General features: G+C 36.7%; 2 protein-coding genes across 12 annotated transcripts; one reads left to right on the top strand and one right to left on the bottom strand.

Annotated features, from left to right (window-relative positions):
* Positions 1-22,778: 22,778 nt before the first annotated feature.
* On the bottom strand, positions 22,779-61,239 carry Purg (purine rich element binding protein G). 7 transcript variants are annotated; one of them, XR_011370756.1, is made up of 5 exons: positions 61,157-61,239; positions 60,000-60,875; positions 35,932-35,995; positions 27,550-27,621; positions 27,210-27,284 (listed from the first exon to the last, which is right to left on the bottom strand). XR_011370756.1 is itself a non-coding variant. In XM_070016238.1 (4 exons), the coding sequence occupies exons 2-3, from the start codon at positions 60,867-60,869 to the stop codon at positions 35,975-35,977; spliced, it is 891 nt and encodes a 296-aa protein (XP_069872339.1). In that variant the 5' UTR covers positions 60,870-60,875; positions 61,157-61,239; the 3' UTR covers positions 22,779-22,992; positions 35,932-35,974. The 7 variants fall into 7 exon arrangements, 6 of the variants coding, with proteins under 6 accessions (XP_069872339.1, XP_069872334.1, XP_069872337.1 ...); XM_070016238.1 differs by lacking the exons at positions 27,210-27,284; positions 27,550-27,621 and adding an exon at positions 22,779-22,992; XM_070016236.1 differs by lacking the exon at positions 27,550-27,621 and having other exon boundaries at positions 27,200-27,284.
* Positions 61,240-61,832: 593 nt separating this feature from the next.
* Wrn (WRN RecQ like helicase) lies at positions 61,833-195,459 on the top strand. 5 transcript variants are annotated; one of them, XM_070016229.1, is made up of 35 exons: positions 61,833-61,997; positions 83,535-83,649; positions 84,698-84,810; positions 88,221-88,366; positions 96,066-96,214; positions 97,165-97,314; positions 98,849-98,918; positions 110,628-110,742; positions 117,365-117,782; positions 120,954-121,034; positions 123,169-123,349; positions 124,804-124,879; positions 126,722-126,789; positions 127,654-127,762; positions 128,881-128,949; positions 131,953-132,035; positions 135,193-135,299; positions 145,055-145,242; positions 148,295-148,469; positions 152,047-152,228; positions 156,060-156,161; positions 157,756-157,848; positions 162,474-162,615; positions 167,299-167,469; positions 167,546-167,643; positions 168,146-168,221; positions 169,055-169,128; positions 172,378-172,453; positions 172,694-172,806; positions 174,113-174,227; positions 182,323-182,430; positions 184,727-184,889; positions 190,915-191,129; positions 191,979-192,110; positions 194,932-195,459. In XM_070016229.1, exons 2-35 carry the CDS (start codon positions 83,551-83,553, stop codon positions 195,049-195,051), a joined length of 4,377 nt encoding a protein of 1,458 aa, XP_069872330.1. In that variant the 5' UTR covers positions 61,833-61,997; positions 83,535-83,550; the 3' UTR covers positions 195,052-195,459. The 5 variants fall into 5 exon arrangements, with proteins under 5 accessions (XP_069872330.1, XP_069872328.1, XP_069872331.1 ...); XM_070016227.1 differs by having other exon boundaries at positions 169,052-169,128; XM_070016228.1 differs by lacking the exon at positions 61,833-61,997 and adding an exon at positions 73,242-73,333 and having other exon boundaries at positions 169,052-169,128.
* The last annotated feature ends 24,921 nt before the right edge of the window (positions 195,460-220,380 follow it).

Raw genomic sequence — 220,380 nt, 5'->3', positions numbered from 1 at the left:
AAAGTCCTCAAACCCAGTGGCTTACAAAAGCAGTAATTTACTGTTTGTTCACAAAAAGCCCAGTTTAAGATTTTGATTGGAGAACAGCTGTCCGTGTGGTTAGTTTGGAATCCAGAATCCTTATACTTCAGGTTCTACCTTCCAGCCCCCTACATAGCCTCCCTAATTGCTCTACTAAAGGAGTCAAAAGGGGACAGAGAAGAGAATTAGATACAGGTGAGTTCTATGAGTTAGGATTTCAAAGAGGGAATGTTGTGTTGCATTGCACAGTGAAGAGCTCATCACTGGGTCACAGCTAACTACAAAGGGAAGCTGAGGGATGTAGCTTGCCCGTGTTCATAAGAGGTAGAGAAGGTGGTTGGAGAGCGTCTAGCTGATCTTTATTACCAACTCCAGTATTTTCTACTTTCTTCCCTTTTCTTTTTTTTTTTTGGGGGGGGTCCGGTCGTGGGGCCTGGGCGCTGTCCCTCAGCTCTTCAGCTCAAGGCTAGCACTCTACCACTTGAGCCACAGTGCCACTTCCGGCTTTTTTCTTTTTGATTATGTGGTGCTGAGGAATCGAACCCAGGGCCTCATGCATTCAAGGCAAGCGCTCTACCACTGAGCCACCTTCCCAGACCCTCTACTTTCTTTTCTTGCATAACATTTTTTCCTCTTTTTTATTGGTACCAGGGCTAGAGCTCAAGGCCTTTCTCCCTCCCTCCTTCCCTCTCCTCCCTTCCTCCTCTCTCTCTTTCTCTCTCCCTCCCTCCCTCCCTCCTTTCCTCTCCTTCTCCCTCCCTCCCTCTCTCTCTCTCTCTCTCTCTCTCTCTCTCTCTCTCTCTCTCTCTCTCTCTCTCTCAGCTTTTTTTTTTGCTCATGGTTGGTGCCCTAACATTTGAGCCATACTACCAGTCTGGTGTTTTTCTGGCATGGAATCTCATGGACTTTTCTGCTCTGGCTGGCTTCAAACTTCAATCCTCCAGGTTTCAGTGTCCTGAGTAGCTAGGATTTATAGGTGTGAGACACAAATACCTTGCTTTTTGTAAAACACTTAACATCATGCAATTTACTATATATTTCACTTGTTTGTTGTATATTTCTACTACTATAATGTAAATTCTGTAAGTAAAAAACAAGTTTCGTCGGGCACAGGTGGCTCACGCCTATAATCCTAGCTACTCAGAAGGCTGAGATCTGAGGATCGTGGTTCAAAGCCAGCCCAGGCAGGAAAGTCTGTGAAACTCATATCTCCAATTAACCACCAGAAAAACCAGAAGTGGAGCTGTAGCTGAAGTGGTAGAGTTCCTCACCTTGAGGTGAAGAGCTGAGGGACAGTGCCCAGATTTCAAGCCCCATGACAGACACAAAAAAAAAAACCAACAAAAAATAAAAACAAGTTTCTTTAATTGTGCATGGTGAGTGACATGCTGTAATTTTAGCACTGGAGAGTAGGAGTAGAGGCTGAGGAGATGGGACGATTATACCCAGTTGTATGTGTGTGTGTGTGTGTGTGTGTGTGTGTGTGTGTGTGTGTGTGTGTGTGTGTGTGTTACTCGTGATTGAACCCATGGACTTGTGCTTGTTAGGCAAGCACTTTACCACTAGATTTATATCTCAGGACCCCCCCTTTCTTTCTTTTTATATCGCAGCTTTCCCCAGGCTGGTCTTGGCTAAAAGATCTTCCTGCCTGTACCTCATAAGTACCTGGGATTATAGGTGTGTTCCACCATATCTGATTTGATTTTGTTCTATTTAAAAAACAAATAGGTAAAATAATTTTTACTGTCTTCTGAGTCTTTTGGAATTTTTAAACGTTTTGCTATAATTTAGTTAAGAGAACCAAATTTAGAGCTAGGCTTAAAATACATATTCATATATACCTGTGTACATAATTACATATATGGCTGAGCAGAGTATGATTCTAAATAAGGGACTGCTTAGGAAGAAAGTAAAAGGGGAAAAGGAAAGAGAGAGTGAAAATCTGGGTGCTAGTGGTTGACTACTGTGATCCTAGCTACTCAGGTGGCTGAGATATGAAGATTGCAGTTCAAAGCCTGCATGGGCAGAAAAGTCCTTGAGACACTTATCTCCACTTGACCACCAAAAAGCTGAATGTAGAGCTATGGCTCAATTGGTAGAATGTTAACCTTGAGTAAAAAAGCTCAGGCTCCATCCAGGCCCTAGTTCAAACCCCATGACCTGTGATGGGGGGGGGGGAAAGAAGGGAGAGTGGGAGGGAAAGAGGAAGAGGGAGAGGGAGAGGAAGAGAGAGAGGGAGGGAGGGAGAGGGGGAATGGGGATGGGGAGAGGGAGGGGGGAGAGGGAGAGGGGAAGGGAAGAGAGGGAGGGGAGGGGGAGGGGGAAAGGGGGAGTGAGAGAGGAAGGGGGAGAGGGGAAGAGAAAGGGGGAGGAGGAGAGAGGAAGGGGGAGGGGGGAAGAGAAAGGGGGAAAGGGAGAGGGAGGGGGAGGGAAAGAAAGGGGGAGAGGGAGAGGGAGAGAGAGGGAGAAAGGGAAGGAGAGAGAGAGATATGTATATTTTCCAAATAGATCACCAGTAAGTCTGAAAATAGAACAATGAAACCTCTTGAAATTGTACTAAGAAGGGGGCAGGTGGTTAAAGGAGAGTGATAGAGGAGGATTGATTGGAGTTTATTGTATACTTACATGTAAATGTCACAATAAAATCCTCTGTATAACTAATGGTATTAACCAAAAAATGTAATAACACAAGGAACCCAAATTAGGCATAAGCATCAAAATGGGAGTCACTTTTGATCAAAAGTGTAGCTTGAATTTTGTAAAAGAGCAAAGAGGGTGGTGGCTGTGGCTTATGTGGTAAATGGAGGCCCTGAGTTCGACTCCCCCCACTATCCTCCCCATTCATAGAATCTACAGGTCAAAGAGCAAAACCAATCTGCTTTATCTTTATAGAAAGAGTGAATGTTGTTTAAAATAATCCTTTCAAGGTAATACTGGACAGAGTTTCAAGCTTGGATAAAGGCTTTAAAAAAATTTCTTAATGAATGAATTTTCTTTAACAACCCTCCACTGTTTAGTGAGGGAGCAGTGAACCAAAGCAAGCCTCAAAGGCAGGCTCTAAACCCATACACTGACCTGCTTCCAATGCTACCTAATCAGCAGGCTATTAATGCTCAGAACAAGATTTGCCTGAAAGACCAGAGCCATCCCTTGCTGTTTGGAAGACTATTCATGCTGGCAGCAATTTTAACAAAGAAAAAAAAAAACAACACTGTCTAGAAGGGACAAAAAAATCCCTACCCACTGTGTCTTTTCCTCTATAATACCAAAACTAATCTGCTGAAAAGTAGCAGTTAGGAGGCCAGGGAAACCTAACAGACAACTGGTTCTTTGGCTGTTTAAAAACACATTTTTTTAAAAAAAGACTTTTGTGAATAATTGTGTTGCATTGGGTAAGATAGTAATTTAAGATTTACCCACTATCAGACTCTTTTAGTGCAGTGACAATAATGGTGGCACTGGTGAAGGAAGCTGTGACTTGTTCAGTGTTTGCCATGTGTCATCAAATCCCACCACATTGTAATGAAATAGGCACTCTCATTGTCTTTGTTCTACAATGAAGACCTGAATCTGGGAAAAACTCCAAAACCACATATTTTGACATCAAGACAGATCTGAAATATGAACCTGGAGCTGGCAAGTTTCCCAGTTATGTAGAAAACATACCACAACAGAGCTCAGTCTGGGCTGGGTGTAACAGGCCACAGTGGAATACAACTGTAATCCTAGCTATTCAGGATGTGGAGGCTGGAGGATAGTGAATTTGAGGCTAGTCTGGGCAAAGTTAGTGAGACCATATCTTTAAAACAAAATATAACTGAGAGAGAGCGAAGGAAGGAAGGGGTTACATTGTCCGAAAGAAATGTACTTTTTATCTGACTTATGTAACTGTAATTCCTCTGAACATCACTTTTATAATAATAATAATAAAAAATTTAAAGTGGAAACAGAAGGGGGGGCATTGAGGAGTAGTGATTAAGTGTGTGTCCTGGAATTAAATCCTCAAATTGAAAGGTGAAGGAAAGAAAGAAAAAGAGAAAGAAAGGAAGGTAAGAAGGAAGGAAGAATGGAAGGAAGGAAGGGAGAAAGGAAGAAAAAGGAAGAGCAAAAGAAAGAAAAAGGAAGGAAGTGAGGGAGAGAGGAAGGAAGGAAGGAAGGAAGGAAGGAAGGAAGGAAGGAAGGAAGGAAAAAAGAAAGAAAGTTCAATTTTGTTAAAATTAGAATTTGTAAACACTAAACGTTTCTCTTTCCTCCTCCTTTTCCTCCTCTTCCTCCTCATCTTCTTCTTCCCCTTCTTCTTCCTCTACTTCTTCCTCTTCTTCTTCCAGTTCTGATTTGCTAAAGCCTCACTCAAGGCTTATTGTGTTTGTTGCTATGGACCTAATGTTTGTTTGTGTCTCCATCAAATTCATATGTTGAAATCTTATCACCACTGTGAAGGAATTTGAAAAGTAGAGCCTTTGTAAAGTGATTAGGCCATGAGAGTATAGCCTTCAGAAATGGAATTAGTGCCTTTATAAGAAGAATATTATAAGAAAGCTAACCAGCACCCTTTACATTGTGTGAGGATGCAATAACAAGACTTGGACTTTCAGCCACTACATTTCTGGGAAATACATTTCTGTTGTTTATAAGCCATTCAGTTTATGGTACTTTGCAATAGTAATCTGAACTGAGAAATTTGTTGTATACCCCAGAAAATCCTACAAGAAGGCTGTTATTATAGGTTTCTGAAGAAAAGAAGCCTAGAGAAAAAAATCAATATTTTGTGCCTGGTTTATTGTGTTATCTCTCCCTGGGCATGATGCGTGTGATAAGAGAACAATTTAAGGATAGGGAGAAATATCAAATGAAAGTCAAAGAAGTTAAGAGCAAAGAATTTTAAGGGGCCTATAGGACACTGAGAAGAGTTAGGAGAGAATTTCAGAAAGACATTCCTGCCAGGGACTCTGAGGGGAACTGATAACCATATCATTTTCATATCCGTTAGCATAGTGGAAAACCCACAGTATTGCTTTAGGTATCATGCAGCTGCATATTTTTTTTCTAAAATGAATTTTCAGACCTTGATTTATATTTGATTAGAGAAAAACCCATCTCTTTATGAGTTTATAAGTACCAGTGTTTTCAGCTCTTCAAATTTTTCTTTGTGAATGCATTAAATCTATTAACTTGCCATGATTACCTATGTATTTGCAGAAATGAAGAAACACACACACACACACACACACACACAAAACTTTTTATATAAATGAGGCAATGATTTCATGCTGCATGAATGAGTATTGATTCCACTTTCATGAAATATCTAGATTTGACAACCTAAGAAGGTAGAAAGTAGATTTAGGACTATGAAGTAGAGAAGGAGGAACTGAAGTTTTGATGCTAATGACTCTGGAGCCTCTGTGTGTGTGTGTGTGTGTGTGTGTGTGTGTGTGTGTGTGTGCTGAAAATGTTCTAAGGTTAAATTCTAGTGGTATTTGTGATCTACCCATTTAAACCCTAACATGTTTATGCAAGTACCTGCCAATGTAAGTATTGGCATGACAAGTTCCCATGGTTGCATTTTGAGTGGTTCAGTGGTAAGACAAGCTAGAATTAAAAATCCATCTTGTACAAAATTGGAGTGTGGCCAGTGATTCAAATGAAAACACAGAATGCATCATTTTCTAGTATAATTAACATGTAAGGATGTAATGACTGATGCTCTGTATCTAAGTTTGGCTCCATCTCAATCATAAAACTGTGTTTTGAAATCAGGAACTACAACATACGGAAGGAAATTATATTTAAATAACAATGCTCCATCAAAGCAAAATCAAAGCCAATTACACGAATCCTTCATTTTCTCTCTCTCCTCATTGTTGGTGACTCAGGCACACTAAGAGACCAATCCTTTAGTCTTTTCTCCAGTTTCCAGTTGGGCCAGGAATGAATAAATGCACAAGAAAGATACATTAAGGAGATCCCATATGTGAAAGAAAATAACAGAGTGTCTAGCATATGGTGGGTATGTGATAAATAAATGATACAGTAGTTTCTTAATAAATGGGAAGGAGTTGGTTCCTGGGAACTAGAACACAGGCTTCAGCTTGAAGCTTTTCACTAATGCATAATTACTATTTCACTCAATGAGAGATTTGGCTTATAATTAGGGATTTTTCACTGGTTAGGCTTTTGCTTATTGGGGGAGGAGCAAGAAAGTACAATGTGGAAAGAGGATGATCTATCTTTTGTTAGACCCTACACTTTGTTAGCAGGAGCAGAAACGCTCCATCTACTTGGTGGGCGTTGGTGTTTTCACTCTTTCAGCCTCTCATCTCCTTAGAGAATTGTCAGGGAAATTTTTAATTCTCACTCTATGCTGTGAGACTTATTTGTGAAGATGTAGAAATGTCTTGGGAGACAAAGACACTTTCTAACTTAGCAGTACCAGCCTTCATGCTGATTTGAGAGAGGTGTCGAGTGCTTACATAGCATGGCAAATTGCTTTGAACTGCAGCAGTAATGGGACACTGAAAGATTAGAGAATTCAAAAACCTAAATCCATGAAACACAGCAAACCCACCTCGACAATTTTATTAAATATTCCCCTAGTGGGCAAGTGTCTAACACATGTGGTCCTCCATTCAGGAGGGACACCTCCTCTAGTCACCTTTTGGGGAATCCTGAAGGCAGACACACGGTCTGTCACTTTCCTAAAATCAGATAGTGATAGTCTTTGTTTTCAGATTGCATTAAAAAAAATGAGCTCACCTTCTTTGGGCAGAGTATCACTCATTCATTTATTTGCTAATTCCATTCATTCATTTAGCTAGAGTTCCATGTATATGTCAGGCCCTATAGGGATCAGAAATAATCTATTAAATTAAGGTATTTAAAATTAATAGTGATACTGAAAAGGAGGTGTAGAGAGAAGGAAAGAAGATATATTGAATTACAGCTGTTCATCTCTTCTCTCACTTCAGCTTCTAAGAAGTCTACATTGTTACTTGTTCAAGTTAATAGAGACAATGGTGAAAGTAACAATAAGCAAACAATCTGGAAACACAGAGAAATTAATGGGCTTGAAATAGAAAATAGAAAGCTTTATTGGAAAATAAGAAAGAATAGCATTGGAATAGCACTGGGTGCCAGAGGTTCATGCCTACAATCCTAGCTACTCAGGATACTGAGATCTGAGTATCATGGGTCAAAGTTGGCCTGGGTAGGAAAGTCTGTGAGACTCTTATTTCCAATTAATCACCAAAAAACTGGAAGTGAAGGTGTGGTTCAAGTAGTAGAGCACCCACCTTGAGCAAAAAGCTAAGAGACCACTATCCCTTAGCTGTCTAAACCCCCTCTTGGGCCACAAAAAAATGGCGTTGGAAAGAGGATAAAGGAAATAGGAAACTGAAACTAATTCTGAAAATCCTGAAGGAGGATGAACATTTCTGTGGAAATTTCAGTGAGTGTAGAACTGAAAAAAGAAAATGTGATAAGGATGAAAATTATCAAAGAATAAGTGACTTCTTCTTTTGGAAATACTAGGGATTGAACTCAGAGCTTCAGGCTTATGAGGCAGGGGCCCTACCACTAGAGCCATACCTCCAGTCCCTGTTGTCTTGGTTATTTTTAAGGTAGAATCTTGTTGTATAGTTGGGCTAGCCTGGGCTTCTATCTTCCCATGTTCTCCTTCCTATTGTTGAGGGAAGACAAGCCGTTACACTCAGCCATACTACTTCCCAAGTGATTAGGATGATAGTCCTTTGCCACCCCACCCAGCCATTGATTGACATGGAGTCTCATGAACTTTCGTGTTTGGGCTGGCCTTGAATTTCGATCATCTTGTCTCTACTTCTCAAGTAACTAGGATTACGGACTTGAGCCACCATGCTTTGCTTTATATTCATTTATGAGTTGATAACATAGTACATAGTTTTAGGCAAAAGTGAGAGCACATTAAGTAAAATCCACTCTTTCCTAATCTACCACAGTTTTTCTTCCCCAAGGCACCAATGATCATTTATTTCTTGTATGTCCTTCCAGGAATATTTTGTGCATTAAAATATAATAATAAATATAAATTCATAATGCTTTGCTTTTTCACACAAAATGGAGGAGAAATACAACTCAGTTCTGAGGTCAGAATAATATTGTTGGGTGAAATTCACAGTTTGATCATTTATATGATCAGTTAACAAATCAAAGACTGTGTTTATCATATAGTTCAGTTTCTTAAAGGATGGCTCCGAGACTCTGAAACGGATGTAGGTTATTGTAGCCTCTTACTTGGTTGGCATTTTCTGTAAGATATTACCAAGCAATACAAATCTATTCAAATCTCATGATTCCTACCTTTTATCCATCCACCAAAGTCTTCCTCAGACCTCCACTCTTTTCCAACTCTTGACTAAGAAACCCAACCATTTGCCACTATCTGTGAGCCTTTGTAATCTTACCTCTAGCCACTTTTCTTTGACCCAAAGGAGATGATGAGTGCAACCCATTTTCACTTCTGATCTCCATAGCCATTGTTGAAAGTTTGTGATGCAGAAGGAGTCCATTGTTGACTTGGACCCACACACTCAGGTGATCTTGTCTTTTACCTCCTCTGCTAACTATGTCACCATCAGTGTGAGCTGAGATGGTGCTTTGTGACAAATGACATGGGTGTAGAGCCTCTTCCTGTGCAGCTTGCATTTGCTCTTTGGTCCTATTTTTGGCCAATCCCAAAAGCATCCATCATCTGTCTTAGGACAGATGCTGATGGACTTATCCAACCTTGCAATATTGTGGACCTCACAGAATCCAGTTCATGATGGGCAGGTCTAGATCCATGATCACTTCATGTCTGTGGTCAGGTATCTTCTCTGTAGCAGAGCCTAATAGTATTCTGGGAGCTGTTTTCCGAATGGCCTGCAATGTACTTGCTGCATGTAGCATGATCTGGCTCTAGAACCTTAAAGGCACCTGGGCTTTGTTCTTTTCTGTGGCCTTGCTATCAAATCCATCTGGTGTCTTCCTATCATAGGTACTTGTTACACTAAAGGCTTGGCTGGGCCAAATGGCAAAGTGACAAATCTGCTTCCACAGTAGCTATTTGTGAGCAAAATACACAAATGTCAATTGTGTTTTTCAACTAAGTATTGATGAGGATGGGAGGAATTGCAAGTGGGAACAGAAAATTAAACAACTACTTTGGAGAACAGTTTGGTAGTTTCTTTAAAAGTAAAGCCTATGTTTACCATATGATCTACTTGTTCTGTTTTCTAGATATTTGACAAAGAAAAAAGAAAGCAAATGTATATAACAGTATTTGAATGCAGTTGTTCTTTGCTTTTGTTGGCTCACAACAGCTGGCTCTATAAACTTTTTCTTCCCTCTCAGTTGCAGATAGAATCTCAGAGGTTTTGTTTTTGTTTTTTTGTCTTTGGTTTTTGTTTTTGTTTTTTTGCCTAGGCTGGCTTTGAACAGTGAGCCTCTTGTTTGATGGAAAATACAACAGTATACTCAGTTATCTGAGTATAAATAGGATTGTCAGAGAGGGAAGGATTGTGTGTGTGTGGCCTTGGGGAAGGAACTAAACTGAACTTTCATGCATGATAGAACATTACTGTACCATTGGGACCAACAATTAATAGGTACAGAGTTATTTTTGGAGGAGATGAAAGTATTCTGGATATGTGATAATAGATACATAGTTAATCTATTAGTAGTACTGAGTTCACACGTTCAAATAGTGAATTTTATGTTACATGCAATATATCTCAAATTGATTTGCTTTGTTTTTCTGAGAATTAATCTTGCGACGCATAACAGTCTGGTCTCAGACTTATTTTTGTATTGCTTCTGACTTCTTGGTTCTGAAATGACAGGTATTTACAGCTGTAATCTCACATGCAAGCTTCATCTCAATTTTTAAAAACAGTACTAAAAAGTAACTGAGCATAAGGCATAGTTCAAACTTATCATTACAGCTACTTCGGATATGGAGATTAGGAGGACCACAGTTCAAAGCCAATGTGGGCAAAAAGTTGAGACCCTATCTCAACAAACAAGCTGGTATGGTCATTGATGTTTACAATACAGCTACACAGAAAGAATAGATAGGAGGATCATCACTATCTCAGACCAACCAACTTAATTTTCAGAATCTATTAATTAAAGAAAGAATATGGCTAAAGAGGTAAGCACTTGCCTAGTATGTTTGAGGCCCTGATTCAAATCCTAGTATTGCCAAAAACTAAAAAACAAACAAAAACTGGAAAAAATCCATTGTCATGAAAATACTTAAAAAATAGAGATATAGTATTATCAGGTGTAGTAGAATACTGCTTTTGTTAAAAAATCACAAATGTATTTACATACGGATTAGAGCACTGTTCACTGAACTCTACAACATAGTTATGTTTGCAGAGTGAGATTGAGGGAATACTAAATGATACATTTAGTTATTATTTACATTATTTATTTAAAAACATATATTACTTTTGTGATTAAGTAAAATAAAACTTTTGAACAACGAAAGAAACAAATTAAACAGAGTTTGCCATTAAATTCGCCAAATAGGAAATCATTTTCTAAACAATCCCTCTCCTTTTTTTTTTTTTTTTTGATGGTCCTGGGGCTTGAACACAAGGTCTCACATATGCTAGGTCCTCTGCAACCTAAGCCATACTTCTAGCCTTTTATGCTTTGTAAGTCATCATTTTTCCAGATAGGGTTTCATGGTTTGTCCACGGCCAGCCTCCGACACCAACCTATTTATGTCTCCTGCAGAGGTGGGATTACAGGTAGGTCCCACCATGCCTGGTTTACTGTCTGAGATGGAAGTGTGCTAACATTTTTTGGCTTTGAACAAAGATCTGTGCCTCCAGAGAAACTAGGATTCTAGGATTCTAGGCCCGAGTCACTGGTGCTCAGCAAAACAATGTTGGATACAAATTTAGGGTTTTTATATATTCAAAGAAATATTTTTTGTTTTAATACATGTTTAATACATAAGAAATAGTTGTATATTGATTTTTTAAAAATAGTGGACCAAGTATTGTTCATAAAAACACTTATTTTATGCAGAATAGCCTGAATCTTCATGACTTGACAATCTAGAGTTTATAGTGTGTCCATCACAACAGTGTGGTTCTGGAACATTGGGAATCATACAAAGCCAAGAAAGAGTGTTTTTTTAGTATATATTTTTTTATTGTAAAGATACTGTACAGAGGGGTTACAGTTAAGGTAATGACTACATTTCCTATGAGCATTATTATTGCCTCCTTTGTTTTTTCCCCTACTATCCCTTCCCTCCCAACGTTCCAAACTCTTCTCCCCTCTCCTTTTACCCCCCCCCCCCACCTCTGCAAAGTTGTAAAGTTCATTTCCAACATAGTGTCTTATTCATCTCATTGTTACAATGGGTCAACCTGTATCCTTGTTTCAGCGTTTTGTTATTTCCCTTCCCTTCCCCAAATTAGAAAAATGTATATACAAGATGCAGGACACTGGAATTAAATACAATGAAAATGGGTTATACAATGGGGAAGAACATACAAGAGAAATAAAATAATCACATAGGATATTATAAAACAACAGCAAGAAAGAGAAAACCTCTTGTGTTCCTATCATGGGGTTCATTTCACTTAACATCATCTTATATGGTCATTATGTACATAACTTTTCTGCTTGTTCTAGACATACACTAGTTATTGCAAATAAGGGAAACCATGGGACCTATGTTTCTTTGGGCCTGGCTTACTTCACTTAATATAATTTTTTGCAAGTCTTTCCATTTCCTAACATATGAGGCAATGACATTCTTTCTGATGGAGGCATAGAATTCCACTTTGTATGTGTGTGTGTGTGTGTGTATCACATTTTCTTGATCCATTCATCTATTGAGGGGCATCTGGGTTGATTCCATATCTTAGCTATGGTAAATAATGCTTCAACAAACATAGTTGTGCTGGTAGCTTTAGTATGGTCTTGTTTGTGATCATTTGAGTAAATGTCCAAAAGTGGGATTGCTGGGTCATAGGGGAGCTCTATGTGGAGTCTTTTGAGGAACCTCCATACTGCTTTCCAAAGTGGTTGAACAACCACCAACAATGCAGTAGGGTTCCCTTTTGGCCACATCACCTCCAGTGTCTGTTGTTATTAGAGTTCTTGATTATAGCCATTCTAACTGGGGTGAGGTGGAATCTCAATGTTTTCTTGATGTGCATTTCTTTCATGCTAGAGTAGTTGAAAATTTCTTCATGTGTCTATAGACCATTCTTATTTCCTCTTCAGAGAAGTTTCTCTTTAAGTCTTTAGCCCACTTGTTGAAGGGGTGGTTGTTTCTTTGAGGATTTGTTGTTGGGGGATTTAATTTTTTGAGTTCCAGGTATATTTTAGATATGAGAGCCTTGTCCTTTGTATGGCTAGTGAAGATCTTCTCCCAATCTGTGGGCTTTCTATTGGTCTTGCTAGCTATGTCCTTTGCCATGCAGAATTTCTGCAATCCCATTTGTCCAACCTTTCTTTGATTTGTTGTGTTTCTGGGTCTCTATTAAGAAAATTTCAGCCTGTGTCAAGAAGACCTAGTGTTTCTCCTATTCCATCCTGTAATGTTTTCAGAGTGTCTACTTTGACTCCAAGGCCTTTGATCCATTTTGACTTGATTCTGGTACAGGGTGATATATATGGATCTAGCTTTAGTTTTCTACAAGTGATTAACCAATTTTGCCAGCACCATTTACTGAAGAGGCTGTCTTTCTTCCATTCTATATTTTTAGCTCTCTCATTGAAGATTAGATGGCTATAGGTCTGTGGGTTCATTTCTGGGTTTTCAATTCCATTCCATTGGTCCTGAGGTCTGCTCTTGTGCCAGTACCAAGCTGTTTTGATTACTATGGCTTTGCAGTAGAGTTTGAAATTTAGTATTGATACTCCTCCAGTACTGTTCTTTCTGTGAAGGATCATTTTTGCTATTCGGGGTCTTTTATTGTTCCATATGAATTTTTGAGAGCTTGTTTGGAGGTTCTAGCAGGGGAGTGCAGCTACTCATATACCCTTGACCGAAGACCGGTCCTTCTCTATCGGGGATGGTTGTCCTCTTGGACCGGTCCTCTTGGACCGAGCGCGCAGCTTCGGGAAGGACGCACATGGAGTGGTGAGGGAGGAAGGGGACACCCCCTAGCCAGCCAGATCAGCCGAATCAACCCTGGCGATCAATGGGGTGACAGATGTCGCAGCCAGATAGCCCTCACATCCTCCATATGAATTTTTGGATTGCTTCTTCTATTTCCTTGAAGAATGAGGTGGGGATATTGATAGGTATTGCATTGAATTTGTAGATAGCCTTGGGAGGCATTGCCATTTTCATGATGTTAATCTTTCCAATCCAGAAGCATAGGAGGTTTTTTTCCACTTTCTTAGTTCTTTAATTTCCTTTTTCAAGTTTCTAAAGTTTTCATCATAGAGGTCCTTCACATCTTTAGTTAACTCTTAGGTATTTTATTTTTTATTTTTTGTCGGTCATGAATCTTGAACTCTGGGCCTGGGCACTGTCCCTCAGCTCTTCAGCTCAATGCTAGCACTCTACCACTTGAGCCACAGGGCCACTTTGGCTTTTTCTGTTTATGTGGTGCTGAGGAATCAAACCCAGGGCCTCATGCATTCGAGGCAAGCACTCTACCACTGAGCCACCTTCCCAGCCCCAGTATTTTATTTTTTTGTGGGACTATTACAAAAGTAGTTGCTTTCTTGATTTCAGCCATGCTCTTCTTCTTATTGGCAAACAGAAAAGACATTGATTTTTGAGGTTTTTTTTTTTTTTTTCTTTCCGTTGTGGGGCCTGAACTCTGGGCCTGGGCGCTGTCCCTCAGCTCTTCAGCTCAAGGCTAGTGCTCTACCACTTGAGCCACAGCACCACTTCTGGCTTTTTTTTTATTCTGCTTATGTGTTGCTGAGGAATCAAACCCAGGACCTCATGCATGCGAGGCAAGCACTCTACCACTGATCCATCTTCCCAGCCCCTGTGGGTTAGTTTTATACTCTTCTACTTTGCCAAAGTTTTGGATCAGCTCGAGTAACTTGGGAGTGGAGTCCATGGGGTTCTTTAAATACAAGATCATGTCATCTGCAAAGAGGGAGAGTTTTACTTCATCTTTCCCAATTTGGATCCTCTTTATATCCTCTTTGTATCTTGTCTTATTGTTCTAGCTAGGCATTCTAATACTAAATTGAAGAGAAGTAGAGAGAGTGGACATCCTTGTCTCATTCCTGAATTTAGAGGAAATGGCTTTAGCTTTTCGTCATTAAGTATAATGCTGTCTGTACGTTTGTCATACACAGCCTTTATTGTATTGAGGAATGTTCCCTTAATTCCTAGTTTTTCCGGAGCCTTCATCATAAAGGGGTGTTGGATCTTGTCAAATGTCTTTTCTGCATCTATTGAGATAACCATGTGGTTCTTATCCTTGTTCTTGTTGATGAGATGAATTATATTGATTAATTGATTGAGATTGAACTAGCTTTACATCCCTGAAACGAATCCTGTTTGAATGTGTATTTTTTTTTTTTTTTTTTGGTTTGGATGAGTTGTTGAAGTCGATTAGCCAAAATTTTGTTGAGAAGTTTTGCATAAATGTTCATCAAAGAAATGGGTCTATAGTTCTTTTTGTTTGATGAGTCCCTGCCTGGTTTTGGGATAAGGGTTATGATGGCTTCCTGGAAGCCTGAGAGATTTGGTAGTGAACTTTCACTTTCAATTTCATTGAAGAGTTGGAGGAGTATTGGTGTGAGTTCTGCTTTGAAGGCCTTGTAGAATTCAGCTGTAAATCCATCCTGTCCTGAGCTTTTCTTGGATGGGAGGTGTCTTATTGCTGTTTCTATTTTGACACTTGTTATGAGTCTGTAAAGTTGGTTTAAATCATCTTGCTTTAGTTTGGGCATGTCAATATTTACTAGAAAGTTGTCCATTTCTTCGAGATTCTCAAACTTATTAGTATAAAGGTTTGAGAAGTATTCCCTTATAATGTTCTGAATCTTGGTTGTTTCTGCGGTGATGTTTCCATTCTCATCTCTGAGTTTGTTTATTTGGGTGTGTTCCCTTCTTTTTCTGATAAGATTTGCTGGAGGTCTGTCAATTTTGTTAATCTTTTTGAAGAACCAACTCTGTTTTGTTGATTATTTCTATTTTTTAGATTCTAATTAATGTAATTCTGATTTAATTTTAATTATTTCTTTCCATTTACTGGATTGGGGTTTAGCTTGTTGCTCTTTTTCAAGGAGCTTCAGGTGCTTCATTAAATTGTTGGTTTGAGATCTCTCCAATTTGTTGATGTAGGAACTCAGAGCTATAAACTTGCCTCGAGTACTGCCTTTGCTGTGTCTCAAAGCTGCTGGTAATTTGTGTTCATTTTTGTTAAATACCAAGAAAGAGTTTTAAGGAAATAAGAAGTCAGAGAAGGGGTGCATCTAGCCCTTTCTCAAGGAAAGGCAGTAAAAAATTTCAAGTTCCCCTTGCCTCCCAACCCAGGCAAATGGAATGTCTAAACACTGTCCCAGGAGCTATTGGAGTAGGCACAGGAAACAGACATGGATAAATGGAAGAGCATTTTTGTTTCTAATTTATTCATTTATTTTATTTTCATGTCCATTTGAACTTATTTTAAACTGATATATAAAAATAAAAATTAGGGCTGGGAATGTGGCTTAGTGGTGGAGTGCTTGTCTTGGATGCATGAAGCCCTGGGTTTGATTCCTCAGTACCATATAAATAGAAAAAGCTGGAAGTGGTGCTGTGGCTCAAGTGGTAGAGCACTAGCCTTGAGCAAAAGAAGCTTAGGGACAGTGCTGAGGCCCTGAGTTCAATCCCCAGGACTGGCAAAAAAATAAAAATTAATAAATAAAATTATTTATGTTAATGGGGAACCATGTAATGTGTTGGTTAGATATATATATATTATGAAATGTTGAAATCAGGCTAAACATAACCACCTCTCCCAATACTTAACATTTCCTTATAGTGACAATTTTCTTTTTGATTTTTCTTTATTTTTTTTTTGTCGGTTGTGGGGGACTGAAATCTGGGCCTGGGCTCAGTCAGCTCTTCAGCTAAGGCTAGTGCTTTACCACTTGAGCCACTGCACCACTTTTGGCTTTTTCTGCTTATGTGTTGTTGAGGAATCGAGCCCAAGAACTTGTGTATGCAAAGCAAGCACTGTACCACTGAGCTACCTTCCCAGACCCTATAGTGACAATTTTCAAAGAGCATTTCTTCTGTAAAAACAATGCACAGCACATAATTATAATCTGCGGTCCCCTTTGTACAATAGCATATCTGAGCTTCTAGCTCCTACCTGTGACTTAGCTCCATTAGCCAGTCATCTTCCTTCTCTCCCTCTCCAGCCTCTCTGCCAAGTCTTTTCCTCCAGCCTCTGATAACCACCCTTCTGCTTCCACTTCTGTTTGATCCACTTGTGAGACACCACATGTGAGTGAGACCCTGAAGCATTTGTCTTTATGGGCCTGGTTTCTCTTAACACATGATCTCCAGTTTCACCTATGTGGTTGAGGAGTGTGTGTGTGTGTGTGTGTGTGTGTGTGTGTGTGTGTGTGTGTTAGTTTTTTGAATGCTCCCTAGTGCCAGGACCTAATATTCAAAGGAAATCATGTCCAATCGAATTATTTTTCCTGTTCTAAAAATAATTGGTGCTGGTATCTTTAGAACCTGAGCCCCCATGCATATTCAAAGGTGCTTGAAATCCATGTACATATACAGCTTAGTTCACATTAAGTTCTAATAAGTGGTTAATCTTAGGAAGATGACAGATCAGACAGCACAACTGAAAGAGATGTCTACTGGAGACCATGAGGATGAGTTCAGAGCATCTTTGGCTTGAGGCACATCAGGCATACAAAACTGGATGGAAGGTGAATGCTAAAGTAATGGACAACAACACTATTGAAGCTTAGTTTTTTTGGAGTAATCCCCTTGCCCCTCACACTAAAGCCTGAACTCAAGGCCTCAGACTTCTTCAGTTTACTTGCTAGGCTCACACTCTGATATTTTGCTGGCTATTTTTGGAGATAGAGTCTCAGAGACTTTTCTGCAAGGGCTGGCTTTGAAATGTGATCTTCCAGATCATATCCTCCTGGGTAAATAGGATTACAGGCAAGAGCCACTAGCACATGGATAATGAGATCATTTACAAAAGAGAAATAAAATAAAACTCTGGTTATCACAGATGCCATGCCTTTGTAGTTAGTTCACCTAGTAGCAAAAAAAAAAATGATTGCTAAAGCATTTGTTCTAGAAATAAGCCTTGCTAGGGTGTGTGTGTGTGCATGAGAAGAACCATAGAGCCTGGCACAGCTGACAATGCAACACAATTCCTGCAGAAATAGAGGTCAGAGTCCTGCTTTACAGACCTATTGAGGGTAGAGAGTAGAGGCAAAAGCTCCAGAGTGACTACAGCTTCTCTGCACCTAGCTTTAACCCAGGGAAAGAGGATCCACTGTCTCATTGTGGAGCTGGTGGGCATCATACCTAGCTACCCAGCATGCATCAGGACTTGACATCTCACAGTTCATGGGAAGTCTGTACCAAGCAGGGAAGGGGACTGGGTTCTTTTAATGTATTAATTTATATTTTAGCCTCAAAAATATTTTCAGTGTCTCAGATAAAATTTAAGAAGTATATAATGGTTCCCTAAAATAAGACAAAACTACATATATATATATATATATATATTATATATATATACAACTGTAAACACCCATATATATACACATACATATAGGCATATATATACATATGTGTACAGCTCCATTACTTTCTGGTGGTCATTTTCCTTCAAGTCTCCATTTTTACTGACTCAAGAGTCCACAGCCTTCTTCAGTCCAGCTGTGCTCATGAGCTTGGATCTCTCTAGAGGGAAACCTTAGGGCTTGGCTACAGTTGAGCTGAGACAGTGCCTCCAAAGCCTATGCTTTCTATCCAGCCATGGCTCTGAAACAGCTAGTTCTTTGCCAGAAGCCTCTACACTGGGCTGAGGAACATTGGTCTCACTTACTTTAAAAGGATGGTGGGCATAATCTTGTGCAGGTGGGCAAGCAGCATAGGCATGGGTCACCTGGGATTTTGGACCAGGGTTCACTGGTACTAAGGCCTGGGCCTGGCTTAGCCCATGCTGAGTGTGGCCTGGATGTAGTCTCCTCATACCTCTGCTCTCTTCCTTCTATAGTTGTATTACCCAGACAAGCACTTACTGATGTGTCAATTCTCCTACAGGTCCTGCCGGTCCTGTTCCTGGCTGCTGCAGAAGGCGTGTGAAGGTCTGGAAAGGTATTGTCCACTCTGTGGCTAGTACAGGTGCCGACATTGCTGCCCTCAGGGTCACTTTGACAGTGAGGTTCATGTGCATGAGCTCAGTGAGCTGAGTACCAGTGCAGCTTGCCATGCTGGTAAGCTTGTGGGAACCTTACAATTGAGGGTCTGTGGCCCCAATACTGCTGTTCTCCTGGTCATAATTTCAGTAGATCTTTGATGATTGCTTCGCGATCAGATCCATTCAATCTTCATAGTTCAGTTCCCAGTATGTGATTTGGTTACCATACAAGGTTATTTTCTCAGTGGAGAGCTATAATAGAGCCACTGGGCTGAGAGGTTGAGTATAGATTGGTGAAATGATGAAGTATGGTGACCACACGTAGAGACACAGCTGCCCTACTGTTTCCCTCCCACCATTTCTCCCTCCCTCTCTCTTTCTCTTTATTGATGGTGTCTTGGTATAATTCAGCCTTTGAACTCACAATCCTCCTTCCTCAGATTCCTAACTAGCTAGCTAGTATGCATCACAGTACCTAGCTTTTCCTACATTTTTTTTGAGAGCCAAGATATTTGTTCCTCTGTTGGGCTCTTTCCAGTTATCAACAGCCAAAATAAGCCCTCAGGCAGGGGGTTCTCTCTGCTGGTTTGGGCAGCAGATTCCACATTCATGGAACCTGTGGCCGGGGTAACAGATGCCCTCCTCAAGATCGAGAGCTGCTTGTCTTAGACCAATTCCTGTATGCCTCCTGTGCCACCATTGACCATGTCCACAGTCAGTCAGCCCCTGGTGTCTTGCCTTGTTGCTGCCTACTAGACCGAAATTTGGCCTGCTCCTTTGGTATCAGGTTGGCCAACACGTCTTCCAAATTTGTGGAGGAAACACTGGCCCATGATACAGAAAGAACAAGAGGGAAGCAACAGGGGCAAAGCCATGGTGTGTGAGCTCCAGGATTTGGTGGAGAGAGCACAAGGAGAGGAAGCTGCAGGCTTGAGTGAAAAAACTAAGGGACAGTGCCCAGTACTCAAGTTCAAGCCCCAGTACCAACACACACAAAAAAAAAAAAAGAGAAAAAAGAATGTAAACTATGCAGATTGGTGGGCAGGCTTCTTGCAATATACATGTTTAAAAGTTTTAAAGTATTTATGTGTGTGTGTGCTGAGGATTGAGCTCAGGGTCCTCTCACTTGGCTTTGTCGTGCAAGGCTGACATTCTACCACTTGAGCCATACCTCCACTTCTGGCTATTTGCTGGTTAATTGGAAATAAGAATCTCATAGATTTTGCTGCCTGGGTTGGCTTTGAATCTCAATCTTCAGATCTCAGCCTGATAAGCATGAGCTCCCAGGGCCTCATTAGCATTAATTGTTTTTTTTTAAAATACAAATTGACTAAATTTTAAGTTAATTTCTAAAATCAGTCTAGATTTATAATAGTGTAATTCTTTACCCACCTCCCCACATTCTGCAAATCTGTTTATTAGGATAAAATTATTCCCTTTTGAAACAGCAAAATAAGCCACCAGCATTTCAGCTGTCTCTCTATGCCAGAAATGCCTGCATGTCATGCCTAGAAGTACAGCATTGTGTCTCTCAGATCTGCCACTGAGGGGAGGATAACTGAGCCAAGGCATCAGAGGTTCTGCTGAATGTTGTCAGTGTCCAGTCCATCTGGACTGCTCCCATGGTGGGTTACAAAGGCAGGCCCATTCTAAACATCCTGGGTCTCTTCTGAGGGATAACATTAGCTTGAGCACTTTCTGCTGGCTTTGCTGAAGCATCTTTAGCTTGGTGCTGGAGGATGAGCTCTCCCTTCTCTCTTTCCTAGGGGTCAGCACAATACATAGTCTGGTATCTCTTAGCCTCTTTAGCTCCCCATTTTCTCTCAGCATTTGCCCAACAAATATCTCATTCATCAGTCTGGGACTGAGGCACTGCCATCTTGGGTGCAAAGGGGATGGGATGATTGCTTGGTTGGCAGTAGGGCATGGCCAGTCTCTATCTGCATGATGGTGAGTCAAATGTAAAAGCTCTCATGAATGGTGACCTGGGAAAATGCCATAGAAGAAAGTGTAAATGTGGTAAAGTGTAAATGTGGCGAAGAAATTTGAAAGCTGTGGAAAGAAAAAAAAATATGTCCTCAAAGACAGCAGAGGTGGGTTGATTATTGCTAAAATCTAGTGATGTTAGCAGAGGTTTAAGGAAAGCAGTTAAACAGTTAATTGCTAACAGTGTGAGGCACATGATCTCCTTGGCAGATGGCACAGAGGTCTTTACCTTCTTCAGGGTGGCAGATCAGACAATTTGAGGGGCCTGAGGATCAAATGGTTAAAATGCAGAGACTTCTAGATATATGAATGTTTGGCTAGGAGCGGAGTGCTGAGGAAGATGGAAATGTATATGGACTCAGGGACTTTGAAAACTGAGAGGCAGGCATGCAGATACTCTGGAACATGTGTTCTAGGCAGACTGATTCATCCTCTCCTGAGCTTTTAGGCTTCCAAAGGTGTCTTGTCCTTCCTGGTAAAACCTTGTATGTTTATGGGCCAGAAGACACAGCAGGGGCCTCAATAAGCTCCCATATCCCCTATCTCTTCACCTAACTGATAATTAAGATCAGTGCCAGGAAAACCTGGGCAGGGGAAGGAGGTATGTGCTAGGATTGAAAAGCTTGAAAAGCTTCAAGAACTAGCTGGCATATACTAGCAAAAGCCAGAGGATAAAAGTTGGGGCTGTATTTTGAGTGTCTAATCAAAAAGCCTGACATCCAACTATCTCAGGGCCTGAGATCTAATACTTAGGCAAGGAACTGGGAATCGGGCAAACTCACTACTATGGTGGCTCTTGAAATTGTGGAAAAAACAATGGCCAATGCTCAGTAACGATTTCCAAGTTGCTCCCAACAGAAAATAATTCTGCAGGGGGGGTCTAAGCTGCTTTATAAATAAATATGATCATCAAAGGAAGGGGTAAGGTGGGGAAAGAAGGGGAAGTTCTAGAATGCACCCTATGAACATTCAGGCTCCTGACATTTCAGTGAGTTTTCAGGTGCGCAATACTTGGGAACAGGCCAGGACTTCTCCTCCAAAGTAAAAGACAAAAAAAATGCACCTTGCATTCCACTTACCTAAAGAAGACAGGCATTTTGATAAGCCTCTTTAACCGTAGGAATAGTATATTCTGCCGATAAGATGTTTTGAAATGCCCTTAGAAATTCACTGTGGTTATTTCCCCTGCTTTTTCTCCCCTCTCTCTGAAGCTTCTTTCGCTTTTTTGTTGTAGTTGGTCATGGGGCTTGAAACAGGGCCTGGGTGCTGTCCCTGAACTCCGTTGCTCAAGGCTAGCACTTTATCACTTTGAGCCACAGCACCACTTCTGGTTTTGTGGTGGTTAATTGGAGATGAGTCTCATGGACTTTCTTGCCTGGGCTGGCTTTGAATCACGATCCTAGATCTCAGCCTCCTGAGATCTCCTGGCTGAAACTTCTTTCTTCTCCTTCACAGAAGCGCATCGTTTGATGGCTTCTCTATTAGTTGCTTCCCCATTTTCATTGGCACTTCCTTTAAAAAATACATGTCTTATACATGTAATTTCTCCTGGGAGTCTGCTTGGAGGACCCAGACTAAGAGAGATGCTGGTGGCCCCTAAGATAGAATGACAAATACATCAATCTCGCATGGCAAGTAGTGGCTCCCAGGAGAGTGTTGTGGTGAGAAGGATCCTAGAATGGTATCTGGTCCACTGTAATGAGTGCCATGGTCTATGAGGAAGGTCTAGGGAGGCAAGGGAGTGGGTTTTCTCTTATTTTTCATTAGTCACTAATGCTGAATTGAAAAGTTGTCCAGCTGGGCGCTGGTGGCTCACCCTTGTAATCCTAGCTACTCAGGAGGCTGAGATCTGAGGATGATGGTTCAAAGCCAACCCCGGGCAGGAAAGTCTGTGAAACTCTTATCTCCAATAAACCACTAGAAAACCGGAAGTGGCACTGTAGCTCAAGTGGTAGAGTGCTCACCTTGAGCTGAAGAGCACAAGGACAGCGCCCAGGCTGTCCCACAAAGACAACGCCCACAAAGACAACGCCCCACAAAGACACACAAAGACAACTGCCCACAAAGACAACGCCCCACGACTGACAAAAAAAAAAAAAGGAAAGTTGTCCAAATTTCTATTATGAAAAGCCATGATCAAAAAGCTATTATATGTGAAACTTTGGTTGTGATATCCTTAATGATGATTAACTATTAATAATGATGGCAAATGAATAGTAACAATTATAAAATGATTATATAATTATACAATAGTATGTGGTTATCTAATCATGAATAATAATGCTTAATGATGAATGATAATTATAAATGGTATTTATCATTAAGGATCCTCACATGATACTACATATTAAGAGACTGATTTTTTGTAAGAGCAATGGTATTTTCATACAGAGAGATGGTGACATCAGAAAAAATCCAAGGCATAAGGATTTGCTAGTGTTCTTCACCTCTGGCTTGGGAAATTGTACTCTGGTGAGCTGAAGTGATTATTCCAGTTTCCTTGGCAGGCTTCCCTCCTGGAGCCCATTCTATCAGGATGCTATTCATGAATATGACTCCTTTTCCTTTATCTTATTTTATACTAGCTCACCGCATTCTGATATTCAGCAGACTTCAGAAGTAGATATTCCTGTTGAAAAATAATAAACTGACCTGTTGATTAAGGTATTCTAGACTATCTAGCATTTTTCCCCTTTAAAAAGCTGTTTTGAAATTATAAGAATAATAAAGCTTATCATTAAATAATTAACCAGCATAAAAGCAGAATTCAAAGTCCACTTCTTATACACTGCTTCTTGCCATCCTACTCCCCGGGAATAACATTTTATTTCTTGCTTTAAATTAATTGGTTTCTCCATTGGACATCCGGCACCTAAGATGTTTGCTTTATAACCTTGTTTAAAAGGAATCTCTTGTGAATCACCCAGAATGAACCAATAGAACTAAGTTTCAAAATACACAAGCTGAGGGCTACTCCTTTCATTCACATTCCTTTCTTTCTGCATGTGCTAGTCTTTTGAGAAGCCCAATGACAACAAAATTATGCTGTGCAAAAGTATAAGCCTTACCTATCATTCACAAACCAACTTGTAAGAATACATGTAGTGTCAACCTTGCTGCAGTTTGGCTTCTTCAGCCCTATTATATTCACTCATTAAAAAAAAAAACACCCAACTTATTTTCTAGAAGTATTTTCACTTTGGTTCTAGTGCAAATGAACCCACTATGTTTTCTTTTTTAGAAAAACATTGGAAGGGATGTGACACTGTGGCTTAATTGGTAGAACGCTCACCTTGAGCTGAAGAGCTCAGGGACAATGACCAGGCCCAGTGTTCAAGCCTCATGACAGACCAAAAAAAAAAAAAATTAAAAATGGGCTGGGAAGGTGGCTCAGTGGTAGAGCATTTGCCTTGCATGCATGAGGCCCTGGGTTCGATTCCTCAGCACCACATAAGCAAAAAGAAAAAAGCCAGAAGTGGCGCTGTGGCTCAAGTGGTAGAGTGCTAGCCTTGAGCTGAAATGCTGAGGGACAGCGCACAGGCCCAGAGTTCAGGCCCCACAACCGGCCTCCCCCCACCCCCAAAAAAACAAAAACATTGGAAGATGAAGGTGAAACAATATTTAGTGCTTCATTTTGTTTGCTTCTTTATCAAATACATACATATTATATAAATATATGTCTACATATGAATTATATATTATATAGAATGTTTTTGCAGTGTGGGAGTATATATATGTGTGTGTGTATGTGTGTATATATATATATATATATATATATATATATATATATATTGCAGTATTAGAGTTTGAACTTAGGGCCATACTCTTGCTAGCCAGGTGCTCTACCACATTATATTAAAACTACTGGCTATAGTCAAACTCCAAGTGAGACCTAGGTAAGAAAAAAAGTAGTTCTCTAAAACAAACAAGTTTAGGTTTTCAGTATTATTTGTGGAATCCTTTTTTTTTTTTTTGTAGGTCGTGGGGCTTGAACTCTGGGCCTGCGTACTGTCCCTCAGCATTTCAGCTCAAGGCTAGTGCTCTATCACGTGAGCCACAGCACCACTTCTGGCCTTTTCTGCTCATGTGGTGCTAAGGAATCAAACCCAGGGCCTCACGCATGGAAAGCAAGGATTCTACCACTGAGCCACCTTCCCAGCCCTTGTGGAATATCTTTATCTTATTAAAAATACTTCTCTGGCAAGGGAAAACATTTTAAGATCCTTAAGAAAAATTATTGTTTTAGGATCAGCAGTTTACCAAAATAATGTTGATAAAAGTATAAAGATAGATACAATTGCATGACTTTATAAAAATTATAACTTAAAAGAGTGATTTAATAAGTACAACGTATACTCATTTTATAAGTCAGATGAGTTTTAAAAATAACTTAATACTCCAAAAATGCTATAAATTTTTGAGCATTTTTTAGATGCACAGATGTTATGGTGGGCCTTAATGTGATATCTGGTTGTGTGATTAAAACGGAAGATCTTTTCTTCTTAAAAATATATCTATCTGAGTCAGGTGCCAATAGTTAATACTTATAATCCTAGCTACAGAAGCTGAGACCTGAGGATCATGATTCAAAGCCAGCCCAGGTTTCAAGGCTCTTATCTCTGGTTAACAGCAAAAAGCTGGAAGTGGAGGCAGGGCTCAAGTGGTAGAGCCCCAGTTGTGAGCAAAATAGAGGATCAAAAGCATGCAGCCCTGACATCAAGCCCCAGTACTGGCAAAAAATAGATTTGTTTTCCAAAAGCAATACATTTCTTCTCTCATCCTTTCATGGAATCAGAATTAAGTACTCCTTATATAACAGACTAGTTATTACTACAGAAACAAAGATTCTTTAAAACATTGATTTACTTTCTCTCTTTCATTAAAGAGCTGTGGAATTACTTTGTGGCACATTTATTTTTCATCAGTTTTTATAAAATGGAATATAAGTAATTCCAAAGTACACTAGAAATGTTTCTGGGGAGAGCTGTGAGGATGTAAACATTGCATTTCTCAAGGTAGACATAGAGAAGTGAGCCTGGTATCCACAGATTCTATTCTCCAACTTTCCTTTTCTGGTAGAAGTCAGACATGAGTTAATTAGTATTATGAATATGCCTTAAACTCTTTATGTAATCAAGAACCATAGCATTATGGGTATGTCATTTCAGTTATCAGGTCCACTCCATTAGACTGGTAATATGATACCCTACTATGTAAGGTTAATGATTTTTAATACATTTGTTTAATACATTTAATACATTTGTTTCCATTTTTTCTTTTCTTTTTAAAATTTAATGTTGCCTGTGGTTAGGCAAGTCTGGAATGAAAATTTACATACTCCGTTGGTCTTGAATTTATCTCTGGCCTGGGAGAAACAGCCTCATGAAGATATTGGCAGTCTGGTTCATTCTGCTGCTGTGATTCTTATTATAGATGGTGAAGCTTGAATTTTCATAAAAAACATTGCCATGACTTTATTACATGATTCTTACACATGATGTTGGTTTGTTCTAGCAAATCACAATTTGAGTATTTATTTTCGTTCTTATTTTTGTTCAGGCAGAGTAAAACTTTACTTTTTATTTTATTTTTGCATAGTGGAAATTGAATCCAAGGTCTCATGCATGCTAGAAAAGCATTTTACCACTGAACCAAATCCCCCATCCCAAAACTTTTATTTTGCATATGATCCTGTAGGAACAGCCTTTCCACAATAGTTTCAGCTGAAATAAAGTGTTTGAAAGTATACTTGCTTTCATGCAAATGTTATCTTATGTCTCAACCAGATGAATTAAATACTAAAATAGACAAAGGACCCTATCAACACATCTTCTCAATTTACTTATTTTCAGGTCTGATAGAGCTAACTTATACATTTGATCTAAACATGCCTTCAGAAGCTGGACGAACTGGGTTTAAATTCTTAAAGACATCACAAATGTGAAGTCCAAATGAAATCACAAAATAACATAGTAAGATCAACATGTGGGGCCCAGAAGAACTGAAGTGATTTCTGAAAAATAAGAATACAAACTAATGCCACATATAAACCAGTTTATTAGATTGTCAGTGATAATTTGAGACAAGTTCAAGTTATTTATTTTACTTCATAGAAACAGAAGGGAGGAAAGTTTTAAACTTCAAGCTTTGTTCAGCATGTGTGCAGTTAGCATCCACAAAAGCACCATTGGATATGGGAGAATTAGCACCACAGAATTTTAGGACCTAACTGTTAACATGCATCACTGAAAAACTTGGAACATGAAAACTGAAGTAGTACAATGTATGGTCCATTATAAACAATACAAGGCAATTTATAACTCTTTTTTACAGTACAATACAATCACAACCAGTGAGAAGCTTTTAAAGTACAATACAGGACAAAAAACACCTGTACCCTGTTAACACTAAAGCAGTTACAGCTTTTAAAAAATGTTTCTTGTAAGAGGCAGTGGGTTAAAATGATCCCTCCCCTCCTCAAATTTTAAATTCAGACTAATATAGTTACATGATCTCTTAAGAAAGTATTTTCAAATCTATATGTCTTCTACTCAATGCTGACGAATGGTGGTTTGAAACTGAAAGGTTTGATGAATTAAACAGCTCTTGCAAACTCAAACCCAGTAAGAGTGGAGAAGTGTTGCAGTGTGGTGGAAAGTGTTCCAGATAACATCAGTTAGAAAACGATGCCAATGGTGTTGATACTTGTCTTCCCTTCCATGGAGGAATATCAGGTACAGAAGCCTTGCATTCATGATGAACTTTGGCTCATTTCTTTCATCAAATCCCTTTATTCTGGAGTGTAACATAAGAGATTTATTCCTCAACTGTTTTTGAAGTATCATAGGGCTGTTCCTTATGGTTGATTTGATAATAGTGAAAAGGGTTGATATTCTCTCTGGATTTAGGGTAATTTGTGAGCTAAAGAAAAAATATTAATTTAAATTTAGCAAATATGAAATCTTAAAAAGAATTCCACTATTTTCATAGTACAAATCCGTAACTAATATTATTGAAAATCTTTCTATTGGAAAGCATGTAACAAACTCTCAATTTTTAGTTGTGCCTAAGCCAATTCTGGCATATGAGAAATTACTGTATAAGAAAATGTGTAATAAGAATCGATAGATACAGGTATATTCAGATCTCAATGCACTGATGCCAAGGAAAATATATTTTTACTCACCAAGAGAAGAATATACCTTGAAGCATCTATGCAGACACATGAACGGATCATGTATCTGCTCAACTTCTAATTCTGGAATAGTGATAACAGGGTCATTTAAGAAAAAGTAGTCAATTATAGTACTCAGCAATTTTACGTTGTCTATATTTAACAGTGAAACAGTTTTGAAAATAGAATCAGTAATATACGTTTGTTTACATTTCATCATTTCTATACTTGTAATACATGCGTTGGTTTTCCAAGTTTTAAAAATCCCACTAGGACTGACGTCTTTCAGAATAACAATCTAACATCAAACAAAACTTTCTAAGGAAAATATTTAGCATCACAGAGATTTGAGAAAAGTCTATTACTCAGCATCACAAAATACTCAATAGATCTACATTTAAGATTGTTCATGCCTTGACATTAACACACCTTTGGATTAATATATTTTATTTAAAAAAGAAAATAGCAAAACAATTGACGTGGACTTTTTCTTTAGTCTCTCCTTGGTAAGGATCGACCTCCAATAAACTTGACTTTTTCTTACGTCATGTAATGATGACTGCTTAGGAAACCACATTTACATTTACTAAAACACTTAAAACTAGAGAGAGAAAAAAGGCTATACAGAGACAAATATAAGTAACATTATGGAAAAATGTTTTATTAAAATGTTTTCCTCAAAGAATACTGCTTTCAAATAAAACAGGATAAAAGTTAGCCTATTCTTATATATGTCAGAAAGACATTTAATTTAACTTAAGATGACTGAATCCTTTTGTAAAATTTTTCTGCTGAACTAAATCCACTATGTAACTCGATCACCAGTTTCCTGACGAGGAAACCCATCTCTGGATGATTTAAATTTGATCATTTCTTAGGCATGGCTGACTTGATCAAAGAATAAATAAAACTGATTTCTTACTGCTTGATGGTTATATAACACAAACAAAACACCCCTCAACTGAAACACAATTGAATTATGATATGCTAGCTTAATAGTTTTGATTGCAAGACAAAATAGTAACAGTTAAAAAAAGACTGAAAACCAAAAACTAAAATTAAAAACTGTTTAATGAAAGTGTTCAAATTTGATGTTTTAAACTTCAAATTACAGGCTTAGTTTTCCCACTGTCACATATACCTTTGTTACTATTTAATTTCTGTATTGTTCATTGGTTATATTATATAATGCAATATTCTATTAAATTAAAATAACTTGATTTATTACATTATATTCTAAGTGGCTTTAGAAAAACACACAAGCAGGATAAATTTATAAAAGGATAAGGAATTTATTAAGGGGTTTTAGACATTCTATACAGACAAATATCTAGTTCAAGGTGATAAAGTGCCTTCTTTCCAAGTAACTAATTCTTCACTAAAATATGTTAAGGCTTTATAAGAAACCAAACATTATCATAAATTTGATAAGATATGAGGTTAATTATTAATTAGCATTTTTGTAGCTCTTATGTCTCTTTTAATCCATACAGTAATCATTAGCAGTTTAATTAGCATAAATTCTAGTTGTTAATTTACATTTACTTTGTAGGGAAAGGGAAAGATGCATAATTTCTAAGTGCTGTAGTTTGTATGGAAGACTCACATTTTGCTTGTGAGAACAGTTTGTATCATAACATACAACAGCCAATATCTCTCAAAAAGTTAACAGTACGGTGAGTCCCATGACAAACAGGGCTGTAATTCCATTCATTTAATCAATATTCTGTTGTTTTTACATTTAAATCAAATGTGAGGCCTTAAATTAAAAAAAAGGCCAGAAACAAAACCAATGGTAACTCTTAAGATATAGGCACAACGAATAGCTTTTATTGCAACAGTTTATGCATAAAGTGTATTGATCCCAATATGTGATGTTAAACACTTCTATTCATTTTGCTTCTATTACTCAGGGCTGTATCATAGTGAAATACTGATAATCTCACAGAAGTTCTTTTATATAGTAGTCACAACTATACAGGATTCTATTTATTATACTTTTTTTTTTTATTATCATTTCTCTTTGGGAGACAGAGTGTGTTTTAAGCACATCTGTACCTAGTTGTCTAGGCAGGTCAGATTTTAGGATGAATTCTGACTACTTAGTTATCAACTACTCAGCCAATACAAACTAAATAAAATGTCTGAATATTTATTTTCAGGGATTTAGTGTTTCTTTTTCAAATGAGAAAAACTATTTAATAATTAGGCACAAGATTAGATGGCCCATGATGCCTAAAATATCTTCCTGATTGCCAATGGATTAATCTAAAGTGTTCCTTAAGGTTAAAGATTTTGAGGTTTGATAGAGAAGGATAGGGAAAACTCACTGACAAGAATGATTTAAATGAAACATTGCACATAATTAGAAAGTTGGGAACTCCAGAAAGGAAAAAGTGCTAGTTTTAGGATTGAGTTTGGTTTTGAATCTAAAGCCTCGTAAGAGTAATTCTAGGGTTCAAAAAAATAAGGTGGCATAAACTTTTATAATTGCACATTCTTTTATCAAAGTGCTACAAGTTACCACATTTTTCTAAAATGTACAGGATTCTACTTTTAAAAATCTAAATACATTTTTACCTTTTTTATTCTAGTATAGTACAATTTCACAAACAGCACAAGTTATACCTTTCTAAAATCAGCATTCAGTTTTTGTTTAAAATAACTGCGAAGAGCCTTTGATATTATCTAACTGCGAAGAGCCTTTGATATTATCAAGAATCAAGTCCAAGTATAGTCAAAACATTCCATAAAACCTAGAAGCATCAGGAGAGCTTGTTTAGGCCAAATTTAATAATATTCTGCCATGCAATGCACAGAACTCATATGCTTTAGAAACCTACTGGTTTAGTCATCTGGTTCTTTGACCACGCTACATATTATACTTACTCTCTCCAATTGCTGAAGTGACAGTATTATATAGAAATCATGAAGGTTCTAGTCTTAACTGCTCATTCCTAAGAAGCATGGCAAAAATGTTTGATGCATGGGTTACTTATTTTCATGCTTTACCTCTTTAATCTAAGTGGAAATATCAACTGGAAATGTATAGAGGTAATAAAAGAAAAACAAAAAGACAATAAAGACCAAAGATAAAGACATGAAACAAACAAAAAGCAACTGGAGTTTTCTACATTACCGATTTGATTAATTACGAGAAGATAAAAGATGGAAATCTCTTTACTATGTAAAAGCTACATTAATGTATATTCAACATCAATAGCATTCACATGAATTTGAATTTTGAATAATTTGATTTTTCTGAGTGTAATGAAATTGAAGTAGAAAGTGTCTCATTATGGACTGAGAAAAAAAATTATACTATTCAGGGAAAGTGAAAATGTAAGACCAGCATTCTCGGATAATGGCAGGTCATCTGGGTTCTGCTATGACACAGGCTGCACAATGGGGTGCTGTGCCTCATTTCATTAGTTAAAAATACTGATACATAAAAGTACTCTCGTTGAACGGAAAACTAGTGTACAGTAACAGAACACTAAATGACTATTAAAAAAGTATCCTTTCCTTTTCCTATGGCTGGAGAATCTCAATCTTAGGTGCAAGAATATCTTGATAAAAGCATTGGAAAGAGACACCTAACTATAAAGACTCATTATCTTTTGGGAATGGACTAAAATCTATATACTAATCATCAAAAAAATTAACAAACTTTGGAAACATAAGATAACCAGAAACAATCAGGTATTATAAACCATGGGTAGGAATAACTCCAGACTCAACATACTGAAGGTTAAATGAAGGCTGCATAGATGTGCATCTTCAGAAACATCTCATAGTTTTTGAGTATAAAAACAAAATTCTTTGTTGATAAATAACAGGCTTCTATACTTTCAACCTTTAAAATGTTAAATACTTCAAATAAAGATTGAGATGCAAAAGATTCTATACTGTACATAATATTCCACCTATAATTAGCTGTGCAATTCCCCGAAGAATTTAATACTCCACAATCCCTCCTGTTAATTTACACAGATACTTTTGGCTTTGCAAAAACTTGGCAATTTTATTTCCCTAAAATAGGCTTTGTTTTGTTTTAGCAGAATAGGCTTTGTTTTGTTGGCAGAAATGCTGAAGACACCTCCAAGAATCAAGTTCTACTACAGTATTTGATTCCTCCCTGCTCTCCCTTATTATTTGGCTGTTTCATAGAACTTAAAAAATTTACAAAGTGTCTCACAATAGTTTCAGTAGAGGAAGACAAAGTTAGGAAGTTGCCTGTGCACAGAGCCAGTCAGCTTTATGTGGCTTCTCTGTTCTGTAGGTAGTTTTCTGGCATTGCTCTACCCTGAATATACTGTATGCTCTAATACTCCGACTTAACAGCATTTAGCTCATGAAGTGTGCAAAAATAAATATCTGATTTAATGATATGAAATAGCACTGAGAAAAAAGACAGATAATATCGACCTAATACTGGCAACCTAGCCCCAGTTCATTACCCAAAGTCATGCTGGCCTCCTTTTGCTTCTCTACTACAACATGCTAGGTAGCATTACTTGGCTTAAATAATAGGTATTGCTCATTCTTTTCTCCTTATATTGCAGTGCTGGTGACTGAACCCAGGGCACATGCTTTACCACAGAGCCACATCCCCAGCTTTGTTTTTCTGAGACAGGGTCTCAACCTGTAGCTCATTCTGTTTTTCTTTTTTGGTCAGTCTTGGGGTTTGAACTCAGGGCCTAGGCACTGTCTTTGAGCTCTTTTGCTCAAGGCTAGCGCCTTACCACTTTGAGCCACAGTTCTACTTCTCGTTTTGGGCTGGTTAATTGGAGATAGAGTCTTATAGACTTTCCTGCCTGGGCTGGCTTCAAACCCTCAATCTCAGTCTCCCAAGTAGCTAGGAAGACAGGTGTGAGCCTAGCTTTTTTTTTTTTTTAAAAGGGCAGAATAACCCAAAATTTGAAATCTTTCTGCTTCTGCCTCCCAAGTGCTAGATTACAGTTGTGTGCTACCATGCTTGGTTATACTCATTATTGAGTCAACAAGGCACAGTCCATTAAAATGTATTCCCCAGACTACCAAGTACACCATGGATTGTTACTAGAACTTATCTCAAAAGTCTGAATTATTCATTATTGTCTTTGTCATTTGGTGCTGGAGTTAAAAGTTGTGCTTCTGCATACAGTATACAATTTCTTTTTTTCATAAACGAATTAAGAAATAGTGAATCAAGGAAATATTCCATTCAGGTGCAGTCATGGAAAACATTAGAAGGGAATGAAAAGACAGGAATTGGAATCTGAAGACTAGTAGTTCTTCATTTATTTGGTAATTAAAGCAGGAAAGCCAAGACCCTTGAGGAAACAGGAATTTGATTGAACTGGGGCAATGCTGAGGAGTTAGACTAGATATTAAGTCTTTTCTAGCTCTAAAATTATTGTTAATAAGTTCTTCCTGTGATAAGATAGGATGACTCAAAATCATCCCACAATATTTCCAATGTATTGTCTTTCCAAGAACAAAGAATAGTATGTTTTGGAACTCTTATCCAATTTTGAGCAGTAAATGTTTTCTCTAAATCACTGGTATTTCTTCAGTAACATGTCCATGCAAGTGTTTAAAATCCTGTGCAATCCACCTTAAACTAAATCAATATAACATGGATATTGTAATAACTTACACTGTCAGCCAAACTAATATGTGGAAATTTCTATTTATATCTGCCTAAAGAATTGCTTTGTTTCATCAACGAAGAACAATTCAAGACCCCATTTCTCATTTTAAAGTAGAAACTACTCCTTACAAAATTCAGTTATGCTTTTACATTATCAGTGGGGAATTCCATGAGTCTGATATTAAGTTTTTGGATCTTTAATACTATACTGGAAATAAATACTACATTGGTAATAAAAATGGTACTGTTGATGATAATACAATATTTTAAGAAACAAGAAACATAATTGAATAGGAAAAAAAATCTTTTTCTTTTTGATGCTGGGGTTGGGCTAGGGTCTGTGCATGCTAAGCACATCTACCAAGGAGCTCTCGCCTCAAAAACCTAATTTTTATTATCCAGAACTCTAAGTAGATTAGAGGACAACAGATGAGTTGGTGTCATCTTTAACTTCAGCTAAGGTACAACTTTTCAAAGCCTTACAAGCAGTGTTTATGAATTATTTGACAATTTAAGGTCTCTACCTAACATCAAGCTGTTATCATTTCTCCTGTTCAAATGGGAATGGGGGTCATGTTTTCATTTTTTTCCAGCTGGCAAGACTCAGTATTGGCAGCTAACTAAAATTAATTACAAAAAAATAATGATGGGCTGTTTATTCAATTTATGCATATGATTTAAATGAAGTTATCAATCTTAAGAGTTGAGAGCATATATCATTGAGGCTTAGTATGACAGTGCTGTAGGCTCTCCTTATGGGTTAGATAACTGATGGGGTTCTCTTGGTAATTCAAATCTAACTACTTTTTATTAGGAATAGGCCAAATTTTACACTAAAGTAGGTCATATTAAAAAGAAGTTTCATTTCACCATTTTGGGAATGAAGCGTGAACAGAGTAAAATAATTTAGAAACCAGAGGGGAAAAATATGAGGAAGAAGGAAAGTAGGGGTTACTTAGTGATAGGCAAGGAAGTGTAAGAAAAGAGTATACAAGTAGGCAAGAAATTTAGAAAATGAGAAAAAGAAACTTCGTTAATATTGCTAATATTCTTTTCATATTTCTGGCTAAATTTCTGATTTAGGTGCCTTTTCCAAACATTAAAAATGATATGTTAACTTTCCATAAAGTTAACAAAGGTTCTATTATATATGCTACTGATGTGTAACAATGTACTGGAATCCCTTTGTGTTCCTGCACAGTCTTGAAGGTGAAGGTGGTTAAGAATGTGGGCCTACTAGCTAAAGGCCAGCTCAATCCTTTCCTTTAGTTACATCAAATTTAGCCACCTTTTGTGTACGAATATAATTCTCTTGAAAAGAGAGCAAGAAATAAAAATTTACCCTTAAATCTATTGGGATACAGAAGATAGTACTAGGAATGCCCTGGAATAGCAGCATAATCTCTGCTCAAATTTATTGCTGAACCACAGGATCTCAATGAGTCACTGTAGAAAACAACAAAAATTTAGGCAAATTCACAAATGTAATCTGAGTGATGTTCTTACTGTACGTACTTGTCTTTGGTTTATATCTTTGTCAGGATTTGTGGGCCAAATTGAGCTTCTAACAAAATTGCATATGAGATTCATATTGTATCATTTTAAGAGTACAATGACAACTACTGAGACACTACCATTCTGATGAACAACTCAAGTATTCTGCCCAGAATGATCTGATAAGATGTATCTCTTCACCTGAGATTGTTCCATACTTAGGTTCTGAAGTCACAGTAGAACTATGAAGTGAAGGGAAAAGATGTTTTTTTTTCCTGGCAATTCCTGACCTTTCCTCATCTAGTGCCCATTTTTATTAGAAAAGTATTTCCCAAGAAAGTGCCTAATCTCTATAACCCTGATTAAGTGTATGAGAATTTAGGAGGACTGTCACTTAATAGTAACATTTCAGAGTATTTTCTCTTCCAGCATTCTTGCTATCGGTTTGCTGCCATGATTTCAAAAGTAGTTATGTGTCAGTTCAGATTCTCAGTGAAGTTCTTTCTTTCCTATTTAAAAGTATCATCAGCAATAGCAGAAAACTATCTACTGTGAAACTCAACAAAATGGATAATTTAAGAGCCTGAAGAAATCAAATATAAATGAAATTAATGAAATCTCAGAATACATGAAACTAACCTGTGGTGATAGAAATCAGAGAAGCGGCTGCTTCTGGAAGTTGGGATGGTGTGTGAATGTGTTGACTAGGAAGAGGTTCATGGGACCCCCTTTTGCTGCTTCATGTCAAAACAAGTGTATAGACTGTCTTTCACATTTTAAAATCACTTTGAATGTCATTGGTTGGGGCCTAATAAAATGGAACACACCACATGTTCATCAGCTTTCAAGAGCTTACCTTCAGTCACGTCCAACAAATATCTAGTTTCCTACAGAAATAACCTCATCACACTAACTGACAATTCTACAAAGTGAAAAAATTATATGGGTTCTGAGACAAAACATAGAATTTATTCATAAGTGATGCTAAGTATTCATCTGAAAGTTAAACATGTAATCAAAAGCCAGACAACTGTTTTTTAATGCATTTCTTTTTGTAATTTTAATTAAAACCTATCAAAGACTTGAATATCATACCAACATCTAAATATGTAATTTCACTATTTATTATTATCTCCACTTGAAATTAGAGGAAAAAACATGCAAAAGTAAAAACAACACCCTTGTAACAAAGCTTTGCCTATGAAAAGAACACTGTTAGTACTTGTTGAATAAATGGTCTCATTTCCCTTACATTGCTTTCTTACCTTGCATAGTGGCTTTTAACTCCACATTAAAAGTTCAGATTGATTAAAATGCAAAAGTGTAGACCTATAATTAATTAGTAAAAGAAAAAAGAAAAAAGAAAGTTATGAACCCTCTATAACACATTACTATCATGGCTACTGCTAATATTAAAAATTGTATAAATATAAACTGAAAACAATAAACTGACACAAGAGAACATGGCTTTTCAAATTAAAATTTTTTCTTTTAAAGCTTTGTACTGATTCACATATTTGAACTCATGGTCTGAGTTTTTTTTTGCTCAAAGCTAGTGCTTTACCATTTGAGCCACACCTCCATTACTAACTTTTTGGATGGTTGAGATGAGTCCTATGGACTTGCCTGCCCAGGCTGGCTTCCAACTATCACCTCAGACCTTAGCCTTCTGAGTAGACAGAATTACAGGTGTGAGCCCTGATGTCTAGCAAAACATCATTGTTTAAAATGTACACAGCCAATAAAATAAATAGTCATGTGATATTTCATGTAAGCTTTTCTGAGAATGAGAAGTTTAAAGGTCCCAAAGAATAGAGGTTCATTGCCATAGACTGAAAAAAAAATCATAGTTGATATATGAAAAAGGAAAAAGTTGTTGATCTGCAAGATGTTCTTCATATCTGTTGCTGAGGTCTGAGTATAAGGTTCTTTACTACTAGAAAGCCAAGAGGTTACAATTGTCCATCTGCTTTCAAAAACTTCCTTGAGTCAGAATTTCATGCAAACATAAACTTGTAATAATGTGTTTAATTTTAGAATACACAAGTGAGAAAACTCTTTTAGTTGATAGACAAAAACAGACCTATTACATATGAAGCCCAGGTACCACTGACTTTGAAGCAAGGTGGTAGAAGCAGACACTGGGTAGTAGAAGCAGCAGTAATGGTTTAGTTCAAGTTCGATAGTGAATAAATTAAATGATTTGGGAGCAGTCACATAGTATGTTTAAGTGTTAAGGTGACTCTTTTAGGAAAAAAAAGCAAAGTTGATTTAGACAAAAAAATATTACACTGTCAACCCACTTTACCAAATACTTCTTTTAGCATTAGTTAAGTTAGGCCCAAATCACGCTAACTTCCTAATGGGCATCTTTTATTAAAAGGAGACAAAGCACTTCTCATTTTCTCCAGGAATAAACTATGCTTTGATGTTCTGCTGTTTGTAGATAACTTACTCAATTTCTTTGTGGTATCTTTGAGCAAATACAAAGTTTTAATTTTGGTGGGGTTTGCTTTAATGAATACTTTTTTCTTTTAGAGTAACTTCCTTTTCTTTTCTTTTCTTTTTTGTTGGTCATGGGACCTGAACTCTGGGCCTGGGCACTGTCCCTAGCTCTTCAGCTCATGCCTTTTGTTTTTCATTTAAGTAATTTTCTCTTATGCATTTTTGCTCTTTTAAATTTGTCTGAAAAACACCTTCAAGATTACAACTAGCCTAATTCCTAAGCCACTGATATATTTGGGAGATTCCTTTCCATTTTGTTATACTTTCTGGGGAATTATCCACTTTATGGGTTGAAAAGAATTAATAATGATGTTAAATCAGTACTTTTCTATTGTTATTATAAAGGTGATCTACAAAGAGTTATTGTTTCACAAGTCAGGTAATGAGTGCATTTCTTTATGGACAATGTCATTCCTTCCCTTGCTCTCTCTGTTTCTCCCTCTTGTCCTCACTCACAAGTTGTATAGTTCATTTTCTTTCTTTCTTTTTCTTTCTTTCTTCCTTTCTCCTTCCTTTCTTCCTGCCTTTCTTTCTTTCTCTTTTCTTTTTCCTTCCTTCCTTCCTTCCTTCCTTCCTTCCTTCCTTCCTTCCTTCCTTCCTTCCTTCCTTTCTTTGTCAGTTGTAGGGCTTGAACTCAGGGCCTGGGTGCTGTCCCTGAGCTATTTTGCTCAAGGCTAGGACTCTACCACTTTAAACCCAAGTTCCACTTCTGGTTTTAGAGTGGCTAATTGGAGATAAGAGTCTCAGAGACTTTTCTGCCCAGGCTGGCTTTCAACGGTGATCCTTAGATTTCAGCCTCCTGAGTAGGTAGGATTACAGTCCTAAGTCACCAGTGCCTAGCTTATAGTTATTTTCAACATAGTGTTTAGTGAGTACCACTGCTGCATTTGTTCACCCTGTCCCTCCATTTCTGTGCCCCCTTTTAATTAGTATTTCTTAAATGTTTATATTATGTGACAGATATTTTGCTTAGAGGCACACACACACACACACACACACACACACACACACACACACACACGGACATTTAATTTTCTTTAAGAGTGGGGGCAAAGAATCTATGCTTTGTTACTGGCACAATCCCCTGGACTTAGAAGATTTCTCAGAACATAGCATGTGATCCATAAGTACAAAACTGAACGTTAACTGAACAAATTTTCTGAACAACACTATAAATTACCTCAAGTTACTCAACTGATAGAATTTAGACTTGAACTCAGGACTGCTGACATCACAGTCTGTGATATTTACTACTCCATATGAGGCAAGAGATAACCTCATAAGTCTATAGTAGTCCAGAACCTAAAAATACAGTTGAAATTATGGCTACTGCTTAAGGGAAAGGAGGATGCGATTGTAATTATTACTGTGTTATTCCACATAGCAAAGACAAATGTGGAATTTCCTTTAACCTCTTCCTTAGGCATAATGATCTTTTTGAATCTATAAATATGATACTTTGGCAGATTAGGTCAAAGTGTCCATGAAACTTCTAAGGACATATGAGGTTAGAATTATTCAATCTCCATGCAATAATTCCAACTTCTACTTTTAGGACAACCCAATTTTTTACATCCTGAATCTATTCCTGGTTTTGACATTTCTATATTGAGATTGTAACTGCTGATTTAGTAACACAAGCAGAGTAGAATCAGGCTTATTTCATTGTTTAAAACATTGGTGAGAGAGTTGAAAATAGTTAAGAACACCAATTGATTTTGTGCAACTCAACTGTTAGGAAAAAAGAAATCTACATATATTGCATGTACAGTGAATGCAATAAAATTAAAAGGAAGATGTATACAAAAGCCTAGGGCAGAGAAGGTAAATGTGATATGTACATTACTACTACAGAGCTACCTCATCTTCCTAACTGAACTTCTTCCCCCATTTCCACATCAGAAATCACATGTGTGTTTTAGGTTGAACTGTGTGATCTCCAAACTGTGGGGACTTGGGAAGTCATTACATTTGAACAGTAGGCACAAGAGATGAAACAGAATAGGACATCACAAGAGATTTGGAATGGGGAAGACAAAATTACTGTTTAAAACAGAATCATTGTATCTCTCTAAATCTGCATCAATAAAACATACTTTGAAGACTATGAGAGAATATAGACAATCACATTTAAAGAATAGACAGCTAAAATAATATGGCTTTTTAAATAGCTTCAGACACACTTCTCAAATATACCAACACACTGCTTGGCACATGACAGATGAATGAAATCTGTTGACTGAAAAAAAAATAGTTTGACCTGGCCCCACAAGCTGTTGAGAATAAAGTAATTAGGGCTTGGCACACTTATCGCTAATAACATTTATTTGTTTTTGCAAGTTAACTGTACCTCAGTATTTAACAATGGGCCTGGCCCAAAGCAGTCACTCTATGTCCACTGAATGAATAGAAAAACGGCATCATTTATTAACTAGACAAAAATTTTGGAAGTAAAACTTAGAATGTACAAGAAACAAGATCTCAAACTGTACTGTAATTTGTGAGTATTCTCTGAAACAAAACTGACACAGTGCTTGCGAATTTTTAATGATCACTTTCATCACAGCTTGTTTCATTTAAATTTGTCTGTTAAGTATTGTGATTCCAGGGGGACAAATAGAACAGGAAGAGGAAGAGTAATGTTAAGTAAGAGGTGATTTAAACAATCCACACATTGCATGTACAGAGGTTAAAGCAAAGGAGGAAAAGTCTCTGGTTTTAAAGACAAATGGTTTCACATGATAAACTAAGTTTAAAATATATTTACTGAAGACTTAGGTTGCATATCTAAAATAATCTTTTAGAACTGGAAGAATCATGTATTTAAACATTTTGTGTACAGGGTCAAAAGTCTTACTGAATGTGTGTGTGTGTGTGTGTGTGTGTGTGTGTGTGTGTGATCACCATCAGCTAGTTTGTTAGTTCTAAGACATAAACTACTTTCCATGGAAGGTAATATGTGTGTGTGTGTGTGTGTGTGTGTGTGTGTGTGTGTGTGTGTGTGTGTGTGATCACCATCAGCTAGTTTGTTAGTTCTAAGACATAAACTACTTTCCATGGAAGGTAATAGCCAGGACTGGGTAACAATGTACTGATATGCTGTAAAACAGCCATAACTAATATAAAGGGTGACAAGGATAGGATGTCCAATAAATGTCAGATGAAATGAAGATCAGCTGCATAAAAAGGAGATAAGCCATAAAAATGGAAAATAACCTCAAGAAAGGGTTCTTAGATATCACTTTGATATCTAAGATATCCAACTTGAAACTGATGGATAAACAAGCCAGCAACTGAACCCTCAATGGACTTGCCCCAGCCCTTCTAACAGTGGCCTAATTTCCATTCTACACTGCCACACATCATGAGGTAAAGATAAGAGTGAAGGATGATGTTGTTGTTGTTGGCTGCTTGAACTCAGGGCCTGGGTGCTTTTGCTCAAGGCTAAAGCTCTACCACTTTGAGCCACAGCATCACTTCCAGTTTTCTGGTGGTTAATTGGAGATGAGTCTCACAGACTTTTCTGCCTGGGTTGGCTTCAAACCACTATCCTCAGATCTTAGCCTCCTGAGTTGCTAGGATTACACGGGTGAACCAGCACCTGGCTTGAAATTAAGTTGCGTGAATGCTTGAAATAATAGCCCAAATAATAAACACTTTTTAAATTAATTACAGCACAAAAGGTAATTTAGCACTCATATTCATACTTTGTAAACATCTTATATTTATTTACTAAAAAATCTAGTGTAAGGGCCAGGCATGATGGCATATGGTTGTAATCCTATGTATTTAGGAGGCAGAGGCAGAAGGATCTGGAGCTTGAGGCCTGGGCAAGGGAAGGAGAACATACCTTAAAACAAAATAACAACAAAAGGGCTACTTCAGTTCTCAAAACTGAAAAAAAAAAAACCAAAACTAGTGCACCAAATTCTGTGTTTACCTAAGATTAATTTTTTCCATATATAAAAATTTCTACCAGTAGTATAGATTTTATAAAATGTTGCAAGTCAGATGTATACCACCATAAATGGAAGCTACTGCATGAATTATAGCATGTGTATCCTGAAATGTACTATTTAGACCTTTTATAAAGTACACCAAACAATGGTGACTACAAACCAAATTGCACTTTGTTAATCTAATGACTGAAGAGTCTCCCATATGTAGCACAATTTACTAATGCTTGAAGGAAAATAATGAAAATATACTTTAATTATTGTAAATTCCACATTCTTCAGCTTAAGTAAACCTCATGTTAGAAATGATAAAATACTCAAATAATTATGAAATAAAGGCTTAGGATTTACAGAATTTTTCAGGCTGAAATTCACTATTACTGGTAGAATATAAGGGCTTACCTTATGTAAGAAACATAAGGCAGAGAAGATTAAGTTGTGGATGTTGGGGGCCTGTGCTGGGAAGAGTGTAGGTCACTAAATGAATTTCTGCTATTTAGGGACAATAATGGTGAATGATGAAGAAAGGTCTTAAGTAGTGAGAGAACTTTAAAGAAAAAAAGCAACTGTTCATTTTGTTACTGAACATGTCAGATTCCACTACAATTCTTCATGCAATCTTTTCAATTCAAGGAATCCCTTCCCCTAACCAAGCACTTGTAATTTTAAAAAGGAAAACAAAGGAGTAATGAAATTCACTTGTCAAGGACTCTCTGTGAAGCAAATGGCAGATCATTAAAGAAAAACTTGAGTGTTATAAAAGTTATGAAAACATTAAAATCATTTAAAATAAATACTATGTCTGAAATACTCACAAGATAGCATTCACTGATACTATAAATTTTAACTTTATAAAATGATTGATTATAAAATGATGATTCAATTATCACTGTCAAATAAATTTGATCAACTAGTTTTTGTGCTAGTTTTTAGATAATTTAAGACAAAAAATTATTTCCCCTATGACAAATTAATAAGCAGCACACTCATAACTCTATCACTGTGGGTTATTAAGATTATAGATTGCATGTCGGATTTTAAATGTCATTGATTTCTTTGAAAAAATTAAGGAAGTGATTTTTGACGAAAAACTTTTAAATAATTTTTTTTAACTTTTTCTTGGCTTGAGCTTTTTTCTTACTACCAATAATTTTTGAAAAAACTGTTTAAAAGAGATCCTTTGCAGAAAATGCATTTTAATATCAATTTCCTCCTAAATTATGTTTCCTTAGGCTGTCAAAAGCCTTTTGTAGTGAATTTAAACTAAGATTCTGAAAATTAGTACTGTCAAGTTTCAGACAAATGTCCGGTCTACTAAACTGAGTTATGTTATGAGAAAATAAATCTGGAATGTATGTAGGGAAAAAACCATGGAAATTCTACTATTTTAACTTAATTCTAACCTGGAAATTCCAATCTTCAACCTGCAATAAACCATCACAAAGCATCCATCAGGAGTTCTGTAGTCTCAGGAGAATAAATGCTTACTATTCTGTGTCCATCACTAAAAAAGCTTTCAGGACATAAGATCATTCCGTGTCCATCACTGGAAAAGCTTCCAGGATATAAGATCTTTCCCTCATCATTACACAGATTATACACATTATCTTAAGTATAAACCTCTTTGTGTAAATCTTTCTGCATGTATAAATTATGAGTAATGGAGGTAAGGTGTATGTATAATCTAGAAGTGACATTACAATTGCAAATATTATTGACAGAGAGAGGTTAAAACCACTTTGCATATTTAAATAACAGCTAAGAAGTAGGACTTTTGTTATGGGGTGGAGGGATGGGAAAATGGGGGTACTTTAGTGGCTATGAAGTTCTAGTTTAACAAGATTAAAAACTTCTAGACTGGCTGTAAAATAAGGCAAATAAAACAACTAGAAACTAAAATGGTAAAATCTGTTATTTTTTATTGCTACAAAATAGACAACAACTAGAAGTTAGGCATTTTTCTTTAAGATTTAGAGTCAATTCGTCAGAGACTCAAAAGACTAACCAGCTCACCTCAATAAAGGCTGTGTATGACAAACCCACAGTCAGCATCACACTTAATGGTCCAAAGTTAAAACCATTTCCTCTAAAGTCAGGAATGAGACAAGGATGTTTGCTCTCTCCACTCCACTTCAATATTGTATTGGAATTCCAAGCCAGGGCAGTAGGGCAATAGACAAACTTAGAGGGGATCCAAATAGGGAAAGAAGAAGTAAAACTCACCCTCTTTGCAGATGATGTGATCCTGTATATAAAGAACCCCATAAACTCCTCTCCCAAGTTACCTGAGCTAACCCAAAACACTGGCAAAGTAGCAAGGCATAAAATTATCCCACATAAAACAGTAGCTTTTCTATATGCCAACAATGAGAAGCGTGAGACAAATCAGAAAAGCAACTCCATTTATAATGGCCTCAAACAAAAACAAAAACCTAGGAATTAACTTAACCAAAGAGGTGAAGGACTTCGTTAAAACTTTAAAAGCCTAAAAAAGGAAATGAAAGCAGATTTAAGGAAGTAGAAAAACCACCCATGCTCCTGGATTGGGAAGATTAACATGGTGAAAATGGCAATACTGCCAAAGCTACCTACAAATCAATGCAATACCCATCAATATCCCAACAATATTCTTTAATGAAATAGAAGCAATCCAAAAATCTATGTGGAATAACAGAGGACCCTGAGTAACAAAAACAATCCTTAGCAGGAAGAACAATGATGGAGGAATATCAATACCAAACTTCAAACTCTATTACAAAGGTGTAGTTATAAAAACAGCTTGGAACTGGCACATGGAAAGGCCTGAGGACCAATGGAACAGAATTAAAGACTCAGACATGATCCTACAGACCTAAGGCCACCTAATCTTTGATTAGAAAGCTAAAATCAGCAGATGGAAGAAAGCCTCTTCAACAAATGGTGCTGGCAGAATTGGTTATACAACATGTAGAAAACATGTAAAACAACAAGTTAGATCCTTATATATCATCCTGCACCTGAATGAACTCCAAATGGATCAGACCTCAAGGTAAGAGTAGGAACCCGAAAAATATTACAGGAAGGGACAGGGGGTACACTAGGACTCCTTGGCACAGGTCGAAATTTCCTAAATAAAGATCCAGAAACACAACAAATCCAAGAAAGGCTTGATAAATGGGATTGCCTGAAACTGCAGAGCTTCTGCATGGCAAAGCACATAGCTAGCAAGATCAATAGCCCACAGATTGGGAGAAAATCTTCACTAGTTATATAACAGACAAGGGCCTCATATCAAAAATGAACCTAGAGCTCCACAATTTAAACCCCCCAATAAATAAAATCCTCAAAGAAACAACCACTCCATTAATAAGTGGGCTAAAGAATTAGAAAAAGACTTCTCTGAAGAGGAAATCAGAATGGCCAAGACACATGAAGAAATGTTCAACATCTGGGCCATGAAAGAAATGCAAATTCAAACCACATTAAGATTCCATCTCACCTCAGTTAGAATGGCCATTATCAAGAAAACAAATAATAGTAGATGCTGGTGGGGATGTGACCAAAAGGGAAGGCTACTACACTGTTGGGGGATGTAAACTGGTTTAACCACTCTGGAAAGCTGTATGGAGGTTCCTAAGAAGGCTAAATATAGAACTACCCTATGATCCAGCAGCCACCAGCACATTGTGCTCACTGCAGCATTATTTACCATAGCTAAAATATGAAACCAACCCAGATTGCACTCAGTAGATGAATGGATCAAAAAAAATGTGGTATATATACACAATGGAATTCTATGCTTCCATCAGAAAGCATGACATCTCCCCATTTGTAAGGAAATGGAAAGACTTGGAAAAAAATCATATTAAGTGAAGTAAGCAAGACCCAAAGAAACATGGGCTCTATGGTTTCCCTCATTTGTAACCATTAGTATATATCTAGGATAGTCTTAGCAGAGGATCACAATAGGTCAAGAGCTATGTACATATGACCATATAAAATGATCAAAATGAACTCCAAGATGTGGATAAAAGAGTTTTTTTCCTTGTTGCTTTTAATGTACTGTGTGAAGTTATTTCTTTCTTTCTTTTTCCCTTTGGTTTATCCCCTGTTGTTACTGTTTTTGTTTTTGGTACTGTGTCCCCTATATATGCTTATCTGACTTGGGGAAGGGAAAGGGAACAACAAAATGGTGAGACAAAGGGCAAAGGTTGAGCCAATGCAACAGCAATACTCACAAAACACTAAGTTGGAAATGAATTTTACAACTTGGGCGGGGGAGTTGGAAGGGAGGGAAGGTGGGAGAAAATCAAGGGAGAGGGGTAACAATGTTCGACAAGAAATATACTCATTATCTTATGTACATAACTAACTCCTCTTTACAACACTTTTACAATGAAATAAAATTATTATTATTAATAGTAGTAGTAGTAGTAGTAGTAGAAGACTAACCAGGTCAGGCTAGAGCCTTCAGTTTTTGTTATGGTATCTTGGGTGCATGAAATCACTGCTCAATTGTCAAGAAAGAATAGTTTGAACTTGAGTAGAATGTGGGATACAAAATAACATTCTTAGTAAGCATTGGCTGCTCAGAAAGTTAGAAAATATGATAGAAGAAAATCTTGGATGAAATACCTGGAATATGCCTGTGTTTAATGGGAAGCCTAAATTTTATACCTTCATTTTGTAATCAAGAAAACCCTAAACAAAACCCAAAACAAAGCAAATGAAAACCAAAACAAACCTCTTTCATCCCACGGTGTCATGAGATGCTGACAGTATTAAATTTTAAAACAATTTCAGCTAGAAAAATAAGGGCAAAGTTTCATTGTTTAAACCCACAGCAAAAAGAGGCTTCTACATCACTCTTGACCAAGATGGCAAAGTTTCATTGTTTAAACCCACAGCAAAAAGAGGCTTCTACATCACTCTTGACCAAGACAAAGATATGAGTTTCTGAATTCCACTCCAGGCCAACCAGATCAGGGAATGAGGACTAGAGCCTACATTTAAAATATGCCATATGCCTTAATGTCTGTACTTAATTTAAAGGGAGAAATATTTCATTTTTTATTAATTTGTAAATTTTTTGATTATGTAGTACTGAGGAATTGAACCTAGGGCCTCATGCATGCTAGGCAAGCCACATTCCCAGTCCAGGGAGAAATATTTTAATGGCAGTTAGTATTCATTAGGAACAATGTAATGCTTAAGTACCTTTGATGGCCTGACTACAAGAATTCTTTAGGAACATGCAGAGATTCTGTTGGTTTTGTTTTGTTTTTGTTTTTGTTTTTTTTTTGTCGGTCGTGGGGCCTGAACTCTGGGCCTGGGAGCTGTCCCTCAGCTCTTCGGCTCAAGGCTAGCACTCTACCACTTGAGCCACAGTGCCACTTCCCATGCAGAGATTCTGTATTTATCAGTTGGAAACAATCTCTTTGAAGCACCTAGGTGAGTCATATGGTAGTATGTTCTGCAAGCAGCAGCTACTTGGTTAAACTTCATATTTTTAGAGCTAAAATGAAAGCTTTTATAGCTTTGTTAAAACAGGGATGACGAACAGCAAATATGTGTCATGAATGATCTCTCCTATAGATGTAGATTTAAATTCTCAACACAATACTTTGGAACAAGCAATCAACTGTAGAGATAAGATGAAATCAGGTTGTTATTATATCAGGAATAAGAAAAGATGGGGCATGGGGCAGGGTCAGGCTGACTTTCTATCTAGCTGTCTGTCTGTCTGACTGTCTATCTGTCTGCCTGCCTGCCTGCCTGTCAGTCTGTCTGTCTATCTATGGTGTATTACATTTGTGTGGATTAGTAAAATTTGCTTATTTGCAAATGTGTAATATGTTTTATAGAGCTTTCTGTAAAGCATTTCAACTACTCAGGTCTTTCCACAGAAAGTACTATTATTTGTTCATTTGAAATTTGGAAAAGCTAAAATCTCACAAAAAAGCAGAAATGAACTGAAGAATTAAAGGAACAGTGGACATTACCATGAAAAACAGAGTTCATATTGGATCAGACTACATCCTGGAATGAGATATTACAGCTGTTTGTGCTTAACAAGACTTGACAATAATATATATATATATATATATATATACATATACATCTATATATATATACACACACATATACACTTTGCAGTAATAATTACTTGGAAACATGTTCTCTGAATCAGAAAATTTAAAGCAAACTATTTGTTTTTCATCTTAATTAGTATTGCAAGGAAAAGATGACGATGATGTATGTGCTTAACCTTTAAGCAGAACTTCTACAAAGAAAAATTAGTTTGATAGTATTCACTAATTTTGTCTTCCACTAATGTCTTTTCAAAATCCTTACAAAGGTACTTTTGAGATGGAAGATAAATACCAATTTCTTTCATGTAACACTTCCTAAAAAAATTAAAAGCAAAACTTTTAAAATATAAAAATTTACAGTTTTCATGAAAACATTTTTAGCTTAATTAGTAAAGCTTATGACAACTTGAAAAGTATTTCTTATGTTGTTGACAAGAGGTGGAAGAAAAGGATAAATTTGAAGTCATATTTCTTTATCCAATCTGGAAAATCAATAGGCTTGAATGTGAAAGTTCCAAATATTATTCCTCACAAATTATGAGTCTCTTAAAGAGTGGAAAATAAACCTTGTGGTAGAAACAATTCTTTAAATTTTTTTAATTGTAAAAATACTGTACAGAGGGGTTAGAAACAATTCTTTTCTGATTATTTTATGCATGTTATGTTGTGGGTCTTATTTCTGCATTAAATTATTGCAGAAAGAGTTGTATTCTTAAAATTTACCTTCGTGTTGAGCTGAAATCTATTATAAATTTACAAAGATTAAAATCTTGAAATTTTTAACCTGAAATCTATATTGTGAATTGGGCATTGTGATGCATTCCTGTAATTTCATTATTTGTGAGTCTGAGGCGGGACAAGTCAAGGCCAGCCTGGGTTACACAGTAAGAATCTGTCTGACAAAACAAACAAAACAACCACGGTGGCTAAAATAAAAAAAAATTTTTTTAAAAGTTACACTACCTATAGTGATTCTTTTGCGCTTACTTGTCGGCAACTAACCTTTCTTTCTATTTTAGGCAAAATGGTTGCATTCATTTTGATCAATATATTAATTATATTACAGAATGTCTACCAGGTAGGAAACATGATATAAACTGTGTCTAAATATTAGTTATATTTAAGACAACATGTTCAGTAAGTTCTCAAGGAAACCATCTTTCTATGGGTCCAGATGTTAACTAAGAAAATATTTTAGTGTAATATATAGTACCTTCATCCTGCACAGAGAAAATATGGAAAGATAGTATAAATATTGAATGCTTTTCAACATTTATCCATTTCAAGAGATAATCAACCTTTTAAGTCTTGGTATTAAGTTCTGTATACTTAAGACTACAAATCAGTTGAACTACATGATATAAGGAACTAAAGTAATTCAAAGGTCTCTTCAAGTCTGAATATTTAATATCTACCAGATTTGTTAATAATCCAAGTGGAGAAGTTGTTTCCTTTCCTTTATTAAGATTCATATGGCGGAACTGCTTACTAGGTTAAAATATATTTCTCATCTTGCTTACTTTGAAAGGTAAGTTTTTCAAGTCATTATAATTAACCATTTTGCCATTTATCTTGAGAGCTTTTGAAAATGGAGAGGAAATTAGAAATGTAATGATAGCTTATAGTTTTTTTAAAAACCAAAACGCTAGACAATTTATAATTTATTTTTTGCTTATGATTTGTAAATAGGGGCTGGGAATGTGCCTTAGTAATAGCCTAATTGCCTAGAATGCATGAAGCTCTGGAATCCATTTCTCAGTACCACATATCAGAAAAAGCTGGAAGTGATGCTGTGACTCAAGTGGTAGAGCACTAACCTTGAGCATGGAGAGGCTCAGGGGCAGAGCTTAGGCCCTGAGTACAAGTATCAGACTGGCAAAAAAAAAAAAAAAAAAAAGATTTGTAAATCAAGGCAGAATTTTTCTACCAAGATATTAAGAGTTATTTGACTAAATTTCCCTCTGTTATCTTTCCTAGCTCAGATAAAATCTTATTAGCATAGAACAGTGGTTCTTAAAGTGTGTTCCCCAGATATGTAACATCTACTCTCCTGGGAATATGCTAGAAATGCAAATCCTGCCAGTCTTACTGAAGAGAAACTCAAGCTAGATCACAGCAATTTGTTGTTTAAGAAACTCAAAGTTTGAGTGACATTCAAAGTTTGAGAACTGTTGTCATAAAATCAGGATAAAGGTATAGAAAAATACCTGGTTGTAAGTGGAGCATTCCTCTTAGTTAAGGGAAAGAGCAAACCTGGTAATTAAATATGAAGAATGATACAATGTAGGAAGCATATGGCCAAAGCTTGTAAGAAAACAAAAGGCAGAAAGAAGTTATGAGAAATTAATGAAACTCAAGAATATTGATAGTTTATTTCCAAACTAACAATGCAGATGATCGTTTTTCGTTCATGAAAGTGAAACTGTAGACCCACAGTGACCAGTAATTTTCTTTTTTCTGTTCATGACAGAACAGGGGTCATCCAGCTTAGTCCTACCATTTGAGCCTTTTGAAAAAGCACTGACACTTACTTGAAACAGTTTATCAGGATTAAAAGTTCAATCCACAATCTATACAATAGATCAAAAAGTTGTGTTTATTAACAGCTAATTTAAACAAATCAAAGCAATTATGTCATCTTGCTGAGACTACTCTTATTCAAGAGGATAGTTTGAGATAAAATAATTCTTGGTAATTGAAGGCAGATTTGAGTGGCGGTGGTGGGAATAGATTGGTGCTTGTCTAGGGATGGGGAAGGGTTGACGTAAGTGAATCAACACAATCTTTGGCTTGGGTATCAATTTGGTTCAAATATATTAGTTTAGAAATACTGAACCAGATTTAAATCTCTAGAAAATTATATAAAATGAGGATAATAGGGTTACTGTGTGGATTAAAAACAATAAATATAAGAAGTTTTCTAATGTCCACTAAGGGGTACATATTTAATAAATAAGTTATTTGTAGCAATAAATAAATTTTTTCCCTCATTACTACCTCTAAAAAATAATCTTGGTGTAACTTTTCTAGAAGTGAAGTTGACTTCTAAAATTATCTGCCAATCTGGGTAGCCAAATATATATTCTGAAGATCCAATGTATATTTAAAAAGTTAGAGCAAGTAAGTTTTCATTTTCAGTCTTTATCATCCCAAGTGGCATCTATGCTCTAGCCATCTAAACTGTTTCACAGAACCATGGCAAGTGTTCACATGAATCAAGCAAAGTAGTTGCCTTTTTTTCACGCTATCTACATCTAGCCCACAGAGCATGCTTTAGATATTCAAAGAGCAGCTCCAGTCTTTGTTTTGTTAACACCTTTGCCCACTTTTAATAGTGTACAGTGTATGGTGGGAGAGGGGGAAAATTATGATTAGATGGAATTTCAGGATCTTTCTTTTATATCTGATTATAGTATTGATAATTTGAAGAATTTTTACTAGGCAGCAAATAGATTTTATGCAGCTGACATTGTAGATTTTCAAATTATTGGTATAAATCTCAGCACTAGGTTGATGAATCTAGAAATACTATTTATCATTCTCTGAAGTAAATTAGCAGATGATAAAGACGGTACAGATTCCTGTACATATTTTCATTCTTAAGTCACTGTCTTACAATTCTGTTGCTGCAATATGTTGGGTAGTTTTTGCATATAGGTGTGTTCTTTTGGTGAAGTTGCTTGGAATGTTTGTTTGACTAGAAGGAAATTTCTACAAAATGGAAGTGCAAAAAACTAACAAAATATTTTCTCACATCTCACTTTGATTCCAAACATTGAAAAAAGAAGCAATCGAGAACTTAAAATGTCTTTGCTAATTTGAGGAGAAAAAATTTTCTATGATAGCCAATTCATTCTATAGAATTTGTCCAAAAACTGTGAATCATACAGAATGCTATAGTAATAGATATTTATTCTTTTTGTTGGTTATGAGGCTTGAACTCAGGGCCTGGGCGCTATCCCTTAGCCTCTTTGTGTTCAAGTCTGGCTCTCTACCACTTGAGCCATGGCATCACTTCTGGTTTTTGAGTAGTTATTTGGAAATGAGAGTCTCATGGGGACTTTCTGCCTGGGGTTGGGGCTCTGAACTGTGATCCTCAAATCTTAGCCTGCTGAGTCGCTAGGATCACGGTCATAAGCCACCAGCACATGGAAGCAATGGAATTTTATGTATACTGATATTTTTTAAATTGTCAAAATACTATGTGCATATGCATTTGAAAATACACATGGTTAAGATTTTCTTTTTCTTTTTGTGCTGTGCTGGTCCTGGGGCTTGAATTTAGGAATTGGGCACCGTCCCTTAGCTTTTTTTTTTCTTTCTCAAGGCTATGCTTTACCTCTTGAGCCACAGCTTTACTTCTGGCTTTCTGTATTAGAGCTAAGGGGCTCATGGACTTGCCTGCCTGGGCTGGCTTCAAATTGTGATCCTCAGATTTCACAGGCAGGAGCCACTGGTGTCCAGCACATGGGTTACTCTTAAACACTATCTGTGACTGAAAAAATAAACCCGTGGACACCAAGAAGGGTTGTGTCGAAAAAAGGTGTCACTCTTAAAACTCTTTTATTAGCAGAGGTTGTGACACTGTCGTAGAGGACTCTAGGGCACTTAAATAAATGCCCCCACCACAGAAGCTTGTGTGCTGTTTTTCTTCTCCAATCATTGACCATCATATTTCGCCAAGGTTTAAACAACAAACTAACCGTTAGGATGTTTTATAGTTACACACGTTAGTAGTTACAGGTTGTATTCACAGGTCAGTAGCCTTCCTGATGTTCTTTGTTAAAATCTGTAGAATACAATAATCACCATTACAAAGAAAAAGAGATCAAAAGCAGTAGTAGTTGATTACTGCTGCAATGACAGTTGCAGTTACATTATTTAGTGCAATTTGTGGTTATTTGCAGAACAACAGCATTTGACAAAATGTTAGTTTAAAAAGTTTATGCCATGCAGAATATAAGGGATGATTATAGACTGTGTTGAAAAAAGTCATGTTCTTTCCAAAGAATGAAACTTGGTATAGATCATAAAAATATGAACTTTAAAAATTAAAGAACAAGATGATTAAATACATAGTAGATAACATGGTTTTAATATGAGCCAATTATTTTTTTGGGATGTGGGAGGGACTGGTACTATGCATTGAACTCAGGATACTATTTGAGCCACAACTCCAAACAGGTTTTTTGGCTTGTTGGAAATAGTATTTACCTATTATTATTTTTCTTCTTCCACTGATGCAATTTTAAAAGCTTAATAAGAATAGAGCTACTTAGTTTCTAGCCTAGCATTGCTCCTTTTTCATATGATGAAACTATCCAACAGAAGCTACATACTTCCTCAGAACCCGGCCCTACATCTACATTAGGTCTTCTTGTCCCTTACCTCTACATTTTTCACTCACACACTTTTAGAGGTTAAATAGAATATTCTAAGTTTTGAGTATGATTTATTTTCTCTTCATTTTTGTTAAGACTGATTTGTTATATCAGCTACTACCTTTCTCTTCTGTCCCTTCTTTTCTGTTTATTTCCATGCAACAATGTTATCAATCTATAACAAATAATAAATAAAATCCTGAAGACTATTGTCTTACAAAAACATTTTCTATAAGTAAAATACCAACTGTTTTCCAATAGGAGTTTGTAATATAAGAAATTCTGACTATAATCATATAAAAATCAGATTTATACTTTTAGTGTCATAAAGAGAAAAAAAAACCAAAAAAAGCCTTTCCTTATCTTACACTTTGAACATCTTAAGTCAACAGTATTGAGACCATAAACTGGATTTAAAATTGTCTTACACAATAGCAGCATTGATTCAGTATGCTTTATTTATTTTATTTTTACTGGTGCATTCATTGTCTTCAAAAGAATAAGGGGTTTTTCTCAGGGGATACTCTTTGGAAAGGTTAAATTTGAAAAACATAATTTACTAGAAAGGAACATGGGAAACTTTTGGTTAAGGATGGGAAATTATTAGTGTTTTGCAGCCTAGATTTAAGCAGAATTCTTGATTTTATTTTTGCCTGTATGAGGCCTTTCTTCCTCAGGGCTGCTGTTTTACCATTTAAGTCATGCCTGTAGTCAAGCATTTTGCTGGTTAATTGGAGATGGAGTCTCTCATATTTTTCTGCCAATGCTGGAGTCTACTTTCCACATCTCAGCCTCTCGAGCAGCTAGGAATACAGGTATGAGTCATTGGTGCTTGGCTGTAAAATTCATTTTTGGAATAAAATTCATTTTATTTCCCTTTCAATTCCTCCTTTTAAATAGAATTAAAACCTATATATACATCATTATAAGCTTATACAAGTTTATAGAAATCTTTCCCAATTTTATAGATTAAATAAAGACAATAAAGTATTCATTATTAAAACAGAAGAACCAAAAGTCTTTTATGCTTTAAAAGTATGTTTAAGAGGACTTTTTTTTTTTTTTTTTGGTTGGTCGTGGGGCTTGAACTCTGGGTCTGGGCTGAGAGGATCTTGTTTTCTAACAACAAATCTCTGTTTATAAACTAAAATGGTGCCATAAATCATGGAGATATGTAAAATTTAAATAACTAATTTTTAGGTATTTATATCATAACATTTTCATAAAATTTACAGATATTCTTCCTCAATCCATAAGTTCTTAATTATATTTCTAACTGAATTGGATCTTTTAATCTGGTTGCTTTAATTTATACAATTAAAGGATTCAGCGTGGGATCTTTCATTTTCCACATTTTCCACAACAGAAAGATCTTAAAATGATGAGTGGAAGATTTTGAGAATGGTTACCTCTTTGTACAATTTAAGGATAATAAACACATAACTATAAAAAAGACTTTGATTTTTTTCTGGTGTCGCTGAGTGTGAACTATCAAGATAGTTTTGTTATTTCCAGGAATAGTGTTAATGCTAATTTCATTTAAAAATAATAAATGGATATGATTCAGTTATATTGTAAATTCTTAGCATCCCAATTTTTACTCTTTCCCCAAATCATCACAGTATCTTCTGCTCCCAAGGACTTCTAATAGAGTCTGAATCTTTCAAACAATGCTTTAAACAATTAAGACCAATGCAGTGTTACCTCTTTGCATAGATCTGAACTGGATGAAGTTTAAATAAGCCTTATACCTTTCTTATAATAAAAGCATTATGTTAATAAATGAAAAGATTCCAACCAGATTGTAATGATCATTTACTACAGTTTTAATACTCATTGGCATGGTCTTAGGATTAAAAAATAATAGTAACAGAATTAGTAAAAAATCAAGTTATACTTTGAATATTAGTGGTTTCATTAGAAACAGTTAACACTGAAATAAAAACTTGGTTAAATTCTTTGATATCTTGTGACTCCTGTGCTGTGTTACTTTAGGAAAAAAAAGACTAGTATTTTGTGTGTGTGTGTGTGTGTGTGTGTGTGTGTGTGTGTGTGTGTGTGTGTGTGTGTGTGTGTGTGAATACTGACAGGCAAGATGGCTAGGAATGGAGAAGGGAAGCTAGTAGGATAAACTGTGCATTTTACATATTTAAAACTAATACATATGTCCATAATTTAAGTAAATGCCATTCAGAATTTCTTTGATATTTCCTTGGTGTAATAATATTGCATAAGGTAAATGACATTTTAACCAAGGTATGATATTTAAGAGGAAAAAATTCCTTTAAATACCAGATCTATGTTTTGAGATATGGACAGTGTATATGTTTTGATTTGGGAATTTGAAAATACATATGTACATTGTTTGTATATTCACAGAAACTCTATGACACACAAGAAATTGATAACATTGGTTACTGCTTTTCATTCTCTATTCTGTAGCATTTAAATTTTGTGGTATATATGTATATTTTTCCCTATTTGGAAGTGTTAAAACTCAAATAAAATGAATTTAAATGATTTAATATATCAAATTAACAATGAAGACCAACTCTTTTCCATTATACAAGAAAATATACTAACACATTATTCTAAAGTCTACCTACAGACATTGGTGTGTGTTTTAAGACAAGCATCACTGTGATTTAAAAATTCAATTTTCATCTGATTTAAATTGGGAAACACATTTTCCCCATACTTCACTGTTATAGTATTGTGGAGTGTGGATTGTCAACAGCATGTTAATATCTTTATCCTCTTCCTCTGCTGGGCTAGCCATTAGCTACCATTTCTCCTATGGAAGTCAAAAAATCTTAAAGGAAATTCCAGAAAGATTTTAAGAATCTTATGTGGCAAAGATAATATTATGTCCGAATTATTTTGTAGCAAGAGAGTCAATGTTAGTTTTTTTTTTTAATATCCTGCCAAAAGATGTTTTGGTAAAGATTGCAAACTAAGTGGTGCTTAAGCAGAGCCCTTACATAAAGCTTGGAAGAGGATTTCATAAAGTTTCAATGAAAGCCATTTGGAAACAAACAGGAAAAAAAAAACTCACATGAAAAACCTTATTTTCAGACAATCAATTAAAATTTAAATTAAGCCATATTCATTTAAATAGTAAAATAAACTATAAAACAAAGTTTAAAGAAATGACAATACATACAACAACTTTCAGTGGTAGCTGCTTATTAAAAATGAATATCTGAGGGTGCATTTCAATTTCATCTTCAAATTGTGCAGATAAATATTTATTTTACTGAAAATATCTGCAAAATTACAAGATAAATACATGATTATATTAAGATAGGATGATTATATAATATATTCTTATCTATAGCTATAAAATGAAGTAAATATAGCACACTCTTGATGAAATGTTAGTACACAGTGTTTCTCAGTAAAGTACATACAATCTGTTGGTAAGCAACAATTACTTAAGTTTCAAATGTACACCTTAGGAAATTTTTAGGATGGAAGGATATACTAAATCCCCCACTACCCTTTTTACTTGGTCAGGGTTAGTACTTCTGAAAATTTTGAAACATTATTGTTACTTTGGTAAAGTATTAGGCTCTTTGTATTTTAAGTTGAAATTTTATTTCTTTAGTCTGTGTGATTTTTCAAAATTACCTAACCATACTTTCAAGTCTGGTGCAGTATTATTACTGTTTATTAGTTACTTAAACATTTCAACAATAAAATAGAATCATTAATTCTTTAAAATCTGGACGAATTCTCAAAATTAACTTTCTGAGTATTATGGGGAGTCTCAAGTAGATATAGTCTCAACTGCAATACTAATATGGATCAAACATAGTTTTATATATATTCTATTCCTTAAGAATACAAATATGAAGTCTACTTTAATTTCTTCTGTTAAATACATTGGAGTTTGTTTTAAAAGCATCTTCTACCTTTCTCCATTACACTGATTTAATGGAAACCTGTTACAACAATTCCAACACAAACATATACATGCAAGAGATCACCCTACAGATTCTAACTACACAGTTACTGAAACACATCCCACCTGTCAAGTGGCATAAATGTACATCTTCTATATACAAAAGGTAAAGTGCATTATTAAATTAGTGAACTGACAGATTGTCTGCCTGGACCATACAGCTTTCAAATAGACAAATGTGAAATTCTCCCATTAGAACCAACTATTTCAAGAGGTTCCAACTAGCTTTTCCACCCTGTCATTTATTATTTTTTTTGGCCATGCTCTTTAGTGCAAATATGCTTGTGTTTGACTCACGTTAAGGGACATGGCAGTTTGGGGCTTTACCGAGGATAATTAGAAAATGTGGCAGAACTTTAATACCTTTATAATACATTGCATCTTTTGCATATAAGCAACAGACTAGTGCTGCTTTTAATTGCTAGGAGCACACTGCCAACTACTATGAGAACCCGTTTCCAAATTTCATACAATTAGCTTATATTATTACAGTTTGATCTGTACCACATTACGCTTGTATTATTATGTGCAAACATCATCAATATTTTAGCATTAGTGAACTAGTTATTTTGGTTACTAATATTAGTGCTCAGTTTTTACTTCTAACATCCATTTGCCTTAAGAGTTTAACGTCTGCAAGGCAAGGATCCGTTATTTTAAAGAATACCATGTGCACTTGTAGTTCCACTTATGTTACAAATGACAATAAATAAAATTTATATTGCACAGATAAAAATAGCTTATTTTATAAGATACATGGCAATTCATTTTCTAATACCAGAGGTTTGAACTGGATCATAATTATGGCTAATGAATTCTTGGGAATTTTAAGTATCAAAAAATCATAGAATCAATTCCATTTTTCAATGAATACATTAACTATGAAAAGGTAAAATAAAGAACTGAAAGAAGCTTGAATGATTCTATAGTCTATTCAATTGCCAGTATATAAGCATCTGCAGCTATGAGATGGTAATAACTTGGAAGTATACATACAAGGTAGAAAATTTGGCTTTTTAAGTAATTCTTAAATAATCAGTGCAAAACTAATAATATGTATATACAATGATATTTAAGTCTGACATAGTATTGTGTATATACATCTATATATAGGTGTATATACACACATGCTCAAATCTTATCAGACTAAATAAAAACCAAAAGATAAATCATTTAGTCTTAATGGATATAAATATTTTAAAAAGAAAGATTTTAAGAGAGCATTCACTCATAGCAATAGTGATAGGAACAATGGACGACTGGAATATTCACAGCTCTAGTGTGCCAAAATCTGACAGGTTGATTATTATTAATAGGCACTATGATGGGCAGCAATAACAATCGGTAGTACAGTAATTCAAGTGCACATCACTCCTTCATATACTCAAAACTACTTTTTAGCAAGCCTACATAGTTATGTTATTTTACAGTTAGGACTGTTTAAAAATCCTTGCTACTTTTATAATGTTAACACCCACCATGTGCTATTAACTCAAGTACCAACATCATATTCATTCTATCCTTCATTTGTTCCATAGTGATCCAGATGGTCTACAATTACAATGAAATGAGATTCCTTTGTAATACTGGAGGAAATGTAAAATATAATCTGCAAATCAAGGCCAGTATAAATGTCTGGGTTACTGATCACTTGTTTGTAAGTAAAATTATTAGTCTTAATTCATTCTGTAAGGTTTTCTTTGTGACTTTACTGTATATGGGGATAAATTTCTAGAGGAAAGTTGTTAAAATGATTTTGAATTTGATATAGCATATCAAAGAAGAGCTACAATCTGATCTCAATCCATGAAGCCATCTCTCATCAATAAATTACCTTTGGGGGGCTGAAATCAGTAATCTGTAGATAGAACATAATTATATAGACTTAGAATGTGGGAGCTAAGATAAAAGACAATTAATTTCATTCAGAATAAAATTTAGCCCAATAGTTGAAATTTCAGTCAGTTGATATAAGGTGAGTGGGTTGGTACACACATATACTACATCTACTTGTTTAAAAAATTGCTTAGGTGTTGAAAAATTGATTTTGTTCTTCCTGGAGATTAATTCTCAATACAGGTAACCTTTAGTAAAGTAAACCTCTTTAAGTATCATAATGAGCACCTTGGAAAATGACTGAATTTTCCTTTCAAATGTCTATAGTCTTATCTCTGAATAATATTTTCCCCAGATTGAAAATCTAAATTATTTAGAAAAGTTTTTTCTTCTTTTGGAATTAAGGTATCTGTAAAAGTCAGGCTTATATTGTAAGTTTGACATAGTTTTACAAGCAGAATTGCAAAAGTGCTACTAAAACGTGTAATTACAGGCCTATTTTTATATCCATGAATTGGTGCACCAACCCTTCTGAAACACTGTTAAAGAATTATAATAAATAATACCTTGAATCCATGGTATTTTTAGGGAAAAACCTATCACAAGCTCCAAATTACCACAATATGCTGAAATACCAAGATTTCCATAGGAAAGCCATTGGATGAAGCCTTCCCCTCAAATGTGATGTCACTGTAACTCCTGAAACTTTGTAAAGTCAGTAAAACCATATGGTACAACAGAGGTAACCAGCTTAGGATAACCAATGAAAACTTTCCCATGGCTTTGATACCACAACTATAAACTGTAGGGTTACCACAAAATTTGAAATTATAGAATACTATAGTAATTCTTAAGAAATATTTTGATACTGCATTTTGAACGGTTAGTTATCTAATAATATTTGATCTGTTAGTGGCACTCTTTATAAAAGTTACCAATAGACAATGTATTTCTCCTTGTACTTTTATAAATACATACTTATAATGAGGTTAATTTCCGTTTCTGTGGTAACTGTCCTACAGGTATGCTTAGCAGACTGAATGAAGTAGAAATGGAGTACTTTTCTGGGGAATTTGTTAAAATAGAAATTCACTCTTCCATATTAAGTATGTATGTATCTTTTTTTCAAGATTATTTCATAGTGCAATGTTATGATATTGAAAAGGTCAGAATGTCACATTTTGTGCTGATTTGCATACTTCAATAGTCTGGAGCAGTTGAAGCATCTAAACTATTTAGCTCTGGGAAGGTTGGAATTCCCATGAGAATTATAGTGAGCTATGTGTAACATAATATGGGAATCAGACTTCTTGAATTATAAACTACTAAAAGTATTACTAATAATGTAGGGCCAAAAGAGGAAATTTTCTTCAAATGATAATCGATCAGTACTTTTAGCCAATTTAGGGTTATAAATTTTGCCTGGAGTTCAATTTCACTCTAGTCGAGGCATTCTTGTTCTTCACCACTGGCCCTTCTGCCATCCATTCTCTTTTCTTTATGGCTGTTGCAAATTTTCCTCATCTCTTCTTCATACTTGATAAAATTCTCCCCAAACCTTGTCCAAGCTTTGAATGGAACAGTAATAGTATTACGGTAAGGTGGCCTCACCTCACTTACCTTCAGGAAAATTCCATATTTATTAGAGCCCACATCAAAGTAGAACCTTTTATTGTCCACTCTGAAAGAGGTCCCCTCTGGGAGTTCAACTGGGTCATCATCTCCACCTCTTCTTTCTTCTATATCTCCTTCGCCATAGTCTTCAATCAGCTGAACCAAGGCATCTCGAAACTCAATCATTCCTTGTGCAGGGAGGACTATAGTCTGTTCTTGACCCAAACTGTGGCCAAAATAACCTATCATGCCAGTCCCTCGCATCATGGTTTGTCTAATCCTCAGGAAGCGACCTCGTTGATTCTCTTTCAGGTCTAGGTAATATTTCCTATTGTCCCTCTCTATATAGTCTGTTTTGAGGACACTGTGTGGATGCTCTTCTGACCCCACGGAGACTGGTGGGGAGGGTGCTGAGTGCTTCTGCCTCCTTCTGGAGGGGACTTGCTCTTTGCTGTGGCCATGCTCTGGCCTGTGGCCTTTCAGGCCCAGGTGGGCATAGTGCTCAATGAAGTCCCCTAGACAGTCCTTCAGCTCTGCTGCCACAGACAGGGAGAGGGTCAGTTTACTCTTTCTGATATTGTCCTGCCGGCCTCTTCCTATCCAGACTTCGGCTATCTTTAGGAACCGGCCCCGGGAGCTTTGCTTCACGTCTAGGTAAAACCTCTTTTTCTGGATGTCCACTCGTTTGGAGGCCAGCTCCTGGATCTCGGCTGCGCCCCCAGCCTGATTAGGGGTGGCCGAAGCGGCGTAGTGGGGGTAGTGAGAGTGCTGGGCCTGGGGATAGAGTCTAGTCTTGCTTAGGCCAGGGCCCCCTATATTCTTGCCTCCACGGCCGCGGCCGCCGCCGCCGCCTCCCCTTCGCCTGGCTCTTTCCATCTTCAGCTGCAAGTGACAAACACACACGGGGCGGGGTGGGGGAGGGGGTTGAGAACAATCGTAGACGCTCCTCGGCCTGAGCCTCACCCCGCGGCCCGGAGCCCCGCACTCGAGCCGGGCTCGCTCGGCTCCGGCCTCGGCCCGGGGACGGCAGGTCCCGGGCTCGGCCCCGCGCACTCAGCATCCCTCCGCCGTCCCCCGGCCTCCCGCTCCAGTTCCCACACGGCGCCGCCGGGCCGCCCACCCGGGCTCAGCAGCCCCGGGGTCCCCAGTCAGCGGACACTCACATCATCTCTGCTCTCACAGCCGCCGCCGCCGCCGATGCCCTTCACGACCACCACCGCCGCCGCCAGCTCTCGGCCCCTCAGCAGCCGCCGCCACCGCCGCCGCCCCCCGCCTCCTCCCCCGCCGCCGCCGCGCGCACTGCCCCCCGCCGGAGCAGCGGGGCAGGGGCATCGCCTGCGGCGCCCACCGCCGCCGCCGCCCCTCCTGCGGCCGCTGCCTCGATCCCGGCACCGACACCCGCGGGGAGGGGAGGAGGGAGGCGGGAAGGCTGACGGTGAGGGGCGGGCGGCGGACCCCGCCTCCCCGGCGCAGCCGCCAAAAGGGAGGGGAGGGTGGGAAGGGAGGAATGGAGGGAGGGTGTCTCCGGACTCTCCCTCCCGCCGACTCCTGACAGCAGCCCAGCGGGAGGACCCGTGCGAGGTGACTAGACAGGGTGAAGTTGGGATGGGGACCGGTGCGGCGGGAGCGCTGTGACTTCGCGGGATTTCCGCAGGGATGCAGGACCCTGGCGGCTCGCCGGCACCTGCATGGAGACTACATTTCCCGAAAGTCTCCGCGGCCGCATACGCGCAATACGCCGCGCCCACCCTGCTACTTGAGCCCGGATGGGCGGGCCTAAAGGGCTGGGAGCGGGAACCCGGAGCGGAGGGGGGCGGGGCCGGAAAGGTGAAAGGAAAACTTCCGTTGCGGAAGTGTGTGCCTAGTTATCCCGTACTGTTCTCTTCTGCCAAATAGAGCGCGGGAACAAAGTTGGTTGGTTTTGATGCCTCGCTTGACTCTCTGTGTTGCAGGCCCTGGGGTAGGGTCGTTCCCCAAGTCATTCAGCTGAAGACCCGTTGAAGGGTAAGTAGCTCTTTTCATTTCTGCTAACCTTCTCGTTCACCCTTGACCCCCACCCCAAGCTCGTCCTAGCTTGGGCTTCTCGCCGCCGTGGAGTTGCTGGATCTCAGGGCTCTGGGAGATTGCTTAGAAACAAGGTTCCTTCGTGCCCCTGGTAGAAGACCAAGACAGAGATCCGGACGCAACCCCGCGGCCTGGCCTCTGAACTTCGGTTTGTTAGAAAGCGGGCCTCCGCTTCCTAGTCTTGTGGAGCTCCCCTACCCAGGGTGTGTCCGATGTGACCATTGCAGAAATGAGCCACTCTTAGTGTGTACAACAAAATCCAGTGAAGTAACTCGGTATCTATACTGGATTTATTGGGTATAGATCATTCTATTAATGGTATTTTTTCCTAGTTGAATAGTACTCTGGATAGATACGTGTCTAAATACTACTACTACCTGTGGTGGAGTAATCAAATGGTTAGAATGCTTAGAGTCTGAAGAAAATCAGTAGTTTTTAGGCTTTATATGGTTTACCAGAGGGGGTTAGATTTTGATAATTTGATGTCTTTGAATGGTTGTCTATTGGTTGCTGTTGAGGATAGTACTCAAGACCTCTCTCATGCTAGGCAAGCACCGTGCCTAGCACCCTATATCTCTATGTATTAATTCAACATGGATTTATTAAACCCTGATCCTTAACACTAGAGAAACAAGCAAGTGAACAAAACGAATCTAATTTTAAATTTTAGTTGAAGGTGAAAGGAATCCTTCACATCCAATGCAGGGGACCACGCGGAGGCAATCAGGCACAGAAAAAAAAATTATAAGGTTTATTAGAAAGGCCCATATCTCTCCGTGAGAGCGAGCACATGGCAACCATCCCTATCCAAGTAGTTGGAGGTTCAGAGGTAGATGCGTGGGCAGGTGAGTCTGGGCGCAACTCCAGGGCTGGGAGGAGCTCAGGTATTGGTGGAGTTGAGGACCAAAGGTGTGGATAATACTAAAGAAAGAAATGTGTAAAAAATAAAAAAGTGTTATAAAGGTAAGAGGGTGAAAATCCTATTGAGAATAATAAGAGAAAGAGGAACGACTAGGTCCCGGGAAGAGAAGGTTGAAGTTATAATTTGACAATGCTGGAGAGTTGAATGCTACTAAAATGTACTGTACACTATGGGTCTGCTACACTCTTAGAGTGTATGTATGTGTGTGCTAATGTTTTTGTAATGCTTGGGATTGAATCTAGAGCTTAGCGCATGATAGGCCAGCTTTCCACAATAGAGCTTCCTCAGCCTCCTCTTTCCTAGATAATCAGCTTCCTTTTCCTCCTTTTGTCACCTGTGGGAGGTGAGATTTAGTGAAGTTTGCCTTTCAATATAGTAACTCTTCACTTAAGGTTCTTGACTTTGATTGCAGAATAAGAATTTCTGGACAAATCACAATGTTAAGAAAACTTGGTAGAGCTTTATTGAGTAAGTAAACAAGCAGACAGACAGGCACACTTCAGCAGAGGGCACTTCAGCAAGGGCACACTTCAGCAGATTGTGGGTACTCTCATAGGGAGATAGAGACACAGAGAGAAAAACAGGCAGAGAGATACTCAGACCCAATGAGAGACACTCACAAACACCCACAAGGAGACACCCAGAGAGACACACAGTTCTTGGGCTGTTCAGTTATTTATAGGGTAAAGGCATTATGGCTTTAAAGTTTGCTTTGTCTTTGCTTTAACAAGTTTCCTGGTAAGATTGCATCCTGTCATGAGACACCTTGCTATCTGCATTTTGGGGCTGGTGGCTTAAGTTTGGGGAAGCATATTTCTCAGGAAGATATACGTAAATGCATCTCTCAAAAATGAATGCATCCTGTTGTCTCTCTTTGAAGCGAAGATAGCATTGCTAAATACCATATTTCTGAGTTGCCTTTACCAGGCCTCAGTTTCCTTAAGTTATCCTGCTTCATTACTTCTAAAATGACTTTGTTCCTTTAATCATTTTTAAAAATTTTAATTTTATTGTCAAGGTGATGTGCATAGGGGTTACAGTTACATAAATAAGGTAGTGAGTACATTTCTTGTCGAACTTGTTAACCCCTCCCTCATTTTCCTTAATCTTAAGGGAAGTACATGGAGGAATATCTACAGTAAGCTGACCATACCTCCTTTTCCTCTAGTCTATCCAGTTTCATTTCCCCTAAAATGACTTTGTTTCCTTAATCTTAGGGCAATATATGAAGGAATATCACCTGTATTTGCTGTAAGCTGACTATTCTTCCTTTATTCTCAGTCTGTCAGGCTTCACTGTCATCCTTGATTTTGCTAAAACAATTGATATGCTTATATTTAACATTAGGAAATGGAGTCATGAGGGTATTAGAAGTAAAGAAAGAGCAGTAAACAACCTCCATAGACCAGATAAACTTTAATGGAAAGTTATAGAGGCATATGTGTGGGGGTGGGGGTGGGGTGAAGGGGGATTTCAGTAGGGTAATGGGTGAGGGCAGGGTCCCAGATCACTGCAGGTTCAAAGTTTCACAAGTCTCTGGTTCTGGTCTTGCCCAGAGAACTTATCGTTTGAGCAAGCCTCCTGCCCTGCCTCATCTCACAATCCCAGAGGGTGGGAGAGTGGGCTTTCATATTTAGATTAAGATTTGGAGCTGGAATATTATGGGAAGATTCCCCTTATGGGGAAGGGTAGTCAGTGGGCCACACTGTGGGAGCAATATTGAATTATGAGAACAAACATTCCCATCACTCACTATCCCAATTCAAAGAATATAGATCATTGCTTATTATTTACAGAGCCTCTTTCATGTTATTTTTGTATTTCAAGAAAGATGTGGACTGAGACGGTAGGGAGAGTAGAGAGAATTTGAATGAGAGAATGAATGTCACACTTTTTTGGAAACTATAGAATATTAAAACTCAGTCTCCGAAGGTGACTCAGTGGTAGAGTGCTTGCCTTGCATGCATGAGGCCCTGGATTTGATTCCTCAGCACCACATAAGCAGAAAAATCTGGAAGTGGCACTGTGGGCTCAAATGGTAGAGCGCTAGCCTTGAGCTGAAGAGCTGAGGGACAGTGCTCAGGCCCAGAATTCAGACCCCACGACTGACAAAAAAAAAAAAAAAAAAGAATATTAAAACTCACATTTCACATAATCTGATTTTGTTCCCTATAGGGATGCCTGTTAACTGATAAGTGTCCTCCTTTGGATTGTTCCTGTGTTTAGATATCCAGTCACCCCTCTATTTGTGTCGCTGTGGGTCACCGTCTAACCATGGTGTTTTAACATGTGGAACGTGTCCTGGGGGCCGTGCTAACTCTTAACCCCCATCTGCATGAGCAGGTGGTCTCCCTGTCCTCCCTGTCGGCCACCCTGTCCCAGTGACCCGGGGAGGCCTGGGGTGTGCTGCCGTTGCTCCGCGGAGGCCTGGACAAGCCCCTCTCGTGGCCAGGGCTGGTGGCACCAGCAGCTGGGAGAAGGTCAGATTGCCAAAGCTCACACCGCCAGCCCCATCCGGAGGTGGCTGTCCTGCCTCTGCCTCCCCTGTGTGTGCAGCACAGAGCTCCGGAGGGACAGACTGGCCGAGCCTTACCTGTCTCCCCCGGGCCTCGTGGCCCGGGCCTCCATGCCTGGCCTGTCAGTTATTGCCTCCGCTGTGCCATCCTCCAGGCTGCGGGCCTGCTGCCTCTCCCTGGCTTCCAGTGCCACCATGCCCAGGCAGCCCTCCCTGGCCTGCTAGGGACAACGTGGGACCAAGTGCGCACACAGTCTCCTGTGCCTCCCTTCCTTCCCCACTCCCCATGTGGTGTCTGCCAGGTCCAGGCCTTGACCGGCAGATACACCTGTCCCTGCTTCTCTTCTGACACGGAAATAAACGACCTCAAGGAACACAAAATATCCACAGTCTTTTTTTTTTTTTTTGTGGGTGTATGTGTCTGTACTGACCCACTTAAAAAAATCATTATTTCTCAATACAGTATAATAACTATGTTACATTTACATTGTATTAGGCATAAGCAGAGTTGATTTAAATACATGGGAGAATGTACGTAGATTATATGCAAGTATTATACCATTTAATGGGACTCGAGCGGATGCATTGGAATCTAGGTCTTGCAACCAATCCCCCATGAGTACAGAGGGAAATTGTACACGTTTTATCTTATATTCAAATTTAAAACCCAACTATAGTTGACACAGTTTTCCCTTTGTTTTACTTAGCACATGTTTAAGAGAACATATAGGGTTTTTTTTTTTTTTTTTTTCCCCAATGCTGGGATTGAACCCCCGGCCTTGTCAGTGCTCTACTAGTTAGCTACTTCCCTTAATACATGTTCTATTTTATTGATTTACTGACTACTTAGTATGTCATCTTAGGCTGTGCTATGTTTGACTATTAATTTCCCTATTGGCTTCTCTTATTACAAACTGTGTAATGAACAATTTGTAGTTTTTTGTGCATATATGCTGTATTTGCGTAGGATAGCTATAATTGTTGATTCCAAGGTTATATTTTGATACTTTCTACAAAATGATAGGGCCAGTTTCTGCTCTCTTGGAATACTGTTGATCTGTTGAAATTTTACAGATAACGTTATGTCAAAGTTGTGGCCAATTTGTTGCCTCACTTGCTGAAATGTTTTCTTTCTCAAGGACATTACATAACCTTTTGTCATATGTCAAATTTTTGTATTTCATCTACTTCTGTACATAGTGTTTTAGAAATTATTGTACAAACTTAATGAATACTAAACAATATTTTGAAATAACCTATACAACAGAAATGATTACTGCAGCCAAATAAGTTAATACCTACCACCTTCTATAAATATCTATCTATCTATCTATCTATCTATTTTTTTTTGGTAAGAGAATTGCTATGTAGCTCTGCCTCAGACTTGTCATTGAAGAGAGTGTGGAATTGTCTTGGTGGCCATGTCTAAAATTACTATCTATGTTTTGGTTTGTTTCTAGACTGTATATTCTGTTCCATTTTTCTGGGCATCTATTGTTATGTCTGTACAGCACTGTTTTGAGTACTGTAGCTTTTTAATGTAATTTAGAATCTGGAAGTGTGATGCCTACAACTTTTTCTTTCTCAGGATAATTATGGTTATTTGATGTATTTTGTGGTTCCATAACAGTTTTGTAATTGATTTAAAAAATGCATTGAAAGGGGCTGGGAAGGTGGCTCAGTGGTAGAGTTCTTGCCTTGCATGCATGAGGCCCTGGGTTCAATTCCTCAGTACCACATAAGCAAAAAGAAAAAAGCCGTAAGTGGCTCTGTGGCTCAAGTGGTAGAGCACTAGCCTTGAGCTGAAGAGCTGAGGGACAGCGCTTAGGCCCAGAGTTCAGGCCCCATGACCGGACCCCCCCAAAAAAATGCATTGAAAAATGCCATTGGAATTAGGTAGTATTGAAATATGGATACTGTGCCTAAGTAATGCCATCTTGTCTCCACTGCCATTTTAATGCCTCTAAATTCTGAGACCTATAGGTAGGGGATATATCATTCCCAGAACTGTGGATATGTCATGGATTGTTAGACTCCAGGAAATCTTTTATTTATTTATTTATTTATTTATTTTTATTTTTTTAGGTCCGGTTGTGGGCCTGAACTTTGGGCCTGGGCACTGTCCCTCAGCTCTTAACCTCAAGGCTAGCACTCTGCCACTTGAGCCAAGCGCCACTTCCGGCTTTTTTTTCTTCTTCTGCTTATGTGGTGCTGAGGAATTGAACCCAGGGCCTCATGCATGCAAGGCAAGCGCTCTACCACTGAGCCACCTTCCCAGCCCAGACTCCAGGAAATCTTTATCTCTCATTGTTAAGGTTTCTGTATTCTGGTTCATCTACCCCTCATTGTTCCTACTAGTTAACTTCTAATGAACCCTAACTATGCCCCTTAGTTAAGTGGCTTGTTTTGCTAATCTCCATCCCATGTGGCATCTGCCTTGATATGGTTTTTGCCTTTTTAATATTTTTTATTGTAAAAATAATGTAATGTGTTTAATTTAATTTTTTTCTTTTTAAAAAATTATTATCTTGAAGTAGTTGTACAAACAAGTTCCTATTCTATAAAACAGTATCTGAATACAAGGTGTCTGACAACATTGTCACCCATCACTCCTACTCCATCCCTTCTCATATCTATGGTCAAGAACTTGGAGTCATTCAGCGATATGACAAAATGTGTGGTTGTCCTTTGTTTCTTGAGTCTTGTTTACTTTGTCATATCTCCTTGCATTTTAGCTTTAGCATCCATTTCCATCCATTTTCCTGCAAATGCCATTATTTTGTCCTTTCTAATGGCTGCATGATTTTATATTGTGTATAGGTATCACAATTTTTGGATCCACTCATCAGTAGTGGGGTATCTGGATTGTTTCCATATATTATGAACAAAGCTGCAATGAGCATGGATTTGCATGTGTCCTTGTATCCTGGTTCCTGTTGTCCAGGGTAGATGCCTAGAAGTGGTATGGCTGGGTCATAGAGGAAGTCTATATTTAGTTTTCTGAGCCACTTCCAGACTGCTTTCCAAAGTGGTGGTATTAGTATACATTCCCACCAGCAATACAGTAGGGTTCTCCTGTCTCCCTCCAGCATTTGTCATTGGCTGCCTTTAGGATGTGGGCCATTCTCACTGGGGTAAGGTGGTATCCCAGTGTTGTTTTTATTTGCATTTCCTTTACAGCCACGTATGATGAACATTTCCTCATGTGTTTCTTTGCCATTTTTCTCTCTTCTTCTGAGAAGTCGCTCTTTAGTTCCCTGGCCCATTTCATGATTGGTTTGTTAGATATGTGAGGGGTTAGTTTCTTGAGTTCCCTGTATATAATGGATATTAGGGCCTTGTCTGATATATTGCTGGTAAATATTCTTTCCCAATTAGTTGGCTTTCTTTCTAGTTTGGTTGCTTTTTGCCTTTTTAAGTCTCATACTGATGACATTCAGCACTGCACTGAGACAGGAGTCCACCTTTCTAGTAAAGACTCCCTCCCTATTGAACCTCTCAAAATGTAGCTTCTCTGTTTCTCCCTGATTGAGTTCCTGTATAACAGTATTGATACCTCAATATTAGTTTTCCTAGTTTATGAACATATAATATCTTCATATATGTACTTTTTTATATATCTTCATCAGCACTCTATAGATTTTAATGTATAAATTTTGCTTGATTTGACTGAATATTTTAATTATTATTATTATTATTATTATTATTTTTGTCAGTTGTGGGGACTGAACTCTTGGGCCTGGCACCGTCCCTCAGCTGTTCAGCTCAAAGCTAGCGCCCTACCACTTGAGCCACAGTGCCACTTCTGGCTTTTTTCTGCTTATGTGGTGCTGAGGAATCGAACCCAGGGCCTCATTCATGCTAGGCAAACTACCACTGAGCCAAATTCCCAGCCCTGAATATTTTAATTTTGATGCTATCACAAATGCATTTTCTTCTTAATTTTTTAGTAGAATATTTTTAATGTAAAGAAATACAGATGATTTTTGTATAATCTTTTAAGAGTTTTCTATTATATATATCTCCTGTCCTGGAGCTTGAACTCAGGGTCTGGGCACATGTCCCTGAGATTCTTTTGCTCACAGCTAGCACTCTAACACTTGAGCCATAGTGCCACTTCCCATCTTTTTGAGCAGTTTATTGGAGGTAAGGGACTTTCCTGCCTGGATTGTCTTGGAACTGCAATTCTCAGATCTCAGCTTCTTGAATAATTAGGATTAACAGTTACCAGCTACCAGCACCCAGCTTAGACAAAATATTTTTATTGCATTGATTTTTTAAAATTTGTACATCAATCTCATATTTTTCATTACTATAGTTTTGTTTCCCCTTATTGTTTTCAAAATAATATTATGCTCTTAAATATTTTCTCTTTCTGGTGAAGTTTAATGTAAACTTGTTAGCTTCAATGGAAAGTGTTGTTGACTTTTTTTTTTTGTACTGCTTCTTGAGTGTATTGATTTAACTAATGTGTTTGAAGTTTTTTTTTTTTTGGGGGGGGGGTCTGGTTGTGGGGCCTGAACTCTGAGCCTGGGCTCCCTCAGCTCTTCAGCTCAAGGCTAGAGCGCTCTACCACTTGAGCCACAGTGCCACTCCCGGCTTTTTTCTTTTTGCTTATGTGGTGCTGAGGAGTCTAACCCAGGGCCTCAGGCATGCAAGGCAAGTGCTCTACCACTGAGCCACCTTCCCAGCCCCATGTTTCAAGTTTTGAATTGAGCTCTTTCTTTCCAGTTCTTTTCTCAAAAATCTAGTTATCTTTAAAATGGACTTTTATGTTTTATGTTTATTCCAGGTGAGTTGTAATTTTTGCTGTTAATTAATTTCAGACATAAATTTTGGATATGATTATATAATTTGATTTGGGCATATGTGTAACTGATTCTTCTATATAGGAAAGTGTTTAATTGAGATATGTTTATTCTGAATCTGATTATCTGTAAAATAAGTGAAATTATCTGCCCTTAGATGACTGGAGAAAAATTGTATTAGAAGACTTTAGTTTTTTTGATAAAAGTTTAAGCCAATTTCTTGTAAGAATAGTGATCAGCCTGTAATTTTTTTTTTTTTGTTGTTGGTCTTGAGGCTTGAATTCTGGGCCTACGCACTGTCCCTCAGCTCTTCAGCTCAGGGCAAGTGCTCTACCACTTGAACCACTGCCCCACTTCTGATTTTCTGGTGGTTAATTGGAATTAAGAGTCTCATGGATTTTCCTGCCTGGGCTGACTTTGAACCACAGTTCTCAGATCTCAGCCTCCTGAGTGGCTAGGATTACAGCCATGAGCCACTGTCACCCGGCAATCAGCCTGTTTTAAAGACAGGTTTTTTGGGGGATGGAGGCGTCTGTTTTTCTTTAGTTTAAGTGTTTAATATGAGGGAAGAGTAAGAAAACATGATTAGAACAATTCCTTCATGAGAACATAAGAAATTAGAATAGTTTCATATTCTTTCAAAAGTTATATAATATGCATTGTATAAGAAATACAATATACTATAGTGAATACTATGTTATGCATATTATATACAAGCATCAGAAAAAATTCAAATTTGTATATTTATGTAAAGCATGAGACCTTTTCTATTGTTACCTGTTCTGTTTTTGCTGTTCATTCATAAAACAGTGTTCCTGAACTATAGGGAAAAGATAATGGGCTGGAAGATAACATTTCCTTGTATGAGGCACGCAATGACAAAATCCCTAATTTTCCTTCTTACTTATGTTATAAAAAGACTTGTCTGCTTGTTTGAGATGATATTTGGTGATCTTCAGAAAGTTTGGCATTAGATAAATATATGATTACTTATACAATTGTGTGTTAATTTTTTGGTGTCTTTTTCACCCAGCTTCCACTTTTATCTTTCCCTCTTCCTACAAGAGTTAAATCAATCTTACAAAAATGTTTGCACATTTCTTTCTACCGGGCATAGCTGAATTTTTGCCCATTGAAGAGCTTTAAGTGCTGTAGTTCAGCATCATTTTCGTTTAGATAAGTTCAGAATTTCAGAAACTGTTGCTGAAGTGTTATTTCAATTCTTAGTATGATTTTAAAGTCTTTAAATTTATTTATTTGTGATGCTTGAGATTGAACCCAGGGTTGTGAATATTATACCTATTCTTCCCCTCTCACCCCGCCCCTTTTTTGAGACAGGGTCCTGCTGTACAGTTCAATTGGCCTCAGACAAATAGGTGATCCTCCTGCTTCCATTTCCTGAGATTACAGGTGTATCTTACCACACCTGACAGAACTTTCTCTTTTTGAATTTATGAAACTTGTTTTTCTTCATTTCATGTGGTGATTTTGTATATCCAAATAGTTTAAAATCAAGGACCAATAAAAGGATCCTATCATATTGTATTGATGTATTAGAATGCAAATATGGGAAGTTTAATTCAAATAGGCTTAGAAAGTATTGGAAATGTATTATTAAAATGGGACTTCCTGTTGTGTACATTTTGGGGAATGTTTCTCTCAGGAAGGCATATATCCTGCCAAACAAATGTTAATTCTTGGAGTAAAAAATGCAACTCTCCGGAAGGAATGCATCATGTTGTCTCTCGTTGAAGCAGAGATAGTCCTTGTGTGTTTCTGAATACCATGTTTCTGTGTTGCCTTCACCAGGCCTCATTTTCCTCAATTTATCCTGCCTCATTTTTTCCTACATGATTCTGGTCTCTTAATCTTAAGGGAACTAGATGAATGAATATCTTCTGTATTTTCTGTAAGCATTCCATATCTCATTTCCCCTAGTCTATCTGCTTCAATACCTCTCATGTTAGAGTCTCATTTGCCAGACCCAGTTTTAGTGCTGCTAAGGCCGCTGTGCAGCTGTGGTGATGGGCTCATGTCACCAGGCTGCCTTATTTGATGGAGATAGGGGTCTTGTTAACATTTTTCCTGAGATAGCCTGGAACCATGATCTTCCTAATCTCCTATCTCTTGAGTAGCTGGGGTTACAGGCATAAATCACTGTACCTGGCTCCTGTAACTTTCTTACAAGAGCAAGACTTATTCTTAGAAATTGTCCTGAAAACATCTCTGTATCTCATTGGCCTGAATTAAATCATGCATTTTATTTGTTTATTTAATTTTTATTGTTATTTTAAAGGTGATGTACAGATGGGTTACAGTTATGTAAGTCAGGTAAAGAACACATTTGTTTTTGGGCAATGCCACCCCTTCCACACACACACACACACATATATATATATATATATATATATATATATATTTATTTATTTATTTATTTATTTATTTATTTTATTTTTTTATTTTTTATTTTTTATTTATTTTTTGTTGGTTGTGGGGCTTGCCTGGGCGCTGTCCCTCAGCTCTTCAGCTCAAGGAGAGCGCTCTACCACTTGAGCCACAGTGCTACTTCTGTTTTTTTTGGTGGTTTATTGGAGATAAGAATTTCACGGACTTTCCTACATTTACTGGCTTTCAACTGTGATCTCAGCCTCCTGAATAGCTAGGATTACAGGTGTGAGCCACCAGTGCTGGTTCTGTCATCATATTTTTTTTTGTACACTTAACATTAAAAATATTTTATGTACACTATACATCAATAAAGATTGTTTTTAAAATAGTAGGAGAATAAAAAATGACATTTTATCTCAGAATCAAACTTGGAAAGGAATATGTACAAAGTCAACTTGAATTATTTCATTGATTGGTAACAACATGTGGTGATTTCAATTTTCTGAGAAAATGTTACTGTCATCATATTTTTTTTTTCTTTTTGCTTATGTGGTGCTGAGGAATCGAACCCAGGGCCTCATGCATGCAAGGCAAGCGCTCTACCACTGAGCTACCTTTCCAGCCCCTGTCATCATATTTTAAGGCAAGTAAAGAGGATGGCTTTACTGCACATAAGCCTGAGTTTTTTAGTTATCAGTTACAGAGGAAGGAGATTACCTTTTGGTCCACTGAGACTATCATGGGAAGTAGGAGTGAGACAGTTCGTGTAAACACATTGACTTTGTGGGTCATTATCTGAAATAAATTTCTTTGTACTTTGAAAAATGGTCCTGTTAGCACATCATCCTCCATTCTGGCTTGATGTCCTCTATCTTAGGTCCTTAGCTCTTTCCCCTGACCAGTTAATCTTGCCAGGCCTATCTGCAACTGGCTGATCCACCTTGGTCATTCTACTTCATTTCCTGGAGCCTCATCTAGCCTACAGCTGTGGCCATATAAATCTCAGCTCCACTATGATGAAATTCCCCACTTGCACGTAGTACCTCAAGTACTCCACGATTCATATGAACCAGCTGCAGAATACTCCCTGCCCCCAGTGGAATTTCCTACCTTTAGCTCCCTTAGCTCTATAAAATCACCTCGCTTGCATGAAGACAGGCTGCTACTCTTTCCTGTGAGAGCTAGCCTGTCAGCCTTTGCTGACAATAAACTTCTTTTGCTCTATGTGACTGTGTGTCCACATGGTCTTCTGGGCTGGTGCTTTCATTGATGCTGTGACTAGAATCTAAATTTCCCTGGTGGACCTTGCTCTTCCCCCTGGGAATTCGAGCTGCCCCAGGGACCTTGTACAGGTCTCAGGCCCACCCAGAGGACTGCCGAGGCAATTCCCCTTGGCCAAGTGCTCTACTTCCATCCATCAGCAGTCAATCTGCGCTTCTTCTCAGGTGAGTGACTGTTTTGCATTGTCCGGGGCTTGGAGTTCCCTTCAGCCATCAGGTGGAAAAATTTGGGTGCCAAATTCTGAGCCCTCTTCCCACCCCTCCTACCCCCATCCTTGGCCACTGGGCTAGATTAAGGGACCTAGCACTTGTGTGGTGACAATCTCTCTTGCTGCTTTCTCCCTCTGTGTTGGTTGACCAGAGACCCTCTGGGGAATGCTCCTGCATCTCTAGCATCAGCTCTTTCAGTAACTTATCATGGGGAGGGGACAGTATCACAGTCTTCAAAATTCCCTCTAGGCTATCTCCTGCACAACCTGGCTCCTCTTAAGCTTCTGCCTTCAGCCTGGTGAGCTGATTTACTTATGTAATCAAATCTGGGCTCTAGTATTCACTGGTCAATGAGTCCACATGGCCTCTCAGTGCCTAACTTATACAACTTCTGCAGGAACTCTGGCAAGTGGAAGGAAATATCCTACAGAGAGACTTTCTCTTTCCTCAGCCCTAAGCTGTCACTTTGCTCCATGTGCTCCCCTGTACAACTTTTGCTAGCCACAAACTCTGCAGATGAGCCGCTGCCATATTGGTCACCTGCAGGAGTGTCTCTTCTCCCTTCCCTTGCTTGTGAGCTGGCAGAGGGGGTGTTTCCTCCTGCAGAGTTGGTACTTCCTTCTGCAGCCCCTCCTCCCCTTCAGTGTGCCTGTTACTCACTCTGGGACTCTCCATAGTCAGGGCCCCACTCTGTTGGTCCCTCTCCTTCCCCTTCAAGCTCCCCTTGTTTCCTTTCAGGCCAAAGACAGGGAGCTTGGTGGTGCCCTGGAGGTTGTCACGCAGCACTTTGTGGAAACCCTTGGTGCTGGCCTTGCCCAAGCTCGGGAGCCCTCTCCAGCTTTCCTTCCCACTCCAGCTCAGGATTCTGTCCCAGCCCCCCTCCTGCCCTTGCGTGAGGATGGAGCATATTGTCGGGGTCCATGTGCCTTTTTCTCTCTGACCTCTCCTAGATTGAAAAAAAAAAAAACACGTCTGGGGTCTTTTAGTTTAATCTTTCCACCTACATTAAGGAATTACAGTGTGTGATCCAGTCCTATGACATGACCTGGCATGATGTTTATGTGATTTTAACTAATACCCTCTTACCTGAGGAACATCAAGGAGTCTGGGAAAATGCCTGGGTTTATGAAGAGGAAGTCCATCACTGCTGCCTACCCCCTTGGGGCTACAGCTGTCCTTGACCAGGAACCTCTCTGGGACTATAACGCTCAGGCAGGTCTGCTCAGTCATGACCAGTATTCTCATGGGGCTCAGATGGACAGCACATAAAGCCATCAGTTATGACACATTGTCTGAAGTAATTCAGGACAAAAATGAAAACCTATCCCTTGTTTTTGGCAAGGCTTAATCGGCCTCTTTTACAGTTTACCAACTGGGATCCTGAATTCACTGATGGAAAAAATTTACTAATGACTCATTTAAAAAAAAAAGATCAGGCCATTCCTGACATCTGAGCCTAGCTAAAGTGTTTAGAGAGGGGACCCTTGACTCCCCAGATCCAAGTTTTGGATGCTGCACTTATGGTTTAAAATGGTAAGGAGGACAAGGCCAAAAACTCAAGCACCAGATGCTGGTTAAGCTCTACCAGCCTCAGGCCTTACAACCAGCCACTTCTCTACAGGGACCACCGAGTCCTGTTAAGAGTGTGGTCAGGAGGGCCATTGGAGGGAGTCCTTCCCTCTAAAAGAGAAAGGAGAGGTCTCAAAGATCTCCAAGCTGTGCCATCAGTGTTGCCAGCATGGTCATACAAGTGTATCCTTCCTGCAACTAAGTGTATCCTTCCTGCAACTGTGGGGTGATATGTATATTTCTTTCCTTTTGCTTAGTGTAAGCTGTTCCCGCTTTCCTTCCCTTCAGTTGCTGCCCTTGAGTTGCTTAGTTTGTTTTCATCAATGTCCAGTGCAGTTGATGGGCCCTTCTGTTGTATATTTTCCCCTTTTCCCTCTGATTCTGTGCCTTCCTCCTAGCTTCCCTCAGATTCTACAGTAGTTTTTAATAATAAAACTACCTACTAACTTTTGCAATGTCAGCTAGACTTTGTTATTAGCTTACTTTTTTGCATAGTAAAGATGACTTAGATTCCTTCCTCAGAGAATCATTGTGAAAAAACAGGATATTTTAAACATTTGCATAAATATACAAAGTTGCAACTTGAAAGTATGGTATAAATATTGAGAGTACTCCTGTATGACATTTTATTAGTAAGTTTTCAAGTAGATGTAAAGATTCTTGCATTATTAAGAAATTAGTACTTAAAAAATAGGTAGCCTTTATTTGTAACAAGATGAAATTAAGGCATTTTAGGTAAATAGTGAAATTAATGAAATAGTTTAATTAGTGAAAACTAATTACATATGAGAGTTAGATGTTCAGTTATTTAGTAATAATTTTGTCCTGAATTTGAAATGGTTGTCTGTATGTGCATTTAACTTAACAGTGATTTTTCAATCTGTTTAAAACTATTAGGATACTTTGGTCAGTTTAGCCCTCAAGAAGTTATGTACAGTAGTTATAGTAACTCTACGTATTAATTTTCTTAGCTTAATTAGAGGTTTTAGGAACAAAGAAGTCTCTGAGCTACACTTGATCTTAGCCAAAAGGCCAAGAAGCGATACTCTCTGAGCTAATCTATTGGAACTATACTTTCTCTTGATACTAGTGATAAGAATGTCCATTCTCTAGATGACTAAGTGGAAAATGTACTTTTAAGATGTCTCTTTTCTGTCAGGTTTCTGGCTATAGTTTTTAAAATTAGGTCATTCAAAAGCTATCAATTGGAAATGTGATCTTAATTTTTTAAAATTTGTTCTGATTTAATTTGAAGGTTTATTGATTTCATATCTATTGGTAGAAATTAGAAATGGTAGAAATTAGAAACTTGTCCTACCATCTCAATACTTTCCAATACAATCATGTAAAAATTTCTTCAAATCATAATTCATAATGTTGATAGATTGGCTAATGCTATCAGCTCATTTGTCCATCATATTTCACAACACATTTATCTAAAGGTTTTACCAAGATAGGCATGGTAGCCCTGTAGTCCTTGCTAGGGAGACTCAGGTGGGAAGATTGACTTCAGACCCAGCCTGGGCTACAAAGGAAGTTAGAGGCTAGCCTTGACTAGATACACAGACCTTGTCTCAAACACTCCCCAGTCCCCCTAGACAAAATACCCAAACCAAACTAAATTAAAAGCAAACAACAATGAAACAAACTTAAATGAGCGCCCACCCTGTCCAGCTTTACCAAGAAATTGTATTGTTATTAGGTATTTTATGAATGAGTTATAAAGTAGCTCTAGTTTGTTGTTAATAACTAGCACTAGACATTTTTCAGGGTTAAAACATCTTGTCTGTGTTCTGTAGTAGCGGTTGGGAAATAGCCTGTGGGCCACATTTGATTCACTGCTTATCTTTTGTGTTATAAGCTGGCTGTTTTATATATATATATATATATATATATATATATATATATATATATATATATATATTTTTTTTTTTTTTTTTTTTTTTTTTTTTTTTTTTTTGGGTCCAGTTGTGGGGCCTGAACTCTGGGCCTGGGCGCTGTCCCTCAGCTCTTCAGCTCAAGGCTAGCACTCTACCACTTGAGCCACAGTGCCACTTCCGGCTTTTTTCTTTCTTTCTTTTTTTTTTTTTTGCTTATGTGGTGCTGAGGAATCGAACCCAGGGCCTCATGCATGCAAGGCAAGTGCCCTACCCCTGAGCCACCTTCCCAGCCCCTTTTTATATATTTTTAAGTGGATGAAAAGAAATCAAAAGAAGATTTTGTGAAATTTGTTTAAATTCAGATTTCAGTGTCTATTAAGTTTTTTTTTTTGTTGCCTTGCCATACATATTTGCCCAAGTATTGTTTATAGCTTTTGTGTTATCAGGGCAAACTGAGTAGTTATAAGAGAGCCTATTTCATTCATGAAGCCTAGAGTATTTACTGTATGCCCTTTAGAAAAGAAAGTTTACTGATCCTTGTTTTATACTATTAAAACATGTAGCCCTTATTGTTAATAGTTCACTTTGTTTTCCTTTTTCTTTCTTTATCTTTTATCTCGTGTGTGTGTGTGTGTGTGTGTGTGTGTGTGTGTGTGTGTGTGTGCACGCGTGTGCACGGGCGCGCGCATGTGCAGTACTAGAGTTGGAGCCTTATGTTTGCTAAAAAGGCACTCTACCACTTTAGCCATAGTTTTAGTCTTATGTATTTATTTGTCAGATAGGATACTATATTTCAACTGGGCTAGCCTTGGACTATGATTCTCCTATCTATAACCTCCCACATAGCTGGCGTGACAAGATTGCACTACTACTTTCTGCATGTTGATTGAGATAGGATCTGTTAACTTTTGCTCAGGTTAGTCCTGAGTCTAGACTTCTCTATCTCTGCTATCTACCTCCCAAGCAGCTGAAATTACAGACATGAACCACTGTGCCCATTCTTTCTTGTTTATTTTTTAAAAAAATCCTATATGCCTTTTATTGATAAATTCTTATAGGATATTAATAACTAGCATTAGTTATTAGGAAAATATAAAGAAGAAAAGTAAAGGCCATTAGTAATTGGAGATAACCACTACTATTTGGTATGTTTTTGTATACATGCATAAAAATACATGAAATTAAAATTCAGTTTTGTTTTTGGTCAGTTGTGGGGCTTGAACTCTGGGCCTGGGCACTGTCCCTCAGCTCTTCAGCTCAAGGTGAGTGCTCTTCAGCCACAGCGCCACTTCCGGTTTTCTGGTGGTTAATTGGAGATAAGAATCTCAACAGACTTTCCTGCCTGGGCTGGTTTTGAGCTGCGATCCTTAGATCGCAGCCTCGGTGCCCAGCTGAAATAAAAAAAAATTAAAAAAAATTTTTTTTGAGGCGGGGAGTTCTTGGGCCTGAACTCAGGGCTGACAATTGCTAAGCAGGTGTTCTGCTCACTTAAACTATACTTCCAACCTTTTTTGCTTCAGGTCATTTTTAAGATATGGTATTCTGTTTTTGCTCTGAGCTGGTCTATACTTTATTCTCCTGTCTGTGGCCTCCCAAATATCTGCAGCCACACACAGACAGGTGTGTACCACCACACTTAGCTTATTGGGTGAAAGGGAATCTACTAACTTCCTTCCCCACTGTGGGCCTCCTGGTCTCTTGAGTGAAAGCTATGTAAGATAGGAGAGGCCCAGGAAGCTGAGATCTGAAGATCTGACTGTTTGGAGCCAGCCTTGGCAGGAAAGTCTGTGAGACTCTCTGTCTCCAATTAACCACCAAAAAGTTGGAAATGGAAGTATCGCTCAAGTGGTAGAACAGTAGACATGAGTGAAAAAGCTTAGTGACAGTGCCCAGGTCCTGGGTTCAAGCCCCAGGATGGGTGGGGTCAGGGGTGAAAGAATGGGAGACCCTGAGTTGATTCTTCAGTACCAGCACACAGACAGACACAAACTGAAAGTCATGTGCACGCACCGCCCCTCCCAACATACTCACACACCCACACACCCACCCCAAACTTAAGAAGAAGCAAATCCCTCACACTGTATAGTATTGTTTTATGGATGTAACCTAATTTACTATTTACCCATAATAACTGATAAATGTGATGAACTCTAGAATCAAGTTAATAAGGTCTCAATGTAAAGTACAGCATCAGGGCTGCACTTTTGCTGAGTCTGTGCCTTCTTGTTTTTATGGAGCACTATGTTCAGGATGAGTAAGGTACAGGAAATTTGGTATTTTCACAGATATATTTTACTTTTCTGCCCAGGTTGGCTTCAAACCTCAATCCTCAGGGTCTCAGCAGTCTTTGTAAATTTATTGAAGTATAGTTTTTGCTCAGCAAAATGGCATCTTGAACTGACATTTGAGAATTGAATTAACTCAGTTAAAAATGCAGTGTTTAGGCTGAGTATGGTGGTACAGGTCTATAATCCCAGCACTAAAGAGTCAGGAGGATCAGGACTTTGAGTTGAACCTGGGCAACATATTAAGACCCTGTCTCCACACACACATAGAAATGTAAGGAGAAAGCATATTGACATGTATTGACAGTTTATAAATTTAGAGTAAACGACTAGCTTTGGAAGTAGAAAGGGGAAGTATTTTGAGAATATTCAATTAAAGTTATTTGAATCCTACAGAAGATGAGTGGTAGAAATATCGGTTATAAAATTTCAATTGTTTTCAAAATTTTGCTTCTATCATCTGAAAAATTGAACTTCTTCTTCTTCTTCTTTTTTTTTTTTCCAGTCATGGGGCTTGAACTCAGGGCCTGGCCACTGTTCCTGAGCTTTCTCTCAGGGAACTCACTCTACCACTTGAGCCACAGCACAACTTCCGGCTTTTTCTGTGTATGTGGTGCTAAGGAATTGAACACAGGGCTTCATGCATGCTAAGCGAGCACTGTACCACTGAGCCACTTTCCCAGCCCTGAACTTCTTAAAAAAAGGAGAAGCTACTATATTTGAAGATTCTTTGAACCCTTGAAGATTGGTTAAGGAGCTGAGTTGCTGGAATACTGGCTAGTGGTTAGAAAAGGAGTTTTTCAGTCTTGTGAGGCAGAAGCTCTGACCATTTGCTTCCTCTTGTGCAGTTGAGCTTATTTGTGATAGTTTGAAAAAAATATTAAGTCTTTATTACAAATAGAGTATAGTTTAAATTTATCTTAAATAAAGGTCAGTAAAGGAATTGCTGATAATTTCGGCAAGTTAGAAAAAAGGAAGCAAAGAAAGTAAGATGCATACGAAGAGTGAAAGGTAAACTAATTTTTGTCCCATTTGTGAATGAGATGAGTGTCCCTACTGAAAGGCAAATGTTCAGGTTGGGCTATTCATAATTTAAAAAATCACAGAAAAATGAAAAGTAACAGTAAAAATCCTAGATAGTTAAAAAAAATCTAGATGAAGTTTGGAAAGCGATGTAGGTAAAGGATATCCAAGATAATTTCAGAAAAGTTCAAAGCAAAGCAAAGCAAAACATACTTTTTTCAATGGAGGGAGGAGTGTGTGATACAAGTTTCCTTAATGGTACAATAGAAAACTATGAAATGATAATGTGCTTTTAGAAAAAGATGTGTCAAAGTTGTTTGTATTCAAAACATAGCTAAACGTGCAAATAAAAATTCCTTTATACTATGAATGATTCTTTCCCAAAATAGCTTTTGTCTCTCCAGGAAAAAAAAATTCTTACTATGTGGTTAGAAGATTTCCCTATTGCAGATATTCTAAGACTTAAATTTTCTGTGTGTTTCCATTTACCCTATGTCTAAGTAAACTTGACCAAATTTAGTTCTGAAAAAAAAAATCAGTTTTCAAATGTTTTGCCTGGAAGCATCCAGATCAAATTTTGTTTTCAAAAGAGCCTTTTTATATCTTAAGAATTAGATATTTCAAATTAAAATGAGCTTAGTGTTACAGTATCTCAGATAAGAGCTAGGGTTTATTTTTATTTTATCATTGTAAATAAACTACAAAATTCCAAGATTCTGTAGTTCTTTTTTATAGAATTTGCATTATTTGTTGAAATCATAGTTTTAAAATTTCTTTTGCATTTTGCTTGTGATCTACTCTTGATATTACACAAGCTTGTGATATATATATATATATATATATATTTTTTTTTTCATATATATATTTTTTTTGTTTAACCAGTCCTGGGTCTTGAACTCAAGGTCTAGATGCTGTTCCTGAGCCTTTTTGTGTTCAAGGCTAGTGCTCTACCACTTGGCTACTTCTGGCTTTATCTAAGTTGTTTTTTGGAGATAGGAGTCTCATGGACTTTCTTGTCCAGGGTGGAACTGTACTGCAATCCTCAGATCTCAGCCTTCTGAGTAGCTAGTGTTACAGGCCTGAGCCACTAGCATCCAGCTTACAAAATATATTTTAATATTAACAGATTATATATATTATACATACATACATATATGTATATACCTATATATTTATATATATATATATATACACTATACATACATAATTTGGAATCAACTTTTGGCTTAGGTCAGGTTTTGAATTGGTGGCAAAATAGAGTATAATAACCACTGACATTTGTAAAATGCCTTATTTCATAAAGCATACATATATTTACAAATTTTATGTTACTAACTAATGCATGTGGTGCAGCAACAGTTGGATTATCAGTTCTCATTTTGTGATTCATGGATCTAGTCCAACAACAAAATACAGGCAAACAAGTGCAGATGGAACATTCTTTTTTTCCCTTCAAACTGAGAAACACACTCCAAAGATGTACCATTTTTCTACATTAGGAAGCATATGGCTGTATAATAACTGGCTTATGAGTGATATATACAAAGTCATTGGTTAAAACAAGTTGTTTAGATTTTGGGTTCCTATATTGTGATCTAATATTTGCACTGTTTATGTGACCCCCGCCTCCATTTCTGGCTTTAAATTAATCCATAATCGTAGGCTTAGAGTAAAAAGTTTATATAAAATGTTCGATGAGAAATGTACTCATTGCCTTACTCATGCAATTGTAACCCCTCTGTACAGCATCTTTACAATAAAATAAAAAAAATGTATATAGTTGAATTCTGTTTTGCTAATTTTTTTGTCTAGATAGCAGACTAGCATTTTTTCATCTAGTAAAATGTATTAATCTTAATAGTTGTTGGGATGATTTTTATAGTGTCAACATCTTTTATCATGTGAATTTTCTATATGTTAAAAGCTCTATTCTCTTGAGATAATGGGAACTAAAGTTTGAGGTGTGAGGAATTTGCCAGGAAATTTACACTGCTTCAGTGTATGCTATGCCAAGGTGTAGATCTATTTTGTCACTAACAAAATGTTATCATTTTTTCACTCACTATTTATCCATACTTGAAGTTTGGTTTACATTGTGGAAAATGTTAATTGGTTTATGTTTCCATTACAGAGTAAAAAGAAAGTGGTATAGATATATATTTTTTTGTTGTTGGTCCTGGGGCCTGAACTCTGGGCTTGGGCGCTGTCCCTCAGCTCTTCAGCTCAAGGCTAGCACTCTACCACTTGAGCCACAGCGCCACTTCCAGCTTTTTTCTTATTCAAGTTATTCTATGAAAGGATCAATACCATAGAATAATAAAAGTTTGAATTGCTAGAAGCTTAGAACTCAATTTTAATAGGCCAAATAATGTTAAAAGGAAGAGATACTTATTGTATAATTAATAAATCTAGAGTATTATATCTGTGTCTTTGAGATGTTTTCTTTTTTCTTTGGGATTTCACATCTTCTACTTGAGCTTACATGTTATTGCTTACTTTGAATATGTGTTTGTTTTTCAATCATATTGAAATGACTGGGTTTCTTTTCAAATATTATTATCATTATTATCATTGTTGTTGTTATTATTATTTTGTAGCTGGGACATTTTAGAGATGAATGGCAAAAAATTGGAAACACCACCACCACAGCGTAAATTTCCTGAATGGATGGTGTCTATGCAGGATAAAGGATGTACTGAAGAGGAAAGAAAGGTATATTTATTGATTATTCTTTAAACTGGGAAGTTTAATTTAAATTTTAGTGTATAATGAGTTATCCCTTACTTTTAAACTTCAGGTCCTTATTTAGGTAAGACCCTTTCTGTTATGTGAGTGAACCAGGATGCAGTTATTGAATGAGTCAATAGAACAAAGTATTATTTAGTTTACACAATGAGAATTCTTACAGTATACTCTCTCTGTATCCAGTTTTCATGATTCACTTTACCAATTCTAGTTAATAATTTAAATGTTAATATTGGTGAAGCTTTTGGTTGAGTTTAAGTCCTGTACAGACTTAAGATTTGGTACCAGGAGTTGGGCGCTGGTGGCTCCCGCCTGTAATCCTAGCTACAAAGGAGGCTGAGATCTGAGGATCACTGTTCAAAGCCAGCCTGGGCAGAAAAGTCCATGAGACTCTTATCTCCAATTAACCACTAGAAAACCAGAAGTGGTGCTGTGGCTCAAGTGGTAGAGCGCTTGTCTTGAGCTGAAAAGCGCAGGGACAGCTCCCAGGCCCAAAGTTCAAGCCCCACGACTGACAAAAAAAAAAAGAAAAAAAAAGATTTGGTACCGGGAATCAGCATATGAAGGCCACATTAAGGCTGGAAATCTGGCTTACTGTTAGAGTGCTTGCCTAGCATATATGAAGCCCTACTCTGGGTTCTATTCCTCAGTACCACATAAACAGAAAAAGCCAGGAGTGGCGCTGTGGCTAAAATGGTAGTGCTAGTAAGCAAAAGAAGCTCAGAGACAATGTGCAGGCCCTGAGTTCAAGCCCCTAGAATAGTAATATCCTTTTCAGAAAAAAATCAGTAAATTAAATGGTTTCATAAAATAAGATTAGAAATTGGAAAACAGAATGACTGGGAATAATTTTGTAATTGGATAGCTTTATTATTGTTAATTGACCATTCGTTTATAAAGTATTAACTGGTAAAACTTAGATGTATAAATTAAATGCTTCAATGGTCTTTATTTCAGTGAACATTTATTATTTTATATGAACTTTACAACTATTCTAAATTTTACTTAACTCAAGGCATATTTTCAGAAGAGTGTTTTTGAAGATGACCTCCCCTTCTTAGAATTCACTGGATCCATTGTTTATAGTTATGAAGCTAGTGATTGCTCTTTTCTATCAGAAAATATTAGGTAAGAGGTTTGAATTTCTTAATTTCACTGAATCTGAGCCCTTCAAAGATATAATTTTCTAGGATTTGCAAGAATCCTGAGTAATAATTGTAAGAATACTGATTTTACAGTTGCATACATACAGAGAAAATTATTTGTACACATAGTACACAAAACTTTGTACACAAAGTTTTTCAAATTAAAAAAATGAATTAAATTTGTAATGTACTTCTGTTCATTGATAAACTTTTCTATTGCTTTAAATATATATATTTACTTTTAAACTTAGGATGTGATATATAGAACTGTTAGACATATTGTGTGTATTTTAGCAGTTTAGAAAAAATGCAAATATAACATGCCTATTTATGTCTTCCTAAAAATACCAACATAATGTATTAATTAATGGTTATGATTAGATCTATTTTATTTGGTTTGTGGCAGTTAACACCAAGTAATTCTTTAAAAAAATACTAGAAATTACACTTAATACTTTCAGTATTTATCTCGTTTGTTTTCTGCTACCGTAACAAAATTTCCTCAGAAGAAATCATTTATGAAATATACCAATTTATTTCTCAGTTTTGGAGTCTAGGATCTCTGCACTATATTGGTACTTGCCTTTGTGATATATTATAACAAGGTGTCCATACTCTTACAGTAACCAACTTATCTCTGAGATAGGAATGTTAACCCATCCAGGGGGCAGAGAGCCCTCATGACCTCTTTACCTCTTTCTTATTAGGCCCCATCTCCTAACAGTATTAACAGTATTTGCAGTTAGGATTAAATTTTGACGTGAGTTTTGGAAGGAATAGCCAAGGTACCTTGTTATAATGAAAAGTAAGACTTCTGAAGTATTTTATAATAACAAGTAGTAAGATCTTTGAAATAAAACTGTCCTTTTATTTTTAAACTGTTACACATTGTGTTAAAATAGTAGAAGTAAATAAAACTATTTATTAATGTTCTCCTAGTGGTAGATCTAATCTAGAAATAGTATGCAGGCGTTCTTACTTCCCCTCCTGTTAATTGGCTACTTTTGGGTCTCATAGTGACTCAAATTTGACTCACAGAAAAGGTCAAAGCTACTTGTCAGCTGAGATGAATTGCAGATTCTTGGTCTCACCAAAAAATTCAGGAGCATCCACACAAAGGAGTTCCAGCAGCAAGATGTATATAAGCAGAAGCAAATGCTTCTGGGCCCGTGGCTTGTGCCTGTAATCCTAGCTACCCAGGAGGCTGAGATCTGAGGATAGTGGTTCTGAAGCTGGCCAGGGGAAGAAAGTCTGTGAGATTCTTACCTCCAATTAACCACCAGAAACTTGGAAGTAGTAGTGGTAGAGCACCAGCCTTGAGTGCAAAAGCTCTGGGACAAGACCCCCCCCCCAAAAAAAAAAAATTTGAGGGGAAACAAATTGACCAAGCAATCAAGCAGTGTCCTCAGGGCTTAGGCACTTTTATGAGCTGTAGATGATATGATAGCATTGATAGAATGTACATAATTATTTAGTTTTCCAAGAAATGGGAGAATGGGAGGACACTTTCAAGAACTGGGAGATGAAGAGTGGTTTGCTTACTTAGGTGTCCTCTGAGTAAAGATGATGGATGATTTGAGGGAAGGTGCATGCATGAAAGTACATCTATATAGTTAAGACCTCTCGCCCACCTTTAGGGTCTAGAAAGTTCTTGTTGGTATTTGTAGAACTGAGCAGAGAGGAGAGGAGGTGAGGGAAGAGGAGAGGTCTAGAGAGATAGAGGGAGAGGCAAAGGCGAGTTAGTAATAAGAGAAGAGGAGAGGAAAAAAGGAGGCAATGGAGAGGAAAGAGAGGAGAAAGAGAGAAGGATAGGAAAATGAGAGGGAGTAGGAGAGGGAGGAAGAGAAGATAGGGATAGGGAAAGGGAAGGAAGAGGGAGAGTAGAGAAACGGTTTTCAACTGTTAACTCCAGGGCAGTGTTGGTTTATTTTGTTTTGTTTTTTTGATCAGTGGGGTTTGAACTCTGGGCCTGGGCGCTGTCCTTCAGCTCTTCAGCTCAAGGCTAGTGTTTTACCACTTGAGCCACAGCGCCACTTCTGGCTTGTTCTGCTTATGTGGTGCTGAGGAATCGAACCCAGGGCCTCATGCATGCAAGACAAGCACTCTACCACTGAGCCACCTTCCCAGCCCCTCCAGGGCAGTGTTGGAACAATAGTTTTGGTAAAACTGACATAGAGATGGTGCTATACCTCCTCCCTGCCTCCTTGGTGTATTTTTCTTTTTGTTTTTAAAAATATTTTTATTGTAAAGAAACTGTACAGAGGGGTTACAGTTACATGAGTAAGGTAAAGAGTACAATTCCTATCCAGCATTGTTACTCCCTCTTTTATTTTTCCCCTACCATCCCTTCCCTCCCCACTTCCCCAGCTTCCCCGCCCCAGTATTATTTTTCTTTTTGCCTACTCTGTATAATTTACATGATGATATTAGCTTCACCATGTTACCCTTGGCATTGATGTAGTATGTGATATATGGAGGCAGTAAACTTGAAGAATTGTAATTTTGATGAATTGAATATATTTTATAAAAGGCTTTGTTTTTTGTTTTGAATCCATCCTTATGTATTTAAAAATTTTTCCATCATAGATGTTTTTAAACGATTTGATTGTAATATGCCTTTGTGTAGTATAGCTTTTGTTCATCTTGCTTGTGATTAAGTTTTATTTCTTCAAATAAATTTTTTTCTGTCTCTGGGACTGTAAATACTCACCAGTTAGTTTGTTTGATACTATTTTCATTATGTCTCTTTTTTTCTTGCTATGCTTCTTTGCGATTGTTTCTTTGCTATGTCTTCAAGATCATAATATTTTTCATCTGTTGTGTCAGATCTGCTGTTTATCCTTTGAATATTTGTAGGAATTTTTCATTTCTAGAAGTTCCAAATTAAAAAAAATGATTTCCATTTTGGTTGTCATTGTAGTTATTCTACTTTAAAATTGTTGAGCATATTTATCATTATTTACTCATTTACTTGCTTTTACTTTTAGTGGTACTGGGTTTGAACCCAGGCCTTAGGTTGGGTAGGCAGGTTTATATCTGTTGCCAGTCATATAGGGTGAAATTGTGTAGGGAGAATTAGTATGTATACATATTTATTTGGATTTATTACCATTTGAATTTTTTTCAGAATTGCTTATTCTGGATTTTTTTTGTCATTTATGTGCTGGATTATTTCTCTTTTTGTCTTAATGATTTTTCAAGGAACTTTTAATACTTGCTGGATGTACTTATAAAAGTTATATGTATCACAGATACCTCTTACCAGTCTTTGATTTGTGCTTTAGTTTTCAAGTGATATCATCAGTTATGCAGAAGTTTAAAATTTTTTTTGTATTTTTCTAAAGAAGATTAAAGTTTTAATGCAGTTACTTTACACTGTTTTTCTTCCTTTAGCGTAAATCTGGCTGATGGGGAAGTGGTAGGATTTGACATGGAATGGCCACCCATTAATAGAAAAGGGAAACCAAGCAGAGTTGCACTAATTCAGTTATGTGTGTCTGAGAACAAATGTTATTTGTTTCACATTTCTTCTATGTCAGGTGGGTGTCTGTTTCATTTTTATATAATTGATAATTGTATAAACATTTTCTCTGAAAAATTAGGATTTTTCTCTTTTCATCTATTTATGTTCTATGATTCATTCATATTCCATGTGTTATTTAATTTTATAATAATACTGTGAAGCCTGTTATAGAAAAAAGAAAATAAAAGTTCAAGGTTCATGGTGAATATCTAGCAGAGGTGCCATTCAAACTTAATTTTTTTTTTTCCAGTTTTAATGTGAAATTCTTTTTTTTTTTTTTAATTTTTTTATTGTAAAGATACTATACAGAGGGTTACAGTTACATGAGTGAGGTAATGAGTACACTTCCTCTTGAACATTGTTACCCCCTCCATTGTTTTCCCCCTACCATCCCCTCCCTCCCTCCCTTCCCCAAGGTTCTTTTTTTTTTTTTTTTTTTGATTGTGATTAAGTGATTACATAATTTCCAGAAATTCACAGTATTGTGGAATAATGATGCTCATTTAAAGTCACAAGTTCATTCTAACTTTCCTGGAGCAAATTGTTTATCACAGTCTGTAATATATAACGGTGCTCATATGTTATATACCATATATGTGATCAGCAGCATGGGGATATTTAGTAGTGGTTCGACCAGATGAGTGGGAGTTCTTTGTTTCTTAAGTCCTGTTAGTTTTGTCATATCACCTAACATTTTGGATTCATCATCCACTTATCAGGGAGACCATGTACTGTTTGTCTCTTCGTTCTTGGCTTACCTCGCTCAACATGATTCCTTCTAGCTCCATCCATTTCCCTGCAAATGCCATTATTTTGTCATTTCTAATGGCTGCATAATATTCCATTGTGTATAGATACCACAATTTTTGGATCCATTCATCTGTGGTGGGGCATCTAGGTTGTTTCCATATCCTAGCTATTGCGAACAGTGCTGCAATAAACATGGAGGTGCACGTGTCCTTGTATATTGGTTCCTGTTGTTCAGGGTAGACCTAGAAGTGGTATGACTGGGTCGTAAGGGAGGTCAATCTTTAGCTTTCTAAGGACCCTCCAGACTGCTTTCCAAAGTGGTTGTATGAGTGTACATTCCCACCAGCAGTGTAATAGGGTTCCTCGTTCTCCACATCCCCTCCAGCATTTGTCGTTGGCTGATTTGTGGATGTGGGACATTCTGACTGGGGTAAGGTGGTATCTCAGGGTTGTCTTTATTTGCATTTCCTTCACCACCAGGGATGATGAACATTTCCTCATGTGTTTCTTTGCCATTTTTATTTCTTCATTTGAGAAGTCCCTCTTTAGTTCCCTTGCCCATTTAGTAATTGGTTTGTTAGGTTTGGGAGGGATTAGTTTCTTGAGTTCCCTGTATATACAGGATGTTAACCCCTTGTCTGATATATTGCTGGTAAATATTTTTTCCCAATTAGTTGGTTGTCTTTCTAGCTTGGTTGCGATAGCTTTATCTGTGCAGAAGCTTTTTATTTTAAGGTAGTCCCATTTGTCGAGTCTCTCTCCAATTTGTTGTGACCCTGGGACTCTGTTCAGGAAGTTCCTTCCTGTGCCTATTAGTTCAGGTGTCTCTCCTACTCTGTCCTGCAGTAGTTTCAGAGATTCAGGTTTAATGTTAAGGTCTTTAATCCATTTTGAGTTGATGTTGGTGCATAGTGATAGGCTAGGGTCCACTTTTAGTTTTCTGCATGTGGCTGCCCAGTTTTCCCAGCACCAGCGGTTGAAGAGGCTGTGTTTCTTCCATTGTATGTCTTTGGCTCCTTTGTCGAATATCAGCTGGCTGTAGGCCTGTGGATTTATTTCTGGATCTTCTATTCTGTTCCATTGGTCTTCGGGTCTGTTTTTGTGCCAGTACCATGCTGTCTTTGTTATAGCTCTGTAGTAGAGTTTGAAGTTCGGCATGGATAGCCCTCCCATATTGTCTTTATCCCCTAGAATTGTTTTGGCTATTCTAGGTCTTTTGTTGTTCCATATGAATTTTTGTACTGTTTTCTGTATTTCAGTGATGTACGTCATTGGGATTTTAATAGGAATTGTGTTGAATTTGTATATTAGTTTTGGAAGTATTACCATCTTTACTATATTAAGTCGGCCTATCCAGGAGCATGGGCGGTCTTTCCATTTCCTAGTGTCTTCTGCAATTTCTTTCTTTAACTTTTTATAGTTCTCATTAAATAGTTCTTTTACATCTTTGGTTAGGTTAATTCCTAAATATTTTATTTTTCGGGAGGTTATTGTGAATGGGGTTGCTTCCTTTATTTCCCTCTCTTCCTGTACATTATCAGTGTATAGGAAGGCAACTGATTTTTGTGGGTTTATTTTGTATCCTGCTATTTTGCCAAAGTGATTTATGATTTCTAAGAGTTTGGGGATGGAGTTTTTGGGATCGTGGAGGTATAGTATCATGTCGTCTGCAAAAAGGGATAGTTTAACTTCTTCTTTCCCTATGCGGATCCCTTTAATGTCTTTTTCTTGCCTTATTGCCCTGGCTAAGGGTTCTAGGACTATATTGAAGAGGAGTGGAGACAGTGGGCATCCTTGCCTTGTTCATTTTAGGAGAATTGGTTGTAGCTTTTCCCCATTAAGTATAATATTGGCTATTGGTCTGTCATAAATGGCTTTTATTGTTTTTAGAAATGTTCCTTCTATTCCTATTTTCTCCAGAGCTTTTAGCATGAATGAATGTTGAATTTTGTCAAAGGCCTTTTCTGCATCTGTAGCGATAATCATGTGATTCTTGACCTTGGCTCTGTTGATATGTTGGATTACATTTATTGACTTACGTATGTTAAACCATCCCTGTGTCTCTGGGATGAAGCCTACCTGGTCATAGTGAATTATTTTTTTTATGTGTTTCTGGATTCTGTTAGCTAGAATCTTGTTAAGGGTCTTTGCATCTGTATTCATCAAGGAGATTGGCCTGTAATTCTCCTTTTTGGTTGGGTCTTTGCCTGGTTTGGGGATGAGTGTGATATTGGCTTCGTAGAATGAGTTTGGGATAGCTCCTTCCTTCTCTGTTTCTCTGAAGAGCTTGATGAGTATGGGTATTAGTTCTTGTTTAAAGGTCTTATAGAATTCTGCTGTGAATTCATCTGGTCCTGGGCTTTTTTTTGTTGGAAGACTTTTGATAGCTTCCTGTATCTCATTATAGGATATTGGCTTATTTAATTGGTTAACTTCTTCTTTGCTCAGTTTGGGCAACTTGTATTTCTCTAAAAATGCATCCATTTCTGCCCGATTTTCTTCCTTTAGAGAGTATAGCTTTTGAAAGTAGTCTGTTAGAATTGTTTGGATCTCTTGGGTACGTGTGGTGATGTTTCCCGTGGCATCCCTAATCCTATTAATATGGGTTTCCTCTCTTCTTTTTTTAATTAATCTAGCCAATGGGCCATCAATTTTGTTTATTTTTTCAAAGAACCAGCTTTTTGTTTGGTTTATTTTGGTTATGGTTTTCTGATTTTCTAATTGGTTAATCTCTGCTTTTAATTTGGTTATCTGGCTTCTTCTAGTAGCTTTAGGTCCCATTTTTTCTTGTTTTTCTAGCTGTTTTAATTGCAACATGAGATTATTTACTTGGTCTGTCTCCATTCTCTTGATGTGGGCACTGAGGGCAATAAATTTGCCCCTCAGGACTGCTTTTGCTGTGTCCCACAAGTTTCTTTGTGAGGTGTTTTCATTTTCATTGAGTTGTAGGAAATGCTTTATTTCTTCTCTGATCTCTTCTGTTATCCAGGCATTGTTAAGGAGTGTGCTGTTCAATTTCCATGTATTAGAGAAATTTCTGCGGTATGCTTTGTTATTGAGAGCTAGCTTGATTCCACTGTGGTCAGATAGGATACAGGGGATTATGTCGATCCCTTTGTATTTGCTTAAGTTCCTTGCATGAACTATGATATGGTCTATTTTGGAGAAAGTTCCGTGAGCTGCTGAGAAGAATGTGTACTGTGTTGTTTTAGGGTGAAATACTCGGTAGATGTCAGTTAATTCCGCTTGAAGTATGGCCTCTCTTAATTCGGTAGCTTCTTTGCCAATCCTCTGGTTGGTAGACCTGTCCTTTGGTGAGTGTGGTGTGTTAAAGTCTCCTAGTATTATCGTATTGGGATCTATTTTATTCTGTAAGTTTGAGAGCATTTGTTTGACATATCTGGGTGCACCAATATTTGGGGCATATAAGTTGATGATGGTTATATCCTCCTCTTGGATTGTTCCCTTTATTAATATGTAGTGTCCGTCCTTGTCTTTCTGTACTGATTTTAATGAAAAGTTTATTTTGTCAGATATCAGGATAGCTACACCTGCTTTCTTACTGGGGGCGTTTGATTGGTAGATCCTTTTCCACCCCTTCACTCTGAGTTTGTTTGTGTGTTTGGCTGAGAGGTGGGTCTCCTGAAGGCAACAGATGGATGGGTCTTGTTTTCTTATCCAGTCCTCAGTTCGTTTTCTTTTAATTGGCGAATTCAGCCCATTTATATTAAGAGAAAGTATAGAGAGATGCATTGTTGTCCCTGCCATTCCGTTTTCCTAAGTTTTTCTTTTTTCCTTTCCTCCTGTGCTTGCTCAGTTAGACTTTGAGTAACGCCTGTTTGGGGCAGGCCCCAGTTCCTGGCTGCTTTCTTCAGGTTGTGTCCCCCCTCTTAGAATTCTTTGTAATGCTGGCTTAATGTTTATGTATTCATTTAGTTTTTCTTTGCTATTAAAAGTTTTCAGTTCTCCATCAAATGTGAATGCTAGCTTTGCTGGGTAGATCAGTCTGGGTTGGCAGTTATTGGCTCTCAGGGCTCGTATGGTGCTTTCCCAGGCTTTTCTTGCATTCATTGTTTGTGTGGAGAGATCTGCAGTAATTCTTATTTTTTTCCCATTGTAGTATAGCTCCTTCTTCATTTTTGCTGCATGCAGGATTGTTTCCTTATTATTCAGATCTATCATTTTTACTATAATGTGTCTAGAAGTGTTTCTCCTGGGGTCTTGCTTGTTGGGTGTTCGATAAGCTTTTGTGATGTAGTTAAGATGGTCGTTTTTGAGGTGGGGAAAATTTTCATTGATTATATTGTTAAATAGGTGTTGCATTCCCTTGCTCTGGAATTCCTCACCTTCGTCCACTCCAATTATGCGAAGGTTAAATTTTTTAGCATTATCTGCTTGCTCTTGAATATCCCTTTGGTTTAATTTGAGTGATTTTTCCATATCTGTCACTTTTTGGTCCAGTTGGTGTATTCTGTCTTCTGTATCTGACACTCTACCTTCCATTTCATTCACTCTGTTGACAGTGGCTTCTATTGTGGTTTGCATGGAGGAAATGGATCCCTTTATGGATTCAATGTTGGTTCTCAGAGTACTGATCTCACCTCTCAATGAGGTATGCATTACCTCTAATTTGGCGTTTATCTCACTTCTTACTGAGGTTTGTGCAGCTTCTATTTTTGCATGCATCTCTTGTTTGATACCCTGTATCTCTTTGGATAGTTCATCCTTGTGCTCTTTCAATTTCTGATAAATTTCTCGCTTTATTTCTTGAGTCATTGCCTCCAGCAACCCTTGGAAGTAGCCTTTGTCTTCCATTCCTGCTTTGCTCCCACTGGGGCTCTCCCCTGTGTGGCTGCTGGCTTTTGAGATGAGCTTGCTGTCCTGGGTGGTAGTAAACCTTGTGATTTTTCTCTGTGATTTTCGCATGGAGGTTCAGGAGACTGCTCTTCAATTTTGTTTTGGTGTGTCTGTCTTTGCTTGGTTGCTGATTCTGTATTGGTAGAGAGAGTCTGTGCCTGATCTGGGTTCTGTTGGGAGCCTATTTCCAGCTGCTATTCTGACTTACTTAGGATTCTCAGCTCTCTGCTGTAGATTGCTGGCAGTTCCCGCCTTTGGAAGGGTTGAGCAGCCTAGACTGCTTGTGTTTGCTCCTACGGGTGCTCTTGTGAAGAACAGATGCTCTGGATGCACTCTCCCAAATGCTGGAGTCTGCTATGGGCTCCTGATGTGTTTTTGTTTATTTGTTTTGGGCTGGTTGTGGGCTTGAACTCTAGGTTTGGGTGCTGTCCCTCAGCTTTTCAGCTCAAGGCTGGCACCCTACCGTTTGAGCCACAGCACCACTTCTGACCCTTTTTGCTTTTGTGATGCTGAGGAATCAGATCCAGGGCCTCATACATCCGAGACTATCACTCTATTGCTGAGCCGCCTTAACAGTCTGAGCTCCTGCTTACTATCAGGTGCTGGCAGCCTGTGTTGCCCAATTCCCAGTCTAGGGTATATGGGTGGAGTTTTGGTGGGGTTTGGGCTTCTCTTGTCCTGGGCCTCCAGGTCTTTTGCTGTCACAGGCGTGCTTCCCCGGGGGAGTGTTGTTTCCTGGTTTTCTCCCCTCTGTTGAGGCGTATGCTCAGCTTTTTACTTCAATTGGGAGGAGTTGGTTGTGTTGTTCAGGCGCCAGATCCCCGGGCCTGGTTCCTGCCCCAGCCTGGAGCGCGCTCGTTAGGCCTGTGCTGATGTGTATACCACCTAGGTTATGCAGCCTGGAGCGCACTCGTTAGGCCTGTGCTGATGTGTATACCACCTAGGTTATACAGCCTGGGGGACACAGTTCAAATTTCTTCTACTGTTGGTAGTCTTGACCCAGGGGCGCTGTTCCTGGCTTGGGCATTTAAGCTCCCTTCCAGGGGCGCTCTTGCTCTAGCCTGGCCAGCTGAGTGTGCTCCACGGGCTGGTGGAGCTCTCAAACAGTTCCCAGTTTTAGTGGGTCCTGTGGTCCGGGTGTTGGGGTAGGGAGTCTAGGTCAGAGTCTGGGGATTCCCTCCAGCTCTGGTCTCCCTTGAGAGATACACTTCCCCTGTGGGGTACTCACCCTGGAGCTGGTTGTTTCTGTGTGGTGTAGGTCGTCAGTTGTTGTTGCAATCCGGGCTGGGTTGGGCGGTGGTGGCTCTGTGTGACTCTTTTCTGTCTCTGCCTCTGTCAAAGCTGTCGGGTCAAGAGTGTCCATGCTCAGGCAGCTTCTTCGCGGTACCTCTGGGGCCCGAGTGACCCTGCCGGGTCTTTGCGATCGTGATCGGGCGGGCGGGTGGTCTGCAGACAGGTCCCTTTGTCGCGCCGCTGGCGCCCGCCCGAGCGGCTTTGGCGGGATGGAACCTCTCTGCTCGGGTGGAGAGTGCTGGATAGTTGTGATCATGATCAGGCAGGCGGGTGGTCTGCTGACAGGTCCTTTTGTCACTCTGCTGATGCCGAGCGGCTTTGGCGGGATGGAGCCTCTCTGCTCGAGTGGAGAGTGAGGGGTGGGGGGTGGGATCCTCGTGGAGACTCCCGGCTGGTAGGTTTCTCTGTTCCTGGCGATCTGCTGTTCTGCAAACCAGTACCTGATGATCTGAAAGCGGCCCCCTGTGTCTCTGCTGTCCAAACTTAATTTTTTTTTGTTGTTGTTGCTAGTTGTCTGAACTTTTTGCTCTAGGTTATGATAGAATTATTAAGGTGGATGTGATTCTAAATTGAAATGTAATATATATACAAATTAAAAATACATGTGGTATGTATAAGAAGTAGAGCTAGGCTGGTGGTACACATCATAATCCCCAGCACTCAGGATCTTCCTGAGACAGGATAAGAGTTCTAGGCCTCCTAAATAACCTGGAGAGACCCTGTTTCAACAAACAAAAGAAACCAACAAATAGAAGTATAGAGAATATGCTTTATATTCAGCACATATTTTGGAAATAATAATTTAATGTTAACAGTTTTTCCCCAGGGATTAAAACGATTACTTGAAAATACAGCAATTAAAAAGGTGGGGGTAGGAATTGAAGGAGATCAATGGAAACTTCTGCATGACTTTGATGTCAAGTTGACAAGTTTCATGGAGTTGAAAGATGTTGCCAATGAAAAGGTAGAAGTAATACATGTATTATTTTTATAAGCAAGGTAATTTTGTTTTACAAAATGTTTTTCTTTATCAGTGTTGTTTTATCTTATGTTTAAAGAAAATAGCTTTAAGCAAAACCTTGCTGGTTTTGTGCCAGTATACATGTTCATAGTGGATTGCCATAATGAAAACCTTCATTTCTAATTCATTATCTTTATGATTAGTTTTTCTAAGCAAACATTTTTGCTCCTATCCCTGTGATTCTTGGACTATTTTCTTTTATTTCATATATTTGTAGTCTAAATATATTTGATTTTTTTCAATGCATTATATTAAATACTCTTAAAGGAAGAAAATAATGCTGCCATTGTGATATAGTGCTCTTAGTGGAAATTTGACCATTTAATTTTTCAAATTTCGCATATTTTATTAATGAACTCATTAAGTTTTCATATTTATTCAGGTATTCATTTGACTGGGAAATAGAAAGCATGCTAACCCATTTGACTTTTTCACGAATAATACTTTCAAAGCCCAGATGTTTTAATCTCTATATGAGAGAAATTTCAGACTTAAATCCTACAATATAGACTACAGATGAAGTTTGTTTGTTTATTTATTTATTTATATATATATTTATTTTTTTATTGTGAAAATACTGTACAGAGGGGTTACAATTACATGGGCAAGATAATGAGTACATTTCTTATCAAGCATTGTAGCCTCCTTTGTTTTCCCTTCCCATCGCTTCCCATCTCCCCAACCCCCCATCCTCCTCCCCCGACCAAAGTTGTAAAGTTCATTTTCGTCATAACTACAGATGAAGTTTTTAAGACAGGAAATTATTCAGGACCATCTCTCAGTTGTATTTTAGTAGATTTTGAATTTTGTTTTTGGCCTTGTCATTTGATGGTATTTAAGAATATGTTATGATGGAAGTAATGTTTGTTATGTTGCTTTTTCATTACTTACAGCTGAAATGTTCAGAGACCTGGAGCCTTAATGGCCTGGTTAAACACCTCTTATATAAACAGCTTCTGAAAGACAAAGCTATTCGCTGTAGCAACTGGAGTAACTTTCCCCTCTCTGAAGACCAGAAGCTGTATGCAGCTACTGATGCTTATGTATGTACTAAAAAGATCTTTAGGTTATAATTTATTTTTTAAACTCATATATTACTTTACAAATTTTATGATAGTGGCATCATGTTGGCTTTGCATTAAAAATGCTTAGGAAGATATGAAGTGAAATAATTCTTGATGTTAATGAGTAAATACAAATGAACAGATTATGTAATGCTAGTTATTTCATTTTCAGAAAGTGAAAATGATACCCAATTTGAGTGTAAAATAAATGTGAACTTGACTGAGACACAAAAGGCTCAGAGTCAGCATGCATACATGGTATATAAACAATTTAATATAAACCTGTCTATTGAAACTGGCTTTATTCCTTATATTTATATTTAAAATGTGATGAAAATTTAGAAAATTGTTTCCAAGCTTAGTTGGCTTCTGTTTTTACATATGTTTCATATTTATATGAAAAATGTGCTTTTAATGTACTTTTAAATGTACTTTTAAATTTAATTTTGTAAATTTTAGCTTAGTCTGACCTTAAACTTAGCTTTCGGAGTGCTGGGAATACATGCATGTGCTATCACACCAGGCTTGGGCTTATCTTTTTAAATAGAATTTTGTATATGTGTATGACTAAATTTAAGAAATATATTTTATTCCACAGTGCATTTCTTTTCTGCTAATTCATATGTGTGTGTGTGTGTGTGTGTGTGTGTGCGTGTGCGTGTGCGCGCATGTGCATGTGTGTGCGTGTGTGCGTGCGTGCATGTGCTGCTCTCAGAACTTGAACTCGGCCTGGCTATTGTCCCTGAGCTTTTTTTTCCTCAAGGCTAATACTCTACTACTCGAGCCACAACTCCACTTCTGTTTTTTCTGGTGGTTAATTTAATAAGACTATCAGGGATTTTCCTGCCCAGACTGGCTTTGAACTGAGAGCTTCAGATCTCAGCCTTCTGAGTAGCAGGATTACAGGCATGGTACTTTGCCATACTTTTATTTCTTGAGTATCTTGTCATTTCTCATTTTACATCATGTTTTGGAGTAGATACTCCTATGCTTTGTGCCAGGAAGAAGTTTATTTTTGTCAGGGAAAGAGAGTGATAGTTTTCCTTTTTTGAAAAAAAATACAGTACTGTTTTAGACTAGCACAGCTTTATAGCATCTGTGTTCGTGAGGGTTCAGTGTAATGTGATAACTCCTGTTCACAATACTTAATTAAAATGACTATTCAGACACTAGCTGACATTCTCAATGCATTTAATGAAATGTGGGAAGTTAATATCTGTAAGTAAATATTTCTCTCACTAGATTTTATTTTGTTAAAATTCCATTTAAAAGCTATTTGGTTTGGATACTTGATTTTAATATTATGCTACTAGATAAAAACTTCAACTTTTAATTCTCACAACTGGAATGGTGATTAAATGAAGACATGGTCTTTGTGTAACATAATAGGTTGAACTCAATTGTTTGGGTGCTTTGTGGATTATTCTTTTTACATTCCTCTAGAAGTGGGATGTATAGTTTTTATTTTAGTTATTTTACTATATTCTTTGTTTCTATGTTTATTTTTTTTTAGGCTGGACTCATCATTTATAAAAAATTAGAAATCCTGGGTGGTGCCATGCAAACATTTGCTATAAATAAAGGTATGTTATGATCTAAAAATAATAGACAAAATGTAAATTTGGACTTTTGTGAGGTTTAGCTCCAAAATTAATATTTGCCTACTTATAATATGTATCACTAGGATTTCTTGAATGTTTGAAAAGTGTTGATTTTAAAGTATAATCTATCAGGGTTAACAGTAAAAACAAAATTTATTGCTTTTCTTTTGTAACATTGCTATTTTGTAGACTTCTAGAGTTGGGCTTGATATCCTTTAGAGTGAGTTAGCTCAGTTTCTCTCAGGCTTATACGCCCCCATGATTATACATCTTTGTAATAAATATTTAAAATGCTATATATTTAATATGTTGAAATGTATAAGATCTTTTATAGTGTTCTGATTTAAATCACTGAATACTATTTACTGTTTTTCTTTATCAACTTTGATGGGCTTGTCAAATGTCTTGATGAGTTAGTGATTTTGTGAGTCAGTAGAGTGGATGAATATGAACTTGGTGTTTCTTAGACAAGGGGTGGAATCCCAGTTGTGTTACTTGGGATATATCTATTTTTCTATGTTTGGAAAAATGCATACTAGGTTAAAATTCATATTATAGAATAGTATGCATACTAAATGGGACAGACATTCTTTTTTTCAAACATTTTTAGTACTTCAATGAGTTATATAAGGGGTTATATTTGACATGTCTATATATGCTTACTGTATACTTTCATACTTTGGGACAGAATATTCTAAACAGTTAGCTGTGTTAAGATATGGAAGGGGTTGTTAATGCAGGTTGAGAATTACTAATCTCTAATATGAAATGAGCTGAAACTTTTGGAGTATACATGTGATGTACCTATTTGTTGATATTGAAGAATGCTTCCTGGAGAAAGTGATTCTTAAAGTAAGATCTGAAATAAGAACAGACATTACCTGGCTGAAAAGTAAAGGAAAAGGGTAGTAGTACTAGAAACAGTAGGTGCAGTTTCAAAGGTAAGAGAAATCATGTTATTTATCCATAGGCAATTGAAAGTTGACCTGTACAGTGAGCTCAGTACGATGGAGTGAGTGATGTTGTCTGCATTCAGGAGTTTACTTTTCCTCCTAACAAGTGAAGCTGTTGTAGGTATTAATCACAAGCATGAAATCTATTCTATTTAAAAACAAAGCCAAACAGAGTCTTTAAGCTATAGTGTAGAAAATGGGTTGTAGGAGGTCAAGAATCACTGTGGAAGATTTTTGGGAGCCTTTGACAGTCAGCCAACTGAGATGTTTTGGTAACTCGAATCAGTTATTTTATTGAACATGGAGAGACGTGGATAGCTTCAAAATATACTTGATACTGGCTGGGAGTATTGCTTAGTGGTGCTTGCCTAGCATGCATGAAGCCCTGGGTTCCATTCTTCAGTATCACATAAATAGGAAAGGCTGGAAGTAATGTTGTGGCTCAAGTGGTAAGAGTGCTAGCCTTGAGCTGAAGAAGCTCAGGGACAGTGCCTAGACCCTGAGTTCAAGCACCAGGATAGGCAAACAAAACAAAAAGCAAAAGAACCCACTTAGTACCATTGTACAGCTAACAGAATTTGAGTTAACAATGCATCAAGATAATTCCTGTATTGTTCCCAACAGAATGAAAAGCACTGATGAGAAAGAATAAGTGTTTTGAGTAGTAGGGCACATACAGCCAAGCTTCTCCTTATGGTTAAGGAGAGAAATTTCTAAGATAGCAAGAGTGAGGTGCCTCTAGGCACTTAAGTATGTAAGCTGTGTCTAAGAGGAGTTTGTGAGAGAGAAAGAATTAGGACAAAAGAATCCTGAGTAATTTAGTGTCTTATGTTTGTTTGGAGGAGGGGCTTTACCAAAGGAGTTGTCATAGACCTAGAAGGAAACTAGGAAGTATAGCATATACGTTAATAAAGAGCATGTATGAAGTAGGAGGAGGGTATTACCTCATTTGTAACCTCTTACTATAGTAGCTTTAGTGTACTAGTGACAAAGCAAATGTTTCAAAGGGAGAGTGGGGTTCTCAGGAATATGCTATTAAAACAAAAAAGTTCCAGGACCTTTGGTGACATGAAGGCATTATAGCTATAGCAAGAGTAGAGTAGCAGAATGATGTGAGTAGAAATCAGATTAAGTTTAAAAGTAATAAAGAGAAGTTGGCTTTTAAGGGATGTTGTCTTAAGAGTTTATAAACCTTTTTTTTAAAGCTTGTCTTGGAAAGGGAATATTCTTTAACCCATTTAATACTTATTTGTTGAGTATTATGTCTCAGAAATTGTTACAGCATGCTGAAGAAAATTTGCTGAACAAAACAGCCCTAGCACTTTTACTTCATTTAAATAACTATAAGCAAGCTGTATGAATATCTGAAGGCCTCTTAGGAGATGGCTTGGAGATTGCTTGCTTTGCTTAAGGGACTGTGAGTGTAATGGACAAGGAAGGAACAGGGGTAGGATTGGTGGAAAGCAAAGCTTAGGAAAAAAAAAACAACTCAGGTTGCGTCGCTTATGGCATTGTATACTATGAAACTGACTTTGTATTGTATTTAAAAACTTTAAACAGTTACCTTTAGTTGTACAAAAAATTTCAATTCAACATGTCAGTTTATGAGTACAGTGGATCTTTATGTTACACTTTCTGTCCTTCTGCATCTCTTCCCACCTATCCTCTCTAATTACCTGTTTCCATTTTCACATATGTACTTCAATATTGTGAACAGTCTTAATGTTTATATTTTATTAATGAAAATAAATATGATGATGAGTGATGGGAAGTCCTTAGAAGGTGTGGGGTAGAAGAACAATATGATTAAAGTTTTATTATATGAGGATTTTTCTGGCTGTTGGAAGATAGAAAGGGTTCGGCAGGAATTAGCAGATTGTTTAGGCAAGAGATGATAATTGTTTGGATTAGGTTTGTTGGAAGAGGTGGTCAGGAATTTATCTACTTGTGAAAGATTTGCAGATGAATTCACTGTTAAAGAGAAATATACACTGATAGAATAAGATACTGTGATTAAATTAGCTGCTGAACTGAAAATCAGAGATAGTTGATGACTATAAGATATATCAAGGTCTGGTAAAGAAAATATAGGTTTGTTTGTTTTTTTGGGTCCGGTCGTGGGGCCTGAACTCTGGGCCTGGGCGCTGTTCCTCAGCTCTTCAGCTCAAGGCTAGCACTCTACCACTTGAGCCACAGCGCCACTTCTGGCTTTTTTATTTTTTCCCCTTTCCAAAGGGAATGCATACAAGCATATTGCACCCTCATGCATGCAAGACCTCAGATAGGGTCATGCGAGTCAGTGCCTCCGACATGGGGGCGCTAGTGAAGGAAGAAAGTCAGAAACGCAGTACACATAGAAGCCAGGTAAAGGTTCGGACATTGTGGCAAATGCCTATAATCCCAGCTGCTTGTAGAGTGGAAATGGTAAGAATTCTGATAGAGCCAGGTGCTGGTGGCTCACACCTGTAATACTAGCTACTCAGGAGGCTGAGATCTGAGGATTGCGGTTCCATATCTGCTTAGGCAGGAAGGTCTGTGAGACTCATATCCAATTAACCTCCAGAAAACTGGAACTGGTGCTGTGGCTAAAAGTGGTAGAGCGTTAGCCTTGAGTAAAAAGAGTTCAGTGACAGTCCCCAGGCCCTGAGTTCAAGCCCCCACAACTGACAAAAAAAAAAAAAGCAAGACACTATCTCAACAGACAAGCTAGGTATGATGACCCAACTACACGGGGAGATGTAGGTTGTAAGATTTCCATTTGAGGCTCCCCAGGGGAAAATCAAGAGTTTTTTTCTGAAAAACAACTAAAAGCAAAAGAGCTGTTGGTGTAGGTCTAGTGGATACGGCCCTGAATTCAAACCCAGTATTGCCACATAAAACAAAACAAAACTGCAAACTGGAAGAATAAAACACAGTAGAAGAAAAAAATGAAGTAGAGGACAATCTCAGAAATTGTAAATCTCTGAGTATTTGAGATGCTGATCTAGGTTTGGTAATGTGGAGGCCAGTAGTACCTTTCTAAAAGACAGCTTTGCTGTTATATTTGTGGAGAGTAGATGGGGTAGGCAAGCAGAAAGGAAATAATAAAAGAAGCCAAGCAATAGGAGCAGTTCTACTCTGGGTACATTTTACCAAACATAATTGCTTCCCAAAAAGTTCAGAGGCTGCTGTTTGGAACAACACAATGATCTTTAGCTGGTTCTTTGCCCCAAAGCTAAAGGTTTCATCTATGTGTGTTTCCATCTACATCTCATTATACTTGTATTTTAATGCATGTTTTTCCTCTACTTTATTATATAAAGCCACTCCCTGTCCTCTAGTTTATGGCAGGAACCAGCTGTCTTTTTTCTTAGGAAGACCTCATAGTTATGTATTAAAAAAAATTGACATATCTGATTTCTCCCTACGTAAAAATAAGACTGGTGAGCTAGACACACTTGGCTACTTGGTCAGGCTGTTGGCTCACATCCTGTCTTGACAATATATTCTCACTTTTCCTTCAATAAATCTTGCTTTTAAAAAAATACTTCGTACATCTGCCCCTGAATTCTTTCTTTGGCAAGGCCAACAATCTTCTGATTCAGATCTGGTGACATCTTTTGTCAATAGTGGCAAGAACCACTTGAGGATTTGCCAGATTCTACCAGGGTGATTGCCTCCCCCAAGGATCTGGTAGGCCAATTTCCAATTTCCTGCTACTCTTTCCCTCTGCCCAATCATTTTCTTCTGAGATTGAAATCAAACTGATGCACACTGCAGGCACACAGGTCAAACAAATATCACCAGGATGTTCACTGCTTAAAGACATTATGACAGGATAAATGGAGCACAGAGTTAGCCCATCTTGTAAATCTCCATGCAACAGTGTATGGGCATTAAATGTCATCAACATCTAATCCTTTGAGCTTATACCTGTTAAGATTTTGTCAGTTCTAATTGTTTCTTAGTTCTTAAAGTTTTTTTTTTTACCCTGTCTTGTCTTACTATATCTTAACTATTTTGCTACTCTTTTCCATGATGATAGAGGAAACCTTATTTTTGCTGTGGAGTGGTCAGATATTTCACTGCAGGATAGTAGTTGATTTATGCATATCCCAATCATTTTGTTTGCTGTTAGAAAAATCAGGAAGTAGTAAAATACTCTTAGGGAATTATCTGTATCACTTGATCTCTTGCTATCATGTACAAAAATGTGGGAGTTGGACTAACTAAAATTCTGAAAGATCCAAGCCTATTAAGATACCAGAAGCAGAGCTGTTAATGGTCAGATTCTTTCTACTTGTTTTCAGGTGTCACAGGTGAGCTTCCAGTGAGGATTGTGGGGCCATATGAGATTATGGGTCAGGAAGCATGCTAAATATAGTAGACTCTACCCTGTGCTTTCTAGGTTAATAATTGGCTCTGGAAGACTTGAGAAACTTTTGCAGCTTGGCCATTGCCAGGTTTGGGTATAGCCTCTGGGATGCTAGAGCATCCATCTCTGGGTTTTTTTTTCTCCTACTAAAACAAAGGTAAGGCAGAAAGAGGGCCTCATGACACTTCTTCCATTGCCTTCAAAGTTTCATCCACGAGGAATCAGTAAATGCTCTATTATCTTCCTTTTTTTTTTTTTTTCCCTGTCTTTTACAGACCATAGGAGGTTCCAAATCAATTCTGACTCCCTTCTGGGATGCATTCTCAAACACTAAAAGCATCTTTCTTCACACTCCCTTAAAAAAACATCTTAATCCATTTTTTATTTTTTATTGTGAAAATACTCTACAGAGGGGTTACAATTACATGGGCAAGATAATGAGTACATTTCTTATCAAGCATTGTTGCCTCCTCCTTTGTTTCCCCTTCCCATCCCTTCCCATCCCTTCCAATCCCTTCCAATCCTCCCCTCCCCCCAGCAAAGTTGAAAAGTTCGTTTTTTGACATAATATCTTGTACATCTCATTGTTGCAATGGGTTCACCTGTATCCCTATTTAAACAATTTGTTTTTTCCCTTCCTCTCTACAAAGTGTATCAACATCAAATACAGTGAAAACAGGGGTTATATCATGGGGGAGGGACATATAAAGCAACAAAGAAATCATCTTATAAAAGTGTTAGAAACAATTGCAAGAAAGAAAAAAACATTTGAATCATTATCTTGGGGTTCATTTCACCTAACATCAACTTATCTGACAGTTTCTGCTTGTCTCAGACATAAACTAGTAATTGCAAATAAGGGAAACCATGGGGCCTATGTTTCTTTGGACCTGGCTTACTTCATTTAATATAATTTTTTCCAAGTCTTTCCATTTCCTAACAAATGGGGCAATGTCATTCTTTCTGATGGAGGCATAGAATTCCATTGTGTATATATACCACATTTTCTTGATCCATTCATCTACTGAGGGGCATCTGGGTTGGTTCCATATCTTAGCTATGGTAAATAATGCTGCAATAAACATAGTTGTGCTGGTAGCCTTAGTGTGGTCTTGTTTGTGATCATTTGGGTAAATGCCCAAAAGTGGGATTGCTGGATCACAGGGGAGATCTATGTGAAGTCTTTTGAGGAACCTCCATACTGCTTTCCAAAGTGGTTGAACAAGTTTACATTCCCACCAACAATGAAGTAAGGTTCCTTTCTGTCCACATCCCCTCCAGCATCTGTTGTTGTTAGAGTTCTTGATTTTTGCTGTTCTAACTGGAGTGAGGTGATATCTCAATGTTGTTTTGATTTGCATTTCTTTTATGGCTAGGGATGTTGAACATTTCTTCATGTGTCTAATGGCCATCCTTCTTTCTTCTTCAGAGAAGCTTCTCTTTAAGTCTTTCGCCCACTTATTTATTGGGCAGTTGTTTCTTTGAGGATTTGTTGTTGGGTGGTTTAATTTTTTGAGTTCCAAGTATATTTTAGATATGAGACCCTTGTCCGTTGTATGGCTAGTAAAGATCTTCTCCCAATCGGTGGGCTTTCTATTGATCTTGCTAGCTATGTCATTTGCCCTGCAGAAGCTCTGCAACCTTATGCAATCCCATTTGTCCAAACTTTCTTTGATTTGTTGTGCTTCCGGGTCTCTATTCAAAAAATTTCGGCCTGAGCCAAGGAGACCTAGGGTTTCTCCTATTCCATCCTGTAATGTTTTCAGAGTGTCTGCTTTGAGTTCAAGGTCTTTGATCCATTTGGAGTTGATTCTGGTGCAGGGTGATATATAAGGATCTAGCTTTAGTTTTCTACATGTAGTTAACCAATTTTGCCAGCACCATTTACTGAAGAGGCTGTCTTTCTTCCATTCTATTGTTTTAGCTCCCTTATCGAAGATTAGATGGCTATAGGTCTGTAGGTTCATTTCTGGGTTTTCAATTCTATTCCATTGGTCTTGAGGTCTGTTGTTATGCCAATACCAAGCTGTTTTGATTACTATGGCTTTATAGTAGAGTTTGAAATTTGGTATTGATATTCCTCCAGCAGTGTTCTTTCCGTTGAGAAGTGTTTTTGCTATTCGGGGTCTTTTATTGTTTCATATGAATTTTTGGATTGCCTCTTCTATTTCCTTGAAGAATGAGGGTGGAATTTTGATTGGTATTGCATTGAATTTGTAGATAGCCTTAGTTTTCTACAAGTGATTAACCAATTTTGTTAGCACCATTTACTGAAGAGGCTGTCTTTCTTCCATTTTATTTCTTTAGCTCCCTTATCGAAGATTAGATGGCTATATGTTTGTGGGTTCATTTCTGGGTCTTCAGTTCTATTCCATTGGTCCTGAGGTCTGTTTTGTGCCAGTACCAAGCTGTTTTGATGATTATGGCTTTGTAGTAGAGTTTGAAATTTGGTATTGATATTCCTCCAGCACTGTTCATTCTGTTAAGGATCATTTTTGCTATTCGGGGTCTTTTATTGTCCCATATGAATTTTTGGACCTTATCCATTTTTGTAATGTTGATTGGCCTCAATATAAATTATAGGATAAAGAAATTTTGACTGAAAATGGAAGCCTAAATTTTCATGTCATCTTCAAAACTTGATATGTTTTACAGAAGGCAAGGGAAGTGGTCTGAGATTCCATATGTCCAGTTCTTTATGGAATTAAGATATATACAAGATATTTATTGTGCTTGTACAGTTGAAAAATGTCTAAACCTGACTAGAAAAGATCCCATTCCCTTTCTATTCCCCAGTTCATCCCAGAGATAGATCAGTCGTTCCCCAAAAGGCAAAGCGAATCCTCACCTAAGCACCTACACTTGTGTGAGAACATCTCATCTCCTTTGGCACAATTTACCCCTAACCCCTTAATGAATGCCCCCTAGGAGGTAGAAGTTGGAGGGAATAGAACTGTGAAAGTTCGTGTGCCCTTTTCAATGAAGTACCACACACAATGTAAAGATAGACTAGGTAACTTTTCTGAGGATCCAGGTCGATTCATGCGGGAATTCCAGGATATTCTTGCTATTTTTGATTATACCTGGAAGGATTTAGATATACTTTTTTCTTATTGTTGCTCTGCTGGTGAAAAACACCATATTTGGGTTGCTGCCCAACAATTTGCTGATGAACAACTGGCACATTTCCCTTCAGAGTAAATGCAGTACCCAATTCTGACCCCCTCTGGAGGTATGAGCCCAGTCAGAGAGGGAGCACACAGGTATTAACAGTGTCACTCAAGGAGGGCATGAGGAGAGATGCCAAGGCCTAGGCTGACAATAATAAGATAAAAGAAGTAATTCAGGGGCCAGATGAAAATCCTGCCCTCTTTAAGAGCAGTCTTATAGAAGCTCTTAGAAAGTATAGTAGAATGGATCCTGAGTCTGAACTTTTCCGTATTATCTTAGGAATACATTTCATTTACCAGTCAGCCCCTGATATATGTAGAAAGCTCCAAAATGCGTTTGAGACCTACCCAGTCCCTCTCGACAAATTGATGGAGATTGCTTTCCATGTGTTTAACAACAGGGATTAGGTAAAGGAAAAGAGGCAGAGTGAATAGGGAAAAGAAACAACTGCAAAGACAAGCACAATTTTTGGTTGATCTTTGAGATGCCCTGACACCTTTGGATTATCCAGTTAGGGTCCCCCAGAAAGCAGCAGGCAAAGGAGCTTGCAACAACTGTCAGCAACCAGGACATTGGAACAGAGAATGTCCTCAAGGATGATGGCTGTCAAAAGCACCATGCTCCATCTGTAAACCAAAGGGGCACTGGAAGAAGGGTTGCCCACAGTGCCAGAGGGAGTTGGGATCAAGCCCTTAAAGGCCATTGTTGGCTATGTCTGATTAAAGTTGCCAAAGGTCTTCTACAACCACCCCCCTCTATAACCATCCACAATGGAGGGGAGGCCACCAGGGTGATTCTGGACATGTTTGCTAAGCTTTCTGATTCCTGTGGATATGGTAACTACCTTTTAATACTGCTTTTTCATGATAGACCACTGTCCTTAAGTCCTGCTCTGCTGAGGTGGACTCAAAAGGAATTAAGCTTAAGCAACCAGGACATTTCTGAGATCCTGTTGACTTTGGAAGATCAGTAGGAATTGTCTTCAATTCAACAGGACCCAGACACATACTCTAACAGCTCAGAATGGCGCTTTGCTTTCCTCCAGAAAGACTGCTGCTTCTGTGTTAACCAATCCACTGTGGTCTGAATTAATCTATTAGGTCAGTGGCTTATCTAAAGGAACAGGTTTCTGTGTGATGGTGGCCATCTCTGAGATAGTTCTGAACAGCCTTAATGGCTCTTTCCACTCTGGGACCCACTTTGCTATTCATAGCATTGATGTTTAGCCAAGTGCTTAACCTTTCTGATATTTTCCAGGTTTAAAGGGCCCCACTTGCAGTTAATAGTCCTTCAAGCATTTAAGCCACTTCCTCCAGAGGAACAGATATCAAGTAATAGTCTTTTAGACTAAGTTTTCCCCACTTTTATTCTTCAGCTGGCTTCCTTTTACCCAGTTAGTTAGCAAGGAAAATAGACCCCTTAGGTAGGGTCCATGCCATTTTCAGCATGAAGAAACTACAGAAGAAGAGACCTTCATACATCCCTTCCCTTATAAGCTTGTAAGGGTCCATTTTCCTTGAGGGGACAGTCAGGTAGAAAGGGAATAATAATATCATAGTAATAATGATTGTAATAATGAAAGAGCATAGATCAGTGCTGTAAAATTTCTGGGTACATTTTTCCAGACATCTTGATTAACATGCAGTTGTTGGCTGGCCCACTTTTTTTTTTTTTTTAAACAGCAGTTAAGGGTCTCCAGCTGATATTTCTCCCAGTCTTAGAGAATAAAGATTACCTAGACGCCTTATCTCCATTTCATTGAAGTTGCAGTTTGGTGCATGTATTTCCCTTCAAATTACCAGCCTTGTCCTGAGGACATTGTTAAGTAAAACTACTCCCATTCCTCCAAATTCTGGAAAAGCCCTCCTGTTTCTTAGGAAGAAATAATTATGTACATAAAATTAACATTTCTGTTTTTCCCATTCTGAGAGCTAGATATGCTTGTCATCTTTATCTGGTGGTCTTTATTCATACTGTCTTGAGAGTGTACTTTGATTTTTGCTTCAATAAACCTTGATTTGTTAAAACACCTCTATGTACCTGTGAATTCTTTTTTTTTTTTTTTTTTTTTTCTTTTCTGATAACGCTGAGAACCTGCTGTGCCCTGATGACAGGTGATAAGCATAGTTGGTTTAGGAGGAAATCAATACAGTATGTATGGGCAACTCTCTAATTTTGCTGTAATTGCGGATGGAAATACAGTTTAGCAGATTGGAAGATAGGGAGATTATAATATCTTCTGAGTGAATTAGCAGTGAAGCTCTTGCTTCACAGTTTTTAGAGGCTCAAACAGAAAACTAAAGGTATGACAAGGTTGTATTATGGGTAAGTATGAGCTATAAAATTAATAGTTCTAAGGAGTTATTTGATATTTTTGTTATTTAAAGTTAGGGTATAGAATCCTTACAGTTAAAATTTCAAAATGGTTTTGGCACTTACAATGTTAATAGTATGATTATGGGGAATGAATGACTTAGGTGAGGAAAAGATGGTTTGAAATGGGAGAGGACAAGAAACACAAAGGGCACAGTTGGTTTTAGCATTTTGAAATTACTAGGGAGAAAAACTGGAATTGCAATTGCAATAAACTGGGCTCTAAAGTCATCAGTATGTTAAGATAATTTTGAGATAACTAGGAAACAGGAGGAAGAAAACACTATATGGTCTTGAGTTACATGCGTCATTGGAGCTGGTCATTTTGAACAAGAAAAATGATGAAGAAATTTAAAGGTTTGGGGAAGGAAATCAGATTTTGTGCTGTTGATAGAAGGTGTCAGTTGAAATAAAATTGAGAATTTAGAATATAGTCTTATTAGGAAGACTTACATTTTGTTTTTCATTTTGTGAGGGCAATGAGGAGTAACTTTGGTAAGGTTGTATTTACCAAAACAGTTTAAATAACAGCTTTTATTTGTATTGGCTCATCAGGTAGGAAGGGGTAGAAGGGGTTAGATTTTCATTTCTTCATTGCCTTGGTCAATTACAACTAGGTTTTAGTATATATGAATGTAGACCCATTTAGGATTTTTTAAATAAAATTTAAGAAGAAAAAGTGGTTGATGTGATGGGGAATTAAATAAAGAAGACTTAAAAACAATTCATTTAAGGAAAGAAAATGAAAACCTGAGCTATAATAGTGTTCAGTGAGATGGCTGAAAAAAAAATCTCTTTTGTAAATTGAAAATTAATACTGATTTTCCCACTCCCCTCCAGAGGAGAAAATTCTACCTCTTGAAATGAAGAAACAGTTGACTTCAATCTCTGAAGAAGTGATGGATCTGGCTAATCATTTTCCTGACACTTGCAGAAAATTAGAAAATCCAGAGAGGTTAAATATTATGTTTTTTTTTCTTTTTTTTTGTTAAATTATTATTCTCATTCTTGTATATGAAGAGTTGACGTTCCTCAGTGTAGACTCTTATAAACTTGCTTTAATACATATATACAACTGGTGAATAAGCTTGAGAAATACCTTTCAAGTTAAAATTTCATATCCAAATTCTAAGTCTTATTGTTTTTTGCTCTATTTTGTACTTTTTTTGTTGTTGTTTTGTTTTGGTGGGATGGTGTTGGGGATTGAATTGGGGCCTTGGCTTACCCTTTGAGCCATGCCCTAGTTCTTTGCTTTTAATTTGTTTTCCAGGTGGAGTATTGTGTTTTTGGCCAGGTTTCTATGGTTATAAATGCAGGTTACCATGTCCAGTTAAATTATATATATATATATATATGTATATTTTATTTTATTTATTTTTTCGGGTCGTGGGGCTTGAACTCTGGGCCTCGACACTGTCCCTCAGCTCTTCAGCTCAAGGCTAGCGCTCTACCACTTGAGCTACTGTGCCACTTCTTGTTTTTTTCTGTTTATGTAGTGCTGAAGAATCGAACTGAGGGCCTTATGCATGCAAGACAAGCACTCTACCACTGATCCACCTTCCTAGCCCTATATGTATATTTTAAATTATATCCTATTGTCTTTTAAGTAGTTGTACAAAGCAGTTAGCATTCAACAAATTAGTTTATGAATACAGTTCATCTTGATTGATATGACCCCTTTTATCATTCTCCCTGATCCCTCCAACCCAATCCCTCCCCCTCAATTTTCTTAATTTCATAGGGTACATAGTGATATTTTGAAAACACATGTTGTAATTTTTATCAAAGCAAAAGAAGTGTACATTTATGAAAATATTTTTGGCTGGGCACTGATGGCTCATGCCTGTAATCCTAGCTATTCAGGAAGCTGAGATCTGAGAATTTTCATTCAAAGCCATTGAAGGCAGGTTAGTCCCTGAGACCCTTATTTAACCACCAAACAAGCCAGAAGTGGAGCTATGGCTTAGGTGGTAGAGTATTATCTTTGAGTACAAAGAGCTTAGAGATAGCACCTAGGCTTTGAGATCAAGCCCCAGGATTGGCAAACATGCACAATAAAGAAAATAAGAAGTAGAGTTGTTTTTTGTTTATGGTGTATATTTCATTTACTTACATTTGTATTTTGATCAGTTACAATTTACAAATGAAGACAGTCTTCATGTTTAGTATTTTTTTTTTTTGTTATCGTAAGTCTCTTAGCTGTTTAATAACCCATCTACTACAATAGAACAAATGGTACTCATACCTAAAGACTTTTAAAAACCAAAAGCACTAGATAACACACTTAAGGCTTTTCTAGCTACTGCACTGGGATGTTTTGATCAAATATTCTATATAAATATGTAGACTTTCAACCAAAGGTGCTGTGTATGTAGTTTACTTACTTTGGAACTAGACCTTGCTGTGATTTATTACTGAATGACTCCTTTGTTAAAATCTCTTAAAATATTATTGCAGAACTGCAAGTAGTTATATAATTTTGTAGAAATATGAGGCAGTTAATTGGAATTTTGACTCTGAGAAAGTTCAGTATTAATCTTTCTTTTTTGGATAAGATTTGTGATAGGTTTTGAAGGATAAACTTAACTATGTGGCCAGGCACTGGTGGCTAGCTATTCAGGAGACTTGAGATCTGAAGCCAATATATCTGATACAGCAAAAGGCTGGAAATAGTCATATGGCTCAAGTGGTAAAGTTCTAGCCTTGAGTGAAAAGCTATACAAGAGCTTGAAGCCTTGAGTTCAAGTGTATTTTTTTCATTGTGGTATAGAAAAAATGTGATAAGAGAGCTTGAGTGATGGAGCAAGTGTTGAGGCCTTGAGGTTAATCCTTAGTACCATAGAAAAGGAAAAAAGAATGTGGAGTAGAAATTCAGCTTTTTTAGAAATTTTCTCCCTAGCAGTTTAATGTTTAATAATGTCTAACAGATGTTGACTTTAAATTATGGAAGGTACAGTAAACTCACTTCTCACTTGATTTTACATGATTTCACATATATTTCCACATTTTGTAAATATACTTACTTTGTGTCAATTAACTATTTTATAGTTTGGTTTATAATATCAACTAAGTGTTTTCTTAAAACTTAGGAATGGGAAATAATGACAAGAAGCCAAAGTTCTCATTCTTTTGTGTGTGTGTGTACATGTGTATGTATGTGTAACATACACATGCCATTGTTCTGAGCGCTTTCACTCAGGACCTCTTGATTTTGCTTTACTTCCCTTGTCACAACTGGTCCTCTATCTACCACTTGAGGCACAGTTCTACTTTTGGCTTTGGCTGCTTAATTGGACATAATGGTCTCTGGGCTGTTTTCAAATACCAATCCTAAGATCTCAGTCTCCTTAGGTGCTAGAATTAGAGGTTACCAGTGCCTAGCTCTTCTTTTCTGTGTTTTTTACTGGTGTACATACAGTAAAACCTGATTTATTTAGATTATAACTCAGAAGTAGGAGGGAACAACATTGTGTTATCCCAAACCACCGAATTGATCTTGGATATAGATGCAATGCACATTTTCCCATATACAAATTAACATTTTGTGAAACATCAGGAGAAATACATGACCACAGAATACATTGCAAACATAATCTTTACAAACAAAAGTGACTTATCTCAATTCAGATGATGGGAAAACCCAAACCTACTTTGTGGTTCTCCTTCAGAAGTCTCAAGTGTAATCCCGGGACTAAATTATAATGGTGAATCCAAAGTAGTATTTCATTTATAGACTTTCAAAGAAAATAATAACCTTCTTATTTGCAATAACTACTATAAGTTTAGGACAAGCAGAAAAGGTCAAAAGCTATGTACATATGACCATATAAGATGATATTAAGTGAAATGAACCCCAAGATAGGGACATACATTTTTTTTCTTTCTTGCTATTGTTTATAATGTATGTATAATGTACTATGTGATTTTGTTTATTTCTTTGCTATGTTCCGCATGGTATAACGCATTTTCACTGTATTTGATTTTGGTGCCCTGCATCTTGTATATACATTTTTCTAATTTGGGGAGGAGAAGGGAAAAACAAAATGTTTAAATAGGGATACAGGTTGACCCATTGTAACAATGAGATGTACAAGACACTATGTTGAAAATGAAGTTTACAACTTTGGCTGGGGTTTGGTTGGGGGGGTGTAGAGGGGTGGGGGATTAGTTGAGGAGGTGGGGAAGGAAGGGATGTTAGGGGAAAAATAAAGGACAAAGCATCAATGCTCAATAGGAATTGTACTCATTACCTTACTCATGTAACTGTAACCCCTATACAGTATTTTTGCAATAAAAATGTATAATAAAAAATGACTACTTACAGGAGGGAACAAAAATGACCACAAGTATCCAATTACCTAAAGTAAGCACGCATTATTTTTTATGCTCACTTTCCATATTTCCATTTTGCATAAAGGGACATTCAAAGTAACTTTTCCTTATAGTTTGATAAGCTTGTGGTATGAATAAAAATGACATGATTATGTACCTGATTACAGCTGGAAGATATAATATCCTGTCTATGGAATGGATAAAACTATAAAAGATAGAACAAAGGACTTTTTTGTTTTCTTTTTTAGAAGGAAATATTTTATTCCTCAGTGAACACAAAGTATTGCTATTACTTAGTATTCATCATTGATCTGATTTTTTATTTTATTGTTTTCATGTACTTGGCATTCTGTCAACTGTTGATGCAACATATATGTATTATAGCTACCCTAATAAGAAAGGAAAAGTACATAATGTCTTAGAAGACAGGATAGCCTTTAGCATTTGTTAAACAGTGATCTTAAACATATGCTGCTACTCTGATGTTTATCTGTTAAAGCATTCTCTGGTTATTTAGCAATTAAAAGGTATCACATTATTTACATACAGTTCTTACATATGAAGTGTTTTGTATAAATATTTTTTGTAAGATTTATAGTACTAGCACACTAGATGTGGAAAGATGAGATTAGAAGGATTACAAATCTGAAGCTATTTTGGACGACATAATGAAACATTTATATCAAAGGTAAAAAAGATCTATAAAACTTTAGGATACTAAAATTGTGTGGTTTTAGTTGAGGAATTTAATTTTCTTCTTGATTTTGTGCTAATGGTTAATACAGACTTTGCTAACTTAAGCTTGAGCTCAACTTTGGGTGCTATTTGGTGCAAATGTTAGTGCTGAAGAAGCTCAGCACTTTGTTACTTTATTCTTTGAAAGAACAAGTTATGTTGAATTGTTAATACAAAACTTTTATGAAGTATTGATTTTAAACACTGAAAAATTAGAAGACCTAAGGAAAAACAGTAATTATATAGTAAAACATATTTCTCTGCTCCAGATAATTTTGTTATTGTGTAATTCCTGTATTATCGTGTATTTCTGCTTTTAGGAAGTACCTAAAAACTGATTTAGTGAAATAACAAGTAATAAACAGATGATGTGCCTCATTTTATCCAAACAATGGTTTTCCATTTCAATTAATAATTTTTGGTGTTAATATATCCATTTAAAGTTTCTTAGTGAAAATTGTTATATACATTAGCAACTACCATTGTGTTAAATTTAGTTCATATCTGTTTATAAATCTTATCCGTGTTTTTACTCATATTTATCTAATAAATAAAAAGCTTTCTTTTTTGTTTCAAAAAATGTGAGTTTAGATTTTGAGATCTTGAAGATGCAAAATAGTATTAAAAATAGCATTAGTACTCTTCTTTAAAAATTTTATTTTATTGTAAAGATGCTGTACAGAGGGGTTACAGTTACAGAGTAAGGTAATGAGTACATTTCTTGTCGAGCATTGTTACCTCTCCTTTGTTGTTCTTCCATTATTTCTTCCCTCCCCGCCTACCTTACCCCCTCCCCCCCAAAGTTGTAAAGTTATTTCCAGTATAGAGTCTTATGGGTATCATTGTTGCAGTGGGTCATCCTGTGTCCTTGTTTCAGCTTTTTGTTATTCCTCTTTCCCTCTCCAAATTAGAGAAATGTATATACAAGATGCAGGGTACCAAAATCAAAGGGGGATATGCCATTGGGGGAAGAACATACAAAAGAACAAAAAAATCACATAGTACATTAAAAAGAATAACAATAGAGAAAGACCTCTTGTGTCTGTATCTTGGGGTTCATTTTGCTTAGCATTATCTTATATGGTCATGTACATAGCTTTTGAGCTTTTCTGCTTATCTGATAAAATTATCCTAAATGTACACTATAATTATTGCAACCATGGGACCTATATCACTTAATATGATTTTTTCCAGGTCTTTGCGTTTCCTAATAACTGGGATGGTGTAGCATTAGGACTCTTATGTGTTAAATTTTCAATTGATCAGTGAGTTGAAAAGTTGGATCAGGGCTGGAAGATGGCTCAGTGGTAGAGTGCTTGCCTCATGCTTGAGGCCCTCAGCACCAAGTAAACAGAAAAAGCTGGAAGTGGCGCTGTGGCTCAAGTGGTAGAGAGCTAGCCTTGAGCTGAAGAGCTAAGGGACAGTGCCCAGGCCCAGAGTTCAAGCCCCATAACGAAAAAAAAAAAATAAAAAAACCAACAAAACTTGAATCAAACCATAAGATAAAAAAATCAAAATGTGTCACCTACAATTTCAAATTGCATTTTCTTTGAGATGGAATGGAAATTTAAAATGTTCAAGAAATGGCAGTTTAGATTCCGTGAAATATTTACTTTTCTTCTAGACTTTCACATTTATTTGTTTATTTATTTATTTATTTGTGGGTTGTGGGGCCTAAACTCTGGGCCTGGGCACTGTCCCTCAACTCTTCAGCTCAAGGCTAGCATTCTACCACTAGAGCCACAGCACCACTTTGGGTTTTCTGATGGTTTATTGGAGATAAGAGTCTCACAGGCTTTCCTACCCTGGCTGGCTTTGAACTGTGATCCTCAGACCTCAACCTCCTGAGTAGCTAGGATTACAGGTGTGAGCCACCAGTGCCCGGCTTCATATTTATTTTGAATGTAGCTAACAACTTTATTTATTTATTTTTTGGTCATCAGGCCTGAACTCTGGGCCTGGGTGCACTGTCCCTCAGCTCTTCAGCTCAAGGCTAACGCTCTACCACTTGAGCCACAGTGCTACTTCTGGCTTTTTTTCTTTTTTTGCTTATGTGGTGCTGAGGAATCAAACCCAGGGCCTCATGTATGCAAGGCAAGCGCTCTACCACTGAGCCACCTTCCTAGCCCCTAACTAAACATTTTAAAAAGAAATTTGTTAGGCTTTCTTCTTATGTTCAACTCAGAATTTACTGAGTTCTTTCCTTTTTGTGAATCATTGACTTAATTCCCATTGAATTAAATTAATTCCCATTAAAAAGCTATAGCTGGAATAAACAATTTTGGAACCAAATACTGCCAACTCTTAGTGAGCAAATTAATCAGCTGTTGAATGTAGAAGTACATAGCTGTTTTAGTAGCCTAGCCTATCAGGTTCAATCATAGATAGGCATTAGGGAATGATATTTTAAGTAGAATTCAGTTTGTAAAATTTTATACAGGAGAAAGCTTTAAAACTTGTCCTGAGTTAACTCAATTGAAGTTGAATAATCTTTCTTAATTTTTTTTAAGGGTTTCTATTTTATTGAAGAATATTTCAGAAAGTCTGTTTTCACTGAGGAAGATTCTGTTTGGTCCTACAAAAATCACCACCGAAGTGAGGCCCAGTAGTCATTTTAATGTATCGTTGGAGGATTCAACTGTTGGTAGAGAACAGCAGAAAGAAACTACAGAAAAAATTCTTACTGAAGATAAGGATGAGACATGGGATACATCACTGGAAAATCTAGTTAAACATGGTGGACATGATGTACTTGTAAAAGTGAAACAAGAAGAAGGGTTGGAAGATGAATTTGAAAATAATAAGTTGAAAGAAAACATGGAAAGAACATGCCAAATGTCATTAGATATTACAGAGTATGAACTTCAAATATTGGAACAGCTGAATGAGAAACAAACTCTCAGTGATTTTTCCCACCAGTGCACTGAGGTACTGAATAAAGTGCAAACACTTTTTTTCCTTTAGTGGGAGTTGGCTGACTTTGTTTTGTAAAAGGGCACATTGTAAATAGTTTAGGCTTTACGAGATATAATCAGTATCCATTGCAACTTCTGTTTCTGCATCATATTGTCAAAGCACCCAGGGACAGATATTAACAGATGTATTTTCTGTTTTTTATCTACAAATTTTACCTGTAAAGATAGAAGGCTGACTAGCTTGTGAGCCAGGCTTTACTGCTTCAGACATAATACAATAAATGCATTGTCTAGTGGAAGTATTTTATAGTGCCAGTAGACACTATTGTACTTTTATAATTTGTTATTTTATTATTTCTATGTCTTCTACATAATAGTGCTTTTTTATGGATTCTTTATGTATGTTTGCTCTTCTAAACCTGATTTTTTGGTGCAATTTTTAATTTCCTCAAAAAGAATGTCTTCGTTGCTAGTATGAAATGTTTTTAATGAATACCTGCTTTGAACTCAGTCAGGCTGGTTCTAATACTGCTGAACTGTGCACTCTAGCCCTATATTCATTCACTGGTTGTTTTTAGGGTAGGGTCTTACTTTTCTTCTGGGTATGTACCTGAGTTCCTATCCCCATTTTCATGTTTCAGTTGACTCTGGATTCACAGGTTTGAGCCAAACTACCTTCAGTATTCCTTTGTGGAGATGAAGTCTCTTGGACTTTACTGTCCATGCTGGCCTGCTATCACAGTCTCCTTAAACTTACTGTTTCAGTGTAGTTTAGGATGATAGGCACAAGCCACTGTGGGTCCTATGTGAATTTTTCTGCTCAAGCTCATCACTCACCTCAATTCTTCCATTTTCAGCCTCCCAGCTAACTAGGATTACATGTGTGAGCCAGTGGTATCTGGCTGTGAAGATCAAAGCTGGCTTTGATCTGTTCCTCCAAGTAATCTAGGATTATAAGGTTGAACCTATTTGTCTGATTAAAAACAGTTCTTTTCAATGCCGGTCCTAGGGCTTGAACTCAGGGCTTGTACAAAACTTTTTTTTTTTTTTAAGTAACAGTTGTCTTTACTGTCATCTACAAAGACCTCTTTTTTCTTAATTTTTCATTTCTTTTTTATTAGCATACTAATTACTTAAAATGACTATTTTTGCCCTGTGCCAGTGGCTCACATTTGTTATCCTAGCTAGTCAGGAGCCTGACTAAAATGTGTTGGGTTGCTAACTTTGAGCAAAAAAGATCAGGGACAGTGTTTGTGCCCTGAATTCAATCCCTAGCAATTGAGGAAAAAACCAACAAAAAAATGATGCCCATATTTCTTGGAATTTTGTGGTTTTTATTTCTTTTTACAATTAAGCTTTTATATTTTGATGTCATTCATTAAGAGTATTTACTTCTCAGATTTTTGGGAGAGAAAGCCTTCGGTATTGGAGAAATTCTCTATTTACACTGTTTTAGTAATAATTTTTATTGAATTTGTAAGTTCATTGTAAGTAAGCTCATTGTGTACACTTAATTGTACTAAAATAATCTCACATCTATAATTCCAACCATTCAGGAGGCAGATTGGGTTTGAGGCCAACTCAGGCAAAATAGTTAAGAAACCTCATTTTAACCACTAGAAATCAGTGTGATGGTGTATGCCTGGTCATCCCAACTGTATGGGATGTGTAAATGGGAAGATCACAGTGTAGCCTAGCCTGAGAAAAAAACATGAGACCTGATTTGAAGAAACTAAAAACCCCTGACAACTAAAAACCTAAAAAGGGTTTCAGATGTCATTCAAGTGGTACGGAGCCTGCTTAGGCTGAGTTCAAACCCCAGTACCTCCATAAAAAGCATTCTCAATCCACCATGTGTGACTTAGGTGCCCTTTTTAAGAAACAATATTTTTGTAACCTCCTTTATGCAACTAACGATAATTAAAAAAAACCTGTCTTTTGCTGCTGTTACTCAATTTCTAAAAAATGCTTATTAGGGCTGGGAAGGTGGCTCAGTGGTAGAGTGCTTGCCTTGTATGCACGAGGCCCTGGGTTCAATTCCTCAGCACCACATAAGCAGAAAAAGCTGGAAGTGGTACTGTGGCTCAAGTGATAGAGTGCTAACCTTGAGCTGAAATGCTGAGGGACAGTATTCAGGCACAGAGTTTAGGCCCTATATCCGGAAAAAACAAAAACAAAAACAAAACAATAAATATTCTTATTAGATATATTTAAGAATATGTTTTTATACAGCATCATGATCATGATTCATTCAGTACAGCATTATGATCATGATTTCATATACCAGTTTTTGCCATTGTTATTTTCTGATACTTATTAGTATAATTTTCTTTCAATTTAAAACTTTTTGAAAATGAGGACTTTTATAGTTAAAATCTTTAAAAAAAATCTGTTTTAGTTTTAGATCTTGCATGTTAATTAAGGCCTTTTCTCATTTCTTATTTCAATAGTAAGCATATTAGGGGCTCTGTTTTCTGGTTTTTTTTTGTAAGCATCGATTGTGTGAATTCCTATTCTGTGGGGCACTTGCTTTTTAGTGATTACCAAGATATTGTAGAGTCCTCATAACCAAATTTCAGCAGTAGACTAAGCAAATAACCTATCATATTGTAGAGTCTTCATAACCAAATTTCTGCAGTAGACTAAGCAAATAACTTATCAGACATTTTATCAAATGTATCTAAGTATTCTTTGCAAAATACAGATTCATTTGATATTACAAGTAATAACCCCCCCTTTTTTCCAATCAGTGGGTATAAAAGAAAAATTGGTTTTGATATTGCACAGAGGTTTTCTACATTCTGAAAAGCTTGCTTGCTATACTCAAAAAGTTTGGGAGACACAGTTTGCTTGACATTGTCAAACCATGAATGAACTTTTCACTTAGTATTTTCATTTTAAGTGGAGATTTTATAAAGTCTGTTTATCTAGTTTGTCTATAAAATTTTCATCCTCTTTGATTCTGTTGTTTATGTACTCCTCTTCCACTACTTTTCTATGTACCTGTTATATGAACAAATAAACATGCCTTATGCCGGGAGGAGGAAGATGTCTAAAGGTATTTAGTGTATAGGAACTTTATTTTTTGGCAGAGACTATAAAATTAATTATATTTTATTTTGTAGAAATGTAAGTATAGAAGCAATTATACTGAAACTAATGTTTGAAATACTTTTTTAAAAAGCATTCTTCAGTCAACAATAATGAACATGATTCATCTTACATAATTGAAAGTGATGAAGATTTAGAAATGGAGATGCTGAAGGTATGTTGAAAATTATAGAAAACTTACTTCAAGTTCTTCCCAAAGGACACTTAATTAAAATATGACCTCATTTCCAATCATCCCACTACAGTGAAATTGAATCGTTGTTGTTTTTTGTCGGTTGTGGGGCTTGAACTCTGGGCCTGGGCACTGTCCCTCAGCTCTTCAGCTCAAGGCTAGCGCTCTATTACTTCACCACAATAAGCCACTAAGAGTCTGGCAGACTTTCTTGTCCAGGCTGGCTTTAAACTATGATCCTCAGATCTCAGCCTCCTGAGTAGGATTACAGGTGTGAGCCACTGGCACCTAGCTGATACTAGTTATTTAGTGGTAGAGTTAATCCCAGTTCACATCTCTTTATTTGGTCTATTGAAATCATATGCTAATTTTTAAATACATCTTCTATATGATTGTCTTTTGTCCAACAGTGTGTTAAGCAAGCACTCTGCTGCTTGTGCTACATTTCCCAGCCTGTTAATGCCACCATTCCCAGCTTTTATGTTCTTTTTTCTTTGACTTTGAATCTTTTTCTAAAATTTGCTAGTGACTAAACTGTCCAGGATTGAAATTGATTTCCCTTTTTTCCATTCTCCTTTTATTTGGAAGTTCTCATTTTCTTGAGTGTTGTTTATTATGGCTTTTGTTGTTATTATTGTTGTTCCCCTTATTGGGACTTGAACTCAGGGCCTTGTGCTCTCACTTGGCCTTTTTTGTTTATAAATAGTGTTCTGTCTTGGTGCTGGTGGCTGACTCCTGTAATCTTAGCTACTCAGGAGGCTGAGATCTGCGGATCACCATTCAAAGTCAGCCTAGGCAGTAATGTCCTCGAGACTCTCACCCACCAGAAAACTGGAAGTGGCACCATGGCTCAGAGTTGTACCGTGCTAGCCTTGATGAAAAGAGCTCAAGGACAGCACCTGACAGACCCTGAGTTCACATCCCATAATTGACAAAAATAAATAGTGCTCTATCACTTGAGACACACCTCTAGTTCTTTATTATGGCTTTTTAATATTGATTCTATATAACTTTTTAATAGTTCAACTTTACTATGTTTTACTAGGAAAGTTTTTTTGTGTGCCATTACCGTGATAATTCACATTGTAAATTTTGAATTAAGATGTAGATTTAAATTCCTCCACTTATTAACCATGTAACGTTGGGAGGCTATTTTATAATGTCTTTGAAATTCAGAGTTAATATTTGGGATTTTTATTTAAGCTGTTGCATAAAGCTGAGTAAAGAATCTTGACATTCACTCAAGTATTTAACGAACATAAGCTAAAACATAATTTTCAGTGATTTCTGATTAATGCTGTATAAGTGGAGCATTTATAGGACGTTTGTAGACTTCTAAAAGCAGATATATTAAGTCTCTTAGATGGTCACCTTAATGCTTGTATTAGAGAATCCTGTTTTTATAATGTTCTCTGAATATTTATCAATTTGAAGAAAAATACTAGAAAGAGAATTGCTTTTTCCCCTAAAGTAAATATACTTTGTTTGTGAACTCTTCAGGTCAAAATACTAACTGGAAGGTTTGATAAGAAGAGAAAAGTGAGCATTTGGTTGAATATTCTACATCACTTCTTGATAAAGAGTTTTTTGGACATTCATCATCCTTATTTAGGGGATAAAATATCAAGGCAAATTGTTATTTTACATATGTAATATTTATTTCTTAAACTTACTTGATTTTGTTTTTATTTTTGACAATTTCCAAATTTTTTATTTGCTTTTAGTTGATGTTTTATCCTTACTTAAGAAGAGTGTGACTGACTCACAGGAGATATAGAGAAACTCACTACAAAAATTCCATTATAATACACATTTACCTCTTGGGAGAAATCATTGAAGTACAATAAAGAGAAATATTTTAAATTATGCAAATTTAAATTTTATGACCACTTTCCCCTGTTTTCCCTTGTTTTTGTTGGTTAATTCTATCTTTAGCTTTGTGCTGTGAAAGCCATTCTTGAGCACATTTATAGAGGAGCACACATTTTTTTTTTGTATTGTTGCTTGTACATCTGCCAGCCTTGAGAAAATTGTTAATAATATTTCTTTTGTGATTGTTGAAAATGCTACTATACTAGCAGCAGTTTTACTTTTAAAATTTCTTTTATATTTTCAGTCTTTAGAAGATTTAAACAGTAGCCCTGTAGAGTCAGTTCATTCTCAGTGCTTAAAAATGGAAAGAAATTTGAGTTTTCCTACTGAAGAAGATAAAAATAAAGATGAAGTTGAAGAAGGAAAAGAAGAAGAAGAACAAGAAGAAGAAGTTGAAGAAGAAGCAGAAGAAGAAGATAATGAAGGTAATTACTCAAATCTGTTACTTATCACTGACTTTAATTTAGGATTAAGGTGTTGTTTTAGAAGTTAGGTGGTTTTGTGGCAACTTGTTAAATTCTTTCATGCTTTTCACTGTCTATATCAAACTTATTATAACAGTAAGTAATAAAATGTTATGTTATTAAGTGGATATGGTGACGTGAAAATTTTTATCTGGAAATATATATTTTGTGTCTTAATGAAAGTAATAGAATAATTTACTATTTATCCATTGTAAGTGACAGGTGGATACAGAGATTTTCTCTTTAGGATCTATTAGCTGTAGCTAATAAAGAAGCAGCACAGGTTGGACCCCAGTGTCCTACAACTGTAACCACGACTGAGTTGGAGCTGAGATCTGAAGATTATAGTTTGAAGCCAGCCCAGGCAGTGAAGCCCATGATAACTCTTAAATGCAACTAACCAGGAATAATCCACAAGTGGAGCTGTGGCTCCAGTGCTAACCTTGGGCAAAAAAGCTTAGTGACAGCACCCAGGCCCTGAGTTCAAACCCCAATACTGGCACAGGACATAAAAAGCACAGTATCATAGTAAAGAATGTATTAAATCAACTTTCTATTTAAATGTAAATAATAGTATCTATTATGTAAATAATAGTATCTATTATGACAAGTTATGGGGGTCTCTTTGTACAGTAGAACTGTCACTAGATTTAGACTTCATCATTGACATAATATTGACAATTTATAACATTTGTAGAGGGTTTATATGAATGTATTTATAGAACAGGCATAGTTTGTCTAGATCTATTTTTCTATCTATAGTCATTAAGGCTGAGAACATAAATACCCATGTTTGACCTTATTTTGTCTAGTGATAAACTATCTTGATTGTTGTTTTATCCTGTTTTGGCTACTCATGAGTCTTTCAACCTAAGGATGGACAGTGATAGTCATTGTGTAGAGAAAACATGATTCCATTATGCTGTGCAGATTCAAAATTTAGTCTCATTTAGGTAGCTAAGGTTAACTAATTAGGTAACTAAATGAAACTATTTAGGTAAATAGTTTAGTTTTAGACAACTAAAATAGATTATCTATAAAACTGTAAAACATTGTGACAGTAAATTCTATTTATTATTAATTGAAAGTTGGTTATATTATAAAGTTTGAAGTGCTTTGTTGTTTGCTAAAGTGTTTATTATTGATGGTAGAGCTAGAACTGTAGCTGATTCTAAAATACAGGTTTTGACAGTGTTGTTAAGTGTGATCACCACAGCATTCTCATAGTTGAATAGTAATCACAGCATTCAACTAGAGTCATACCTGATACACAGAGGAACAAGTTAATTGTACTAAAAGAAAATGGCAACCTTAGGTACCTAACTCTGTTCTTTATGAGAAACCAGAAACTTTTCTTCCTCTTATCTGAAATATTTCTATATGAACATAAGTAGCCGTTGTATTTTATTTTTAAGATCATTTGTTGCCAGAACCCAGTGCAACGCAAATTATTTGCCTCAAGACCTATTTTGGCCATTGCAGTTTTAAACCGTGAGTATAATCTTAGTTAATGATATACTTAGTTATATCTTTAAACAGGAAAAAAAAGTAAACTGCTTATTCATTTAAGAATAGGCACACACAACTTCATTATTGAAATATATATCACAATCCTATAAGTGATTACAAAACTATTTCAGGGTAATTTCATAAATTATTTCTGCAAATTATTTTTGTAAGCAAAGAAAAATGATTTTCCTTTGACTGAGTGGTTCTCTATAGAACCTAGATACATTTATAATGAATTTTCATTTAAAACAGAATTTTTCCTTTCATGGATACCAAGGATTGAACTTAGGTCCTTGTACTTGCTAAATCAGGACTTTACCACTTGAGCCATCCCTCCAGTCTCATTTGGTTCACGTTTGTTCTTTTTTTATAAAGTTAATTATTTTTTTCCAGTACTGGGGTTTGGATTCAGGGTCTCACCCTTATTCAGTTTGCTTGCTTGACTAGGGTTCTTTACTTGAGTTACATCTGTAGCCCATTTTTTTCCATCTTATTTTGGAGATGTAATTTCTAGAACTTTTTTGCCTGAGCTTCCTTAGAACAACAATTTTCTGGATCTTGGCCTCATGAGTAGCTAATCCTCAGTGGAATTGCAGATGTGAATCACAGATACCTGGTTGTGTTGGTTATTTTTGTTGAAATATGCTTGGGACTGTCTTGGCTTTAATCTTCTGATTTGTGTTTTCCTGTGTCTCTGAGAATAACAAACATGGACCACTCTGCCCAGCCATTATGCTTTCCCTGATCCTGGGTTCACTGACATGCTATGATACCCTGCTATTGGTTGAGATGCCAATCTCAAACTGAGATCCTCATATCTCCACCTCACAAGTAGTTAGGACTTCAAGCTTGAGCCACTGCAACCAGTGAATTATATTTTTCCTTAAGTTTTTTTTTTAAAAATTAGCTTATATAAATTATATAGAGGGGGATTTCATTGTTACATTTCCACATACATTTGCATTATAGTCTAAGCAATCTCCTTCTTTGAGTTATTTTTTTCAAGTTTTATGTTTGTTTATTTTATATAGCATATTTTCAAAGTATACTTATATAATAAAGGTTTATAAAACAATACTTTGAGATAGATAATTTTATTTACTTTATATACTCAGGATGTTTTAAAATCGAATGGGTACATATTTAAGTGTAAAAAGTAGATTTGTAGCATGTACGTTTGAATGAAATTAGCTAGTAAAAATCTCAGTGGAGATTTTCTCAGTGGAGTTTAGAGAAGTTAGGATAGACTTCATTGAAGCATTTCATTCCTTTTTCCAGTCTTAAAAGTTAAAATTGAAATATATCCTGTAAAGAAAAGCTCCTTGGTGTATAAGTTAATAAAATTTGATAAACTGAATATAGTGTGTAACTAGTATGTATATAAGACAAGGTTAGTATTAGTGTCGAAGACTACCTCTTCAATTGATTTTTCCCTTGACATTTTACTAAGAAACAATTTTAAGGAACAGTAAAGGTGAAAGGCTTTAAAAAGAATGGGTATCTGTTATCATTTAATATACCATCTTTCTACTGTATGTGCTTTTTATTTTACCAAAGTTTGTTTTTCTTATTTTTCTTGGTGCTTGGAATTTATTTTACACTTGAGATACATGTAATAAAATTTAATACATATACCAAATGAAAACTTCTCTTAGCCTGAATAAGAGGTTGATGAATTGCTGTCCTTTATTTTAAAATTCCAGGAATTGCTCTAGAGTATAAATGAAATTTTATTAGAGAAAGTGAGAAATTAAATAGGTTTTTACTTGTGCACTGGGCTTCTTATTAATAAAATGAAATAGCTTTTTGTTTTTTACCTTCAAGGGTCCAGTGGAAAGTTATTTATTCTGTATTGGAAGAAAGAAGAGATAATGTTGTTGTCATGGCAACTGGTAAGTTTGCCTTAAATAAATACTTTCTTTTTCTTTTTTTTTCCTTGTTGGTCATGGGGCTTATACTCTGGGCCTGGGCACTGTCCCTCAGCTCTTCAGCTCAAGGCAAGCACTTTACCACTTTAGCCACAACGCCATTTTTGGTTTTCTGGTGGTTTATTGGAGATAAGAGTTGAACGGACTTTCTTGCCCGGGCTGGCTTTGAACCATGATCCTCAGATCTCAGCCTCCTGAGTAGCTAGGATCACAGGCGTGAGCTATCAGCACATGGCAATACTTTTATTCTTTAAAAATACTTGATAAATCGGGATTTTACAACTTGAACCATCCCTCCAGCCTCATTTTGTTCACATTTGTCCTTTTTTTTTTTATAAAGTTAATTATTTTTTTCCAGTACTGGAGTTTGGATTCAGGGCCTCACCCTTATTTAGTTAGCCTGCTTGACTGGGGTTCTTAATTGAGTTATATCTGCAGCCCATTTTTTCCATCTTATTTTGGAGATGTAATTTCTAGAACTTTTTTGTCTGAGCTTCCTTGGAACCACAGTTTTCTGGATCTTGGCCTCATGAGTAGTAGCTGATCCTCAGTGGAATTGCAGATGTGAATCACAGATACCTGGCTGTGTTGGTTATTAGGTTTTAGTACATAAACTTGCATTAAATTCTCAAAATATTTGCATTTACAAATGGTGTAAAATATAGAAGACAATGAACAAGGAATAGGTGTTCAAGTTTATTCATGCATTTACTTTTAGGAAAATGGCATGTTAGTATTGTTTATTGTGGTACATAAGTACATTGCAAGAAGAAATTTGAGTATTAAGGGTTTATTTTTATATTTGTGAATGTGCTATTTTATTCTAAGGGTATGGAAAGAGTTTGTGCTTCCAATATCCTCCTGTGTATGTAGGCAAGATTGGCATTGTCATCTCACCTCTTATTTCTCTGATGGAAGACCAAGTGCTCCAGCTTCAGTAAGTAATGTTTGCAGTCCCATCTAAATTGCTCTTTTTTTGTTTTTCCCTTTTTGAGACAGTGTCCCTTCATTGCTCAGGATAGCCTTGAGCTTGTGCTCCTCCTGTCTCAGCTTCCTGGGTGCTAGGTTTATAAGTCTATGTCATCACAACTGATTGCCATTTTTCTTTTTCTATGAATGAATCTTTTACTGTGAAATCTAGTTCACAGTAACATGTTTCTGGAAGTGGTGCTTTCTTTATTAGAAATAAATAATACTTTAGTGGAAGAGCCTATCTTCTTCCTTGAGTTTTCTAAAAACATTTTTTAAGAGAATTGTTACTGTTTTTCAGATTTATATTATTTTAAAATTTTTTCCTTTGGTTTACCTGTGCTTATTAGTGTATATGAAATTTACATATAGAAATTTATTATTTCATTTATTTATCTATTTTTTAATTGGTGCCGGTCCTGGGGCTTGAACTCAGGGCTTAATTGCTATCACTAAGCCTTTATGCTTAAAGTTAGCACTATACCAGAGCCACAGCTCTGCTTCCAGCATTTTGGTGATTAATTGGAGGTTAGAGTTTCACAGACAATTTACTTCCTAGGTTGGCTTTGAACCACACAGATCTCTGTCTCCTGAGTAGCTAGGATTACAGGTGTTGGCACTTAGTACCTAGAAGAAATTTATTTCTATTTTTCATTTTTTTCCCCAATCCTAGGGCTTGAAGTCAGGCCCTACACACTGTCCTGAGCTTCTTTTGCTCAAGGCTAGCACTCTATCACTTGAGCACAGCACTCCTTCTGGCTTTGTTGATTTATGTGGTACTGAGGAATCAAACCTAGGACTTCATGCATGCTAGGCAAGAACTCTACTAAGCCACATTCCTAGCCCCATTTTTACTTTTTAATCTATGAAATACTCTAAAGTATCTTTTGATGCCATTTTGAAAGACTAACTGTAAAACCAACTTTTCATTGGCTTTGAAGGGATTTATCAAACTAATAAGATACAAAATGAGGATTGCGAAGAGGACTACACGAAAGAACTGTATCTTTATTCCTTTTCATGTAAGAGTAAAGTTGATATTTGTATTTTGTATAGAATGCCATAATACTTGTTTTCTTCTTATAGAATGTCCAACATTTCGGCCTGTTTCCTTGGATCTGCACAATCAAAAAATGTTTTGGAAGATATCAAATTGTGAGTAATTTATATGATTTCTGATCATATGGTGACGTTGTCTATAAGGTATTAGAGAATTTTGTATGTGAAAAAATTTTCCTTATTGCATAGCGTAAAATGTTTATATTTGAAATGTACTTTCTTAATGGTGGTTTTTATAGCATAGAAAATTTAAATATTTTAAACTTTAGAACATCTTGGGGCTGTAAAATTAGCATTGTAGTCATGGAATCTTCAAATTTTGCTAAGAAGAGAACTTGAAGAGTATTTACATACATAAGAAACTTTAAGTACAGAGACAAATAATTTGCCATTACTTGGAGAATTTGTAACTGATTACAGAATGGATTCTGGATTTCTTAGCTCACTAATCCTATCATGACACAATTCCTAAGAAAAATATCATCTCCTGTGAACACAAGATAGTTCTATATATTGATGTATGTAGATATGTATGTATATGTGGACATAATACATACAACCATTTACTGAGCTGTGAGAAATGCATACAAACGTGTAAATCAAATCCCTATCAAGATTATATTGCTCAGATGGAAGTATGGCTTAATAGTAGAGTGCTTGCCCTGTTATACATGAAGCTTTAGTTTTGATTACTTAGTACCATATGAATAGAAAAAGCCAGAAGTGGTACTGTGGCGTGGCTCAAGTGGTAGAGTGCTAGCCTTGAGCAAAAGAAACCCAGGGACAGTGCCCAGGCCTTGAGTTCAAGGCCCAGGACTGGCCAAAAAAAAGAGATTATATTACTGTCACTCTACAGAGTTTCTTAATGTCTCTTTTATTATATTCCTTCTATCTTTTGTTCTGAGTCAAACCATCGCCCAATTTTTTTCTTTTGGGTCCAGTCGTGGGGCCTGAACTCTGGGCCTGGGCACTGTCCCTCAGCTCTTCAGCTCAAAGCTAGCGCTCTACCACTTGAGCTATAGCGCCACTTCCGGCTTTTTTCTTTTGGCATATGTGGTGCTGGGGAATCGAACCCAGGGCCTCAGGCATGCAAGGCAAGCGCTCTACCACTGAGCCAACTTCCCCCAATTTTTTTTTTTTTTACTATAGTTTTTATTTAGCTTTGTATGCTCTAGAATTTCACGTACAAGGGGCTGGGAAGGTGGCTCAGTGGTAGAGCGCTTGCCTTGCAAGCCTGAGGCCCTGGGTTCAATTCCTCAGCACCACATAAACAAAAAAGAAAAAACCCGGAAGTGGCGCTGTGGCTCAAGTGGTAGAGCGCTAGCCCTGAGCTGAAGAGCTGAGGGACAGCGCCCAGGCCCAGAGTTCAGACCCCATAACCGGACACACACACACACAAAAAAAGAATTTCATGTACTACTCCTTTATGTAAAAATTTTTCAGTCAACATAATGTTCTTGAAACTTTTACATGGTGTTTCATATATCACTGGTATAGTTTTAAAATCTGAGTGATAATTTATTATATGAATGTTGTATAGTATGGTTTTACATTTCTTTGCTGATAGACATCTAGGTTATTTCTAGTTTTGGGGTACTCCCAGTAAGGTTGGTGTGAGGATTCCAGTAATCGTCTTTTTGTGAACATCTGTTTGTTTGTTTGTTTGTTTTTTTGGACCATTTGCATCACCTTTGTTGACATGATGTATTTTACAGAATGAAAATACCTAATTTAGTAGATGTTGATTTTTTTTAAAACCTATAAATCACGATCATAGTTTAGGGAATGAATATGTCCATCACTTTCAATGTTGCTTTTTGGGGGTTGGTACTAGGGCTTGAACTCAAGTCCTGGCTGCTGTCTTTTAGGTTGTTTTTTTTTGCCCTCAAGGCAAGCATTCTACCATTTGAGCCAAAGCTCCACTTCTGGCTTTTTTGGGGTAATTTATTAGAGGTAAGATTCTGTGGATTTTCTGCCCCAGTTGGCTTTGAATCTTGATCTTCAGATATCAGCCTATTGAGTAGATAGTTAGATAGCCAGTGGTCCCACTGGCAAATCAAACTTTCTTAATTCGATCCTATGCCACCATTAACTGTTGATTTACTTTCTGTCAGTATAAATTAGTTTGCATTTTATTTATTATATGGTCATTTTTTGGTTTGGTTTAAGTACTGCAGCATAATTATTTTGAAATTCATTATGTTACTACATTTATTAATAACTCATTCTTTTTATTAGCAAGTAAATTTCATTATATGGCTATATTACAGTCTGTTTATTCATTTACTTGATGTTTATTTATATTTTGTCTATTACAAATATAGCTACTGTGAACATTTTTACACAAGTCTTTGAATGGCAGACATTTTTTTCTCCCCTCCTTTTCTTCAGTCCCTCCTGCCTTCCACTCCCTTCTCTCCTGTCCTCCCCCCCTCCCCTCTCCTCTGTTTTTTGCCAATATTGAGGGTATGGACTCAGGACTCTTATGCTTGCTCAGATGCTCAGCTTGCACTCTGCCACTTGAGCCATGTATCCAACCTAGAGTTTTGAAGACAAACTGAGTTCAAATCTGGACAGTCTTATATTAAGATTATTTATAGTTTCCTATATAATTAGAATACTGTCTTAATTTCCTAAAGGCATATTTGTTTTGTACCTGCTTGATTGCTTCCCCACCCCCCCTTTTTCCCTATTATCTTTCTGTTTTTGTTTTTTGGTCAGTCATGGGACTTGAACTCTGGGCCTGGGCACTGTCCTTCAGGTCTTCAGCTCAAAACTAGCACTACCACTTGAGTCACAGCCCCATTTCCAGTTTTCTGGTGGTTTATTGGAGATAAGAGTTTGATTGATGGCTTTTCCTGCCTGGGCTGGCTTTGAACTGTGATCCTCAGACCTTAGCCCCCTGAGTAGTTAGGATTACAGGCATAAACCACCGGCACCCAGCTTTTTCCCCATTTTTATTAATCTTTTCTTTTAGAACTAAGGGTTGAACTCAGGGATTCATGCATGCAAAGTACAAGTGTTGTACCACATTGCAATGCCCTGTTTATATTATTATTTTTTTCCTATTTCTTTTTGTAAATTTGTTTGTCTTTACAGAGGCAAGTACCGGATTGTATATTTAACTCCAGAATTCTGCTCAGGTAATTTGGACCTGCTTCGGCAACTTGAGGCTAAGATTGGTAAGTGATCAAATAAAACCTTCGTAAGTACTTACTGATTTATTTATTTATTTATTTAGTTAGTTAGTTAGTTTTGATAGTCCTAGGGTTTAAACTCAGGGTCTGGCTATTGCCCCTGAGCTTCTTTTGCTCAAATCTAGTGCTCTACCTTTTGAGCGACATCTCTACTTCTGCCTTTTTTGGCAGTTTATTGGAAATAAATTACCTGAGCTTTCTCAGAACTGTGATCCTCAGATAGGGTAGCTAGGCTTACAGGTATGAGTTTGAATTTTTGTTATTTTAAACCTGTGGATGGATGCTTTGTTTTTTGTTTTTTGGTTTTTTTGTGGGGAGGATTTTATTGATGTTTGAACTCAGAACACTTTAGCTTTGCTCTAAACATTTTTGCCTTAGTTATTTTTTGGATAAGATTTTAAATTTTTGTCAAGGCAACCTTGGCTCACAGTTTTCCAGCTCATTTTTTTGTAGTTAAGATTGCAGTACATATCACTGATCTCATCTCTAATTTTGCTAGGGGTTGGTTTACAACTGCCATCTTTTTCAACGTGGCCTCCTTAGATTACAGGTGTGCATTACCGTGCACAGTCCTAGATTTCACTTGTGTTAAAGTTTATTTTAAATATTATCTTCCCGGGGGCTGGGAAGGTTGCTCAGTGGTAGAGTGCTTGCCTTGCATGAATGAGGCCCTGGGTTTGATTCCTCAGCACCACATAAGCAGAAAAAGCCAGAAGTGGCTCTGTGGCTCAAGTGGTAGAGCACTAGCCTTGAGCTGAAGAGCTGAGGGGTAGTGCCCAGGCCCAGAGTTCAGGCTCCACAGCCGGCCAAAAAAATAAAAAATAAAAAATAAAATAAAAAAATATATGTATATATGTATATATATATATGTATATATATATATATATACATATAAATATTATCTTCAGGAAATCTCTGTCTCTCCAACTTGATATTTCTTCTGTTTTATCTCATCCTAAAATTATTTTGCCATAGAAATTGTTCTTCTGTATTGTTGTCTCTATGTACCTATTTTCTTTACATAACCAATAAACCTTTTTTGAGGGAAAAATTATATCATTTATTTAAATTTCTGTAGTGCAGTGTTTGGAATATAAATTTCCACATGTATTTTATATATTGAATTTTATATTTTACAAAATTCATGTTGTACAAAATTGTGTTACCGTTCATATTTTTAATATAGATTACATCAGCATAGTAGTAGTTCTTTATCTTTGTTCATGAATGTCACGCCTCAAGCTTTAGGAAACATGTAGTGAAACAGCTTCCCACCTTGAACATTCAGTTGTAACAGGCCTGTGAGGCCGAACATCTGTAGCTTTTCATAGGAAACCATACTACCTTTTATTACACATATGACTGATTACAAGTAAAAAAAGGAAAAACAAATCAACAAAAACCCTAAACCTATATTAGAGGTTTTTTTTATCAGAAAATGTAAATATAGAAATAATCAAAAGCTGACATCACTTCTGTTTTGTGCTGTACATTTCTCCTTTGTTGTTTTCTTCTCTGTGGTCATATTCCACTATATGACAGTTGCATTCAAAGCTTTTATTGCAAATGCTTACTTACTTGACTGCTGTTCTACTACTTGAGCTATTTGTATCCAGACTAACTTTTTGCTGGTTGTTTTAAAAATGACTGTTTAGCTTATACTACTTTGAATCTTGATCCTTAGATCTCAGCTTCTTGGATAGCTAAACGCATGAATGAACCATCAACACCCAATTTGTTACTTTTTTGTATCAGGCTTTATTTTCTTAGACAAATGAATGATCTCATTTATTTTTGATGTTATAAGAAATGTTAGGGGCTGGGAAGGTGGCTCAGTGGTAGAGCGCTTGCCTTGCATGCATAAGGCCCTGGGTTCGATTCCTCAGCACCACATAAGGGAAAAGAAAAGAAGCCAGAAGTGGTGTTGTGGCTCAAGTGGTAGAGTGCTAGCCTTGAGCTGAAGAGCTGAGGGACAGTGCCCAGACCCAGAGTTCAGGCCCCATGACTGGACCCCTCCCCTTCCCCCCCACCCCCCTAAAAAAAAGGTTAGGTGCGATACACGAATACAAACATTTTAAAACTGAGAAATGAAGAAAATTACTTTTGTCTTAGATATTAAACATACTTTGTACATAAAATATTAATTTTTCTCATCCCATTTTATACTAGGGTTGTGTGGTTGTCAGTTCTGTCTTCTAATACTATTATTGCAGAGGAACTTTCTGAACTTGATAAGATCAGTCTTAAAAAGTGATGTATTTAATCTCAGGAATGTACTCACTCTTTTTTTGTTTGTTTGTTTGTTTCTCTTTTGTGCCAGTCCTGGGGCTTGAACTCAGGGTCTGGGCACTGTCCCTGAGCTTCTTTTGCTCAAGGCTGGTACTCTACCACTTGAGCCACAATGCTACTTCCTGTTTTTCCTGTGTATGTGACACTCTATTACTAAGCCATATTTCTAGCCCAGAATGTGCTAACTTCGGTTGCTTGATAGTCCATCCATGAGATAAAATTAAATATACTACCAAAGAGAACAATTCTTTTTTTTTTTTCCTTTTTGTGGTGGGGCCCCTAAGTCTTGTGGCCAGGCTTTTTTTGCCCAAGGCTAGTGCTCTATCACTTGAACACAGCTACACTTGTGGCATTTTGCCACAAGATAAGAGTCCTGTATACTTTTCTGCTTGGGCTGTCTTCCAATGGCCATCCTTAGACTCAGCTTCCTGAGTAGTTAGGATTATAGATGTGAGCTATTGATGCCCAATAGTCTCTTAAAGAGAGACTTTGTTGTAGGTGGTTCATAAGTGATATTTTGGAGAACAAATGGATAGTAATGAATTTTACTTTTCTAAGGAATAATGATGAAAACTGAAATAGATACATGATATTTAAGTTTATATACATATATATTTAAATCTTAATGCCTTTATCCATTTATCTTCCTTACTCATCATTTCAGTAACAACTTTTGGTGTTACTTGGTGTTGTGCTTATATTTTCATATGAACCAAATACTTTGATTTGGCTATTTTCCGTTTCTAAAGATTTATGTCATCTAAATCGAGAAGACAGTGTTGATTTAGGTGACCATTTTATCTTTTGGATTTTTTTGTGTGTGTTTTTATTTATATGTGTTTCACTTTTGTAGGTATCTCGCTTATTGCTGTGGATGAGGCTCACTGTATTTCTGAGTGGGGGCATGAATTTAGAAGTTCTTTCAGGTCATTGGGCTCCCTGAAGGCAGCACTCCCATTGGTAAGTAAGCTTTCCCAAGTAAGCAAAACATCAAGAACTTGGACCTGATCAAAAATGGCAGATAGATTTTATACACAGGGAGCCATGTTTTTAATTCTAATGAGGGCTTCTTTGAAGGTTGACATGAAATTTATTGAGGCATTCTTCTGAACAGGCTTGGCAACATCTTTCTGTTAAGTTGAGGTAATAATATAGGCACATCAGACCCTGAGGGGAATGAAACTTCATATATGATACTATTAAACTATATATGCTGTGTTTTTCTCATATGCATACATACCCATGCCAGTTGGAGGCTATGAACCACTATAAAACTAATAATAACTTACAACTGCTGTAGCTTGACTGCTGATCTGATAACCCAGATCACAAAGTGACTAACTGGTGGGTAGCACCTATAGTGTTGTTATGCTGGAGAAAGGGATTATTCGCTTCCTGGAGAGAATAGAGTGACTGTACAGATAGCAGAACAGCACAAGATTTCCTCACTTTACTCAGCATGCTGTTAAATTTAAAAATTATGTATTGTTTATTTCTGTAATTTTCCACTTAATACATTCATACTGTGGCTGACAATAGGCAACTGAAACTACAGAAAACCAAACTGCCCATAGGGAGAGGTAAGGGAAGGCGAGTGTATTATTTCTTTGTCATATGTTTCTTTCCTTCTTCTCATAAATACTTCTCTAAAAATGTCGAGTTATGCTTAGAACTTAATGTGGTGGAGAACTCACCTACCAAGTGCAAGGCTCTGAGTAAAAATCCTATTGTGAAAATTGACAACAACAAAAGCAAAGTTAATTATAGATTCTTTGGGCTGTAAGTCATAGTTTGTATACTGTTGCTTCTGAAGCATGTTTAGTCCCATGCCTCCTCTGTGATGTTTTCATCCCTCTGTGCTTTTACTTTGGGACATGGTAAAGGGTGCTGCCCCTTCTTACATTATACTGAATGATGTATTCTAATGGGAATTTGTATTCTAATGCAATTTTCCTACAGTGCTAATTCCAGTTTGTTTCCCAATTTTAACGAGTAACTTTTAAAAAATTTTGGCCAGTCTTAGGACTTGAACTCAGGGTTTGGGTACTGTTTGAGGTTTGTTTTTTTTTTTCCCCTTAAGGCAAGCACTATACACTTGAGTGACAGCTCCACTTCTGGCTTCTTGGGGGTTAATTGGAGATAAGAATCTAACAGACTTTCCTGCTTAGTTTGGCTCAGATCTCATCCTCTTGAGTAGCTAGGATTAAAGGTATGAGTGACTGATGCCCAGTAAGAGTAACATTTTTACATGAATGAATGACATAAATGATATATTTTTCACATATTGCTTAAAAACTCAAGATTGGCAACATTTTTTATTTTGAAAAAATTAGAGGTTCATAAAAAGTTGTTTAAAAAATACAGTTTTTCTACTGTCAGTTCTTGAATGTCTATACTATAATATCAAAAGTAGGAATGTGACATTTGTCCAATATTCCTGGATTATTCATATTTCAGTGTTTTCAAAGCACTTATTTCCATGTATGTGTATTGTTCAGTACAGTCTTAGTTCATATAGATTTGTGTAACAGTATTGCAACCAAAACCAATTTCTACAAGGTTTCTTGGGGCTCCTCTTTTAGCCACTCTAGAGTTTTTCCCACCTCCCAGTTTTTCCTACCCCCAACCTTTGCACTTGATAATGCCCAGTCTTGTCTCCAGTGATGTCATTTTGTTATTTCAGCAATATTATATAAGTGGGATATACGATTTACTACCTTTGGAAGCTTATTGACTTAGCATTAATTCCTTGAATACCATCCAAATTATCACATATTTTAAAAAATTGTTTCCTTTTGTTGCTGTATTACTATTCCACAATGTTGCTATACCAAAGTTTTTAACCATTCACCTACTGAAGGACTTTTGGGTTACTTTTATTTTTTTTGTCAGTGGCGGGCCTGAACTCTGGGCCTGAGTGCTGTCCCTCAGCTCTTCAGCTCAAGGCTAGAGCTCTACCCCTTGAGCCACAGTGTCACTTCTGGCTTTTTCTGCTTATGCTGTGTTGAGGAATCGAACCCAGGGCCTCATGCATGCAAGGCAAGCACTCTACCACTGAGCTGCCTTCCCAGCCCACTTTTGGGTTATTTTTAAGTGTGGGTTTTACTATGATTGTTTGTATATACCTCATTAGTTAAGGGAAGCAATTTAAATAATTTGTAAATGAATTACACTGATCTGAAATGTTCACATTAAGAGAACTAACATCTCTAAAAGAAAAGTTGGGAGCTTCACATAGTACACTGGAAGATACTCTGCTCATTTGTAAAGTAAGTGATTTGAAAAATGCGTGAAATGTAGTTTCTAGTTTTAGGTTACCCATGGTCCATCTGGCATATCGAGTGGTACAAATAATACAGAAGGATTAATAGTGTTAACAGTGCATGTAGTGCAGACAGGATTTCCATGGTGTAAGTCACTAGACCATACTCTGGAGGATTGATTTCCATTAATTTAGAATGGTTTAAAATAAGCTTTTGGAAACTAGGAAGATTGGTTTTTCTAATCCTTTCCTAGGCTTTTGATTTTAGAAGGATTGTATTAAAGGAGTTTTAAATATCTTCTTTTGTTCTTAAGCACTTCTAAAATGGAATAAAGTCTTTTATTATATCTGACTATGGATGTCATTGGATCTTTTTCATTTCTTGGGATGATTAAATATAGCCTGTTCCTTCTGTTGATCCTCTAGGGCAGAGTGTTTGTGGTGCAGTGATGAAGGAAACACATGCACACTCCCTCCCTCCCTCCCATCTACACACACACAGACACACACACCACACACACAGACACACACAGACACACACACACACACACACACACAGACACACACACACACACACACGTTGTGCTGAAGAATCCTCTGTTGGCTAAGTGATGAGATATGCCACCTAGTGGTTGTAGGACTATCATTTTTTTCTCACTGTTTTTGGTGTAGTGGCTCTAATTCCAGTTACATTATTATGAACAGCTATTGTAAACCTAGAGGCAATTCATCATATTCAAACAGGAGAAACTGTGAGGTCCAAGAAAAATGGTTCTTGCTATTGCTTTCTCCCTACCCATTTAGAAAGAGGGAATCAATGCATAAATTATGTGTATTTTAGAGAAAAGAGAGGAAGCAGCATGTCCTAAATTTTGCATCAGATAGAATAGTTGTTCTCTCAGCCTTTAAGTGTGTACTACTAAAATACAGGATTAAGATCAACCTTAATTTTGCAAACTCAAAATATTCATATCTTATACAAAAATTGATTCCTATTATCAAAGAAATGTAGGCTTGCAACTAGATGGTAGTGTAATTTAACATCCAACCAGTTACTAAACAGTTTTAGACTACTAGTAATTATGCTGTGATTGATTACAAGTGGTCAGAGCATGATGGATATACATATGTATAGATAGTCATCCTTCACATAATCTGCCTATGTTATTTTAAGCTTCATTCCTATCTCTAAATTTCTTTTTTGTGCATGTCCTAAAGTTTGAAAATAAGGACTGGATACTTTCCCTGGGTTTTTTTTGCTCAAGGTTAGCACTCTACCACTTGAGCCCAGAACTCTCCTTCCTGCTTTCTCTTTGTGTAGTTTATTGAGACAAGAGTCTCATGGACTTTTTTACCCTGGCTGGCTTTGAACTGTGATCCTCAGATCTCAGCCTCCTGAGCAGCTAGGATTATAGGTGTAAGCCAATGGTGTCTGGCTCCTTGTTTCTAAGTTTTTGTTATACCACAAAGTTTAAAAGATAGGCTTAATTTATTTTTGAAGTGAACATTTATTGTTTCTGTAAGTATTCCATTTCTTTATTCTGTCTTTTAGTGTCAGGAGCAACATTCTTTTTTTTGTTATTCCTTTTTTTGAAGCTTGCTGTCTAGCTTAGGTTGGCTTAGAACATCCATCTAGTCTTTCTGGCCCAACCTTCTATGTGCTGGGATTATAGATGTGTCCCACATTCTTGTGATTTTCTAGAATGTTGTATATGCAAAAGAATGAATTAAATGTGATTTTCACTGGCAATTTACCATTGAAGGGAATTTCTAAGCAAAATGAAAAATTTTAATTCAAGGGACCTAACAAATCACGTAGCTCAGACCACAACATTTTTACCAAAGTTATTGACAAATCTGAGTAGTGCCTATGTCTCAGAAGTTTTTGTACTATCTTTTAAGTAGTTCCAGCAGCAATTTTAATTATTAATGTTAGTATTAATTGTTAACACTATTACTGTTTCAATTAGCAATAATTAAAACTGAGTGCTTACTATATGCTACACATTATATTCAGCACATTTCCTATATTGATGCTTTGTCTCATTTAATATTTCCAGTGACTTCCTTAGATTGATGCTGTTATTACAGCCAATTTATAGAGGAGGAAACGGCAGCTTAGAGAGTTAAACAGCTCTTTTCATCATCTAGTAAGTGGTAAAGGCAAGATTTGAAGCGAAGTAATCTGAATCAAGTTAATTTGTTTCAGTATTGTGTTACTTTTTTGAAAAATAGTATTGTAAAAATAAATTTTCTTATTGAACTTAACACGTCTGTATATGTATACAGTGTGTCTTGACCAGTCTCTCCTTCCATTATTCTCCTATCAGCTCTTTGGTCCTATCCCCATAGATCTTCTAATTTTATTTTTACTGTGTACATTAAGTATTATGACTGTATTTGTACACCATTACTCTCTATTATCCATTCTCCTACCCTTAAGTTCCATCTCATATAGGTAAGACATGTCTCAACTTTCTTGTGTTCATTTTGTTAAACTGTCTGTTAATTATTCACAAGAGTCACCATTCACCATGGAAATGCAACCTTGAATATACCAAACTTTAGTTAGTTTGTGTATATGTACATATGTTATTGTATATGTATTTTTTGTAAAAATCATTTGTAGGTAGTCGTTTGAAGGAGTTTCCATTTAACAAAGCTTATGAATACAATATCAGTGCCATCCCTTTCAACATTCTCACCTGTCTCTCCCATACCCACCCCCTTCCCTTATTCCTCTTAATTTTGAAGGATATATATTGGATTCTTGACTGCATATTTCCCCTTTTCATTTGTTTGTTTTTATATATGTTTATATTTTAAGCCTTAATTCTACATGCCAGAAAACATGCACCCTTTCTCTCTGAGTTTGATTTATTTCACAGTAGTTACTAAGAATTTTTATATCAGTTTGATTTGAGAGTTTCTGTTATTAATAGGAAGTATCTTTCACTCTTCTAATTTTGGTTTATAATATGTTTTCCTATATCTGAGCATAACTACTCCTGCCTACTTTTGGGATATGTATCCTTAGAAAATGCTTCTTCACTCTTTTACCCCAAGGTGGTATTTGTGGTTTTTTGTTTTTGTATTCAACAAAAGGTTACATCTTGCCTTTTTGTTGTTGGTCATGGGACTTGAACTCAGTGCCTAGGTGCTGTCCCTGAGCTTTTTTTTCTTTTTATTCAAGGTTAACGCTCTACCACTTTGAGCCATAGGCTCTACCACTTTGAGCCATAGCGCCACTGGTTCTCTGGTGGTTAATTACAGATAAGAATCCCATGGACTTTTTTGACTGGCTGGCTTCCAACTGTGATCCTCAGATCTCAGCCTCCTAAATAGCCAGGATTATAGGCGTGAGTTACTGGGCCCAGCTGGGTCTTGCCTTTTTATCCAGCTTGCCATTCTATCTTTTGAATAGAGAACAGAGTCCATTGATACTATGTTTCAGAATTGAGAGATAGGTAGTATTTCCTACTATTTCTACCCACAATTTTAATTTCATATTTCTTCCTGTTCCTATCTGTTCATCTACATGAATATGTTTTCTCCACTTTTTCATGCTTATGGTGATCTTTTGTGAATCTTTTTTGAGTTTCTTCTGTTTTAGTTTTTATTATGGAATATTTTTATTTGCTCTTCAGTTAGGAATGAAAGCTTCACAGGATAGTATTCTGGGTTGGCAATCATTTACTTTTAGTTTATGAAATATATCATTTGAAGTCCTCCTTGTTTGCATGGTTTCTGTTGAGAAATCTACTGTTATTCTTCTCTCTTTTGCAAATTCTAGTATTCTTTATTTGTTCCCTGTGTTTGACTTCTTAAATACAATATGTTTGGATAGGGTTCTTTTCTGGTCTGGTCTACTGGGTGTTTTAAAAGCTGCTTGAACCTGGCTGGACTTTTTCTTTCTCTTTTACTCTGTCAAATTTCCAGTGCCTTTGGCATCTTTTGTTTTCTTTCCTGAAATGATGTAAATTTGATCTTTTAATGGAAATTTTGCATATTATCATATTTTTCCCTTTGATTTCTACTATGTTCTGACTTCCATATCTTCTACTCTTTTGGAAAGGATTTGTGCTTTATTTGTCATCTTTGGCCTTCAGTTTGTTTATTGTTCAAGTTTTCTATTTCTTTACTGAAATCCTTTTTCATTTAATTTCTTCATTTTCTTTTGTAATGGGTACATTTCTTTTTGGACAGTGTCATTCCCTTCTGTGTTCTCTCTCAGATTTTCCCTCCTGTCCCTACTCACAAGTTGTATAGTACAGTTCATTTTCAGCATAGTGGCTAGTAGGTACCACTGCTGCATTTGTTTCTTTTTTAATATCTTGCATTGACTAACTTACTTCATTAATTTATCTGTGCCTCCTTTGGTTTCTTAGACGTTTAGCTGTATTCTCTTTGAGCTCATTCAACTATTTTGTATTCACTTGGAATTCATTCAGTGTTTTATCTCTGTTCTTGTTGATTTATTTCTTTATTTCTTAATGTATTTTTCTTTATTTCTTTGTGTATTTTTCTGTTTGTGTAGTTGCTTTGTAAAGGTCCTCATTCATTTCATAGAATATATATTCTTAGCAACAGTCTTTTGAGCTCAGTAGATATAATATCCTCTACTTTGCTGTCATTCTTGTCCTTTGCTGTATGATGGTTATTATCTAGAGTAGTTGTTTCCCCTACTTTCTCACATTTTCTGTATTTATTTGTTGGGTTTTACTTAGTTGAAGACTATTTGTCAATTGGCTTGTTAGTTGTCTGATGTATTCAATGATTTATTCTCTATATTCAAACTGAACCAGTTGTTAGTTGCTTTGTGTTACCTGTATTTGGTGCTGGCTGTCATACTCATTACTTCAGACATACTAGTCATGTACTCTGCCACTAAGCTAAATCCTCAGCCCCTTATCTGTGCTTTTTTATCATTTAATTTTTTAAAATTGTTATTATAAAGGTGATGCCTAAAGGAGTTATAGTTAAATAAGTCAGTTAAAAAGTTCATTTCTATTTGGACAGTGTCAACCCTTCCCTTGTTCTCTACCAATTTTTTCTACCCACCCAAGCGATATATTTCATTTTTAACATTGTGTCTTCAGTGTCACTTGCTGGATTTGTTCATGCTTTGTCCTCAATTTCTGTGCTTCCCCCTCCCAAAGAGAGACAAATAAACAAAGAAGACTAAAAGAAAAGAAAACAAAAATAGCAACAAAACAAACCTCATTTCCATTTCTGGATATCTTCTTTTGTATGTGTCACTAAAAGTTAGATTTATTTTTCTAAGTTTCACAAAAATCAATCTGTGTTTGCACCGTACTCATTTTGTCTAAACATAATTTTTCTTTCTTTTTCTTTTTTGGTTGGTCATGGGTCTTGACCTAACTCAGGGCCTGGGCACTGTCCCTGAACTTTTTCACACAAGGATAGCACTCTACCACTTTGAGCCAAAGTGCCACTTCTGGTATTTTGGTAGTTAATTAGAGACAAGAGTCTCACAAACTTTCCTTGCTGGGTTGGCTTTGAACTACGATCCTCAGATCTAAGCTTCTTGGCTAGCTAGGATTACAGGTGTGAGACATTTTCACCCAGCTAAATATGTTTTTATTGTAGGAATTTTTATTACATTCTTTAATTGTGTATATTATTGATAGAAAATTACATGTTTTATTATAATATATTCATACATGTAATATATTTTTATCACACTCAACATACCCTCCCTGTCCCCACTAATTGTATCTTGTTATAATTTTTTGGAAGAAGCACTATAATTGCTTCTTTACAAATTGCCAATTGCACATAAATTTTCACCTACATATAATTACTTAAGCTTGTTTATGAGGTATGTATATCTGAACAATTTTATGAATATATTAATTCTAGCATCTAATGGGCCAGAAAGTATTCGTATGTGTGTGTGTGTGTGTGTGTGTGTGTGTGTGTGTGTGTGTGTGAATGAGAGAGAGAGAGAGAGAGAGAGAGAGAGAAAGAGAGAGAGAGAGAGAGAGAGAGAAGAGGAGAGGAGAGAGATGGCACTAGGACTTGAACTCAGAGCCTCAGGATTGCTCAGTTTGCATTCTCTGCTGATGTTCTAACCATTTTCTATGCCTCCTGCTCTGCTCTTTCCTTGTTGCTTTGGAATTAGAGTTTTGCAGACTTTTCTTAATGGACTTTGGATCACATATTTAGGATCTAGCCTGAGTAAGATTACAGATAGGAGTCACCAGCCTCTAGCTCCAACAGTTTTGTTTTTGTTTTTGTTTTTTTTGTTAGGTCTAGGGCTTGAACTCTGAGCCTAGGTGCTGTCCCTGAGCCTTTTTATACTCAAGGCTAGCACTCTACCACTTGAGCCATAGTACCACTTCTGGCTTTTTCTGAGAAGTTTATTGGTGATAAGCGTCTTGGACTTTGCTGTCTGAACTGGCTTTGAACCATGATCCTCAGATCTTATCCTCCGGAGTAGCTAAGACTATAGATGTAAGCCACCAGTGCCTGATTTTCCAGTAGTTATTTAAAAAAAAGTTGTGTTCTTGGCATTGGAACAGTTCATGATTAAAGATTAACTTGAAGATTACTCATGACTTAATTTTAACATTGTTACTCCATTTTTTGATTATGAACTGTTAGCATAGTTAAGTACAACTGCTTATAATAAGGACTAAAATGTGAAATTTAGTTCCATAGAAGGCATCTTATCAGATTTCTGTAATACTTTATGATCTTTTTTCTGCTCTGTCCTTTGGCTGCATATCTAGTTAATGTTTTGCTAGTCTGAAACTAGAATCTAAATTTATTACTTAAGGAATTAACTAATATTACCTGCTATTTATATATAATTGTACATAGAATGCCAGTGATTAATAAAACTGTATTTAGGTAATTAGGATCTTTACTTCAAGATCTGAAAACCCACAAGCCAAAATAATAACACACACGTATACACAGAAATAAAAAAGATAAGGCGCTTTATATTGTTAGATTTTCAGTGAATTGAAATTTGTAACTTCGGAATTAGAGAGTATTAAAAATCACATATAATTTATCCCGTGTTTATATCAGCATTCTTGCACATGTAATTTTAAAGTAAGCTATGTAGCTAGTAAGTAGGCTTAATTTATTTAGGACAAGATAACTGACATGGGAAACTTCATATATTTAGTTTCTTTTATTCTTTTATTTTTTCCTAGTCCTGGGGCTTTAACTCTGGCCTGGGTTCTCTATGTTCAAGGCTAATGCTTTACTACTTGAGCCACAGTGCTATTTCTGGTTATTTCTGAATAGTTTATTGGAGACATAAGTCTCTTGGACCTTCCTGCTTTGTCTGGCTTTGAACTGTGATTCTCAGATCACTATCACCACAAAGAAAAAAAAGTTTTAAGGTTTTTATTTTTGATATGGAACCTCCTGTAGTTTTAACAGTCTCTTGGTTAAAAATTAATTTTACTTCATTTAGGTTCCAGTAGTTGCACTCACAGCTACTGCCAGTTCTTCAATTCGAGAAGACATAGTACGTTGTTTAAACCTGAAAAACCCACGGATTACTTGTACTGGTTTTGATCGACCAAATCTATATTTAGAAGTGGGACGAAAAACAGGGAATATCCTTCAGGATTTGAAGCCATTTCTTGTAAAAAAGACAAGGTAAGGATTTCATGGTTGATAGATTTTGGTAACTTTTCTTTTTTAAGAACTACATTATTTTTTTGGTTTTTCCTTTATACATGTTGAATATATTTTAAATTTTATCTTTGGTTTCAGGCAAATGTGTTTGTATTATTAGATGATTAATTCAGTGACTGAGGAAAGTGTGTTATTAGATGATTAATTCAGTGACTAAGGAAAAAGTTTTTTTTTTTGTCGGTTCTGGGGCTTGACCTCTGGGACTGGGCGCTATCCCTGAGCTCTTCAGCTCAAGGCTAGCGCTCTACCACTGAATCACAGTGCCACTTCCAGTTTTCCGGTGGTTTATTAGGGATAAGAGTTTCACGGACTTTACTGGCTGGGCTGGCTGTGAACTGTGATCCTCAGATCTCAGTCTCCTGATTAGCTAGGATTACAGGTGTAAGCCACTGGCGCCTAGTGAAAAAGCCTATTTTTGAAGCACATTCTGTGTTGTTGCTTAACTATGTACCAGCTGTAAGCTGTGGTTCAGTGGTAAATTGTCAGCTTAGAAAGCACAAGGCCCTTAAAGCTCAGTACTGGAAAATAATAATATTAATAATTTCAGCCTTTCATTTGAGTTCTGCTTTACTAATTATACTACTACCTTCAATTTTAGGTTTCAAAAAGGTCATCCTTGGGCTTGTTGTGTGGCCAAAGTGATAAAACAACAAGACACACTTGAAGTCCTTAGTTCAAATCCCAGTGCTTCTAAAAAAAACCAAAAAACAAACCCTTAAAGTCATTCTATAAACATGTTGGAGCTTTTCATGTCCCAAGGACTGTCCTATGCATTTAATTACAACTAAACTATTTAAATCCTTGTAACTCTTAGGTATTATTTTCATTTTACTGTTGAAGGAACTGTTACTAGAACTTTGCAGGTTTTTTATTTTTGGTCAGTAGTAGGGCTTGAACTCTGGGCTTGGGTGCTATCCTTGAGCTCTGCAGCTTAAGGCAAGTGCTCTATCACTTGAGACACAGTGCCACTTCCAGTTTTCTGGTGATTTATTGGAGATAAGAGTCTCAAGGACTTTCCAGCTGGCTTTGAACAGATCCTTAGATCTCAGCTTCCTGAGTAGCAAGGATTATAGGCTTGAGCCTAGTGCTGGGCTGAACTTTTTTTGTTGAATGAATTTTTTATGTATGCTAAAAACTTTACTAAGTATTTCTTTGTCTGATAAGCATAAAGCTTAGAGTTTCACTTTCTGAAATGTGTTCTTTAGTTTTCATGTTAAAATGTTTTTCCTTCCAATATAAATGTAAAAATTCCTTGGCAAACAATTTTGAGATCATCATTAGTGTTTTACTCTTCTAGAAAGGTATAAAATTAAGAAAAGATGAATCCCAGGTTAAAGGAAGCCCTTAATAAATGTAAATGTAGGACTTCTTCTAACTTAGTTGTAATATAATCAGAAAAACAAGTGTGTAATGAATATATACTTAATGGTCTAGTTCTTCTAGTGGCCTTTATTCTTATTTTATTTTTTCTTGAGATAAGGCCTCATTTGTAGCCGAGGATGGCTTCAAATTCATTGTCTCCTTCAAAGGCCAGGGTTACATGTGTATGTCATCACAATCAGATTAGTTCTTATATATGTTTTTTCCTTGGATAATTTTATTTATGTATCTTTTGTTAGATTTGCAGGTGTATTTTTAAGATTCCTAAAATTGGGATTGAATCAAAGGGCACTTGAATTTAAAATTTAAAATACCTTTTAATGGATCTAAATACAGTATTTTCACATTCTGTCAGCATGAATGAATGTATTCATATAGACAGATATATGGAGATATTAAATAAATGTATGAAAACCATTGTTTATGTTTTTTGTAACTTAAGAACAATTTTCTGCAGTAGACATTCTAACAAATATTTTCTAGAATCAAATTTCTCAAGATTATTAGTAAGTACTTATATGAGCTATAAAAGTAATCTTAAAAGTAATGACATTTTTTGTTTTAGTAATTAAAAAAAGAAACTCAACTTTATGCTTATAGAGCAGGTAAGTAAGAATATTTGAAACTAATTTTATGCAGATTCTTAGATAACTATTCACTTAATTCTTAGGAAGTCAAGACTAAATTTTAATCTAGTGTGTTAATTTCCAAAAAGTATTTATATCATTAGTTTTGTTTTAAAAATCAGATTTTCTCAAAAAAATCAAATTTTCTTATCAAATAAATTTGTTTTTATATTAATTTTAATTTGAACCAATACTGAGTTATTTGGTAACAAAATTCATTTCCTCATTTGATTCACCGTGTTTTAGATTTTCATGTAGTTAAAGTGTAGTTTCTTATATGTTTTATTCTTTTAGTCCTTAGAAAATAGAAAGGGAAATTAGTAGATAAAATCCAAAGTGAAGCCAGGTGCCAGTGGCTGAGATATGAGGATCGCGGTTCAAAGTCCGCAGGAAAGTCCGTGAGACTCTTATTTCCAATAAACCACTCAGAAAACTGGAAATGACGCAGTGGCTCAAATGGTAGAGCGCTAGCTTTGAGCTGCAGAGCTGGGGGACAGCGTTCAGGCCCAGAGTTCAATCCCTATGACCAACAAAAACAAAACAAAACAAAAAAAAACCCAAAGTGAGTTAGATTTATGCCTGTAATCCTAGCTAGGTGGCAGGCTGAGAGCATGAGGATTGTGGTTAGGGGCCTGTCTTGAGTGAAAAGTTCATGAGACACACTTCTTAAAAATAAGCAGAACAGCTGGGTACCAGTAGCTCACATCAGTAATCCTAGTTGTTTATGAGGCCCAGATATTCAGGATTGTGGTTTGAAGCAAACCCAGGCAGAAAGTCTGTGAGACTGCATCTAAAATAACTGGCAAAAAAGCAGAGCTGGAGACGTGGCTGAAGTGATAGAGTGCCCAAGCAAGCCACATAAGACATGGATAGAGCCATGCTTAACAAACCTGAAGTTCTTAATTCAAACTTTATATCTTCTCAGAAAACCAAACTGATCTAAAGCATATATATATATATATATATATATAATACATGTTTGCGTTTTGTTCTTTTTCCCCCCATAGTTCTGCCTGGGAATTTGAAGGTCCAACTATCATCTATTGTCCTTCCAGAAAAATGACAGAACAAATTACTGCTGAACTTAGAAAACTGAAGTTAGCCTGTGGAACATACCATGCAGGCATGGATTTCAAAACAAGGAAGGATATTCATCATAAGTTCATGAGAGATGAAATTCAGGTGCGAGGATCATCAAATATTTCTCAAATACTTAGTTACCAAATATTTATTGAGTAATATTTTTTTGTGTTGAATATAATGTGGTTCCTCCACTAAAGGAAATCTATATACTGTAGAAAATAACATGTATGAATACATGATTACAGACTAGTGTTGATGAATTACTATTGGTTTTGTATATAGAGAAACATTATTTCTGGTAAGGTACAGTTCATAATGGGAATGGTCTTTCCTGGCAAAGGTAGTTGAGTAGAGCCTGAACATGGGTTTGTTAAATTCACCTGGCTTCTAGGTGTTGAGAACAAGAAAACTGGTTATGGAACTACAAGAAGGACCAGCAAATTCAAAGACATTGTGCTATAGAGGTCCTACTGGGGTCAGGTGATTCTAAGATGTTATAGTAATTAGAAGGAGAGAAATTGAAGAGTAAATGTAACACAAAATATGACTAACAAGACAGTGACAAATTCCTATTAGAGACTTATAGGAAAAAAATTGAAAGGGGGGGTGGTTGACCAGGCTATTGGAAACTTCCCCTTCTTGCAGAGTTTTCCCCTTATTTCCACAGATAGGGACAGCTGTTTAGAAGTTTTATCCAAATTATTGTATCTTTTCACTATATTGTTTCAGTGACTTGAAAACTGTCAGTAAAACTTGTTAGTCATTACTGGTGAATTTTAATGATTAATCTTTATGCCAGTTTAACAGAGTAATGATTTCTTCTAAGTTATTACTAGTTACAGTATTCATTTAGATTAAAATATCTCTCTAAGCACTGAAAGAGTATAAATTATATCCATATTTCTTTTGTTTAATTCATCTGATTTGCTAGCTTCATTATAGCTTTGATTGTTTTGAAATATGGCTTAAAAATCTGTTGCAAGAGCTTTCATTATATCTTAATTTCTAGAAGGTACATATGTGTATATGCATATATAAGCACATAAATGTGCGCACACACATGCACACACACACACACATATACATACTGTATATATCCCTTTCTATGACAGAATGTCTCAAATTTTTGTCCACATAATGAAGATTAATAAATTAGTATGGATTGTTGTCCTCTACTATGGCTTCAGGTGTTTTAACAGGTAATCCCTTATAGTTATTCTTTGTTATAAATACTTTAGAAGCTGCACATTTTCTTTTTTTTTTTTTGGGTCCGGTCGTGGGGCCTGAACTCTGGGCCTGGGCGCTGTCCCTCAGCTCTTCAGCTCAAGGCTAGCACTCTACCACTTGAGCCACAGCGCCACTTCCAGCCTTTTTCTTTTTGTTTATGTGGTGCTGAGGAATCGAACCCAGGGCCTCAGGCATGCAAGGCAAGCGCTCTACCACTGAGCCAACTTCCTAGCCCGAGGCTGCATATTTTCATTGATAGTCCTCAAACTCTCACAATTATGAAACTAAATCATCTATTGATACTAGCCTGGCCTAGGATTACTTTCATTGACCATTTATTGAGTGACTACTGAATGCACAAATGTATGAAATTATTCATCTCCTGTCTTCTTATAATAGACATAGTTTTGGTGGATCTAAAAGTAGAATTGATGTGACTACCATAGCTCTTAATATCTTAGATTACTGCAGCCTATTTTGTTGTTTTTTTTTTTTTTTTTTGGTGCCTTTACTGGGGCTTGAACTCAGGGCCTCAAGCTCTTGCTTGGGTTTTTTGCTTGAAGCTGGTGGTCTACCATTTGAACCACACCTTACTTCTGGCTTTTTGCTGGTTAATTGAAGAGTCTCATGGACTTTCTTCTTCAAATCACTATTCGTTTATCACTCCCTTGAGTAGCTAGGATTACAGTTGGAGCCACCAGTGACAAGTTCTTTTGATGGTTAGAGTCTTGGTCCTTTCTGTTTTATAGTTTTTTTTCTTTACTATCATTATAATGAAATCTAACCATATTTGGGTATAGGTATGCATTTTTTTCTGTGCTTACCCTTAATCTTGACTTAGTTTTGTGTCTTTGTATTTTTATTTGCTCTTTCAAGGTGATGTAAGTTTCTTTCCTAGATTAATGTTACTGTTGTAAATAATTCATTTTATTTTATTTTTTATGTCTAAAAGCGTATAGAGATATTTAGAGAATAGAGTTGGTAGATTGCTGATTTCATATGAAAATAATATGATTAAAATTAGAATTATTGTGCTGCTCATTAACCTTTTCTTTTGTATAGGGGATTTCTTTCATTTATACTAATCCCTTTTCATTCTGATTTAATAATTTTTAAATATAGCAAGTTGCCTAATCTTTGCCCTAATCATGTATTTACCATATTCATTCCTGTATTGATTTGTCTCTTACCCTTCCCATGATTTTCTTTCTTCTGCCTTCTTTTTCTTATATCTTTTTCTTTTTCTGTCTCCTTTTCCTTCTCCCAATCCATCTTTAGCACGTCTTTTTTTCAAAATAGCACTTGAATTTTTAGCAGTTACACATACAAGTAGTTCTGTCATGTTTTCAAAGAAAACCATCAGCCCCTCATGCCTTCTTATTTCCCACTTTCAGATCTTTTTAGATGAATTTTTGGTTTTACTGCTGCATCTTGCCTTAGTTGCTTATACTGTGAATACTGAATTCTTTGCTTGTTAGTTTTCTGCGTATGTATTGATTTCTCACTCTGCTTCCCTCTCATATGCTTCCCACTTTCCTTCCTTTCCTTGTCCATGCATTTCAAACCCACTTTTCTTCCCAACTTTATATCATAATTCTGGTTAAAAAAAAATTACAATTTTTACTCAAAATGTTTATCTTTATTCCAAGAAGTATATTACGGTTATTTTTCATGGTTATCTTTTTGTATTTCTAATTTTTCATACTTTGAAAGACACTGTTTAATTTCCTGTATTCTTATCACCAATTTTTTCTGCAACTTTCCCCAATCAAGTGATTCTGTCTATCTTTTTTTTTTTTTTTTTTTTTTTTTTGGGTCCGGTCGTGGGGCCTGAACTCTGGGCCTGGGCGCTGTCCCTCAGCTCTTCAGCTCAAGGCTAGTGCTCTACCACTTGAGCCACAGCACCACTTCTGGCTTTTTTTTTTTACTTATGTGCTGCTGAGGAATTGAACCCAGGACCTCAGGCATGCAAGGCAAGCACTCTACCACTGAGCCAACTTCCCAGCCCCTATCTGTCTATCTTAATAAGTTCGTATACATTTAGTAAAGATGCAAAGGTTAATTTATGTTTCTGCTGTCTTTAGTGAGAAACTTCCATCTTAGGGTGATTTAATAATAATATTCTTGAATCCAGGTAAAGGCATTTAGAACTTAGAATAATGCAAAAGTTTTATTGAATATAATAGATATTGTAAGAGCCTGTATGTATCTTATATTCACAAGTGTTAGGGAGACCAGTTTATTTGCTACTTCTTATAGAGGGTGAACAGAAATCTTTTAGTTTCTGGTCTTTAATCTGTAAACTAAGCAGATAGTCTTTCCAACTATAGGTGATTCATTGAAATATTAAATTTAGTTTTATTTCAGGGACTTTAATGAATGAATTCTGTTTTCGTAACAAGTTTAAGAACTGTTAAATATGTCAAATTGTACTGTTATTTATTCTCAGTGTGTCATAGCTACTATAGCTTTTGGACTGGGCATTAATAAAGCTGACATTCGCAGAGTCATTCATTATGGTGCTCCTAAGGAAATGGAATCCTATTACCAGGAAATTGGTAGAGCAGGCCGCGATGGACTTCAAAGTTCTTGTCACTTACTCTGGACTCCAGCAGACTTTAATGTAACTAGGTAAACTTTATTTAAGGTTATTACTTTTACCTTGCAGATTTCTTTCTGTCTTTCCAAGAAATATATGTAAAGCCCCTCCCCCAAACAAACCAAACCACCAAAACCAAAAAGCAACAGAGGCCATTTATGAACATTTGTAGTAAGTGTTGCTTCATAGAAGAGATGACTTAACAGCCATGCCTCAGGTAGAGTAGGAAATTAATTAAGTCAGGACTCTAATTAGACACATTTTTTTTCTTCCCATCTTCTCATCTTTTTCAGTCATTGTTACTTTGTATAGCATTTATATTGCACTGTACTGATAGATTGCCATGAAAGTGTTACTATGTACTGTTTAAATCCAGGGAAACTATTATGTAACTATGAAATAAATATTTTCTTGGCCCTTAAATTCTATGAGCTTATATTGGAAAGGCAAAGTTCATCTTGCAAAAACCCAAGGATATTCAAATCATAATATAAAATGGTACAATACTTATTTATAATCTATGTATATCCTCCCATATACTTGAAGTCATCTTGACCTTGTTATAGTGCTTATTATAAAATAAATAGTATGTAAATAGTTGTTATACTGTATTTTTAGGGAATAATACAAGAAAAGAATTTCAATGTGTTCAGTGTATTAGATGCAACCATTGTATGCCAGGATTATCACTTTATCTCTTTATGTAATAAAGGGATTCTTAGGGGGAAAAATCCTACAGAGTAACTATTGAGTGCTTCAAAATATGCTTCTTTGTAAGTGAACAAATTGAGGTATTCCATGGACATATTAATTCATTTTATTAAAATGATGAGTGAAAGTATCTAATATTGTTTTGCATATTCATTCATCGTTGTTTCCTTAGTCCAGTACATTCTAAGAACTGTGTGATATGTTCGAAATTCAATGACAAAAAGAGACAGGGCACATGTCTCAGTGTTACAGGATTTTGGAGTGTAATGGAAAGATGAATCTTAATTAGAAAATCATACATCTACGGATACATAGGTTTTCTTTCCCTGTTCTCTTTTTCCATGTGAAAATTTCAAGAATCAAGAGCTTTTTTTTTTTTTTTAAAAAAAGGTGCCATTTAATAGGTTCTATGTGTTAAATACTATAAAAAAGAACATATATAATGGCACTTGCATTTGCAATTAAAAAGTCAGGGAAGGCTTCCTTGAAGAAGTGAATCCTTAGTTGACCTCTAAGAAGAATAATGGCTCGCTAGGTAAAAAGTTTACTATAAATTTATAATTTCAAAATAGATTTTGAATTATAACATACAACCAATAAGGCCATCGTTTTATAGAGAACAATACTTTTGATAGTAGTGTCTATATGAAGCCTTTTGTGAATTAATTTCAAATCACTGGGAAAGAATAAAGCTGTGTATGTTACTATTAAAGTTGGAATATATTAAATATAAGTTGATTGCCACCAGTTTTTGTGTGCATTGTGCTAAAGTTCCTCAAAATTTATAGATTGTGTTTTGTATCATAACCTTATAGGTTCATCATTAGATACAAATTTGGTTTATCTGGATCTTAAAAGACATATTAAGGGCTGGGAAGATGGCTCAGTGGTAAGAGTGCTTGCCTCACATGCATGAGGCCCTGGATTCGATTCCTCAGCACCTCATAAGCAGAAAAGGCCAGATGTGAAGATGTGGCTCTAGTGGTAGAGTGCTAGCCTTGAGCTGCAGAGCTCAGGGACAGCGCCCAGGCCCAGAGTTCAGGCCCCATGACCGACCAAAGAAGAAAAAAAGATATATTAAGTGATTATCACATTGGATTTAATAGAAAATCAAAGCAGTTTACTCAGACAGTGGTGCCAGAAAATCCATACTAAATCTATGCTGGCTCTTTACACTTGAACCTGGAAGAAGGAGAAAAATGGTTAACCTAGGAACTAGTGCATACATGATGATTGGTCTATTTAATGACAGATATTTCTGATTATGAGATCATTTGTGCATTTTGACTTTCCAGAACTCCTTGAGAAGTGTGCACAAGTATTTTGAACAAAATGTTACACAGTCAAACTTTAATTAGTAAGCTCAATTTTGGTGAGGTACAGAATTTTCACTTACATTAAATTACTGTTTTGTTACAAGATATGACATTATTCTACCTATACTTTTATTTCTCTTTGGAAAGATATGCTAACCTATTTTGGAAATTCTTGTAATACACAATCTCATAATATTTGATGAGTTATAGTATCAAATAATTGGGATGAATTATAGCAGCACTTTGTATGTGCGCGCGCGTGTGCATGGTAATTTGGCTTGAACTCAAAATTGATTTACTAAACAATTCTATTGTTAAATTGCTTTCCAATTATTTTCCTTTTAAAATACTTAAATAACAGTGGAATTCTATGCTTCCATCAGAAAGAATGACATCACTATTGGTAAGAAAATGGAAAGACTTGCAAACAATCATATTAAGTGAAGTAAGCCAGACCCAAAGAAACATAGGCTCCGTGGTTTCGCTCATTTGTAATAATTAGTATATGTCTAGTATAGTCCTAGCAGAGGCTCACAATATGATCATATAAAATGATTCTAATTGAAATGAACTCCAAGATATAGAAACATGAGTTTTCTCTTTGTTGTCTTTAATGGGCTGTGTGAAGTTATAACTTTTTCTTTCATTTTTTTTACCCCTTTTGTTTTATCCCCTGTTGTGACTATATTTGAGTTTGGTGCCCTATGTCTTGTACATACATTAATCTGATTTGGGAAAGGGAAGGGAACAACAAAAGAATAAAGGACAAAGAGCAAACCAGTGCACAGTGATATTCACAAACAATATGTTGGAAATGAACTTTACAACGTGGGAGGGGGGAAAGAGGTGGGTGATGGAAAATTGGGACAAAAATGAAGGAGAGGGTAACAATGTTTGACAAGAAATGTACTCATTGCCTTATGAATGCAACTGTAACCCCTCTGCATATCATCTTGACAATAAAATTAAATTTAAAAAAGCATACAAAAATAAAATATCTGTATAAAGGGGAGATCTAGTTCATTACGATTGATTAATTGTCTGAAATCGTAGTGATTTTCTGAACTAAGGGACTCTGTCCCTTAATTTTGTTCACTCAAGGTTGATATTCTATCATTTGTACAGCTCCACTTTTACTGGTGTTAGATATCAGAGTCTTAGGGACTTTCCTTCCAGGGCTGCCTTTGAACCATGATCCTCAGATCTCAGCCATCTGAGTAGTGAGGATTACAGATGCAAGCCACTGGTGCCCGACTAACATTCACATTTCTGTAAACCAGGAACAAATATTTTTAATGTTTTGAAAACTATTGTCAGTATCATGGCAAAAATACCAACTAAAGTCAGTTGAGAAAAAAACAGCATTTTGATACTTTCCTGGGGTTTCCAAATACCATAATACAAAGAGAAGGCCAAACTGAAGAGTTGTAAGTGATGTTCTTCTTTCAGTATTCCTTATATAGTTTCTCACAGAAAATAACATAAAGAGCCAGCTTTTTTTTTTGAAAACTTGGAAATTCCTGTGTAATGCTTACTAGAAACCAAAAAATGTGTGGCATGTAAATCAAAGCAAAACAAGTATGAGGCATAATAGTGTTTTTTTTAGTAGCAGCTTAAAAAATACTGAGCATAGGTAGAATATTTTCAAAGAAAAATCACAAAAAGGTTAGCCTTCTATTGGGGATTATTGACTGGGAAGGAATACAGAAGAACTTCCTAAAGGAATAGAAATTTTTTATCCAGACAGGAATGTGTAGATTACGGAAATAATCCATATAAAGTTACCAAAGTAGCTGATGCAGTTATACACATTACTCTTACATTTTTAATTGACAGGCACCACTTGTTTGAGATACGTAATGAAAAGTTCCGACTGTATAAATTAAAGATGATGGCAAAGATGGAAAAGTATCTTCATTCCAGCAAATGTAGACGACAGTATGTATTATTTATTTCATATCACTTAAAAGGATGAATTTCTGCCTGGCATTTAAGAATATTTTACTAAATAGTATTTTGAAAGAATATTTTGCTATTGTTATGTATGTGTTGAAATTTTAGGGTGACTTTTTTAATACCAATTTTTTTATTGTGATTCAGTGATTGCATAAATTTCCCAAATTTCATAGAATTGTGGGATAGTGATACTTAGTTAAAGTCACAAACACATTCTAACCTTCATGGGACAAATTTTCTTTTTTGTGGTCTATAAGTTTATGAGTTCTTCTATGAGCTTTGACAATACAGTTATTTCTTCGACATTGGGTGATATGTTCAGTTCTTTCCTTTTGCTTAGTGTCAGCTGGTCCCTGTTTCCTGCTCATTCCCTCCCTCCCATCGTTGCCATTGAAATGCTTAGTTTGTTTTGATCAATGACCAGTGCAGCTGATGGGTCCTCCGCTGTTGTATCTTTTCCCATTTCCCTCTGTTTCTGTATCCTCCTAGTTTCCCTCCAGTGTGCACATATATACTATATATGTAGTCAGCGGCATGGCGTTATTTAGTAGTGATTCAACCAGATGAGAGGAGGTCCTTTCTTTTCAAGACTTGTTTACTTTGTAGTATCTCCTTAGGTTTTGGATTAACATCCACTTATCAGGGAGAACATGTGCCATTTGTCTCTTGGCTTACCTCACTCAACATGATTTCTTCTAGCTCCATCCATTTCCCTGCGAATGCCATTATTTTGTCCTTTCTAATGGCTGCATAATATTACATTGTATATAAGTACCACAATTTTGGACCCATTCATCTGTAGTGGGGCATCTGGGTTGTTTCCATATCCTGGCTATTGTAAACAGTGCTGCAATAAACATGGCGGTGCATGTGTCCTAGTATCCTGGTTCCTGTTCAGAATTGCCTAGGGGTGGTATGGCTGGTTCATAGGGGAGGTCAATAGCTTTATAAGGACCCTCCAGACCACTTTCCAAAGTGGTTGTATAAGTGTATATTCCCACCAGCAGTGCAATAGGGTTCCTCTTTCTCCGCATCCCCTCCAGCATTTGTCGTTGGCTGACTTTAGGATGTGGGCCATTCTGAGTGGAGTAAGGTGGTATCTCAGGGTTGTCTTTATTTGCATTTCCTTTACAACCAGGGATGGTGAAGATTTCCTTATGTGTTTCTTTGCCATATTTATCTCTTCTTCTGAGAAGTCTCTCTTTAGTTCCCTTGCACATTTAGTAATTGATTTGTTGGGTTTGGGAGGGATTCGTTTTTTGAGTTCCCTGTATATAATGGGTATTAGGCCCTTGTCTGATACATTGCTGGTAAATATTTTTTCCTAATTAGTTGGCTGTCTTTCTAGTTTGGTTGCTATGTCTTCAGCTGTGCAGACACTTTGTATTTTAAGGTAATCCCATTTGTTGAGTCTCTCTTCAATTTGTAGGACAACTCTTATTGTATGAATAAACAAGTCATATAATGAGATCCCAGATAAATTAGTTACTGCCTTTTACATGTATTAGCAATTATCAATGCCTTGTATATGTATATATTTGTTCTTATATTTAATTAAGATTTTTCTTTTGGACAGAATCATCTTGTCTCATTTTGAGGACAAAAAACTAAGAAAGGCTTCCTTGGGCATCATGGGAACTGAAAAATGCTGTGATAATTGCAGGTCCAGGTAAAGAGTTCTTTCTGATAGACATTAGTCTTTACTCTTTTTAAAAAAATCATTTGTATTTTTGATGGATGTTACATATTTTAGTTTTTAAAAAGAAAATTATTTATAAAGAGCAAACAATTTCAAGTACTTTATATAGTGGATAAAGTAATAAAATGGTAGACCTAAATCTAAACACATCAGTAGTTATAAACTATTAAGTGTTCAGGGATACCACTTAAGATAAAAATGATCAGAATTGATTGTTTCAATTTATGGATCTAACATACCCATCTAATGTGATGTCCTTAGAAGCCCACTGCAAGTATAATTCTGTACAAAAGGAAGGAAGCGTATTCCTTGAAAAATTTACCTTAAAGAACAGTTGAATTATTTTAGTATTGAGCAATTAAGAATTTGGAGCAAAAGAATATTACCAGGTCTAAAGAAAGACTTTGTGTGATATAAAAGTATTTCACTATTTTATCAGTTAAGAGTTCCCAGTGAAGGAGAACCAGTAATTAATGGATAGATAGAGGAAAGGAAGAAGTAAGGGAGAAGAGTGAAGAGTGATGTGATGAATTAATTTTAAGGAATTGGCTTACCTACTTGGATTGTGGTGATTGGCAGGTCTTACAGTTTATAGGTAATCTGGAAACTCATGTAAGACTTGGTATAAAGCAGAGTTTTTTGTTCCTTACATGTCACTTCTTACTGAAGCTTTCAATCGATTGGCTCAGACTTGAACAAAATTTTGGTGGTAATTTCTTTTTCTTGAAGTCAGATGACTATAAATGCTAATCACATGTATGTATAAAATACTTCTGAAGCAACTTATAACATCATAGCCTAGATAATTTAATACATAAAAGTAACCATCACAACTAAAAAGATGTAATTCTCAGTGTACATGTAATTATGAGCACAAGAACTTAGAGTACTGAAGGGGGAAATAGAGGAATCCACAAGTACAGTTGGTAACTTCAACATCTTTTTGAAGTTATTGTTAGACTAGTAATAAAATAGACAAAAAATAAATAGCAAGATAGATGAAATGAACAAGATTACCAACAAAATGGATGTAATTAATTTTTATGGAATGTTCTATACAACATTCTTTTCAAGGGCAGTTGAATTATGCATGGCCATATATCATTATTTGAGTAAAAAACATTTAAAAATGTAAAAATATTCTATATGGGTAATTTCTTTTACAATAATGGAATTGAATTAGCAAGCAATAAGAGGAACATAATGTTCCAAATCCTTAGAAATTAATTAACATTTTTAATTTATCTTCCAGTCAAAGAGGAAATCTTAGAGCAAATTAGAAAGTATTTTGAATGAAATGAAAATGCAAATATAATATAAATATATATAAATGTAAATATTTATAAATAATAAAATATGGGAAGAAAATACATAGAACTAAATCTTAACAATATAAAAGACAACAGATTCACATCAATAAGCTCTATCTTAGGAAGCAAACAAATGAGGAAAATAAACCAAAAGGAAGCATAAGGATAAAAATAATGAAGAGGGGCTGAGAAGGTGGCTCAGTGGTAGAGTGCTTGCCTTGCATGCATGAGGCCCTGGGTTTGATTCCTCTGCACCACATAAGCAAAAAGAAAAAAGCCGGAAGTGGCGCAGTGGCTCAAGTGGTGGAGTGCTAGCCTTGAGCTGAAGAGCTGAGGGACAGCGCCCAGACCCAGAGTTCAGGCCCCACAACCGGACCCTCCCCCCCAAAAAATAATGAAGATACAAGCATATGCAAATGAAATAAAAAGTAAAAGTAGTGAAAATTTGTGAATCCAAAAACTTACTATGGATGAAAGTCAATGAAAATGATTTTAAAAAAAACATCTAATAAGGCTGATTGAAAAGGGACTCAGATCACCAATATCAAAAACAAGAGAGACAATTTGCTATGGTCCTCATGAGCATTAATAAAGTTAAGAAGAGCATACTATGAAAAATTCAATGTATTTAATAATGTAGATAAAATGAACCAATTCCTTAACCCCAAACTAACAATACATATATAATGAAACAGATAGTCTTATAACCATTAGAGGGATTTAATTCCTTTTTTTTTAATTTAATTTTATTTTATTTGTGGGATTTAATTCCTTTTTATAACCCTCTAAAAATAAAATTCTATGGCCCAGATGAATAATAAATTCTACCAAACATTTAAAAGACTAGCACTTTTTTTGCAGTATAGTATTATGGTAGTCCCTGAAATGTGAAGATAGAGGGATGAAGAAATGATCAGTGGTTGCCAGGGCTCAAGTGGAATGAAATAGTATCTTCACAAAAGGATAGTGCAAAGCAGGAATTTGGAGTGATGGATTTATTGTGTTTTGATTGTGGTTAAGGTTTGATGACCCTGCATCTGAATATATGAATATGTTAAAGTTTGTAGAACTTTTTATATAAATATAGTCAATTTAACTATGGTAATTGAAAAACTAAAAACAAATGATATGCCTATAGGATTGCCTGTATATAGGTATAGCTGTGTTACTATTAAACAATTTGAAGTATCATTAGGGATAGAGATATTCTGTATATACAGTGTTCCATTACCAAGAAAACAAACTCGTTCTATACACACAAAGCAATAAAGCACAAACTGACAAAAAAGCTGAAATATAGCTATAAATTCACAAAATTAGGAGAGTTCAATTATTTGTGATGCTCAGCAATCACAAATTAATGAAATAGAAAATTTGATCAAGTTAGTAATAAGTTTGATCTGTCAGATTCATACATACAGAACCTTATTCTAATTAACAAAAGCAATGTATATCAAATATTTTTGCTTTATGATCCATTAGAGCAAATGATAATTATATTACAATACACTGGGGTAACTGTTAGAGTCCATTACCCTAAGATCTATCTGGGGTAATTAACTTAGCATATATAAAATCAGTACTGGTTGCAAAGCATTGAAGGAGGATTTACACATCTCAAACATAATGGAGTGAATATAGGTACTGATTATTAGAATTGGGGTTGTCAAACTATGGCTTCTGGGCCAAATTCATTTTTGCCTGCTTTTTTTGTAGATAAAATTTCCTTGGAACACAGCTATGTTCTTATAGCTGCTTGAGTTATTTGTTTATAAAGCTTTATCACAAAGCTTAAAATACTTACTATTTTGTCCTTTCGGAAAAGTTTTCTGACCCTTATATTAGACTATAGCTTATCTCAAAATCTGAGTGAATTGGTACTCAAGTACTTTCTTACTATAATTCAATTGATTGATAGAAAGTTCTTACATTTATGGAAATTGAAAATAACACTTTAGGACAAGTGCAGTGGCTCATATCTATTAATCCCAACTACTCGGTTGGTAGAGATGAAGAGAATTGTGGTTCAAGGCCAGTCTGGCAAACATTTGCAAGACACCATCTCAACAAACAAGCTGAGTAGGGTGATCCACAACTGTAATCCCAGATATGCTGGAGGCATAGGTAGGAGACTTATGCCCAAGCCAGGCTGGGCAAAAGTACAAGACCTTACCTGAAAAAAAGAACCTAAAGCAAAAAGAGTTGGGCATGGCTCAAGTGGTAGAGCAAGGCACTGCTGTTTTTATTTTGATAAATATTTTATATGATCAGTTGCACATAGGCATTGCTAGAGTATCTCACTGTGTGTGTGGATGCCTAGACTCCTGTATAATTTACCATGTCCCCATGTATTTTAGGTCTAGCTTTCCAATATGAGAGAAAGCATATACCATTTGTCTTGCTGAGCTTGGCATACCTAACTTAGCATGATTTATTCTAGGTCCATCCATTTCCTTGCAGGCACTGGGTGTTTTTTTGTTTTCAGCAAAGCACAGAAGTTCAACAGGTATATAACTGATGAGCTGGAGCTTCCCTAGGTATAGTCCTGCCGCTCAGCTGTTTTTGAACTTTTTTTTTAATCTTCTAAGGTTTGGGTATCTTCTATGAAATTTGGCTTCTGGCACACTAAAGGAAGTTACCACATCTTTCTGTAAGGCTACATTGTTATTTATTCCCCATTTTAGATACTTCTTTCTCATACACTTGTATGTAATAAACTGCTTATTTCTGAATCACTTGTTGTGGGAGATATTTTTTTCTTGGCTAATTGTTACACTAAACCTCTTTTTAATTTTTTTCCTAGGGGCTGGGAAGGTGGCTTAGTAGTAGAGTGCTTGCCTTGCATCATGAGGCTCTGGGTTCAGTTCCTCAGCACCACAAGCAGAACGGCCAGAAGTTGCGCTGTGGCTCAAGTGGTAGAGCGCTAGCCTTGAGGTGAAGAGCTAAGGGACAGCGCCCAGGCCCAGAGTTCTGGCCCCATGACTGTCCAAAAAAAAAAAAAAATAACATTTTTTCTTCTGATGATACTGATTTTGGACACAGAGCCTTGTACTTGCCAGACAATCATTCTTGATACTTGAGCTACATCCCAAACCCTTGTTGCTTTAGTTATTTTTTTCATATGGGGTCCATGGCTTAGCCAGCCAGCCAGGACTACAATCCTCCTTTATACTTCACACATGGCTGGGATTACGAGTACTAGTCACCTGGCTCACCTTAAATCTTTTTATTTCTAAAGATAAATGCCTTGTTTATACTTTCTTAGTGTATGTTATTTTTATTTAGTTTAAGTCATTGCTACACTGTTAATGACTTGGATGAGACATCAAAGGACTTTGGTCGACAGGCATTCCTGCTACTATCTGCTGTAGACATCTTAGAAGAAAAATTTGGCATTGGGGTTCCAATAAAATTTCTCCGAGGATCTGTAAGTATAACTGTGAATAATCTTCACAGTTCTTTTATTTTTCTGTCAACTCATACAGAGGTTTGCTGTGTACATGATTGTTGCTTTGGTTTCACATGAGCTATTGAGCCATGGGAAGTTTTAGCTAAACTGTGCGCTCAATACTTTGACAATGCAGTGTGTATTATGCATTGCTGTTTTGAATATCTGTCACTGCTGTTTAAGCTCTGCACCTCAGATGAGAAAGAAGTAAGTGAATCCCCAGACTAACTTTAGGATAATTAAGGAAAGTTAACTCTCATTACACCAGGGGACTGGTAAGACAAAGTTGTATCTTTTGGTGCCCAAAAACTATTAAATTCTTTGTGCAAAAGATTATTTCAGGAATTATTTTGTTAATGTCTATGTTCAGTAGTAATAATATGACAGCATATTCTTTTTTTCTTCCTTTAATTTCCTATCAAAGTGTTTAACATTCTAAGAAAAGTTTTTCATTTCTGTTTTTGTGTGTGTTTTACTGGTGGATATTTATCAGTAAAATTCCAATTACTTTTTTTTTATTGTGAAAATATCATACAGAGGGGTTACAATTACATGAGCAAGAACTTTCTTTTTTTGAATGATTATAGTGTGCCAGTTTTATGCTAAGAAATTGAAGCTATGAATATGATGTTTATTTATAGTCTAAGAAGCTTTCTGTACTGTTTATTCTTGATTTAGAAATGTGAAAAATAAATTTAAGTATTGTATATTGTTATTAGTTTAAAAAATCAAGATTGGAAGATAGGATATTTTACAAATATGTTTATATAGTATATTAAAACAGCTGTAAAACATAAAGATTAAAAATCTCATTTTGTATGTGGAATTAAAAAAATTTAGGTAAGCATTCATTAAATACTCATGCTTTGTGTATTTTTTAATTTTCTGTAGAAAGGATCATCAGTTGTGACATTTTTTTCATGGTGTATGATGAAAATATGTGTAAAACTCCTGTTGTTTGGTTCTTTCTTTTATATACTGAAAGGAGTTTAAGATTTTGTTCTTAAATCACATATTTGATTAGAGACTTAGGAGTAAAAGTATTTGTGTGATTCTGATACTTTTTATTAAGAAAATCTTAGGTTGCAAGGAACACCTTGAATATGCTTGAGATGTGTGAAAATTTCTTCTGTCCCCTTCAAAACCTGTGTATTCCATTTGTAAATGTGTCATTTATAAAATATTGTTTTAATTTGGTATAATCCCACCATATTCAGTATCAACAAATAAGTTGAAGCAGGCTGGGAAACTTGAAGTGGTCACAAGGGGGATCAAATTTCACCTATTATTTGAAAACCAAGTTGCTTATACTGACATTGTCTTCTGGGAGTCTTCAATTAAGAAGTTTATCCTTTGTGAAATTTTATACTACCCTTGCTAGACAAAGTATAAAACTTTTTTAAAAAGTGCCACTTAACTGTATGGAGAATAAGGTAAGTCCCCCTCCCATACTCCATTTCAGTGATCTTACCTATTGGGATATTGCTTCAAAAAATTATAATTGTAATTCTTTTGAGAATTTACCAAATTGTTCTCCTTAACCAATTTAGGACAAATTAATTTCTTTGTAAATAATTTTAATGTGTAAAATGATGTGTCTTAAACTGAGAACTATTGGAGTTTCTTTAAAAAGTTAAAATATATATGTACATAAAATATATATGTACATGATCGTATTCTCTTACACAAGATTTTTCTGAATAGTATGAATGTTTATGCAGCGTTGTGAGTAGATTTAAATTTTCTTTTAAAGCAGGTTTGAGTAGAAATTAAGTAGTTAAAGTGTTGCCTAACGAACTTCATTTTAACTGACTAAACAACTCACCGTATACAAATCCTTAAACACCCTGGAGTATATGATAAGCAATGACCTTAATATTATAGAGTAGAAAACAGAAACATAGACATTAATTTGCATAGCCAGGATTAAATGGAACATCTTCCTAAACACATAAACTCTGTTATGGCCCCAGCATAAGGTAATACTGTTAGGGTGTGAGAACCAGCTAGAAGATTGAGGGTGAAAGAGGAATCTATAGAGGGTGAATAGAATCAAAGTACTCTCTCTATATGTTTGAAAATAGAGAAAATAGATTGATAAAACCTATGAAACATTATTTTAAAAGAAGGGGGAATGAAAAGGTGGAGTGAATTTGAAATACATTATATGCATGTATAGAAATATAATGAAACTCATTTGTACAATTAATACACTAATAAAAATATATATTCAAAAGATTATTTTTGTTATTGGAACTGATGTGCCTCTAGGGAGCTCTCCAAAATGGAAAGGTCTCCCTTAGGGTCCAAATTTGTAATGTTGTTTCAGAAAAGAATTTTAGGAAACATTGGGAGTCACAATTTTTAAAAAATTAAAAAAAAAAGAAGCTTAGAAGGAAAGGAAAGAGGAAAAAGGAAAGGAAAGTACATACCCAATCATGAGTGCAGCCATACCTGAGAAGGTTGGAACTGAATATTCTAGTATCAGGGATATTTATGGTGAAAAAGTAGGATTGGGATTTTTGGACATCTGGAATATTCAATCATTGTTGCTTTTACACTATTATTGTCCTTATCAGTTGGGTCAAGAGTTACCCAGCCTGGTTCATTTACTGAAGTTGGGCCATTATGACATATATATCTATTTTTCTTGAATATCCCTTTAAACATATGATGGATTTTTATCAGATGCTCTTTGAAGACAGGTGGCTTTTCTTAGGATATTTTTTTGTAAGCACTTTTATGATAAAATGAGTTGTTTAACAAATGTTTTATTCCAGTGTTAGTGTCTTTCTTTAAGAAGATATTCTTCACTTACCAGAACAGTAAGTCAGAGAGAGAGAGAGAGAGAGAGAGATTTGGTTCATTTTGTTTTGTGCTAGTACTGGGGCTTGAACCTGCTGGGCACCAGTGGCTCATGCCTGTAATCCTAGCTACTCAGGAGGCCGAGATATGAGGATCACAGTTCGAAGCCAGCCTGGGCAGGAAAGTCCATGAGTCTCATTAACTCCAATAAACTGGAAGTGGTGCTGTGGCTCAAGCAGTAGATCACTTGCCTTAATCTGAAGAGCACAGGGACAGGGTTCTTTTTATTATTTTTTTTATCTTTTTTTGTCGGCCGTGGGGCTTGAACTCTGGGCTTGGGCACTATTTGAATAGTCTGTTTTTATTTTTAAGATTTAATAGAAAGCTGGTTATAGAATATGTTAACCATTCCTCTTGGAAGCCTACACATTTGGCCCGTGCTCACGCTGCCTCTTGGTCTTGAACTCAGGGCTTGGTGCTGTCCCCGAACTTTTGTGCTCAAAGCTAATGCTCTACCACTTGAGCTACAGTTCCACTGCTGGCTCTTTGGTGGTTAGTTGGGAGTTAAGAGTCTAATGAAAAATTAAGTCATGCAAAAAAGAAAGAGAGAAAGAAAAAAAGGATCAAAGGTCAAAAGAGATTAAAAAAACACACATACACATACCATACTAAAGCTACCAGCATAACAATGTTTATTGCAGCATTAAGTACCATAGCTAAGATATGGAACCAGTCCAGATGCCACTCAGTAGATGAATGGATCAAGAATGAATGGAATTCTATTACCTCCATCATAAAGAATGATATTGCCCCATTTGTTAGGAAATGGAAAGACTTGGAAAAAATTGTATTAAGTGAAGTAAGTCAGGCCCAAAGAAACATAGGTCCCATGGTTCCCCTTATTTGCAATAACTAGTATATGGCTGGGACAAGTAGAAAAGGTCAAAAGCTATGTACATATGACCAAATAAGATGAAGTTAAGCAAAGTGAACTCCAAGATAGGGACATAAGTGGCTTTTTCTTTCTTGCTTGCTATTGTTTCTAACGTATTTATAAGGTACAATGTGATTTCTTTCTTTTTTTTTTTTTTGTTTTTGCTTTGTATGTCTCTCCCCCACGATATAGCCCCTGTTTTCACTGTATTTGATGTTGGTATAATTTGGGGAGGGGAAGGGAAAAAATAAAATGTTTAAATAGGGATACAGGTTGACCCATTGCAACAATGAGATGTAGAAGACACTGTGTTGAAAAATGAACTTTACAATTTAGGGCAGGGGGAGTGTAGTGGAGGTGAGAGGGAAGGGATGGTAGGGGAAAAACAAAGGAGGAGGCAACAATGCTTGATAAGAAATGTACTCATTACCTTGCTCATGTAACTATAACCCCTCTGTACAGTATTTTTACAATAAAAACTCACTTAAAAAAAAAAAGAGTCTGAACTTTCCTGCTCAGGCTGGCTTCAGACCTTAATCTGATCCTCAGATCTCAGCCCCGTATATAGCTAGGATTATAGGCATGAGTCACTGGTGCCAGGTTTTCATATATGTTAATTTTTATTTATGTAATATACTTTGTTTTCAATTATATGCTCAGGAAGATTTTGAAATTCTAAGGTCATATGTCCTTTCAATGAAGTATATAATCTTTTTCTGCCAGTGTTATACTATTTGCATCACAAATTTTTAGCTTTCCAAAATGAGAAATTTCAAACATGTGTTTTTCTATCATTATTTCTCTATCGCTCTTTCTGAGTATTCAGAAGGTTATAAAAATTTTGTATAGTTTAAAGCCAAAATTTATTGTTTAAACTCAATAACTGTTTTGCCTATTTTGAAAGATTAACTTTATAATTTCAGAGTTCTCAGCGTCTTGCAGATCGATACCGCTCTCACAAGCTTTTTGGCACTGGCAAGGATGAAACAGAGAGTTGGTGGAAAGCCTTTTCCCGTCACCTTATGACAGAAGGATTCTTGGTAGAAGTTCCTGGGAGTAATAAATTTATAAAGATTTGCATCCTTACAAAAAAGGTAAGCCCTGTAGAAATCTACCTGTGAACTTCAACTTATTTTTACTATGCATTAAGATTCTTCTTGCTTTTGATAGGGTAGAAATTGGCTCGATAAAGCCAATAAAGGATCTCCTCAGAGACTTATTCTTGAACCTAATGAAGAACTGTGTCCAAAGAAGTTTCTTCTGCCAAGGTTCATTTTTCTGTTTACATTTGGGTTTCTATTGTTGTTTCAATGATTTAAGTTATACCAACTTGCAGACACCACTCAGATGAAGTTAGTTGCCTGTTTGAACATACTTTGTTAGAGAAAGGGAACGATGGGAAAAAGATAAGATGCTTATGGTTGATGGGAAGTAAAGAACGTATTATTTAGAAACTGCTTTGGTATTGATTAAGAAGCAATGAGGTGAATGAGAAGAATGCATGTACCCTGTCTGCTGCTTATGTGTAGAGAAGGCAAGAAGTTTTAGCAACTTCCTTACTTTTTAGTACCTTACATGTTATTAATCATGTATCCTGTTTTTTTTTTCTCCAAACTTCTTCCTTTTTGGAAAACAGATATTAGTTTTAAAAATCATCAGTTCTAAAAGGGATATAATCTTATCTACTTTTCTGAAAGTGCAGCATGATGATTTATGAATTAGATAATTGCATTTTGACATTGGAGCTGATTTAATTTTACTCTTTTTCAGTTGGAAAGCTTTGTCTTCAGGCACTGAACAGCATTCCTCTAATCAAATACCAGTTGAATTAACTGCAGAGAAGAAGGTGTGTTTCGAAAAGATGGCCCTTATTTATTTCATCCTTTATTGATTCAGCTCCTGATTTAAAATGTTATATTTTAATCCATCTCCACCTAGAAAAAAGTGGTATAACTTGGAAATAAATGAAATGAACACAGTGTGTGATATGATTTGTAGAACATTAGTTCTGAAATATTTAAGAAAGGAATTAGATTATTTTAAGCTTTTTTTGTGACTCATTTGAATTGGAGTATTTTTTTTTTTAGCTATTTAGAGAATGTTGTTTCCATAATTAGCCCTAGACAGGTAAGAGCACACACATATTAAAGACGGTGTAATAACTATTGTACAAATGGAAAAAATTAAGTTTTAAATATATTATAATGCTTGATTAAAAATAGCCTCATTTCTAATTATTTTCATTAAAACTACACATAGACTTTTTGCTTTGTTGTGATGTAGATAACCCGTGGATAGTAAGAATTTCTGCAGAGGCAGATTTTTAGCTAATTAAAACATGGATAATGGACAAATGTGATAGATTAAGTTTTCTGGTGCCCTTTTTCTGCTTTATTAAAGTACACAGAATATATTTGAAGCAGTTTTATAACAGGCTCTTGCTGTGTGTTGTAAGACTTTTTTTTTTTTTTTGAGAAGAATGAGACATTGGGTTATATAGTAAACTGCCTCTAAGAATCTTAGAAGTTGCTAATTTAAGAGCTATTCTAAATTAATTTATTTTATGACCTGATTAGTCAGGGAAAATGTTCATTATGAGATTTTATGTTTTCTGTTCACATTTAAATGCTTTTTAAACTTGTAATTTTCTTCAAATTGATTTTATGTGTTGGAAAGCAGTCTAACTTGGAGAAGATGTATTCTTACAAAGCACTTGGGAAAATTCCTTCTGGGAGTAACATTTCTGAAAAAAGGTACAGAGCTCTAAATGCTTATTTCCTATATTTATGTATATTCGCAGTACTATTTACTTTTCTTTCCTAAAGACAAAGGATTTTCACATGTTGGACTGAATTGGCAAAAGGAAGTCAAAGTTAAATTGTAATCCTACTAATATTGTGATTGTTAAAACAGCATATACAATGATAATATTAGTTTAACATCTGACAGATTTTGAATAATAGTGTTTGCCATGTTTTGTGTTAAATACGAGGCACTTTATATATGACATCTCATTTAATTCTTAAAACCAGCTACAGGTTAGTTACTACTATGTATACTCATTTACTTTTTAGAGCAACACACCCAGCCCCTCACTTTTTTTTTTTTTTTCCAGTTGTGGAGCTTGAACTCTGGGCTTGGGTGCTGTCCCTCAGCTCTTCAGCTCAAGGCAAGTGCTCTATTCCTTGAGCCACAATGCCACTTCCGGTTTTCTAGTGGCTTATTGGAGATAAGAGTCTCACGGACTTTCCTGCCCAGGCTGGCTTTGAACCATGATCCTCAGATCTCAGCCTCCTGAGTAGCTAGGATTACAGGCGTGAGCCACCGGCCCCCGGCTGCTTTTTTTTTTTTTTTTTTTTAAATGCTTTCTTTTTTTTCTTTTTTGGTTGGTTGTGGGGCTTGACCTGGGCCTAGGCCCTGCCCCTGAGCTCTTTTGCTGAAGGATAGCGCTCTACTACTTTGAGCCACGGCACTACTCCTGGTTTTCTGGTGGTTAATTGGAGATAAGAGTATCACAGACTTTCTTGCCAGGGCTGGCTTTAACCACAGCAGCACCTGGTCTCTTTTACTTTTCTTAATTTTGTAGGATATACATTATATTCTTGGCTTCATCCCCATCTCCCCTTCTCCTTTTCCTTTGTCTAACCCTCCCCCTTTGGCCCTATGGCACTCCTTTCATGTACCCACTTCCTGGGTTTATTTTGTTGCACTTTAACTTGGTCTTTCTAAGGAATTATACTATTCAAGATCTCCCTTGAATCTACCATATTTCAGCTAATACATTTGCATGCCACCCAACATAATATGTTTATTAGCTATTTTTGGCTTCCACATGTGAGGGAAAATATGTAGCTTTTGTCTCTCTGGGTGTGACTTACTGCACTGAGCATATTGTTTCCAGTTCTTCCATTCCTTTACAAATGATACAATATCATTATTCTAATGGATGAGTAAAATTGCTATTGCTGTTCTGTAGTTTACTAACTTGAAGAAGAGTGTGTAGGCAAAACTGGCTTTCTGATATGTATTTTTCTGCCTCTAGTATCTAACACTGTTACTATATTTACAAGAAATATATTCTACCATATTTTTTAAAAAGTACATTGTAGTCATAATATGGAAAGTGAACTAGAGAAAAATGAGGTATCCTTTTTAAGGTTACTCTGTGACTGACTGACTTTATGAAAATGTATATAGAATTCCAGAGACCTGAGAAGCAGGGTTTTAAAAAGTTGTCATGTCTTATATGTGCACAGACTAAGTGGGTAAATTTACATTCATATCACATTATAGTAAATTTATATGCTCATTCTAAAGCTTTGTCTATTTAAATAACATTCCTTTGGACCCACAGATGTTTTCCATATCCCTTTCCCCATCCTAAACAGCTTTTCTTTTTTGTTATCAATATGTGGCATGTAATAACTCGTAAATGAAAAGTTTAGTAAGCATTTCCTCATGTAAAGATTTACTATATTGTGGCGAATTTATAATTTTCTCGATTAATATTATATTACCAATTCTTTGTTCTGCCATTGTTTCTCACATTCAAGTTTATATAATATAAGTGGTAGGATTTTGATAAATGTGGAAATGAAAACTATCTTACTTCTTTATTATTTCTATTTTTCCCTTTTTTGGTCAGTCCTTTGAACTCAAAGTCTCATACTCACTGAACTTGAGCCATGCCTCCAGCTTTTTGGTGTTTATTTTGGAAATCAAATCTCTTAGACTTTTTTGTCTGGGCTAGTTTTGAACTGTGACCCTGCCAATCTCAGCCTTCCAAAGAGCTAGAAATGCAGTTGTCAGCCATCGTGCCCAGCTATTTTTGTTTTTAAATTTTCATTAGTATAGAGTAATTGATCTAAGGGGTTTCATTATACTATTTTCATACATGTATATAGTGTACTTTGAGCAGCTTTTTGAGATAGGGTGTCTCTGTGTAGCTCAGACCAGTCTTAAGTTTATCCTCTTGTCTCAGTATCCTTGTTGCTGGTATTACAAATGTTTGACACTATGCCTAGCCTTGAAATCTTATTTTACACCATAGTTTCTCAATTCTTATAATAAAGACATTTGTCAACATTTCTTAAATATTAGATATATTTTCTCCCTTATCTGTAAGAAGCAAGAGTTTACTTAAATTCTAATTCATGTAGTTTATTGTACACAATTCCACTTTAATAACTTTTGCTGTTTCTAGTTAATCAGTGAAACATGGCTCTTATAGAATATCTACTATTTTGCCTAGCACATTTTATTACAAGATTGCTAATTAGGTGCATATTCTTCTCTTGAGGGATCCAAAACTAAATCACTTAGTTAGCTTTAGATTTACTTCATTGATTTTGAAAGAGTTCTGAATAACTTTATGTTTATTAATTTTTCCCACCAATCAAAAATTCAGTTTTTTTTAACAGTAGGAATCATAGATTATACTTCCATTCTCCTAAAATGTATTATATTTTGTTTGGATAAGAAGTATTTTCTTTCAGATGGGACAGATGCTCCTTCTTTTTGTTTGTTTTGTTTTGTTTTTTTCTTGTCAGTCGTGGGGCTTGAACTCAAGTCTTGGGCACTGTCTCTCAGCTCTTCAGCGAAGGTGACCACTCTACCACTTGAGTCATAGCACCACTTCTGGTATTCTGGTGGTTTATTGGAGATAAGAGTCTTACGGACTTTCCTGCCAGGGCTGGCTTTGAACCGAGATGCTCAGATCTCAGCCTCCTGAGTAGCGAGGATTACAGGTGTGAGCCACTGGCGCCTGGTCAGATGCTCTTTTTAAGTTTCCCATTGTGTAAAAAATTCAAATTGCAGTTTTAACGTTACCATTATAGTAAATAGGTTTGATTCAAAATGTTTAAGTAACAAATTATCTTTCTGGTGTTCTGAAGAACAACTGTCATTACTGACTTGGAAAGATATTTTCATTCTGTAGGCCAAAGAAAAGTTAAACTAGAAGAAAAAGCTTTATATTGCTTATTTTCTTTGAAATATTTTAGAATCATGATGCAGTCACCGGGAAAATGTGGCCATCTTGCAGAACCAGCTCTTTCAGTTCAAGAACAAGAGGCTCAGGTAAATCTTCTATAAAAAGTTGGTTAGTTTATAAGAATTTTGTTAGTATTCTTTGCATCCTTAAAATTCTGTTGACAAGATTTTAAAAGGTGTTCTTTTGGTAAGAATCTGTGATAGTGTTCAGATTATTTTCATGTTAAGGAAAAATGTGATAGCTGAAGCTCTAAAAATAAAAGTTGAAGTTGAAGTACATTTAAGAAAGTGTTGATTTCTTTCTTTCTTTTTGCTGTTGTTGTTTAGACTGTGTTATACGGCAAATTGGTAGAAGCCAGACAGAAATATGCAAATAAAATGGATGTTCCTCCAGCTATTCTGGCAACAAATAAGATACTGTTGGATATAGCCAAATTGAGGTAAAGGATTTGTTTATGTTCTGACACATGTTCTGTCATCCCAGAAAGACAGTAGATAGGAAGATTACAGTCTGAGGATAGTACTAGAATGATAGTACTGAAAAGAACCTAAAAAATACTAACAGGCTAAGATGTGGCTCAACTGGAAGACTGCCTGCCTATCAAGTTTTTCTTTTTTCTGTACTGAAGATTGAACTCAGGACTTCATTCATGCTAGCAAGCATTTTATCATTTGAGTTATGACCTTGTTTTTATGTTGTTTTTGAGATAGGGTCTCAATAACTTCACCCTTGCTGTCCTCAAACTTGTGATCTTCTTGCCCTTACCTCCCAAGAAGCTGAGTTTATAGGCAAGCACCACCATGTCTAGCTTGTTTCTGCTTCAACATTTTATTCAATGGATACTACTTTATTGTGAGATATTCTAATGATATTACAAATTGAACATACCTTACAATAAGTAATTTGTTAAAAATGAAATATATTACGAGTACATTTTTAAATTCTCAGCATGTGTTTAAGGAAAATGAAATTAATCATCATACAGTCTTGAATGTTGAACACAATAAAAATTATTGAGCCTACATCATTCAAGAGGTCATTGTTTAAGTATTAAAAATTACCAACAAGCCAAGCACTGACTCACTTCTGTAATCCTAGCTACTGAGATCTGTAGATATTGGTTCATAGCTAGGTCAGGCAGACAATCCAGTTAACTAACAAAAAGTTCTAAGTGGAGAGTGGCTCAAGTGGTAGAGTGCTAACTTTGAGCTAAAAAAAGCTAAATAAGAGTACCAGTCCCTGAGTTTAAGACCCAGTACTGGCACACACACACAAATGTTTGTGCATGTGCACATATACACACACACAAATTCATCATGCAGTTTCTATTATGATATAACCATTAAAAGTATAAACATACTAATGGTATAGACTTAACAGCACAATCTAAAATTTTAAAAAATGGAGCAAAAATCGTGGTTCTTACAGATAAACATTTTGTAGAAAGTGAAACAATGAATGAGACATTTTTTTCTGGAAGTTTTTAACTTCCTTCAAACTTAGTAGTTTTTTTTTATTTCTGTGACTAATAATAATAATATTAATACTAATAATAATATCCAGTAATAATGTAGAACATTAGGTGTTATCCTGTTTCTTTCTGGTAATGGCCTGTTTATCAGTTAATACCTAAATAATGTTGTGAAAGAGTACATTGTGGTTTTTTTTCACTGATTGTTAAATCTTTTTTTTTTTTGCTGTATAGCACCTTGGTTTCCTGATTTTCCGTTTTTTTTCAATGACAGACCAACTACTGTTGAAGATGTAAAACAGATCGATGGTGTTTCTGAAGGAAAAGCTACTATGCTGGCTCCACTGTTGGAAGTTGTCAAGCATTTCTGCCATGAAAATAGTGCTAAGGTAAAACATTGTTTTTCAGAAGCTCTTTTTTTATTTTTTTGAGCATTTTAGAAACAATAATGTTCTTCAAAAGTAATGTTTTTTTTTCCCTCTGTGTTTGCATTTCCATACGGATACTTTGGCAATGAATTAAGATTGTTTTTACAGTAAATAATTGTTAAAGCATGCTAGTTAATTTTATCTATCTACAGAGTTTTACTATGTAGCCAAAGCTGTACATTGATTCTTATGTCTTCCTTCAAGGTGCTAGGATTACTGGCATGTGCTACTAGAACTAACATTGCTTACATTTGAAGAGGATAATAAGAGTTGTCTAGACTGTTCTTGTGTATTGGGATGTTTCTATTTTTAAATTTAAGTATCAAATTTTAGGTTGGTAAATTCTTTTTTCAACAGCTGAGTGCTGTCCCTGAGCTTTTTCACTCCAGGATAGTGCTGTACCACTTTGAACTACAACTGTACTTCAGGCTTTCTGCTGGTTAATTGGAGATAATAAAAGTATCATGTAATTTCTTGCCAGAGCTGGCTTTGAACTGTGATCCTCAGATCTCAGTAGTTAGGTATATAGGTACAAGTCAGCAGCGTCTATGTTAAATTCTTTTATTTTCAAATATGGTAGATAGGAATTATAGCTGATTTTCAGTTGGTAAGGGACGTCTTTTCAAGTTATTGTTGTATCCCAATCAGCAAGAAAACAAAGGCTGCATAATTAATAAGCCAAATTGTAGGAGTCTGTATTTTCACCTCCAATGGCCAGCAGCTGCATGGGGTATAGGCTCACCAAATCAAGGAGCACCAAGACAGCTCAGTTTAGTCTTTTAAAGACACAAACCGCATTTTTTTCTTTGTGTTGCAAAGCTTATACAGAAGCAAAATTAAGCAGTGTTAGTAAAATTAGATATCCTAAAATACTGGGCAGCTAGAACATTTTGGGGGATTTTTTTTGCAGAACTTGCTGAACAAACAGTTCTGTTTGTAAAACCTACTTGAGCAAGCAACAGTTCTAGGGTCAAGGGTCTGTCTTTCTCCTTGGAGACAAAATGATGTTACTTCTGTCAGACTTCAGACCTAAGGATATAACTTACTTCATTACCTTCCCCTTCAAGTAATGCTGACTTTAAGTAGATTTCATATGAGCTTTACAATTTGAACATGGAGATTAGAAAATAAGGTGTCACATCCAAATAATCAGGGTATTAGGGAAAAGAAAGAGACTATGAGTGGATGGGGATTAGCAGGAGGAGGGTATGCTGCGTGGGAAATAAAAGAAGTTAAGTAATTCCAAAATAGGTTATTTTTTAAAAGTTAATTTGATTGCAAAGCTGTTGTACAGAGGGGTTACAGTTATATAAGTAAGATAATAAGTACATTTCTTGTCGAACATTGTTACCCCCCTCTTTTTTTTCTCCCACTTTTCCTCCTCCCCAAGTTGTAAAGTTCATTTCCATCATAGTGTCTTGTGAGTATCACAGTTGCATTGGTTCACCCCTTGTCCTTTGTCTTACCATTTTGCTGTTCCTTTCCCTTCCCTAAATCAGATAAATATATAAACAAGTCACAGGGTACCAAAATGAAAAACAGTGACATCAGGGGATAAACCAAAGGGGGAAAAAAATGAAAGAAAAAAGGAGTAACCTAACACAGTACATTAAAAATTAACAACCCAAAAAACCAAGACACCTCTTGTTTGCATACTTTGGAATTCATTTCAATTAGCATCATCTTATATGGTCATATGTACATAGCTATTGAACTATTATGATCCTCTGCTAAGACTATCCTAGACATATCCTAATTATTACAAATGAGGGAAACCATGGAGCCTATGTTTCTTTGGGTCTGGCTCACATTACTTAATAGGATTTTTCCAAGTCTTCCATTTTCTGATGGAAGCATAGAATTCCATTGTGTATATACCATATTTCTTGATCCATTCATCCGCTGAGGTGTATCTAGGTTGGTTTCATATCTTAACTATGGTAAATAATGCTGCAATGAACATAGTTGTGCTGATGGCTTTAGTGTTGTCTTGTTTGTGATCATTTGGGTAAATGCCCAGGAGTGGGATGACTGGATTCTAGGGTAGTTCTGTATTTAGCTTCTAAGGAACCTCCATAAAGCTTTCCAGAGTGGTTGAACCAGTTTACATCCCCTTTCCCTTTTGGCCACATCCCCACCTGTACCTGCTATTAATGATGGCAATTCTAACTGGGGTGAGGTGGAATCTTAATGAGGTTCTGATTTGCAGACATTTCTTCATGTGTCTATTGGCCATTATTATTTCTTCTCCAGAGAAGTCTCTTTTTAATTCTTCAGTTATTAATGAGGTGGTAGCTTTTTTGAGGATTTATTTATTGGGAAGTTTAATTTTTTTTTTGAGCTCTAGGTACATTTTTTTATACGGGGCCCTTGTCTGTTATATAACTAGTGAAGATTTTCTCCCAATCTGTGGTCTATTGATCTTGCTAGCTATGTGCTTTGCCATGCAGAAGCTCTGCAGTTTCAGGCAATCCCATTTATCAAGCCTTTCTTGGATTTGTTGTGTTTCTGGATCTTTATTTAGGAAATTTTGACTTGTGCCAAGGAGCCCAAGTGTACTCCTGATCCCTTCCTGTAATATTTTCTGGGTTCCTACTTTTACCCTGAGGTCTTTGATCCATTTTGAGTTCATTCAGGTGCAGAATGATATATAAGGATCTAACTTGAGTTTTCTACATGTTGTATAGCCAATTCTGTCAGCACCATTTGCTGAAGAGCCTGTCTTTCTTCCATCTGATGGTTTGGTTTTTTTTATCAAAGATTAGGTAGGTAGCCATAGGTCTGTGGGATCATGTCTGGGTTTTTAATTCTATTCCACTGGTCCTCAGGCTTGTTCTTGTGCCAGTACCAATCTGTTTTATAACTACAACTTTATAATAGAGTTTGAAGTTTGATATTGATATTCCTCCATCACTGTTCTTCCTGCTATAGATTTTTTTTGCTATTCAAAGTTTTCTATTATTCCATATGAATTTCTAGATTACTTCTTCTATTTCATTAAAGAATGTTATTGGAATGATCACAAACAAGGCTATACTAAAGCTACCATCACAAATGTGTTTATAGCAGCATTATTCACCATAGCTAAGATATGGGAACCAACCCAGATGCTCCTTGGTGGATGAATGGATCAAGAAAATGTGATTTTGTGTGTGTGTGTGTGTGTGTGTGTGTGTGTGTGTGTGTGTGTGTGTGTGTGAATTCTATGCTTCCATCAGAAAGAATGATACTGCCCCATTTGTTAGGAAATGGAAAGCCTTGGAAAAAATCATATTAAGTGAAGTAAGCCAGACCCAAAGAAATATAGGTCCTATGGTTCCCTCATTTGCAATAATTAGTATACGCCTAGGATAATTGTTTTGTTTCTTTTTTATGTTCTTCCCCTTATGGTATATTCCCTGTTGTCGTTGTACTTGATTTTGGTACCCTGCACCTTGTATATACATTTGTCCAATTTGGGGAGGGGAAAAGGAATAACAAAACACTGAACCAAGGACACAGGATGACCCATTGTAACAATAGTGGGATAGTGGGAGAACAACAAAGGAGGGGGTAACAATGTTTGACAAGAAATGTACTCATTACCTTACTCGTGTAACTGTAACCCCTCTGTACAGCATATTTACCATAAAGTGAAATTTAAAAAGAAGAATGTTGTTGGGATATTGAAGGATATTGCACTGAATTTGTAGATAGCTTTGGGCAGCATTGCTGTTTTCACGATGTTAATCCTCCCAATCCACTTCCTTAGTTCTACCTTAATTTCCTTTTTTAGGTTTTTAAATTTTTCATCATAGAGGTCCTTCACCTCTGGTTAAGTTAATTCCTAGATTTTTTTGGCGGGGAGTGGGGTGGGGAGGGTCCGGTCGTGGGGCCTGAACTCTGGGCCTGGGCACTGTCCCTCAGCTCTTCAGCTCAAGGCTAGCGCTCTACCACTTAAACCACAGTGCCACTTCTGGCTTTTTTTTTCCTGCTTATGTGGTGCTGAGGAATTGAACCCAGAGCCTCATGCATGCAAGGCAAGCATGAGCCTGAGCCACCTTCCCAGCTCCAGATTTTTTTTTTGAAGCCATTACAAAAGGAGTTGCTTTTCTGATTTCAGCCTTGCTCTTCTTACTGTTGGCATACAGAAAAGCTACTGATTTTTGTGGGTTAATTTTATACTTGTTACTTTGCCAAAATTTTGGATCAGCTCAAGTAATTTGGGTGAGGAGTCTGTGGGGTTCTTCAAATACAAGATCAGGTCATTTGCAAAGTGGGAGAGTTTTACTTCTTTCCCAAAATAGGTTATTTTTAACTATGAAAATTGAAAACAAGGAAACCTGTTGGGTATGCTGTATTTTATGGAGAATGATGTAGTCAAGTGGGATAGAGGGCATAAAAATTGATTGAATAGAGGGTAAACATGTGTGGAGAAGGAAAAATGACATCCTGTTTTATACACCATAAAAGCCAATGAAAAAGAAAAAAACAAAAAGAATAAATAGATTTTATTTTATAGGGTTTGTTCTTCATATTCTTTCATTGTTTCAAATTGCTCATTTCCACAAGCATCATATTTTAGTACAGAAGGTGAAAGATTGAAGGACTTTGGAGTCAGAAATCAGAATTTCAGTTCTTCCACAATCTGGTAAACTTGAACATATTCTTTAACTTTCCTGAGTCTTCATTTTGTTACCTACACAATGGAAATGACACTTGCCTAAATCAAGGAAACAGTGGGTATCAGTAGAAGACCTAGGCATAAAAAATTGAAAATATTAAAATATGTAAGGCAGTGGTCTGGAAATGTTTTTCCATAAGCTTTGTTAGACACAGCTGGACATTGCTTTTTAAAATAATCACTAATTATTAAAAATTATTATAAAAATAATTAGTAGATAGAAATCTCCTTTGCTTTTTGTATCTGGCAGTATTTGCTCATTAGGAATCAAATACTTTTGGCAACTAAATTTCCTTGCATAACAGGTCATGTGAAAATCCATTATATTTCATACTAGATATTTTAGAAATGAAATTACAGGTGTTTTAATGATTTGATAAAGAATATCATACTAGTGATAATTGAATAAGCTCTTACTTTAGACACTTGATGGCAATATCTTCTTTTGGGAATGAGTGGTATTAAGTAGTAACGCCTGAATTATCCCTTTACCACCACTTCAGGAGAGGAGGCTGAAGTAGGGCAAAATGTAAATGCTCTAAAAGGTGGGCTTTTTAAACCCTCTTGATAAGGTTAATGAGTGCTAGTTTCTTTAGTTAGGAATTATGCCTGGATAATGGCACAAATTGAAACCATTTATTAAAAGAATTAAAGCAATAGAAAACATTAATGTTCATTAAGCTATTCATCACTTTTGATTTGTTTTTAATATATTTCCTTCGAATTTTGAAGTAAAATATAAATATTATTATAATGCAAATCTCAAGTTACAAATATGAGCCAGGCATGGTGATATGTGCTTTTAGTTGTAGCTAGTTGGATGTCTAAGGCAAGAAGATCATGTAAGCCTACAAATTTGAAACTAGGGTAGACAACGGAAGCCTTGTCTCAAAATAAGAAAATTGAAAAACGAAGTTACATTTCGACAGCATGAAACCATTTAGATGACCTCTTAGGAAAAAATATGCTAAAATCACTTTATAGTAATACTATCAAAATTAGCTATCTGCCCTTCTCTTTTTATGAGTTATACTAATAAATCTTTTAAAGGATTAGGATTTCTGGGGTAATAATAACTTTATAAATATGTCACAAAAGGATTTACCAGTATCCAAGACACTAAGCAAAATATTGCAAAGTAATAACTTGAAGAAGGTAAGGCTTCAATGATAATCTAAGAGAGTGCTTAAGACATTACCAGAGTTCTTGTGTTATAGTAGAAGCTTGCTAAAAACTTTGGGGTAAACTAGCTTCTTAAAAACCTCTTCAGGGGGCTGGGAAGGTGACTCAGTGGTAGAGCGCTTGCCTTGCATGCATGAGGCCCTGGGTTCGATTCCTCAGCACCACATAAGCAAAAAGAAAAAAGCCGAAAGTGGTGCTGTGGCTCAAGTGGTAGAGCGCTAGCCTTGAGCTGAAGAGCTGAGGGACAGCGCCCAGGCCCAGAGTTCAGGCCCCACGACCAGACCCTCCCCCCCCCCAAAAAACAAACAAACAAACAAAAAACTCTTCAGGACAAAGCATGCTGGTTGGAACAAGTGAAACTTCCCAGTTGTATGCCTCACTTCTATATTAATGAAGTTACTTTCCATGAAGCATTTATATAAATACACATGGATATAAAAGAAAGTTCAAAGATTGGACAATGCCATTTATTCCCCCAAACACAGCTCCTCAGTAACAAGACACATCCGTACAGGGATGAGGACTGAAACCACAGCCTGCAATGCAACAACATGGGGAAGTGCAACTGGTGGAGGAGGATACTCAGAGTGGCTGGCTAGCTGTCCCTGGGGAGTCCCTCTCTCCCTCCCTCTCCCTCTCCCTCTCCCTCTCCCTCTCCCTCTCCCTCTCTCTCTCTCTCTCTCTCTCTCTCTCTCTCTCTCTCTCTCTCTCTCTCTCTCTCTCTCTCTCTGGTCTCTCTGGTCTCTCTGGTCTCTCTGTCTCTGTCTCTGTCTCTCTCTCTCTCTCTCTCTCTCTCCCTCCCCTCCCTCCTCCCTCCCCTTTCTTTCCTCCCTTTCCCTTACCCTTTTTCCACCTCTCCCCTCTCTCTCCCCTCTCCACTCTCCCTTCATCCTTATTTGCTGGTGCTCAAGCATGAAATCAGGGCCTGGCCACTATCCCTGAACTTCTTTTGTTAAAGGTTAGCACTCTGCCACTTGAACCATAACTACACTAATGGCTATTGTTTAGTAGTTTACTGGAAATTAGAGTCTCGTGGATTTTCTTGCCCTGGGCAGCTCCAAACCCTAATCGTCAGTTCTCACCTCCTAAGCAAGTAAAATTAAGGCATGAGCCCATCAGTGCCAGGTACATGCTCTGCTTTGATGCATACTTTCTAACGCTTTGAAGTGTTATTCCAAAGCTTTAAAATGGAAACAAATGTAATGACTGATCCTAGAACAGAATCCAAACCCTTAAGGTTATTGGTTGGAATTTTTTCTTTCTTCTGTAAGAATATAGCTGAGATTTTTTTTTTGTACAGATACTGAAATTCTTCAGAGGGTTTGGAAAATACATTTTATTGCCTTTGGCCTAGTAATTCCAATTCTAAAGTTAAGCTTCATATATTTAACAAGGAAAAAAATTTAAAATATATTTCTCACCAAATAATTAGCCAAAACCCACTTGACCCATCTGACTCTTTGGGAAGAGAGTTACTGAGGCTTAAACTCAAGGCCTCACACTTGTTAAACATGTACTCTAATACTTCTTGAGCCAAACTTCTATCCATAAAAAATTGCTTTTTTAATTAAATTATCTAAATGACAGGATAAGAAAACAAAAAGTAATTTTCTTACCTGAAGACAAGTTTACAAAATATTCTTCCTCCTTATCTGTACATAATATAGTAGATCACAATGATAAATAACCTCATCAAGATTAGGGTTACGGTTAAGGTTAGATACCAGTATTAATTATCAAGGGACTAAGCTCTTTAAATGATTAAACTGATTTTTGTAGGTTTTATTAAAGCAGGTATGCTCTACCAACTTTTTTTAGGCTTTACAAAAAGTTCCTGTATTTCTTCATTAATCTTACTTTTTAATCTTCCTCATTTAATATGGCTAAAGTTCAAGGCTCCAGTTGTGATGATATTTTATATCTCTATCTATCTATATATGTATGTATTGCACACATGCATGTATGAATCTAAATATCTATATTTTTAGAGATCTCTCTAGACCTGTCTATAGCTATAATTATGGTATATTTCCCATATTGTATACATCTCTATTTATCTATATATCTATGATATAATTAACTTCTTTTTGAGCTTCAGTGAAAATACAGATTGTTACAGGTTCTACTTCGGTTACTTTTTTGTAACTCATGATTATATATCAATCATTATATTGATGTTATTGACTATTCGTTCTGCGTTTAAAATTATAGACAGACCTCTTTTCAAGTACAAAGCCTCAAGAAGAACAGGAAAAAAGTTCACTCTCACAGTCTGCAGCTGTCACATATTCTTTATTCCAAGAAAAGAAGATGTCTTTAGTAAGTGCACTTTCAAAGAACTTTTTAGTTTATTAATATGTTTAATCAGCTTTGCAATATGAAAGCTGTGAGGTGGGGTCAATTCTAAATGTCTAGCGTCTCATTTTTAATATAAAAACAGAACATCTTCTTTCAGTTAAGCCTATCTCTTCATTAAGTAGCAGCAGTAAGAATAATTTGACCATGATTATCTTACGGAAGTTGTATCAGGTTATAGACCAATACATTTGTAGCTCAAGGATAATACAGCAATATTTTAATACTAGTTTTTAGAAATGGGACTAAAAATAATACAAAAGTGAAGAGTTTCTTAACTGTTTTGTAAACTTTTCATTCATATATTGTTAAGAAAACATCCTCTGGGTCTAAGATGGTAGAGTGCTTGTCTAGCATGTGTGAGACCTTGGGTTCAGTTCTGAGCACTGCCATAAAAAGAAAAAAGAAGAGAAACAATCTCCAAGATATAAGATTTTTTTATAAAAAAGATGCAAAACATTATGTAAAAGGTGTGTTTATATGAATGCTGTTAAATTCACATTATTCTTGTATGTGTTAAAAATGTTCTCTACATTGGTGTCCAAAAAACTAGAAACAGCTTCAAACACAAATTTTTCTCTTTGTGTCTGCTAGCACTGATTTTTTTCCTCCTTTGTTTTTTAGACAATATGGGTTTTTTGGGGGGGAAGAGGGGTGGAAATCTAATTACTGTTAAAATGACCATACTTGTTCTAACATAAATCCTTTAGGTTGTTGAGGTTTTTTGACATATAAATGGAGATTATATCTTGATAGTATAAGGCTTCCAGTTACATTTTATTGATTTGCATTAAATTGATTTGGAATAGATCAATGTTCTACTGCCTGTTTTACCTCTTCTCTGTGCCCCTATCCTATATTACTTTTCAATCAGCTTTAGGAAGAATAAACAAGCCACATCTGATCTCACTCACTTAAATGATCTAATTAAATAATCAAGTTTCTTAACTAAAAGTATAAGGGCCATGTAATTCCACTGTATTATTTTTTAACTAAAACACATGGTAAATGGGAATTTCAAATTGAATTCTTATGTGAACAATAACTTACATGCACATGTTAAATATTCCTCTGTGTGCGTATATATGTGATTTAAATATATGGGTTTGGTGGAACTGAATATAGTTATTAAGAAAAATTGGTATGGGCTCCAAATTTTCTGAATAAAATATACTCTAATATTTAGTCATAATAAGAATTTCATATCTTTTCATGGTTAAATGTAAAGAATGTTTTATTTTCATTTATGTCTTTGTAATATTTTATTGTGCAATATGATGGTTAGTTATCTATACCTCCCTGGAGTCTAAGAAGGTCTTGCCAGTTAACCACAAAATTAAACCTGCCTAAGGACTAATTAATCAAGAGCAATAATACAATTAGTTTTAGGTAACTTGATGCCCTGGATCAAATAACCCTGATATTATGCACACATGGTGCACACTTCTTAGTAGAAAAAGGTAGACATTTAATGAAAGTAACTTAATACCTACCTTTGAAAGATGATAATATTGCTTTAAATGGTCTATTCTGAGAAAATGTCAACATTCACAGAAATACAGTCTAAATTTAGATTTTCAAATATATTGAAAGTATCATCAAATGAGATGAAATTTAAAATTTTCTTTTAAAATGAATGTTTTATCTAATCATATCTGAAATATATTTGAGTCATATCTATTTAAAAAGCTTTGTAAATACAAAACATTGCACTAAATTGAACATAATTCACATTAAGTTTAGTTGTTGGGTAGTGATGACAACCCTTGTTAAAATCATGGTTATTTTAAGAATTTAAAACATTATGGGCCTTTTTTAGGGTGCATTTTGGAAAAGTATGTTATCACTGAGAATTTTAGAATTTGTCTTCTTGGAAGTTAATGTAACAGAATCACTATGTGTTTATCAAGTGTACAGAATGTTAGAATAGTGTTTTCTACTTTTTCAAATAGACAACTAGTTGACAGCTATTAGAGTTGACTATAGAATGACTTTTCTTTCTCTTAGTAGTTTTTTATGGTGAATAGTTAGGGATGAGCATTGAATTCTTGGCTAAGGTTAGGTAATTGTGTTTTATCAGTGAAACACCTTTGTAAGTCTTCAGTGATTTTTCTTTAAAAAAAAAAATAGTTCAAACGAAAATTTAAGTAAAGGTTTAGGCCACTGTGAGCATTTGCCACTGGAAAGTTGGGAGTATTTCCTTTTCATGAAATACGGAAACATGGACACTCACTGGTTCTTTTTGCTGTTCTCTCTTTAGCACAGCATAGCTGAGAACAGGATTCTGCCTCTCACAGCAGTTGGTATGCACTTAGCCCAGGCAGTGAAAGCTGGTTACCCCCTGGATATGGAGCGAGCAGGCCTGACTCCAGAGGTTCAGAAGATTATTGCTGATGTTATCCGAAACCCTCCCATCAACTCAGGTGATAAACAGGGCTCTATCCTTCAGCCTTAATGACTTGAGTTACTGAAACCTAGATGAAGTAAACAAGTAGTCCACTTAAATTTTCATTTTAACAGCATCGATCTTTTTGCTACTGTGAAAACCTTACTTTTGTAATGCTTTTTCATAAGCAAAGGCAGTCTTTTTTAAGAGTTTTATTAATTACTCATCAGAAAGTAATGAGAAATTCTTCCTTGCCTTTTTAGCTTCAGATTAATTTTCCCACACATTCCAAAACAGAGCACTTTGGTCTTTTTCTAATTTCCATGTTATCACCTGGAAAAAGAACAAACACTATTTTGAACCAAAAGAGGTAGTTCATCCCAGAACTCAAAAAGATGAGGCAGGAGGATTCTAAATTCCAGCCCAGCCTGGGCTACTTTGGAAGTTAGCCAAATGGTGAGATCCTGTCTCCATTCCCTCCCCCCAAATAACCATAACACATTTTTCCCCACATGCACTCAAGCCTCTCTGATTCTTTGTTGGTTGTACTTGAGAAGCCTCTCGAGTGAGTAGTGAGTGGTTTCAGACACTGTGGTGTTGCACAGATAGGCCAAACTTGGTAACCCCTGTAGGAGGAATACCCTTGTCTCTGTGCTGCACAGCCTCAACTGTGCTCAGAGAGGTCAAGCCCTGTAGACATTTTTAAGTAGTGATCCATTTTTTTATAGAAGTAACGTAAGTTGTGTTAGAGGATTTTCCAGAATGTTACATAGAGCAGTTGCCATTCAAATAGTTTTATCTCCAGCCACCTGTCCCGTGGCGCAGGCCTGTACCCCTAGCTACTCAGGAGGCTGAGATCTGAGGATCATAGTTCAAAACCAGCCCTGGCAGGTAAGTCTGTGAGACTTATCTCCAGTTCACCACCACCAGAAAACCAGAAGTAGCTCTGTGGTAGAACGCTAGCCTTGAGTGAAAAAGCTCAGAGATAATGCCCCAGGTCCTGAATGCAAGCCCCACAAGTGACCAAAAAAAAAAAAAGGTTTATCTCCAAAGCTGTGTGAATCACTACTTTTTATTATTCAAATTCTTTACAGAAACTACTACAAGCTTCTTCCTAAGAATTTGGAAGGGAATAATGGGAATGACTGCTTTGTCATAGCTCATTTGATTCTGTTCTTGATTTTATACTTAAAGTCAAAATTATTTCTAGGCTTATGTAAGACCTGATAATGGTATAAACAACAAATACCTTCATGAATCCCAGTACTGTATAGTGCCAACACAGGAAAATAGGCACAGGCAAGTTTGGTGGTATAAGATCCTGGATCAGGATTGGTGGTCAGTGAGATTTCTGCTATATTAATACCTGTTGATACATTATATAAAGATTGTATTTGAGATAGACTCTGAACAAGTAATTCAGTTTCTATGTCAGTTCCTACCTTTCTGATTATAATTTGATTTCCCATGCATATCCCTCTGTAGGGAAACCATGCTCTAGTCCCGTTAATTTGTCTAAATCATAATTGTGCATTCTTAATTTTAAGTTAATAATTTTATATAATAAATCAGTATATTATTAAATATATAACATACACATATAACAATAAATTTGTATAATAAAATAAGTTAACTTATGATCTTAATTTAACTAAGGTTAAATTAAGCTTTTAAATTTGAAAAGCTGAGGATCAAATCCTGTGTGAGCATAAAATAACCAACCAAAGTTAGCTGTAACTCACTCATAAGAAAGCTCACAAACTCTTTTGGTCACATTCCAGTCTTTCTAACACGAGCAACTATTTTGTCAGAAACTAAGGTAGTGGAAGGAAAATAGGAATTCTTTGTAGGTTAGATTATGCTGTATAAACTTTGTCTAGTGCAAAAATGATACAGTGTTTTAGGGAAATCCAAAAAGATAAAGGTCTTCTTACTTTTAACACTCAGGTGCTGTTGTTGTTGTTGTTGTTTTTCTATTATCATTGTTTCTTAGGACTTGTCTTTTGAAAAGATAGTATGGCAGTATTTTCTTTTAAGGAGTTGTGCAGTTCTTTTCATTTCCTTTTTTTTTTTAATATTGTTATTTATTTTTGCTGCCATCTGGTTTACATGAAGACTGAAAAATGGGACTAGTCTGGTCTAATTAAAAAAAAAAAAAAGCAGAGACCCTGCATGCAGACATAGCTGTGTTGAGCTTTTGACTGCCATTTTGTGGCTATGTGACTATTAGCAACTTACTCTATATCTTTGAGTTCTAGTTTTCTTATCTCTAAAATGGGGAGGAATAATACTGACCCTTTATAGAGTTGTGGAAAATAAGCTAGATACTACACAGAAAGTGCTCCTGTATGGTAAGTCAGAAGTAGTGATACTAGTGAAAAATTATTATTATTTTTGTCAGTCAGGGGCTTGAACTCTGGGCCTGGGCATTGTCCCTTAGCTCTTCAACACAAGGCAGGCACTCTACCACTTGAGCCACAGCGTTTTGTGCGTGGCTTATTGGAGATAAGAGTCTCATGGACTTTGCTGCTTCGGCTGGCTTTGAACTGTGATCCTCAGATCTCAGCCTCCTGAGTAGCTAGGATTACAGGTGTGAGCCACCAGCACCTGGCTTGAAAAATGATTTTGATTGAGTAGTTGGTCAGATTTTAGAGCATCTTAAAAATAATTCTTTAAATTTGGGTACTTTTAAACTATCATTTTAAATAGCTAATTAAAAATATATGATGTTAGTAAGTATGCAAGACAAAATTTCAAAAACTAATTGTCCCTCAGTATCTATTAGTTTTCAGGATAACATGAATGTGAACATATCTGAATACTCAAAGTCTTATATATAATTATGCAGTATTTGCATATGAGCTTCATACACTTTCTTGCGTGCGTGCGTGCGTGCATGCGTGTGTGTGTGTGCGTGCGTGTGTGTGTGTGTGTGTGTGTGTGTGTGTGTGTGTGTGTGTGTGTGTGTGTGTGTGTGCTGGTGCTTAAACTCAGGACCTGAGTGCTGTCTGTGAGCTTCTTTGTTCAAGGCTAGAGCTCTGCCACTTGAGCTACAGTTCCACTTTTTTGTGGTTAATTGAAGGTAAGAGTGCACAGACTTTTTCCTGTCTGGGGTGCTTTTGAACCATGATCCTCAATCTTAGTATCCTGAGTAGCTAGGGTTACAGGCATGGGCCACTGATGCTCAGCATTCATTTTTTTAATTAAAAGCTTTGGTTGAAATAAATTTTGCATACTCTCAAATTGAGAAAATTTCTGTATTTTATTAGAACGCAATCTTAGGATACCTAAAATAGAGTATCTTAAGTATCTAAAATAGAGTATGAATGGAGATCTTATTTTTGTATAATCTTGTCTGCCATAGAGGTTTTGGCTAGGTTAACTCATCATATCATTCTGTCCCCTATTATTCTTGTTTTTCTCCATGTTTTTATAAGTTCAAACTTCTTGTCTGAGATACTTTGTTTAATAATAAGTGAGACATTTAATGAGGTATCTAGATAATATTTTTAATAATTTATTTTGTCCCATTCTTTATGTGCATGTAACTGGAAAATTAAGAATTGCTTCCAAGGGACCTGCCTTGAAAGAAGGAGTAACATGATCTCCTTCAAAGCTCTGAAGGAGTATTGCTAATTTTGTCCCTTAATCCTCCAGTAAATATTTTTTTAGCACTTATTTACATAGTTAGCATTATTGTGTTACATAATGACATAATTCTTTAAAGATCTTAAAAATAGCTGCTGCTTATTTGCATATATATAAAATGTAAGATGGCTCTAATATAAAAATATAAAGGGTACTTACAAAAATGTATAAAACTGAATTTTCTAATTATGTCTCAGTCATATTAACTTTAGACATTTAGACGGTAGATGGAACCACAGCTGTTTGATTATGTATCATTATTTTATTTTAAAAAGACATTCTAATTTTAGAAATAAAATTCAAAGTGAATAAAGCACCTTTGTTTTTCTTTGTAACTTTATACTTATACTATGAAGAATTTAAGGATATATATTGATCTAAATTTTAATAACCCACACAAGAAAATGAATATAGTATTGTGTAGCTGTGTTAATTGATTAAAGTGTGAGAAAACTTGGGGTTTTCTTAGAGTAACATAAACAATTTAGAATTTTCTCATAGCCACATTTAAAGTTAAGCAATGCAATTACCTTTAGTAATAGTAAGGCTCATTGTATCCAAAATTTTATCATTTCAACCTTTAATCAATATAAACATTACAAACAAGGTATTTCACATATTCTGTAATTATACTTTGAAGTCAGGTATCTTATAATTACAACATATATTTGCCGCATGCTAATATTTAATTAGAAAATTTGATTTAGCTTTCCTAAAATTTCTAGTTGAATAAGTAGATTAGATTAGATTACAAAAACTTAAAAGTCTTTCAATAAGTGAATCAGGAGCCACATACCAAGTGCTCAGTAGCAACATGTGGTTGGTTATGGTTCCTATATTGGGCCACACAGTCCTAGAGATCTTTTAATATAAATTAAATAATAATAATATAATAAATAATATAATAAATAATATAAATAAAATAATATAAATAATATAAATTAAAGCACAATTAAAGAATGTGTCTGTTCTTTCCCATATCTAGGAACGGAAGTATGGGAAGGGCTAGGCTTTGTGGCTCAAGTGAAAGAGCACTTGACTAACAAGTATCAAGCCCTGAGTTCCATTTTCAGTACCACCAAAAAGTAAAAATAAAAATCAGAAATAGTGGGCTGGGAAGGTGGCTCAGTGGTAGAGCGCTTGCCTTGCATGCATGAGGCCCTGGGTTCGATTCCTCAGCACCACATAAGCAGAAAATAAAAAGCTGGAAGTGGCTCAAGTGATAGAGTGCTAGCCTTGAGCTGAAGAGCTGAGGGACAGTGCCCAGTCCCAGAGTTCAGGCCAGATGACCGGATCAGAAATAGTGAAAGACATATGTGGTAAGATGTTCATGAGAATGTTTTTAAGAGAAAAGTTGAAGACAAATGAAAGGCACTGGACACAAGATAAATTCTGATACACATGTAGGACAAAATACTCCTCAGACATTAGCAATGGTTAGTAAAATTGATGGAGTTTCTGTGGTATTTAAGATGATATAATGCTCAAGGAACAATGTTAGTCACATTGCTGACTTTACTAGATGTAGAAGTAACTTTTTTTCCCTTTTAATTGGTTGTGGGGCTTGAACTCAAGGTGTACGTGCTGTCCCTGAGGTTTTTTGCTCTACTACTTTGAACCACAGCACCACTTCCAGTTTTTGAGTGGTTAATTGTAGATAGAGTCTCACAGGGAATTTTCTGCCAGGGCTGGCTTCAAACTATGATTCTCAGATCTCAGACTCCTGAGTAGCTAGGATTACAGGAGTGAGCCACCGGCGCCCAGCTAGCGTAACTTTTCCTAGACTATGTTTAGCCCTCATATTTTATAACTTTATTTAGGCAACTGACTGTTTTGTTTTCTGTCAGTTATGTAACCTTCTTTACCTGCCTTCCAAACGAAAAGGCAAACCTGCAATGTTTTGGGGAAGTGCTAAAATAGCAAACTAAGATCTTTGAAAGAAAAAGGAACATGTACCTGAAAATTGTAATAATTTAAAGCCACTTTTTTGGATGGCATTTAAAAAATTGAGTTGAGTGTCAGAAATAGTTGTGTTTTTATAAATTATAGAAAGATGAGAGAAAGATTTAAGTTGCTTAGTTTTGCACTACAAATGAAGTCAAATCTGTTTGAAGTATAAGTAATTGTGTGCAGTTCCTGCTCCATTTATAGAAGGTACGAAGGGATTGGGCCAATCTGAATTTCCAGTGGGAACCGTATTATCTCCAGCCCTGCTTGGCTGGCTTTGGGCTCAGGGTTGAGGCAATTCAGGAGGGACATGACTTTATTTCCCTTTAGTGGGGCTTTCAAAAATATGAAAGTTTTCTTTGGCACCCTTCTTCCTTCTTTTATATACAATATTTTACCATTTTCAGCACACAGATTTGATAAAAAGTTCTGTAGAACTTTCTAAATGCATTTTCAATCTCTTACAGATATGTACAATATAAAACTAATTAGAATGTTGGTTCCTGAAAACATTGATATGTACCTTATCCACATGGCAATTGAGATCCTTGAGAATGACCATGACTGCAGACCTTCTTCAAGCCAGTCTTCCTGGGATTCCAACAGAAAGCGATGTTTCCCTAACTCTGAAGAGCCTTGTTCAAGTTCTAAAAAGAGCAAGGAAGTACTCACGGATACGAAGGTGTTAATTATGTAGAGAATTTTCACACAATTTCAGTTTGCTCAATTTGCATGTTCAGTACTAGAATGCTATGTTTTTGGAACTGTTAAAAATTCTGATATAAGGTTATGTCCTTATCTGTGTGATGTGTTTGCTTTTCAGAATATGAGAAAAGTAATTTAAAAAAATAGTGAAAGGATAATATAGTCCATTGATTGAGTTTATTGTGTATGATGTAAGCTTCAGTTTTCCCTGTGTTGCTTTTATGGCTGAAGTACACCTTCTTTCAGAGGATTAGTTAGTGGAGTTAAGCCTATGACAGCTAAATGGCTAATAAAAGCAAACCTAGATCCTGTTATAAACATCTTCTTCCCTAAATTTGTTGATCTGTTATTCTTCATGGTCACTGTTATAATTACATTGAATATAGAGGGCACAAGGATAATTATTGCTATGGTTCTGAGCATGCCATAGTGTTTTTTGAATAATTAGAAAAAGATTACATATTTTGAATTATTTTAGAAAGTATATTAAAATGCTTTGAAAATCATTGCTTAGTGTAGTATATAATTAAAATAGTGACTAGAGAATGACTTCTGATAAGGTGACACTTAAATGATTGTGTAAATTTGAAAATTTGATCTTCAGTTTTCTATCTCTAAAATTATTCAGCTTTGTGATAAACTTCATTGAATTATTAATTCACTAAGAGATTATTTTGGCTTTTAACCAGCCCAGGACAAGGTAGTCACAGGCCCCTTTCTAGTGTAAATAAGTTTGTTTATTATCTTAACCATACCTTGATGGATTGTCTTGCACTTTAGAGGTTATAATTGTATAACTATTTTGTATTCCATGAAAAATTTAAAGGTTGATGAAACACATCTTGATAGTATTTCACTGGAAGACAGAGGCCACAGTAATTCAATAAGACTAACTTCTTGGATTCAGCCATCCAGTGATCCAGAAATAGAAGATTCATTTTCACATTCTCATTCACAGGTAAAATTGACTCACAAAACTAGTTTTCATTGTAAATAACATCAGGCTTGATAACTAATGTGCTTAGTTTTTTTCTTATAGCTGAAAGTACATACACATATAACATTTCTGTATTTGCTTATGTATGTATATGCACATATAATTTGCAAATGAGTGTTTTCTATTCACTAATAGCAATGTCTTGTTAATAGAATTTAGAATATCAAAAAGAGGTAAATAGTCCCATACATTTTATTTTAATTTCTAAGAGTTTTAGTATTTTGCTGGTATAAGAAATAAGAACTAGAAGACACAGGTCTCACAATGAAGTTTTCTTTAGATACTGATACAAAAAACACAATGTATTTCCCCCTTTTCTCAGTAGAATAAGATAATTATTATGGTTGCATGAAAAACTTAACAGTCATTGGCTATAGAAATACTATAGTAAAACTTCAAGTGATACTAGCTACAAGAATATTTTGTTGTAATATTTTGCAGATAATCTCATTGAACTTCACATAATCCAGTAATTTATTTACTATTACTTTTTGTATGAAGAATTTAAGATTTAAGTAACATACATAAGGTTATACAATTAGCATATGGCGCAATTAAAACTGAAAAAACTTTTGTTGTTGTTATTGTTGTTGTTGTTGTTGTTTATGCTTATCCTGTGGCTTTTGGCTACCAGAAGACTTAGGACTTTCTTTATCCTACTTTTGTGTTAATGGCTTGTTTTGGTTTTACTTTTTGGCCTTCCTCACCTCCTCACACCACCTAACCCTTAGGTCTAGTGCACATAGGGGTTCAGCCTCTATTTACAGTAGTTTATTGTCAAAAGGGATTTTGAATTAATATCTTTTATGAAGAATAAATATTACTGTGTTCCCTGCCCTCCTCCTGTTCTCCTTTTGGTGCGAGAGATTGAACATGTGTTCTGTTTCTGATCTTTGGACCCAGCTTGTCTACTTCCAAAATGCCTTTTCTGTATTGAACTTTGCCTGATATGCCTTACTTTCTTTTATCTTTCACTGTACAACATTTTCTCTGTTCTTGTTCTTCTCTTCTCTCATTGGAAAGAAACACAAAGGTGCCTTCCCTAACTGGTTAGGGTAATGAAACATTTGGGTTCCTGTAAGTGGGGGAAAAGAACATATAAAAGATTCCATTTGCACTAAACAACTTTGTATTTTTATTTATTTATTTATTTATTTATTTATTTATTTATTTATTCATTTATTTATTTATTTATTTATTTATTTTTATTTATTTTTGGTGGTGGTGATGGGCTTGAACTCTGGGCCTGGGCACTGTCCATCAGCTCTTCAGTTCAAGGCTAGCATTCTATCACTTGAGCCACAGTGCCACTCTTGGTTTTCTGATGAGTAATTGGAGATAAGAGCCTCATGGACTTTCCTGCCTGGTCTGGCTTTGAACCATGATTCTCAGATCTCAGCCTCTTGAGTAGCTAGGATTACAGGTGTGAGTCACTTTGTATTTTTAAGCTATTTCTGTTATTTTTCAGATAATAAAACATAATGTATTCCAAACTAAGTATAATACAGTTAAATATTTTAAACTCATTTACTTAACTAATGACTCTTAAGTACCTTTAATATTTAAGATGTCAGAATTCAATGCTAGTATTATGTCAGTGACTGTTTTGTGCTATAAGGGAATTCTTTTTTTTAATTTTTATTTTATTGTAAAGATGCTGTACAGACAGGTTATAGTTATGTGAGTAAGGTAATGAGTATATTTCTTGTATAGCATTGTTACCCACTCCTTTGTTTTTCTCCTATCCCTTCTCTCTCCCCCAACATAGTATCTCTCACTTCCAACATAGTGTCTTGTGAGTATCATTGTTGCAATTGGTTATGATGTGTCCTTGTTTCAGTATTTTGTTAATCCCTTTCCCCTCCCCAAATTAGATAAATGTATATAAGATTCAGGGTACCAAAATCAATTACAGTGACAACGGGATATACCATAAGGAGAAGAACATACAAAAGAAACAAAAAAAATCATATAGTACATTAAAAACAACAACAAATAAAAACCTCTTTTGCCCATATATTGGGGTTCATTTCCCTTAGTGTCATCTTATATGGTCATATATATATATAGCTTTTGAGCTTTTCTGCTCATCTGATAAAATTATCCTAGATGAATACTAATTATTGCAAATAAGGGAAACCATGGGACCTATGTTTCTTTGGGTCTGGCTTACTTCACTTAATATGATTTTTTCCAAGTCTTTCCATGTCCTAACAAATGGGGCGGTGTCATTATTTCTGATGGAAGCATAGAATATCTATTTATCTATCTATCACATTTTTTTGATCCATTCATCTACTGATGGGCGTCTGGATTGGTGCTAATAATGACTGATCACTCTTCTAGTAATTCTACCATTGTGGATATTAGAAGTTCCATTCTTTGTCATGGTTCTGTGATACACTGTATAGTGTGCGTATGGGGATGTATGTGTGTACCTCACTCAGAACATTACATTCAACATCCTTGTCAACCCAAAGCAAATATTCACTAAGACATAGATTTGAAATACTAAGTTTTTCTTGACATATACATTGATGATGGCAAGTAATTGTCTAAATAAATGGTAGTGTGATTTACTTTTTCTGTTATTTCTCAACTTTTTATCTATAGAAATAAATTTTGACCTACAGAAATAAATTACATAGATTTCACTGCTTTGTTTGATTTGATTTGGTGCTGTGTGTGTGTGTGTGCATGAAGAACCTCTGTTACTTTTTGGTTGTAGCTGATAAATATTTTCAGTAGTACAGATATTTCTTTTTCTTTATATTTTCTGTAGACTTCATCTGAGACCTCAAAGAGAAGATTGCCTGACTGGTTTGCCAAAGGAAATACGACCTTAGCTGTATGCAACAAGAAATCAACAACAAAAACAAAAAAGAAAGGTCTTTTTAGTTAAGATGACATTTAAAAAAACAACTTGGCATGTCTGTATTTTAAGAAGAGAGCTATAAGTCATTTCTGAAAAGAGTGAAGAGTAATATTTTAGCTAAAAAAGTATTCTGATTTTAAAGTAAAACTCATCTATTTAGAGCAGGACTGGCATTTTAAATTAACCTACATTTCAGAGTGTTGAGGCCTTCTGACAACTTAATAGAATAGAATGTTAAATTTGATTTCCTTTAAGATCACTTTCAGAAGCCGTACTATCCTGTGATCTTATCTCTATTTGTAACAATCGCATACTTGGAAAACGTAAAGTGTGGTGATTTAATAGAAAGAACAGATTTGTATTATATTGATTTACATAAGACTTTGTATTTCATGCTATTTTTGTTATTTTTCAGATAATAAAAAATAATGTACTCCAAACTAAATAAAAAAAGTTAAATATTTTAATCTCATTTACTTAACTAATGACTCCAGGTACCTTTAATATTTGAGATGTCAGAATTCATTTTTAGTATTATGTTTTACAAATAACTTAAATATCTACAGCCCGTACTCTGACACAGAGTGGGGTCAACTGTGGTTGTGGTTTATATAACTTTTAAGCAATTATATATACCATACAGTGTATAATTTCATTCCAAAGCCTCTGATTCACTTTTAGTAAGTAAAAACAACTGTTTTTGATGAAGAAGGAATACATGCTTATGGTATTTATGGTAGAAGAACTAAAAAAAACCCAGAATATTTTTTTAAGGTGCGCTAGAAGGTCATCAGTCCACTCCTTCAGTGTGTCCTGCTAGACCTTCTTATGGTTACCTTGTTTTCTTAGTTTACAGGAATAATGCATGAATCCATTTTCATTATATAATATTCAAACTAGACTAAAAACATGAAAGTCCCTCATCATCTCATTCGTTCGTATCCAGCTACCAGAAGGTAGCTTGTGTTGAATTTATCATAGCTCTCTAGTTGTGTCTTTGGCATTTCTGTGCCTTTGTATGTGTCTCTAAAGTGGCAAGTGTGTTCTGAAGCACTTCTGCATGTGTCTTTGGCATTTCTGTGCCTTTGTATGTGTCTCTAAAGTGGCAAGTGTGTTCTGAAGCACTTCTGCATGCTGGGGCATGGTGGTCGTCGGGAATAGCACTCCTCTGATTGTTTAGGTATAAATTAAATTGGAATACCATTTGTAGTGGTTAGCAAATACCAACCATAGTGACTGACACTGTGGTGGTTATTCACCCTTGGCTTTGGGTCAACATTTTCTCAAGACTGAATAAATTCAGCTTTGCACTTGAAGAAAAGTAACATGGTATTTGTTGCCAATTCTAAAATTTATAATTTATAGCAATATTTGTAATTTTGGGGAACCTTGTGTCGTTCACTGGGAACTTCAGCCTCCTTTCACTGAAAGACTTTTCAAATATTTTGTAAAGATTATTTAGAACATCAGTGTAATTCAGTGAATCAGTATTTTCTGGATGAAAAATACATGATGTTACATAACTAGGCATAGATAAAAAGATCTGTTGGATGTAATAAATGAACCAATGGACTTTAATGTAGCAGAGTTTGAAGAAGTTGAAGGTGTAGTTTCAGGTTACACATTGCAACTAATCCCTAAAAGACAACACTTGTTCAGTTTTAGTATACATTCAAAGAAGATTGATCACCATTATCTGGAAAGGCTGTTAAAATATTTTTCCCTTTTCCATCGGTGCACCTGTGCACATTCACATTTCTTCCTGGATTTTAGCCAAAACAATATGTCAAGGTAGATTGAATACAGAAGCAAATCTAGAGTCTAGAATTCTAGCTACTTCAGTTAAGGAGATTTGCAAAAATGAAACAATGTCATCTCTATTGCTGTTTTAAAATATGATCATTTTGTAAAAATCGCACCCATGGTACCATGTGATCGCATTCCTACTGCTGTTCTTACACAAATTAATAAGTATTTTCAAATGTCTTGGTTTTAATGTCTGAAATAATAAATACTGACAGATATAATGTACATTAAAACTCTCAGGACCCTCAGCTCCTGTTTAAAACCAACTAATGTACCTCCAAAGAGAGCCAATATGTGAGTATCTGTCTCATACTGAATGGCTGCCATTTAGGCATTGAAGCTCTTCTAACATTTGGGAGCTGTCATTATTGCCTGGGACTTACCTTGCTCTCACTTCATGGCTCTGTGTTATAGTGATGATATTGACTGTTCTTTTCTTGCAAGGCTCTTCTGTTACTCTTAGCAAACTACTCATCTTCCAGTCTGTTCAAATGAGTCAGGACTGGGGAATATAGTTCAATGGCAGAGCACTTGTCTAGTATGGTTAAAGTACTGGGTTCTATTCCCAGCAACCAGATGAACTCCTGACTAATCAACTTAAAACCTCAGTACCTTGTCCTGTTCTCTCATGTGTTCTGATTCTATCCACAGTACACATATCTTCCAACATAGAAAATTTACTTATTTAGTGTGTTCATGTATGACATTGTCCATTAAAATAAAAACTCCATACAGGAAGGGGACTTTGTCTCCTTTTTTTCATAGCTGTGTCCCTAGACTGGCACAAAATAAAACAGCTATTTTATGAGTGAGTGAGTAGCCAAGCACTGCATATTTCAGGTCAGAGCTCCAGCCCAAGAGGTTTGTGCATCCCTGGTCCTCTCCAAGATCATCGAGATCGACAATCCTGTCTGGTCCCATCTTCCCTGTTCTGTTATGGTGTATATATGTGGTACACACTCAAAATCTCATCACTTAGCAGGCTGAAGAGGGCAGACTTCATTTAGAAACCAGACTTGGATACATAGTGAGACATAATCTCACTACAAAAAAAAAAAAAAAAAAGTGCCTAAGTTACTAATTTTCATCTGTCAGTTGTGTGGACCACAAAGCCTCCCTTTCTAACTGTCTGTGCCCCACCAGTCAGCCACACATTCGATAAAGTCCATGGCTATGCCAGCTACTAGCTGAGTGACAAATCACTTAGACACTCAAAATTCATTGCACTTAGAGATTCCAGGATTAGAAACCAGGTGTGTAGACCATTTAGCAGTTGTAGCTCTAGAAATACTATTAGAAAAGACAGCATCAGCAGCTGGTGTCAGAGTGAAGCAGCCTGTCTCCCAGACATTGCTTGATGGAGCTACTTGATGAAATCACAGCGATCTTCCATATGCTTATTGTGCTTGTCGGAAGTTTCAGTGTCAGCAGCAGAAATAGATATGTACCTGGCACTTTTTAAAAAATCATTTTTTCATGTTATTTTTATTTGTTAAAAAAGTGATGTGCAGAGGGGTTGCGGTTATGAAAGTCAAAAAGTGCATTTCTTTTTTAACAATGTCCCCCCTTCCCTTGCTCTCTCCCAGTCGCCATCCCCACAGTTCTATAGTTCATTTGCAATAACCACTACTACATTTGTTCTAGTTGTAGCAAACAGTATGCTACCTCTTAGCTGGAGCTTAGTGGAAGGAGAGAATGAGGAAGGAGGGTGTGAGAACTGAGCTTTGGAATTAGCCTGAATATGAAAACTTGAATCACAACCCTGAGCAAGTCACTCCACAGTAAGTCTTGTTTGTTTTTTAAATTAAGTCCACAATTTAAAAAGAGCAGGCTTAAAGCATTTGAAGAACTGAATCCACAGATTTAAGTGTTTGGCACAAGTCTTACTGCACTGAAGCAATAATAACCTGGCTAGTCTGATTCTGGAGGAAGCTATAGAGGGAGTGATATTATTCTCAGAAGGTTGTCTAGTGGTTTGGTCTTTGAAAGTGAAGTTAGATAAACTTGGTATTTTGAGACAATAGGCTAAATTTCTTGAGGTTGAAAACTGCTAGCAAAAAGTGCCTGCCAAAGCCAAGTGCCGGTGGCTCACACCTGTAACCCTAGCTACTCAGGAGGCTGAGATCTGAGGATCACGGTTCAAAGCCAGCCCCGGCAGGAAATTCCAGGAGACTCTTATCTCCAATAAAAACCACTAGAAAACTGGAAGTGGCTCTGTGGCTAAAGTGGTAGAGTGCTCGCCTTAGTGCTCAGGCCCAGAGTTAAGCCCCATGACCGATCCAAAAAAAAAAAAAAAAATGCCTGGCAATCTGGACAAAGACCCCTCTCAAAGCTAATGCATCCTTCACCGTGGCCATGAGCAGCTGGCATGTGAGCTCCTGGCCATCATGTCATTGGCCATTGACCCTGGGAGACATAGTTTCATGAAATATTCTGGCTTAGGAGTTTATCTGTTAAACCAGAATCTGAGTAGATTACCTTTCATTCCTAAAAGGCTTAGTGTAGCTAAATTAATAGGAATATGTAAGCAGGAGTGTTGAACAGAAGGAGCTGGGCACTTTCTGGAGCACTTAGAGAAGAGTAGAATTTGATAGGCTTGTTCCCCCATTTTTTTTTCATCATAGGGGAAATGTGTTATTTTTATTGACTCACTCGAATTTTATACAGTTTTTAAGCATCCTCCAAAATCTCTTGAGTTACCTTTTCTTGTGATTTTGCTTATGACTTTCACACCAGTGGTAACTGAAGGACCATCTTATCTCAGTAGTTAAACATCGTCATCTGCTGGTCAAATCTGGTAATTTCTGGCAAAAAACAACTTTTTTTTTTTTTGGTCAGTCTACTTATCAAACCCATTTGTCAAACATCTTATTTGGATCTTTGTTTTGTCAATTTATCAAAGTTGCAGATATAAAGTAATATGAATATCAAGAGAGCAAGATGTGCTTTCTCACATAGATGGTGGGGAACTCAAGCTTTTCTTAAGTTACAGTTTTATAACTATAATTCGATAGCTTACATTTATTTTTTAAAAAATGTACAAATGAATTACAATTCAACACGTCAGTTTGAGTATAATGAATATGGATCAGTATTACCCCTTTCATCATTCTTCCCGCCTCTCTCCCAGCCTCAACCATCCGAGTTTGTTTTTTTCCCCAGTACTGGTATTGAATTGAGTGCCTCTCACTTGCTCAGCACTTCCACTCACTTGAACCGTGCCTCCAGCCAAGAATATGATTATTGTGGAGATTAACAAACTTTTCTGCCCAGATTTGTCTCAAAGTGACGGGTGATAAGTCTCACAGACTTTCCTCCCTGGGCTGGCTTCGACCTGCACTCCTCAAATCTCAAACTCAAACTCTCAGACAGGTGGAGAAGATATTTCCAAGGCACAAACAGCCATGCCAGGGCAGGAAATACATGAGAGTGAGTGACATGATGTTTGAATTTGCCAAAGTGCAAAGTGGGATGTGTCACTCTGGGAATCAGCAAGCAACCACTGGGAGCCTTGTGTGTTGGTCAGGAGACTGGCTCAGGCCTTCCAGCCACCCACATGCACACCTGCGTTTCCCTCATTATATGTCTCTAAAATTATGTTGAAACATAATGTGCAGTGCACCCGTATTGAGAGGTAGACTTGGGAGGTAATTAGCCCAGTTGGGTTCAGGTCATAGGCGAGAATTTAGGCCTTGGATTAGTGCGTTTGCCCGTCCATCTCAGTGTGGTGTGTCCCTTCAGGATTCAGCAACAGGGGTCCTCAAGGAAGCATTGAAAGTTTGGGGAAACTGGTCTTTCAGGGACCTGGATGAGCTTTGGTTTGGAAGGACTGTTAGAATGAGTCTGTGCAATGCGTGCTCCCCCTAGTGGCTGATTTATGCTAGTGACTTTCCTAAGGCTGTGTTGCAGGAGGAAAGCTCAAGAGGGTTCCTTCTCTGGTAGTGGATTAAAGTGAAACTATAATTACGAAAATATCAAGATAAATGTTTGGAACTCCGGATAGAATTCGTATCTCCTTGCTCTGGGGTAATGACCCCTTTTCATTCTTGAGCAAAAGCATTCTTTCTAAATTCCAGGGTTGATTGGATTTCAACAATTTATCCAGTGATCAGATATTACTGTCTGTGTACCTATACATGCACATAGGAAAACTGCCCCCCCCTCCCCCGTCTCTCCAGGCTTTTGAGGAATCAAATACATAGCTACCTATGTTTATGTTATATCAAGGATTCTAACCCTGACGTTGCTGAGACTCTGTTGAGCTCTTCACATGCAGGAGTGATAAGTCAGTTTACTGATTTATGGGGAAAGAGGAAAATGAATTTATTTTTATACTATAGATGCCTGGTAATTTTCCCTTCCTAAAGGCATTGGCTAGAGCCATCAGAACAAGGCTGAATAATAGTAGTGAAATCAAATATACTTTTCTTGTTTCTGGTGATAATTTTTTAGGTGGCCCTCAGAGCCTTGCACTTTTGTTTTAAAGTTTTGTTTTTAGGTTTGAACTCTGGGTCTCATACTTGATATACAAACATTCTACCACTTGAGCCGCCCCTCTAGCTCTATTCCTTTCGTTATTTTCATAGAGAGTCTGGAGATTTTGCTCAGGCCAGTCAGGGGTTGAGACCCTACTACTTATGCCCCTCACATATCTGGCATTACAGGCTTTGATACCACTGTCCAGCTTGTTAAGAGAAGGAGGTCTTACTAACTTTTTGCCCCACTTGGCCTTAAACCAAGATACTTCATATCTTTGCCTCCTGAGTAGCTAGAATTATAGATAGGAGCCACCACACTTGACCTCTGATAATAATTTTGTTTTACCATTAGTTCTATTTTAGTGATACTGTATCTTGGTAGTATCAGGGATTGAACCTAGCACCTTGTGCATATTAGGCAAGTACTACTACAATTTGAGCCACACTCCCAATACAGAAAATGCTTTATCCTAGATTCAGAATTTCTTTCTGCTTATAATTTCTTAAGCTTTAAACTTTTGTTTCCAGAATGGATGTCATTTTAATGATAAATGATGTATTTATATGCATCTGTTTCTATGTTTCTTCTAATATTTTATTCAGGAAGATGATAAAATATATAGACACAATTATGGGTATATTTCCTTTTAACCTGAAGAATACCATCTTAAATTGAAATATATTTATTTTCCTATTAGTATTTTCCAATGGGCATTTAAAAATTATTGCCAAAACTATATCTATCTGCCTGTCTATCTATCTATCTATCTATCTATCTATCTATCTATCTATCTATCTATCTATCTGTAAAGTGTCACATTCTTTTGATATCAGTGTTTTTCTAGTTGAAGTAGAGAGTAAAAAGCTTACCTCTGTTTAGGTTTCCTTACTCTCCTCTTTTAAAATATTTTTTGTTTCAAATATTTCCTCTATACCAGATGGTGTTATAAGTTTCACATGAGCTATCAAATATAGTTTAAGAAACTCTTGAGAAGTAGGATACTCTATTATTTTTACTTGCTCTGATATTTTTTTATTTTCTGATATTTCAAGTATTCCTTTATCATATTCCCCCTGTCTAAAAACTTTTTAAAGCAAGGATAAATTTGCTAGAAACAAAATCTCAGCTTTTCTTTATCTGGCAATGTCTTTATTTTCCTTTTTCTTCTTATTCTCCTTCCCTCTTCCCCTCACTCTTCTTTCCCCTCTCCTCTCTACCTCCCCTCCTTCACTTTCTTTCTTCTTTCCTTTCTGCTGAGACCCAACCTCACCCCTGCTGAACATTTACTTCATCGCTGAGCTACTTTGCAGCTTCCATTACTTCTGGAACATATAGATACACAATTCATGAGGATTGTTTCCTATTTTTAAGTACAGATACCTGAAAAATGTCATGTCACTTCACTTTGTCCCTTAAAGTTTCAGGAGAGAAACCCACTTTCATTCTAATTGAGATTTCTCCATAAGTAATGTGTCATTTCTCTCTGACTGGTTCCAAATCTACCTTCAGTTTTTACAAGTTTAATTATGATGTCTTAGACTTTCTTTGGAGTTATCCTACTTGTAATTTATTCATCTTTATAAATGGGTAGGTTTATGTATTCCCACTTTTAAGTACAGTTTTAGTCAAATTTCATACATTAAAACCTCTACTTGTATTCTAACAGAAAAAGCAAATCACCCACAGAGAGTACATCAGCCTGGCCCATGATGTTCTCTGTGCACCTCCATACTTAATTCTAGGAAACAATGCCCACAAAACTCTTGAGAGAAAAATAAAAAAAAATGATTTCCAATGGACACATAATAATTGCACATATTTATGGGGGTACAAGATGACGTTTTCATACATGTATACAGTGTTGGACCAGGGTGACTGGCATGCCCATCATCTCAAACATTTATCATTTGTGTTAGGAATGTTCAAAAATCCCTTGTAGCTCTTTCAAAATGTAAACTGAATTTTTCTCAACCAGTTACTCTACTGTGATGAGGGAGGAAAGGATGAATGACAGAGAAAGAGGGAGAGAGAGAGAAAGAGAAAAAGAATATCAGGCTATCAGATGGTGAAGATGGTGAGAGGAGAAGGGAGTCAGTAAGAACCAACACCTCTCCAGTGAGCCGTCACTTTCCACTATGCCTCCTGCTTATAGGCCCACCATTGTCCCCTGCATTGGGAGCCAAGGATCCAGCCATGAACCTTCGGGAGACAAGTCAAAGCAAGGGATTTGAAACTGGCTTTGGATAGGAGAGACATAAGCTAAGAGAGCGAAGAGGGTAGAAGCACCACAAACTCTCTGAGTAAAAGCCAATAGACCCTGAAAAGAGGAGTAATGATAAGATAAAATTAAGGTCTGGACCTTTCACTGTGACATGGGATGAGACACCTTCAGTCTGGTGCTCAGATGCACTTGGCTGTTTACGAAGGCATCTTCTAGGAGTTCTTAACAGCCAAGTGCATTTGAGCACCAGACTAGCCATGCGTAGGTGGCAGTAGCTCACCTGTGTATCCTTTTCATGCACTGTCTTTCTAGAATGTTCTGTCAAGACCCAGTTCCTTCATACATCTGCTCCAGTGGGAACCTGTGCTGACTAAACTGCCAGGCACTTTGGTTATAGGATAGGCTTTATACAAACAAACCCTGCCCAGGATTTCACCTAAGTCTATGCTAAGTATACAACAAACAGTTTGCTAACAGTAAAATAAACCAGTTCTTTCTGTCCATTCTCATGGGAGAAATGAAGCAATATTGTTTCAAAAGTTGATAGGAAAGAAAATTAAATTTTTAGCCCAAGGGCCTGAAGTCACAAACTGTCACCTTCAGCATGCCGACAAGGGCCCATACGTCTATGAGACTGGCATTTAGAGAGGAGGCCGTGCCAAGTGACAATTCTTTTTCCTTCCTTCCTGAGACAGAAGGCACATGTCATTTTTTCCCATGCTTTTTCGATGGAGCCTTGTTCTTGTGTCACATGAAAATAGCCCATTTTATCCCACAAATGTTTTATTAACTCTTGATTATTCAGAGCAAATTAGTTGAGAAGCAGATGATCCCTGTCCAAGTTTGACCTTCAGTGGGAGAGCAGATAAAGCTTTTGGCTCTCACTAATCAGTGATTATGAAGGAGACATGCCTCCTGGCTTTGTCCTTCAAATGCATTTGCTAAAGGAGGGGGGTTTGGTTGTAAGGTGTGCTTCCCTAGATTACCTGTTGAAAATTATAGGAAGTGAGTGCTACAAAGCTTTGCTGCATTCTCCAGTGGCAGGATGCTGGGGTTGGAATGATGCTGTTTTCCAGATATAAAGCTAGCCATATGATCTTTGCAGAAAATGACTTGCAAAGTCAACTAATGCAGACTCAAGATGTAGGGAATATAGAATATCTTCTAGTCCATATGTTGTGTTCAAGTAGGACCCTGCATAAGTAACTTCCTACTTTGTGTTTTATTTTTTCTCTTTCCTTTTTTTCTCCCCCCTCATGGAACTTTTTCAACCTCTTTCCTGAGTTATGGTTTGGGTGTGAAATGTCTCCCTAAAGACTCTTGTATTGAAGATTTGTCACTAGCCTGTGGAGGTGGGAAGGTAGCTCTAGTGGGAGGAAGTTAGCTCATTGGGGAGGTGCTCTTGAAGGGAATATTGAAGCCATGCACCACCCCTTCCTGTCTCTCACTTCCTGCCTGTCATGAGGTGAGCAGCGTCAGTCACTGTGAACCACCACTGTGATGTACTATTTTTCATACTGGAAGGCAATGGAGCCAGGTTACCATGGTCTGAATCCTCTGAAACAGAGGACCAAAATGACAACAACAACAACAACAAACCCTTTCCTCCTTTTGGGTCAGTTATCTTAGACATTTTGTTAAAGTAACAGAAGGTTAACCTAGAAAACCTCAGAGTTAGTTCAAGGTTAAGAGAGGGGATGCTGGCTCAGGGAACCATGAGAAATCACGAGATTGAAATCCAGAGTGTGTACAGAAGCTGCTCTGTGACTAAAGTACAGACAAACTACACAAAATCCAAAGGAATTTAATTACTGCCTCATGATGTAGTCTAATTCTTGTTCAGGAATCATCTCAAACACCTGTACTGATGTCATAAGAAAATTGCAGTTTGTGATGTAAGTGAAGATCAGACAGAACTAATGCCCCTTTGGAACAGGCTGGGCCAGAAGCCAAATGGCAACCTCCCTGTCATTTCTGTCCCTCTTCATGGTGGGGTTTGTATTTGTATTGGTTCACTCAGATCAAAAGTTTCTGAGCCAGTGCTCAAAGATTATTTCTCATGGATCTCACTGTTTCTATCTTAGTGCAGCCAAGTATACCACTCTATTTTTTTTCCTCACTTGATGTGGCCTGACTCTGTTCTGTATGAGTAGAAATGGTTTCTTAATTTCTTTCCCATATGGTCTGTGTGGCTACCCATCAGAAAACAGTAGGCTTGTTGCATTGAACCCAACCCATTGCCAATGAACTCAGCTTCCTATTGCCTTTAGAAGCTGCAGGCTACCTTTGGAGGTGGCACGTCCAGTTAGGGTGATCAAAGCAGCCAGCCTACTGGGTTTAGGGTGTATGCTGGCTTAAGAGGAATTAGTATCTTGCATGAGCAGCTTAACAGCAGGCCAGCTAACATCAAGCTGACATCTGCAAATGAGGCAGTAGGACATGTCCTTTGCTCTCTGTGGTCAACCAGGTGGCCCTTCAGGAAAGGGTAATCCATGTTACTGAAGAGAGATTGAAAGTGAGGGAGAGAACTTTAGTAGTAAGTGAATAGCTGATAATTGAAAGAAAAGAAGGTGAAAGGAGCAAGTTACTATCCTAGTGGAAGACAGCTAGCAGGAGGTTATTAAAAGTCATATAGTGGAGGTGGTAGTTTGGCTTGAACTTGCAGACTCAAGGGCTAGGGCTTAACAGTGAGAGAGTTTGGGCTCTAAGATGTAGCCCAAACTCTCTAAGAGCCACTACTCATGTGGAAATGAGCTCTTCCACCCAAAGGCCTGCTAATTCTCCACTCACATAGAATCAACTTGTAGAATGGATCCTTCAAAGTAAGTTCTGCAGCAATTATAATGGTAATTTTAAGAGAAAGAATTATTGCTAGTGGCACTTTCCAGCACAGTTACAGATTGAGGACTATTTAACCTAACTAGGGACTCTGAGTTCTCAAAAAAAATCATAATGTACAAATGCTAAGAAAGAATTAGTTGGTGGGATGCATTTGCAGAGTTAGACTATTACAAACAACTCAAGTAATAATGATGTTAATAACCTAGAGAATTCGCTGACATGAAACACCATTCTTCAGTGTGATGAATTATTCAGGGATCAAGAGCATAATTCCACTAAATGAGATGAAAGGCAAAGGACTGGAAAGATTCTGGGCTTTCTTAAGGTATCCTTATGGTTAATGAGGTTACCCAGGGATTCTGGTTTGAGAAATCGGGGGAGATTACTCACTTCTTTATTGCTTCATTTCTTTTCTCTTTATATATGCTTCATTAATCTTCCTGTTTTCAGATCAGCACTTTTTAGGTTAACATGTACATGGCTTTCCCATACAATTTTATATATCTTTCCAGATTAAGAATTTGAGAAAGGCCTGTCTAGAGTCCTTGTGCCTTTTGGGTCCAATTCTCTCAGAACATAATCTGATTGGCTAATGATAAACCAATGACTTGCCTCGACTTTGGTCACGTGTCCTGGCCCAATCAGCTATGGTCACAGGAGCAAAAGTTTTACTCCTTGTTTCATAAATAATAATTGTGCACTAAAAAAGTGAAATGCTAGAGGGCTGGAATTCAGTTATTAGCAAAACATACATGTACCCGTGTGTGGGATTAAGGTTAGTGAGGAAGCTCTGTATTAGTGAAATATTACCACAGATGTTAAAGGATGCTGAACTGGACATTGTTTTCCAAGTTTTATTACCAAGACTCACTCCGAGGAAACAAAACATGAAGCATTCTGCATTTTATGTTGGGAGGACTCCCAGCTCTTTTTCATCAGCGGCACTGCTTAGAACTTCCTGAAGGGGATTCATTGACAGATAGACCTGACTACTTTCCACAACACCCAGCTCTGCTTTGGACATATGAAGGGGACCTGGGAAGAAGAAAGAGGATGCTTTATTTTGGAGGAGTGTAGTATTTATGATATGAAAGTATTCCTGTCCCTGTCTTCCTTAAAGAGGAAGAAATGTGGACTTTTTTTTATTTTACAGTTAAGACACGCAAGTCCTCAAGAGAAATCATTAGTAAAAGAACCATGTACAGTCCTACAAGCAATTGAATTAATAACAAGTTAAATAACCAAGACTAGAGCAGATGGCATTTTATTCTCTGATCAAACATCTGTTTAGCTAGCAGAATTGTAGGCTGCTGCTGAATTGGTAGAGACAAGTGTGGTGTAGGCCTATCCAGTGAAAATAGGTCAAAGTTGTTCTACCTTGAGTTTCAGGTTATTGCTGACTACAATAACTGGATACTACAAGCGCCTGCTTTCTGAAGCGTTGGGCATGAGGTAAGAAGAGACTGGGGCAGCAGAAGAGCCCAGGACTGTCTCAGTGTGGGACAAATTGAAGTAGGTACCAAGTCTAGCAGTGTTCTGTTGAGTGACATAATCAAATCCCCCTAACTGAAATCATCTGGTCAAGAATGAGTTCTCCCTTGTGGGGCTTGCTGGCATGTCTACTGTCTAGCTGAACCCAAAGAAAAGGCTCTAGAAAGATAATAATGGTCTTTGAGCAAGGACATCAAGTTCATGATTGCTACATTTCTTTCTCCACACCAAAGGAACAAGTGTAAGAAAAAGAAAGAGAGAAGTTGTACAAGACCAGATTGCTGCTTAGAGTGCCTGCCATCCGCTCACCTTCATCTGTTGGCGCCACAGTGGAGAGAAAGAGATTTGGTTGGATATTGACTCAACTTTTAAAATGAACTGAACTAAGCCTTTAAGAAATAGGATACTGATGTTCTGATAGTGAAAGAGATGGATAATCCACCATTATATTCAGTTGAAATGTGATTTGAAATAAATACAGGGCAGAAAGGCTTTTAGAGGGGAAGGCAGTAAACAGGGAGACATGTTGATTGTGTAAGGTCTAGTTGTCTAGAAAGCTAGTGAAAAGAAACTAGACTGTGAACTGAGTTTCTTCCAGAGGGATACAGGAATCTGCCGTGAACATGAAATAGAAAATGATTTTGGTATGAGGTTAAAAGAACTAGATCTCTAGAACAAGTTTCACTTTACAAAGAAGAATGGCCTTCCTGATCCCACACGGCTGAAAGTTGGAGAATGGCTGAAACTGGAACCCAGTATTTGGCGCTGAATTGTGTGGTCGGTCCTAAGTGTTTCTCTTCAATACTCAGCATTATCCTACAATAGAGTGAAAAACAGAAGGGCCACCATTGCAACATTGCTCATGGTGGGTCCCCAAGATTTGCTACTGTTGCTCAAAATTCTTGTGGAAAAAAATGTTGTCTATTCTCTGATCTGATCATTATGGTTACTAAGCTAAAATGAGTTTATGCTGAAAGCAATTTCCTAATCATTTCCTCATGTTTCTGAATTTATAAAATAACAGAATGAATCCTAAGAAACACTTACCTAGTAAAACCACTTCAAGTTTTAGGAATCTATCCCACTCACTTACTCGTTCATTCATCCATCCATTCAGCATAAATTGATTAAGTAACTTCTTGGTGCCAAACTTAGTGATGAGTAAAAATATGGTGTATTTGCTTCACTGACTAGTAGAGAAGAAAAGTTTGTAGATAAATAATAGCCAGTAGAATGTGTTATCTACTAGATTAGAGATAGAATGAAACCACAAAAGGTGGCTAAAACATGTATTCAAAGAGATTGTAAATCTTAAAGTTGGGAAAAATGAGAGGTGCTCCAGGGAGAGATATTATGGTGATAAACATGGACATATCGCCTCACACTGGCTAGAAAATTAAAATGTTCTTTCTTTGTGTGCTTGTGGATAAAGCAGTCTTCAAAATTGGAAATGGCAATTGATAAGAGCTCAAAAGGAAGGAAGGGGAATTATAATGCCATAGATAGCCATGATACCTTAAGGGGAGCCATCCATCCATTGAACAACTTACTAGAAAATGTACTTCTTAGAAAATGTCACCCAGATATCTGTGTGAAGAGTGGGTTGAAGATGACAAGACTGTAGGTAGTGTTTGCTGTCTGGTTTACTTAAAAATTATTTATCTTCAGCTTCATTACCAAAAAACTTAAAATAGTGTCTAAAATATAGAGGAAGAAAACAAAGATTTTTTTTAAAAGAGTAATTTGAGGTAGAGATAGGGAGAGAAAACAAATATGTAAAGAGTAATCTTTAATTAAAACTATAGCCTCAACTGCATGTCACCTCAATAGAGACCAGCTTGCCTAATTCTGGCATTGACAAAGCATGGAGTATGCTGACATGGTACATAATGTTCCTAGCAACACCCTTGTGATTCAGCTTGACTGGAGGCTCATGGATCCAGTATTTCTCTGTGCTCACTAAACATCTGTGCTCACTAAACATCTTCCCTTCCAGACAAACCAGGGGCACTGGCTAATGGACTGTTGTGGAAGTGATGCAATCTACTTTAGTTCGGCCTTTTGTACCTCTCAGCTCTTTCTACCCTTATGCATAGGTCTTGGAAGCCATACATCCTCAATAATGTGACACTTAGAATATTTAGGACTTCTTATGAGTTAACCCTCATCTAACCTTAATTACTTCTTTAAAAGTTCCATTTCTAAATATAGTCAAACTTGGGTTTAGGGGTTTAACATATGAACTAGTCCATAACATCCTCTCAGATACCTCCCCCCACATACACAATTTGTAAAAGTGTTTGTATCTCTGTATATTATCTGTCTTTTTAAGGTTAAAAATGTTTTTCCTTAGAATTTTGAAGATCATGTTTATGACCTGCTACCATTCAGTATTTTTGAAAGTCTGGGACCATGTTCATTACAGATCCTTTGTTACTGAATTGTTTTGCTTTCCTATAAACATTTTTTTGCTAGCCCTGGGCCTTGAACTCAGGACCAAAGGCTCTGTCCCTGAGCTTCTTTTGCTCAAGGCTAGCACTCTACTACTCGAGCCACAGCACTACTTCCAGCCTTTTTTTGTTTATCTGGTACTGAGGAATCAAATCCAGGGCTTCATGCATGCTAGACAAGCATTGTTCCACTAAGCCTCATTCCCAGGCCATTCGGTAAGCTTTTAAGATCTCTCTATCCTTAGGATTTTGATACATTTCGGATGCTTGATCATTTAGTGGATATTTCAACGGGGAAATTCGTAGTTTTTCCTCTGAAACATTAGAAAATATTTTAAAGATAATGCCTTCTTTGTTTTCAATCAAGTATGCCTCATTTTCTTACTGAGATCAGCATTTAGATCCTGATTGGATTTGATTCTTTAATTTTATTGCCCAAATTTCATTTAATTGTTTTTTTACTCTTAGCTTCTCTACTGAATTTTTATCTGTTTCTATAAATGCTTGAGGCAGGACAGGTATACTGTTCTTCCTACTACATAAGAGCGATTACCTCTGATTAGATTTACTAATAGGAATGAAAAAAAAGAAAAGCCCTGCTAAGTGCAGCCTAATCGCCAGGGGCTGTGTACACATATTCCAGTGAAGATAGCCATGATTGGCATTACCATCTGCCACTCTCTGTGATATCTGTACTCATCTTTGTGTTCCGTCTGGCTTTCGCACTGAGAAAGCATATTCAATGAATGATGCCGTGTTATTCATTGAATGATGCCCTGGCATCCGACGCTTGGGAACAGACAAGTTCAGGGACTAAGAAGAGGAGGGAGTCAGGAGTTATCTAATGACTGTAGAATGTCCTTTTTGCAAAATGAAAATGTTCTGAAGATCAGTTGCACAATGTGAATATATGGAATACTACTGAATGATGCAGTTAAAATTGGAAAAAAATTGCCAAAATATGTGTTACAGTGTTCTCATAAGAATATTTTTTAAAGGCAGACTTCTAGCGGTAATTGCTACACCATTTCAGAGGCATGGAATGTGTTTGGATTACAGTCTTGCAAAGGGTGAAGCAGATCTGCGCTACCTTTTCTACTCCAAGAGTCCCTCTCCACAGACTAGCAGCTGAAGTGGGGATTCTACCAGTTACCAGATATATTTGTTTTCCACCTATTTGGGATTATGAAGACAAGAATAGATAAGATGGACTTCTGGTGTCATTGGACCTATTGGGGAGTCCACTTGGACCATTTATCCTTTTGCCTCTTTAACTCTTTCTTCTCTGACTAGTGACCGTGGTGGCATTTGAATTTCTGGAGAATAAGGTCACTTCAAAGCAGAATCCATTAAGTCCAGAAGGTCTGGACTTTCATTCCCTCCCCTGCCTCCCCCCAAGTCCAGCTCTTCCCTTATATGGCTGTAATTACTTTGGACAATGCCTTGGGGATAATTTGGGATAAATGTCTATAGCTGCACAATAGTATTCTTCCCAAAGTTCTTGATTAGCACTCAGACCTGGGTCCGTGAACTCACTTAGGTCTGGTGACTGGTTTTGACATTGTGGTTTTTCTCACTATAGCAACTTGAGTTAAAAACCTTCCTAGCAGATCTAGAAGTTTTCCATCTATAAATGCCAAAGAGCACCTTTTGGAATCTGTCCCCCCACTTTATTCTCAAGGATTCCATGATCAATCAGGCAATCTCACAAGAATCCTGAGCATTGAAACCTTCTCCTGTAGTTTAGATTCCAAGTGCCCTGCAAAGGTCCCTGTGGGTTAAGTCTTATCCCCAGCACAGTGCTTCTGAGTGGTGCTGGAGCCTTCAAGTATTGAGTCCTTGTAGGAAGCCTTCAGGTCACTGGAGGTGTGCTCCTGACCCCATTCCCTCCCTCTTTCTTTTGCCTCTTGGTTATGTTATAACATGAGTGGTCTTGTTGTCCCACACAGAGTGGTCATGGGATCCACCTGTGTGTGGTGGTGAAGCTGCACTGCTCTGAGGTCCCATGTTCTCCACTGAAGCCAGGGAACATACTTTCATTGTAGTGTCTCCCCTGCCACTATTGGAAATGCTGCTTACCTTCTCTCCCACCAACAGTTTTCCCCTCTTAGCAATGAAGCATTTGATTACCTAATGTCTTAGTGAAAGCATTGGCTTCAGGTTCTTTTACAGGGAAGATTAGGTGTAGCTGCAAAGGTCCCTTAGAATCTGTTTCTACATCTCCATCTCACTGAGCTTTTAGACTTCTTTCTATAGCAACTCTTCCCCTCTCCCCCAACACCTCCAATTTAAGTGTTCTAATCTCTTTGACTGCTTATCATCGTTGAGTCCAGGCTTCAGTTAACCAATCCAGTAGGCCAATTCACTCAATGCCATAATGCAGTCCAAAGAAGCTTTGCATTTCAATTTCTCTGGTCTCATATCCTTCAAGTTACCTATATCTAGACTCTCAATAATCTTGTAGCAGACTTTGCATTTCTTTATGAGGGGCCAGGTCCTGAGGAGATTAAGTATCTATTTTTGAAACAATTCCTCTGGTATATACTCTGATTCTTTTTTCATCCCTCAGATAGAGATTGGTTCCACTTTTAAGAAAGATTCAGAAAGATTTGAATATTAAGACTCTAGGTCTCATTTCTGGCTGTTTAAATGACCCGCTTCCAGTGTCAGTCTCTCCCTAGTGCATGTCCTTACCTCAGCGAAGAGAGCAGAGCGAGTTGAGTACTCACTCAGTTATGTTGTTCTACATCTTCTAAATCAAGCTTGCTTTTATTTTTCAGAAATATCTTTCTGTTACTGTATAGTAGAAAGGGCTCTATAAGTTCTGCCTTTGAATTTTCCTAGTTTGCTATGTGTGTTTTCAGTTGGATGGTTACAAACTCGAATTCCGTCTTTCCCTGGCTAGACTGTCTAGGGAAATTACAGGACACCAGTTGGCTCTACAATCTTTATCAACAACTCTGAAAATTTGATTGGAACTGTTGTTGCCATAGCAATGATGTGTCTCAGATGCTTTCCCAGCCCCTTGTCTCTTTGTCTGAAGTTAATTCTATGCCATCGCTGAGGACTGTGATGCCAGCACATACCATGGATGACTAGAGCCTCACTTTCTCTTAACCAGGTGGATATCTGTGGACTCCCCAGTAATGTCATAACTTAAACCAGGAATCCTGGAAATCTATTTGGATGGTTTGTTTCCCCCCCTAGAACCACTTTAGGCAGAAATTACTGTATTAGCCCGGGTTCTGCCAAGAACCAGATGGCATACTCAGGCTGGTTATTTTAAGAAGACTGAGTAGGAGACTATTTATAAAGGTGTGGGTGAGGTTTCAGGAAACTGAGAGAATATGTAGTACTGTGGGTTTGTAATTGTGGGCAGCTGAGAAGCCTGGCATGAAGGAGTGAGGAGGAAAGTTACTGGAGCCTCTATGCATACACGTATCTCATAGGAGCAGTGAGAGAAGAGGGCAGGCACCTCAAAGCAGCGCATAGAGGATGGAGCAGGGGAAATGAGTCTCCTGACCTTAGTTCTTTCTGGTTTCTTCCTAGTGCTTTCCAATGACCAAGTCCTACGAGAAGCCTGGAAGCAAAGGATTTCACAAAATCTCCTTGGTCAATCTCCTAGGGTTCAAATTGGATTAGACAAAGGTTAAGAGTAAGTGTAATAGGGCAAATGGAGGATATGTAGCCTCACAGCTTGGTATAGTGTGGTCTAATACACTGGCATTCCTGAAAGAAATCAGTGTGAAATCTCTGCTATGGTATATATGTTGTTTTGTACTTTCTGGGTTAGCAGGTATAGATAAGCTTCATCAGGCATTTCTGCTTAGGTTAATATATGTCCCTTGAAGAAAGATCATGAATAGTTGATAGTTCTATGTAAAACTTCATGAATCCACCTTTGTGATAGAAATACTTCCAATGTAAAAATATTTAATCCCTTATTCTTCCCCCCAAATTGCAACTATTGATGGTTTCCAATTTATGAACTTAATAGTTTCTCAAGTGGTACTAAGTTTAGGATGTTTAGTAAGTTATATGTATTAAATGCATTTTCAACTTAAGGTGGGTGTATTGGGATGTAACCTCATTGTAAGTACAGCTATGAAAGCAATTACTTCAATTTTTTGTTGTAATTTAATTGTATTGAGTCTACAATTTGTGAAGTTCTTTATTTCTTTTTTTTTGATTAAATATTTTCATTGTTATTATAAAGGTGATGTACGGAGGGTTACTATTTCATAAGTTAAGTAATGAGTACATTTCTTTTTGGACAATGTCATTTCTTCACTTTCTCCCAATTTTTCCCTCCTGTCCCTGTTACAAGTTATGCAGTTCATTTTCATCATAGTATCCACTGGGTACCACAGCTGCATTTGTTTACCCTTTGTCCTGCAATTTCTATGCCCTCTCCTTGCCCTCCCAAGACAGATAAACAAGACAAAAACAAAAGGAAGGAAAACTCTTCTGTTTCCATATCCTGGAGTTCATTTAGATAAAAATTACTTTATATGAGAGGGAAGGGGTGACATGGTTCAAAAAGAAATGTACTCATTACCTGACTTATGTAATTGGGGCCCCTTCTGTATATCACATCTACACTAGCAACAAATATATTAAAAATGGCTGCAAATGTGGCTTATTGGTAGCTGACCTAGCATGCATGAAGCCCTGGGTTCAATTCCTCAGTACCACATAAACAGAAAAAGCCAGAAGTGGCACTGTGGTTCAAGTGGTAGAGTGCTAGCCTTGAGTAAAAGAAGCTCAGGGACAGAGCCCAGGTCCTGAGTTCAAGCCCCGGGATTTTGGCATATATATATGTATATATATAATGCATAATATTATGTATACAATAAGACCCTGAGATACTGAGAATCTGGAAGCACTCTTAGACCATTCATCCAATCAGTTAAGGGTCTATAACTATACATTTTCAGAATATCATAATTTTTCTTTCTAAAGATAAATCAAAAAATTTATTTGGATCATATAAAAGAATACTTCAGTTTTTATAACCTTTTATAAAGAAGGAAGCTTCTTATTAATGGGGCGATGGGGTTGGAGGGAAAAGTTTTGGAGATGTTTAATGTTATAAATGCTATTAAGGCTTTGGGGACTAGATGGAGGGGAAAAGTCGAGGCTGGTGTGTGATTTCTCTCTTGGGTGATGCTTGAATGGTGGAGTATCACTGACATGAGGAGTATGGGGGGCATTGTAGGATGGGTTAGGGTATGCTCTGTTATCCATGCTGAGTCTGAGGTCTCTGAGACATCTTGATGGTGATGGACAAGAGGCTGCCTTTGGGATGTAAAAAGGAGCTTTTGAAATCCATGCTAGAGAAGGAGATGTGTGATCCTGGGCCTAGAACTGTTCTTGTGAAGTGGGTAGAAGTGCTAATTAGGGCAATTATCCCAGAAATAAGACAAACTAGAAGGATCACATATTTCAAATGAGGGGAGCTACTGTCCCACTTCTGTTCAGGAGCTGACAGAAGGAAAGGAAATTAACTTTGGGGGAACACCCAGGGGACACTTTGGGTCAAAAGTTACACCCTAGGCTAGCCCAGATGGTGGCTTCTGAAGTAATTCATTTCTCAGGGGGGATGGAGTTCACTTCCAGGGTGGCTACAACTATGGAGTGTGACTCAGCTTGTGTGACAGCCTAGCAGAGAGGCAGAGGAGGACGGGCCACCTGCCTCCCTCCAGGGCTGTAATTAGCTCAGGCTTTTCTGCTGTTTGTCATGTTGAATGGTACCTGCCAGAGCTTTGCATGTGCTCACTCTGTGAGAGAAATGAATGATTCACTCTCCCTTCCCAGGAAAGAACTCAAGTTTCTTAAGGGACCCCAGGGGAAAAAAAATCCCTTTTGGCTCCAAATGAAATTCATCTTTGTTTCTGAATTTGCTCACTCTTTTCAAATGAGTTCCCACTTTCTGGGAAAAGCAGCCCTCTGTTTAATGCTTGCTTCTTGGGGGTCTGGTATAGCTTTCTCCTATTTGCAAGAACTCTTAAGTAGCTAATGTTCTCTCTTGGTTTGGTAAGTAGCCAACTTCCATGTCTTTCAAACCCAACCGTTGTTCAATAGTCTTCTTGTCTCAATCCAACCAAAGGCTCCTGGACAAAGAATCCACAGAAAGGGAATGAGAAGAGATTTTGAGTCTGCGGAGCACACATCCACTGGGGTGCTCACTTGGGATCACCAGAAGCTTCGACTTCCCAAGGGCTTTGGGTCTTTTCTTTCCTTGGATCTACACTTCAGTTTCTGAATTGATGTACTAGAAACGTCTTTACCAGATGTGATACGACTCAGGCCATCTGTTCTAAGGTTTAATAGGTTCCCTGCCTGGAAGAACCGGAATCTGTGCTCTGTAACAGCACATGGGCTGAGGTCACCTTCAGCTACTTTCTTTGTTGCTCAGAGCAGCAGTAGCGAAAATAATACCTTTGGCCCTTAGGCAACTTCTCTACAGTAGCTAAAAATAATAATATCTCCTCTCTAAAAGCTCTATGTGGGACAAACTTTGTAAAGAGCTGCTTTTTAAGAGCTCACAGAAGGGAATGAGGAAATGAGGGATCCACAGCCTACCTTCCTTTTCTGATTTTTTTTTGTTAAATAGCAAGAAGGTGGTAGTCTAGTCTTCATGCCTGTCATGATTTTTCTTTGACTCAGAATGGCAGACATTTCTGCCTAGGGACTGTTACTTTCTTAGTACATTTTCTGTTCCTAAAACACAATACCAGAAGACTAGCCAACTTATATAGAAAAATGGTTTATTTTGGCTTATGTTTCTAGTCTATAGTGGAGGGCCTGTACATGGTGATGACTGTTTTTTTCTTTTGCTGCTGGAGTTGTCAGGTGGCTCAAGGCATCCCCTGGGTAGAGACATTGAGCATGGGTGTGTATCTCACCTGGCCTTCCTACTTCTTCTCTTCAGTTCTTAACCATAAACCTCCACTCTGATGACCTTAAAAACTCCTCATTTCCTCCTGCAAAAGCCACATCTCTGAAGATCATATTCAGATCAAGTTTCTAGCCCCTTTCTTCTCGATAATTGGGATTAAACTTCAATATAAATTTTGGAAGTACAAACCATATCCCAGCCATGGCAAGTACAGTGATGGTGCTCTCCAGGAAAGTTCTTGTGCTTTCTTATACCTAAAATCCATCAACATTTTCTCTGTGAGGAATGAGAGCTCTGGAGGATGGTAGACATGGCAATAAGCAAGTTTTACTTTAACAAAGTATCTTAGCAGATAAGCAGAGGAATTCACCAAAGGTGTCATCAATTAGAGGCATGACTATATTACCATGGTCTTTGATAAAGTTCCTCTTTGAGACTTCCTAAAATCGCTTAATGATGTGGAATTTGATTTACATGCACTTAGGTATAACTAGCATATGTAAACCACATTTATTTTTTTTAAAAAAAGGATGAAGTTTGTACTTATAAGTCCAAAGGAAAAAAGAAGTAGCCAAGCTACTTGTGATTATGACCCAGTAATCTCACTTTTGGGCATTTACCCAAATGATCACAAACAAGGCTATACTAAAGCTACCAGCACAACTGTGCTTATTGCAGCATTAGTTGTGATTATAAAAGCTGATCTCAGGAGCCAGAAGGGGTCGCCCTTGAGTGGCTGGTGGATATTTCTGTTTCCATCAAGGAAATCATAGAAAAGACCAAGCTGTATAAAGATACCAGGCAGAAACAAATTGAGGACACTGAGTTGGAGAGAAATTGGTTACATGAGAAACAGCTAGTCCAATTTATTGATGAAGAGTAGTAAACTATGATTTGAGCATTCAAGGTCATTAACAGAGCAATGTAGTCAATATTGCAAGAAGACACAGAATAAAAAAATTAATTAAATCAGTTTTGTGCATTTATCAGAGGCTAAACTGTCAATTGGTATGAGAACAAAACAGTTGTCAAGACAAATATTCCATAGTTATATGTGTATGTGAAAAGGATCATGAGTGTCTGCATGCGTGTTTGTGCATATTAAATAGTGTGCAAAGACTTTGAGCTTCCAGGTTAGTAAAAGCTGCTGGATTTGCTCCCTAGGGTGTGATTGTGGAATTGTGGGTGTGATTGAAGAACTAACTTATTTTTTACTTGTCCGTAGCAATCCACAACTTTCCTTTAAGTACGATCCAGTCTTTACTTATTTTAAACATTTTTTTATTTGAAAAATTTTAGTGTTATTATAAAGGTGATATACAGAGTGGTTGCAGTTACATAAGTCAGGTAAAGAGTACATTTCTTTTTGGACAATGTCACGCTTTTCCTTGCTTTCTCCCAGATTTTCCTCCCATTCCCAAACTCACATTGTATAGTTCATTTTCAACAGTGAGTCCAGTGAGTACCAGTGCTGCATTTGTTATTGACTTGTTTTCATAAAGTATTAAGGCTTAATTCCTGATTTCAGCCATTGAATAAATGTACCATTAACCCCGCTGTTTTATAGAATCAGGCCACCAGTACATGCTAGATCCCAGAATACACGCCAGTGTGCTGTGCATTGAAGACAAGCATTTTGAAATGTGATGCACCTAGTTCTTTATAGCGGAGAGGATAGATACTCTCACCAACTTAAGGGTGTGAGAGAGTTCAATGAATCAGCCTGTGACTGGGCAGCCCATGACATTACTGTGTCCATTTCAGTGAAGTATGGAGAATCCAGCAGTGTGAAGACACCTGCTGTGGCTCAATTGTTGAGGGAAGGGAGGGGATTGTACCCAAAGTAGCAATTGGGTCCAATAAAGTGTCAGAACATAACAGAAAAGAATGGTTAGGATACAAGTGTTCTACCTCTTGAAGCGTAGCCCATGTTTTTTTTCCTTGTAGTTGTTTTCAGACAGGTTCTCATCCGTTTGCCCAGGCCAGCCTTTGACTATGATCTCTTACCTTTGTCTCCTAAGTAGCTGGGATTATGAGCATACACATCATGCTCAACCTTCTGAAATGTTTTAAATGCATAGTTTTGAGAAGACAACTTGCTTAGAGTAAATATGGTGTGTGTGTGTGGGGGCTGGACTTTCTCAATTTTGTTTCAGGCTGTTAGTGTTTAGTATCTTACTTTCCCCATATACTTTGACTCTTTGGATAATGGCTTAAGGGGGACATTTGAGTTTGGTTAGCTCAACTCAGAAGTTACTGAAGGAGTTTATTCTGCAATAGTTCATGCTATGGCTACCAAGCAAGGTAAGACTCTGTCTAAAACTAAGCGGGAGGAGAATTTTGAAGTGACTCAGAATTTTGGGAATACTTTTTCAGCTATAACACATAAGAAGATTTGATTTCTGGGGTCTTGTTTCTCTCAACACACTTATTTTGGTGCATTTTTATAGTGCTGCTGAAGGATTTGGGAATTTGAAAATGTCCTGTGTGTTCCTTGCACATTTTCTGTGAGGTATATTAGACAATACCGCTGGGCCTACTTTGAGATAGGAAATAGGCAAGAGTGAATGTTGGCTTAGGGTATAGTTTGGTTTCCAAGTTATTTTAGTCAATATTCATGTTTGATCATTTCCAAGTGTTTACATGCAGAAACACACACACACACACACACACACACACACACACACACACACACACACACACACACACACTCTACAATGGCATATGGCATCCACCCAGGTTCAGGAACTATTCAAAAGGAATAATAGTAAGTAAAGACGGAGATGTGTCATGGAAGAGGCAGCCAGACTATTCTAACATGATGCAGTTTTTTTTCTCCTGAAAAAGACAACATGCTTCCAGCTCATGGTGAACTTGGTTGTTAGAGCCCTGAGGTAAGAGTAAAGTGTGTGTGTGTGTGTGTGTGTGTGTGTGTGTGTGTGTGTGTGTACAGAAATATGGGGGTGGTTTGGTGGGAAGGTCGATGGAAGCCTTCTTCATGGTTATTTTTGCTATAACAACAGGAATTTCTCTTCCATGATATGTCCTTTCAAGAAGGATCTTATGGGTTAGTTGAATCATTCTTTTCTGTCAGGAGGGGGTTAAATCTGCTAAAGGTCACTGATCAGATGTGGTATGCTTTCTTGTGCCTGATTTCTGCAGACCAT

Source organism: Dipodomys merriami, unplaced genomic scaffold (assembly GCF_024711535.1).
Source record: "Dipodomys merriami isolate MVZ:Mamm:240054 unplaced genomic scaffold, mDipMer1.0.p SCAF_12, whole genome shotgun sequence".
Taxonomy (NCBI): domain Eukaryota; kingdom Metazoa; phylum Chordata; class Mammalia; order Rodentia; family Heteromyidae; genus Dipodomys; species Dipodomys merriami.
Note: the sequence above shows the minus strand (reverse complement) of the source record. Positions and strands in the feature narration are given on the sequence as shown.

Coding starts and splice junctions, on each gene's coding strand:
- Purg (XM_070016232.1), bottom strand. CDS start 60,869: ATGGAAAGAGCCAGGCGAAGGGGAGGCGGCGGCGGCGGCCGCGGCCGT.
- Wrn (XM_070016227.1), top strand. CDS start 83,551: ATGAATGGCAAAAAATTGGAAACACCACCACCACAGCGTAAATTTCCT. Junction 121,035..123,168: donor TAGAAATGGAGATGCTGAAG/GTATGTTGAAAA, acceptor TTATATTTTCAG/TCTTTAGAAGATTTAAACAG. Junction 184,890..190,914: donor AAACCCTCCCATCAACTCAG/GTGATAAACAGG, acceptor AATCTCTTACAG/ATATGTACAATATAAAACTA.